This window comes from Callospermophilus lateralis, chromosome 3 (genome assembly GCF_048772815.1).
Source record: "Callospermophilus lateralis isolate mCalLat2 chromosome 3, mCalLat2.hap1, whole genome shotgun sequence".
Lineage (NCBI taxonomy): Eukaryota > Metazoa > Chordata > Mammalia > Rodentia > Sciuridae > Callospermophilus > Callospermophilus lateralis.
The window spans coordinates 55,058,658-55,345,064 of NC_135307.1; the positions used below are offsets into that span (position 1 = coordinate 55,058,658).

Here is a 286,407-nt window from a genome sequence, read left to right on the forward strand (position 1 = left end):
GTCACAATGGCTAATTTTAATGTTTCAACTTGACTATGCTAAGAGATGCCCAGATTACTGTAAAGCAGTATTTCTGGGAGTGTCTGTGAGGGTGTTTTCAGAAAAGACTAGCATTTGAATCAGTCGACTAAGTAAAGAATACCCACCCTTATAACATGTGTGGGCATCATCCAACCCACTGAGGGAGTAATAGGGGGAAAAAAAGGCAAAAGGAAGGGCAAATCCTCTCTCCCTCTCTTGAGCTGGGATATACATTTTCTCCTGCCCCTCAACATCAGATCCTCCAATCCTCAAGACTTTAAACTCCAGTGCAGTCTCCCTTCACTCTTCTCTATTCCCAGGTTTTTGGATGAGAACTAGGAATTTGCAGATGGCATATCATAGGACTTCTTGATCTCCATAATCTCGTAAGTATGAACCAATTTCCATAAAAAAGAAATATACATATATATTCATATAAATATGAATATACATATACACATCCTATTGATTATTTCTTCAGAGAATATTGACTAATGCAATAGTATAAGAGAGAGCTAATTCAGATTCTATTAACATAAAAATATAGAATAGGGGCTGGGGATGTGGCTCAAGCGCTAGCGCGCTCACCTGGCATGCATGCGGCCCGGGTTCGATCCTCAGCACCACATACAAACAAAGATGTTGTGTCCGCCAAATACTAAAAAAAAATAAATATTAAAAAAATTCTCTCTCTCTCTCCCTCTCTCTTTAAAAAAAATAAATTAGGGGCTGGGGATGTGGCTCAAGCGGTAGCGCGCTCTCCTGGCATGCGTGCGGTCCAGGTTCGATCCTCAGCACCACATACAAACAAAGATGTTGTGTCCACCGAAAACTAAAATAAATAAATAAATAAATAAATAAATAAATATTTTTTTTAAAAAAATAAATAAATAAATTTAAAAAATAAAAATATAGAATAGAGACAATTATAATTTGAATGACAATGAATGTCTTAGCCACATTTCAGGGCTTACTGCCAGATATCTTACTGATCAATTTATAAGATCTCATTTAGTACTTGTATAACATCCCTAACAACCAGGTCAACTATAATTCCTATTTAAATATGAGGTCTTTATAATCTTCTTTCCCATCTTCATGCCCTACACAGTGCTGTTTCTTACCTCCCTGCCTGTACCCACACTCTCTCCCTCCTCCCCTTACCCTCACCACTCACTCAATGCATTTCCTTGACTTTCCACTGGCCCATCTCTCCTCACACCCTCCTGGGCTGAAGTAGGAATACTTCCTCTATTTCTCTACAATAGTTTGTGCTGAGAGCCACAGCGAGTCGGAATAGCCCCTGGCATTTTGCCAAGAGTTATGGTTGAGAGGCTAGCCATTAAGATGATGATATTAAATTAAGCTTTCTATAATTGCTGTGACTGGATGATGCTGGATTGAAACAGGCTGTGTATTCAATTGTATATTAGACCTTTACTGTCCACTTCCGGCGCCTGCTACTTTGGAGTTCCCGTTGAGTTCTCACAGGATTCCCAGTGTGCGCGCAGCCCGGTGGTGTTCGGGGAGAGTTCTGGTTGGTGAGTGGTGTGTCCTGGAGAAGGCTGAGTGGGTAGCGTTTGGGGGAGTTCGGAAATAAAGTTTGTTCCTGCTTGAGTGGCTCATGATTTGTGCCCAGCCAGACTGCAGCAGTCTGTTCATATTGCTATCATCACACATACAAAATAGTATCATATTATCTTTTAGGTATGTATGCCTTGCCCAATTACAATGTAAGCTCTTAAGAGCCAAGCAGGGCCTCCTCTTTTTAATGCCTATATTCTATCTTCTTATATAGTAACTGGAAATACAGAAGATTAGACAAAGGAAATTATCACAGAAACCTACAAAAACAAGTGTGGTATGGCGGTGCACATCTGTAGTCCCAGCTACTCAAGAAGCTGAGGCAGGAGTATTGCTTGAATCCAGGAATTCAGACCAGCCTGGACAATGTAGTGATACACTCACTGTCTCTAAAAACAAAAACAAACAAAAAACAAAGCAGAGAAGCTTAGGAAAATAGAAATTTACTACAAGAGCCTATACAAATCACATGTTGTAATTAATCTAAATAGGGATTGGTGAAATATATTCTAGTTCCTTCATTATTCCTAAGATATTTATAGCAATGGAAGAATGTTACCTTAAATAAGCAGGACACAAAATTGCACATATATTATTGGAATTGTTTTAAAAATAATCATAAACAGAAAGTATACAAGGAAACATTAAAATATCACTATTAGTTATATAGATGGGTAAATTGTGGGTAATTTTCATTGTTTCTAAAACTTCTATTTTTCAAATTTTCTATTACAAATTATTTTATATCAGATTTCATATATGACACATTTTAAAAAACATAAACAAAAATAAAAATTTAAATCACATATGTAATTTTATGAAAGATGGATGACTGATTGATTGAATGACTAAACCTGGTAAGGAAACAATCAGGAAGTGGGTCTATTTTTCCATACCTCCTTCAAACTTGTTCTTTCAGTTCTCTCCTTTTGTCACTTTCCTGGCGAAGTAAACACTCAGACTTTTGCCCACGCTGGGACGCCACTTGCTGGGTTGCACATAGCTAAAACACTCAGGGGTCACTCCAGGGAAATTGGGTTAATTGGGCTGTGCAAAATAACAACACAAAAGACAGAAATACCTTTTTCTTTGGGGGTGCTGTGATGGCTCCTCTGACCTTAAGGGTCCTCAGAAAGAGAGAGAGAGAGCACATGCTGACCCCTTTTATTAAGGAGAAGCTATTCAAATGAGGCAAGGGGTCAGGTTCAAGGGGCTGAGTCTAAGCTTCATGATGTCTGCTGTCAGCAGGTTGACTGACATCTAAGAAGGCCACACCCAAGGACACAGTAAGAGAAGAGGACACACAAAAGGCATTTCCATGGAACATTCTATCCCAAACAGGGCAAGGAGTAATATCACAAAGGAACAGGTGAGCGTAGCTCCACCCCTGGGGTTGTAGGAAGGCACACCCATGCACAAGACACAGTCACTAGAACCCTAGAAGACCAGGGCTATCCAGCAGCATGACCACAGATGCCACATCGCTCACCAGGGGAGTCAGACCCAGTCACGTGCTACTCAGCCTCCCACACTCTCCCCTGTCTTTGTGTAAACTAAGTAAATCTTATTGCTTTGCCAGTCACTTTTCGGCTACATAAACATTTTTTCTTCTCCCTCATCTCAGAATTGAACTAAGGAGGAAAATCCTGTGGAGGTGGGAGGGTAGAGAGAGCAGCATGTGGCTTATTCTTTACATTCCTTGTGTCACCCACCTCCTTCCTCCTTCCTCCTTCCTCTGGCTCTGACAAAGAAGTTAAATCCAATAAGAAGGATGAAAGAAATGTCCTTTTTTAAAATTATTTTTTAGTTGTTGGTGGACCTTTATTTTATTCATTTATTTATATGTGGTGCTGAGAATCAAACCCAGTGCCTCACACATGCAAGGCAAATGCTCCATCACTGAGCCACAACCCCAGCCCAAGAAGAAATGTCCTTTTTAGCTACCTGATACCTTTGCATTAATTGCCCACTGTCATGGCAAGCAACTGAATTCCAGTTCTCTCTCGGGATAAAGACATTATTTTAAGACCTGTTTAGAGACACCTTCCCTGCTCCGTGGGTAGCTCCATGGGTACCCTAACACCAACAATGCTCTCTAGTGTACAACTCCACCCTGGTATATGCTACCTGGTAGTTCACCCACAGCCACTTTCTGCTGGAGTGCCTCCATCAGACAAGCAGCCCTCTTGGGTAAGACACTTTCAAGTCTAGTAACACCCTCCTCAGCATCTACTCGGCTCACAGAACTTACAAATCTTTTCCTCCATCTATTTCCCCATTGCCTTCTCTCAGACAGCCCCCTAAACTCAGGAATTTCCAAGCAAAAGGAAAAGGAGGTGACAGTTTTAGTCTATATCTGATCCCAAAGTCCTGGCAATAGCATCCAGTTCTCATATAAAATCTCTCACATCCACACCTGTGCATTGATGATGGTGGCAGACCCTGGACCAGTATCTTATCTGAAGTCTTTTGGGAATATGCCAGCACTTTTTTAAAAAAATAAGGGAGACTGCATGCGGTGGCACGTACATGTAATCCCAACAACTCGGGAGGCTAAAGCAGGAGGGTTGTAAATTTGAGGCCAGCCCCAGCAACTTAACAAGATTCTGTCTCAAAATAAAAAAACAAAAAGGGCTGGGGATGTAGCTCAATAGTAGAGTGCCCCTAGGTTAAATCCCAAGTACCAAAAGAAAAAAGAAGAAAGAAGGACAGAAAGGAAGAAAGAAAAAAGAAAATACTTATTATCTATTGTCCTCAGCTTTGGGGACAGAGAATTCCATGGCAATAAAAAGAGTCTGATTTGATATGTATGCATATATGCTTTTACATAAAAGGGATTATATGTATGCATTAAAAAACATTGTGTCTCAAAATATATTGCTGATCTGTTGTGTCCTTGATATTGTGAGAAATAAAAATATGAATATGATAAAAATCCCTATCCTTTAAAAAGCCTGCAATCCAGCGGGGAAGATAAGACATGTGAACAAATAACTGTAATAAAAAGCATTACAAATGCCATAAAAGTGACAAAAACAAAGCATCATAGGTGATAAAGAAAGGGAGATTGCTTTTGGCACAGAGTATAGATGAACATTTACTAAGATAGGTTAAATTTCAGCCAGATCCTGAAGAATTGGTAAGATCTCTATAGTATGAAATGAAGGTGAGACAGGAAACAGGGTAAGTAAAAGCACAGAGACTGAAAAGCCTTAACATTGCTTCAGAGAATACCGAGCAGTCAGTTCAGTTTTCTGCAGACTACAAGATTCCACAGAGAGCTTGCAACTTTTATAAAGATAATAAAGACAGTCTAGAATATTAAGAATCCCTGGCCAGACATTGACACATTATCAGGGCACTGTGGAAATGACTTAGAACTACATCCTGAGAGGTAGCTAGAGAATGTGGACTGTTCATTTGGCAAAGAAGAGACATTGAAGAATTGTGAGTTACAAAGAAATACAGAGCCATGCAAGGTCTACAGGTAAAAAGGAAAGTAGCTAGGAGGCATGTGCAATGATCCCTGACTGAACTAGGATGGTGGCAGGGAGAATACAGAGGAACACACCAATTCAGGTGACAATCCACAACTTTTCAAGCATTCAGTCCATCAATCACCCTGGTAACAGCAGTAAAGCCTTGCTGGAGCAAGGCTTTGGGTTGACTGTTCACTAGTGATGAAGGATTTGCTCTGAGAATACAAATTCCCACCTCTTATCCCCCTCAAGGCCAGGGTTATATGTTTTCAAAGAAGCTGTCTAGTGTTAAGGGTCCAGGCTGAAGTCATAGACAGAAGCAAAGTTAAGTAGCTCACAAGGGAATCCAACTCCCCAACAGAGGCAAAGGGTCACAGGCACATGTCAGAAGATTTAAATGGCTTGACAGTGGAAAGGAATGAAAATTGACTAGCATTTTCTTGAAACTGCCTCAATAATAAACCTGCCCATCACAGCAAAACATCAAAATACTAAGGGGAAGTAATGATCTACATTAATTAAGAAATAATAAATGCTACTTGTGCTAATTTTAAATATTATTCAGCACTCAATTTCTAATAATGTATCAATCCACGAACAGGAATTCTTAATATTCTAATCTGTCTTTATTGTTATTATCATAAAAACACCATGCTTATTGGCTGCTAAGATTTTGCAGTACCATAGACCTGATTCAGCACCCTGTAGCTACCTACAATTTCACTTTGATGTCAGATATAATTAGTGATCAAGTGTTTCAAGATTAGGTCAAAAGGAGAAATAATGAAAAGAAAAGACAGGATCACTGACAGATGAAGGTCATCTTTGCAAAAGCAGGAACACCAATGTGCATTGCCAGCAGAAAAACCCTTCTATTTCTTTGATGGTACTGGACTGCCACCTAGAGGCTTTTCAGCATGACTACAACATACAAGTTAAAATATAAATAAGCAAATACAATCCAGGTAAAAAGTGAAATGCTAGATTTATTTATTTAATTTTTTCTGGTAGTATTCAACCCAGAGGCACTTTACCACTGAGATACACCCCCCAGTCCTTTTTATTCTTTATTTTGATATAAGTTGCTAGCTAAGTTGATGAGGCTGGTCTTAAATTTGTGATTGTACTGCCTCTACCTCCTGATCTCAGCATGAGCCATCACACCTTGCAAGTATATTTTTAAATAATTCCTACATCAACAGGAAATATAATTGGTTTATGAATCAAAAATAAAGGTAAGGATGTTTTGAAATAAAAGATGTGCATTTCCCCAGAAATCTGAAATATAAGGGTAAGTGAATTAACTATGGAGCTTGTTAATAATCAAGCTATAAATGGGGGAAGGGCTGGGACTGTAGCTCAGTGGAAGAGTGCTTGCCTAGCATGTGTGAGTCACTGGGTTTGATCCTTAGCACCACTTTAAAGAAATTAAACTAATAAAATAAAGGCATGCTGTCCATAAAAAAATAAAGCTAAAATGTGAATTAAAAATATATATATATAAGTGGGTAAAAAATGGGGGAGGAAAATAAAAGGAAGAGTTTGCTGGAAAGGAAAGAGTCATTAATGACTTGAATAGCAAAAGATGGTCCAAATTTTAAAGTGTACTCAATTTTCAGTAACAAGTAGCTTAGATTGATCAAATTACAAATCATTGTGTTTTAAAACACTATTTGTAAAAATTATCCTAATAAAATTTAATTTTAACATAAAGCAATGATATAAATATAATCATGTCCCCTGATTAGCCCCACAAAAAGAATGTATATAAATGTTGGCTTTAGTTGGTAGAAGTTGTAAGGCCCTGACCCTACCAATGGCCAGAGTTCACAGCTTTTGGCTCCACTGACCTGTATTAGCTCCTGTGTCAGAATTGAGAGGAGATTTAGAAACATAAAAGGTAAGAAGTTGTCACCTGGATGTCATTTGAGGTCATTCCACGCTCTAAAATGTGTAAGAACTGTTTCAAACTCTTATCCCAGGTTCAAAGGGAAGGCTCACTAAGGTCTCACAGGATTATTGAGAATTCCTGGGGACTCAATCACATATATGCCTTGCACTTCATTTCCTTTCTAAATCATTATTTCTCAATAATAAGAAACTCTCCCTTATCTTAATTTTTTCAAAATACCTTCACCACAAGAATTAGGGAGAATCACTCTCAATCAGCCGTTTGAGGGATATGGAACCCCAGGACTAATAAATTAACATCAATAGTAGTTAACTCTGTTCTTTAAATGTCTATATAGGGAAAATATATGACATTACCTTGGGGCAGCTATATAGAGGAAGGGGATGACAAAGTGATTAGTTTCTTAAACCACCTCCATAATAAACCTATCCATACAGAAAAACATCAGCCAGTCAGATGTAGTTTTAAATAAAAATTTTTCTTATAATAAAGAGGTAACTCAATTTTCTTCATGGCCCAAGAGCATGTCTTCCAGTTTCTTACTAATACATTGGAAAAAATCATCTTCTAATTCTTTAATGTCATATTTTTAAAATGCTACTCTAGCCCAATGAAGTGATTTTCTAAAGTTATGTGAGACCAAATTTTTCAATTATATACAAGTAATATGAATTATTTGTCTTTCTATGCCTGATTTATTTCACCAAACATAATGTTCTCCAGATCGATAGGTCTTCTCACAAGTGACAGAATTTCATGATTTTTATGGCTGAATAGTATTCTATTGTGTATATATACCACATTTTTAAAATCCATTTATCTGTTCATAGACATTTAACAATTGATTTCACAGAAGTTGAGAGTAGAACAATGGTCACCAGAGACCGGGGACAGTGTGTTAAAGGTTGTTGATGGGTGCAATATTATAGTTAAGATGGGAGGAATGCGTTCTGGTACCCTAGGGTGAATATCATTAACAATGTACTGTATATTTCAAAATAGTTATAAGAAAGGTTATAAATGTACTCACCATAAAGAAATGATAAAAATTCAGGCTGGGGAGAACAGGCACAGCAATCCGCAGAGCGGCAGAGCCACCCCCCAGCCTGCAAGGTAGGCAGACCTGCGACCCACCGGCAGGTCAGGCCCAACAACCTGCGGAGAGGCACAGCTGCCCCACGTGCCTGCTAGGTAGGCAGAACCGTGACCACCAACAGAACAGGCCCAGGGGCCGGCCAGACACATCGCCCTGCCCCGGTTGGGGGAGGGGCAGAGCCGCAGGGCACCTGCAAGTTAGGCAGACCTGCGACTCACCAGCAGATCAGGCCCAGCGACCCGCGGAGCGGCAGAGACACCCCCGCGCCTGCAAGGTAGGCGCACCTGCCACCCACCGGCAGGTCAGGCCCAGCAACTCTCGGAGGGACACAGCTGCTCCATGCGCGTGCAAGGTAGGCGGAACCATGACCACTGACAAAATAGGCCCAGTGGCCCGCCAGACACATCACCCCGGTTGGGGGAGGGGCAGAGCCGCCAGGCGCCAGCAAGGTAGGCGGACCCGCGACCCACCAGCAGAACAGGCACAGCAATCTGCAGAGCGGCAGAGTCACCCCCTGAGCCTGCAAGGTAGGCAGACCTGCGACCCACCAGCAGGTCAGACCCAGCAACCTGCGGAGGGGCACAGCTGCCCCACACGCCTGAAAGGTAGGAGAAACTGTGACCACTGACAAAACAGGCCCAGAGGCCCGCCAGACACATCGCCCCGGTTGGGGGAGGGGCAGAGCCGCCATCAGCGCCTGTTAGGTAGACAGACCTGCAACCGACAGACAGAACAGGCCTAGCGGCCAGCAAAGGGGCAGAACCGCTGCTCACGCCTGCATAGGCAGACCTGTGACCACCGAAAGAACAGGCCCACCGAAAGTACAGGCCCAGCGGCCTGCCAGCGTGGTAGGCACATTGCCCCAATTGGAGGAGAGGCAGAACCACCGCCAAAGCCTGCGAGGGAGACTTTGCAACTATACAAGAGCAATATAAATATATAGGGGGAAAAATCAATAACACAACAGTTTCACCAAGCAGAAAGAAACGCAATCAATATGAAAAGACAAGGAAAGAAAGGACCACAAGCAATGCAGGTCAACTCAACTTTGGAAGAGGTAATATCTGCAGCAGATGGAATGTCAGATAAAGAATTCAGGATATACATGCTTCAGATGATCTGGAGTCTCAAGGAAGACATTAGACAGCAAAATCAGACAATGAAAGACCACTTCGACCACTTCGACAATGAATTACATAAACAAATCCAAGAAGCAAAAGATCAATTATACAGGGAGATAGAGGTTATAAAAAACAAACAAACAGAAATCCTGGAAATGCAGGAAACAATAAACCAACTTAAAAACTCAATTGAGAATACTACCAGCAGAGTAGAACACTTAGAAGATAGAACATCAGACAATGAAGACAAAGTATTTCAACTGGAGAAGAACATAGACAGCTCAGCAAAGCTGTTAAGAAACCATGAGCAGAACATTCAAGAAATATGGGATAACATAAAGAGACCAAACTTAAGAGTCATTGGGATACAGGAAGGTATAGAGGTCCAAACCAAAGGAATGAGCAATTTATTCAACAAAATAATATGAGAAAACTTCCCAGACTTGAAGAATGAGACAGAATCCCAAATCCTAGAAGCCTACAGGACGCCGAATGTGCAAAATCATAAGAGATCCACACCTAGACACATTATAATGAAGATGCCCAACATACAGAATAAGGAGAGAATATTAAAAGCTACAAGAGAAAGGAAGCAGATTACATTTAGGGGTAAACCAATCAGGATAACAGCTGATCTTTCAACATAGACTCTGAAAGCTAGAAGATCCTGGAATAACATATTTCAAACACTGAAAGAAAATGGGTTCCAACCAAGAATTGTGTATCCAGCGAAATTAAGCTTCAGGATGGAAGATGAAATTAAAACCTTCCATGATAAACAAAAGTTAAAAGAATTTGCAGCTAGAAAACCATCTCTTCAAAACATCCTCAGCAAAATATTACAGGAAGAGGAAATGGAAAATATCAATGAAAACCAACAGCGGTAGGTAATACAGTAAAGGGGGGGGAATAACAAAGAGGAAAACAAACCATGTTTAGTAACATAAATAAACAAATATGGCTGGAAGAACAACCCACATCTCAATAATAACCCTAAATGTTAATGGCTTAAACTCACCAATTAAGAGACACAGGCTAGTAGAATGGATCACAAAACAAGACCCAACAATATGCTGCCTTCAGGAGATGCATTTGATAGGAAAAGACATACATAGACTGAAGGTGAAAGGTTGGGAAAAATCATATCACTCATATGGACTTCAGAAACAAGCAGGAGTGTCCATACTCATATCAAATAAAATAGATTTCAAGCCAAAGTTAATCAAAAGGGATAAAGAGGGACACTACATACTGCTCAAGGGAACCATACACCAACAAGACATAGCAATCATAAATATATATGCCCCAAACAATGGTGCAGCTATGTTCATCAAACAAACTCTTCTCAAGTTCAAGAGTCTAATAGACCACCATACAATAATCTTTGGAGACTTCAACACACCTCTCTCACCACTGGACAGATCTTCCAAACAAAAGTTGAATAAGGAAACTATAGAACTCAATAACATAATTAATAACCTAGACTTAATTGACATATATAGAATATACCACCCAAGATCAAGCAGTTACACTTTTTTCTCAGCAGCACATGGATCATTCTCAAAAATAGATCATATATTATGTCACAGGGCAACTCTTAGACAATATAAAGGAGTAGAGATAATACCATGCATCTTATCTGATCATAATGGAATGAAATTGAAAATCAACGATAAAAGAAGTAAGGAAAAATCATGCATCACTTGGAGAATGAGCAATAGGTTACTGAATGATCAATGGGTTATAGAAGACATCAAGGAGGAAATTTAAAAATTCTTAGAGATAAATGAAAACACAGACACAACATATCGGAATCTATGGGACACATTGAAAACAGTTCTAAGAGGAAAATTTATTGCTTGGAGTTCATTCCTTAAAAAAAGAAAAAAACAACAAATAAATGATCTAATACTTCAACTCAAAATCCTAGAAAAAGAAGAGCAAAACAACAGCAAAAGAAGTAGAAGACAAGAAATAATTAAAATCAGAGCTGAAATTAATGAAATCGGAACAAAAGAAACAATTGAAAAAATTGACAAAACTAAAAGTTGGTTCTTTGAAGAAATAAATAAAATCAACAGACCCTTAACCACGCTAACAAAGAGAAGAAGAGAGAGAACTCAAATTACTAGCATACTGGATGAAAAAGGCAATATCACAACAGACACTTCAGAAATACAGAAGATTATCAGAAATTATTTTGAATCCTTATACTCCAATAAAATAGAAGATGGTGAAGGCATCGATAAATTTCTTAAGTCATATGATTTGCCCAGATTGAGTCAGGAGGATATTGACAACCAAAACAGACCAATATCAATTGAGGAAATAGAAGAAACCATCAAAAGACTACCAACTAAGAAAAGCCCAGGACCGGATGGGTATACAGCAGAGTTTTACAAAACCTTTAAAGAGGAACTAATACCAATACTTTTCAAGCTATTTCAGGAAATAGAAAAAGAGGGAGAACTTCCAAACTCATTCTATGAGACCAACATCACCCTGATTCCTAAACCAGACAAAGACACTTCAAAGAAAGAAAACTACAGACCAATATCTCTAATGAACCTAGATGCAAAAATCCTCAATAAACTTCTGGCGAACCGGATACAAAAACATATCAAAAAAATTGTGCACCATGATCAGGTAGGATTTATCCCTGGGATGCAAGGTTGGTTCAATATACGGAAATCAATAAATGTTATTCACCACATCAATAGGCTTAAAAATAAGAATCATATGATCATCTCAATAGATGCGGAAAAAGCATTCGACAAAGTACAGCATCCCTTTATGTTCAAAACTCTAGAAAAACTAGGGATAACAGGAACATACCTCAATATTGTAAAAGCAATCTATGCTAAGCCTCAGGCTAGCATCATTCTGAATGGAGAGAAACTGAAGGCATTCCCTCTAAAATCTGGAACAAGACAGGGATGCCCTCTCTCACCACTTCTGTTCAACATAGTTCTCGAATCACTGGCCAGAGCAATTAGACAGACGAAAGAAATTAAAGGCATAAAAATAGGAAAAGAAGAACTCAAATTATCACTATTTGCAGATGACATGATTCTATACCTAGCAGACCCAGAAGGGTCTACAAAGAAACTATTAGAGCTAATAAATGAATTCAGCAAAGTGGCAGGATATAAAATCAACACGTATAAATCAAAGGCATTCCTGTATATCAGCAACAAATCCTCTGAAATGGAAATGAAGTCAACCACCCCATTCACAATATCCTCAAAAAAAATAAAATACTTGGGAATCAACCTAACAAAAGAGGTGAAAGACTTATACAATGAAAACTACAGAACCCTAATGAGAGAAATAGAAGAAGATCTTAGAAGATGGAAAAATATACCCTGTTCATGGATAGGTAGAACTAACATCATCAAAATGGTGATATTACCAAAAGTTCTCTATAGGTTTAATGCAATGCCAATCAAAATCCCAACAGCATTTCTTGTAGAAATAGAGAAAGCAATCATGAAATTCATATGGAAAAATAAAAGACCCAGAATAGCAAAAACAATGCTAAGCAGGAAGTGTGAATCAGGCGGTATAGCTATACCAGACTTCAAACTATACTACAGAGCAATAGTAACAAAAACAGCATGGTACTGGTACCAAAACAGGCAGGTGGACCAATGGTACAGAATAGAGGACACAGAAACCAATCCACAAAACTACAACTATCTTATATTCGATAAAGGGGCTAAAAGCATGCAATGGAAGAAGGATAGCATCTTCAACAAATGGTGTTGGGAAAACTGGAAATCCATATGCAACAAAATGAAACTGAATCCCTTTCTCTCGCCATGCACAAAAGTTAACTCAAAGTGGATCAAGGAACTTGATATCAAATCAGAGACATGGCGTCTGATAGAAGAAAAAGTTGGCTATGACCTACATACTGTGGGGTCGGGCTCCAAATTCCTCAATAGGACACCCATAGCACAAGTGTTAATAACTAGAATCAACAAATGGGACTTACTCAAACTAAAAAGTTTTTTCTCAGCAAAAGAAACAATAAGAGAGGTAAATAGGGAGCCTACATCCTGGGAACAAATCTTTACTCCTCACACTTCAGACAGAGCCCTAATATCCAGAATACACAAAGAACTAAAAAAAATTAGACAATAAGATAACAAATAACCCAATCAACAAATGGGCCAAGGACCTGAACAGAAATTTCTCAGAGGAGGACATACAATCAATCAACAAGTATATGAAAAAATGCTCACCATCTCTAGCAGTCAGAGAAATGCAAATCAAAACCACCCTAAGATACCATCTCACTCCAGTAAGATTGGCAGCCATTATGAAGTCAAACAACAAGTGCTGGCGAGGATGTGGGGAAAAGGGTACTCTTGTACATTGCTGGTGGGACTGCAAATTGGTGCGGCCAATTTGGAAAGCAGTATGGAGATTTCTTGGAAAGCTCGGAATGGAACCACCATTTGATCCAGCTATTCCCCTACTCGGTCTATTCCCTAAAGACCTAAAAAGAGCACACTATAGGGACACTGCTACATCCATGTTCACAGCAGCACAATTCACAATAGCAAGACTGTGGAGCCAACCTAGATACCCTTCAATAGACGAATGGATAAAAAAAATGTGGCATTTATACACAATGGAGTATTACTCTGCATTAAGAAATGACAAAATCATAGAATTTGGAGGGAAATGGATGGCATTAGAGCAGATTATGCTAAGTGAAGCTAGCCAATCCCTTAAAAACAAATGCCAAATGTCTTCTTTGATATAAGGAGAGTAACTAAGAACAGAGTAGGGACGAAGAGCATGAGAAGAAGATTAACATTAAACAGGGATGAGAGGTGGGAGGGAAAGGAAGAGAGAAGGGAAATTGCATGTAAATGGAAGGAGACCCTCAGGGGTATACAAAATTACATACAAGAGGAAGTGAGGGGAAAGGGGGAAAAATATAAGGGGGAGAAATGAATTACAGTAGAGGGGGTAGAAAGAGAAGAGGGGAGGGGAGGGGGGAGGGGAGATAGTAGAGGATAGGAAAGGCAGCAGAATACAACAGACACCAGAATGGCAATATGTAAATCAATGGTTGTGCAACTGATGTGATTCTGCAATCTGTATATGGGGTAAAAATGGGAGTTCATATCCCACTTGAATCAAAGTGTGAAATATGATATATCAAGAACTATGTAATGTTTTGAACAACCTACAATAAAAATTAATTTAAAAAATAAAAAAAAAGTTTAATATACAAAAAAAAAATTCAGGCTGGGGATGAAGTTCAGTGATAAAGTACTTGCCTTGCATGCTCAGGGACCTGGGTTTAATCTCCAATACCACAAAAGAGAAATGACAGTTGTTTAAGCTCACAATATGCTAATTACCCTGAGTTGACCATTGCTGAATGTGTACATGAATCAAAGAAGCACGTTGTACCTCACAACTATGTATAAATATTACATGTCAATCCAAAAACTATTTTTTAAAAAACAGTATAGAATGTAGAGTGGTTGTTGTTCATGCAACACTAATGCATCAAAGAGTCTATTTCTTTCTAGGCATTTTATAACTTTTTACACTGTACTCAATATTGACATTGCAGTCTTCGTTTTTTAACTTATGCAGCCTCAGCCACTACTACCCTACAGGAATATGAGGAAAAAAAATTTTCCATGATAGGGCTAGGAATATAACTTAGTTGATAGAGTGCTTGCCTCACATGCACAAACCCTGGATTCAATTCTCAGTACCACAAAATTTAAAAAAAAAAAGTTTCCATGGTAAAAGATGCTATGTTGAGTATGATTTAGTTATTCTGAGACTGAGAAATCAAAGTTTTTTAATGTAATAGATATGTGGTGAATTTTTTAAATTCTGTAGGTTTCTTCAGATATTCAAATATTATCCATACGTTCACATTTTCTGTTCAGGGCTGTGTACCTGTGACAAATTTCAAGTGTGAAGAGCTTCTAAAGGGGTGGGTCTGCTGTTTCATATAACTTCAGCTTCAAACTGAGTCACTTTTTTCTTGTTCTTTCTCCTTTTCCTTCCTCCTTTTTTTAAGTAAATACAGCCTGCCTGGAAATTATATTTCTCAGCTTCAGCTTAAGAACTTATCTTGTGATGTCTGTTCTTACAAAACAAAAATAATCTCTAGATGGGAGACGGGACAAAGTGTTTTGAATCCCAGGAACATTTACACCTAGATTCTCTCACAGGACCTGCATCCAAGTTTCTCAAGAACTCAAATTAGCATCTTACCTCTCAACTCCCACAGCTACCTTGTGTAGCTTAAACTCACCCAGAAACAACTAGACTTGAATAGTATGAAAGAACATTTTATTAAAGGTCAGCTGAGGCTCCAGTCCAGGGATGATATTCTGCAATATAAAGGTACTCCCCCTTGTGTTTTTTTTCCCCTTTCCCCTCACAAACTCTTATATGTAATTTTGTGTAACAATGAGGGTCTCCTTCCATTTCCATACAGTTTCCCTTCTCTCTCCCTGTCATGAGCTTTGTAATGTTTTGAACAACCAATAAAAAAAAATAAATAAAAATAAAGGTACTCCCCCCAGGATACAGTACACACAATTCAACCATTGCTGATACCCAGAGCTAAGACCCAATAGCTGAATACAGGCAAACAGAACCAAGGCATTGATGTGGTATCTGTCCCTCTCTCCATCATTTCCATACAGAATGTGTGCTTTACTTCCTACTACCCAAGGCTTCCTGATTAGAGGTCTTGGTTCGCAGGGGTGTTCAGAAACACCATGCAGCACTACACCAAATCTGAAACTCCAATTAGCAACCTTTCCACTTTGAGCTTCTCTTGCCAGTGGACCAGCAGACAACCAAAACAGTTACTATGATATAGGGCTTTAGAGAATCAAGATATGGGGAAAACTGCTTGCATTAAAAAGCTTCATTAGGTAAAGTAATACAATTTTCTATACACTATTGATTGGTGTGCATGTGTGACATTAGAAGTCTTGACATCCAAATCAAATAATTTTCGGTGAGAATCTAGCCTTCATTTTTAGTCACACACATACACACACACACACACACACACACACACACACACACACAAAGGTAGCCAGGTGTGGTGGCGCATGTCTGTAATCCCAGCAGCTCAGGAGAATGGTGAGTCCAAATGGATCATGAGTTCAGCAAAATGAGACACTAAGCAACTCAGTAAGACCCTGTCTCTAAATAAAATACAAAATAGAGCTGGGGATACGGCTCAGTGGTTGAGTGCCCCTGAGTTCAATACCAGTACCCACCCCCCAAAAAAAATGGTCCTATGAACAGGACTATACAGACACTGAGCACCACCACTGGGGTCTTTCTTCTCTTGCTTTTAGCCTGATAACTGGGTGCAAACCACTACATATAGTGCAGAGGATGGTCGTACTGTTGGCTGACAAACTTGCACTTTGAGTTGGGCTACACAGCGAAGCATGTGTCAAGGCCTACGAGCTCTGTTATAGATTTCACTGACCTAGGTCATGTCAAGAGCCAGCCATGGGCTGTGTATGTGAGCCATGAGCATTTGAGCACATGAGGGGACTGAACCGATATTGCTGCCTGATTGGGCTGTGCGACATTCTGTGTCCTTTTTGCTCACTCTACCTTTAATCCCACACAGCACCTGAGATGGGTGTGGCTTTCCAAGATGTTCGTCAAATCTGCTGAATGCAAGACATCACCAAGCAACCCCCTGAAACCCAATCCCTTGCCTTATTTGGTTTGAACTTTCTCAAATGTCTTTCCTCCCAATAAATAGGATGGTTTCAGGTGTGCTCCCTCTCTTTTGCCTGCCTCTCTTGACTCCCTTGTGGGAGCTGGGGCAGGAGAGCCATAACTGAACCCCAAGAAAAAGGTATTTTCTCTGTCTCTGTGTGATTGTTTAGTGCCAGCCCAATTCACCTGGAGTGACCCTGACCGATTTAGTTGCGTGTCATGGCAAGGTCAGAAGTGTTGATATTTGGTACAGAGACAGGAGTACATTACCAGGGTTCTTCATAAAGTGGTCATGGTTCTTGTATCTCAGCCCAGATCTTGGAATGGCAGTGGTGGATGCTACACTAGGGGAAAAGACTTTTACCCAACTAGTTGTGTCTGAAGAAGGCACTATTCTCTGATAAAGAGATCAAGAGAAAGACTACACTCTGTGAAAGATATGTGTCCACCAGTGGTTGTTCATTAAAGAAGAATCATACAAATGTATGACATGTCAAGACTATTGTATTGCCATGTGCAACTAATAAAAAAATAAATAAATAAATAGAAGAAACATAGAAAGAAGAGGTGGGGGGGAAAGCCTGGTACAGTGGCACATGCCTGCAATCACAGCTACTCAAGAAGCTGAGGCAGGAGGATCATAAATCAGAGGCCAGCCTCAGCAACATAGCAAGAGCCTGTCTCAAAACAAAATAACCAATTAATTTAAAAGGGCTGGGAATGTAGCTCAGTGATAAAGCACCCCTTTGTTGAATCACTAATATGGGGGGAGAAGCCATTATGTGATGTGTTGAGGTCCACTAAGAGCAAACATCTCACCAGGACCCTTAAATAAATCTGTTATTATGCTGCACATACCTCTATCACAAGAAAGATCCTAATCCACAGGGTTATTTTTAAAAATGGCAACATTTCGCACAGCAAAGAGTTAATTGATAATTCAATAATTACTTTAAGGCTGTGGTCCTTAAACCCTATAAAACAATCATTGTCATGGGAGAGCCCATGATACTGATTGAGGTTATCTGGAGAAAGAAATGTATAAATATGAACAGGTTAGAGGACCCACCCTTCCTCCAGTCTTGACAAATATTCAATAATGACACACATACAAACACATCCAAAGAAAATGAAAGAAGCCTGGTCACAGGGAGAAGAAAAAATAACAAACAAAAAAAAAATAACTAAAACAAAGGTCCATAATTTGACCCAACTGGAAATGTGAACTGTACTAAAAGAATTCATTCAACAAAAGATAAAAGGATACTGATTGGCTTTTACACTTACATAACATAAGTTCTGAATTAATTCATTTTTTGAGATGGGGTTTCATTCAAATAATTGAATAATCCTCCTACCTCAGCCTGCTGAGTAGTTGGTATTACAGGCATGCACCAACATACCCTATGGAAATTAATTTTAATATCTGCTGAATTGCACCAATTGGAAAATCTTCATGGATTTAATTTAATACTAGTGATCCTACTACATTTAAACAAGGAGTGGCTCATATTCATAGGGGAGTCACAGAAATTAAGAAAAGAGCAAGTTCTCTCTTTATGGTTCACCTTAATCAGTGAAACTACTAACTTGCCTAAATTCTCCACAGCCATATCATTGCCCTAAAATATACCATATCTGGCATGGATACTCTGAACCAATTAGTTATAAATTTAAATTAAGTCACTTGCACTTAACAAAATGGAACTCCATGGGTCTTCTTTTCCAATTAAAACAGTTAAAATGCTTCAGTGTAAATTAAAATATTCAATGATTGAAATCCATTATACAAAGCCTATATAGAGGAGTAATTATCCTTATAGCTTCTCTAATAGCCTAATTGCTCTGTATTTGAACTTGTAAAGAATACATGGTATCTCTTGGTGGATTACCACAACCTTAAATGCCATGGTCCCATCCATTAAAGCTCCTATACCAATTAATATTGACATTACTAGCTCTATACAATCAATAACTGGTAAATATTTTTCTATTATAGATTTCAATAATATGTTCTGTTCAATGACTATTCTAACATCCTCAGCTAAAGTTGGCCCCTATCTCCAAAGGGGAGATATGAAACCTTTATTTAGCTATTTATGGGGTACCTCAACAGCCCTAATGTTGTTTTTTGTTGTTGTTGTTGTTGTTGTTTTATAATTTTTATTGTTGGTTGTTCAAAACATTACATGGTTCTTGATATATCATATTTCACATTTTGATTCAAGTGGGTTATGAACTCCCATTTTTACCCCATATACAGATTGCAGAATCACATCAGTTACACATCCACTGATTTACATATTGCCTACTAGTGTCTGTTGTATTCTGCTGCCTTTCCTATCCCCTACTATCCCCCTCTCCTCCCCTCCCCTACCCTCTTCTCTCTCTACCCCATCTACTGTAATTCATTTCTCCCCCTTGTTTTTTTTCCTTTCCCCTCACTTCCTCTTGTATGTAATTTTGTGTAACCCTGAGGGTCTCCTTCCATTTCCATGAAATTTCCCTTCTCTCTCCCTTTCCCTCCCACCTCTCATCCCTGTTTAATGTTAATCTTCTTCTCATGCTCTTCCTCCCTACTCTGTTCTTAGTTACTCTCCTTATATCAAAGAAGACACTTTGCATTTTTTTTTTTAGGGATTGGCTAGCTTCACTTAGCATAATCTGCTCTAATGTCATCCATTTCCCTCCAAATTCTATGATTTTGTCATTTCTTAATGCAGAGTAATACTCCATTGTGTATAAACGCCACATTTTTTTTATCCATTCGTCTATTGAAGGGCATCTAGGTTGGTTCCACAGTCTTGCTATTGTGAATTGTGCTGCTATGAACATCGATGTAGCAGTGTCCCTGTAGGTCTTTAGGGAATAGAGCGAGAAGGGGAATAGCTGGGTCAAATGGTGGTTCCATTCCCAGCTTTCCCAGGAATCTCCATAGTGCTTTCCAAATTGGCCGCACCAATTTGCAGTCCCACCAGCAATGTACAAGAGTACCCTTTTCCCCACATCCTCGCCAGCACTTATTGTTGTTTGACTTCCTAATGGCTGCCAATCTTACTGAAGTGAGATGGTATCTTAGGATAGTTTTGATTTGCATTTCTCTGACTGCTAGAGATGGTGAGCATTTTTTCATGTACTTGTTGATTGATTGTATGTCCTCCTCTGAGAAGTGTCTGTTCAGGTCCTTGGCCCATTTGCTGATTGGGTTATTTTTTATCTTATTGTTTAATTTTTTGAGTTCTTTGTATACTCTGGATATTAGGGTTCTATCTGAAGTGTGAGAAGTACAGATTTGTTGCCAGGATGTAGGCTCCCTATTTACCTCTCTTATTGTTTCTTTTGCTGAGAAAATACTTTTTAGTTTGAGTAAGTCCCATTTGTTGATTCTAGTTATTAACTCTTGTGCTACGGGTGTCCTATTGAGGAATTTGGAGCCCGACCCCACAGTATGTAGATCGTAGCCAACTTTTTCTTGTATCAGATGCCATGTCTCTGATTTGATATCAAGCTCTTTGATCCATTTTGAGTTAACTTTGTGCATGGCGAGAGAAAGGGATTCAGTTTCATTTTGTTGCATATGGATTTCCAGTTTTCCCAGCACCATTTGTTGAAGATGCTATCCTTCCTCCATTGCACACTTTTAGCCCCTTTATCAAATATAAGATAGTTGTACTATTGTGGATTGGTTTCTGTGTCCTCTATTCTGTACCATTGGTCCACCCGCCTGTTTTGGTACCAGTACCATGCTGTTTTTGTTACTATTGCTCTGTAGTACAGTTTGAAGTCTGGTATCGCTATACCACCTGATTCACACTTCCTGCTTAGAGTTTCTTTTGCTATTCTGGGTCTTTTATTTTTCCATATGAATTTCATGATTGCTTTATCTTTTTCTACAAGAAATGTCATTGGGATTTTGATTGGCATCCCATTAAACCTATAGAGAACTTTTGGTAATATCACCATTTTGATGATGTTAGTTCTGCCTATCCATGAACAGGGTATATTTTTCCATCTTCTAAGATCTTCTTCTATTTCTCTCTTTAAGATTCTGTAGTTTTCATTGTATAAGTCTTTCACCTCTTTTGTTAGGTTGATTCCCAAGTATTTTATTTTTTTTTTTTTGAGGATATTGTAAATGGAGTGGTTGTCCTCATTTCCATTTCAGAAGATTTGTCGCTGATATACAGAAATGCCTTTGATTTATGCGTGTTGATTTTATATCCTGCCACTTTGCTGAATTCATTTATTAGCTCTAATAGTTTCTTTGTAGACCCTTTTGGGTCTTCTAGGTATAAAATAATGTCATCTGCAAATAGTGATAATTTAAGTTCTTCTTTTCCTTTAATTTCTTTCGTCTGTCTAATTGCTCTGGCCAGTGTTTCGAGAACTATGTTGAACAGAAGTGGTGAGAGAGGGTATCCCTGTCTTGTTCCAGATTTTAGAGGGAATGCCTTCAATTAATTGCAATACAACAGACATTCTCATTAACTCCCCAGAAATTCCTTCACTGTAAAAGCTCTTTAGCCTTCTAAAGTCTCTGGATCACACAAGATGGCTTTAAGTTACCCATGGATTTCCTGTACACAAAACTGCTCTCCTCAGTCCTATACTATATACCATTAGAGCAGCAATTTCTGGCCACATAATGGGCTGTCCTGGAAACAGAGGTTCTTATAAGTCCTGCATCCATTGTCCTCTATACCCAGCTGCCCATTGTGCCCTGAGCCATGGTAGCTGGAGCCTGTAAGCTTAACAAAGCTATTGAGGCCTCTTTGCTATAGAATGGAACCAAACCTGTACTATAGGGCATATTTTACCTGCAAAAAAGACTGACCTCCTCTGTCCTCAGTTTTCCCCAAGTTCTATGATTCTGAAGGAGACCAAATTTCTCCTAGGCCCCTATTTTACCTGAAAAACTCTTTAGGACCAACTGAATAAACAGCAATGGGAGCTCATACATTTTCCAGTATTCCTTAGGCAAACAGAAAATGATCCCAGATAGAAAGACAAAGAGAAGGGGGAAAAAAGCCATGAAAATGATTAATATATGGGTGACTTTAAATGAATAATAACCATAAAAATCAATAAAAATAATTATGATAATAATAATATCTTATGAGGTTTTAAATGTTTAGAAAAATAGCAATAAAGATATAATAGCATGTAAGACAAGAAGGAGAGTTAAAGTACTCCAAGTTTCTGTCATCACTTAGGAGGAAAGTAAAAGCATAAATAACATTAGACTTCAGTAAGCCATATATGCATGCTGGAATTCCTAAGCTAACTGCTAAACAAATGGAGACTGTATACCTTCTAAACAATCATAGGAAAACTCTGAACGATAAACATAAAAAGTTCAAAACATGGAAGCAGAGAAAAAATAGACTAAGGAAGACAAACAGAGGTAGTAAAATGGAATATATCACTATTTGCAGGGCACAGTGGTGCACTCCTGTAATCCCAGCAGCTCAGGAGGCTAAAACAGGAAGATAGTGAGTTCAAAGCCAGCCTCAGCAACGGCGAGGTGCTAAACAACTCAGTGAGACTCTGTTTCTAAATAAAATACAAAATAGGGCTGGTGATGTGGCTCAGTGGTAAAGTGCCCCTGATTTCAATCCCCAATACCAAAAAAAAAAAAAAAAAGTCACTATTCACCTTCTATGAAAACAACTAAATGACCTTATTAAAAGGCAAAATTAGACTGCACTGAAGAAACAAAAACAAATTATATGTTGTTTACAAGAAATACATCTAAAATATAAAATACAGAAAGATCAAAAGCATAACACACAAAAAGATGTTCCATTGAACACTAATAGAAAACTGTAATATTAATTATAATATCATCAAAAAAACTTCAAAGCAAAATGCATTACTAAGAGAAATAGAAGGTCCCTTTACCCTTTATCATCTTAAAAGATTCAATTCCCCAGAAAGTTAAAGCAATCCTAAATTTCTATCCCCTTAGATTCCCCAACCCCTCATTGATAAGTTCTCATGAAAAAATTAAAGGCTCGATGAAATCAGAGCCACAATTCTTCCCCTTAAATTCCATATCCTGCTCCGTGTCAGCAGGAGGGTAGCTTAGGAGAAAAGTAAAAGCAGTGGCCTGGTTGAATGTTCCTGCTTCCACAGCAGTAGACCTATAACAGTCTTTACCTAAAATAAGTGTTGCTCCTTCAGCACCACAGCAGTTCAATTAATTATACCCCAATCCCTTAGGTGTCTCATTTCTCAACTTCAAAATATCAGGAAGACAAATGAGTATCAGTGTCACTCCCACAACCTCAGAGTTTAGAACCAAATGTAATAGCTGACCCAGTGGCACTTCCCAGGACAAGGCCAAGTCTTTACTTGCAAACTGCAAATCTGCAGTTCCAACTATGGGCTATAGTAAAGTAACGGTGTTACCTGCGAGAAGATGTGTAGAGAAAAAAATCAAGAAAAGAAACAAGAACTACTCTCTGTGGTTTCTGTCTTGCCAGTATGCCAGTCATTCCATGATAAACACTGGAGACTATAATTCATAAAATTAAATGTGACTGAACTCAATTAAATCCAAAGCAACTCATGGTGTTGGTAACCTGACAGTCTGCTGTTACCTTCTTTTATCCTCAGGGGCCCAAGGAGAAGAATCAAACTCTGCCAGTGTTTCTCACCAAAACCTTTTTTCCTCTGCTTTTAATTTCCAAGACCTTGGTTAATCTTTATTCATCTAAAGACAGCATCAAAAAATAAAAATACAGGGTTGAGGATGTAGCTCAGTGGTAGAGCATTTACATAGGATGCATGAGGTCCTGTGTTTGACTCTCAGCACCACAAAAAATAAAATAACAAACCTTTGTTGTTATTTGGTTTCCTACTACAAATGGTCCTTGTAATGGATTAGATATGAGATGTCCCCCAAAAGCTCATGTGTGAGACAGCAAGAAAGTTTAGAGGGGAAATGATTGGGTTATGAGAGCCTTAATCTAATCAGTGCATTAATCTTCTCATGGGGATTAACTGGGTGGTATCTGTAGACAGGTAGGTTGTGGCTGGAGGAGGTAGATCACTGGGGCATGTCTTTGGGGTATATATTTTGTGAGCTGAGTTTAGTCCCTCTGTGCTTCTTGGTGGCCATGTCCTAACCTCCTTTCCTCCACCACACTCTTCTACCATGATGTCTTACCTTATCTTGGGCCCATAGCAATGGAACTGGCCTGAATTCACACTGAGACCTCTGAAATTGTGGGCCCCAAGTAAATTTTTCCTTCTCTAAAACTGTTTTTTTTTTTAAGAATTTAACTTCAATTTATTTGTTGTTGTTTATTTGTTTTTAGTAGTGCTGAAGCTCAAACCCAGGACCTCACCTGTCCTAGGCAAGTGCTCTATCCCTGAGCCACAATCCTAAATTTTTTCTTGTCAGATCTTTTGGCCACAGCAATGAAAAAGCTAACTAGAACAATTCTGATCACCTCTAGAAAACAAAAAATCCATTGGTTCTTCATGAAAGACTCAAATGCCAGGCATCCATGCCTGAATCCCAATAACTAGGAAGACTGAGACAGGAGGATCACAAGTTCGAGACCAGCCTGAGTAACTTAGACCCTGTCTCAAAATAAAAAAAAAAAAAAATAGAAAGGGCTGGGAGTATAGTTCCGCAATAGAGCATTCAAGAGTTCAATCCCCAGTACCACAAGGAAAAAAAAAAAAAAAAAGATCACATATGCCAGATATAGAGGGAGTTAGTGCTACCAAACAGCAAAATGTAGCTAAAAATCCTGACCACAACAGCACTGACATTTTGAAGTTAGTTTTCTCTTGCCCCAGCAAGCGTTTGCCCTGTGTACTGTGCTCACACGTTTGAAGCTGCCTCTGTGGGTTTACAACCAACTAAAATTCTCCTTACCTTAAGAAAATGCTTCTCTCCCCGTCAAGACCAGATGCATCCTTGCTCAGGCTGCAATCTCAGTCAAGTTGGCTCTGACCTCAAAATGAACCTTTTTTATTGCTAAACCCAGTCAGAGCCCTATTCCAGCAATACCATCTGCTGCAGCTGGCTGCCACAATTTAAGCCAGCTGCTACACGCTACACAAAAACCAACATCTTCCCACACAGCACTATGAATCCAAAGTGCAGGTTCTCTGTTTATACTCAGCCCCATACTGAAGAGCAGTACTTAGGAATGTAAGGTGGGGTTTGGATGTATTAAGTTAGTATTAAGTTCAAAACCTGTCCTACCATTCACCTCTCCTGCCTATACATTTTCAACTAAAAAAGCCAAAATTAAACAACAGTAATCAGTGGGGAAATTACCATTTTATTAACAGGCAAACTAACATCAAACCTATGCTAAGATTTGACAGAAGCTGGATTGAAAAATGGGCACTTGGTCCTGGAGGCCTACGGAGGATGCCCATCTCCTCCCACTAAATCTAAAGCGACTACATCAGCAGAAGAAATGCTACCATTATGTAACAACCCAATAGCAGACATTCAGGGAAGAAAAAGAGAGAGATACACACAGATCTTGTCTAGACAGCATGCACACAATTCAAAATACAGAAGAAAAAAAAAGATGTCTACAAAGACAGGACGTGTTACAATGTGCTCAACACATAAAGGAAGGTAGGACAAAATTGGGCAACACACATAAGCAATGATATTTCAAGTCCTAATTTGGGTTGAGATAACATAGTACCATAGACTGGGAGACTTACAACAAAAATTTATTTATCACAGGTCTGGAAGCCAGAAGTTTAAGATCAACAGTTAATCATGGTGAAGGCCCTCTTCTGGGTTACAGACTGCTAACTCTTTTACTGAATTCTCACATGGTAAGAAAGGCAAATGAGCTCCATTGGACTTCTTTTATAAGTACACTGTTCCTATTCATGAAGGGTCTTTCTTCGTAATCTAATCCCCTCCCAAAAGGCCCCACCTCCTGAAATCATCACCATGGGTGCTATGATTTCAACATGTAAAATTGTAGGAACACAAACATTCAGTCCACAGTACTTTCCTGCTTTCAATTCAGGATCCAGTGAATGCGTTGGGTCCTAACCAACCAGAGTATCAACTTTTCCTCCCTTGGGAAGGGGACACTAAGAAAGGGCTGAGCAGAGGTAAATAGACTTAAAAAAAACACATGTGGACACACACCTCTTGGATATCTACCTATGCTTGGATATAAAAGGAAGCTTAATTTCTAGGGGGCATTAGAATACTATCACAGGTAACTAGATAATTTCATGAGAGTAGAAACCAAGACACAAAGCCAAATCATTGAATAAATTAGAGGATTAGGATGAGCTAAGTGAGGTGCTGTGAGGCATCTTTAAGTTTGTTCCCTAAGCTTCTTACCTACTTTACCCTAATTCTGACCCAGTACCAAATTAACATAAGGGACAAGAAAGCAATATGATTTAGATAAATACTGAATACAAATAAAGCACAGAAATTCAGGTCTAACTAATAAAAAGGACTCATAGGAAACCATAAAAACTCAGCAGTCATCACTGTTAACAAGACCCTAGGTCTAAGACAGCGTGGACATTCCACCCAGGAAATATATCACTAAAATATCAAAATTTGTACCTTAAGCCTTTCTTTCTTGTGGGGATGGTGGCAGGAGCATGGGTACCAGGGATTGGACCCAGGGGCATTTAACCACTGAGTTACATCCCCTTTTTTATTTACAGCCCATTTTTCATATTTTATTTAGTGTTGAGAGCCACAGTTTAGTGGGAATGACGCCTGGCATTTTGCTAGAGGGAATGGTTGAAAGGTGACCCTGCTCCAGGATTAGGGCAGCTCCAGGATTAGGGCGGATCCTGCTGCCTCGGGTGCCTGCTATTTTGGAGTTCCCATTGAGTTCTTGCGCTGGGTTCCGAGAGAATTGGAGCACGGAGCCTGGTGGAGGGAGTGGGTTCCCGGAAAGTGTGTGAAGAGTGCCTGTGAGAATTCTGGAATAAAGAGTTGCTGTTTGAACCTACAAACCTTTTTGGCAGCTCGGTTATTTGTGCCCAGCCAGACTGTGGCAATTTAGAAGTAGGGTCTCACTGAGTTGCTTAGGGCCTCACTGAGTTGCAGAGGCTGGCTTTGAACTTGTGATCCTCCTGCCTCAGCCTCCTGAGCCACGTGTTCCATGAAGCCTGGCTAAGCCTCTCATTTTATTAGTTATCTATTCCTACATAACAAATTACCCCAAAATTAGTGACTTAAAATAACAATTATCTCACTGTTTCATTAGTTCATATTTTCAGTCCTGTTGCTCAGAATCCCCTTACAGTCTGCAGTCAAGACATCAAGTGGGGTAGTAATAATCTCAAGGCTTTTCTGAGGAAAGATGTGCATCTGAGTTCACTTACATGGTTATGATCAAGGTACAGTTGCTCACTGACTGACTGTCCAAATTCCTTGTTATTTGGGGCTCTTTAACATGCAATTTACTTCATCAAAACAAGCAACTCAAGGGGATGGGGTTGTGGCTCAGAGGCAGAGCACTCGCCTAGCATGCGTGAGACACTGGGTTCAAATCTCAGCACCACATAAAAATAAAGATATTGTGTCCGCCTATAACTAAAAAATAAATATTTTTTAAAAATCAAGTCAAGAAGGCAACAGAAAAATTGCCAATAAAATAGATGTCATGGTCTTTTATAACCCAATCTTAGAAGTGACATCCCATCACTTTTGACACATTCTATTTATTAAAATCTGCAGCCCACACACAAGAAGAGTGGATTACACAGGATGTGAAAACCAAGAAGTAGGGATCATTGGAGCCATTTTAGAAGGCTGCCTACCAAAACCAGGAACATCAGAGGCAAGAGATAGAAGATATATTTTATAAATTTTAACAGGTATTCCTAGGTTTTCCTTGTATAATAATCTAATCACAAATTTCCCTGTTTGAAATTTGGTGACTCTAGTAGTTTTGTACCAACTGATTAAATGCTTAATAGTAAAGAAAGTCCCAAGATAAATCACTGTACCATCAAAGTTCTTATCATTAGATAAGAACTTAGTAGAGGGTATTTGTATTTTAATCTCCTCATGATACATTTTCCACTAGAAAACGGCCCCTTCTTCACCCTGTCTGATTCTCATGAAGTAAGAATCAACATGAATCACTGGACTTGTCTGGCCTCTGGTTAAAGATGTGCCTATCCTCCTTTCCACAGTCACTGACCAAAAGGGTCAACTAGGACCATAGTCCATCCATGCACTTCAAAATAAGGATATTGGGAGAATGAATGTCTCTTCCCTCTCTTTGTTTTGAAACATAAACAATAAAAACAAAAACTAACAGCTGTCAGGAGCCACTTTCTCTACCACAAGAAAGGATTTGCTGTCAGAGTTGAGGGAAAGAAGAAAGGAGAGAGGTCATGCATGTGAAAGCAAATAACATCATTTAAGCTGCTTTAGAGCATCATGAAGCATACTTGCTGGCTCTACTCTGAACTTCCCAGTTATATGATTCAGTAAATCCCATTTGACTCAAGTTGATTCAGTTTCTGACAATTTCTTATAACCAAAAAAAAGAAAAGAAAAAAGAAAAAAAAACCCAGCCTAACACAGATTTGTTCCAAATAAGCTCTTCTCACTAAAATAATACATATATTTCATCTCTGTGTGATTCTCACATTGAGAAATATGGCTAAGTTACAAAAAAGTTTTTGTTAAAATACAGATTTTTAGGTCCCACCCAACTATACTGTTTCAGAAATCTCTGGAGGTGGGATCCCATATTTGTATTGTTTCAAATTCCACAGAGGATTCTGAAGTCTGGCCAGCATGGACAACCACTAATCTCTTAATCTAGATCTATAACAAAGTATCATAGACTGGCAGGTTATAAACAACAGAAATTTATTTCTTACAGTCCTGGAAACTGGAAGTTCTAGAAAAGGATGCCAGAATGGTTGAATTCTCTTCCAGGTAATAGACTGACACCTTCTTGATTAGCCTCACATGATGTGAAAAAGGGCAAGAAAGCTTTCTAAGATCTCTTAAAAGGATAATAATTCCATACATGAGGGTTCTGCTTTCATAATCTTCCTCCAAAGGCCCTACCTTCTAACACTGTCACCTTGAGGGTTAGTATTTTAACGTAAGAATTAGGGGGGTGTGCAATCAGTCAGTGCATAATGCTATTCTATCTAAAGGAGACCAACTCCAAATTCTAAATGTACTTTCTCTTACTTGAATTATAAGCATGGAACTAAATTCCACCTACAATATCGCAAAGGGAACAGGTAGTTTTCCCTATGCTGACTATTACCCCAATAGAAATCAATAAACTATTTTTAAAATTCTTTATAACATTTATTTATTTATTTTAATTCAATGAGTAGAAATCATTTGTGGGAAGAGTATTACAAACATGGTACAAATGCTTGTTGAGAGCCACAGTTTAGTCAGAATGACACCTGGCATTTTTGCCAGAGGGATGGTTGAAAGGTGGACCCTGCTCTGGGATTAAGGTGGCTCCGGGATTAGGGCGGATCCTGCTGCGTTGGGCGCCCACTACTTTGGAGTTCCCGTTGAGTTCTTGCGGGGTTCTGAGAGAATTGGCATGCAGAGCCCGGTGGAGGCAGTGTGCTCCCGGGAAGTGTGTGTAGAGTGCCGGTGAGAATTCGGGAATAAAGGTTGCTGTTTGAACCTACAAGGCTGTGTGGCGGCTCGGTTATTTTGTGCCCAGCCAGACTGCGGCAATACTGTTTTAATGTGCTTCCATTCTCTATCATAAAGCTAACATAAGAACCAGAGGGAACAATAATATGGCCTTTGAGAGGAAATTTCTGTACTAAATGACACAAAACAAATCTAAGCCATGGTCCTATATTTTTTTCTTACATCTGTTTCTAAACAAATAATCAAACTAATCCTATATTCCAACATTTTAGTCAAAGAAACCAAAAAGCATCTTTTTAAAACAATGATATCAAGGCTGGGATTCAGTTTGGTAATACAGGAAGCCTCTGACTGAGAGACCCTTGGACAATCCTGTGAGGCTGTCAGAGCACTTATCAGCCAACTGCAGTATCACAATAGTTTCTTTAAATCTGGATACACTCACTGAGATATTGGCACTCTGACAGCCTGGTACAGCAAAGCTCAGGCCAAGCTGTTTCCAGGGATAATTTATATGTCATATCAAGGGAAGAGAACAAAAACAAAAGATCTACAGTCTTTCCATCCTGAATTCTTATGGGAATCATTACACGTTTGCTGTTTTGTGTTGCTACCTCCCGCTCCTGGACAAAAAAAAGAAAAGAAAACTGCTTTCAGAGTTCATAAGAAGAAGGAAAATTAGTGATCAAATGTTATCACTAACAATCATCTGGAGCATAAAATTAGAAGACAGATCACCACAGAGGGGCCATGCAGTGACAAGATAATTTCCAGAGCTTAACAAAGATCCTTCTCTCAGTCTACTTCTATGATGGAAGACCAGTGAGAAGGTATTTCCAATTCTTCTTATACCTGTTTTCATCGGCTTTTTCACTGCTGTGACTAAAACAAGAACAAGTAAAGAGGAAAAGTTTATTTGGGGCTCATGGTTTCAGAGGTCTCACTCTATAGACACCTGGCTCCATTCCTCAGGGCTTGAAGTGAGGCAGAACATCATGGCAGAAGAGTGTGGTGGAGGGAAGCAGCTCAAGACAGGACAATCAGGAAGCAAAGAGACAGAGAGACTCCACTCACCAAAGATAAAATACATTTCCCCAAAGATGCCCTGAGTAATCCATCTCCTCAAGCCAGACCCTACTTGCCTATAGTTACCACCCAGTTAATCCCAATAACTTCACCTCTAAGCCTTCTTTCATTGTTTCACACATGAGCTTTTGGGGGACACCTAATATCTAAACCATAACAACACCCTTAAAAAATTAAGTGCAAGAACCTCACAATTAGGGGAGGGAAGAGGAGATGAAAATCAGTGGTGCAGTGATTTTTTTAATATTCTCTTGAGTTAAAAGTAAAGAAGCTCCCTTTTAAAAAGATAACTATGGTTGAAAGCAATTAATTGAATAATTCAAAATAACTAGCATAGAGGATTTGAATTGTTCCCAACACAAAGAACTGGTATATGTCCCGAGCTAACTTGAAACAATTCTGTGTTAGTCTGGGCTTTTTCATTAAAAGAAAGACTCCCAAGAGAAGGAAGATATTCAGAGAAAAAAGTCTAGAAATCTGCATAGGGCCTGAGTCTTTTCCAAATACTGTGCAGTAAACAAACACAAAGAATCCACAAAGCTGCACAAAGAGCTACTATTGGAGAAAGAACGATTACCAGGCAGCTATGAGCTGAACAACTGCTGGAGATCACCCAAGTCTGAGATACACCCTAATTTTTGATCTGAAGAATGGAGAGAGCTTACTGAAAATCCTAGAAACCTCACAAAGACCACATGTCAGGAGTAGAACCTATCCAGTCTTAAAAGACAACTTCACACTGCTTTCATAATTCTTAAAAACAAGCTTCATACTAATCATGCACATGTGGAAATTAAAAAGCACTACCATTTATGATTGCTAAACATAAAATGAAATACTTAAGTATTAAATCTAACAAAATGTGCACAAAATTAATATACTGAAAATTATGAAATGCTGACATAGATTACTAAATAAGAGCCATACTGTGCTCATGGATTTGAAAATTCAATATAGTCAAGACATAAATTCTCCCAAAATGATATATAGGTTTAATGCAATGCCTGTCAAAATTTTTAAAAAAGAAAATTTCTTACATGTAGGCAAGCTTATTCTAGAATTTTTCTTAAAACACCAGAAAAAAATCTTTTTTTATATGTCTATGCAAAAAGTTACTAGACTTGACACAGAAAGCATCATCTATAACACAAAAAACTGATAAATTGCACCACTTAAAATGTAAAACTTTTTATTTGCAAAAGCCCTTATAAAGGGGCTGGGGTTATGGCTCAGTGACAGAGTGCTTGCCTGGCACATGTGAGGCACTGGGTTCGATCCTCAGTACCACATAAGAATAAATAAAGGTATTGTGTCTATCTACAACAACAAAAAAAATTTTTAAAGTCCTTATAAAGGAACAAAAAACAATATAATCTAAACATGAGGAGAAAAGAAAAAGTGATCTAGTACTGAATGAAAAAGTTTATCTGGAATTCTTTATGTAGGAAAAATAAAGATCATAAATGGAGGCAAAAATAAAGATATTTTCAAAAACACAAAGGCAGAAAGAATTCATTATCAATTAATGTTCCAGTTAGTTGAGTGTAGTAGTGCATGCCTGTAATCCCAGCAGCTTGGGAGATTGAGGCAGGAAGATCACAGGCTCAAAGTCAGCCTCAGAAACAGGGAGACACTAAGCAAGTCAGTGAGATCCTGTCTCTAAATAAAATATAAAATAGTGCTGAGGATGTGGCTCAGTGCTTGAGTACCCCTGAGTTCAATCCCAGTACCAAAAAAAAAGTTCCAGTTATATAATTCTTGGCAGCAAATTGCCCTAAAACTCCAGCATAACACAATAAACATATTTCACAATATTATGAGTCAGAGATTTGTTGGTCATTTATTTTTTGTGGCATTTGTACATTCACTTGAAGGTATTCATTCATATATCTGTCTTCACATACATGACTACTCTCATGTAGAGAGCACATTGGCATACTTGACAAAAGGAAAGTTTTAGTAAGGACTGTGGATCAAAGTGCATATGCAGATCACCAACATGGGGCCTCAGGGTAATTGAACTCCTTACCTAGTTTCCAAGGCTTTGAGATTGAAATATCTAAAAGATAAATCTACATGCCTTTTATGACCTTTACCCAAAGTCACCAGACATCACCTTTGTTATACCTTAATAGTTAAAGGAATCTATGAGGTCAAAATTTCAAAAAGAGAGAACACAGCTCCCCCAACCTCAGGACAGCAGGAATTCCCAAGAACATGAGAGAGTGATTTTATGTTGTTACAGTCTTCCTTCTGGCTAAAAATTATTTGTATATCTCTATCATGCAATATATATTCACCCAAGTCCCTACAAAAGTCTCATGCCATCATAGCATTTGTTCAGGTCAAAGTTCAGTCTCCCCCAACCTAGATGCCCTTCAGTAGATGAATGGGATAAAGAAAATGTGGTACATATACACAATGGAATATTACTTCGCAATAAAAGAGAATAAAATCATGGCATTTTCAGGTAAATGGATGGAGTTGGAGAGTATAATGCTAAGTAAAGTTAACCAATCCCCAAAAAAACAAATGCTGAATGTTTTCTCTGATATAAAAAGGCTGATTCACAGTGAGGTTGGGAGGGGGAACATTAAAAGATTAGACAAACTCTAGATAGGGCAAAGGGGATGGAGGTGAAGGGAGGGGGCAAGGAGGTAAAAAAGATAGTAGAATGAGATAGACATTATTAACCTAAGTACATGTATGAAGACATGAATTGTGTAAATATACTCTGTGTACAACCAGAAAAAGAAAAAAAAAAAAAGAAGTCCAGGTTCCCATCATCTAAATCAAGTCCAGAAGTATTACTCAGCACTAAAAAATGACAAAATCATGGCATTTGCAGGGAAATTGATAGCATTAGAGCAGATTATGCTAAGTGAAGCCAGCCAATCCCTAAAAAACAAATGCCAAATGTCTTCTTTGATATAAGGTGGGCAACTAAGAACAGAGCAGGGAGGAAGAGCATGAGAAGAAGATCACCATTAAACAGGAATGAGAGGTGGGAGGGAAAGGGAGAGAGAAGTGAAATTGCATGGAAATGGAAGGAGACCCTCACTGTTATACAAAATTACATATAAGAAGAAGTGAGGGGAAAGGGAAAAAAAACAAGAGAGAGAAATGAATTACAATAGATGGGGTAGAGAGAGAAGATGGGAGGGGAGGGGAGGGGGATAGTAGAGGATAGGAAAGGCAGCAGAATACAACATATACTAGTATGGCAGTATGTAAAAAAGTGGATGTGTAAATGATGTGATTCTGCAATCTGTATAGGGGGTAAAAATGGGAGTTCATAATCCGCTTGAATCAAATGTATGAAATATGATATGTCAAGAGCTTTGTAATGTTTTGAACAACTAATAAAAAAATAATAAATAAAAAAATAAATAAAGTCCAGATATGAATGAGGCCCCATGAGTTTCTTGGGTCAGATACACTTGATCTGAAAATATGTAAACTAGAGAGATAAGTTATCTTTCCTACATATACCCAACATACAGTAGTGGAAAAGGCATAGAATAACCACAATTAATATTTCCACTCAAGAAAGGAGGAAAATAATCATCAATTCACTGATATTCTAAAATCTAGTTGGGCATATTTACCAATTTGCAATTTGGCCTGCTTACTAAGCATTATTTCTGAGAACTATTTTTCATGACTTTTGACTCTTCCCTTTGTAATCATGGTTATTCCAAGTCATTCTTTTCTATAAAAACTACCCTAATTTTGCAAATGAGTAGCCTTATCAGCGTGCTTCCTATCCACAGAAGTTTGAGAGTCTAAAAGTTTGTTTTCACTTTGTACAATATATTCTTTTCAATACAAGCTTATTTTTTGTTTTAATTTATAACTTATTTCATTAGATAAAAGCTACTCCTCAAATATCTTAGGTAAGCCCCTTCTACCTTAGGCTTCCTATAATATAACCTTAAGAGTCTCAGAAGCCTTGTTGTTCAGTCCCTTGAGAAGCTTACAAGTCCTTTTATGTATCTCTGAACTCTTTTTTTCTTTTAATTAATTTTTATTGTAGGTTGTTCAAAACATTACATAGTTCTTGATATATCATATTTCACACTTTGATTCAAGTGGGATATGAGCTCCCATTTTTACCCCATATACAGATTGCAGAATCACATCAGTTGCACAACCATTGATTTACATATTGCCATTCTGGTGTCTGTTGTATTCTGCTGCCTTTCCTATCCTCTACTATCCCCCCTCCCCCCTCCCCTCCCCTCTTCTCTCTCTACCCCCTCTACTGTAATTCATTTCTCCCCCTTATATTTTTCCTCCTTTCCCCTCACTTCCTCTTGTATGTAATTTTGTATACCCCTGAGGGTCTCCTTCCATTTACATGCAATTTCCCTTCTCTCTCCCTTTCCCTCCCACCTCTCATCCCTGTTTAATGTTAATCTTCTTCTCATGCTCTTCGTCCCTACTCTGTTCTTACTCTCCTTATATCAAAGAAGACATTTGGCATTTGTTTTTAAGGGATTGGCTAGATTCACGTAGCATAATCTGCTCTAATGCCATCCATTTCCCTCCAAATTCTATGATTTTGTCATTTCCTAATGCAGAGTAATACTCCATTGTGTATAAATGCCACATTTTTTTTTATCCATTCGTCTATTGAAGGGCATCTAGGTTGGTTCCACAGTCTTGCTATTGTGAATTGTGCTGCTATGAACATGGATGTAGCAGTGTCCCTATAGTGTGCTCTTTTTAGGTCTTTAGGGAATAGACCGAGTAGGGGAATAGCTGGATCAAATGGTGGTTCCATTCAGAGCTTTCCAAGAAATCTCCATACTGCTTTCCAAATTGGCCGCACCAATTTGCAGTCCCACCAGCAATGTACAAGAGTACGCTTTTCCCCACATCCTCGCCAGCACTTGTTGTTGTTTGACTCCCTAATGGCTGCCAATCTTACTGGAGTGAGATGGTATCTTAGGGTGGTTTTGATTTGCATTTCTCTGACTGCTAGAGATGGTGAGCATTTTTTCATATACTTGTTGATTGATTGTATGTCCTCCTCTGAGAAATTTCTGTTCAGGTCCTTGGCCCATTTGTTGATTGGGTTATTTGTTATCTCATTGTCTAATTTTTTTGGTTCTTTGTATATTCTGGATATTAGGGCTCTGTCTGAAGTGTGAGGAGTAAAGATTTGTTCCCAGGACTTAGGCTCCCTATTTCTTCTCTTATTGTTTCTTTTGCTGAGAAAAAACTTTTTAGTTTGAGTAAGTCCCATTTGTTGATTCTAGTTATTAACTGTTGTGCTATGGGTGTCCTATTGAGGAATTTGGAGCCCGACCCCACAGTATGTAGATCATAGCCAACTTTTTCTTCTATCAGACGCCATGTCTCTGATTTGATATCAAGTTCCTTGATCCACTTTGAGTTAACTTTTGTGCATGGCGAGAGAAAGGGATTCAGTTTCATTTTGTTGCATATGAATTTCCAGTTTTCCCAACACCATTTGTTGAAGATGCTATCCTTCTTCCATTGCATGCTTTTAGCCCCTTTATCGAATATAAGATAGTTGTAGTTTTGTGGATTGGTTTCTGTGTCCTCTATTCTGTACCATTGGTCCACCCACCTGTTTTGGTACCAGTACCATGCTGTTTTTGCTACTATTGCTCTGTAGTATAGTTTGAAGTCTGGTATAGCTATACCGCCTGATTCACACTTCCTGCTTAGCATTGTTTTTGCTATTCTGGGTCTTTTATTTTTCCATATGAATTTCATGATTGCTTTCTCTATTTCTACAAGAAATGCCATTGGGATTTTGATTGGCATTGCATTAAACCTATAGAGAACTTTTGGTAATATCGCCATTTTGATGATGTTAGTTCTACCTATCCATGAACAGGGTATGTTTTTCCATCTTCTAAGATCTTCTATTTCTCTCTTTAGGGTTCTGTAGTTTTCATTGTATAAATCTTTCACCTCTTTTGTTAGGTTGATTCCCAAGGTTTTTTTTTTTTTTTTTTTTTTTTTGAGGATATTGTGAATGGGGTGGTTGTCCTCATTTCCATTTCAGAGGATTTGTCGCTGATATACAGGAATGCCTTTGATTTATGCATGTTGATTTTATAGCCCGCCACTTTGCTGAATTCATTTATTAGCTCTAATAGTTTCTTTGTAGACCCTTTTGGGTCTGCTAGGTATAGAATCATGTCATCTGCAAATAATGATAATTTGAGTTCTTCTTTTCCTATTTTTACGCCTTTAATTTCTTTCGTCTGTCTAATTGCTCTGGCCAGTGATTCGAGAACTATGTTGAACAGAAGTGGTGATAGAGGGCATCCCTGTCTTGTTCCAGATTTTAGAGGGAATGCCTTCAGTTTTTCTCCATTCAGAATGATGCTCGCCTGAGGCTTAGCATAGATTGCTTTTACAATATTGAGGTATGTTCCTGTTATCCCTAGTTTTTCTAGAGTTTTGAACATAAAGGGATGCTGTGCTTTGTTGAATGCTTTTTCCGCATCTATTGAGATGATCATATGGTTCTTATTTTTAAGCCTATTGATGTGGTGAATAACATTTATTGATTTCCGTATATTGAACCAACCTTGCATCCCAGGGATAAATCCTACCTGATCATGGTGCACAATTTTTTTGATATGTTTTTGTATCCGGTTCGCCAGAAGTTTATTGAGGATTTTTGCATCTAGGTTCATTAGAGATATTGGTCTGTAGTTTTCTTTCTTTGAAGTGTCTTTGTCTGATTTAGGAATCAGGGTGATGTTGGCCTCATAGAATGAGTTTGGAAGTTCTCCCTCTTTTTCTATTTCCTGAAATAGCTTGAAAAGTATTGGTATTAGTTCCTCTTTAAAGGTTTTGTAAAACTCTGCTGTATACCCATCCGGTCCTGGGCTTTTCTTAGTTGGTAGTCTTTTGATGGTTTCTTCTATTTCCTCAATTGATATTGGTCTGTTTAGGTTGTCAATATCCTCCTGACTCAATCTGGGCAAATCATATGACTTAAGAAATTTATCGATGCCTTCACCATCTTCTATTTTATTGGAGTATAAGGATTCAAAATAGTTTCTGATAATCTTCTGTATTTCTGAAGTGTCTGTTGTGATATTGCCTTTTTCATCCCGTATGCTAGTAATTTGAGTTCTCTCTCTTCTTCTCTTTGTTAGCGTGGTTAAGGGTCTGTTGATTTTATTTATTTCTTCAAAGAACCAACTTTTAGTTTTGTCAATTTTTTCAATTGTTTCTTTTGTTCCGATTTCATTAATTTCAGCTCTGATTTTAATTATTTCTTGTCTTCTACTTCTTTTGCTGTTGTTTTGCACTTCTTTTTCTAGGATTTTGAGTTGAAGTATTAGATCATTTATTTGTTGGTTTTTTCTTTTTTTAAGGAATGAACTCCAAGCAATAAATTTTCCTCTAAGAACTGCTTTCATTGTGTCCCATAGATTCCAATATGTTGTGTCTGTGCTTTCATTTATCTCTAAGAATTTTTTAATTTCCTCCTTGATGTCTTCTATAACCCATTGATCATTCAGTAACCTATTGTTCATTCTCCAAGTGATGCATGATTTTTCCTTACTTCTTTTATCGTTGATTTTCAATTTCATTCCATTATGATCAGATAAGATGCATGGTATGATCTCTACTCATTTATATTGTCTAAGAGTTGCCCTGTGACATAATATATGATCTATTTTTGAGAAGGATCCATGTGCTGCTGAGAAAAAAGTGTAACTGCTTGATCTTGGGTGGTATATTCTATATATGTCCATTAAGTCTAGGTTATTAATTATGTTATTGAGCTCTATAGTTTCCTTATTCAACTTTTGTTTGGAAGATCTGTCCAGTGGTGAGAGAGGTGTGTTGAAGTCTCCCATGATTATTGTATAGTGGTCTATTAGACTCTTGAACTTGAGAAGAGTTTGTTTGATGAACATAGCTGCACCATTGTTTGGGGCATATATATTTATGATTGTTATGTCTTGTTGGTGTATGGTTCCCTTGAGAAGTATGTAGTGTCCCTCTTCATCCCTTTTGATTAACTTTGGCTTGAAATCTATTTTATTTGATATGAGTATGGACACTCCTGCTGGTTTCCGAAGTCCATATGAGTGATATGATTTTTCTCAACCTTTCACCTTCAGTCTATGTATGTATTTTCCGATCAAATGCGTCTCCTGAAGGCAGCATATTGTTGGGTCTTGTTTTGTGATCCATTCTACTAGCCTGTGTCTCTTAATTGGTGAGTTTAAGCCATTAACATTTAGGGTTATTATTGAGATATGGGTTGTTCTTCCAGCCATATTTGTTTATTTATGTTACTAAACATGGTTTGTTTTCCTCTTTGATTATCCCCCCCCCTTTACTGTACTACCTCCCGCTGTTGGTTTTCATTGATATTTTCCATTTCCTCTTCCTGTAATATTTTGCCGAGGATGTTTTGAAGAGATGGTTTTCTAGCTGCAAATTCTTTTAACTTTTGTTTATCATGGAAGGTTTTAATTTCATCGTCCATCCTGAAGCTTAATTTCGCGGTATACACAATTCTTGGTTGGAACCCATTTTCTTTCAGTGTGTGAAATATGTTATTCCAGGATCTTCTAGCTTTCAGAGTCTGTGTTGAAAGATCAGCTGTTATCCTGATTGGTTTACCCCTAAATGTAATCTGCTTCCTTTCTCTTGTAGCTTTTAATATTCTCTCCTTATTCTGTATGTTGGGCATCTTCATTATAATGTGCTAGGTGTGGATCTCTTATGATTTTGCACATTCGGCGTCCTGTAGGCTTCTAGGATTTGGGATTCTGTCTCATTCTTCAAGTCTGGGAAGTTTTCTCGTATTATTTCATTGAATAGATTGCTCATTCCTTTGGTTTGGACCTCAATACCTTCCTGTATCCCAATGACTCTTAAGTTTGGTCTCTTTATGTTATCCCATATTTCTTGAATGTTCTGCTCATGGTTTCTTAACAGCTTTGCTGAGCTGTCTATGTTCTTCTCCAGTTGAAATACTTTGTCTTCATTGTCTGATGTTCTATCTTCTAAGTGTTCTACTCTGCTGGTAGTATTCTCAATTGAGTTTTTAAGTTGGTTTATTGTTTCCTGCATTTCCAGGATTTCTGTTTGTTTGTTTTTTATAACCTCTATCTCCCTGTATAATTGATCTTTTGCTTCTTGGATTTGTTTATGTAATTCATTGTCGAAGTGGTCAAAGTGGTCTTTCATTGTCTGATTTTGCTGTCTAATGTCTTCCTTGAGACTCCAGATCATCTGAAGCATGTATATCCTGAATTCTTTATCTGACATTCCATCTGCTGCAGCTATTACCTCTTCTAAAGTTGAGTTGACCTGCATTGCTTGTGGTCCTTTCTTTCCTTGTCTTTTCATACTGATCGCGTTTCTTTCTGCTTGGTGAAACTGTTGTGTTATTGATTTTTCCCCCTATAGATTTATATTGCTCTTGTATAGTTGCAAAGTCTCCCTCGCAGGCTTTGGCGGTGGTTCTGCCCCTCCTCCAATTGAGGCAATGTGCCTACAATGCCGGGAGGCCGCTGTGCCAGTACTTTCGGTGGGCCTGTTCTTTCGGTTGTCACAGGTCCGCCTACCTTGCAGGCGTGAGCAGCGGCTCTGCTCCTCCGCTGGCCGATGGCCTGTTCTGTCTGTCGGTTGCAGGTCTGTCTACCTAAAAGGCGCTGGTGGCGGCTCTGCCCCTCCCCCAACCGGGGCGATGTGTCTGGCGGGCCACTGGGCCTGTTTTGTCGGTGGTCACGGTTCCGCCTACCTTGCACGCGCGTGGAGCAGCTGTGTCCCTCCGAGAGTTGCTGGGCCTGACCTGCCGGTGGGTGGCAACTACGCCTACCTTGCAGGCATGGGGGTGGCTCTGCCGCTCCGCGGGCCGCTGGGCCTGATCTGCTGGTGAGTCGCAGGTCTGCCTAACTTGCAGGCGCCCGGCGGCTCTGCCCCTCCCCCAACCGGGGCGGGGTGATGTGTCTGGCCGGCCGCTGGACCTGTTCTGTTGGTGGTCACGGTTCTGCCTACCTAGCAGGCTCGTGGGACAGCTGTGCCCCTCCACAGTTTGTTGGGCCTGACCTGCCGGTGGGTCGCAGGTCTGCCTACCTTGCAGGCTCGGGGGGTGGCTCTGCCGCTCTGCGGATTGCTGTGCCTGTTCTGCTTGTGGATCGCGGGTCCGCCTACCTTGCAGGGGCCCGGCGGCTCTGCCCCTCCCCCAACCGGGGCGGGGCGATGTGTCTGGCCGGCCGCTGGGCCTGTTCTGTTGGTGGTCACGGTTCTGCCTACCTAGCAGGCTCGTGGGACAGCTGTGCCCCTCCACAGTTTGTTGGGCCTGACCTGCTGGTGGGTCGCAAGTCTGCCTACCTTGCAGGCTCGGGGGGTGGCTCTGCCGCTCTGTGGATTGCTGTGCCTGTTCTGCTGGTGGGTCACGGGTCCGCCTACCTTGCAGGTGCCCGGCAGCTCTGCCCCTCTCCCAACCGGGGCGATATGTCTGGTGGGCCTCTGGGCCTGTTCTGTTGGTGGTCAGGGTTCTGCCTACCTAGCAGGCTCATGGGGCAGCTGTGCCCCTCCGCAGTTTGTTGGGCCTGACCTGCCAGTGGGTCGCAGGTCTGCCTACCTTGCAGGCTCAGGGGGTGGCTCTGCCGCTCTGTGGATTGCTGTGCCTGTTCTGCTGGTGGGTCGCGGGTCCGCCTACCTTGCAGGCACCCGGCAGCTCTGACCCTCCCCCAACCGGGGCGATGTGTCTGGCGGGCCTCTGGGCCTGTTTTGTCAGTGGTCAGGGTTCTGCCTACCTAGCAGGCTCGTGGGGCAGCTGTGCCCCTCCACAGTTTGTTGGGCCTGACCTGCCGGTGGGTGGCAAGTGCACCTACCTTGCAGGCCCGGGAGTGGCTCTGCCACTCCGCGGTTGCTGGGCCTGATCTGCTGGTGAGTCACAGGTCTGCCTACCTTGCAGGAGCCCGGCGGCCCTGCCCCTCTCTGAACTCTTAATAAAAGGTTTAACAATCACATATTTTTTAAAATTTTTATTGGATCCAAAATGGCGGCGGGCGGAGAGGCAGCGCTTTCAATACCCCCTCAGTGATGGGGTCAGAAAGACGCATAGTTACACTTAGATTCTACCGGCGGAGAATCTCCTAGTAAAATTCCACTGAAGAGAGACTGGCCGGGAGTTACTAGGATTTTTGGAAGTGGCAGTTTGCCCCAGACGAATGAATCCACGACACAAGACGCAGAGGTCCAGATCCGCCAGCCACTGTCCGTGCACCGCGGCGCGGCCGCCAGCCCGCTCGCCCACAGCTACCGTGACTGGGTGGCTAGCCTCCGAGACGCAGCTTGGCAGGAAGAGGTCTTTAGCCAAGCCTTCATGAAATAGCGAGCCGGGAGCAGAGGCCAACCGGGGACGGACCAGCCCCACCCCTCCCTTTGGACACTCCGGCAAGGAGCCTGGGGCCCGCCATAGCAGAGAGGTGACATCATCGGAGTTCGACTGACAGAATTCATTCCCAGTGGAAGCCACTTTAGCAGGTGTGTGACTCCCACCCCATCCAGATACAAGCAGCCAGGAAACCTCAGGGATCTCTCCGGGGGCGAGTCTGTAGGGAAGCAGAGAGGACTCCCGACCCCCAATCCCCCATATGACCAGTGGCAACTCCCAAGGTCTTAACCGCCAGTTTACCACAGCACTGGGACATAAATGGGACGCCTTGTGGGGCTGCAAGTGTAACTACATCTCTGGGTAACCACTTCTGGTGAACAGGACCTGGCTGGCTGGCTGAAAGGAGGAAGGGGGGGAAGGGACGGAGAAGTGAAATGGCTCTGGACTGACAAGATTGAGAGACGCCCAGGAGCCGCCTTACAGGGATTGCTATCGGCACATAGAGTGCAGAAGCTCCGCTTGGAGGGCACAGCTCCGCCTACTGGAAGAGAAGAAAATGGATCTCTAAGACTTCAATTTTTTTTTCTTTTTCTCTCTCTGTTCCTTTCTCCCCTTTTCCTTCCTTCTTTCTTTCCTATTTCAAGTTTTATTGTTCTTTTCATTCTCCTCTAATCTATCTATCTCTCTCTCCTTCTTTCTTTTTAAAAGCACCTTCCTTCCCCTACCCCCCAACTTTCATCCCAAGCATTACGTCTTCCATTACGTGTAATTGTCTAAATGCAAATAGGTGAATGTTTAAAGGCTGTCTATAGGGCTCCTACATACCTAGCTACTACCAATACCCTGATCCAATCGCCTGTTAGTATCTGCCTTCAGTAGAGCAATCTTCTAAAGTAGCCAAGACATACTAACCCTCATACCATCATAGCACCTAACCTAAACATAAAGTCCTAACAACAGACCAAACAACAGATCACTATATGCATACAGAACCCAGAAGCCTTTTATGAATTGAATGAATCAGCTTTAAAGTACAATAAAGGCCAACATTTCTAGGCATAATCTCCCACCACAAAGGAGAGACAACAGAGATATACAAAACCAAAACAAATTTATAGAAGAATGCAGTTACACAGCAGTCAAACAGAGTTGGAAAGTAACGTGAACAACATGAGAAAACAAGGGGAAAAAAGGATTACAAACAATGCAGGACAACTTAAATCTACAGGAGGACTTAGAAGCATCAGAAACATGGACAGGGAAAGAACTCAAGGCATACCTAACTCAGATGGAACAGAATATTAGAGAAGACATGAGACAGCAAGTCCAAGCAATAAAAATATATTTTGAAAACGAATTAAAAAAAAATTCAAACTGCAAAGAAGCTTTACCAGGAAATAGAGATTTTTTAAAAAACCAAACAGTAATCCTAGAAATGCAGGAAACTATAAACCAAATTAAAAACTCTAATGAGAATATTACAAATAGACTAGATCAAACAGAAGTCAGAACATCAGATAATGAAGACAAAGTTTATCAACTTGAAAAGAATATAGTTAACACAGAAAGGATGCTTAAATCTCATGAGCAATCTATCTAAGAGTTATTGGATATCATTAAAAAAACAAAGTTGAGAGTCATTGGGATAGGAGAAGGTATAGAGGTTCAAACCAAAGGAATGGACAACCTATTAAATGAAATAATCCTAGAAAACTTCCCAGAGATGAGTGTTAGAATGGATTGCCAAATCCTGGAAGCCTACAGGACCCCAAACATTCAAGACCATAATAGAACAACTTCAAGACATATAATTATGAAGATAGCCAACATACAGAACAAGGAGAGAATATTAAAAGCTATGAGAGAAAAGAGGCAGATTACATTCAGAGGTAAACCAATTAGGTTAATGACTGATGTTTCATCACAGACTTTGAAAGCGAGAAGATCCTTTAACAACGTATTTCAAACACTGAAAAATAATGGATTTCAACCAAGAATACTGTATTCAGCAAAATTAAGCTTCAGATTTGACAATGAAATTAAAATATTTCATGATAAACAAAAGCTAAAAGAATTTGCAGCCAGAAAACCATCACTGCAAAGCATTTTGAGCAAAATACTACAAGAAGAGAAATTGAAAAACAGCGCCCAAAACTAACAGTGGGAGGTAACTCAGTAAAGGGGGAGAAAAATAACCAAAGAGGAAAAACTAGCCAAACTAAAATAAATAAGTAAATAAACATGACTGGAAGTACAACCAATATTTCAATTGTAACCTTAAATGTTAATGGCTTAAATTCACCAATCAAGAGACATAGGCTAGTAACCTGGATAAAAAAACAAATCCAACAATATGCTGCCTTCAGGAGACTCATATGATAGAAAAAGACATACACTGCCTGAAGGTGAAAGGTTGGGAAAAATCATACCACTCACATGGCCCTCGGAAGCAAGCAGGAGTGGCCATACTCATATTGAATAAAATCAACTTCAAACCTAAGTTAATCAAAAGAGATAAAGAAGGACACTATATACTGTTAAAAGGAACCATCTGCCAACAAGACATAACAATTATCAATTTGTATGCACCAAACAATGGTGCTGCAACGTTCATAAAACAAACACTCCTCAAGTTCAAGAGTCAAATAGACCACAACACAATAATTATGGGTGACTTCAACACACCGCTCTCTCCATTAGACAGATCCTCTAGACAAAATCTGAATAAAGAAACTATAGAACTCAATAACGCAATCAATAACCTAGACTTAACCGACATATATAGAATATATCAACCATCATCAAATGGATACATGTTCTTCTCAGCAGCACATGGATCCTACTCAAAGATAGACCATATATTATGCCATAGGGCAACTATCAGTAAATATACAGGTGTGGAGGTAATACCATGCACTATATCTGATCATAATGGAATGAAACTGGAAATCAATGATGAAAGAAGGAAGGAAAAATCCTGCATCACCTGGAAAATGAACAATATGTTACTGAACAATCAATGGGTTACAGAAGACATAAATGAGGAAATAAAAAAATTATTAGAGATAAAGGACAATACAGACACAACATACCGGAATCTATGGGACACAATGAAAGCAGTTTTAAGAGGGAAATTCATTGCCTGGAGTTCATTCCTCAAAAAAAAGAAAGAACCAACAAATAAATGAACTCACACTACATCTTAAAACCCTAGAAAAGGAAGAGCAAAACAACAGAAAATGTAGTAGAAGACAAGAAATAATTAAAATCAGAGCGGAAATCAATGAAATTGAAACCAAAAAAAAATTGAAAAAATTGATCAAACTAAAAGTTGGTTCTTCGAAAAAATAAATAAGATCGACAGACCTTTAGCCATGCTAATGAAGAGAAGAAGAGAGAGAACTCAAATTACTAACATACGGGATGAAAAAGGTAATCTCACAACAGACACTACAGAAATAAAGAGGATAATTAGAAAGTATTTTGAAACCCTATATTCCAATAAAATAGAAGATATTGAAGATATCGATAAATTTCTTAAGTCATATGATCTGCCCAGATTGAGTCAGGAAGACACACACAATTTAAACAGACCAATAACAAAGGAAGAAATAGAAGAAGCCATCAAAAGACTACCAACCAAGAAAAGCCCTGGACCGGATGGGTATAAGCGGAGTTTTACAAAACCTTCAAAGAAGAATTAATACCAATACTTTTCAAGCTATTTCAAGAAATAGAAAAAGAAGGAGCTCTTCCAAATTCATTCTATGAGGCCAACATCACCCTGATCCCGAAACCAGACAAAGACACTTCAAAGAAAGAAAACTATAGACCAATATCTCTAATGAACTTAGATGCAAAAATTCTCAATAAAATCCTGGCGAATTGAATACAAAAACATATCAAAAAAATTGTGCACCATGATCAAGTAGGATTCATCCCTGGGATGCAAGGCTGGTTCAGTATACGGAAAACAATAAATGTTATTCACCACATCAATAGACTTAAAGATAATAACCATATGATTATCTCGATAGATGCAGAAAAAGCATTCGACAAAGTACAGCACCCCTTTATGTTCAAAACTCTAGAAAAACTAGGGATAACAGGAACATACCTCAATATTGTAAAAGCTATCTATGCTAAGCCTCAGGCTAGCATCATTCTGAATGGAGAAAAATTGAAGGCATTCCCTCTAAAATCTAGAACAAGACAGGGATGCCCTCTCTCACCACTTCTGTTCAACATAGTTCTCGAAACACTGGCCAGAGAAATTAGATAGGTGAAATAAATTTAAGACATAAAAATAGGAAAATAAGAACTTAAATTATCACTATTTGCAGATGATATGATAATATAGACCCAAAAGGGTCTACAAAGAAACTGCTAGAGTTAATAATTGAATTCAGCAAAGTGGCAGGATATAAAATCAACATGCATAAATCAAAGGCATTCCTGTATATCAGCAACAAAACTTCTGAAATGAAAATGAGGACAACCACTCCATTCACAATATCTTTAAAAAAAATAAAATACGTGGGAATCAACCTAACAAAAGAGGTGAAAGACTTATACAATAAAAACTACAGAACCCTAAAGAAAGAGATAGAAGAAGATCTTAGAAGATGGAAAAATATACCCTGTTCTTGGATAGGCAGAACTAACATCATCAAAATGGTGATATTACCAAAAGTTCTCTATAGGTTTAATGGGATGCCAATCAAAATCCCAATGGCATTTCTTGTAGAAATAGATAAAGCAATCATGAAATTCATATGGAAAAACAAAAGACCCAGAATAGGAAAATCAATTCTAAGCAGGAAGTGTGAATCTGGAGGTATAGCGATACCAGATTTCAAACTGCACTACAAAGCAATAGTAACAAAAACAGCATGGTACTAGTACCAAAACAGGCAGGTGGACCAATGGTACAGAATAGAGGACACAGAGACCAATCCACAAAATTACAACTTTCTTATATTTGATAAAGGGGCTAAAAGCATGCAATGGAGGAAAGCATCTTCAACAAATGGTGCTGGGAAAACTGGAAATCCATATGCAACAAAATGAAGCTGAACACCTTTCTCTCACCATGCACAAAAGTTAACTCAAAATGGATCAAAGAGCTTGATATCAAATCAGAGACTCTGCTCCTGATAGAAGAAAAAGTTGGCTCCGATCTACATATTGTGGGGTCGGACTCCAAATTCCTCAATAGGACACCCATAGCCCAAGAGTTAATAACAAGAATAAACAAATGGGACTTACTTAAACTAAAAATTTTTTTCTCAGCAAGAAAAAACAATAAGAGAAGTAAATAGGGAGCCTACATCCTGGGAACAAATCTTTACTCCTCACACTTCAGATAGAGCCCTAATTTCCAGAATATACAAAGAACTCAAAAAATTAAACAATAAGATAACAAATAACCCAATCAACAAATGGGCCAAGGACCTGAACAGACACTTCTAAGAGGAGGACATACAATCAATCGATAAGTACATGAAAAAAATGCTCACCATCTCTAGCAGTCAGAGAAATGCAAATCAAAACCACCTTAAGATACCATCTCACTCCAGTAAGATTGGCAGCCATTCTGAAGTCAAACAACAATAAGTGCTGGTGAGGATGTGGGGAAAAGGGTACACTTGTACATTGCTGGTGGGACTGCAAATTGGTGCGGCCAATATGGAAAGCAGTATGGAGATTCCTGGGAAAGCTGGAAATGGAACCACCATTTGACCCAGCTATCGCCCTTCTCAGACTATTCCCTGAGGACCTTAAAAGAGCGTACCATAGGGATACTGCCACATCAATGATTATAGCAGCACAATTCACAATTGCTAGACTCTGGAACCAACCTAGATGCCCTTCAATAGATAAATGGATTAAAAAAAAAATGTGGCATTTATACACAATGGAGTATTATGCAGCACTAAAAAATGACAAAATCATGGAATTTGCAGGGAAATGGATGGCATTAGATCAGATTATGCTAAGTGAAGCTAGCCAATCCTTAAAAAACAAATGCCAAATGTCTTCTTTGATTTAAGGAGAGCAACTAAGAACTGAGCAGGGAGGAAGAGCAGGAGGAAAAGATTAACATTAAACAGAGATGAGTGGTGGGAGGGAAAGGGAGAGAGAAGGGAAATTGCATGGAAACGGAAGGAAACCCTCAATGTTATACGAAATCACATATAAGAGGTTTTGAGGGGAATGGGGGTGAAAACAAGGGAGAGAACTGAACAACAACAGATGAGGTAGAGAGGGAAGATGGGAGGGAAGGGGAGGGGGGATAGTAGGGGATAGGAAAGGTAGCAGAATACAACAGTCACAAATATGGCTTTATGTAAAAATGTGAATGTGTAACTGATGTGATTCTGCAATTTGTATTTGGGGTAAAAATGGGAGTTCATAACTCACTTGAATCAAATGTATGAAAGGTGATATGTCATGAGCTTTGTAATGTTTTGAACAAACAATAAAAAAATTATTAATTATTAATGGATATTTAATTGTTTGTTTTATATGTGGTGCTGAGGTTCAAATCCAGTGCCTCACACATGCTAGGCAAGCACTCTACAACTGAGCCACAACCCCAACCCTTACAATCACATCTTTAGTTTTATCTCTACCTTGAACCCAGGCTTTTTAAACAGGACCTTAGGATTTAATCTTTGTCTTATAACTCTACCTTAGAGTATCTTCTGCTGCAGAAACTAAATATGAGAAAAAAAATTATTTTCAGATTTTTTCCTACATATCCTATAAACTGTTTAGAGAATGTAATGTTTTGAACAACTAATAATAATAATAAGAAGAAGAAAAGTAAAAAAAAATTAAATAATCCCTTTTTCAGTACAGATTAGTCTATCCATATCTTATAACACAGTTTTGAAAAACTAACCAACAAAAAACAGTTTATACTTTCAACAGTCTGCCCAGAAATTTGCTGTCAGATCTAGCAATTCATTAAATATATTTTATATTCTCCATATTATCACATCCGCTAAACCATCCACCATGACATACAAGGGCCCCCTTTCCTCTAGCTTTCAGTAACATTCTCCCCACTTTCCTTTAAGCTCTCATTGACACCCCCTCCTTGATGCCTGCCAGGATTCCGCTAATTCTTGTCAGTGTCCTTTCAAATTCTGCTTCCATCTTATCATAAATCCAATGCGTATATTTTAGGGTTTTGCTACAAAGGCACCCCAAATTCTGTTTCATTTATCTAATAAATTGTGAATGCTTCAAAAATAGTTGTATAAAGCAATAATGATTTTATTATATCTTCTGATTCAGAAAATTAGGAATCAGGTTTCAATACACCTTTCTATTCCTTGGGGTATTCAAGGGAAATCATTCAGCAGTATTCATGTTGATGAATGGAAGGCCTGAAGGGTTCCAAACAGCTTCATTCACATACCTGGCACCTGATGGGGATGATTAGAAGGCTAGGCTTAGCCTGCTCAAGTAATGCCATCAAGTAATTAAGGTAAAAACTTCTATATAATCTAACCTCAGGAATCAATTTTATTTTTTCTGTGCTGTACAGATCAGTAAAAAGCCACTAGCCTGACCAGATTCAAGAGGAGGGGCAGAGAGACCTAATGTTTGAACACAAAAAGTGCCAAAGAACGTGAAACCATTTTTTAACACCAACAGAGTAGATCTTCACTATAGAAAAATGTTAGAAGGAAGTTCTTTCAACTGAAGTGAAATGACAGCGGATGGAAACTTTGTTTTACACAAAGGAATGAAGAGCACCAGAAATGATAAACATGTAGGTAAATAAAAATGACGCTTCTTCTTTGATTTCTTAAGGTCCCATGTAGCAGTAAAAATGTACAACAAGCATTGTACAAAAGACAGGGGTAAAATGGATCTGACCTTATGCAATTTCAGAATCATTCATTTTATCAACCAGCATGGGAAACTGTCAGTATTGCCATCCAATAAAGCAAGGGAAATGGAGAAACTGTCACTTTCCCACAGTATGATAGAAGTAATAACAATATAATATGACATCCTGGGGGAAGGAAAGTATATCGAGGTATTTATTCTCCCGGGTCTCTCCTCAAAGGGTCACCATGGGCTGGTGACAAATACAGCCTCTCCAAACAGGCTCTCCAAATGCAAGCTTAGAAATCAATGTCCTCTTGCCACTCTTTCAGGCACTCATATTCCAGAGAACTCACTGCATTATCCCTTGTGGTACACTTTGGAGCTTTTTTTTAACATCTAACCACAAAGTTTTTATATTCAAAGCAAAAATTCAACTCATTTATAATAAGATTAAAAATAATTTGCTAACAATGTAAGTACTCATTATAATTTGAATCCTAAGAGTATTTATTAACTCTGTGCTTTCTGATCATTATGTGAGGTGCTTCTCTCCACCACACTCTTGTTCTGCCTCACCTTGAGCTCCAAGGAATGGAGCCAGCATTCTATGGACTAAGACCTCTAAAACTGTGAGCCCCTAAATAAATCTTTCCTTCTTTTTTGTTCTGGTCCAGTCCTTTAGTCACAGCAGCAAAAAAGATGAATAAAACAGAAACTGGTACTGAGAAGTGGGATTGTTGCTGTGACTGACCTTATCGTGTGGTTCAGAATTTTTTGAAGCTTTTTTGGAATTGGTGGGAGGAATTTGAGATGTATAGCAATGCAAGCCTGAAATGCTTTATATTGTTGTAAGCAGAGATTAATGGCCAATTCTGGTGGGAGCACAGAAATCAGAATGCCAATAGTACCATGAACAGTGAAAACAGGACTCAAGAGGGTTTGGAAAAGGAGGGCTCAATTGGAATTTGGAGTAGGGGGCATTCATGTCATGTTCTAGCTGATAAGTTGTCTGCATTTTCCCGTGTCCTGAGACTTCCTGTGAGGCTGATTTTAAAAGCAATGTACTTCTTAATCTGACAGAAAATATCTAGGCAGCATAGCATTCAGGAAATGGCACAGGTATTGCTGGCGGCTTTTAGCTAAGCTTATTATAATGTTCAGGAGCAAAAAGCAGAGCAGAAAGGTTTGAAAAACTTAGACTTGAAAGGCAGAAGTAAAACTGGGGCTAAGGAAGTTGCAGTTGTTATAGATGTGATTGCCACTGAAGAAATTCTAAAGACTTTGCCGAGAGACAATAAGAAAGATGGCTTGAGGACACCTCAGGAGCTGGCTAGACCACACCCATCTTAGGCTCAAGGCAGCAAAAGTGAAAATTCTTGAGAAGAAACCTGTGGGGAATCCTTCTTGCACAAGGGGGCCTAGAAAGTTTTTTCAATGTCCTCGGCCACCTCAGTCACTCAGAAGCTGATGGAGCCAGGGTCCCTGAAGTCTTGGCTACTGCTCAAGATAGTAGTAGACCTTGGTGTCAACCACATGGTGCTGGTTCTGCAGGAATGCAGGATGCTGGAGTTAAGGGTTCATGGAGGCTTCCACCAAGATTTCAAAGAAAGGGCTTGGAAGCCAGGCAAAGTGCAATAAGGTCAGTATCCCTGGGGGTAGCCCCTGAGAAAGGTGTGGAGGTTTGAAGAGGAAGCTGAAGTTGCTGTGGAGAACCCCAAGATTAAGAAATACCAGTAATGTGGAACATTATCCTAGGAAAGCTACAGGAGTTGAAAGGCCACTTGGGCTGCAACCAGCAAGGCCACAGGGTGGAGCCACACAGCCCTTTGGAGAGGACATCATGCCATGCGCTCCAGATGCCAAACAGATAACTACAGGACTTGTTTGCCCAGCTGGATTTCGGTATTACTTTGGTCCCATCCCTTTTTTCTAGCCCCTATTTTTGTAAATGGAAATGTTTACTCTGTACCTTTACATATTGGATTGGATACTTGTAAATTGCTTTTAATTTTCAGAAGCTTACAATTCTAGATTGCCTTGAGTCTTAAGAGAAGACTTTGGACTTGAAATTTGAGCAATCTCAGAACTGTTGAGACTATGGGGACTCTTGGAAATGGACAAAATATATTTTGCATTGTGAGATGGTTGTGAGCTTTGGGGGTCCAGAGGAATGTAATGGTTTGGGTGTGAGGGGTCCCCCAAAAGCTCACATGTGAGACAATGCAAGAAAGCTCAGTGGGGAAATGATTGGGTTGTAAGAGTCTTAACTCAATCAGTGAATTAATCCTGATAAGGATTAACTGAATGGTAACTGAAGTCGTAGGGTATGGCTGAAGGAGGTGGGAATTGGGGCATGGCTTAGGGGTATATATTTATATCTGACAAATGGAGACCTCTCTCTCTTTCTCTCTCTCTCTTTCTCTTTCTCTCTCTCTCTCTCTCTCTCTCTCTCTCTCTCTCTCTCTCTTTCTTTATCACTATGTGAGGTGTTTCCCTCCACCTCACTCTTCTTCCATGATATTCTGTCTCACCTCAAGCCGGCCCACAATAGACTAAGACTTCTGAAACCATGAGCCCTTAAATAAACCTTTCCTCCTTTACAGTTGTTCTGGTCAGGGGTCAGGTCCTTCAGTACCAGCAGCAAAAAAAAAAAAAAAAAAAAAAACACCTGACTGAAACAATTACTTCCATCAATATGTTTCATTTCAAACTTACCTTTATCAAAACTTTAACATTGGGCTGGGATTGTGACTCAGTGGTAGAGCACTCGCCTCACACTGCCGCACTCTGGCTGGGCACAAAATCACAAGCCACTCAAGCAGGAACAAACTTTATTTCTGAACTCCACCAGCACACGCCACACACGCTCCCAGGAAATATGTCGAACACCACACCACGAGGATCCTCCCAGGACACACTACTCCAACAGGAAATACCTCCTCCGGAATTCCCTCCTACCACACTTCCCCAACTAATGGGAACTCTCCGGGAGTCCCGCGAGAGCTCCAAAGTAGCAGGCCTAGGCAGACAGCAGGGGTCTAATCTCCAATTGAATGCACATCTTAATAATCATTATCATCTCAATGGCTTGCTGGGGTCACCTTTCAACCAAAAATGCCATGCATCATTCCTACTTTGCTATGGCTCTCAGCATCTCCCCCCTTCTGTTTAATTAAACAACAAGCAATGTGGCTTAGGGACCCTGATGTTAGGTTGTCCAATACAACATATGGTCCTTACCCGTCATCGGATGAGCTGACCTCTAGGCATCAGCCTCCTGTCACAGGTTGGTACCAGTGCAATTGGATCATACCCGTCACTGACCACCGGTCCAGCATACAACCATACTTGTGAATAGGCCTATGCACCAGTGGGGGGGTGAGGTTCTTTGCCTCACCTCTGTTGGCCCCCAAATTTGGCCTTTGCACCAGTGGGGGGGTGGGGTTCTTTGCCTCACCTCTGTTGGCCCCCAAATTTGGCCTTTGCACCAGTGGGGGGGTGGGGTTCTTTGCCTCACCTCTGTTGGCCCCCAAATTTGGCCTTGGTGCCAGTGGGGGGGTAAGGTTCTTTGCCTCACCTCTGTTGGCCCCCAAATTTTAGACCATCACTAGCAGAAGGGAGGAGGATACAGAAATGCCACAACACCAAGCCAATTGACGGCTCCTTTGGAAAAATTGTACCACCGGTGACACCATCAGCAAAGATACTCCAGCATTACCACAATTCGCTGCACCAACAGATAGTTCACAATGTATACAAGTGATACATAGTCCAGGCAAGTTCTGCAAGCAGTTCAAAGTGGAGGAATCTATCAATATGTCCATTTCCTCCCAAAGTATATCGACTCCATGATTGAGCATTACTTGTTGAGTTATTATTCATGGATGCATCAATTTATAGTTTGTTGTGATAACTATCGAAGAAGCTATAGTTTGGTTTTATCTTTGTCTTCACCGGCACTGGGATGAAGATAGGAATTCTGGCAATGATGCTAAAAAAAAAAAAAAATGTAACATTCCAACAGGTACTAAGAAAACAATTTTTCTGAACAATTTACATTATTCTGAACAGAATTATTAAGTATAATGAAAAGGAAAGGTGAAAGTAAACAAACAGATCTGTTAACCTCCTTATTTGTACACATATTAAAACAATCCTCAACAGGTGTTTACCCAATTTAAATTAAACCATTAAAATCACATGAATAAAAAAAAATTCGGATCCATTTTTTCATGAGCGCTCCTCATATATATGGACATACTCACATACAGACATACAACACAAAACACAAGTGTGTACACATAACATGCAACACATAAGACAATAGTAAAGGCCTTGTAGCTTACACAGGTGAAATCTCCATTGCAATGTTTAAAAACTCCACAATCAAAAAATGAAACTGATCAGAAAAACATTAACCTAGGTTTGTATGAGCTCAAAAATAAAATAGAACTCTATGATGTGGGAAAAGGCAATAATAAAATAGATATTGAAAAAAGCATCCTGGTTAATCACTGTCGCAGATGTAAGAATATCGAAGCTGGAGCTCTGGATATCAGCTGTTATGGATTTGAGTCAAATCATCTTCTTTTTGGTCTGTAGAAATCGCTTGGGTTAGTCTTTCGGGAATCCAAATCAGCTGCTGTTCTCCCTGTGGAAACACACAAACAGAACCCCGACTACAGACAATCACTGGGTCAGGACCTTTCCATTTTCCTGTTAGAATATCCTTCCAAAGTACCTTAGGCTTCTGTACATTTTTTGGATACATATGCCTTTCTGCAGCACTAAGTCCTGATTAATCCAAATTTTAAAAGTTTAGAGTAAAAAGGGTTATTTTAGGTTTATCTTTGGGGGATATATACCCCTTTCCAATTTCCTCTTTTTGCTTTAATAAGTACATTTTAATAGTTTGATGAGCTCTTTTAACTATGCCTTGTCCCTGAGGATTGTATGGAATTCCTGTTATGTGAGTAATGCCAAACGATGAGCAAAATTGTTTAAAAGAGGTGGAAGTATAACCAGAACCATTATCCATTTTTAACTGTTTTGGAACACCCACAGTGGAAAATTTTGTAAGCAATGAGCTATAATATCTTTAGTTTTTTCTCCGGCATGAAGGGAGCCCATCAAAAATCCGGAAGAAGTATCAACTGTAACATGCAAATATTTCAATTTTCCAAATTCTGGCAAGTGTGTGATGTCCATCTGCCAAATATGGTTAGGTATCAGTCCTCTAGGATTGACTCCAAGATTAACTTGTGGTAAAAAGGTCACACAATTTTGACATTGTTTTCTTATATGTCTGGCTTTCTCTGAGTTATTTTAAAACGTTTTTGTAAAGTATTAGCATTGACATGGAACCTTTTATGAAAATTTATAGCTTCTTCTATTGTAGAGAAAATATGTATGTCATGTATAGATTTATCTGCTAAATCATTGCCCAAACTAAGGGCTCCAGGCAATCCTGTATGTGCCCTGATATGTCCTATAAAGAATGGATCTTTTCTGTCCCAGATTAGACTTTGTATAGTGGAAAGCAAAGAGAAAACAGTAGAGGAAGGGGAAATCCTACCAGCATCTTCAAGGGATACTATAGCATTAACTATATACTGACTATCAGAAAATAAATTAAATACAGAATCTTTAAACATCACAAAAGCTTGTAAAATTGCATTAAGCTCAACCTTTTGAGCTGATTGTTTGGGTACTAAAAATATAAAAGTTTGATCAGGGGTAACTATTGCTGCTGTACCATTATTTGACCCATCAGTGAATATATTTGGAGCATTCATGATAGGTGTTTTTCTTGTCATTTTTGGAAAAACTACAGGATGCGAGGACCAAAAAGACAACAAAGGATTAGATGGTAAGTGATTATCAAATGAAACATTAGATTTACACATGATTATTGCCCAAGTAGTTAACTCATTAGCTAACTCATCAATTTGATTCATAGTATATGGAGTAATAATTTTATTGGGAGAAATTCCAAACACTCCCTTTGCTGCTTTTATTCCTTTGAGTATTAATTGTCCTACAGCCTCAGGATACCTAGTAAGAATAGTGTTAGGAGAATAAGATAAATGTATCCACAATAATGGACCTTCTTGCCAAAATACTCCTGCAGGAATATTTTTTGTTGGTAGTAAAATAAATAATAAAGGCAAACTTATATCAATTCTATCCAAATGCATATTTTCCATATATGTTTCAATGATTTTTAATGCCTTTCTTGCTTCAGGCGATAACATGCAGGGTGAATTTGGGTCTGATGGACCTTTTAGGATATCAAATAAAGGTCCCAACTCTCCTGTTGGTATGCCTAGATAAGGCCTCATCCAATTTATGTCTCCCAATAACTTTTGAAAGTCGTTAAGCGATTTGAATTGATCTACTCGTATTTGAATTTTTGGTGGACGGACCATGGATGAGGATAATAGAACTCCTAAATAATTAATTGGAAAATTTAATTGTACTTTATATATTGCTATCTCTATAATTTTTTAATAAATTTGTAAGTGTGGCATAACATTCCAGCAATGTGTTTTTATCTTTATGTGCTAACAATACATCATTCATATAGTGAAATATTTGTAGTTCAGGATTTTGATTTCTAAGTGGCTGGATTGCTTTGTTAACTTAAATTTGACACATGGTTGGGCTGTTAGCCATCCCTTGAGGGAGTACTTTCCGTTCATATCTCTGATCAGGACCTTCATGATTCAGTGCAGGCATAGTAAATGCAAAATGTGGACTATCCTCAGGATGAATTGGAATTGAAAAAAAACAATCTTTAATATCTATAGCTAAAACATACCATGTTTTTGGCAAAGCAGACAATTGAGGAATCCCTGATTGAGCAGCTCCCATAATAATCATCTCATTATTAATGACTCTTAAATCTTGCAATAATCTCCATTTATCAGATTTCTTTTTGATGACAAAAATGGGAGTATTATGGGGAAATACTGAAGGTTGTATATGTCCCTTTGCTAATTGTTGTTTGACCAGGTCATGGGCTACTTGTATCTTTTCTTTAGTCAGGGACCACTGAGGAACCCATACTGATCTTTCTGATTTCCAAGTAATTTTGATTGTCTCAGTGGCCCCTTCTGAAAACCCAATCCATGTCTATTTATTCCTTGATCTATTTGAATTGGTGCTGCTATACCTTGTTCTTGTTCTCCTAATATTTTTTCTTTCCTAAAACCTTGTCTAGCCCTAGTAGTGGGCGCATTAGGATTGATGTTATTTGTTAATGTCAAACCTAATTGATCTAGGACATCTCGTCCCCATAAATTTATAGGAAGATGATCCAATACATATGGCTGTATAGTTCCTTCACATCCTTCAGGATCCTTCCAATCTAATACCATTGCACTTCTATGGGGATTAGTCGCCACTCCTAGGCCTCAAAGTGCTTGAGTGGCTTGTTGTAATGGCCAATGTTTTGGCCATTCTTGACGAGATATGATGCTAAGGTCAGCACCTGTATCCAGTAGCCCATTAAATTCATGTCCTTGAATATTTAGTTTTAGCATTGGGAGAGAATCTAAATTTAAAGACAGCATAGCCCAATCTACACCTGTGGAGCCTAATCCCCTGGAACCTCTTTCTACAGAATGACTGGAAAATTTATCATGCAGGCTGGGTATTATTAATAACTGTGCTATTCTATCTCCTGGTGAAATTACTGATATACCTCTTGGAGAACTAGCTATAATTTTTATTTCACCTACATAATCGGGATCAATTACCCCAGGACTTATCATAAGTCCTTTTAGAGTAGAAGAACTGCGTCCCAATAATAAGCTTACTGTTCCTTGGGGAAGAGGTCCTTTTACTCCTGTGAGAATGATTTGAACTCCCATCTCTGGAGTTAGTACTGCTCTGGTGGAGGCGCAAATGTCCAGCCCTGGGCTCCCTCTGGTTTGTCTGATGAGGCATTTAATAAATAATGTTTCCTGGGCACTACCCTGATGGTGTTGCTGGGTTCCTCCATTGCCCCATATATTTGTGCTTGTGGGCCCTGGAGCATTGGGCCCCCCAGTCCATTTTTTGGCAATGGAGGCTGATGCCTTTCTCCACGATATTGTGGGTAAATACCTGGTCCTTGTCCATTTTTTGATAATGGAGTACCCTCTATGGTGGTTTGAGAACGGCATTCATTAGCCCAATGTCTCCCTCTATGGCATCGTGGGCAAATACCCAGTATTCTATTCCTTTGATACCTAGTTTTGTTAAACCATTTTCCTATAGGGCAACTCCTTTTAAAATGCCCTGTTTGTTCACAATTGTAGCATGTTTTTGGCCTGGCATCTAAAGCCTATTGTACTGCAGCTGCCAAGACTTGCCCTCGTTCATTAATGTCTCTACATAATTTAATATATGTGTTTAAATCTTCATGTCTCCATGGTCTAATGACCTCTCTGCAGCAACAATTTGCTTGCTCATAAGCCAGTTGTTTTATTAATGGCATTGCTTGTTCTGTATCCCCAAAAACTCTGGCAGCTTTTTGAATAAGCCTATCTACAAATTCAGTGTAAGGTTCATTAGCTCGGGGCTGGGGATGTGGCTCAAGCAGTAGCGCGCTCGCCTGGAATGCGTGAGGCCCGCGTTCGATCCTCAGCACCACATACATAGTTGTTGTGCCTGCCGATAACTAAAAATAAATATTAAAAAATTCTCTCTCTCTCTCTCTCTCTCTCTCTCTCTCTCTCTCTACGTCTCTCTCTTTAAAAAAAAAAAAAGGTTCATTAGCTCTCTGTATTACCTTAGATAATTGACCTTATAAATCTCCATGTCCTTGTAAAGTCTTCCATGCCCTAACTGCATCTGCAGCAATTTGTGCATATATAGCAGGATCATATTCAATTTGTAGCCGTTGACCCGCATAAGGTCCTTTTCCTAACAACATATCTAGATTCCTTTGAGGGTAAACGGCTGCTGCATTTCGCCTAGCTGTCTCCGTGCAAAATTCCTCATTGGCACCCTTCCATAACAAATATTGTCCTCCATTTAGCACAGATTTACACATGCTAGCCCAATCTGCTGGCATCATGTCCAAGTTGGTAATGGATTCGACCATGCTTACAGTGAAGGGTGCTTGGGGACCATAGGTTCTCACAGCCTCCTTTAACTGCTTCACTGTTTTGAAATCTAAAGCACGGTGAATTCGCTGTCCTCCTACCTGTTCAAGTACAGGGCATGCTAATCTTTGAGGTCCTGTCTCAGGATTCCATCTATCAACTACGGGGGTTGAGGGCCATTCAGCTGTCTCTATAGATGGAGCAGTTGGTTGAATTACGCCCTCTGGTGATAGAACGGAGTTAGTAACAGCCTCCTGTTTTAGCTTTTTCCCTAATAGCCCCTTTTCCTTTAAATTTTCTTCCTGTCTGACTAGCTCGAGAGAACTTCTCTTTTGCTTGATCTAAAATGTCTTTCTCCATGGTCTCAACCTCTAACAATTTACTTAACACTCTTTCAGTTTGTTTTTTACTAATTTCTAATCTACTGTAAAGATAACACAACCCAATAAGATAACACAAAACAAAACCGAAACAGAATGAAACAAAAACGGAACAAAAAATCGTTGTATCAATTTTCTCTTCCTCAGGGCCGAACAACTTCAAACCTTGAGCCAACCATTTTTCCCAGTTTGCCTGAGAAAGTTCTAGGGATAGGCAGCTTGAAACAAAAACAAAATAAATCAAAACAAGAACACATTGTTTTTTGAAATGGTCACCCATTCTGTCGCCTTCCCTCAGGGGCGAGCAATTTCACTTACCTCTGAGCTTCAGGCGTTCCCCGCACGGGCCACCAAATGCTGCAGAATGCCGCAGTCTGGCTGGGCACAATATCACGAGCCACTCAAGCAGGAACAAACTTTATTTCTGAACTCCACCAGCACACTCCACACACGCTCCCGGGAAATATGCCGAACACCACGCCACGCAGCTCCTCCTGGTGCTGTTGGTTGAATTACACCCTCTGGGACACACTACTCCAACAGGAAATCCCTCCTCCGGAATTCCCTCCTACCACACCTCCCCAACTAATGGGAACTCTCCGGGAGTCCCTTGAGAGCTCCAAAGTAGCAGGCCTAGGCAGACAGCAGGGGTCTAAGCTCCAATTGAATGCACATCTTAACATAATCATTATCATCTCAATGGCTTGCTGGGGTCACCTTTCAACCAAAAATGCCATGCGTCTTTCCTACTTGGCTATGGCTCTCGGCATCACACACTTGAGACCCTGCGTTCAATCCTCTGTACCACATACAAAAATAAACAAGTGAAATAAAGGTGTTGTGTCCAACTACAACTAAAAAATAAATATTAAAAAAAAAACTTTCAACATTGAGTACCATGTTAATTTTGGCATTGTATCTTTTGTTTTTCCTGTTTCTTTGTTGTTTTATTTTGTTTTTCCTATGCAACACTCTTTTTTCCTTTTAAATAATTCATCCTTGAAAAAGAAAGAGTATTTATTAAGACTAGGAAACATTTTTATATGTCAAAAAAATATTGTTTTGAAGTACATGATGTGAAATTTTGAATGAACTGCAAACCCATTATCATTATTATAAGGTATTTCAACCTTACACCTATCAGTGAAAGAGCTATTAAATTTAGAGTACAATCTTAAATGATCAAATTATCTGAACTCTGATTAATAACAATAAAAGATGATTTGCTAACTGAAGAAAACAAATTCTATTCTACTATCTGTCATCATTTATTTATGTGTATAAAGATTGTGCTAGACTTGTACTGTTAGGCCATAAAAGGATATGCAGGGATCTGCCTTGCTCCCAAAATAATTGCTCTTAGACCACCATGCTGGGAAAACCCTATTCTGTCCACAGAGCCAGCAAAACCCTGCTTTCTTCTGCCCATGGTAACATTCAAGAACTTAAAGAGAACACTGTTTACAGGTATTGAATAGGAGTGTGTTAGTCACTTCAAGCATGAAATCTGGCAGTAAGAAATAATATTCATGATCACTCATTGCAAATGGCACAATTTGGAAAACTGTCTGGCAATGTCTACTAAAGTTTAACATAAGAGATCCTAAGGGGCTGGTAATAATAGCTCAGTGGTCAAACACTTGTCTAGCACATGTGAGGCACCAAATTCAATCCTCAGCACACAAAAAATAAATAAAATAAAGGTATTGTGTCCATCTACAACTAAAAATATTTTTTTAAAAAGGGGTGGAGGGGCTGGGGTTGTGGCTCAGCAGTAGAGTGCTTTCCTAGCATGTACTAGGTGCTGGGTTCGATCCTCAGCACCACATAAAAATAAATAATATAAAGGTATTGTGTCCAACTACAACTAAAAGAAATTGAGAGCAAGAGAGAAAGAGAGAGAAACCTAAGCCCAGTAATTTCTTTCCTACATGAATTATCTGTATACATACATATACATGTACATAAGTACCAAAAGACATGTACTAGAATTTCAAATCAGAACTCTTCATATTAGCTGCAAACTGAATGCTACGTAAATGCCTATCAACAATAAAGATAAATAAATTATGTGCCACTTACAAAACAGAATTATAAATATTAATAAGAACAATCCACATAAAATAATATGAATGAATCTCATAATGTTAAGATAAATAAGCCAGACAAAAAAAAAGAATATATATTTTATTATTTGATTTTTAGAAAATATAAAAACAGGCAACAACAATCTATGCTGTTAGAACTCAGGATGATGGTTACTCCTCTTGGCATGGAAGATAATGACAAAAGGTGAGGTCAGGGCACTGGTAATATTCTGCTTCACGACCAGGGAGTTTTTCATATGTGTGATGGTTTTAAAACATATCCATGGATTCATTGAAATGCTTCCTATCAAAAGATAAAGCTCTCCTTCCCCCCTTTGTACTTGGGCTGGCCTTAGTGACTGACCTCTAGCAAAAAGAATGCTTTAATGCTGGGAGTGTAACTCAGTAGTAGAATGCTGGCCTAGCATGTGAGGTCATATTTGATCCCCAGCACCATGCATGCATACAAACACAAGCAAGCGAGCGCGCGCACACACACACACACACACACACAAAATGCAATGGAAGTGACTTTGCATAACTTTCAATTCTAGGTTTAAAAAGATACTAGAGCTTCTACATGGGCCTTCTACCTGTTTCTTGGGATACTGAACCTTAGTATTCAATCACCATGTAGACAGAAAGTCACATGGAAAGGGCACGCATAGGTATTCTGCTCACAGACAACTAAAGTTCCAACAATAGGTAGCATTAATAGCCAGACGTGTAAGTGAAGGAGACTGTAGATGTTTCCAGTCTCCTGGCCTTCGAGCTACCTAATCTGAATCCTATTTAAACTGTAAATTCATGAAGAAAAGAAATGCTTCAATTTTAAGCATGTATATTTTGAAGTGATTTGTTATGCAAGTATGCAAAAATGGAACACATGTATACTCACTTTGTGAAAACTCACTGAGCTGTATTGTACTTTTCCTTAAGTATATTATAATTATTTTTGAGAAAAGGTCTGAAATATCATATAATAGAAAAAAAAGTGAAAGTTCTTCAATAAACTTAATACCTTATTGAGAAGTTTTACATAATTCAATATTCTATATTTATTCTTAAAATTACATAATATAATGAATAATAATGAAATTTTTATCACACCTCATACAGACACTTGCTAATATTCATCAGTTTATCCTCACAAACTGCTCAATTCTTATCATTTATCATGTGTTGGTATGGGGAAAAAATGTTAAGAAGCACTGCTGTAGCAGACACCTACCACAATTTTCTCTTCTTCTGTTGATAGGGCCTCATTATCCTTTGGGAAATTACCTACCCCCTTTTATTAGTGAAAGTAGCCAACTGATTTTCAGCTTTTCCTTTAATTCTATTATACTTTACATTCTTCCAATAAGTGTATTATTTTATTTGAGTTAGAAATATTTGTCTCTAGTCTTTGAAACCAAAAAACACCTGATGATACATATCTTCATTGCTAGCACATTGTCTGACATAGATTTGAAGTTGAATAAATATAAAATGGACAATTAATTTTTTACAAAACCCCTGAGGCAACACAGTAGAAAAATAATAGTGTTTCAACAACTATTTCTGAAATAATTATCTATTTGCAACAAATATAAACTTGAATCCATGCTTCAAATCATGTACAAAAGTTAATTCAAAGTAAATCATAAAGGCTGGGGATGTGGCTCAGTGATAGAGTACTCACCTAGCATGTGCGAGGCACTAGATTTGATCCTCAGCACCACATAAAAATAAATAAATAAAATAAAGGTATTGTATCCAACTACAACTTAAAAAAAATATTTTTTTTTAAAAAGTAAATCATAAACCTATGTACAGTCTAAAACACAGAAAGAAGTCTTTGTAATTTTAGTAAGCAAATATTTCTTAGAGATAAACTAAGAACATGGTCCATAAAATAGTAAATTGGACCTCATTAAAATTTAAAATTGGACTGGGGATTTAGATCAGTTGGTAGAGCGCTTGCCTTACATGCACAAGGCGCTGGGTTCAATCCCTAACACCATACACACATACACACACAAAAAAAAAATTTAAACTTCTCTTCAAAACACACTGTTAAGAGAACGAAAAGACAAACTACATACCGGGAGACAATATTTACAAAGCATTTATCTGACAAAGGCCTTGTATCCAGGATATGTTTTTTAAAACTTTCAAAATTTAAGAAAATAAGCAATCTATTTTTTTGTAAAAAATGAAATGAAGATCTGATTAGACTCTAAAAAAAATTCAGATGGCATATAAACCCATGAAAAGATGCTGTTATGGTTTGGGTATGAGGTGTTCCACAAAACTCCTATTAATGCAGGAATACTCTAAAGTGAAATGATTGGGTTGTGAAAGCTATAACCAAATCATTTCACACTCATTCACCCAGAAAGGTCTGGGTGGTAACTACAGGCATGTAGTGCAGTGGCTGGAGGAGATGGATCATTGCGGGTATTCCCCGGAAGGGTTTTTCTTCCTGTGGTCCTTCTTCTCCCTTTGCTTCCAGACCACACCATAAGTTGAGCAGCTTTTCTCTGCTGGACCTTTCTCCCATGATGTGCTGCTTCACCTTGGTTCCAGATCAAAGGAGTCAGCCATCCATGGACCTCTGAAGCCATGAGCCCCCTCTAAGTTACTCCACTAAGTTGCTCTTTTGGTCACAGAAATGCAAAAGCTAACTAAAACAGAAACTGGTTCCAAGAAGTGGGGTTGTTGCCATGACTAACCTGACCATGTGATTCAGAAGCCTTCGGAACTGTTTGGAGGGAGAAATTTTGAAAAGTTTGTACATGCAGGCTGGAAAAAGCTTTATAATGTAAGCTGAGCTTAAAGGGTGATTCCAGTGGGGGGAGTTCAGGAGACCAGAATGGTGACAGAAATGCAGATTTTACTTATGAGGTTTCAGAGGAAATGAGGACACTATTGGAAATTAGAGTAGAGGCCACTTATATTCTGGCAAAGAACTTGGCTACATTTTGCCCATATCCTGAGACTTTGTGTGAGGCTGAATTTAAAGGTGATGTATTAATTAACCTGGCAGAAGAAATTTCAGGACAACAAATTTCAATCAGTAGCATGGATACTGCTGGCAGATTTTAGCCAGGTTTACTGTGAGAATAAGGAACAGGAAAGAGATCTAAAGAAGTTCTAACTTTTACAGTTTGACCAGAAAAGTGCTTGTAAAACTGGGGTCAAAAAAGTTTTTCTTTTTGAAGAGATTGCAGCCCCTAAAGAGATGCTATGTACTTTGCATGGAAATAATAGAAATGATGGTTAGGGGCATCTCAGGAATTTGCAAAATCATACCAACTATAGGCTTCAGGGCACAGAAGGGAAAATTCACTTGAGAAGAGATTCTGGGGGGTGCCATGCTCACTCAGAGGGGCCTAGAAAGTTGTTTCACCATGCTTAACTGTGCAGGCACTCAGAGGCCACTGCAGCCAATATTCCAAGGGGCCCAGGTATTACGTGAGCAGGCAGGAGACCTTGGCATCATCTACATGGTGATTATTCTGTGGGAATGTAGGATGCTGGAGTTTGGGGATCATGGAGGCTTCCACTGAGATTTGAAGGGAAGGCCATGCAAAGTATGGCAGAGTTGGAGTCCCTGCAGGCTTCCTGATGGAAATATAAAGAGATACAACCACTCTGGAAAATATAAAAATTTCTTAGAAAATTAAAAACACACCTTCTACAGGAACCAGCCATTCCACTTTTAGTTATCAAAAAAAGAAAAGAAATATGTACATATATATTTCCTTGCACACAAATGTTCACAGTAGCTCCATAAGTTAATAGCTTGAAACTAAACACAGGCTAAATGTCCACTGGCAGATTAAGTGGATAAATTATAGTACATCCACACAATGGAATACACTTTGTAATAATAAAAGAATGAACTACTGGGCTAGGGTTGTGGCCTGGTGGTAGAACGCTCGCCTAGCACATGCATGGGCCCTGGGTTTGATCCTCAGAACCACATGAAAAAAAATAAAATAAAGGTATTGTGTCCAATTACAACAAAAAAATAAATATTTTTTTTAAAAAAGAATGAACTATTGTACACAGAAAATGAGTGGGAAAAAAAAGACCAAAAAAGGATACATTTGTGATTTCATTTATATAAAACTTTAGAAAATGCAGATGAATCCATACTAACAGAAAGTAGACCTGTTGTTGCTTAGGTGTGTAAGGTAGGGAGGAAGTTACAAAGGGGCAGGAGAGAAACTTAAAAGTGATGGACATATTCACTTAATCAAAGCAATGGTTTCAGTGTGGAGGATGTATGTCAAAACTTTGCAAATTGTATACTTTAAATGTGCTCCACGTTTATTGTATGTCAATTATCTCTCATTAATATTATTTTAAAAATCTGCAATTAGCTGTCAGATTTTAAGAAGATTGAGCCCAGCACGGTGGCACACACCTGTAATCCCAGGGGCTCGGGAGGCTGAAGCAGGAAGATTTCAAGTCCAAGGCCAGCCTCAGCAACAATGAGGCACTAAACAACTCAGTGAGACCCTGTCTCTAAATAAAATACAAAATAGGGCTGGGGAGGTGGCTAAGTAGTCGAGTGCCCCTAAGTTCAATCCCTAATTTACCCATTCCCCCCACCAAAAAAAAAAAAAAAAAGATTTTAAGGAGACTGGAAGGGGGAAAGAATGGAAATCTCAGTTAAAGGCCTCAGTGAGGTTTGTGTATCACACAAGCATGCAAAGAATCCACACTTCTTCCACTCTGCTGAACCTTAAGGGTTTAAAGAGTCATCTCACTGACATTGTCCGGAACAGGTGTCAACCACCATTATGTCTGTTATCAGGAAGAAAATGACATAATCAGTATAAAATGAATTCCATGTGAATGTAACATATAATCCACATATTTAACAGTTTTAAAAGGCTTTTCTACTTGCAAGGAAGTTTAATGCTATGTGAATTATTTTCTGTATTTTGTATTTAATCTCTCAGATCCTTAGTAAAAAAATCATTAAATGGTTTTTTTTCCATTAAATGCCATAAGAAATTAGAAAACCAAAAGCAGGCTTTTCCAGTTATTAGTTATATTTTGGGGGACAGAGTCATATTCCCTCACCCCTGCTCTAAGACATCAATTTATTTTTATCACTAGTTATCTTAAATTTTACTCCCAGATTCCATCCCTGTATCACTAGACTCCTTCAAAAAGATTCATGAGTAAGGTCAGTGCCACAGCCTTGCTGACCATTACACTGTTCAAAAAGACATCTAGGGCTGTAGCTCAGTGACAGAGTGCTTGCCTAGCATGTGTGAATCACTAGATTCCATCCTTAGCATCGCATAAAAAAAATAAATAAACAAAATAATGGCATGCTGTCCATCCAAAACTACAAAAAAAAAAAAAAAAAAAAAAAAAAAGGCATCCAATCTTCCCTAGTTCTACCTGTGAGAAATACAATGCTCCTCTTGGCTAGTCTTCAGCTTTCAATCATTGTCCAATGGCTGGATGGGAAAAAAATCTCAACGTCTACATTTCTAATTACAGGTAGAGGGTGGCCCATTCTCTCCTAGCAGAGCCTGTGGGGCTTTTACTTTTTAATGGAAGATTATGAAAAAAAACAAAAATACAAAAAACAAGGGCTTAATAAAAACAGTGGCAGAGCCCCACAACTCTAGTATTAAGCAACCCTAACTTCAATTTCCAGCTCTGTCACCTACTGTGTGGAAATCTGCCATGTACAAAACTAATTTTTTAAACCCTGACTTTTTCAACCTTAAAATGGGGTTAAGGCTATCTAATTTTTTAAATGGCATTAACTTTCATTGTAAATTACAGCATATTAGCTAATCTTGAACACTAGCATATGACACACCAATTCAATATTTTCCTAAATATATCATTAAACTGAAATCTTATAGATCCACAATTCAGTGAGAAAACACAACTTCTCCCATGTGAATAAAGAATTTAAGAGGAAACCAAGTAAAGTTCTAAAATGGTACAAACCTCAAAAAGCCAATCGCTTTTGCCAATAAGCTCCGCCTCCGTGCAAACCCAACCCTTTTCCGGCTGCCCCACCCACCCTCTCACACTGGAGCCCCACCCCTCTCCGCGAGGTCCCGCCCCCCACACCTGATCCTGGTTCCCATTGGGCAATTCTGGACGTTGTATACACACTCGATACACGCACGTTTGGCCAGGGCGTCTTCGCGCCTGCGCAGCAGAGCGGTTAGGCAGCTGGACACTGGGGTCTGGGGGGAGGGGGGCGGAGGTCAGGCCGAATCTTCCTCCGTAATAAGAAGCGACGCGTCCTGCCTCCCGCGGTCCTGGCTCCGTGGGTCCGGTCGGATCAGGCCTGGGCGCTGGAGCTGCTGTGGCTCCCGCCGCGGCGGGTGCGATGGAGGCCGTGCCGGAGCCCAGCACTCACGCCGGGGGAGGCCGAGACAGCCCGCGGTGCTAGTAGATGAGGCGGCGGCGGCGGCGGTGGCAGCCCGGGCTCTCCATGAGCAAGCGGCGGCGACGACGGGTGCGGCGGCACCGGCAGTTTTCGGTCCCCGGGGAGGTACGAGGATTCAGTTTCCTAGTGGACAGAGACTGGCCGATGTGTGAATGCCTTCCGCGACCCGGCCTTCCCGCCCATTTGCTCTCAGTCCTAGGCTCTCGGCGGGGGCACTGCCCGGATGGAGGCAGGAGCGCCCAGCAGTCTCACTCGCTCCAGGTTCCGGGACTCGCCCTCGGTGCGGAGCCAGCTCTCGGTGCCAGGCCTTCAGGGAGCGCAGCCGGGTGGGCGTGGCCAGAGGAGAGAGCTGGAAAGGGGTGTCCCTAGCGCGCGCCGCAGGTCCCTGTCCCGCAGCGCTTCCAAGAGCAGCGCGTGCTCGTTCTTTCAGAGGAGTATTTCGGGGGCTCTTATTTGAGGGGGGACTCTAGGACTTCTGAATTATTTGGAGGTATGGCATTCAGTGCCTAGAGCAGGTAGTCTGATCCTTTCTGCCAACTTGGGGTACAAATTGCCACTCTTGGGAATGACTGGAAAGAAAAGGTGGTGTTTTGCCCAGGAAATGGAGGTTAGGAGGGTTTTCCAGATTTATTCAACTGGAGGCCCTGTTGAGGCAGGAAAGTACGTCCTCCAGTGTTTCTAATACATTGCCTAATGGAACAACCTTTTCAACGATGTGGCAAAACTTAAGACAATTTAAAGTAAAATTGTCTGCAGCCATCTCTCCATCTTTTTTTTTTCTTTTTCCTATTTTTATTGCAGTCTACTTTTGAGCATATCACCAAATTAATGCTTAAACTAGGTTCAGTGTCCACTAGTTCTTCCAGTCTTCCCTTGCTAAAGTTAGGTTAATGCCATTTGTAGCACTGTGGTTTAATTTTCTCAGATTATAACTATTGCTTTGAAGAGCTACAGTTACCTTCATTTGGTCATGTTTAAGAGATAATTTGAAAACATACTAGATTAAATCATCCTTTCCAATGCAGTATTAGGAATCCGAACTCAAGCTTATTAAGCAATCTTAAACCTGCTACAGGGTTCTTTAAAATTCAAGAGATATAGCTCAAATCATGAAAAAGTGTATTTTAATTTTTAAAATATTTGAATGCTTGTGGTTTTTTAAAATCTCTGAAAACGAAAGTTAGCTTCTATTAAGAAATGAGTGTGTTTTCCTAAAGTTTAGATTTGCCACACCCTCTTATTTCTAAGTGGTTGACCTCAGCCGCCATGTTAGCAGACTATATATAAACATTTACACTTCAAACTAAATATAGTGTTGAATATTTTAGAGTCCACAATATCTTGCTTCAGATGGAAAACACTGCATGTGTTTTATCTAATATATTGTAGAACCGAATTTTTAGTTGGCTAGTATTGTGAAATAGATTTGAACTTAATTTTTTCACACAAAACCCACAGGTCTGCAGTATTATTGGGGATTGGGCTCATGTTGTGCTTGGGAAAATGAAGCAGTTGAAAAGATGGTCAGTAAAAGACACCGACTTCAGTCACTTCATTCCCTGTTCTTATTCTTCAGATGCTTCCTTTTTTTCCTAAAAAATAGACTTTTCTGTAAAAGTTAGAAAACAATATGTTTTTAGTTTATACCTCTATTTGTCCCAAGTAAAATGAAGTAACTTTTTCCAATACAATTTTAATAGGAACTTCGAAAAAAAATTTTTGGCTTTATATAACATACTTAAGATACAAACATGTTTATCAAAATAGTGTCAGTGGCTTTGAAAAGAAAGTATTTGGCTATCCTTAAGGTAAGGGGAAGTTAAATGCCAGAATTAGTCTTTGTCTATATCAACAGGTGCTATACACAGGTTTTTTTAATACTGCAGATAAAATGTGTAGTATGATTAATATAAAGAACACTAAGTGGCTCTTATCCTATACCCCCAAACTAAGGATTCCACTGTATCAGTTTCTTAAGGGGAACCACAAATATAAGGAAATGGAAGCATAGCTTCAATTTTAAAGGAAAGAGGAGGTTTACTTTAGGAATATGTCTAAACAAATTTAGTTTGTTTATTTTCATTTAGGATTTTTATTTATTATAGGGTTTTCCTATACAGATAAAATCTGCAATATAATTAATATATATGCCTATCAGATGGCTATTCTGTACCTCAAAAAAAAGTTCTGCCTTCTTAAATGGTCTTTATGGAGATCATAAATATTGCCCCTAAAACTGTACATGCATTTACATGTTCTGTTTTAAACTTTTCAAATGCAGGATGAAGACACTGTTTGAAGAGATCAAAGCATCAATTAAAAATAACTATAACCAAGATCGATCATTTTGGAGGCCTGTTCTTCCTTGGGGAGGTGTTTTTACTATCAAAGCTGGCCGCAAAGCAGTATCCTGTACACCACTCTATGTTGAAATAAGACTGAAAAATACCTGCACCATAGATGGATTCTTGATGTTATTATATGTCATTCTTAATGAAAATGAAAATTTTCCTAGGGAACTCTCTCTTCATTTTGGTAGAGAGTTTGTAGACTGTTTTCTTTATTTAATGGACACCTACAGTTTTACAACTGTGAAGCTACTTTGGATTTGGGACAAAATGGAAAAACAGCAATACAAATCTGAAGTTCATAAAGCTTCATTAATAATTGATTTGTTTGGGAATGAGCATGATAACTTTACAAAAAATCTCGAAAATCTCATGTCTACCATTCAAGAGAGTTACTGTTCCAACTGGCGATGCCCGACTCGAGTACAGGAAGATCAGCAGCGCACAATTAATATAAAGTAAGTTGCTGTAATGTCTGTTTCATGGCTTTTGTTTTTAAATCAATATTCTTATATATATATGTGTGTGTGTGTGTGTGTGTGTGTGTGTGTGTGTGTAACCTTTCAATAGCAAACTAATGGATTAAAGGACACTTTCCTGTTTTGGAATGTTTCACTTTTCAAATGGGTCTCTGTCAGAAAGGCTAGTTCCAGATGAACAAGAGAATTTTTTTTAAAATCTTATATCAAGGCCAGGACATAATTATAGACAGAAAACCCAAATTTGGCATCTAATACCTGGGAAGGATGTGGATGTGAGGAGCTTTTATACAGACTGGGAAACGTGCTAGGAGCAGCACAGTGTTTTTGGCTTTCAGAGAGCAGGCAGACATCCAAGCTGGTAAATGACAGAGAGGGAGGCCAAACTGGCAAGCCCTAGTGGAATGCTGGGAAACATTAAATCCCCCAGGGAAAATGATCTGAAAAAGGAGTAATTGCCCATGGAAGAGAAACAGACCCAAACATGTTGTTGTCAGAAAGGATATTTGGCCCTGTGGTTCAGAAAAGCAGCCTAATTCCCTTTGGGAATGTACATCACACACCCTAATTAATTTATTAAGCTCACATTTTCTGAAATATACTTTGTCTTTTCCCTTATATTGCTGATACAGTGATGCTGGTTTTTAAATGTATCAGAAGAAAAAAATGTTCTTACTTTACATCATAATGGGCTAAAAAGTGTTTCATAAATTTATCTTGTTTTAAAACTAGTGGGTCTGGGGATGTAGCTCAGTTGGTAGAGTACTTGCCTAACGTGCAGGGCTAGGTTAGATCCCTAGCACTGAAAAAGAAAAAGAAAAAAAATGGTTTTTAAAAACCAGTATTTTTTATCTATAAATCTTGTAAAAATATAATGAAATGTAATTGTACAGTGATACTAATATTTTATACTTCTGTCACTTAATAATATATGTTCATTGTTATAAGCTGTTTAAGCTTCTATTTTTTAAAATCTAGCATTTAAAACAACTTTGAAGAATATAGGAAAAATTTTATTAACAGATCAGGTAACTGAGGTCAAGAATGTTTGTGATTTGCATCTAGTCAGGTTAAATTATCAGCTGCTCTCCTGACTCTGGGCCCTAGTTTTTACTCACTAGAGCATATTGCCTCTGATTTTAGGAGCAGGAGGACATTGTTTATTTGGTTTTGTTAATTAGAGTAGCAACAACTGAGTATTTCAAGACTGGTGTACAGAAAACTTTGTTTCTTAGAGAACTTTATGCATTATCTGGGAGCGGGGTGGCACACACCTATAATGCCAGCAGCTCAGGAGGCTGAAGCAGGAGGATTGAGAGTTCAAAGCCAGCCTCAGCAAAAGCAAGGAGCTAAGCAATTCAGTGAGACCTCGAGTCTAAATAAAATACAAAATAGGGGTAGGGATGTGGCTCACTGGCTAAGCACAGTTCAATTCCTAGTAGGAAAGGAAAAAAAAAAAAACCTTTATGCATGAATATTTATTGAGTTGAGTTCAACTGGTTTCTGCAAGAAATACAAAAATGGATAATAGATTGTGCTTGGTATACTTGGTTCTGCTAATAATGGATCAACCTGTAGAACTTGTTATCCTAATAATGTATTGGCCTAAAAAAATGTTGAAGCAGTTCTTACATGAATTTTACAATTATTATAGTCCTCCTCAAGAAATTCCACATGGAAACTTGATACGACTGGCTGTGGATGAGTTATTCTGTTCTAAGATTGAACTGTGTGAAGAGCGTGGGTGAGTATATGATAGACATTTAAGATGAAAGTTTTTTATAGTTAAGATAACATTTTTCTGAAATATACTTTATCTGTTTCCCTATATTACTGATATAGTGATATCTATTTTGAAATATATCAGAGGAAAAAGTTAATTTTGAAGTTAATATATGATGAAATAGCATCTCATAAGTATTTAGGAAGCCTAAACCTTTTTGAATCTTCTTAACAGACCTAGTTTACTATGCCATCTTATGTTGTGTTTTCATTATCAAATATCACTATATAAAATATAGTACTTCAGCTAATTGATGAATACAAAGCAAATGCCTTTTCTTTTTTTCCCCATTGTTGAGTAGGGTACAATAAAACCTTGGTTAACCGGAACCCAGCTAATCGGGACCCTCAATTAACTGGATTTTTTTCTGCATTCCTCCTTTAGGATAAAGAGGTAAATGGCAATGAAAAAATTGAACTTAGTTAAAAAAAAAAAAAGTCCAGGGACGGAACCTACTCAACCCAGTCTCTTAGCAATTTCTATATCTACATTATTGAACAATGAAAATTAGTATTTGGAAGAATGATTTTATTACTAATCACCAAAGAAGGGAAGATACAAATACATTCAGTAACTTGTTCCTATTAAGTCCAAAATGTGAACTAACATGTTTCAACACATAATTCTAAAACAAATGATTTTCTGGCTAACTTGGTGTAGTCACTAATGTTTGTTAACCAGATTCTCCCCGCCCCCAACATTCCGGTTAATCGAGATTTTACTGTATAATTATCTTTATTGTATTCTGACCCTTTTGCTTAAATACCTAATAATACTAAGAAAAGAGAACTTGTTTAATGCTAATAGAAGATCTTAAATGGAAAAAGAAAGCAATTAGAGTCATTATTTGAAACCATATAAATAGAAAAATACATCTACAAATAAAGACTTTTATAACAGTTCAGGAGACATAGTGCTTTTATAACCTTGGAAAGAAATGGCTCACTTTTCCAGGAGTTTCTTTTTTTTTTTTTTAACATATTTTTTAGTCATAGGGGTAAACACAATACCTTTATTTTATTTTATATCGTGCTGAGGATTGAACCCAAGGCCTCACGCATGTTAGGGAAGCACTGTACCACTGAGCCACAACCCCAGCCCTCCAGGAGTTTTAATAGTATTATTCCTAGTGTAGAAAATGTAGCCAGTAAACTTCTAGGAATATATGAGGTAAAATATAACCATATCATTGCCCATACCTATAATAGATGATTATACTTACTAGAAAATTAAAGTCATAAAGACAACTCAGATAATAATGTTGATTCTTATTTTCCACTTTAGGTGTGGTGGCTTAAGAGAATTTTCTCAGCGAGTTTTCTGCCATGGCGCACCCCCTTTTGTTGTCCTAAATATGCAACATTGGAAATCTGAAGATCTGGCATATGTACCCTATTATTTGGATTTATCTGATCACAAGTAGGTGATTTGGGTTTGCTTGCTTGACAAAAACAGTAAAAAATAAGTCTTTTTGTTTATTCTGGTTTTTTATGATTTTGACTAGCCATTAAAAAGATATTATTGGAGCCAGGTACAGTGGCCATGCCTATAATCCCAAGGTCTCAGGAGGCTGAGGCAATAAGATCACAAGTTCAAGACCAGCCTCAGCAACTTAAGTATACTCTGACTCAAAAAAAAAAAAAAAAAAAAAAAATAGCTGGAGATGTAGCTCAGTAGTAAAGCTGCCCTGGGTTCAATGTCCAATACTAAAAAAATAAAAGAATCTACTATAGGGAGCTAGCCGATTACCTGTAATCCCAGTGAATCGGGAGGCTGAGACAGGATTGCAATTTCAAAACCAGCCTTGGCAACTTAGTGAGATCCTGTCCCAAAATTTAAAAAAGAAATTAAAAGGACTGGGGATGTAGCTCAGTGATAAAGGCCTCCTAGCTTCAATTCCCAGTTAAATAAAATAAATTTACAGGAAATTAGTCACTAGCAGTGGCCACAATGATTAGAAACTTGGGATTATGGAACAGGTGGGGATTGAACCCAAGGGTGCTCTAACACTAAATATCCTTAGCCCCTTTTTTAAATTTTATTTTGATACCGGGTCTCAATAAGTTGCCAAGGTGGCCTAGAACTTTGGATCCTCCTCCTTCAGTTTCCTAAGTCCTGGAATTACAGGCATGTACCACCATGCCAGGCCTACCCCATTTTTTTTACAAGCTATATAAGCTTTGGCCAATTATTTAACCAGTGTACATGTAAGTTTTCTTATCTATAAAATAGAGATGACAGTGTTTTCCTGGTGCCATTATTGGAAGAATTTGATAAGGCAGCATATGCTGTGTTTAGGGTAGTGTCTGACACTTAGTAAGCATATAGTAAACCCTGACTTTCTTTCTTTCAAATTAGTGTTGAGTTGTATTCAGGAGGTCATCATTTAAACATAAATTGTTACTTGTTCTTATAAATAAAATCATCTGTATACAAGTCAGGAAATAGAGGGTACTTATTAACTTTTGCCTTCAAAAGTTTTCTTGTGTGTTCTCTACTGTTTTAATAGAACAGCACAGTTGTGAGTTAGTCTGTTAATTCTTAAATTATATCAAGGTTTTTAAATATTTTACTTGAAATCACCAATTATACTACATAATTTATATGGATAGCTGCATGGGCTCTCTCTCATCCAGCGAGGAGGTCCACGGAACAGGGTAGAAGAGAGCATGGCTGTGGAGTAATCAAGACCTTCCAGAGACCAAGCAGGAAGCAGGTCTGATTTTATTGCGCAGTTACCATGTATATCTACTCAGGCAGTAGCTAAGCAGATTACAGGCAATTTCTGCTAACCATCCTTGCATTGACCAATTGAGGAGTGGGCCATGGAGCAAGTGCAGGGACTGCAACACATGGCCTCAGGCCTACAGGGTAAGCAGCCTGCCTGCACTTACACGCCTAGCACAAGGGAAGTGGCCTGCCACTCAGAGGCCCTTAACATATGCCTTTTTAAAAACAATCTTGTTTTTATTTCTTAATTAAGAATTTAAGGAATATTTTTCTTAAAAACAAAGTATTATGATTTTCCACTATACTTTATTATTTAATTTACAGGTATTTGTTGGAAGGTGCCACATTATTTAATAAAGAAGAACACCATTATTCTGCAGCTTTCCAGATTGATGGACATTGGATGCACTATGATGGCCTCAGAAATGTGAATTTAATTTTGTTAAATAAACCCCCAGAGTTTCTCCTCTTGTCATCATTGGTTTATATTCGAGCAACAGAGAAATAAATATAGACTGATGCTAAATTAAATTGTTTTCCCGCCTGCCCATGCTCCCCTAGATGAAGGGCTTTTATTTTGTGTATACTTGGTATCCAAGGAAATAGTTCAACTATACTAGTTTCAGAGGTGTATTTTCCAGTGTTTAACCCAGGTAAATGTTTTATATTCAAGATCTATGCAAAAATGTTTGTATTTCTTTTTTTATATTTCCTGGGTTATTTTTATACAATCATATTTTATGTTTAAATAAAATATATATCTTGTGGCCTTTGTATTTTTCATTTGTATGTATTTCAAAGGTTTTCATACTACTTAAATTCAAGAAAATGCTTTGTCATTTGAATTCTAAATTTTTCTTTTTAGTTATCCAAGTAAAAGCTGAGTAAAAGTCAGTATTTTAGTTTATGCAATTCAAAAGTTCAAGATATATCTGACCATATTTCTTTGCCCTACCTCACTATAATTCAAAGTGCACTATTGGGTTTAGTTCAAATGTACAACTTACAGATAGCTTAGTTTATTTTATCCATTGCTTTGCATAATTTCCCTACGGCAATTTAAAAAAATTTTTACATAAAATTTTTTTTTCTGGGCCTAAATTTTTTTATAATGGCAAATTACAGTTAACTACTTGCTAAAATATTCTAAATCTACCAATGGATCCAACCCTAATTAAAGTCATTATAAATAAATTATGTCATGATTAAATATAATAGAAATTCTCCAATAAAAATTATTTTGCAAATAAGACAATTATAAAAACTATTATGTAACTGGATGTTTACTAGTGTTGGACTAACAATAGAAATGTACTTTAAATATATATTTAAAAGGAAAATGGGTACCTGGGAAATTTTTTTTTTTTTTTTTTTTTTTTTTTTTTTGGCAGTGTTGGGGACTGAACCCAGGCCTCTCATGCTAAGCAAGTGCTACATCCCAGCCTGTACTTGTTTTCCTAGTTAAGTTTTATATTGGCACAGAAAAAAAAAAAAAAAAAAAAAAAACTTTATTTATTTTTTTTTAAAGAGAGAGAGAGAGAATGAGAGAATTTTCATATTTGTTTTTTAGTTTTCGGCGGATACAACATCTTTGTTTTGTATGTGGTGCTGAGGATCAAACCCAGGCCGCACGCATGCCAGGCAAGCGCGCTACTGCTTGAGCCACATCCCCAGCCCCAAAACTTTAATTTTTAAAGCAATATCTGTTGGCTCCCTTGTAAATAATAATTGATAGCATGAGGTTTTGATTTGCAGTATAAGTCACTAAAATTCTATAGTTAACTGAATATCATGTTTCATTGAAAAGGATACTGATTGTTCTTCCTGTTGTAATTTAAGGCAAAAAAGCAAAGTCAAAAAAAATATTTTTTGAAAATCATCACCATAATTATAATGTTTACACTTCAGTAAATAGTCTGCTTTAGGTTTTGGGTTGAGATTAGTTGCATTTTATTCAAAGACTTTTATATGATAGCAGTTCACTGCCATATACCAAATTGCTAAAGTTTCATTCAATAAACATTGCCTTGGTGCCATGTTGAGATAACTTATGAATGGATAAATATGGGTGGAAAGTTGCTGAGAATGCCTCACTTTGAATACTATAAGAATTGCTTTTTTAACATAAGATTAAAAAATGATTCATTTTACCAAAAAAAATTACCCCAGGTTTAAACAGTCCCCCAAGTGTTATAAGATTTGATTTACAGTAAATTTACCTGGTAACACATTGCATGAATCAAAATATACATAAGCAAATATTAGACTATACATAAATGGTATAATCACAAATTAATAATGACAGTTATTTCTAATGTAGATTTATTCTTTTAGAAATTGCACTTTATTTAGAATATTTCTTTATTATAAAACAATGACTTGCCTACCTCACAGGGTTGTTGTGAGGATTAAGATGTTTGTTAAAATCTTGACTACCTTGAACATGCTAATAAAAACATGTCTTTTTCTACCTCTTTCATGTAGAGGAAGTCTCCCAGGTTCTCTCTTATTAACTTTTTAATTTAAGAGTTTTAATAAGTATTTAGGCAGTAGCTCATATCACTGGTGCTTTTAATGTGGAATGGGAATTAAATATATCTTCTTGACCCTAGATGGTTGGGATTTAAGGAGAATCAGGTAGTTTATTGTTAATGGTAGGATCTGGTTGGTAGAAAAGAAATTATCCCTCCTGACCAAACAGTAAATGGAAAAGGGGTCAAAAAGAATGAACAGTATGGGCAGCTTAAACTAGTCTGTTTACGAAATGTGAAGGTGAAGGTATAAAACATTTTTATAACTCTAAAACACCTTAGAAAAATCAGAATAATCCCTTGGGAAAAGAGAGCAAAAGATATGAATAATCAACATATGCTTTTAATCAAAATACCACAAACTGCTACTATATTTATGGGAAAGTAAAAATAATTTTAAAATCTTGGCCACTACCACGTATCATGACACACACACCTGTAATCTAGCTATAGGTAAGGCTGAGGCAAGAGGATCACAAAGGTCAAACAAAGCAATTTTATAAGACCTTGTCTCAAAATCTAAAGAAAGAATTGGAAATGTAGCTCATTGGTAAAGTGTCTCTGTGTGCAATCCCCAGTACAGAGAAAAAAGCAAACAAGAAGAACCTTGGCCAAACTTGGGATAAAGAATAATTAAAGCAAATTTAAGAAGGAATCACCCAACTTGTTTCTCTTCAGCAAAGAAACTATTTTCTCTCCAACTCCTGCAAATAATCTTACTTATATTTATCCTTGAAAGTAGCATTTTGCTATAAGTTACTTCATTTGTTTTGTATCTGAAATACTATGATTATATTTGATGCAATGAATAACAAAGAGAAACTAGTGATAACACTGGTGAAGGCATGAGTAAGAGGGTATCCCATACTCTATTTCTTATATTATGAGCAAGTTATATAAGCAGATAATTTGTGGCACAAAAGCTGTACATGTTAAGCATACGAACCATTTATAACTAAGTTGCTTAATGACATAACTATTTCAAAGAAAAACTGTAAGGCACTATAAGTAGGCAGAAAGAGTAAGCAGTTCATGTAAAATGACCACTAAGCTCAGCCATAGTGAAGAATCCAGTTTTGCTGGCTGTGAGTTGATACTAGCAGACATTCCTTTGCTATGATCAGCTGCTAACTCTAGAACAGACTTTCTCAGCTGCAGAGTCCAGCAACTTATGCAGATCCTACCCACTGGCAAAAGTGGAAAAAGTGTTTTCATCTCAAACTCCAGTTTTAATAGTATCCAAGATGCCAGAGTTTGAATTTAGATGGATAGTAAAACAGGCAGTTAAGGACACACCACCTACCCCTAAGACACTTGTTTAATTATAAAGGCCAGTTCTTAGGACTGCGGTTGGGGCTCAGTGGTAGAGCACTTGCCTAGCACATGCAAGGCATTGGGTTCAATCCTCAGTACCACTTAAAAATAAATACATAAAGGCCAATCCATGAGATTAACCTTAGAGAAGCATTCCAAACATTTCAACTTCTTTGTCCAGAAGTGGTGGAAAAAGGGAAGTGAACCAAACCTGAATGAAGGCTTCAACTTTTAAAAGAAGTTTATTATAGCTAAAGTAATCCACATAGTTAATAATCTCATTTTTTTCCTGTTTCTGACAGAAGAAGTGAGAATCACTTGGGATAGACAACCTTTAACCTTTAAGAGGTGTCTGCTGGACTCATGGAGAAACAGTTGATTACCAATTCTTGCAGTATTTTTATGAACACTAGGTGGTAGACATTCCTTGCTGTAGCAAGTGAGGGACCCAGAAAGAGAACCACATCTGAATAGTTTGGCCATTCCATTCTGAGTGAAACAAATCCAATTTTTTGTTCTGTTCAATGCCACTACACACACCCATAACTGGGGGGAAACACACAGTCGTGATGCCTTTGATAAAGTTGATGGTGCTCTCTCTGCCAACAATTCCCCAGCTGAAATATTTGTACTGTGACTCCTGGGGTTTCTTCACCTATTTCCTCCCAACTCTCATGGTTTCAAAAACCCTGCCCTCTTTCTTCTCCTCTTCTTTTGAGAAACCTTAGAAATTCCTGTCTTTGGCGAGCTTTAGGAAATCACCTGATTCAGGTTTAACCTTTTCCACCTAGGAAAAAGATTTGGAATTGCAAGCTTTCTCAGTGAATCCTGATATGTGATCGTGTAGCCACTGGCTTACCTCAGTTTTTGTCAATTCTTGATTACTGCTTTCATGCTGTTAAGGAAAAGCAAGGATATGGCAGTGAAATGACTGGACACTTAAGACAGATTTCGAGGTTCAAGTCCAGGCTCAGTCACTGGGTGTGTGATCTTGGGCCTATTATGTAACCTCTCTGTTCTTCGGTGTAAAATAGAGATAAGAATAGAATATATGAAAAAAAAAAAAAGAATAGAATATATGTCATAAGGTTGTGATGAAAATTTAATGATTATGTATAGCAATTAGTACCTGATCCATAGTAAGCAACAAGAAAATATTGGCCATCATTATTGATTTCTCCAATAGTTTATCAAGAAATTAAATTAGTAGCTAAGTAGTACTGCTGCAGAAAATGAACTAAATTCTATGAAAGTATTTCAAATTCAATGGCTGAAAATTACTGCTGATATTTCTGTAGCAATTAAGCTCACAGAACAAATTACTTAAAAATAGAAAATAGTAAATACATGAATGAGTTTAAAGCAGCAAAACAAAGCAAAAAAAATGTAAAAGTGAATGGCTTAGTTTCTTTAAATAGCAAGTGATCATGAAATAGCCCATCTTACTCCTGCTGGAAATCATTTGTCCACCAGATACTGTTCTATGCTCCTGCTATAGTCTGAGTGGTTAAGTCTTCCTGCCTCCAAATTCATAGCTGGAATTTTTGCACCCAAGGTGATGGTATTAGGAGGTGGACTTTTTCAAGGTGATTAGTCCATGGGAACACTCCCCCCATGAGATTAATGTCCTTATCAAAGAGATCCAAGCCAGGTGAGATGATGTATGCCTGTAATCCCAGCAAACTGGGAGTCTGAGGCGGTAGGATTATAAATTTGTGGCTGGCCTCAGCAGTTGAGGGAGACTCTCAACAATTTAGCAAGACTCTGTCTGAAAATAAATAAAAGGGCTGGGGATGTAGCTCAGGGTAGATTGCCTCTGAGTCTGGGTTCAATCCCCAGTAACACAAACACACACACACACACACACACACACACACACACACGTACACACACACGTGGAGGGGTACAGGAACAGAGAGCATGCAACTCAAAGAGATCCCACATCACTTCCACCATGTTAAAGACACAGCAAAAAGGTTCCGTCCATGGGCCAGAAAAAAAGAGTCCTTACATCAAATCTGTCCTACCTTGGACTTAACAGCCTCCAGAACTGTGAAGAATAAATGTATGCTGCTTACAAGCCACCCAGGTTATATGGTATTTTGTTAGAGCACTCTGAAGAAACTAAGACACCACCATGAATATAGATCTAGATGATATAGATGTAGATAATTTCAAAATCTGGCTCTAAAACTTTTTGAGACACATTTCTCTGATCAGTGGAAAATGCCTATTCTATTAAGTTATAGGACCCCTGCCTATTTAAATTTTTCCTTCCACGTATCCATACTGGTGATTGAACCCAGGACGTTCTACCATGAAGGTAAATCCTCAGCCCCCAGCCCCACCTCATCTCTCCCTCCTTCGCTTTTAAATTTTAAGACAAGTTAAACTGTCTAAATTGCCCAGGCTGGCCATAAACTTGCTATCCTTCTGCCTCAGTTTCCCAGATTGCTGAGGACAGGCTGGACTCCAAGCCCCATTTTTGTATAATTCTTAACTCTCCTCAGGGCACACAAAGGAATATATTTTCCAACAGTTAATTCCTGATCAATAACACAAAAGGGATTGACTGGTTACTCCTTGTTTTATTCTGCCTCATTCAATAGGAGATATAAACCTGTTTTTAATATAGACTAAAACATAAGGATTTTTCATATCTTTAATTGTATTTAAAGTTAGACATAATATAAGCCAAAAAGAATCTAAGGCCAAGGGTAACATTTTAATGGACCAGATCTGGCAAAATTATCATGTACCCTGACCTAGCAACTACACTCTTATAAAAATCTAACCTAAAAACACAAAATGGTAAATGTACAAGGCTATTAATTGCAGCATTACTTGTAAAATAAAAATGTGACAACAATCAAAATGTGTGTTAGCCAACTAGTTACAAGCCCCTGGCATATCTACACAGTAAAGTACTATGCAATTGAGAAAAAAAGAATGATTTAAGTATAATGGCATGGAATAATCTCAGAAAAAAAGAAAAGTCAAAAAACAGTGTTCTTATAGAATGATCTTTTTTGTAAGGGAAATGAGAAAAGAAGTATGCTTGTATTTTTTAAGAAAAAATGGAGCCATCATCTAATAAAATAATTACTTACAGAGGAATAAATTAAAGAATGAAAGACAAGGAAATGCATGCAAAATTTATTTGAATGCACTTATTATATAATTTCTGTTCCAGAGTCAAATGAATATTTATTAAAATTTAAAAATTAAATTAAAAAAGTATGTCCCTAAAGACTAAAATGTGAATTTAAATAACTTGGGCCAGGGATGTAGCTCAGTGATAGTGCTTGCCTCACATGCATAAGACCCTGGGCTAGATCTCCAGCACCACAGATAATCATCATCATCATCATCATCATCATCATCTAACTATATCAATTATGTTACTAATGGAATAAAAAAATTCCACTTGACTCTAAAACCTATGTCCTTATTGTATATCCTTATGAAATATAATGACAAAAGGATCATAAAACAATGTATTCATTTGTCTTATTATTTATATATTTATCAGTCTTGTTATTTTGAAACTATTATGTCATAAGATAACACAGATTTTCAGACTAAGAAAATATATATTTTTATCAAAAATTTTAAGTAAAAGCCCCTTTCCTCTCTCTCTTAAAAAGAAGGCATAGTTCCTGCCTTTCCCTTCTGAATTACCAGCAACCTTATGGGGATCTCTAAATACTGTTTCCTAGCAAAAGGTGCCAGAGTCCCTCAGAGGAATGGGTGGTAGCGTTCGTGGGGAAGAAAATGTAATAGAAAAAACAAAGCATAGGATGCTTGAATCTGATATCTGAACTGTGATTACATGACAAAAATATGCTTGTTTGTAGGATATAAACATGGAAGTATTCATGAATAAAAAGACATAATGTATGCAACCTACTTTCATATGACTTTGAAAAAATGAGAAAGGATGATAAAAACAAAAGGAACAAAACATTAAAAATTGGCCAATTTTGAAAAAGGAATACAAGAACCTTGTTATTCTTATACTTCTGTAATTTTGATAATATTTTAAATTTTTTCAAATAATTTAATAATTTTTCACATTTTTTTTTAAAAAGCAAAAAACTTTTTCATAGCCTACATTTTAAAAGCATAAGGATCTCAAATAAATAACCTAACATTGCACCTCAAAGAAATAAAAGAATAAGATCAAACTAAACTCAAAACTAGTAGAGGAAAAGAACTAATAAGGATCAGAGAAGACATAAATAAAATGAAGACTTAAAAATACAAAAGATCAACAAAAATAGTTGCTCTTTTTTATTTTCAATTTTTTTTTAACTGGAGATTGGACCCAGAGTCACTTAACCACTTAGCCACATCCCCACCCTTTTTTATATTTTATTTTGAGACAGGGTCTTGCTAAGTTGCTTAGCACCTGGCTGAGTTGCTGAGGCTGGACTCAAACTTACGATCCTCCTGCCTCAGCTTTCCAATTGTGCCTGGTAAAGGTTGCTCTTTTTGTTATTTATTTATTATTTTGTGTGGTGCTGGGGATGTAACCCAGGGCCTTGTGTGTGCACGGGAAGCACTCTACCAACTGAGCTGTATCCCCAGCAAGAGTTGCTCTTTTTAAAAGATAAAATTGTCAAATCCTTAGCTAGACTACAAAAAAGTAGAAATGATTCAAATATAAATCAAGGATAAAAAAAACATACAAATGACATCACAGAAATAGGATCATTAGAAATTGTTATGAACAACTATATACCAGCAAATTTGATAACCTAGAAGAAACAGATGGTATCCTGGACATATCCACCTTAGCCAGGAAGAATTATGAAGAAGTAGACTGGAAAAAAACAAGGGCAAAATTGAATCAGTAATAAGAAGTCTCCTATCAAAGAAAAGCCCAGGACAAGAGCCTCCACTGCTGAATTCTCTCAAACATCTAAAGAAGAATCAATTCCCATTCTTCTCAAATTATTTTGAAAAGCTGAACAGGAGTAAATCTTGCAAACTTATTCTACATGCAGCTTTACCCTGATGTCAAAACCAAACAAGATTCACCATGATATACTGGGTTTCATCCCTGGAATGAAAAAATGGTCTGATGTGTACAAATCAATAACTTTGTAGCACTCCACATAAGTAGATACAGAACAATCATTTAATAAACATTACTTCATTATTGAAAAATAGGCAATAGACCTTATTTCTAATTTTTTTAAAAAAATTAGGTACAGAAGGAATGTGCCTCTGCATAATACAGGCCATATATAACAAACCAAGAGCTAACATCATACTTAATGGGGGGAAACTGAAAGCTTTCTAATATTTGAAAAACAATAAGGATGCCCTCCACCTCAGTACTAGGGACTGAACCCAGGGACACTCTACCACTGAGCTATATCCTCAATGCTTTTTTAATTTTGGTTTTCAGACAGGGTCTCACTAAGTTGCTGAGACTTTCTTTAACTTGTGATTCTCCTGCCTCAGCTTCCCAAGTTGCTAGGATTTCAGGCATGTGTCACTGCTCTCAGCAGGATGCCCATCTTTACCACACTTATTCAACATAATATTGGAAGTTCTAGCCAGAGTGATGAGGCAAGAAAAAGAAATAAAGGGCATCCAAAGTGGAAAGAAAGAAGTGAAATTGTCACTGTTTGCATATAACACAATCTTATATATGGAAATCCCCAAAGAATCCAACAAAAAACTATTAAATAAATTCAGCAAAGTTGCAGAATACAAAAGTAACATAAAAATAGTAGTATTTATATATGCCGATAGCAAATTATCTAAAAAAGAAATTAAAAGGCAATCTCATTTACAATAGTTACAAAAAATCTTAGGAATAAATTTAATTAATAAATTTAACAAAAGAGCTGAGAGATCTCTGTAATGAAAACTATAAAGTATTGATGTAAGAAATTGAAGAGAATACCAAAAAATAAAAAAATAAAAAAGGGGGTGGGGGGGCGTGGAGACATCCTGTGTTCTTGGATTGGAAGAATCAATATTGTTAAAATGTTCATAGTACCCAACAGACAAAGTAGTCTACAGATTCAATGCAATCCCTTATCAAAATACTAATTACATTCTTCACATAAGCACAAAATAATTCTGTGTATGCAACCACACCCGCACATACACACACAAATAACCAAAGCAGGAAGTTTTCTTCAGCAGAGGGCTGACTTCAAAATACACTACAAAGAGGTAGCTACTAAAACATAGCCCACCGATTATCAATAAAGGTGCTAAGAATATACATTAGAGAAAGGAAAGTCTGTTCAACAAATGGTGCTGGGAAAATTGGAAAGCTACATGTAGAGGAAAGAAATGATACCCCTCTCTGACCAGTTATAAAAATCAAGTCAAACTAAACTAGACTTACATACATGTAAGGCCTGAAACTATGAAACTAGTAGAAGGATAGGTGAAATGCTTTAGGACATTAGAGTGAGCAGGTATTTCTTGGATAAAACCTCACAGCATAGAAAAAAAAAGAGACAACCTATAAAATGCAAGAAAATATTTGCAAACTATACATCTGACAAGGGACTAATATCCAGAATATAAAAGAAACTCAAAAAATTCACTACCAAAACAAACAAACAAAACCCCCAAATAGTCCAATTGAAAAATAGGCAATATAACTGAACATTTTTTCAAAAGAAGTCATACAAATGGCCAACAGGTTTATACAAAAAATGTTCAACATCACTAATCATCAAGGAAATAAATGCAAATCAAAGTGCTGGTGATTATGTAGAGAAAAAGGAGGACATACACAATATTAGTTTAAACATAAATCAGTATAGCCATTATGTAAAATAGTGTAGTTTCCTCAAAACAAATTAAAAATGGAACTATCATATGATCCAGAAATCCTCTGAGTACTATATACAAAGGAAATGAAATTTGTGTGTTGTACAGGCATCCACCACACTCCCATGTTTATTATACCACTATTCATAATAGCCAAGAACCAGAAACAAACTATACCTTAAGACAACCAAGTTAGAGATGAGGAAATGCTTTCCTTTGTAGAATTCCAGCTAGTAAACACAGAAGAAATGACAGAGAAAAATGACCACTTTTAAAAAATATTTATTTATTTAGTTAGCTTTAGGTGGACACAATATCTTTATTTTATTTTTATGTGGTGTTGAGGATCGAACCCAGCACCAGCGCATGCCAGGCGAGCATGCTACCTCTTGAGCCACATCCCCAAAATCACCACTTTACAACCACTAATGTAACAAGTTCAGCAGTCACCATCAATACCTGCTAACACCATCAGGTAAGAATTTGAAGAGGAATTTGATAATGAAGATATGAGGTTGCCATCTGAACTCAAAACATAATAATAATCAGGCTTACTTTACTTTTTTTTCTTGTTTTAGAGACGGGGTCTAAGTTGCCCAGGGTGATCTCTAATTTGCAGTCTTCCTGCCTGCACCTCCCAATTGGATAGAAATATGGATCTGTGCCACTGCACATTCCTAAATTTCTAAAGTGTTCTTATCAGCTAGAGATGCAGCTTCATTTACTGGCCATATCACATGCTATCTTTAATTTTCTTCTAAATACTGAGCAAAAATCATGCATGGTGACACATGCCTATAATCCCAGCAGTTCAGAAGGCTGTGTCAGGAGAGTTGCAGGTTTGAGGCCAGTTTGAGTAACTAAGCAAGACACCGTCACAAAATAAAATTAAAAGGACTGAGGATGTAGCTCAGTAGTAAAGTGGCTCTGGGTTCAATCGCAACAGTTCAAAACCAACCAACCAACCAACCCAGTGTGAGTAAGTAGAAGTAAGATTAGCAAACTTGCTTACTAGTTGAAGTTGTGTGATGGGTACATGGAGGTTATGTTTCTATGAAAAAAAGAAAAAGCTTGGGAGACATATCAAAACTCACTTGAGCTGTTCTAGCACTTTCTTCATCACAGCACAATTTTATTCTTAGCCTTGAGTTCTGGTACTAGAATGTAGCAGTAATTCACTTGCAGGTCAGCATGGGAAAAGAAAGAAGAAGAAGCATAGCAAGCGAAGCAGCAGCAGAAAAAAAGTCCTTTATTGTGTACAAGCAATCTTTTTATAGTATTGTGAACAAAGAAGGCAGCCTTCCAACATCAATAAATCAGGTCTTTCAGCTAATTAAACATAGCATACAGAAGTTTTACTTTCTAATCAGAAGTGACCCGCTTCTCATGGCTAATCTACTTTCGGCCCGGAGTATGTTGAGCTCTGCTCTTTGTTAAGAACAGATAATAAAAATTTTCTCAGCGCCCTCCTAGCCCACTTGGCAGAACATCCCGTTTGCAGGCAAGTCCTCCCAAGGACAGCAAACACCTCGTTTTCAAGCATGTCCGCTGTTACCTTATCTAAACCTTGAAGGAGCCTCTCGTTTGCGAGCAGGCATGTCTGCTGTTACCTATCTATACCTTGACAGAATATCCCGTTTGCAGGCAGACTCCATCAAGGACAGTAATAGTAACACAGTCACATCTGATTCTCTACACTAGAAGGACTTTTTTTTTTTTTTTTTTTTTTTTTGCATTCCATTGAGTTTTCTGAGGATTCCTACAATCCATTCACACTTTCACACCCATGACTGCTTCAAACACAAGAACCATTAAGTTATTTTATGAAAGAACCCAAGAAGCATAGATGATATTCTCTGCCAAATTAGCAGTCTTTTAATTCTCATTCCCTGGGTAAGGTAGGTTTAGGAGGGTGGATCTGAGGTATTGTTTATCCATTTCCAGTAGAAATGTAGGATATGGCTTATTTACCTTCCCTCATGTCTTTTTTCTTTTTTCTTTTTTTTTTGGGGGGGGGTCAGGGATTAAACCTAGGAGTGCTTAACCACTGAGTAATAATCCAGACCTTTCTATTTTTTTTGAAACAGGATTTTTGCTAAATTGCTGAGGCTGGCTTTGAACTTGCAATCCTCCTGCCTCAGCCTTCTGAGCTGCTGGAATTACAGGCATGCCACTGCACCCAGCCTTCCTTCATGTCTTGCATAAACAAAGCTCTCAGTAACTGTGTACTGACAGATTTTCAATGACTTCTGGGTAATGTGAAAGCTGACTGTGAATGCCTTACAATAAAAAAAGGCAGAATCGAAAAAGCAACCACTTTGCAAAGAAATTTTAATTTCAATATTTTAATATGCATAAACCTCAAAATGGATATTCATATGCTTTATGACACCTGTAATATACTTATGGATGTATTTGTTAAGTTCTAACCTCAATTTTAGGAGTTGTCCTCATCGACAATGCAGTTAAGACATAGTTTGCTGGCATTCTAACTGCTAAGCTCATACTCAAGGCAAATACTAGAACTTTTTATTCATAATTTAATTGACACCCAATTTTTGCTAATTAGCATATTAAAGGTCAGGCCCATGTATTGGGGAAATGGCTTATAGACTAACATAGTATTAGAAATTTGTTCTTTCTAGTGATATTGAAGATAGAACCCATCTAGGTCTAGAACTGCCCACTTTCTTAAAGATGGCACAGCACCTGGGTCTCAATCACTGTTTACAGCCCTTTCACTAAAGTTGGTTACTTGATAGTGATCATAAAAGGGAATCAAATGGGATATTGCCTTGTCTGCCTTGAGTAAACCTTTCTCAGGAGGCTGGTTCAAGAATCTAAAAGGACAGAAAATTAAAACTGCATTGAGTATATTTTTGTGCTTGTTTTGTTTAGTAAATGTCTGAATGTGAGGCAGATTGTGGTCTAAGACATGTTTTATGGTAATCTGGTAATGAGGATGTAAGGGAATTGCTACCCCAAATCCATTTCAATTTTCGAAGTTGCTATCTATGTAACCAAAAAGAACCCAAGTTGAGGCTGAAAAAATAGATTGGTTCAGTTCACAACACTCATATGATACACATTTAAATTTTTAAATTTTATTTAAACACTTCACATTAAGTGAAATTTAATCATAACCATTACAGAGCATTACCACAATATTCACAAAGAATTTTTAAAATAAAAGACAAAAGAATACAATCTTCAACAAGTTAAATGCCACTTTACTATGTAAACCAAAATAAAATAAAACCCTGATGCTAAAAAGGTACATATTCAGAGGTAAAACAGATACAAAAACATTTAAACATTAACATTATCCACATTCTTTGCAAGAGAGTACAAATATTAGTACCCTACATCTACAAAATTTCAGAATCCTGTTAAAATCAAAACCATCTCTGGTTTATGATACAGCACAATTCATAAGGCAAAAATATAGGCATTATCATCCAGTTCTTTAATTTCACTTGTATTTTAAGGCAAACTTGGAACTTTTTGCTTAGTATTTTAAAATGAATGAAACTTTACACATGATAACTTGACAAAATTAACAATAAATTATCTCTAGTTAAATATGTATAATATAAAAGACATATGGATAACAATTTTTCTCTCTGCAGAGATGTAAACTGGATTTTTATTTGACTCCATATTCACACTAGTAAGAAAATTTGTAAACCTATAATATTTAAAATGTACTAATTGTATTCCTGTCTCATCAATTGTGTATCAACATTGAAACAATATACTGTAAGTGAAAAGTCAATATATATCCAGCCACAGAATCGTTATCTAATTAAATCATGTCTAATTACAAGTGCTGTTTACAAAAGGAAGAAAGGTTAAAGAGTAGAACTGGATGTTAACTTGACATGAGACATTTATAATTTCTTAACTTTCCACTACAGAGGTTATAGAGGTTACCACAAGTTTATTGAACTTTAAGCAGTAAATTTACCGTAGAATCTGATTTTCCTGAAAATGAGCACTTAGGTGACAATACTAGGAATCCAACACCAAAACTGAAAATTAACACAGCATGATATGTACATACATCTTCCTCAGTGTTAGCCAGAGCTTTGATATTTACTTTATATTTTGGTTTTTTTTTTTTTCCCCTACAGTTTTGTTTTTCTTCTAGGAAATAATTATCCAATTTCAGGAAATGTAGAGTTCTATAAGTCAAGTTTTTCATAATTCTTTTTCATGCCATTAAAACCTAATCAGACTCTAAATAATTGTTTATAAGTAATCTAGGTATTTAGGAAATTATGAAGTTGGAGACAAGGAATTAGATTTATATTTTACCATACAGTTATTGGGGTACAGGACTCCTACACTGCATTTTACTCTTTTAAGTGAAAAGAGTGTATCTTATTTATATCTCTAGCCACCACAGAATCTAACACAATATCTCCTTCATAAAAGTAGACCCTCCATATCTGTCAAACCATCAAAATAAACTTTCAAAACGTAATGCCATTTTCCTATCACTTACTTTTTCCTATCACTTGCTGTTACTTCCTATAATATTCATCCATATTTAAAACAATATTAGCAATAACAAATGGAGCTTGTAAGTAAAACTTTGGATTACATTAAAAATTAGTTAAATTAGCCAGGCACAGTGGCACATGCCTGTAATCCCAGCGGCTTGGGAGGCTAAGGCAGGAGTATCCCAAGTTCAAAGCCAGCCTCAGAAAATGTGAGGCACTAAGCAACTCAGTGAGACCCTGTTTCTAAATAAAAAAATAAAAAATACAAAAATAGCTAGGGATGTGGCTCAGTGGTCAAGTGCCCCTGAGTTCAACCCCTGGTACCAAAAAAAAAAAAAAAAAAAAGTCAATTATTTTCCTACATCCAACAAATATTAAATTGCCAAACATTCCTAACAGATTAAATCTTTATGTAATGTAATTATAAAAGGCAATTATTTTGCACTTGATTATATTAATTTCTATTCCCCTCTGCATTCTTTTCCAAAATATTTCTGGGCAATTCTAAATTGCTTTAGCTTGTCTGAAGATATACAATCATTTCTAATACCATTAAACCTGGGGATTTATAACCAAACATTTTGATCCTTTTTCACAAGAAACATGTGGCTTTAAATTCACAATTTTTCAGCAAAGTATTCATAATGAAACTTCTCACAAATCTCTAAGAGAAAGCTCTATTGTAAACTTACCAGTTGTCAAGTCATATTAGTAGTTCTGGATGTTATGAACAGTACAAAATCAACCTTAAAATAAATATATTTCTAAATTTTGAATGTTTTTTTCTTCACAGGTTTTCATAATTTGTTCACTGGTACATGGCTTCTACTATTGCCCAAGATGTTTCACATTTAGTCTTCACTAGATGATATTTAGATTTTTCAAAAATAATTATCAGTATATGCTTTTGACCTAATTTACCAAATAATTATATGTTTTATACTAACTTGATAGTGGAAACAATACATGAGTTAAACATTGTTAAAAATAAAGCAGTATGGATGTATTTACAATTAAAATAATTTTCTATTGTCTTTCAAATTCCCTTATCTTCTGGGAGAAGGAAATCAAAAACAGTATAATAAGATGTATTTAATAATATGATCGATACAAACAAAGACAACTGACTTAGGGAGTTAACAGTAAGGATGTAGAGGGCTGGGAATATAGTTCACTTGGTATAGTGCTTGCCTCACATGCACAAGGCCATGGGTTCAATCCCTGGCAAACCCCCCCAAAAAAAAGAAAAGAAAAGAAAAAAGAAAAAACAACAGAAAACCAGTAAGTATGTAATGGAATCTATTTTAAATTGCTTTTCTTTATATAAAGTTTAGGCCAACCACAGTAGTGCACCTTATTACTATTCAACAGATTTATTCAAAGCAATGAAAAAGTTATTGCTATATATCATTGTTATTCAAACAAGCAACATACAAAATCTCATTTGATTTTATTAGTAGCTCCTGTTGAGTTCTAAGTTAGAAGAGACTAAAAATCACTTGCAAGGTTTTATAATCTGTGCAAATATTCCTAAAGCATGAATACTACTTTTTTGATTAAAGATGATTTTACATAGTTTTGTAGTACATAGTCAACTCTACAACAGGTAGTTTATGGAAGAACAAGGAAAACTGCGAATTACCTGGTTATAGTTTTTAAGAAATAACATATATGCTAACAACTGAACCTATGTTTTATAATTACAAATGGCTTCTTAACAATAGTTTTAGAATATCATGGCACTTAAGAATGCTGTATGAATTATTAGGAAAAATGTACAGTGGTCTTGCAGAGACTTTATAAAGAGATAGTGGGCAAGAAAAAAATTAAGAAAATAAAAACAAAATGACTACAGTACCCAAACACAAGTATCAACATCATAAAAAACTGCAAGTTAATGTGTTTAACACTTACAGACATTTACTAAAACATGCTAAAATAAAATAAGTTAACCATATCTTTTAAATAAGTGTTTACTGGCTAATGAAAACAATTTTGTTTTAAAAGATCATTTCCTTAATCAAAGCAGAACTAAATTAGAACCATTAGTCAAGTAAACATCGAGTTCCAGTTTTCCTCAATAACTTTAAAATATTCAGTTACCTAAGAAATGTACAAAGTAATGCATAACTGCCTAGGGCTTATATTTAATGCATATATTTCTGTTTTTCAGAAGGATGTAATCCAGCACAAGAACAAAGAAGACCAAAAGTGTATCTTTCTTTAAATCACTATTCAGTAACCATGAAAAACCTAACAGACCATTTAGATGATTTTTGGATGTTAACATTAGTGTACTCACTAACATTTTTAATAAGCACAAACAAATTAAGCCTGTAAAATGAAAAACACTATCAAATTATGCCATGCATGTCACCCCAAACATCCAAAAGAACATCTATTATAGCCTTGTTATATAGATCATACAGTTAGCACCATTTTTATATCTGAACACTTGGAAAATGCAAACAAAGATCTTAAAAAAAACTAAAATTATTATAAGTTTACATGAAAAAAATCAATAAGCACTAAGGTTGGTCCTAAACACTTTCAAATATTTACATCAACACTGGGAAGCCTGTTGTACTACTGAAGAAAAACTAAAACAACTGGTATGATCAGCTCATTCTATCCATGCTTATCATAGCACAGACAAGTAACTAAATTCATCCAGCATTAACCTGCACATATACAAAAGGCATAAACAGTAAGTATCTGGCTTCTTAAAACAGGGCCCCAAATAGGACAATAAAACCAGTTGTCTTGCAAATATATTACACCACTAGCCCTAAAACCAATTTAGCAGGAAGAATATTCAGATGATTCACTATGACATGTTATTTACAACCTTTAAAAGTACCAAAAGTAAAAGCAGCCCTTTGTTTTAAAAATGTGAAGCATATGAATTTACATACAACAAGCAGTATAAACAATCTGTTCAATCATTCAATACACTTCAGAATCTAAAGCCTCTCTCATCCTAGTAAATCATGATACATATCAAGGAAAGAGAGCTAAAAATAAAAAAATTAAAAAGCAGCAAGGTTTTCTCCATTTAGGAACATAAAACAAGTCTATGTCAGTCTTGGGAAAGAAGTGCACAATTCAATTGGCAAGGTCTTTCCTTTTTCTTCTTCTTCTTCTTTGATTATTGATTTACTGTGTAACCAAGAGCAATCAAAACTACTTGTCAATTCAAAGTACCCAGCAAAACTTTGAGTCTTCATGCCACTTCAAGTTAAAATAAAAGCACTGTAGCTTTTAGTTTTCAGAAAACTGGACATCCTTTTGTGTGGCACAAGTTTCACTACCACATGATTTCCAGGAGTTCACTCTTATCAAAGTGCGGTTAATCCAAAATTGCATCGACAGTATATCATGCCTGCTGAATCCAGCCACGTATCTGAGATAGGGTCATATTTCTGCACTGTGTTCAGATAGGAAGACCCTGAGTGACCCCCAACTACATAAAGGTAGTTATCAACTACTGCAGCACCAACTCCTAGAAAAGGTAGATAAAAAGAAGACATGTTAGCTATGAAGTCTATTTTTTCTAAAAACCAATGTGTACTTTAATGTTTTCTTAAAATATATTTCAACACTCTAACAAGCAACATAGAAATAGAAAAACATATCCTTAACATAAGAGTCAAATTATTCTTTTACCTCTGCTCTCCAACCCTAATCTCCACACCCCTGCCCCCAACAGCAAAGTACTATTTAAATTTTGATTTTTAATTAATTGTACACATTCACAGGGTTCAATGTGACACTTTAATATACGTACATAATGTTTAATGATCAGATCAGGGTAAACTATGGCAGAAAAGTAATATTAAGGCATTTCTATATGCTTTAAAATCCATTTATATTTATATATTTTCTAGAAATCATGCATTTTATCAGGTTTTCAAATATACTGAACTATATAATTTATGCGTTTAAAAATTATCCTTTATATATTATTATATATAGTTTGAAAAAAAGAACATGTCTACACAAAATTTTAAGTTATTGTTTTTAAGGCTTTCCCTATCAAGAATGCTGAAAAAACTAATTACAAACAAACTCTGAAATGGTTAACTCCATTTTGTTCTGTTAATTTCCTTTTGATATTTATGTTTTAAGAGTTTCTTTAACTTAAAGCCTGCCCCTTAAAATAATGTCATTTGAGTTTGGGTTAAAAAATAACAATTTTCCTTATTTTCAAATGATGTATTTGTTTTTCTTTAGGAACCCTGAAATCCAACCCCTTTTCTTATTAACTGTGTCCCTTGGGAAGGACAGAACATTCAAAAGTAAATGTATGAATCATTGATGTACAAAATAAAATAGAACAATATAAGGAGTGTGTGTGTGTGGGGGGGGAGGTAGGTTGGGATTATAAAACATACAAATTGATGAGATCTATTATATGGACAAAAAAAAAAAAGCTTCTAGAAAGATATATTCTATTATCAGCATTTCCCAAAATGTGTTCTTTCAAGTTTGAGAAAATGATAATATACCCACAGGTATATTAAAAGCACAGTTAAGAAATCTATGTTGTTCTGCCTATCTAGTTGTTTTTCAAGTTTATAACAAAAAAAGTTTTTCTGGAAAAGTAATAGCCTTGTTCTTCTATGGAACTACTATTCCAAGAGCATCACTGTAGAAAGCACAGTCTTATATTTTTATAAATTCATAAATTATTATTACCTGTTCTAGGTTCTTTCATTGGTCTACACACAGTCCACTGATTTTGATGGGGGTCATATCTTTCAATGCTTGACAAATGTGAGACACCATTATGTCCACCCACCACAAAAATAAAGCCTAGCATGACACCCACGCCAAAGTGAATCCTTTTATCAGCCATGGATGCAACCATCTCCCAGGAGTCTTTACTTGGATCATAACGTTCCACACTGCAAAAATTCACATGACAAAAGAATTAATTTACAGATCCTCTGTCACATTTTCAACCTGCCATGGTTTTCAAAGTTCAATAAAGAAACAGATACAAACCAAGAGTAGTCTATCCCAAATATTTAGATTTTTGCCAATAAGTTTACAGAATTAAAAGTTTACCTTGTGAATAGGGTTCAACAATAACTGTTTGCTATTCCATTATACAATCATTCTTTGGTATTCATAAGGAATTGGTCCCAGAACCCAAGTGGATACTCAATCCTTTATGTAAATGGTGTAGCATTTACACCTAACCTCCCATATACTTTATCTCTAGAATACTTACATCTAATTTAATGTAATGCTATGTAAACGGTTGTTGTATTATTTAGGGAATAAGAAAAAAAATCTGTACATGTTCAGTATAGATGCAATATTTTTTCAAATATTTCTCATCCATAGTTGGTTAAACCCACAGATGCTGAATCTGCAGATACAGAGGGCCAACTGTACTGTTTCAGAAACAGGTATATTAAAGGCACAGGACTTAGAAGACCTGGGTTTAAGTACACACGCTGCATTTCTAGAGCTGGACTAGCCCTACCACTGTGGCTCTGTGTAAACCTGAATACACCATTTCATTTCACCTGAAAAAACAGCACAACTCAAAGGGTTCATATAATAAAATCAAACAAGAATGCATTTGAAAATTACAAATATTTTTAAGAAAACTAAGGATACACAGATAAGGAAAAGAGAAGAGAAGGAAGGAAGAGCAGTGTTTTTTCTCACAGGATAATTCATGTGATTTCAGTACAGAGCACACTACAGATTCCATAGCACAAACTGGTTAATCATAATAATTTCTGATTGATTTAGGAGAATTTAGGATTAAAGTTAGGTATGCATCCAGAGAACCTGTGGTAGTTCCAAGTTTGTTATGGAGACCCATATCAAATCAGAATTTACAAAAAAGCTTCTTCAGACCATTTCAGAATATTTTTAAGACTGTTGTTTGCCCTGAAGGGGCACAAAGGCCCAAAGGTAAACTTACTGAGCTTGTTTTGGTTCTGATCTCACTTTCTGAAAAAGGCTTAGGCATTTGAGATGCTGTTAAGCTCATTCTGGAAATCATAATAGAGACTAGATAACAGTGTTTGTGAAAAGATTTCATGATAAACCCATTAGACCAAAATCATGGGACAAGAAAAGTTGATGAACTCTAGCAACACATTAAAAATCCAAGAACATTATCTCAAAATTAAAATACGTAAATCTTTTATTTTAGAAGTTTTTGCCAGAAGTTTTTCAAAGAATAGAAATGCTTGTTGGGGACCCAAGTACTTTTCATTCAACTAAAGGATCAAAAAAGGAGGAATAGTTTAGATTAAACTGAAATAATGCTTTTTAAACTAAGAAATACTATTGTGCCAATCACTTTCTCAAGTGAGTTAAATACAATACTCCCTTCTTTAAAACACTAAAAAAAATCAATAAAACACAGACCACTCCAATTATTAAAGATAAAAATCTTTAGAACATCAATTTTCAACAAATGTGCAGGATTATGATTAATATTCCATATAAGCACTAACTTTTTTCTCATACATATTTCTCCTTTATTCAAAGAATATATCACAGAATACAGAGATCTCTAATTCAGATTTTAGCACAACCAAAACACATGTATGATGTAACATGAAAATATGTCTTAATCATAGAATAAGAATCCACCAAGGAATATTTAAGTGAGACTTCAACTTCATAATATAATATTGTATTGTCCTATAGGAATTATATTTCCATATCTTTATTCTATTAAGCAACATAATAAAGACCATATACACATATACACATGCACATACATACACCACACGAAATCTAAAAATTGCCTAAATCTTACTCTTACATTTTCTGAGTTTTAAAATGTAGACCATTTAAACAGAATGACTGAGTGTTAATTTAATACAAGGGATGTAATCTTAAGTTTCTTTGAATTGCCATATAAACAGTTACATTTAAGAAGCAGGTTAAATTCTCAAATGCCTATCAATATCACTTAAAAAATTAAAAATGAAGCTCATTGAAACATACAAATTATTTAAAACTCAGAAATTATTATTAATAATCCCTTTTAAAAATCTCCCAACATGTACACAATTTAATTATTAATTTAAATACCTGTTCATGTGAGCAGGACCATACCCACCAATGGCATATATCATTCCATCCAATACAGCTGCAGCAAAACAACTTCTTGTCGTAGTCATTGGTGCCACAGGTTGCCATTTTCTTATTTTGGGAATATATTTCTCTACAGATTGTAAATAAGATTGTCCATCATATCCACCCAAAGCATAAAGTTCTCCTGCAAGAACTACTACTCCAAGGGTACTTCGGCTCTCATTCATTCTCTCTAGTGAAGTCCAGGTATTTGTATCAGGATTCCAGCATTCTACTGAATTTTCATGTTTTCTGATAGTGACACCAGGACGCACATTAGTTTCAATACCACCTATAACATACACTTTTTGGTCTAAAACACATATTCCAAATTCATAGCGAGGAATGTTTAAGGGTGCCAAACCAATCCAAGAGTCACTTTGAGGAAAGTACATCTCCACACTAAAGAATAAGCAGAAAAAAATAAATTTTAAAAACCCAAATGGCCCATAAATAAAAATATGTTTAATCTTATCAGTAACCAGGTACATGCAAATTAAAGCCACAACAAACCATGATACATCTTCCAGACTGGCAAAACTGTAAAGATGATAACATCTCTTGGCAAGAATGTGGAGGAAGGAATGCAGATTGTTAGTAAGAGTGTTAACAAGTACAAACAAATCTGGAAAACAATTTCACACTATCCAATAAAGTTCAAGATATGCATGTGCCTTTACTCATCAATTTCATTTCTATGTGTCTACTCTGCTGAACATTTACTGTAGTCAGTTTTGCAGTAGGAAACATATACAGAAAAGTTCTTTGGAGCACAATGCAATAATCCATCAAAAAGAGAATAGTTAAATAAGGTGTAGTATATCTGTCCCATGACTGAACAATTTTACTCTTAAATAGGTACACAAGAAAAATGCATATATTTGTATATGTACAAGAATGTTCACTGCAGTATTATTTGTAATCACCAAATATTGGAAGCAGTCCAAATGTTCATCAACCATATTTACAGCAATGAAAATGAACTGAATACAGCCACATGTACTTGGGGTGAATCTTACATGTATTTTTTTAAATATTTTTTAGTTGGACACAATATCTTTATTTTATTTATTTATTTTTATGTGGTGCTGAGGATCAAACCCAGGGCCTTGCACATGCTAGGTGAGCACTCTATTGATGAGCCACAACCCCAACCCCTTATATGTCTTTTGAGGGAAAGATGATAAACTCAAAATAATATATTTTGCATAATTTCATTTATATCAAGTTCAAAAACATGGAAAACTAATCTCTGGATTAAAAATGTAGATAGTGATTATCATTGGGGTAGGACAGAGAAGAAGCTCCTGAGTGCTATTCTATTTTTTGAACTGGTTTGTACTGCTCACTTTTATGATAATTCATTGAGTGGTACAAGTGGAATTTACACTCTTTTCTATTTATGTGTAAGACTTTAGTATTTAAAATAAAAAAATTTCATTGTAAAAGAAAAAATTATGCTATGCTAATACACCATGTCAGTGAAAGTGAATGAACTATTTCCTCATGCAATTGCACAAGAGAATTTCATTTACTGCTCAGTGAAAAAACATCTCCAAGTATATATAGCACTTCCATTTATATAAAAATGTATAAAACCTGATAGTAATTGAGGTTCATTTGACAAGAGGAAAAATTATAATGAAAAGCAGAAGGTTAATACAGAATAATGTTTACTTCTTGGGGAGAGAGGGAGATGGCAAGGAGATATGTAGGGTCTTCAAACGTATTTTTAATATCTATTAAGCTTGTTGGTATCTGTCTTAGACTGTTTTCTTGCTAATAACACAATATCACAGACTAGATAAGTTATGAAGAAAAGACAATACTTTTGACCAAAAGCCATCTTTTGATGGCTTTCTCATTGGCAGTCTGACCTGTGTGTGTGTGTGTGTGTGTGTGTGTGTGTGTGTGTGTCTCTCTCTCTCTCTCTCTCCACACACTGGTCATTTCCCACTTCACCAATATTCAATCATGGTGACTCCACCCCAATAACTTTATCTAATTCTAATCACACATCCCCCACCCTCCACCCCCCTCCAAAGGTTCTCTCTCTAAAAATCATAGTCAAATTAAGTTCCACATCATCATTTCACAATATCAACTCATGAGCCTTTGGGAGACACACTCAAACCATATTATAAACCATATTATTCTACCCTTGGCCCCCAAGGTTAATGTCCTTCTCACAAATGCAAAATGCAATCATTCCATCCCTTCCAGTCTCCAAGTTTTAGCTCATTCCAGCATTAATTCAAAAGTCCAAAGTCTCATCTCCTTCCAGCTGTGAGCCTCTGTTTAAAAAAAAAAAAAAAAAAAAAAAGAGAGAGAACAGGCTACACTTCTAAGTTATAATGGCAGGCTGGCACAGTGGCTCAGGAGGCTAAGACAGGAAGATCAAGAGTTCAAAACCACCTTCAGCAATTTAGTGAGGCCCTAAGAAACTCAGTGGACCCAGTCTCTAAATAAAATACAAAATAGGGCTGGGGCTAGGGCTGAGTGGTGGAGTGCCCCTGAGTTCAACCTCCAGTAACTCCCCCAAATAAAGTTATAATGGCAGGACTGGAATAGGATAAACATTCCTCTTTCTAAAAGGGATAAACAGACAAGTAGAAAGGTGTAATTGGGCCAATTATGCCAGCAGGGAAGACATTAAACCCCTAAAACTCCAAGTCCAGTCATCTTGTGCATACTGTAGCAGGGGCCCCATGGGTTAGGGCAGCCCTGCCCCCACTGCTTTGCTGATTATAGGTCAGCCACAAGTCCCAAAACTCAATAATGCAATAGTATAAGAGTATATATTCTTTTTCCAGTATGATCAAAGTATTTTGATTAACTTCATAATTATCAAATGCCTACTTATAATCAGTTTTATTATTTAGCTAGATTTTAAACTGTGAATTTGTACCAGTGATATAACAGGGAACAATTTGAGTTTAACAAGATGAGTTTCATTGAGGAAATAGGGATAAACCTTGAATGGAGAAATTTCAGAGAGCAGGAGATGAGGAAATAAACAGCGAGTATAGGTAATTTTTCTAATTATTATTTTTTAAATAGAAAAGTAAAATGGACATGAGGAGTTACAAAGTGAAACACAGAAAGACTATGAATGCCAGAAAAATTAATCTGGGAGTTTAGATTATAAAATGTTTGTATGTTCACGGCAAAGATATGGTACACTGTGAGGTGATGATATAAGAGAAAGACAAGATAAGTAGAAGAGCAAAATATTTGCATAAATAGAAGGAATGGCCCAGACCTAGTGGTACACACCTGTAATCCCAGTGGCTCAGGAGGCTGAGGCAGAAGGATAGCAAATCCAATCCTCAGCAACTTAGTGAGTCCCTAAGCAATTTATTGAGACCTGCTCAAAATTAAAAAAATAAGAAAAGGAGTAGGGATATGGCTTATTAGTTAAGCACCCCTGGGTTTAATCCCTGATACCAAAAAGAAAAATAAAGAAAAAGAAAAGGAATGGAATCTAGTGAATATAAGAAGTAGAAACATACCTTATATATATAATCAGAGATATGATAAATTATGGTATAATGGTGTATTAAGAATTGTAATGCAAAAATAAATAAATAAATAATTAAAAAAAAAAGAAGTAGAAGGGTTAGCCTTTATTAGAAATAACAGTAGATTTAGTGATGGGAAGATGAGATAGTTTTCTGGTGGCTTCTTATCTTCTTAATAGAAAAAGGAATAAGGTAATTAGCTAAGAGTTGGAAATACCTGGGATGTTTTTAAAGAGAAAACAGGTGATGTGAGATAGTCCTAGGAAGTAAAAGAATAAATTGAGGAAATTAAAAGTTAATTGCTGGGGAATGCCAAGGTCCCTAAGTGAGATAAGTTAAAATGGGCATGTATATTTCTTTTTTTTTAATATTTATTTTTTTTTAGTTTTAGGTGGACACAATATCTTTATTTTATTTTTATGTGGTGCTGAGAATCCAACCCAGTACCTACTGCATGCTAGGCGAGTGCACTACCACTTGAGCCACATTCCCAGCCCAATATATTTCTTTTAGTTATAGATGGGTTCGATTCTTAGCACCGCATATAAATAAAGGTCCACTGACAACTAAAAAAATATTTTTTTAAATCCTTAAGGGGAGGGGCTGGGGATGTGGCTCAAGTGGTAGCGCGCTCGCCTGGCATGCGTGCGGCCCGGGTTCGATCCTCAGCACCACATACAAACAAAGATGTTGTGTCCGCCGACAACTAAAATAAATAAATAAATAAATATTAAAAAAAAAAATCCTTAAGGGGAAAAAATAATAACTGAAGTTATGTTTTAAGTCCAGTTCCTGTTGTAACAACAGAATACCACCAGGCTAAGTAAATTACAAATAACAGAAGTTTATTTTAGTTATTAATTTTTATGTGGTGGTGAGGATCAAACCCAGTGCCCCACAGGTGTTAGGCAAATGTTCCACCACTAAGCCACAACTCCAGCCCCAGGCATGTGTATTTCTTTGCCACATTCCAATGCTCAGGTACAACCATGGCACAAGTGGATGTTGTGATTTTAACTAGATGAGTGTGATGAAGGAACACAAGGGTTAGGGAGCCATGGTATATTCAAAAGTTATGACAATGTTGTTTCTGGACTCTAAGGTAGGAAAGCAGAAAAGATGAGAACATGTGGTGTGTGACAAGCAATCAATTCTATCAACTCATTATAGGGCCAATGGATCAAAAATCCTTAAGGAGAGGGCTGGGGTTGTAGCTCAATAGTAGAGTGCGCTTGCCTAGAGTGTGTGAGGCACTGGGTTCGATTCTTAGCATCACATATAAATAAAGGTCCATTGACAACTAAAAAAAAGATTTAAAAAAAATCCTTAAGGGGAAAAAATAATAACTGGAATATGTCTTAGTCCAGTTCCTGTTGTAACAACAGAATGCCACCAGGCTAAGTAAATTACAAATAACAAGTTTATTTGGCTCACAGTTCTAGGGGCTGGAAGTCCAAGACTGAGGGGCTGCACCTGCTGAAGGCCTTCTTGCTGCACCTGGAAGGCATCACATGGTGAGAGAACACACAAGGAGAGAGAAGGAGGAAGACAGGGAGAGGGAGGAAAAGAGAGAGGAAAAGGAGCCAAATCTCCCCCTCTTACATCTAACTCACTCCTGAGATAATGGCCTTAGTCCATTCATGAGGGTGATGTCCTTAAGACCTAGTCACCACTTAAAGGTCTCACCTCTCAACACTATTGCACTAAGTTTTTAACATATAAATTTTGGGGAGATACATTAAAACCATAACATTTCACTCTTGACCCCCAAAATTCATGTCTTTCTCATGACGCAAAATACTTTCATTCCATCCCAATAGTTCCAAGAGTCTTAACTCATTCCAGGATCAAATAAAAAGCCCCAAATACAGAGTTTCCTTTAAATCAGATATGGATAGGTCTCAAAGCATGAATCCTTCCACCTGTCAGCCTATCAAATCAAAACAAATTGTATAGTTCCAAAATACAATGGTGGGTCAGGTGTTCTCATTCCAAAAAGGACCAATACATAAGAAAGAAGTAACTGGTACCAAGCAGCCCCAAACCCCAACAAGGAAAACAACAGTAAGTCTTAATCTACCTTGACTCCATGTTCTGTAGCCTGGGCACACAGTGGCAGAAACTGGGACCTCAAGGCCTTAGAAAGCCCCAACCCAATGGCTTTGCTGCATTCACTTCATCTAGCTCTTCTCATGGTTGGAGGCTAGAGTTTTGTGCCTGTACCTTGCTCAGGCTGGTATTGCATGTTGGTACTTCTACAGTCCTGGAGTCTTGGTAGTGGCCCCACTCTCATGCTTTCACTAGGGATTACCCTAGTACTGACACTCTGTGGTGGTCTAGTTAACATAGCTTCACTAGGTATAACCTTGCTGAGGGTTCTGCAATAGCTTCACCTCCAACACTATATTTCCACTCAGAGTTGCCCTAATAAAAACTCTCTACAGTGGATTCACCCCTGCCACAAATCTCTGTGACCCCAAACAGTCCACAACATTCTTGGAAATGAAGGTGAGAAGGCCATGTCCCCATAACTTTTGCATTCTGAATTTGTACAGAATTCACACCCCTGAACACTGCCAAGGTTTACCACTTGCACTAGCCACAGGGTTGAGATACAGCTGGCTCTGCTTGAGTCAAAACTGGGACAGCCAGTGAGTGCAGTGCTGGAATGATATGAGCAGATATTTGAGCTGGCTATAGGCAATGGGCTGTCCTCACATGTCCCCCAAAACACTCTGTCTCCTAGAGCTCTGGGCCTGTGATAGAAGTGGCAGCCTCAGTTCTCTAAAATGACTTCCAGGTCTTTCTCCCCTCGTCTTGATGAAAAATATCTGGCTCCCTTCTATACATGCTAATCTCTTTAGCTAGCAAGGCTATCACTAAGCCATAGCTTTCATTTGTTCTTTTTTTTAAAAAAAATATTTTTTTTAGTTGTAGGTGGATACAATGCCTTTATTTTATTCTTATGTGGTGCTGAGGATTGAACCCAGTGCCTTCCACATGTGAGGCGAGCACTCTACCACTGAGATACAGCCCCAGCCCTCATTTGTTCTTTTAAACACACATTTTCAATTCTTGGTATATAATCAAACTAATCACTTGTTCAAGAAATCTCATTCTCCTTTTATTCCTGCCTTTCCTGAACATCCTTTCCCTTTATCCATCCAAACTCTGTCCTGTCAATTTCCTCTCTTAAAACACTTTTTAAATTATTGCTCTCTTGGGCTGGGGATATAGATCAGTTGGTAAAGTGCTTGCCTCACATGCACAAGGCCATGTGTTCAATCCCCAGCACCACCAAAAGAAAAAAAAATGTTGCTCTTATCTGTCTTTACTAGTTCTACCCTAATCCAGGACCTCATAATCTGTTGACTGTGTTTCTATAATACTCTCTGGTCTAATTACTGTGGTGTTAATCCTGGTTGCTCAATCTTTCTCTGCAATGTAGCCAAAATGACTTAACAGACTAATCTTGATTGTTTCAGTACCCTATTTAAAATAGTTGTGCAATACACATAAAAATCTTCTTTTTATCATGACATATAATAACTTCTTTGATTCAGTTCACATTCACCACTGTTTGAATTATTAATCAGAACTGTATACTTCCCAATACCAAACAGCTTTTACTTTCCTGCATAACTCATATTATACCATGCCACTGTCCTTGGTCATGAACTTCTATACAAAATTTTTCCTAAATTCATTCATTCATCCATCCATCTATTTATTTATTTATTATTGGTCCTAGGGTTTGAACTCAGGGGCACTTAATCACTAACCACATCCCCAAGCCCTTTTTATTTTGAGACAGGATCTCTCAGGATCTCTTAATTTGCTTAGGGCCTCATTAAATTGCTGAGGCTGGCTTTTAACTTGTAATCCTCCTGCCTTAGCCTCCCAAACAGCTGGAATAACAGGCATGTGCCACTGCGTTCGGGCTCTAAATTCTTCCAATGGGAGAAACACCTATCCCTAATACTTCCACAGAATTATCTTTATCACTGAATTAACACTATGTATTATAATTACCTATGCAAATATTTTCTCTTTTACTAAATGAGATTGTTGAAGGCCCATATCTAACAGTGTGATTAGAATTTTTTGAAGAATTAAATTGAATGATCATTCAGGTTGGTTCCAATTTTTCCAGTTATAAATAATGCTGCAATGAATAGCTTTGTGCAAATGATATTTTTAATTTTTAAATTTTATTATGATAGATTGGAAGACAAAAGAATTACTGGGTCTAAAGACAAGAACAGTTTTTATGACTCTTCAATAACTTATGTTCATTATTTTAAATATTTGAGAAACCAAGAGGCAACCAGACTTTTAAAACATAAATTCACATTTGGAATTTTTTTGCCATTCTATTAGTCATTTACTTCACGCCAATAATCCATGTCTTTTAAGAACAAGAACTAAACAATTAATATGTGAAGCTACCACAACTAATGCTTTACCTATAGACTAATCTCAACAATACTAGTTTTAAGACTACAGTTAAAATGTATAGTAAGAATTTTTTTAAAAGATTCAGAATATGAGTTGCAACATCATTAGTTTCCTACGACTGGAGAAAGAAAAGCAATCTACCAAAGTTTTGGAAATTGCCAGAAAGAAATGCACAGCATTATCGAAAAATATCAAACAAAAGTTTGTCTTAAGCAAATTCTATCCAAGGAAAAAGCAAAGATAACATCACACTACATTTTCTAAAAATCTAAAAGTTATTTGCATCATCAAGGACTGGCAAATTCTAAAGGTAGATTTGGACAGATGTGACAAACACCATACTGCCCGTGAAGTCTACATATCTACCTTTGCTAGATCTTTGATAGTCTGGCAACTCCTGCTCTAAGTTAATAGAAAAGAAAGCATTGTGGCTGAGGTTGTGTCTCAGTGGTAGAGTGCTTGCTTAGCATGTGTGAGGCACTGGGTTTGATTCTCAGGACTGCACACAAATAAGTAAAACAAAGGTCCATTGACAAATAAAACATATTTTTAAAAAAAGCATTTATTACTATTGTTTTGAAGAACATAAATTGCACATAAAGTCCTCTCCCCGCCTTTTTTTTTTTTTTTTTGGAAGTGGGGAACTGATTGAGACCATGGATGTTCTGACACTGAGCTACACCCCAAGTCTTTTTCATTTTTATTTTATTTTTTGTCTTGAGACAGGATCTTGCTAAATTGCTGAGACTGGCCTAGAACTTGTGATTCTTCTGCCTCAGTCTCCTAAGTAGCTAGGATTACAGGTGTGTGCCATCACGCCCAGCTTTTTTTCACTTCTTTGTTTGTTCTTCTAAGGATCTGTTTCATTCATTCAAACCCACATTCCTGCCCCCCAGATTGCCCTCCTCACAAGTTCTTAGCTCTCTACTTTAATATATTCGGATGTAACTGACAATAATAAATCTCCCCTCCATGCTGGTCTGACCCAAATAAAGATGTAAACGGTTCCAGAAAAAAATAAAATAAAATAAAGACATAAAATGGAAGAAAAGTTAGGAGTAACCAGGATGAATAAAGGTGTACACTTGGGAGGGAAGGTTAATAATTGAGAGTATTGTAGAGAATGGATGACAATGTGATTAAAATGACCACATAAATATTCTAGGAGGAAAAAAAAAGCAGCAAATAAAAGTAAAACCAAATTATTTTTAAAATACAGAAAATCAGCACATTTAAAAAGCACAAAAATCTATAAATATCACTCCTTTAACAAAGCCTTCTATTTACCTATCCAAACAGGCAAAGAGTCCAGATTTTCCTCCTACGGCACAAAGTACTTTGGGAGCACAGCGAGGTCGCGTCATCAAGACTGTCTGATGAGAGAGTCTATGTTCAGGCATAAAGTGGTACTTTAAAGCTTCATTCAAAAGATGTTTACAAGTGCGATCATCACGAATAAGATGATTTGCTTCATATAGCCTAGTGAGAAACTTAACACTCAGCAATGGTAATCGTACACTGTTTAGTAGCTGTGCTAAGTATTTCTGGCGTTCTTGTACATCATACTTGATCCAAGACTCTAATGCATAAAAAACAGTCTCTTCAGTAGCTACATTCAAACAGTCATTGGAAACAATTTCATCCAAATCTGCATGTGTAAGCTCAAAAAACTCTTCTGTCTGGCATACAGCTTCAAAATTCTGGCATATGTATTTAGTGGCTGCCAAATAAAGGTCACGGCAACCATATGTCTCTGCAAAACGAGATATTCCAATACAGTTCCCAGGATCAAGCTGGCTTTCAAGAAATGCACAACATTCTTTCAGGACAAGTTTTATCTGAAGTAGGTTTGCTGCTGGAAGGAGAGATTCAACTGTATCCTGAGAAATAAAAACAGTCCCTGTATAGGCATATTCCACAATGGCCTGGAGAGCAGTTTCATCAATGGATTGAAATTCAACCTCACTGTTTTCTTTTTCAGAAAGGTTTCCAGTGAACATAGCTTTGAAATACGGGCTGATGCTAGCAAGTACCACTTTGTGAGCATAAATTTTAACATCACCTACACGAAGAATGATGTCACAGAGTTCGCGGTGCTGACGAAGAAGATTCAAGCCCTGAAGAAGTTGTTCAGAATGTAAGTGGGCTAAGTTAGCAAGCATGTAGGTCGGGGATGTGTGGTCCATCTACAGAAAAACAAAAAGCATGGACAGTTACTTCAAAATAATCATGCCAGTATGATTCTTTGTTTTAAATAGTACAATGAAAATCAGATTTATAGTTCATTTTCCTGTATTCTTTTGGTTTTAAAATACTTAATATTAGAACATAAGCTTTCAGAGTTAGAAGGGATTTAATAGTCATGCAATTCAACTCCTTTCTTGCAAGATGGAGACTCAAAATGTTAAACACTATATTCCAAGCCATGAAAATCTCTGGACCATGGACTTTTCGATCAAAACTCTTGCCAAAAACACTGTTCCTTCAACAAATTCAAGTCTGAGCCAGGGAAACAAAATGCTAACGTGTCGGGGGAACCTTGTTTACAGCAAAATTAAGTTTTGAAACAACACTATCTATTTGGCTATTTTCTTAATATTAGTAACTGTAATTGGAAAAAATTCATGTTAATTCAAAAACTTTACAACAAAATTCAAAACTTATAAGAATGTAGATGACACAATGAAGACAGTAAGAAATCATAAGCAGAACATTCAAAAAATATGGGATTGTATAAAAAGACCAAATTTAAGAGTTACTGGGATAGAGGAAGGCATAGAGTTCCAAACCAAAGGAATTGAACAATCTATTCAATGAAATAATATCAGAAAATTCTCCAAACATGAAAAATGAATTGGAAAACCAAATACAAGAGGCTTACAGGATGCCAAAAGTACAAAATCACAACAGATCCACACCAAGGCACATTATAATAAAAATGTCTAGCATACAGAATAAGGAGAGAATTTTAAAAGCCATGAGAGAAAGGAATCAGAATACATATAGGGGGAAACCTGTAGAGAATCAGATATAACTGTCTTACTATTACTGTCTTCTTGATGGAGTCTGCCTGCAAACGGGATATTCTGTCAAGGTATAGATAGGTAACTGGACATGCTTGAAAATGGGGTGTCTGCTGTCCTTGGGAGGGCCTACTTGCAAAAGAGAGGCCCCATCAAGGTTTAGATAAGGTAACAGCGGACATGCTTGAAAACGAGGTGTTTGCTGTCCTTGGGAGGACTTGCCTGCAAACGGGATGTTCTGCCAAGTGGGCTAGGAGGGCGCTGAGAAAAAATTTTATTATCTGTTCTTAACAAAGAGCAGAGCTCAACATACTCCGGGCCGAGAATAGATTAGCCATGAGAAGCGGGTCACTTCTGATTAGAAAGTAAAACTTCTGTATGCTCTGTTTAATCAGCTGAAAGACCTGATTTATTGATGTTGGAAGGCTGCCTTCTTTGTTCACAATACTATAAAAAGATTGCTTGTACACAATAAAGGACTTTTTTTCTGCTGCTGCTTCTCTTGCTCTGCTTCTTCTTTCTTTTCCCATGCTGACCTGTACGTAAATTACTGCAACAGAAACCAATTAAGTTATGAGCAGATTTTTCAACCCAGACCTTGAAAGCTAGAAGATCCTGGAACAACATATACCAAACTGTGAAAGAAAATGGACGTCATACAAGAATCTTGTATCCAAAAAAATTAAACTTTAGATTTGATGATGAAATAAAAACCTTCCATGATAAACAAAAGTTAAAATAATTTACAACTAGAAAGCCCACACTACAGAACATCCTTGGCAAAATATTCCATGAAGAAAAAATGAAAAACAACGAAGAAAATCAGCAGAGGGAGATATTACACTAAAGAAATAACTAATCAAAGGAGAAACCAAGTAAAGTTAAATACCAAAATAAACCAAAAATGGCTGGGAATACAAGTCATGTCTCAATAATAACGCAAGAATGTTAATGGCATAAACTCACCAACCAAAAGATATAGACTAGCATATTGGATCAAAAACAAACAAACAAAAAGACCCAACAATATGCTGCCCTCTGAGAGACTCATCTCATAGGAAAAGAGCCACAGACTAAAGGTGAAAGGTAGGGAAAAATCATACCACTCACATGGACTGTGGAAGCAAGCAGGGGTTTCCATCATCATATTAAATGAAGGAGATTTCAAGCTAAAATCAATCAAGGGGATAAAGAAGGTCATTTCATATTGCTCAAGGGAACCATACACCAACAAGATTTAACAATTATAAATATATATGCCCCAAACAATGGAGCATCTATATTCATCAAACAAACTCTTCTCAAGTTCAAGAGTCAAACAGACCACAACACAATAATTCTGGGTAATGTTAACATACCTTTTTCACCACTGCATAGATCTTCTAAACAAAAGCTGAACAAAGAAACTCAATATAGAACTCAATAATACAATCAATAACTTAGACTTAACTGACATATATAGAATATTTTATCCTTCAACGAGTGAATATGCTTTCTTCTCAGCACCACATGGATCCTTCTCTAAAACAGACCATACAGTATGCCACAAAGCAACTCTTAGCAAATACAAAAAAGTAGAGATACTACCCTGCATTGTATCAGATTACTCAAAATGAAATTAGAAATCAATGATAAAATAAAAAATAAAAGCTACTCCAACACCTGGAGACTAAATAATATGCTACCGAATGAACAATGCATTGCAAAAGACATCAAGGAGGAGATTTGAAAATTCTTAGAGGTAAATGAGAACGCTGATACAACTTATTGAAATCTCTGGGACACTACAAAGACAGCTCTAAGAGGAAAGTTCATTGCATGGACTGCATTCTTCAAAGAAGAAAAATAAATGAATGACTCAACAAATAAATGACTTAACATTACATCTTAAAGCCCTAGAAAAAGAAGAACAAACCAACACCAAAAGCAGTAGAAGACAGGAAATAATTAAAATCAGAGCTCAAATCAATGAAATTGAAACAAAAGAAATAACTGAAAAAACTGACAGAACAAAAAGTTGGTTCTTGGGCTGGGGATGCGCGCTCGCCTGGCATGCGTGCGGCCTGCGTTTGATCCTCAGCACCACATACAAACAAAGATGTTGTGTCCACCAAAAACCAAAAACATAAATATTAAAATTCTCTCTCTTAAAAAAAAAAAAGTTGGTTCTTTGAAAAAAATAAATAAAATTGACAAACCCTTAGCCATGCTAACAAGGAAAAGGAAAGAGTAAATTCAAATTACTTACACGATGAAAAAGGAAATATCATGACAGACACTACAGAAATAAAGAAGATAATTAAAAATTATTTTGAAAACTTGTACTCCAATAAAAATAGAAAATATCAAAGGCATTGACAAATTCCAGGAGTCCTATAATTTGCCCAAATTGAGTCAGGATATACACAATCTAAACAGATCAATTTCAAGCAATGATGTAGAAGACACTATCAGAAGCCTACCAACCAAGAGAATCCCAGGACCGGATGGATACACAGCTGAGTTCTACAACACCTTTAAAGAAGAACTAATACCAATACTCTTCAATTTATTTCAGGAAATAGAAAAAGAGGGCCATACCAGTGGCCTCATAGAATGAGCACTTCCAAATTCATTCTATGAGGCCAATATCACCCTGATTCCAAAACCAGTCAAAGACACATCAGAGCAAGCAAACTTCAGACCAATATCTCTAATAAATATAGATGCAAAATTATCAATAAAATTCTCGCAAATCAAATACAAAAACATATCAAAACGATAGTGCACCACGATCAAGTGGGATTCATCCCAGGCATGCAAGGTTGGTTCAACATACAGAAATCAATAAATGTAATTCATTACATCAATGGGCTTAAATAATCATATGATTACCTCAATAGATGCAGAAAAAGCATTCGACAAAACATAGCACCCCTTTCATGTTCAAAACATTAGAAAAACTAGGGATAACAGGAACATATCTCAACATTGTAAAAGCTATCTATGCTAATCCCCAGGCCAACATCATTCTATTTTTTTTCTTTTTTAAATTAATTAATTTATTTATTTATATGGGGGTACTGAGGATGAAACCCAGAGTTTTGTTTTTTTTCCCAAGAGTAAGTACTTTGTATTTATTTTTATGGATTATTTTTATTTTTTTTATTGTTGATTGTTCAAAACATTACATAGTTCTTGATATATCATATTTCACACTTTGATTCAAGTAGGTTATGAACTCCCATTTTTACCCCGAATACAGATTGCAGAATAACATCGATTACACATCTACTGATTTACATGTTGCCATACTAGTGTCTGTTGTATTCTGCTGCCTTTCCTATCCTCTGCTATCCCCCCTCCCCTCCCCTCCCCTCCCTTCTTCTCTCTCTACCCCCTCTACTGTAATTCATTTCTCCCCCTTGTTTTTTTTTCCCTTACCCCTCACTTCCTCTTCTATGTAATTTTGTATAACCCTGAGAGTCTCCTTCCATTTCCATGCAATTTCCCATCTCTCTCCCTTTTTTTCCCACCTCTCATCCCTGTTTAATGTTAATCTTCTTCTCATGCTCTTCCTCCCTACTCTGTCCTTAGTTACTCTCCTTATATCAAAGAAGACATTTGGCATTTGTTTTTTAGAGATTGGCTAGCTTCACTTAGCATAATCTGCTCTAATGCCATCCATTTCCCTCCAAATTCTGTGATTTTGTCATTTAGTAATGCAGAGTAATACTCCATTGTGTATAAATGCCACATTTTTTTTATCCATTCGTCTATTGAAGGACATCTAGGTTGGTTCCACAGTCTTGCTATTGTGAATTGTGCTGCTGTGAACATCGATGTAGCAGTGTCCCTGTAGTATGCTCTTTTTAGGTCTTTAGGGAATAGACTGAGAAGGGGAATAGCTGGGTCAAATGCTGGTTCCATTCCCAGCTTTCCCAGGAATCTCCATACTGCTTTCCAAATTGGCCACACCAATTTGCAGTCCCACCAGCAATGTACAAGTGTACCCTTTTCCCCACATCCTCGCCAGCACTTGTTGTTGTTTGACTTCAGAATGGCTGCCAATCTTACTGGAGTGAGATGGTATCTTAGGGTGGTTTTGATTTGCATTTCTCTGACTGCTAGAGATAGTGAGCATTTTTTCATGTACTGGATGATTGACTGTATGTCCTCCTGTGAGAAGTGTCTGTTCAGGTCCTTGGCCCATTTGTTGATTGGGTTATTTGTTATCTTTTTTTTTTTACTTTTTTTTTTTTTATTATTGGTTGTTCAAAACATTACAGAGCTCTTAACATATCATGTTTCATACATTAGATTCAAGTGGGTTATGAACTCCCATTTTTACCCCAAATACACATTGCAGAATCACATTGGTTACACATCCACATTTTTACATAATGCCATATTAGTAACTGTTGTATTCTGTTGCCTTTCCTATCCTCTACTATTCCCCCTCCCCTCCCCTCACATCTTCTCTCTCTACCCCATCTACTGTAATTCATTTCTCTCCTTGTTTATTTTCCCATTCCCCTCACAACCTCTTATATGTAATTTTGAATAACAATGAGGGTCTCCTTCCATTACCATGCAATTTCCCTTTTCTCTCCCTTTTCCTCCCACCTCATGTCTCTGTTTAATGTTAATCTTATCCTACTGCTCTTCCTCACTGCTCTGTTTTTAGTTACTCTCATTATATCAAAGAAGACATTTGGCATTTGTTTTTTAGGGATTGGCTAGCTTCACTTAGCATAATCTGCTCTAGTGCCATCCATTTCCCTGCAAATTCCATGATTTTGTCATTTTTTAGTGCTGAGTAATACTCCATGTTGTATAAATGCCACATATTTTTTTATCCATTCATCAATTGAAGGGCATCTGGGTTGGTTCCACAGTCTAGCAATTGTGAATTGTGCTGCTATGAACATCGATGTGGCAGTATCTCTGTAGTACGCTCTTTTAAGGTCTTCAGGGAATAGTCCGAGAAGGGCAACAGCTGGGTCAAATGGTGGTTCCATTCCCAGCTTTCCCAGGAATCTCCATACTGCTTTCCAAATTGGCCGCACCAATTTGCAGTCCCACCAGCAATGTACAAGTGTACCCTTTTCCCCACATCCTCGCCAGCACTTGTTGTTGTTTGACTTCATAATGGCTGCCAATCTTACTGGAGTGAGATGGTATCTTAGGGTGGTTTTGATTTGCATTTCTCTGACTGCTAGAGATGGTGAGCATTTTTTCATGCACTTGTTGATTGATTGTATGTCCTCCTCTGAGAAGTGTCTGTTCAGGTCCTTGGCCCATTTGTTGATTAGGTTATTTGTTAACTTATTGTCTAATTTTTTGAGTTCTTTGTATACTCTGGATATTAGGGCTCTATCTGAAGTGTGAGGAGTAAAAATTTGTTCCCATGATGTAGACTCCCTATTTACCTCTCTTATTGTTTCTCTTGCTGAGAAAAAACTTTTTAGTTTATGTAAGTTCCATTTGTTTATTCTTGTTATTAACTCTTGTGCTATGGGTGTCCTATTAAGGAATTTGGAGCCCGACCCCACAATATGTAGATCGGAGCCAACTTTTTCTTCTATCAGACGCAGAGTCTGTGATTCGATATCAAGTTCCTTGATCCACTTTGAGTTAACTTTTGTGCATGGCGAGAGGAGGGAATTCAGTTTCATTTTGTTGCATATGGATCTCCAGTTTTCCCAGCACCATTTGTTGAAGATGCTATCCTTCCTCTATTGCATGCTTTTAGCCCCTTTATCAAATATAAGATAGTTGTAACTTTGTGGATTAGTCTCTGTCCTCTATTCTGTACCATTGGTCCACCCGCCTGTTTTGGCACCAGTACCATGCTGTTTTTGTTACAATTGTTCTGTAATATAGTTTGAAATCCGGTATCGCTATACCACCTGATTCACACTTCCTGCTTAGAATTGCTTTTGCTATTCTGGGTCTTTTATTTTTCCATATGAATTTCATGATTGCTTTATCTATTTCTACAAGAAATGCCTTTGGGATTTTGATTGGCATTGCATTAAACCTATGGAGAACTTTTGGTAATATCACCATTTTCATGATGTTAATTCTACCTATCCATGAACAGGGAATATTTTTCCATCTTCTAAGATCTTCTTCTACTTCTCTCTTTAGGGTTTTGTAGTTTTCATTGTATAAATCTTTCACCTCTTTTGTTAGGTTGATTCCCAAGTATTTTATCTTTTTTGAGGATATTGTGAATGGAGTGTTTTTCCTCGTTTCCGTTTCAGAAGTTTTGTCGCTGATATACAGAAATGCCTTTGATTTATGCGTGTTGATTTTATATCCTGCCACTTTTCTGAATTCATTTATTAGTTCTAGTAGTTTTTTTGTAGACCCTTTTGGGTCTTTTAGGTATAGAATCATGTCATCCGCAAATAGTGATAATTTAAGTTCTTCATTTCCTATTTTTACACCTTTAATTTCTTTCGTCTGTCTAATTGCTCTGGCCAGTGTTTCGAGAACTATATTGAATAGAAGTGGTGATAGAGGGCATCCCTGTCTTGTTCCAGATTTTAGAGGGAGTGCTTTCAATTTTTTCTCCATTCAGAATGATGCTAGGCTGAGGCTTAGCATAGATAGCTTTTACAATGTTGAGGTAAGTTCCTGTTATCCCTAGTTTTTCTAATGTTTTGAACATAAAGGGATACTGTACTTTGTCGAATGCTTTTTCTGCGTCTATCGAGATGATCATATGGTTCTTACCTTCAAGTATATTTATGTGGTGAATAACATTTATTGATTTCTGTATATTGAACCAGCCTTGCATCCCAGGGATGAATCCTACTTGATCATGGTGCACAATTTTTTTGATGTGTGTTTGTTTCCAATTTGCCAGAATTTTATTGAAGATTTTTGCATCTAGGTTCATTAGAGATAGTGGTCTACAGTTTTCTTTCTTTGAGGTGTCTTTGTCTCGTTTCGAAATCAGGGTGATGTTGGCCTCATAGAATGAATTTGGAAGAGCTCCCTCTTTTTCTATTTCCTGAAATAACTTGAAAAGTATTGGTATTAATTCTTCTTTAAAGGTTTTGTAAAACTCTGCTGTATACCCATCCGGTCCTGGGCTTTTCTTGATTGGTAGTCTTTTGATTGCTTCTTCTATTTCATCCATTGATATTGGTCTGTTCAAATTGTGTGTATCCTCCTGACTCAGTCTGAGCAAATCATATGACTTAAGAAATTTATCGATGTCTTCACTATCTTCTATTTTATTGGAATATAGGTTTTCAAAATAATTTCTAATTGTCTTCTGTATTTCTGTAGCATCTGTTGTGATATTGCCTTTTTCATCCCGTATGTTAGTAATTTGAGTTCTCTCTCTTCGTCTCTTTGTTAGCATGGCTAAGGGTCTGTCGATCTTATTTAGTTTTTCGAAGAACCAACTTTTAGTTTTGTTAATTTTTTCAATAGTTTCTTTTGTTTCAATTTCGTTGATTTCCGCTCTGATTTTAATTATTTCTTGCCTTCTGCTACATTTGCTGTTGTTTTGCTCTTCCTTTTCTAGGGCTTTGAGATGAAGTGTGAGCTCATTTATTTGTTGGTTTTTTCTTTTTTTGAGGAATGACCTCCAGGTGATGAATTTCCCTCTTAAAACTGCTTTCATTGTGCCCCATAGATTCCGATATGTTGTGTCTGTATTGTCCTTTATCTCTAAGAATTTTTTGATTTCCTCCTTTCTGTCTTCTGTAACCCATTGATCATTCAGTAACATATTGTTCATTTTCCCATGCGATGTAGGATTTTTCCTTCCTTCTTTTATCATTGATTTCCAGTTTCATTCCATTATGGTCAGATATGGTACATGGTATTATCTCCACCCCTTTATATGTACGGAGGGTTGCCCTATGGCATAATATATGGTCTATTTTTGAGAAGGATCCATGTGCTGCTGAGAAATAAGTATATCCACTTGATGATGGTTGTTATATTCTATAAATGTCAGTTAAGTCTAAGTTATTGATTGTGATATTGAGTTCTATAATTTCTTTATTCAACTTTTGTTTGGAGGATCTGTCCAATGGTGAGAGAGGTGTGTTGAAGTCACCCATAATTATTGTGTTGTGGTCTATTTGATTCTTGAACTTGAGGAGAATTTGTTTTATGAACATCGCAGCCCCATTATTTGGTGCATAAATATTGATAATTGTTATGTCTTGTTGGTGAATGGTTCCTTTTAACAGTATATAATGTCCTTCCTTATCCCTTTTGATTAACTTAGTCTTGAAGTCGTTTTTATTCGATATGAGGATGGCCACCCCTGCTTGCTTACAAGAACCGTGTGCGTGGTATATTTTTTCCCAACCTTTCACCTTCAGCCTGTGTATGTCTTTTCCAATCAGATGTGTTCCTGGAGGCAGCATATTGTTGGATTTGTTTTTTTAATCCATGTTACCGCCTATGTCGCTTTATTGGAGAGTTTAAGCCATAAATGTTTAGAGTTACTATTGAAATATGGTTTGTACTTCCAGCCATGTTTGATTATTTATCTTTTTTTTTTTTTTAAATTTAGTTTGTTTCTCCATGATTAGCTTTCCCCCTGCCCTCTGTCTTTACTGAGGCACTTCCCACTGATGGTTTTGGTTATTGTTTTTCATTTCTTCCTCATGTAGTGTTTTGCTCAATGCTGGTTTTCTGGCTGCAAATTCTTTTAACTTTTGTTTATCATGAAAGATTTTTATTTCATTGTCGTACCTGAAGCTTAATTTTGCTGGATACAGAATTCTTGGTTGACATCCATTGTCTTTCAGTGTTTGAAATACATTGTTCCAGGATCTTCTCGCTTTCAGCGTCTGTGATGAAAAATCCGTTGTTAACCTTATTGGTTTACCCCTGAATGTAATCTGCCTCCTTTCTCTTGTAGATTTTAATATTTTCTCTTTGTTCTGTATATTAGATATCTTCATAACAATGTGTCTTGGCATTGGTCTACTGTGATTTTGTATGCTCAGTGTCCTGTATGCATCTACAATTTGTATATCCGTTTCCTTTTTTATTTCTGGAAAGTTTTCTCTAGTTAATTCATTCAGCAGGTTACTCATTTCCTTGGTTTGAATCTCTATACCTTCCTCTATCCCGATGACCCTTATGTTTTTTTTTTTTTATGTTATTCCATATCTCTTGGATGTTTTTCTCGTGATTTTTTACCAGCCTTTCTGAGTTGGCTAGACTCTTTTCAAGATGATATATTTTGTCTTCATTATCTGACGTTCTGGCTTCTACTTGCTCCACTGTGTTAGTGATACTCTCATTTGAGTTTTTAATTCAAGTTCAATGTGTTCTTTCACTATTTGAATTTGCTGTCTCATATCCTCTTTAAGGTTCCATTCCATCTGTCTAAGATATTCCTTGAGTTCTTTATATGACCATTTTTCTGATGACTCCAGGTCCTCCTGAATATTTAGGCTGTCCTGCATTGTTTGTACTCCTTTTCTTCCTTGCTTTTTCATGCTGCTCATGTTACTTCTTGTTCTGTTTGACTGCTGAGTTACCGTTTACTCCTATAAATTTATTTGATGCTTGGGAGGAAAAGTATTAGAAGGGAAGGGAAGAAGTCACTAAAGAGAATGAGAGTAAGCAGGTAGAATTCAAGGAAGGGGGAATAAGAAAATTGAAAACAAATGAAAATACAAAAGAAAAAAAATAGAAAATAAAAAAAGAAAAAAAATTAAAAAAAAATAATAAAAAAATAAAAATTAAAATTTGAAAATTAAAAAAAAATTTAAAAACAACAACAACAAAAATGAAAGTGAAAAAAAAAACCCAAATAAAAAAAAAAATTAATAAATGCAGTCTTAGAGTTTGATTAACTTCTCTTCCAGGAGGTGGAGTTGTGCCCACTGGGCCAAGCTTTTCCTCTCGATATGCGGGAACCAATCACTGTGCAGCAGCTCCTCCTCCCAGTCTGGGCGGGTCTCCAATCCTGAGTGCCTAGGGTCTTCTCTTGTGTCTAGTCACCCACTTTTCCTCAAGCCAGGCCCTGCTCACCGGTGACGCTCACCACAATACTGGCTACACGCCAGGTCTGCTGCTCCCGGGAGCCCTGTTTTCATGAACGACTGGGCACACTCTCCCTGTTTGCCATTCCCTTAGACCCTAAGTTTGTAGAGCTTGGGGCTGAGAACGCTGAGCGAAATTTGCTTACCCTCCGGTAGCTGGTGCAAGAGACCTCAGTTGTCAGCACTGGTAGGAGTGGTAGCCGGGAGTTCCGTGCTGCGGGTCCCACGCCACTCCTGATTCCCTCGGTCTGGTTATGGCTCTCACGGGAGAGCTGGGAGGGGCCCTTAAAGTTTCCATGCTGTGTGGAGAGGGAAGGCTAGGGGGTTTACACACTTGTCGCCGCTGGTTTCAATGAAGTTATCTCCTCCGCCCCATCATCATTCTAAATGGAGAAAAATTGAAAGCATTCCTTCTAAAAACTAGAACAAGACAGGGATGCCCTCTTTCACCACTTTTATTTAACATAGTTCTTGAAACACTGACCAGAGCAATTAGACGAAAGAAATTAAAGGAATACAAATAGGAAAAGAAGAACTCAAATTAGCACTATTTGCTGACGATATAATTCTATATCTAGAAGACCCAAAAATTTCACCAGAAAACTTCTAGAACTAGTAAATGAATTCAGCAAAATAGCAGGATATAAAATCAACACCAATAAATCAAACACGTGTATGTACATCAGTGGCAAATCCTCTGAAAGGGAAACAAGAAAAACTACCCCATTTGTAATAGCCTTAAAAAATAAAATAAAATACTCGAAAATCAACTTAACAAAAGAGGTTATAATGAAATGTCATGAAAACTACCTAAGGAAAACATAACCTCTATAATGAAAACTACAGAACACTAAAGAAACAAAGCAAAGAAAACCTTAGAAGATACAAAGATCTTCCTTGATCTTGGATAGGCAGAATTAATATTGTCAAAATGACCATACTACCAAAAGCACTATACAGATTTAATGCAATTCCAATCAAAATCCCAGTGGTACTCCTCATAGAAATAGAAAAAGCAGTCATTAAATTCATCTGGAAAAATAAAAGACCCAAAATACCTAAAGCAATCCTCAGCAAGAAGAGTGAAGCAGGTAGCATATACCAGACCTTAAACTATACTACAGAACAATAATAACAAAAAACAGCATGATGTTGGCACCAAAAGAGACCTGTAGACTAATGGTACAGAATAGAGGACAAAGAAACAAACCCACAGATTACAGTTATCTTATATTAGACAAAAGCACAAAAACATACATTGGAGAAAAGATAGCATTTTCAACAAATGGTGCTAGGAAAATTGAAAATCCATATGCAACAAAATGAAATTAAGCCCCTATCTCTCACCATGCACAAAACTCAAAGTGAATCAAAGACCTAGGAATTAAACCAGAGACACTGTACCTAAGAGAGAAAAAGTAGGCCCAAATCTCTGTCATATTAGATTCGGCCCCGATTTCCTTAGTAAGACTCCTATAGCACAAGAACTAAAATCAAGAATCAATAAATGGGATACATTCAAACTAAAAAGCTTCTCCTCAGCAAAAGAAACCGTGAGGTGAATAGAGAGCCTACATTTGGGGAGCAAATTTTTACCACATGCATATCAGATACAGCACTAATCTCTAGGATATATAAATAACTCAAAAATCTTAACACCAAAAAAACAAATAACTCAATCAATAAATGGGCCAAGGAACTGAACAGATACTTCTCAGAAGGTAGTATACAATCAATCAATAAATATATGAAAAAATGTTCAACATCTCTAGCAATTAGAGAAATGCAAATCAAAACTAAGATTTCATCTCACTCCAGTCAGAATGGCAGCTATTAAGAATACAAACAACAATAAGTGTTTGCAAGAATGTGGGGAAAAAGGCACACTCACACACTGTTGATAGGACTGCAAATTGGTGCAGCCAATATGAAAAGCAGTATGGATACTCCTTGGAAAACTGGGAATGGAACCACCATTTGACCCATCTATCCCATTCCTCAGTCTATACCCAAAGGACTTAAAAACAGCATGCTACGGGACACAGACACATCAATAGCAGCACTATTCACAAGAGCTAAACTGTGGAAACAACCTAGATGGCCTTCAGCAGATGAATGGATAAAGAAAATGTGGTATACACATGCAATGGAATATTATTCAGCATTAAAAGAGAATAAAATCATAGCATTTGCAGGTAAATGAATGGAGCTGGAGAATATAATGCTAAGTGAAGTTAGCCAATCCCAAAAAAAAAAAAAAAAAACAAATGCCAAATGTTTTCTCTGCTGTAAGGTTGTTGATTCATGATGGGGTTGGTAGGGGGAGCATTTGAGGATTAGGTGAACACTAGATAGGGCAAAGAGGTGGGAGGGGACAGGAGGGGATACAGGGGTAGGAAAAACAGTGGAATGAGATGGATATCATTACCCTATGTACATGTATGAAGACACAAATGGTGTTAACTCTACATTGTGTACAACCAGAGATATGAAGAATTGTGCTCTGTATGTATAATATGAATTGTAATGCATTCTGTTGTCATATATAACAAATTAAATAAAAATTTAAAAATTCAATACTTTAAGAAAGGTATCATTACTGTCAATTTATTCAACAACAAAATTATTATGAACAGAACCCAAAGTTCTATATTGAGGGCAATTTAGGTGAGTCTTCTAATCAACACTATAGCCACTCAACTCTTAATTATAAATTCAGATTATATACAGTCTGTTTACAACTTTGGAACACAAAGAAGAATAAAAGTAGAAGATCAGAAAAATGAATGAAAAAGAAGAAAAAGTACAAAGACAATAAGTACCGTGTTAGCCTAAAAAAGCTCTCTATATCCTAATCCCTGAAAACTATGAATGGTACTTAACATGGTGAAAAAGGACTATGTACATGCTATTAAGAATTCTGAGATGGGAAGATTATTCTGAATAATACCAGAGAACCCTAAAAGTAATCAACATGTACTTTTATAAGAAGATAGAGTGGGAGATTTGACACAGACAAGGAAAAGGTTTTATGACTATGGAGGCAGAGAATGGAATGCTGCAGCTATATATATACTAAGGAATGCTGACAGCCACCAGAAGCTTAAAGTCCACTAACACTAATTTCATACTTCTGGGATCCAGAACTGTGAAATAATAAATTTTTGTTGTCTTAAGCAACTGAGTTTGTGGTAATTTGTTACAGCAGCCATAAGAAATTAATACATAGATATTTCACAATGGATCAAAACAGCTGCTTAGAACAGACAAAAGGAACATTAAGAGATCTATATAACATGAGTTGTTCCCTGTTTCTTTCACTTACACCTAAAACACAAATAAGGGTGAGAAAAGTAAAGTAGAAGATTTGGTTCCAATTTTATTTATTTATTTATTTGTTTGTTTGTTTGTTTTCTGTGATACTAGGAATCAAATCCAGGGGTATAATACCACTGAGCTACCCCTTTTCATTTTTTGAGACAACACTAAGTTGAGTCTCCCTAAGTTACTCTGGCTGGCCTTGAACTTGTGATCCTTTTACTTTAGCCTCCCAAGTAGCTGGGATTACAGGCATGCATCACCATGCTTGGCTTTGTTCCTATTTTAAAAGCATCACAAAATTAATCACACTATTAAATAATATTGCACTATTAAATCACACTAATCAATAATATAAATACTGGTAGGACTCACAGATATGAGTATAGCACTTTACAGCTATTATGTTTTTAAGCAGAAAAATCCAAATATTGAAATGTTTATCTTGATCAATAATTTCATTATTTCAAATCTCCCGCTGAATTTTAAATCAATTAATAAGGTATGTGGGGCTGGGGTGTGGCTCAGCGGTAGAGCATTTGCTTAGAATGTATGAGGCCCTGGGTTCGATTCTCAGCACTATATATAACTTAAAATAAAAGTCCATTGACAACTAAGGAAAACATTTTTTTAAAAATTAATAAGATATGTTAATATGGCCATCTTACAGCTGACATCATCCTCCCAGTCTGATCTCTCCTAGTAATACTAAAACACATCTACCAAAATAATTCTCAAAGCATTATTTCAAACATGGTATGAACAAGTATGAAGATACTTCTTGGTAGTGACTCTTTCAGAAAAAAATACAGGTACTGTAAGGTGTTAAGTTTAGATCTGGATATATTACTGACTACAGTGTTGACTTTTGAAAGATTCCTTTAGCCTCAAAAGTTAATATTTAGACTGAAAAGTGAAGAATGAACAATAGGAAAGGCAAGAAATTAGGTCGTTGTATAAAGAAAGCAATCCTACCTATTTATATGCAGTTAATTTTACCTTCTCTCACCTTCAATTTCTTCATCTACAAAATGAGATCACAATAATAAGTCAAGGTTTTTGAGGATTAAATCAAATAATGAAAACAATAAAATGTAAGAGTTAAAAGTGTACTATGAGTTAAAGAGCACAACAGTAAGGCAATTGGAGATAAAAGATAACTAATTTCCATCCTAACTGGGTCATGTATTATTAGGTGGAATTGGCACATTTCTTAGTCTATTAAATTTTTCATTCATAAAATAATAATATGCCTAATCCATCTCAGAAAGTTACATGTAAGTGATCTGGTAAAACAAAGTTCCATACAATTTGAGGTGCTAATACAGCACTTAAGTCTTACTTTCTTTCCATATCTCTACTTTTACTAATTTCTGTCTTTCCCATAATGAACTTTCACTCTATAATGCTTACATAATTACTACAGCTCTATATAAAACTTGCTATCTCCCAAATATCTTACCACATGCTAAAAAGGTCTGTAACCTTTTTCCCCTTTCATACTCCTTACTTCAAACTCCCAATTCTCAAAAGTACAGTGCCCCTGAGTTTAATCACATGTACAGGGATAGACTTTTACCTTTGTCTAAAAGTCTATCCCTGTACATGCGATTAATTTAATTATGTGTTATTGTTTTATAAAACATACCCCCTTTATCTCTCATTTGTCTGATTTAACAAGAATAACTGTAAAGTGAAGAATGGACAGAAAAGGTGAACTGGGAAAATAATATGGTTCAAAAAGAAGATCGCTACTTTATAAGTTCATCTCTCTCAGATTAAACAATTATGCTCCAAAATATTTAAAAGAACCTATAAAAAGGCATGTGGCATACAAATGTAATCCCAGCAACTAAGGATCACAAGTTCAATGCCAGCGTGGGAGCCTTAACCAGACCCTGTCAATCAATTAATCAATCAATCAATCGGACTGGAGATGTAACTCAGTGGTAAAGTACCCTTCAGGTCAATCCCTAGCACCAGACACTGGACACAATTTCAAAAACAAGATAGTATATTCCATAATCTGGTAAGATTGAAGTTAACTTCAGATAACATTCTAAAATTATTATTTTTTTTAAATTCTAAAATTATTAAGGACTTGATCTGTAAATAGATCTCTAAGACTAGTACAGATAGGTTAATAATAATAAGACATGTCATAGGCTAACCTTGTTTCTTTTTTCAACGTGCTTGAACTTGTAGATCAGGAAAGTACCCTAGATGTTTTAACTAAATGTCAGTGAAAAAAAATTTCTTTTTTTTTTTAAGTACTGGGGATTTAACCCAGGAACAATTTACCACTTAGCTACATCTCCAGCCCTATTTGTTTTTTATTTTATTTTGAGGTTAGGGTCTCACTAAGTTGCTTATAGGCCTCACTAAGTTGCTGAGGCTGGCCATGAACTTGCAATCCTCTTGTCTTAGTCTCCCAAGCCACTGGGATTACAGGTGTGCACCATCATGCTGGGCTAGTACAGAATTTTATAAAGACTCACCATTTTTTTGAGAATAAAACTAAAAAAATAGAAATATAGTTAATTTAGCTAAATTAGCAACTGGTTGAACAACTAAGAGTACACTACACTTAATGGAATGAGGACTAGAGGAATGTTCTAGTAATATGCTATGAGATCAAGATGAAAATACTCAGGATATGCTCTTGTGCTTTAAAGATACCATGAAGTTGCAAAGGACAGCAAAAATTGGACAACAAAATGAGGATCCAAAAAACCTGATATCTAATAAGAAATTTAAGAGGCATAAATGTAAACATTCTATAGTAGATTCCAAAGCAACTATACAAGTATAGAATAAGAGAGAAATAATTCATCTGTAGTACACCTGCGGTACAAAAGTTTAGGGATTTTAATTTTAGTACTACTTTAATACAATAAGCTTATGTGGGTTTAAGCTGTATTAATACACTATAATACAGAAAACTTAAAGAGAGGAGATATTTTCACTTTGTTTTGTAAATGTCATGCCACATCCAGAGAACAGATTTAGTGATCATCTTTTAAAAGGGATCCAAATTCAATACCTAGGAAAGAAAAGAAATTCAAATTATGTCTTATGAGTAATGGAACTGGGGCTACTCTGGAGAAAGGGAGATCTGAGGGTTATCATGAGAAAAATGAAGGAAAGAAAATTACATTATCATCATCATCATCATCATATAGGGTTAATTGAGTTTACACTTACAAAATACTTAGAATACTGCCTATCGCTTAGTAAAACCTAGATGAACATTAGCTATCTTAGCACTACTGATTTTTTCAAGTTGTTTACTTGAGTGGTATTCAGCTTTCTATATTACCTTATCTCTCATTTCTAGATTTCTGGGCTGGGGATAAAGTTCAGTGGTACAGCATTTGCTTAGCATGCGTAAGGCCATAGATTCAATCTCCAGCAATGCAAAAGAGAAAGAAAAAGAAATCCACTGTACTACCGATGTAACACAAACTATTACAGAATTGTTGATTCTCAAAGCAAGTCAATGAGTTATGGTTAGATTCATTTTTAATATAAAAAGGAACCATAGTGCCAGGTGCAGTGGTACACACCTGTAATCACAGTGGCAGGAGGATTGTGAGTTCAAAGACAGCCTCAGCAAGAGGAACGTGCTAAGCAACTCAGTGAGATCCTGTCTAAATAAAATACAAAATAGGGCTGGGGATGTGGCTCAGTGGTTGAGTGCCCCTGAGTTTAATCCTTGACCAAAAATTTAAAAAGACTACAGTAATAGATCTTTAATAAACTAGTTTTTGTTTGTTCAATTCAAAACTGGTAAAATTGGGTTAGGGATATAGCTCAGTCGGTAGAGTGCTTGCCTTACATGCACAAGGCCCGGGGTTCCATCCCCAGTACCACCAAAAAAAACCCCAAACTGGTAAATTAATACTTACATATGATATAGAAGCATGACACAATATAGATTTTTAAATATACATAGACATATCTAATATACAATACATAAATTCACACTGATATCTATCTATCTATCTATCAATCAATCAATCACACAGACCTATGCAGGATAATAAAATTTTAACAGACTGAGCTCTAGAATGGGGATGTCCAGGTTTCAGTATTGCCTGTACTATTTAACAGTCATGTGATCTTGGGAAAGTATTTTTTTTTTTTTTTTTTGCAGTACTGGGAATTGAACCCAGAAGTGCTCTTTCACTAGGTCATATCCCCAACCCTTTATACTTATGTATTTTTAATTTTGAGACAAGGTCATGCTAAGTTGTCAAAGCTGCTCAAACTTGTGATCCTCCTGCCTCAGCCTCCCAAGTCTTTGGGGTCCTGGCTGGGAAAGTCATCTTAAAATCTCAGTTTTCTCATCTGCAAAACACAGACATAATAGTATTTTTTTTTTCAAAAAGTAAACTTTTGAAAAATTTTCTATGCTTATCTATGTGCTAAACATAACTACTCTGTAATTATTAAAGATTATTTATTATTATCATTATCAATATTATCTTTAAAGAGAATTAGTTTTTGTCAACTAAACCCATGTGACTCCTTTCCATGTATACCAAAAAAGGAAGGAAGCTGGCTTACTACAAACTGAACAAATACAACCAAGGCAAGGCCAAAGCCTAATTCTACCAATAAAGATACAACGAACCACTTTTAGATTCAGATATTTTATTAAATTTAGATAGTTCAGTGGAAAAGTGTATGCTTAACATGCATGAAGACCTGGTTTTGATCCCTAGTACCAAAAAAATAAACTAAAAATAAAATAAAATCCTCAAGTAAATGTAAAAAAAAAAAAAAAATTTAGACAGTTTATCACTTATTGAAAAGAAGAGTAGCCAAACAGTGAACTGCTTGGATCCTTGTTTCACATATCACCCATAAATTGTTAAGGATCCAATCTAGACTGTGGCTAAGCAGTTTTATATTCTGCATCTCTATTCTAAGGGGTTGGGGAGTAAAAGCCCATACTTTATCACCATCAAGGATGTTAACAGAAATTATCTTCTGACAGACTTACAGGAGAGACAGAGAGGTAGATGGCTTCATAGCAGTGGCTTAGGAGTCCTCCCAACCCCTTGTGTTTTAAGAGAATAACAAGGCAGCCAAGACTCAGATAAGCTGCAGTCCTGCAGGTCACGCCTTTGCTATATGGTGCTACCAGGGTATATGCTACCAGGGTGCTGTGACAAAGTTGTTTCCCAACATTTATACCCTTATAGTATTTCTTTGTCTCACTTTCCTATATCTTTACCATTAAAACCTTTTAAATATTTTCTGACCACTTCAACAGTGAGTGAAATATTCTATTCATTTGAAACAATAAAAATTTAAAAACAGGTCAAAGAAATGGTATTGGTAAAGATAACTTTACAAAAGAGTACCTATGGGGGCTGGGGTTGTGGCTCAGTGGTAGAGCACTTGCCTGGCATGTGCAAGGCCCTGGGTTCGACCATCAGCACCACATAAAATAAATAAATAAAATAAAGGTATTGTGTCCAACTACAAATGAAAAATAAATATTAAAAAAAGAGCACCTATGCATTCTCTTCCTTATATTACATGGGAATGACATAATGTTCATTTCTTTTATGAACAATTAAGAATAGAGTTAAAGAAATTATACTTTTAATGCTCAACCAGAACAATTCCAACTAAAAACTTTAAAAAGGCAGGATCAAAATAGGGAACTTAAAATGAATTATCCCAGGTTTGCCATAATGCATTCTTAAAATTTTTAAGTTGACCACTTTCCTATCTCAAGAAATGAGACTTAGAAATTCATAGAACATTAACGTTTTCAAATGCAGAGTTTTAAAAAACCTGTCCTCAAACTGTGGTCCTATCAAGAGTATCAGCATCATTTGGGGACCTGCTAGAAATGCAAATTCTTGAGTCCCATCACAGATTTAAAAAATCAGAAAGTATATGGAGTTCGGAGGGAGGCTGGACAATCTGTTCTAAGTTCTCCATGTGATTCTTATACATGTTTAATGTTTGAGAACCAGTTAAACTATTTTCAGCACAAATGTAATTGCTTAAATATTATTGTAAATTATAATCGATACATCCAAAATTTTGAATTTCAACTGTGACTGTATTTGGTTCTTGGCTACACATTAATAAATGACTAAAAATAACTCAAAGTAGCAATAATTTCTCATTGTCAAAACAAACCCCATCTTTATCAAATAGCTTAACACTCACAGTTTCATTTATCTCAATAACAACCATGTACAGAAGGAAGGGCAAGCACCACAGGAAGCAGGAAAGAACAATGAGTAAAAGTATAAATTTTGGAGCCTTAGAGAACTGGGTTCAAAACTACATTTGGGTAATTAATAGCTACATGACTTAGGTAGATTACTTATTCTATACTTGAACTTTCTTAATTACAAAATTTCTTGTGGATGAAACAGAATTAAATGAGAACATATGTAAGAGAAAATAGATTAATAGAAAAGAGAAGAAAACACAGAAATAGATCATTTACATATGTAGAATTAGTGTACGATAAAGGCATCACCTTAAAATCAGTGGCAAAAGACAACTTTTAAATTAATATGTTAGGATAACTAAAGAATTAATCATATGGAAATAGATAAATTAGATCCCTTTCACAAACTTCACCAGGATAAGTTCCAAATGGATCAGAGGTATAAAATGGAAAAAGTGAAATCATCCAAGTAGTAGAAAAAAATAAGAATTAATTCTTTCATAACCTGGTATTAGGGAACAGTTTCTTACCATGCCACAAAACCCAGAAACAATAAATGAAAAGATAAAATTGATTACATTAAACATTCTGAATATAAGTGAGAATAAGAAAGAATATAATTTTCCTAGATTCTGACCGACTTATCTTTTAAGTTCCTTTATCATTTTATATTCTCACAGCAATGAGTGAGAGTAGCTGTTTATTACAACCTCACTAACAGTAATATTATAAAGACAGACTGTTAACTCCATATAGTTTTAATTTATTTTATTTGAGTATAAGTGAAACTGAGCAAATTTTCATGCAGTTAAAAGCCATTTGCATTATTAATCATCTGTTCATTTCTTTAGTCTTTTTTTTCCTAAAAGTTAGGGAATTTTAGAAATTTTCTGTATTATTGATACATATTTTACATATACTGCAAATATTGTTCTATCCCATCTATATTCAAAAATCTTTAATGTTATCAATATTATCTTTTAATTTATTGTTTTGGGGGTTTTGTTTTTATATAATGATGACTGCAATTGACTAAACCACATCAGATATATTAAATCCATAAAGTCAAAATAATTTCTTAAAACCCTTATCAGTCACCAATGGAGGATGCCAATTAATCAACTCATTAATTGAAACCCAGAAATAAAGGGAAAGAATCAAGCATTCATCATGTCCTCCCTATGCTAACTGTATCATTAAGTTTGTCTTTATAAAACTATTTCAGTTACTAAATTAAGAAGAAATGATAGGATGTTACCATTTTGCTCACTTAATAGGTCAGCACTGATTATGAGGACTGCTAAAAATCACAAAAAGAGAGAAAACCCAACATTAAGGCCTACTGATAGAACAACATACCACCACCTGAGTATTCTAGTATTCCCTCCAACACACAAAAATCAAACCAATTCAACCACAGTCAAATCCTCTATATCTGTTAATTTACAAAAAATACAGAGAATGGAAAAAACGTGTTAAAGTAAACCAGAAAGATACAATTAGCAAAAATATTTTGTGGAAAAAAATTTACGAAATAATCTGGATGCTTCAACAAATAAACTCCAAAAAATACAGAGTATAAGCATGCAGATTAGAATAAACTTAAGACACACTGAAAAGTAAACCTGTAATCCATACATGTACATGTGCACATATATTTAGAATACAACTAGAAATTTACAAATTGACCAAATTACTGATTATAATCACTATTCATTTTGTTGTTGAAAACCGTAGTTCTGCTTTTAAGACTTTTTAAAATCTTTTACAAATAATCTTGGAATATCTGTACATGAAATAATATGTCAGAGAGTTGCCAAAATAATATTATTATTTGTCAAAATAATATGGGATGGTTGGGCATGGTGATGCACCCCTGTAATCCCAGCAGCTCAGGAAGCTGATGCAGGAGGATCTCAAGTTCAAAGCTAGCCTCAGCAAAAGTGAGGTGCTAAGCAACTCAGTGAGACCCTGTCTCTAAATAAAATACAAAATAGGGTTGGAGATGTGGCTCAGTGGTAGCATGCCCCTGAGTTCAATCCCCAGTAATCCCCCCACCAAATAATAATAACAACAACAATACTAATAATAATATGGGATGAGGATATGGATGATGTCATGAGTTGACAACTACTGAAGCTAGATAACAGGTACATGGAGGTTCATCCTATTATTCTACTTTTACGTCTTTGAAAATTTTGCATAGTAAAAAAAAGTTTTTTAACAAAAAAGGAGAATATAAGACACTAAACTGTGAATAAGACTTAGACATGAAGACTTTGGATGTATCGATTATAATTTACAATAATATTTAAGCAATTACATTTGTGCTGAAAATAGTTTAACTTGTTCTCAAACATCAAAAAGCTTAGATGATTTAATGTGATCACAACTGGGGTTAGTGAGGCATGGCTGTAGTCCCAACACTGGAGAAGTTGCAGTGGGAGGATCCCTGGAGCACAGGCATTGGAGACCAGCCTAGGCAAAATAGTGAGATCCTGTCTCAAAAACCAAAAGGGTTCTTGGGTTCTATTTTTGGTATTGCAAAAACAAACCAAAATCACAAGATTATTAAAACACATTACTGCAACTAGAATGTTATCTTAATCTTAGAACAATGTTTTCTGCACATTACATCCAAGAAATTACACTGTTAAAGAGTGTTAGGCTGCTTAAAGTGTTTACAGAGACAAATTATAACTGATGCCACTTCTAGCAAGACTAAATTATTCTATAAAAGAGTACTGGAATACAACCTTGTTTAACTGTTATAATGTACCAGGTACTATTATAAGCTTTTTACTTTTTAATTCCTTTTGTCCTCAGAAAAGCAGTATGAGATAGGAAGTTTTTATTATTCCTATTTTAAACATAATAAAGAATAAAGATATAAAATGCACAGATCAGATACAAAAATACATCAGGGCTTTAAAATAAAATAAAGAGGGATCCATGGAATAATTATTTCCTCCAGCGATTTGCATAATAACAAATTTGATATAGCAGGCTCCCACACATATCTGTCATCTTTTTTGGTCTTAATTTTGGTACCATAACATTTATATCTAAGGGCTGGTTGTAGCTCAGTGGTAGAGGGCTTACCTAGCATGTGTGAGGCCCTGGGTTCGATCCTCAGCACTGTATAATGTAAATAAACAAAATAAAGGTGTTGTGTCCATCTAAAACTAACATATATATAGTTTATATATATTATATATAAACTATATATATATATATAATAAAAAGGCACTTATGTCTAAGATTTACATAAAGTTCTCCAAATATAAGTAACTGGATTAGTCAATATTGAAAAAAAACTATCTGAAAAAATTTAAGAAAGTATTATATTTTATATAACATATATTATATGTAGTATATTATGTATATATAGTATTATATTTTACTTAGTTATATATAAATATACACAATTTTGGTAAAATTAAAATAAAATCAAACTTTCCATAGTCTATAATGACTTCACAATTTTAGGTTCTAAAACCAAGATTATAAGGCTAAGCTGTGAGTTTAGTATCCACCTACTTAATTGATATCTAAGCCACGAAAGCGGTGGTGCTAAAATTAGTTGGGAGGCAATTATCTTCTACCATATAAATATAGATCTAGAGCAAATAGTGAAAAGAAATGAGGATTTCTTAAACAAAATGCATACATGTTTTATATAAAGAACATGATTTATAAAATTAGGAGAATATTTTATCATAACTGCTCTTTTCTTAAATATCTTTCCTATAGTTCAACTTCCCTCAGAGAAATGAACCAATAGAACAATTTGGCATATCTTTCCTTTTTCATGATATTGGTGTTTTGTTTTGGTTCAGGAATTGAACACAAGGAGGTGCATCCCAAGCCACATTCCCAGCCCTTTTAATTTTATTTTTTAGGGTCTCACTAATTTGCTTGGGGCCCTCTAGAACTTTGAATCCTCCTGCCTCAGGATCCCTAGTCACTGGGATTACAGGCATTCACCAACACACCCAGCTCCATGAGAATGATTTTCATTATATCTGGAGAACCAACTGTAAAATTAGAAGTCTGTCATAACAGAAATCATTATATCATGGATTCAGAAATAACACAGAAGAAAGTAAGTCCCCAAAGGTGTTACTACATTCAGCAAAAGCTCCTAGTTACATAATTAAACCCTGTCCATTGAAAATGGTTGCAACAGATGTTAAATGATGTTAATTTATATAGATTAGTGCTTAAAATGCAATAAAAAATTGAATTTTCACTTTAAGTTGTAGTTCTGACTCAAGACAGAAATGCATAAACGCTTTGGAACATAATATAAACTAGATAAAAATAAGTAATTCATTCTATAGGTATAAAAATAGAGCCATAATTTCTTAATGTTATTAAAACTTTGATTCAAGAAAGTAAACAAGATTGAAAATAGAAATCCAAAAAGGATAGATTAAAATATATAATAAAATAATACAAAATTCTAAGCAAATAATTAAATATACTAATTTGAGTTTACTTTCTTACTCTGAACAATCACTTTCCAGTAGATATAGTCTTCAGATGTTCCACAGTACAAATGTAGAATATACAACCTCCAAAAATAGTTAAATCAATTAATATTTGTTAAGTATCTACCACAGTGCATGGCATGTAGCAAATACAATAAATGGTATCATTATAATTATTTGTTAATATATATCTTTCATTTGCACAATGCTTCTTAAACAATACAAACTTTTAATAGTTTACAGAATTCACACTGATTTCCAATATTCCTAAGTGTCTGTAAAATTTAAGAATACAGAAAAAACTATAATGATTCATCCAACAAATTTATTATCTGACTCAAAATAATGCTTTAGAGCAATTGTGTTTACCTTGCTTAAAATCAGCTAAAGAAAAAAGGTATGTAACACATATTCCTGTAATCCATTAATCATTTCTGAAACTGAAAATTTTAGCATCTTTAATTCAAATTTGCTATTTTCAATGGATCCTTAAACTACCTCCTTTCAACTTTTCCAGATATATTATAAATAAAACAACTAAAATGTTTCACTACAAACTCTGAAATTTGATTAAAATATGTTACCAATCTATACTGACATTTCAAAATAAAGGTTTTTATACTCAATACACAAAAGACTCATATAATTCAAGAATAAGATTTTTTTAAAAATCAACATCATTAGCAATCAGGGAAATGCAAATCAAAGCAACACTGAGATTTCCTCTCACTCCAATTAGAAAGAAATCATCGAAAATACAAATAATAAATGCTATAGAGAATGTGGGATTGTAAATTAGAACAATCACTGTGGAAATCAATATGGAGATTTCCTAACGGACTAGGAATGGAACAACCATATCACCCAGAAACACCACTCTTCAGTATTTTTCCAAAGGAATTATAGCATACTATAGCAATACGTGCATGCCCATGTTCATAAAAGCTCAATTCACAATAGCCAAGTTATAGAATCAGCCTATGCATCCATCACCAAATGAATGAAAAATGGAATATATATATATATATATATATATATATATGTAATTCACTCATAAAGAAGACTGAAATTATGTCATTTGCAGGAAAATAGATGAAACTGGAGCATCATAATGAGCCAATAAGCCAGACTCAGAAAGGGTCATATGTACATGACCAATATAACTCCACCTCATGTTTAACAATAAGAATGGGATCTTTTATTATTATTACTATTATTATTATTTTAGGTATAAATGGACACAACACAGTGCCTCTATTTTTATGTGGAACCCGGGTCCCGCCCATGCTAGGCGAGCACTCTACCACTAAGCCACAATCCCAGCCCCAGAATGGGATCTTAATTAGAATAAGTTATAGTCAATATATGTATAACATGTCAAAATACATTCTACTATCATGTTTATCTAAAAAGAACAAATTCTAAAAACGAAAAAAAAGAAAGGGTTATATGTTCTCTCACATGCAGAAGCTCAAAAGAAAAAAAAAAAATTTAAGTGACCTCATAAAACTAGAGGGGAGACCAGTAGGGTTGAGGAAGCGGGAGAGAGAAAGGGAAGGTACTGGGTTATGAAACTGATCAAGTAATGTTATGTGCATGTATACATATCACAATGAATCCCACTATTATGTATAATCATATACCAACAAAAATGGATTTAAAAAAATATCCTTTGTATCTGTAATAGATATAAATAGAACATAACTCAAATGGATAAAATTCATATTCCACAAGATAATCATAAGAGATAATCAGTAAGAGACATGATGATGAAATCTCACTTCCTAAATATACACTATAGAGACTAATGCATCTTCCAAGTCTTCATCAAGGAGACAAAATGTAACAGATATAAAATAAACTGTAATTTGTAACAATGATCTACAAAGGCCTGAGAAGAAGAATAATCAAAAGACTATTTGGTTTGTTCCCAAGAACAGGACATGACAACTGCTTGATTTAAATTTAAGTGTCCAAAACCTCTAAAAAGTATTCTTTATTGAGGGAAGGGGTACTTTTTTAGGGGAGTGGGTACTGGGGATTGAACCCAAGAGTACTTTATAACTAAGCTCTTAATTTTTTATGTTGAGACAGGATCTCACTAAGTTACTAAAGCTGGCTTTGAACCTATGATCCACCTCCCTCAGCTTCCCAATATGCTGGGATTACAGGTTTGGGCCACCACACCTAGCAGGAAGAAATAATTCTTTTTATTTTATTTATTTATTTTTTTTAGTTGTCAATGAACCTTCATTTTATTTATTTATATGCAGTGGTAACACTCGAACTAGGTGTCTCACACAGGCTAGGCAAGTGCTCTGCCACTGAGCCACAACCCTGGTCCCAAAAAAGAAAAATTCTTAAGCTTCTACCATCACTGATTATGAAATATCATTCAAGAGCTTCCAATTTCTTTTTCTATGATTCGGTGGTTACCATAAAATCTCTAGTTATTAACCTGGCTTCCCAAAATCTTGGATATAGCAGAATGCACTGGATTATCAAACCGAAAATTCTTATCAGTGGAAAGGATTATCTTCTATTCCAACTGGCATTCTACTGTGTACATTCTAACTTGTACATCATTCTCCTTTCCCTTCATTTGGAGTAGCTTCCTGAAGGCTGAGCATACAAGAATAAAAAGATACATCTGAGTTTCTTAGATTAGAAACATGAAAACCAGACATTTTCATTGACAACTGCTACAATCATATCTTGGGTTTCACTACTGTGCCCTAACTCTGTGCCTAAAAAAGAAAAAGGGCAGAAGGATTCTTTTGGTTAACTGAAATATGCTAGCCAAACCAAATCTAGGCAGATTCGTTTATACAACAAAATGACAAAGGAAGTAACCACTTTGAATTTAAACCAAAACATAGGATACATATTTATGTAGCCTCCTTTTCCCAAAGGGGAAAAAAAAACTATGATATGCAAATTGTGCTATAAGGCAAAATTCAATGATTTCTGAACTTGCATCAGCCAGAAACATTACAACATGGTTTAGCATATATGCTAAATTATTCTAGGATTTTAAAAATTATTTGGGATATCCCATCCGATACAGAACAAGGCAGCAATACTTTCAAGTGTATAAATTTCGGACTTCAAATTAAAACTGAGTTTTTTCATTAGGTTATTCAAAAGTAATTGTATTATTTCTTTTAAAATTTCTCTCTCCGGGCTGGGGCTGTAGCTCAGTGGCAGGGCACTTGCCTAGTATGTGTGAGGCACTGGGTTCGATCCTCAGCATCACATAAAAAAATAAATAAAATAAAACATCGCTCTTCCACACTCTGAAATATTCAGCCTCATACCAAGACATTCTAGCTCTTCAATCTACTTAAGTTTCATTTCCAAGAAAAAATGTATATCAAATTCTCAGTTCGCCTAAAACAAAGAAATATCTACCAACCCTAAATCCACAGGGAAGAATTCTCTTAGGACCGTGATGACAAGAACTTCCATCGCAACTGAAATTGTCTTTGCAATCTCTGTCTCTAGGAGACTGAAAGGCTGCAGAGACGCTTGAAGATCCTGCTGGGAGTTCGGCTGGAGGAGGGAGGAGGCGGGGAAAAGGGTGAGTCCCACAGAAGAACTGCATCAGAAGAAAAGACTTTGAGAACGTCTAGAGGGAGGAGGTTAATTATAGGGGAAACATCTCCAGATTATGCGCGTTTTAAAGAGAACTTAAAAGTGATGGGGGGGGTAAGAAAAAGTGACAGAAAACAATTGACCTTCCCCAGCCAGAGGGTTATGGGAAGTACCAAAAGGGGACATGGGAAAAAAGCGTGGTGAATAAGGTCCCCAAAGATCGGGAACTGGAAAATAAAATTACCCCGTCTATGAACTTGGCTTTGGTCGGGATCTCCTGTACGAATAAACGGATACGAGGAGGAAAGGATCACACTTAACCAGGGTTGTAGGGAGTAACGCGTTTACAACGGTAACGAGCCCTGCATAAGAAGATGTCGCCTTTCCCTGCCTGCTCCCGTCCACTCCTTTACCTCTATCTCCAGTGCCACTTGGGCAAAACTTTGCCAAATACTGCGCCGCTGGAGGACAGCAAAGGGAAAATACCTGAGTCCCAGGAATCACACCTGCAGCCACAGGAGGTGGAGCCGTGGACAATTGAAGCCGGGACAAGATCCTCACTCGCTCTGGTCAAGCCTCAACTCTCACGGGTGGGGCGGGGAACTTCCGCCCGGAGCAAGGACAACGTCACTTCCGCCTTACACCCTTTCCCACCCCCCCACAGCACCCGCCCTCCTCTTCGCCCTAGTTACGTTCCAACGTTCTGACTTCCTCTTCCAGGACACTTCTGCCTTAACATCTGACGTGGACTTCATGACCCAGCATTCATCTCGGCGGGTCGATTTCCGGGTCAAGAGGTCCGCTCTGGGTACATCACCATGGAAGCGATCGGTTTGGTCACGTGGTGCTCCTGGTTACGCCCGGTGGCAGCTGTGGGGTCTGAGACTCTAGCGGGGGCCATTTTGCCAAAAGGCTGCCTCCCGGAGTAGGAGGCGGCCTGGCAGCTGGCTCAAGGTGTTCCTTTTCCTCCTCTGCAGTTTGGGGCTTGGGAAGGAAGTGGAAGGCTGGGCTTCATCGAGCCCTTCGGAGACGGCAATGTTTTCCTCCAGCCTTCGCTACCTGACCACCCTCCATGGCGGCTGCGCCATCCTCGCTGCTTCTGGTGCCGCCCCTTTCAGCCGCTTATGCTTGTCGCCTCCAGAGCTGCGGTCGCCCTTCCGCCCCAGAGACTGATGATAATCGAGTTGGGGGCACCATGAGAGGAGAGAAAAATTACTACTGCCGCGGAGCTGCGGGGGACCACGGCTCCTGTCCCCCTACACCTTCACCTCTGGCCTCAACCCTCTTGTTGCCGGCAGAGGCAGTCTCAAGTAGTTGGTCTGGGCCTGGAGGTGGTTTCTCAGGGAGAGATGAAGAGGAGACTCGGCTCTTTCAGCTCTTGCGCACGGTCCCCGATCCTTCCGAGGCTTTCCAAGCTTTGCAGGCTGCTTTGCCACGACGGGGCGGTCGACTTGGCTTCCCCCGACGTAAGGAAGCATTGTATCGGGCCCTGGGCCGAGTGCTTGTGGAAGGAGGTAGTGATGAGAAACGACTCTGCTTGCAACTTCTCTCCGATGTTCTCCGAGGTCAGGGGGAGGCAGGCCAGCTGGAAGAAGCTTTTAGTTTAGCACTTCTGCCTCAACTAGTTGTCTCCTTACGAGAAGAGAATCCAGCTCTGCGGAAAGATGCGCTGCAGATTCTGCACATATGTCTGAAACGTAGTTCTGGACAGGTGCTAAGAACGCTAATACATCAAGGTTTGGAAAGTACCGATAGCCGACTTAGAGCTTCTACTGCACTACTGCTCCCCATCTTACTTACTCCTGAGGATTTGTTGCTCGGCTTGGATCTCACTGAGGTAATAATATCTCTAGCCATAAAGCTTGGTGATCAGGAGATAGAAGAAGAATCAGAGGTAGCTTTTTCTGCACTTCAACAAATTGGTGAGAGACTTGGCCAAGAGAGGTTTCAATCCTATATCTCTCGTCTGCCATCTGCACTGAGGAGACACTACAATCGCCGCCTGGAGTCCCAGTTTGGAAGTCAAGTTCCTTATTATTTGGAACTTGAAGCCTCTGGATTTCCTGAGGATTCCGTCCCTTGTGCAGTGGCTCTTTGCAATAGCAATCTTAAATTTGGGATTATTCCTCAGGAGCTGCATTCAAGATTATTGGATCAGGAAGACTATAAGAACAGGACTCAGGCCGTTGAAGAACTAAAACAGGTGCTGGGAAAATTTAACCCTAGCTCTACCCCTCATTCTAGTCTTGTTGGTTTCATTAGCTTGTTGTATAATTTGTTAGACGATTCTAACTTCAAAGTGGTCCATAACACACTTCAGGTCCTGCATTTACTAGTTATTCGTCTTGGAGAGCAAGTCCAACAGTTCTTAGGACCAGTTATAGCAGCTTCTGTCAAAGTACTAGCAGACAACAAATTGGTGATCAAACAGGAATACATGAAAATCTTCCTCAAGCTAATGAAAGAAGTAGGTCCTCAACAGGTGCTTTGTTTACTCCTGGAACATCTTAAACATAAGCATTCCAGAGTAAGAGAGGAGGTGGTGAACATCTGCATCTGCTCCCTCCTGACTTATCCCAGTGAGGATTTTGACTTACCCAAACTGTCTTTTGATCTTGCCCCAGCTCTTGTAGATAGCAAACGCAGGGTTCGCCAAGCAGCTCTAGAAGCCTTTGCTGTGTTGGCATCATCAATGGGCTCAGGTAAAACCAGCATCCTTTTTAAAGCTGTAGATACTATTGAACTGCAAGATAATGGAGATGGAGTGATGAATGCTGTGCAGGCCAGATTGGCTAGAAAAACCCTACCAAGGCTAACAGAACACGGATTTGTGGAATATGCAATACTCATGCCATCTTCTGCTCAGGGTAGGTCAAACCATTTGGCACATGGAGCGGATACAGACTGGCTTTTGGCTGGTAACAGAACTCAGAGTGCACACAGTCTCTGTGGTGATCACACAAGGGATAGCATGCAAATGTATGGATCTTACAGTCCAACTGTCTGTACCCGGAGGGTATTAAGTGCAGGAAAAGGAAAAAATAAATTACCGTGGGAAAATGAGCAGCCTGGAGTTCTTGGAGAAAATCAGACCTCCAATTCCAAGGATATAGAGCAGGTATGCTTGTTTGATTTCCTTGATTTGAACTGAAAGAAATTAAAATGAAAATATGCTTGTGATGACTTAAGAATGAGACTACTTGAACCTTGTTACACTGTTTTAGTTTAAATGCTAATGTGAGTATTCATTATAATGGTACCAGTCAAGTATAAGACCACTTAATAGACTTCCCACTTGATTGATTGATTGATTGATTAAATTTGAGGCCCAGTGTGATGTGGACAACACCTGATTGCAATTTTGAATTATTACTTTGGTATGCCAGTTACTGGATTCATACAATAAACACAGAATACCTAGTAGGTACCAGATAAAGAACTAAGTTCTGGAAATGAAGATGAAACCAGTTCCACACAGTTTTGGGAAAAGGTCAGTTAACAAAATTTCTTAAGTACTAGATTTAGTATATAAAGAGTCCTGTGGGGATTTCTGAATTACTGAAGATAGAAAAAACTAATAATAATTCTACTAGAATTAAAAGTTAAAAAAGTAAATTAAACATAAAAAGCTGTAGAGAAGATAGTGACATTTGAACTGAGATTCCCCCCAAAACTTTTATTTAAAAAATTCCAAATCTATAGCTAAGAGTATGAGTATCCAGTATTTACCAGTTGTTAACATCTTGCCATATTTGCTAAACCGTTTGAAAGTTGCGTACATTTTGACATTTCAGTCCTAAATGTCTCCAAAAATATCTACTAAAAATAACATTGTCCTAATAACCATAATATTAATATTTTGCCTTAGAATATTAATTGCAATTCAGTAACATCTAATAGTCTGCATTTACATTTCTCCATTTGTCCCCAAAGTGTGTTTTGTATTTTTTGTTTTACTTTTGTCATCCAGGATCCAGTCATGGTTCATGTGGCCAATATGTCTTCTTTATCTAGCATTCTGTCTTACATATTTGTGTTTGTTTTTTTTTTTCATGACATTGACTTTTTAATAAGAGTCTCGGATAGTTGCTTTGTAGAATGTGTTACCTTTCAAATCTACCTGTTTCCTTATAATTAGGTTAAAGATAAACAGTTTTAGTAAAAATATTACATAGGAGATATGTAATATGAACTTCATAGTACATCAAATTTTTATCCTGTTCCCTTATTAGTAAAGCTTAACTTAATTATTTGTTAAAAGTGGTAATAACCAAATCCATTATAAAAATGTATTTTTTAAAATTTACAATTAGTGTATAATCTGTAGGACGATATTTTTGAGACCCTGTGAATATCTCAACAACTTTTCACACACTGGTTTTCACATCCACTAAAGGGTTTTACACCTGTATTATTTATTGCACTGGGAGGATACAAAAAGGGTAACTAAAGAAAAAATTCTAACATTTCTTCTATATTTGTTAGCTGAAATTCTCTTATGTGTAATAAATTCTTACATACATCTTAATTTCTTTTTTTAAAATTTTTTTTAGTTTTAAGTAGACACAATATCTTTATTTTGCATTTATGTGGTACTGAGGATCCAACTCGGTGCCTCAGGCATGCTAGGCGAGCGCTCTATCCCTGAGCCACAACCCTAGCCCCTAGTTTCTTAATTACTAAAAAAAATTAGCTTTTTAAATTTTTTTATTTTTTGTAGTTGTAGATGGACAGCATGCCTTTATTTTAATGTGGTGCTGAGGATCAAACCCAGTGCCTCACATTTGCTAAGCAAGCAGTCCACCACTGAGTTACAGCCCCAGCCCAAAATGTAGCTTTTTTGATGCTAAAATTATCTCTTATTTGACCAGCGACTGGCTCCTAAGTCCTTTGGGCTTGACTCTAGTCCTTGAGCACTTTCTTGACATTTTTTAACATGATGCCCAGGATTACTTTGTACTTTTCCTACTTCAGACCTGGAATCTGCTATTTTTTCAAGAGTCCTGATACTGCCTTAGTAGAGTGCAGTATTTAAAAACCAAAGCATGGTATAGATTTGCTCATTGCTATTTCTTTTTATTATGAATTGGCTCTCTCAGTGACAGAATCTTTTTTATTTTTATTTTTTTAATTTATATTGATACCTCCAATTCAAATCCAACTGTACAGGGTTCTTCCACATCTTTTTTTATTCCCCATTTTAATCTGTCTTCTCCCACAATAAAATCCTAGATCCCAGCAAGTTATATTTATTCAGACACTGTTTCCTACAATATGCAAAAAATTACTGGACTGATACCATAAATAACTACATTCTGAAGTTCAAGATTTCTTTACAATTCTTTTTTTTAATATTTATTCTTAGTTATAGGTGGACACAATATCTTTGTTTTATTTTTATGTGGTGCTTAGGATCAAACCCAGTGCCTCATGCATACTAGGCAAGTGCTCTACCTCTGAGCCACAACCACAGCCCCTCTTTACAGTTCTTTTTTTTGTTATAATTATCCCAGAGTTATGTGTTCAAATTTTTCATAAATTCATTCTTTTGTCTGGGTAATTTTGATTGGAACAGTGGGATGAAAAATGAGTAAGAGTTTTCTAAATGTCAGGGGGTCCAGGTGAATTTCAGACTTGAAAAGCAGCGTGTTCAGACACTGATTTGTGAAAAAACTTAGCAAATTAATAAGAATAGGTATTGATAAGAATAGCTATCAATTGAGAATTGATAGCTCAGAAAAAGATCAAGATTGAAAGTATGGTTTCTGGGGCTGGGGTTGTAGCTCAGTGGTAGAACACTTGCCTCGCACGTCTAAGGCACTGGCTTCAATCCTCAGCACCACATAAAAAAAATAAAATTATTGTGTCCATCTACAACTAAAAATATTTTTTAAAAAAGAAGAAGAAAGAAAATATACTTTCTACTGAAGACATTGATTTTGCATCATCATAAAGTTGAAAAATTGGGAGTCAGAGGCTATCTGTATGTAATTTAGATTTTTTTTTTTTTTTAACAGCAGACCTGAAACAAAAATGGTACTTTACAGTTCCAAAATTTGTAGATTTTTTTGAAATGTTTTTCAGATTTATGTAGTCTGGTTGATTATTCTCATATACTGTAAACAGTATCGACCTGCTATTGATTTGCTGTAAGCATTGATCTTAAGACTATTATATGTCAAGTTCAAGATGTCAGTGTGTATATTAAGATTCTGGTGCTGGCCTAATTTACAAGAATCAGAAAGTAAGTGCATTTCTGACATGCTTTTGTAGATGTATTTTGTATTTGAAGGATGCTGTGTAAAATTAAAATTTGTCCCAGAAATCAAATTATCATTCCTTTCTTAAAGGGCTGAGGTTGTGGCTCAGTGGAGAGCACTTGCCTAGCACTGTGTTCAATCCTCAGCACCACGTATAAATAAATAAATTAAATAAAGGTATTGTGTCCATCTTCAACCTAAAAATTTTTTTTTAAATGGTCCATAAAACTACACTGAGAATTATCTCAGTTGGAAGGACAGAGACTAAATATACAAATATTTTTATATGTGTAGTTTTTCTAAAGTACATATGCATATATGTTAAAATTAATAAACTTTATTTTTTAGAACAATTTTAGTTTTACAGCAACATTTTAAATGGAAAGTAGATAGTTCCCATGTGCCCCTGTCCACACACATAAACAACCTACTTCACTACATCCTGTACACAACGGTATTTTTGTTATAATCAATGAACCCAAATTAACATATCATTATCACTGGAAGTTTATAGTTTATATCAGAGTTCATTCTTGTGTTGTATGTTCTATGGGATTTGACAAATGTGCCTATGAGTAGCAAAAAGAATGGTTTCATTGCCCTAAAAATCCTTTATGCTGTGAATGTTCATCCTTCCTCCTTCCCCTGACAACCCCTATTCTTTTTACTATTTCCATAATTTTTGCCTTTTTCTGAATTTCATATAGTTGAGATCATATAATACATATGTTGGCCTCATAAAATGAGGTAGGAAGTATTCCTTCTGCTATCTTCTGAATGAAATTGTACAAAATTTGTCTAGTTTCTTCCTTAAGTGTTTAGAATTCACTAGTAAACTCAGCTGATCTTGGTGCTTTCTAGTTTGGAAGGTGATTATTCACTTAATGTCTTTAAAATCATAGTCCTGGTTTTTTATTCTTCCTGTATGAGTTCTGTCATTTCAAGGAAGATTGTTCTATTTCATCTAGGTTATCAGATTTGTGAGCACAGATTTGTTCATAGTATTGCTGTAATGTCTGTGTGAGATGTACTGATGTTCTCACCTTCATTTTTGATATTAATAATTTATGTCTACTTTTTTTCTTAGTTAGATTTACTGAAGGTTTATTAATTTTATTAATATTTTCAAAACAACTTTTAGCCTTTTGATTTTCTTTTTTTTAATTATAAATTGTATTTATTTTGTTTCCATTTTACTTTATTTTTAATCACATATATATATATTTTAAATTGGCACATAGTAATTGTACAGACTCATGGGGCACAGTGTGGCATCTTTTTTTTTTTTTTTTAATTTCCCCCCCTCACCTTGTCTTAAGATGAGGAAGGCTTGAATTTTAGGCATTTATTGAAAACTTGTGCATGCCATGTAAATGGATTAGATCCGTTAGCCGGTACACCAACTTCCCACACAAAGCTGTCCACTAAATGAAGAGGCCCAGCAGTCTTTGGAGAAGCTGCAGCCTGACCCGTCTTCTCCACCATTGCCCAGGAAGGATAAGAAACGGCAAGTGGCGAGCTGACTCACAAACCCATGCTTGGGGTGGTGCTCTCCTCTTCTTCATCTTTTATTCCCATGAGTCCTAGGCCAGAGAGAGATCCATGAGGACTAGTGGTTCCTGGCAGGAGGATGATGCAAAGGGTACCTGGGCTCAGTCTTTGGTAGAGCCTTCCAGTCTTCCGGCTCCAACGCCAGGCTGCAATCTTTGCATTGTCCGCCTTTAAATTCTGCAAGATCTCCTGCTCTGAGGGAGATCTAACCTTGAGACCTGCGGGCCTTCTTGATTCAGGTGGTAAGTTCCTAAGCCACGCGTGGAGGTGCCTAGGGGTTAGGGCCTGCCTGCCTTTCAGCTTCCAGTCCTTGCCTGTGAGGATATGGAGGGCGCTGTGGGCATTGCCAAAAGTTTTGAATTTCAGGAAATAGTATTTTTCCTGTCTTCCGCTTTTAGCATCTGTAGGCACGATCACAGCTTCCAGGCCACCAAAGAGGTTCGGTAGTTCCTGAATATGTCCTAAGAAATCTTTACTAATTCCAGACAAATAAATAGTATCTCGATTCTCGTTCCAGCTCATTAACAAGTGTGTCACAATCGAGAGTGAGTTCTGTCAGAGGTCTCTGTACCTTTATGTATACACCTTCAACCAGAATGCCATTCAAGGACTCGATGGCCAGCTGGGCAGCTTCCAGGACTTCGTACTGTATATAGAGATGAGGCTGATGCGTTTCAAGAATAAGAGTCCTTGTACGAACTGAGCCAAAGCTCTTAAATAGCCTCTTCAGAGCCCTTAGGTTACAATCTTTGCTCAATGGCCCAGCATAGATAGTTGACATCTCTGTCTACTTTTGTTCATTTCCTCAGTGAGGAGAGGTGAAAAAGGCTCAAAAGAGAACTGAATAATGCTGAAGGGCTACAGGCAGACTTGCCTTCTGGCCTGCTCAAAGACCTCTCTATTTGAAAGGCACTTAATAGTTTCACAATTTTCAGAAGAAGGGAGTTCAATATTATCTGTCTCTTGGGATACAAAAAGGAGCTTCTGATGCACCGAATCTAAACATCTTGAAACACCTTTGTAGGTGTACTGAAAATTTCTCTTATATTTCTTGGGTCTTGGGCTCTCTATAGCGCCTCCAGATTGAGTTCTGCAATCTTCTTTGGCCATACTTGAGGAAATATTGAGCCAATTCAAGGGACGCTATAGCGTCCTCTGTGGCATCATGACCATCCCTTTCTGAACATTGAATGTTGTTCCGCAAAATAGCTTTGGCTAAGAACTTTAGCTTGAATCTTCTGCCCCGCTCTCTGGCATAAAGCAATGAGGTATCAATAACATATGGATGTATCATGTTCAATGCTTGGAGATGAACGTCTAAGGAATGACCTACTAACACCACATCAGGAGGAAGCAGTGCTTTTAACTGCCTCTGAATGTCTTTCAATTTTGTCACCAGCTTAAGCATCTCCTCCGTGATTCCTGAATAGCAGGTGGCGTAGTCTACAATCTCGTCATCAGGTTTGACCAACTCATCAATAAGACATGAGCCTCCTTCAGCAACCAGTAAGATGTGTGTTAATTCTCTCCCCTTGGACATGATGCACATTTCACCGTCCAGCCCAAAGAGAGGGCTGTTCTGTTACAGATCCATTACATTTGGTAGTTACAAAGTTTTCACAGTCAGGAGAACCTTGTAATGGAAAGTCAAATGTTTTCATTTCTACCTCTGTCAGAAGGCATCACAGCAAGCCCAATTTCTAAGAGCCATACTTTTGAATGATAGGGTCATTCTGCAGGTTGACATTGGGTTTTGTACTAGCATACTGTAAAGATCCTTCCATGGTCTTAGGCAGATACTCAACTTTTGATTTGGTAGCCCAATAATATCAGCTAGAAAATTAGATGATGGAGGAGGCAAGCGGAATTTGTGTTTGAAGGCTTTTTGGAGAAATCCAAACTCCAAATAGAACCTGTAGAAGTGTAGTTGACTCATCCCTTGAAGGATGATGACCACTATTCTCCTCAGTTGGTTTTGGTAAAGAAGCTGGCACCACCTGGGTCTCTCAATAACGGGTTGACCCAGAACTGCATACTTGAGCAACTCACATAGCTGTTCATGGGTTACTTCACAGATTTCAGCCCAGACAACTGGGCTCTCTTGGGCTCAGGCTGCCTGTCCATGAGATCCGAATGGGATATCCTTACCTCGGGTGTCCTCATCAGCCAGTCGGAGACCCATCTCCTCTGGCTGCTCTCCCTGGGGAGCCTCCCGGTCTTCTCCTCTGGCTTCATGATTCTGTACTTGAGTCCTTGTTGTGGAACGCTGTCCTTGGTGTAGAAAGCTGTCCCTGGTGTAGAAAGCTGTCCTTGTCTTGATGCCAATCCAGCAAGAGAAAATGGTCTTGAGAAGGAAAAAGGATGTTTTATTGTTGAGAGCCACAGCCGAAGGGGCCCTAGCAAACTTCCAGCTGCCAGCTGATGATTGGCTCACAGCAGCCCCCGGCAAACTTCTAGCTGCCAGCTGATTGGCTCCTCTGTGGTGATGCTCATTGGGCTGTTTCCCCGCCCTTTCAGACCATGGGGCTGCTCATTGGGGGACTTTTTTTTTGGCTCCTCCCATGCGATCCAGCCAATCGGCCTCAAGAGCAGGAGGAGTGGGAGAGGTTGAGAGGCTTGTGGGAAGCCGGTGGTGACCGTTGGGCTCTGAGGGAATGCCTGAAGAGCGGCGTGGTGCGGTGTGTGTGTTCTAAAAATAAAGTTCGTTTCTTTTGACAAGTGGCTCCTGAATTGTGCCCAGCCAGACTGCGGCAGTTTATTGCTTTGCTAACAAAGGAGAAACAATGATTCTGTTATGTTCATTTTTGACTACCTATTTTTCATTGATTGCTATGCTAATTTTTTTTTTTTTTTTTGTAGTTGGACACAATATCTTTATTTTATTTATTTTATGTGGTGCTGAGGATTGAACCCAGGGCCTCACACATGCTAGGCAAGCGCTATACTGCTGAGCCACAACCCCAGTCCACTATTCTAATTTTTAAATTTATTTTTTCTGCTTATTTTGGATTTAACTTGGCCCTCTTCTAGTTTCCTAAGGTAGAAGCTCAGACAACTGATTTTAGATCTTTTTTTTTTAAATATATGCATTCAGTGCTTTGTCTCTCCTGTCTAAGCACTGCTTTCATTGTACTCCACAAATTTTGAGAAGTTTTATTTTCAATTTTCATTTGATTTAAAATATTTTAACATTTTTCAGTTGAGATTTCTTCTTTGACCCATTTGTAATTTACAAGTGTTTGTTGGCCTGGGGGATTTTCAAACTCTCCTTCTCTCTTACTGATATCTAGGTTAATTTCTTTGTGGTCTGAGAATGGATATTCCTGAACTAGATTTCTTTTTAAAGTCATGTTTGTTGAGATATAATTTATATATGTTACAATTTGCCCTATTTAGTTTTATGGTTATATGAATTTTGATAACACTAATATAAAAAACGACAACATATAAATATGGATATATAGTACTATAGTGAAGATACAGAATATATTACCTTATTCTCTTTTACTTTTCTTTTTTTCTAAACAAGTAGAGAAGTTAATTTTAATATATTTCCATTTAACCCAATGGATTACCAACATAATTTGCAAAGAAAATAATTGTTAGATATTTCATGTTCATTTTCCTTATCCTAGTAATTCTTTGGAATCTAATGTCTATTTAATACATAGCATATCTCAATTCAGACTGAACACATTTCAAATACTCAGTAGCCTCGCGTAACAAATGGCTGCCATATTGGCTCATTTCTCCATCTTTCACCATATGCTGTAGGCTGCATGATAAGTCCCCTTGTTATGTGGTTTCTTGTTGAGTTCCATCAGAAGGGACACTAAAGAGATGAACTTAGAATATATAAGAATAGAGCAAGGTGTTTTATTCCTCCCTATAAGACTCTGTTAAACTGTGAGTTGGTTTCTACATGCTTTTGGTGGGAATAACTTCAGTTAGGTCACCTTCTCCTACAAGTTTTTCATAATGGCTCTCTCTTCTTTTACCTCCTACCTCTCCAAGTTTACAGAAGAAAAGGTGCTTCACAAAATTTGTTAGTTTCCCTCAACCTTGCCCTTACCTTTATAATTACCTTATTAAACAATTTTTACTCTAATTGATCTTTTTCATCCTTGAATCTCTAATAATGGATTTTTAATCATAAGAGTAAAATATACCTCATCTCATATCACCGGCAATATCACAGGTATATACACATACCAGCTTAATTATATATTAAAATGTAATGTATAAAATGCTAAAACTTTTAAAGAAAATATTTGTGTAACTTTGTGAAGAGTAATGAAAAACAAAAAAAATACAAAGTAAACAAAACCTGAAAAATTAGGAGATATTGTAGTTAAAATTTTTATGTGTAAAAATTTATCCAAAAGGGTTGAAAAAGACATGAATTGTATTACTAGTCATTTTTGTTTATTTTTGGTATTTGACTTGACTTGGTTTCTTCTTTGGTTGGCTTTTCCTTTACTGTAGTTCTTCCCTTTGCAGATTTTCATTGTTGTTTTTCATTTCCTCCTCCTTGTATATTTTGCCAAGAATGTTCTGTAATGCAGGCTTTCTTGCTGTAGATTCTTATAACTTTTGTTTGTCGTGGAGGATTTTTATTTCATCGTCAAATTTGAAGGTTTAATTTTGCTGGGTATAAGATTCTTGGTTGTCTCCATTAATTTTTAGAGCTTGGTATACGTTGTTCCAGGATCTCCTGTCTTTGAGAGTCTGGGTTGAAAAATCTGCTGAGATCCCAATTGGTCTTCCCTTATAGGTAATCTGATTTTTTTCTCTTGTGGCCTTTAAAATTCTATCTTTATTCTGTATGCTAGGCATTTTCATTATAATGTGTCTTGATGTAGATCTGTTGTAATTTTGTACATTTCATGTCCTATAGGCCTCTTGTATTTGATTTTCCAGCTCATTCTTCATGCTTTGGAAATTTTCTGCTATCATTTTATTGAAGAGATTGTGCATTCCTTTGGTTTGAATCTCTGAACCTTCCTCTATCCCAATAAATCTTAAATTTGGTCTTTTGATGGTATCCCATAATTCTTGGATATTCTGTTCATGGTTTCTTACTATCTTCACTGTGAGGTCCACTTTATTTTCAAGATTGTATATTTTGTCTTCATTGTCTGAGGTCCTGACTTCCAAGTGATCTAGTCTGTTGGTGATACTATCTATTGAGGTTTTTAATTAACTTATTGTTTCTTTCATTTTAAGGGTTTCTGTTTTGTTTTTGTTTTTTCAGTATCTCTATCTCTTTCTTGACGTAATCTCTTGTAACCTGTATTTGCTCTCATATCTCTTGTTGGTGTGTTCAATTTTTGCCAGTTTCTGCTCACTTAGGTCATTCTTTAATCCCCAAATAATTTTAGTTATGTATATTCTGAACTTCTTCTCTGACATTTCACCTACTGCACTATCTATGGATTTTATTGTTGTAGTATCTTGGGTGGGGCACGTTCCTCCCTTGTTTTTTCATCATGTCTGTGGGTCTTCCTCTCTTGCAGTGTAGATCCAAGGTATTACAGCTTCTGCCCTGTTGTCTTATAGGTCACCAATAGGTTACCAATACCTCACTTTTAAGGGAGAGATCAGTATTACAACACTAAGTGTACCCATCGTGCAGCCATATATCAGTTAGCTTCTATTTTTACATTTACAGTTTTTTCACTATAATCAGAAATGATGAGTTTGGTTATCTTCTATCTTATAGTCAATAGGTTTGCATAGTGGTTTACAGTTTCTGATGGTGGAAGGGGAGCCTGGGGGTTGGGTGAGATGTTTATGAGGTAGGATGTGAAAATATGGAGATATTAAAGTATATGACTAGTTAGAGGGTAATCACAAGAAGTTGGCTGTTAGTAGGAGAAACAAGAGATAGGCAACTCCATGCAAGACTCCCTGTTACCTCAGCAACAGGATAACTGTTAGCACCCCTAGAAGAGAAACCTCTGATACAGCAGGCCCACAGGGATCTTGGTGATATCTTACCAGGTCCTTATTGTTGTCCCTTGATAGAAGCGATGATATCCCAGTTTCATAGCAGTGGCAGCCTCAAGCCTATATGTACCTTGATGTTGGGCCATGGAGCCACACTTTGGTGAATAAGGAACCTCGTGCTGGGTGGCTCACCACATAACTCCGGGCCCAGTGTGGGCCTCTCCTCCAGATCTCCTCCTGTTTTGTTTTGTTTTTCCCAACATTTTTTTTTTTTTTTTTTTTTTTGCTTTTTATGTTTTTATTTGTTTGTTTGTGGTACTGGAGAGTCATTCCAGGGGCTCTCTACCACTCAGCTACATCCCCAGCTCTTTTTAGTTTTTGAGACAGAGTCTCTCTAAATTGCTGAGGCTGGCCTGGAACTTATGATCCTCCTGCCTCAGCCTTCCAAATCATTGGGACTACAGGTGTCTTTTATGGTTTTAATAGAGATTTGTTTTTTCTTTTTTTGGCCTTGGTGAGGATAAAACCCAGGACATTGGACATGCTAGGGAAGTGCTCTGCCACTGAGCTACGTCCCCAGCCCTTTTAATTGAGAATTTTTTATGATTCTATTTTTTTTGTCTTTCTTAGCATATCAATTATACTTTCATTTTTTTACCTTTTTTTTTTTTTTGCGGTTGTCCTTGAGTTAGCAGTGCACATTTACATATGCTTACATACATAAGCATATGTAATCAAATATATTGTTGCTATTATTTTGAACTGTTGTTAGATGGTAAAGAATAAGAATTTAGGAGGGGGCTAGGGATATAGTGCAGTTGGTAGAGTGCACAAGGCCCTGGATTCAATCCCCAGCACCACCAAAAAAAGAAGAAGAATAGGGTTGAACAAAAAATGATAAATAAGACATGAGAATTTACTTTCCACTCTACATTTTTTTCTGTATTTTTTCATTGCTACATTATAATTAAATATAATAGTGGGTTTCATTATGTCAGTTTGTACATGTACATAACATAAATTTGATCAGACTCCTTCTTAAGCCTGTTAGCTGGACCCTTATGATGATTCTTAGTGTATTTTTAAAAAAAAAAAAAAACTTAAAAAGTCGCTTGTTCTGTTTGAAAGAAGAATCTGTCAGTCACGAAAACCTCGACTAGGTCAACTTTTTCTTTCCATGAGAAGTTGTCTTTAAGCTCTATTTGTTCACTGTAAACCAGTCAAGTATTTGCAGAGCCTCTCATTTTTAGTATCTTGCTCTCTCAGTCTACCATCTGGATGCACTGAAAATTATGTTCCTCCAGAGCAAATCTGGTGTTCCAATTTCTTGGCTGGAAAATCAGGATAGACTTCCCATTGCCCTCAGAATAAAATCTAAATTTCTTCTTATCCCCAGAGATCATGCCACTTAATTCCCCATCTGGTCTTATTCCTCCTCACTGTAAATTTGCCTATTCTCGTCATTTCTTATAAATGAAATCCTATACCATGTGGCCTTTTGCTTCTGGTTTTTTTCACTTAGCACAATGTTTTCAAAGTTTATCTGTGTTGTAGCATGTGCCCATACTTCATTCCTTTTTTGACTGAATATGTTCCATTATATGCATATGAGACCTTTTGGTTTTCCATTCTTCAACTGACGGACATTTAGGTTATTTCCACCTTTTAGATACTATGATTAGAGTTGCTGTGAATATTTGTGTGCAAGTTTTTGTTTGAACTCCTGTTTTACATTTCTGGGGCATATAGGAATGGAAATGCTAGATCATATGATAATTCCGTTTTACCTTTAGAGGAACCACCAAATCCAATGTCTGTTTTTATAAATGAAGTTTTTTCATACAAAAATAATTAAGAAAAATAAAAGTCTTCAGTTTTGCCTTCCCTTTTCCTTCTACAGTACATTTTATTTTTTTAAATAGACCCATATTTCTCACCTGTATAATTTTCTTGTGTCTGAAGAACTCTTTTAACATTTCTTGCAAGGCAGATCTTACTGGCAAATGCTCTCAATTTCTGTTTGTGAATGTTTTTATTTGCCCTTCATTTTTTTATTTTAAAGTAGATGGACACAATACCTTTATTTTATTTATTTATTTTTTTATGTGGTGCTGAGGATCAAACCCAGTGCCTTACATGTGCTAAGAAAGCACTCTCTACCACTGAGCTACAACCCCATCCCTGACCTTCACTTTTGAAGATAATTTCCCAGAGTATAGAATTCTAAAGTTGGTGGTTTGGTTTGGTTTTTCCTTTTTTTCTCAGTACTTTAATTTACTCCATTCTTGTTTGTCTGGATTCTGAGACTTTTGATTCTCTGTAGATAAGACGAGTTTGCCTTCATTGGCTATTTTTTTCCTCTTCCTAGAATTTATCTTTATCCATGACTTTCTGTAGTTTGAAAATACTATGCCTATGTATAGTTGTTCTTGCATTGCAAGTGTTGCTCCTTTAGCTTTTTGGACCTGTGGTTTGGTTTCTGACATTAATTTAGGAAAATTCTCCATCACTGTTCCTCAAATATTTTTTCTTTTTTTTCCCCTGCTTCTTATTCTTCCAGGCTTCCCATTATATGTATATTGTGCCTTTTATAGTTTTCCCATGGTTCTTTCATATTCTCTTCTTTTTTTCTAACTATATTATTATTTCTTAGTCTTTTTCCTCTCTGCTTTTCAAATTTGGAAGTTTCTATTGTCATATCCTTAAGCTCAGATATTCTTTCCTTAGTCTTATCCAGACTTTATCACTGATATGAGACCATCAAAAACTTTCTTCATTTCTATTGGGTACTTTCATAGAATATTCAAGTCTCAGGTCTGTTCTTGCATGTTGTCTGCATGTTCCATTATTATAGCCTTTATCATATTAATTATAGTTTTTTTTAATTCCTTGTCTCATAATTCCAACCTCCCTACCATGTTTGAAATTGGTTCTAATATTTGTTTATTTTCTTCAAATTCTGTTTTGTTTTGCCTTTTAGTATGCCTTATAATTTTTTTTTGTTGAAAGGCAAATATTATGTGTTAGATAAAAATTGTGGCAATTAGGACTTAGGGTGATGTGGTGTTAAGATGTGGGGAGGAAGGTAAGTATTCTGTAGACCTATATTAGGTCCCAGACTTTTGATGTGTCAAGGCTCTGTGAACTTTACCAGTTTTTTCTATTATTTCCCCTATTTATTCTTCTTCCAGACTTTATCAGTGCTTTTGAGCTCCTCCTCTGCCTTGGGTAGCAAAGATGCTAGAACAAGCTGGAGTTGGATATTTCCCATCCTCCAAGTCAGTACAGCTTTGATAAAACCCCAGTAGGTCAGGAACTGGTAAAAAGAATTTCTCCTGAGGACAGGCCTTTGTTAAGAACAGAATGCTGGGCTGGGGTGTGATTTCTCAGCACTGCATATAAATACAAAATAAATAAACAAACAAACAAACAAATAAATGTCCATCAACAACTAAAAATATATTTTAAAAAAGAACAAATGCATTTTTATATTTCAAGATAATTACTTTTTCTCTCCCTCTGCCAGAAGCATGAAGGAATTTTTCTCCTTTATTCAGTGTGAGTTCATTGTAGAGCCTCTGGAGGGAGGTAAACTCATAGTGGGGACTCCCCTATGACTTGCCTGAGCCAGGGTTTTTACTTTTCACACTTGTTAGTATTGAGCCTCCTGCAGTTTATCATTTACAGTTTAAGTTTTCCTACTCCAGCACTGGTTTCCTACAGGTTTCTGTGTCCAGCTTTCTTCCCTAAATTGTGATCCTGTGCAGCTACCTGTTTGTCTGATTTTGTGTGGGGGGGGAGCAACAGTTTGGCCTTTGACCTCACTTCTCTGATGGACCTAAGAAGAGTTATTGATTTTTCATTTTGTTGTCTGCCTGTTTTGGTGTTTTGGGTGGTGTGATAACTACTAAGCTCCTTACATGGTGGAATAGAAATCAGAAGACTCCTTAAGCATATTTTTTTTCACTTTTTTTTTTTATTGGTTGTTCAAAACATTACAAAGCTCTTGACATATCATATTTCATACATTTGATTCAAGTGGGTTATGAACTCCCATTTTTACCCCGTATACAGATTGCAGAATCACATCGGTTACACGTCCACGTTTTTCCATAATGCCATACTAGTGACTGTTGTATTCTGCTACCTTTCCTATCCTCTACTGTCCCCCCTCCCCTACCCTCCCATCTTCTCTCTACCCCATCTACTGTAATTCAATTCTCTCCCTTGTTTTTTTTTTCCCTTTCCCCTCACATCCTCTTATATGTAATTTTGTATAACAATGAGGGTCTCCTTCCATTTCCATGCAATTTCCCTTCTCTCTCCCTTTCCCTCCCACCTCTTGTCCCTGTTTAATGTTAATCTTTTCCTCATGCTCTTCCTCCCTGCTCTGTTCTTAGTTGCTCTCCTTATATCAAAGAAGACATTTGGCATTTGTTTTTTAGGGATTGGCTAGCTTCACTTAGCATAACATGCTCTAATGTCATCCATTTCCCTGCAAATGCCATGATTTTGTCATTTTTTAGTGCTGAGTAATACTCCATTGTGTATAAATGCCACATTTTTTTTTTTTATCCATTCATCTATTGAAGGGCATCTAGGTTGGTTCCACAGTCTAGCTATTGTGAATTGTGCTGCTGTGAACATGGATATAGCAGTATCCCTATAGTACGCTCTTTTAAGGTCTTCAAGGAATAGACCGAGAAGAGCAATAGCTGGGTCAAATGGTGGTTCCATTCCCAGCTTTCCCAGGAATCTCCATACTGCTTTCCAAATTGACCACATAGTTTTCCCAATATTTTTTCTTCCATGTTTTTGTTTTCTGTGCTAAGAATTGAACCCAGGGCTTTGTTCATGCTGGGCAAGTGCCCTACCCCTGAGTTACACTTGCAGCCCTCCTTCCATGTTTTGAGACCATTCTTTTTAAGGCCAGGGATTGAATTTGGGGGCACTTGACCACTGAGCTACATCCCTAACCCTATTTTGTATTTTATTTACAGACAGGGTCCAACTGAGTTCCTTAGCACCTTGCTTTTACTGAAGCTGGCTTTGAATGGTGATTCTCCTGCCTCAGCCTCCCAATCTGCTGAGTACAGTCATGTGCCACCCCGCCTGGCTAGTCCATTCTTTACACTAAAATCATTTCCAATGTCTTCTCAAGATTTTCAGGAGAGAAAGGAATTTATCTATAGGAATGAACTTATAAGTTCAAAGTCACATCAAATTCCCTTATTATTTTAACACAAAACAGATGCAGTATTGCTCCAAATCATAAATGGAATTAATTTAAGTTGTAAATCTTAGGACACCTATAATTCATATGACAATAAAAGCTGGAATAAATTTCTAGAAGCCATTGATGATTACGTATTATGTGCCCTTGCACTTAATAGCTGTCCTTCAGATGTGATTATTCATTTTGACAAGTCTTTTTTTTTTTTTTTGACAAGTCTTTATTTAGCTCTTTGTAATAGGGTAGGCAGTATCCTAGGTTCTAAATAGACTTTTCAGCTGAGTGTTTTTATAATAATAATAGTAACTTCTTTTAAAAAGCCATTTTATAAGCCCTGTTTTAAGCTTTCTGCATATTTTATCTCAGATTTCTCACATATATCTTATAAGAGAGTAACTTGTTATCCCACTTATAGCTGGGAAAACTGAAGTACAAAAAAAGTTTACATATTAACTTCTTGTCAATTACCCTGGTAGGAAATAATGGGGCAAAGACTCAAACTTAGTAAATCTGACCTCTAGCCCAAATTCTTCTATAATTTATCATTTATTTATCTTAAAGCTTCCATGTATCTGAGTTAATCTCTTTCCTAACAACATTTTTTTTCCCATTAGCAACTCAACTACATTTGTATCTTTTAAAATGTTATGGTTTGTAATTCCAATACTCTCAGTATTTTAACAAAGTAATTGTTGATTTCTTCATCCTTTTTGTCTAAATAAGTATGTAACTCTGGGACAAAAATGTTTTCATTCAAAACCTCTTCCACACCAATCAACTGAAAACATTCAATTACTAACTTATATTGGAGTTCAGAAACTCAGTGAATGTTGTATTAGGTTCCATCATGTTTTGTCATACCAGCCAAAACATAATACAGAAATAAGTAAATAAACTTGTAACAGCAAGTTTCATTTGCTGTCACAGCAAATAGTTCTACTAATTCTACCAGTCCTAGGGCTGGGACCGTAGATCAGTGGTAGAGTGCTTGCCTTGCACGTGTGAGGCACCACATAAAAATAAACAAATAAAATAAAGGCATGCGGTCCATCTATAACTACAAAATTTAAAAAAAAAATAGCTCTACCCCAATATAAGTTAATAGGAATAAATTCTAGTGTGTTTATAGGAAAGTGTACATTTTGCTAACGAACATAGGTTCTATATTCTCTATTTCCTAATTCCCTCACTCATTCCCCCCCCCCTTTTTTTAGAGAGAGAGAGAGAGAATGAATTTTAATATTTATTTTTTAGTTTTCGGCGGACACAACATCTTTGTTTGTATGTGGTGCTGAGGTTCAAACCCAGGCCGCACGCATGCCAGGCGAGCGCGCTACTGCTTGAGCCACATCCCCAGACCTCATTCCCCCCCTTTTTTAAATGTGGAGAGATTGAACCATTTGTCTTTCAAAAGTGATCCAGATAAGGCATGTTAATAAAACTCCCTTGTTAACAGTATAGGAACACTGAATATAATGTTTTGGTAGTATTGAAAATGTCATGACTTATAAAATCTTAGTGAAGTTAACTGGGGACTATATTTAGTAGTTTTATAGTGCAGTTTATAGTGCAGTTCATTGTTATGTATGGCAAAGGTGAAATAATCTCAGATCAACATATTTCCTTTATAATTGATCTTTCTAAGAGAATATTGGATCTTGTAATTCTACTCTTCAAATTTCTCTTCACATCTCAGCCCATTTACACTCATTTTTATTTTTTGAGGGTTACTGGGGATTGAACTCAGGGGCACTCTACCACTGAACCACATCCCCAGCCCTATTTTATATTGTACTAAGAGACAGGGTCTCACTGAGTTGCTTAGCTTTTGCTGAAGCTAACTTTGAACTCCTGATCCTTCTGTCTCAGCCTCCCGAGCTGCTGGGATTACAGGTAGACACTACTGCACCCAGCCCATTTATACCTATTTTTCTTAAAATCCTTCATTGGCTCCAGCAGCCATTAAGATAAAATTATTTGACCCTTTCTTTGGGGCACTCCTAGTCCCCTCACTACTTCCACAAAAACCTAGTCCTTATTCCTTACCCACCTGCTTTTAACTTGTTAAGTCTTCTGGCCTTTATATATGTTGGTCACTGCCTGATCACCCTTATACCTCCATCCCTACTCTTTCTTTCTTTCTTGTTTTTTTTTGCTCACCTTAGGTCTATTTTTTAATACCTGTCCCATCTCATCTTAAACTCCCCCCATCACAGTGCTTATTATTACATTGAATTGAAATTGATTATTCACAAGTCTTTTCTGTTTCATCACTGTACTGTCAGTTCATTGAGAACAGAGATGATATATTTTTAATCTTGGTATTCAGGGCTTAGCACAATGCTTGGCACATAGAAAGCTCTTAAAGATGTTTGTTAAGTGAATAAAAGTCATCTCAAGTATAAATCGTTTTTAAATCAAGTGTTAACTTTCTATAAGAACAACTTTTAAAATAATACCTAAATATAATGTTAGTAAGTATTATAAGCTTTTAGTTACTAGTCATCATGTGAATAATTAATAGGACAAACACAGGATCCTGGGGTCTTATGTCTTATGTGAGATTTTTTACTGTAAGAATATGAAGGTGCTTGGTCCTATATTATAATCTTAACAATTTCTTTAGAAACAGTTTTAGTATCAGTTATTGTTTTACTCAGCTTTTTCACTGCTGTCACTAAAAGATCTGATCAGAACAGTTTTAGGAGGAAAAGTTTATTTGAGGACTCACAAAGGCCGTGTCCATTCCTCAGGTTTCGAGGTGAGACAGAACATCATGGCAGGAGAGTGTGGCAGAGGGAAGCAGCTCACATGATCAGAAAGCCAAAAGAGACTCCACTTGCCAGACAAAAATTATGTACCCCAAAACCCTACCCCCAGCGAACAACTTTCTCCAGCTACCTCCAGTTACCACTCAGTTAGTCCCATCAGGATTAATTCACTGAATATGGTTTTAACCCAATCATTCATTTCTCCTTCAAATCTTCTTGCATTATCTCACACATGAGCTTTTGGGGGACTCCTCATATCCAAACCATAATAGTTACTTCCAAAAGTATCTCTCCTTGTTAACTAGATTGGTATACTAGTCCTCTATTTCTAAACCTAGATATCAAAAGAGATTTTTTTAATACCAGAAAGCAATAATTTTCATAAAATTGCTAAATAATTAAAAGCAAAATATTAAATATACAGTTATACTTTACTAATTTTAATTTCAGTAATAGAGTGAAGTTATGTAGATTTCTTTTTTCTTTCAGTACTGAGGGTTGAACTCAAGGCTCTTTACCAATGAGCTACATCCATTACCCAGCTCATTTTTTATTTTGAGGGAGGGTCTCACTAAGTTGCTGAGATTGGCCTCAGACTTGTGTCTCAACATCCCAAGTTGCTGGAAGTATAGTCATGTGCCACTGCGTGGATTTATTTCTAACCATATTTTTCTAGAAGGACTAAAATAAGGCAAAAGTGATCCAATTGACCATTAAATGCATCTAACTCAAATGCCACCACCATTATGTGCAAAACTCCACAATCCCTACCCCCAGGCCAGGTTGCAACACAGCTTTGTAGTTTTAGTGGCCACATATGTGGCACAGGTACCTGGGAGTGGTCCATTCATGATGATTCTGCTCAGAGGCAGGCAGAATCCTGCAGTGTCTGTAGAATAGGCATCTGAGCCTATTCTTTCCCCATGGAGAGGCTTGTGATAGAATATCCATTTTAAGTCCTTACCAGGTTTAAACTGAACAGCATAGCAACCGCAGATTTGGGGAAAACCTGGACTTGGATTGCCTGATAGTGTTGAAACAGTGACAACACACCAACAGCATTCTTTCACAAACCTGGACTTGGGGTGCCATCTAGTGCTAAAATAGCATAATTTATTTCAGGCTAAGAGAAAATAAATATTCTGCCTAGAATTTCTAGAAAGAAGCATGAACAAAGCCAGATAAGAACAACTGGAAAAAAATTTCTAATCCTTCAATGCCCAGATGACACTGCATACAACGCATCAAGAACTTTCAGGAAGGGCTGGGGATGTGGCTCAAGTGGTAGCGCGCTGGCCTGGCATGCATGCGGCCCGGGTTCGATCCTCAGCACCACATACAAACAAAGATGTTGTGTCCGCCAATAACTAAAAAATAACTATTAAAAAATATCTCTTTCGGGGCTGGGGGATGTGGCTCAAGCGGTAGCGCGCTTGCCTGGCATGCGTGCGGCCCAGTTTCGATCCTCAGCACCACATCCAAAAAAAGATGTTGTGTCCGCTGAAAACTAAAAAATAAAAATATTTTTTTAAAAAAAATCTCTCTCTCTATCTCAAAAAAAAAAAAAGAACTTTCAGGAAACCTTGACCTCAATGGTCAAAATAAAGTGCCAGAGGAACTGGGGCTGTGACCCAGTGGTAAAGTGCTTGCCTGGCACGTGTGAAGCACTGGGTTTGAACCTCATCACCACAAAAAAGTAAATAAATAAAAGTATTTTTTTAAAGTGCCAGAAACTGAGGAGATAGTGATCAATATGGGCAAACTCCCCAATGGAGAATTTAAGACAGCTGTTTTAAGGAAACTCAGTGGGCTTCTAGGTAACATAGAGAATTCAATACTCTATCTGAGCAACTTAACAGAAATAACAAAAATGGAAGCAACTTTAAAGAAAAATTCTTCATCTGAAAAATACACTAAATGAAGTTAAAAATGCAATTGAAGGCATCAGTAGCAGGATAGATCAATCAGGAAATAAAGGATTGGTTATCTTGAAAACAGGCTATTTGAAAATGCATTTGGAGGAGATAAAGGGGGGGGGGAAATGGAGGGGAATAAAGAAGGCTTATGGGAACTGTGGACAGCATTAAAAGAGCAAATATTTAGTCCCATTTAATTTAACCAGTCTACCCCAATACATCTTTTAATTAAGCTTTCAAAGGTCAATAATAAAGAGAAAATTCTTAAAAGTGAAAGAGAAAAACAACACATAAGAATGTCCCAATACCTGATAGCAGACTTCTCAGCAGAAACCTTATAATGTAAAAGAAAAAAGGCATGAGATTTTTCAGAGTACTAAAGGAAAAATACTTAGAAAATACTCTACCCAGCAAAGTTCCATTCCCCACAAAAAATAAAAGCCGAGAGAATATATCTCCACCTGACTTTGTATGAGAAATGCTATAGGAAGTTCTCCAAACTGAAAGAAAGAGACATTACTAAAGGAAAACATGAGAAGGCCTAAAACTCACTGGTAACTATTACAAATTCAGGATATTCTTGTATTATAAATTTGGTGTGTAAACCATTCACATAAGGGTATTCCTTATAAAGACCAAAACAAAACAAAATAATAACTATATTTGTATGTTAAGAGAGGTAATAAAGATAGGTATAAAACAGGACACCAAAAAGTCAAATTGTGGGAAGAATGGAGTGCAAGTGTGAAGGTTTTTTTTTTTTTTTAATTTGCATATTTCCAGTTTCTTTTTGTTTGTTTTGTGTCTTTATAATCATATTCAACTACTATCATTCCACAATAACTTTATGATCAAGAAGTTTGTTTTAGGCTTCATGATAACCACAAAGCAAAAATCTGTAAAAGACAAACTAAAAATAATAAGGAATCAAAACACATTACTATAGTAAATCACTTAGATGCTAAGGGAGGGAGAAAGAAAAAAAGGAACTACAATAAAATTACAAAACAAGTTCAAAATGTCTTACCCATTAATAATTACCTTGAATTTAACATTTATAATTACCCTGTCCTACCTTGTGAATGGACAAAAAAAAAATTAAAAAGAACCAACTCTGTTTTGCAAAAAATACCTCACTTCTGAAAGTAAAGGGATAGAATAATATATCCCATGCAAATGGTATCCAAAAGAAGACAGGAGTTGCCATACTTATTTCAGTAAGAAGTGGGGTACTGTAGATTGAACCCAGGAGCATTTAACATTGAGCCACATCTCCACCCCTTTTTATTTTTTATTTTGAGATAGGGTCTTACTAAGTTGATTAGGGCCTCACTAAATTGCTGAAGCTGGCCTTGAACTTGTGATCTTCCTGCCTCAGCCTCCTGAGTTGCTGGAATTACAGGCATGCGCTACTGTGCCTGGATTCCATACTTATTTCAGATGAAATAGACTTTAAGTTAAAAGGGTTTGAAAAATGAAAAAAATGTACCTAATCAATCATTCATACATATATATGAATGATTGATTAGAAAGACAAAAATATTTTGTACATTCTTAAGCTATAGGTTTATTGGGAAAAATTAGATTGATATCAAGGATAGGAAAATTAAAAGTTCTTCCTGTTATCTTTAATCATCCTGAGACCCCACATAGTACCACATGAGCTGGTTTGAAAGAATATAAATGATTTCTGTTTTTATAATTCTTAACATAAGATTTGAGGATAATTCAGATGCTTTAGAACTGTAATGGCTGTATTAGTGATTTTATCTACAAAATGGTTCAATTTTTCAGTGTATATGCAGAATAAAAGTTATAACTTTTTAAAGACAAATGTGTATGAGCATGTGCTTTCTATAAGAAAATTATGTACTGTTAAAAAAATAATTTGAGAATCATAAAGTTGAATTACCTTATATTAAAGGCATCTTAGTCCATTCCTGATGTATAACAAAATACCTTAGAATGAGTAATTTATTAAAACACAACAAAACAACAACAAAAAAATCTTATTGCTCATAGTTCTGGAGGCTAGGAAATCACAGGATCAAGACACTGGCAGATTTATTGTCTGGTGAGCGTACTTTGCTTCATAGATAGCGCCTTCTTGCTGTGTCCTAACATGGTTAAAGGGACAAACAAGCTCTTTCAGGCCCATTTTGCAGGGACACTAAATCCCATTCATGAAGATGAACACGCATAACTTAATTACATCTCAGGGGCACCACCTATAATATCATCACCATGGGAACAGATTTCAACATACAAATTTTGGGAAGACATATGCATAATGCAAACCATAGCAGAAGCTACCTCTCAATAACATTTACTATGAACCAGGCATTATTCTAGACACAAAGGTAAACTAATTGGCTTAAGATCTCTTAGCTAGTGAGTAGCAGACTGATTTGAACCTAGTTAGAATGGATCCAGAGTTGGTGCTCTTAATCAGTACACTGTCAAATAATGACCTCTTCATTACAACACTTTGAGAAATTGGCAAAGGGTTGCTTAACAAGGTGAATTTGTCATATTCCTTGACAAAAGCTAAAACTTTAAGTGTACTGGAGGGCAAAATTTCTGGCAAGGAAAATAACTTGAACAACAAAAATAAGATAATGGACCACTGAGCCTTAGAGCAAAATATAACATGTTAGTACTGTAATACTAAATAAACAAACATAAGAATAGCCTTATTTAATGGCTGAAGTTGGCTGCCTCTATAGTCTAAGGTAATACATAGGGGGTCACAGTGTTTCCTTTTATGTAGTTCATGTATTCAGCTGTCTTTCATCCTCAGTCACAGACCTGTCCCATTGTCTGATTTGGGCTGGCCTTTGCCCACACTCTAATTTAACATTTGCAGTCCTCTGTTTATCTGATATTTCTGTGTTGTCCACATGTAGAGTTTGTTAGTGACATTAAATAGCAAAAGTTCCTCCCCCCATCATGAATATTTCAATCCATGCTCCTATATCTCATTTTGAAGATAAATAGATCAGTTTGGTTGAAAGAATGGTTTTTGTAGTATAGTTTTTGGGAATAAAAGATTACAAGAGTGAAGTAGAGGCTAGATTGGAAATCCTTGAATACCAGGCTAAAGAGTTTCGTGCAGTGTTTTGATAGTGATGTGAGATTGCAGGAGGGATGTTTTTGTTTTTGTTTTCTCCTGAGGAGGTGGGATGCTGTTTAAAATCAGTGCTTCAGGAAAATCAATCTCAACCACTGTGAATATTTTGTAAAAGAATCTAGAGATTGAAGATTAGAAGACCAATTAGACACTTAGTACACTGATTAAGATGTGAGGTGTTGAGTTTTAAGAGGATTAGTAGAGTGTCTCAATCGATTAGACTAAAAAGGGATGGATGCAAAAGACATTTCAAAGGCTACTAGTGATTGTAAGGAAAAAAGGGAAAGAAAAGGGGGCTAGCTATATATTTGATAACTAAATGCATCATAGATTCATGAATATTCATGGAAAGGTCTCAAATCAAGAAGTTAATTTAGGGGGAAGATAAATTCATGGTGAAGAAAAAAATATTCCAGTTGAGTTAAACACTAGTACTCTTCAAGAGACATGAGAACTAGAGATGCAGCTTCTGGAAGAAATGCGCTGAGAAGTAGTTGCTGAAACTGAAAATGGATATGCTCTCTAATTAATGATATGTGGAGTAAGACAAAATGATTAAGACCAAATCTTGGTATACAGCCTAATTTAGGGAATACCTACAGGAAATCACCAAAATTGGCAAAGAGAAGGTGGTCCTGAGAACTGAAAGAGAATTAAGAAAGAACAAGTTTCTCAAAGTGACAAGAAAGTTTCAAGGAGTGATCAGTACTATTAAATGCATCTCAGAGTATGAAGAAAATAAAAACAGAAAAAGAAGACTTGTTCTTATATATTACATCCTATTGTTTGTAAAATAGATACTTTTAATAATATTGTTTTTTAGTGTCTTCTAAAGTCTTCTGAGTATAGAAGGTTTTATATGCTTACATAGAGAACTTGGAAAATTCAAAAGGCTCTAAGAAAAAATTAAAATTTTTCCATAATCCCACTACTAAGAGAGATCTGCTGTCAATATTTTATTACTTGTGTTTCCAGTATTGTTTCAATTTATATATACAGGTATAGATTATTTTTTCCATACGTGAAAGTCTCCCTTTTTCCACTTACTTTGTAGTACACGTTTTATACTACAGAGCCATAGTACAGAAACCACATGATATTGTCACCAAACCAGACATGTAGACTAACGATATAGAATAGAAGACACAGAAACAAACCCACATAAATAGTTAAATCACACTAGACAAAGGCACCAAAAACATACATTGGAGAAAAGATAGCCTCTTCAACAGATGGTGCTGGGAAAACTGGAAATTCATATATAGAAAATAAAATTAAACCCCTATTTGTCACCCTGCGTGAAACTCAACTCAAAGTGGATCAAAGATTTAGGCAACAGAACAGAGACCCTGCACCTAATAGAAGAAAAAGTAGGCCCAAATCTACCATGTTGGCTAGGAACTGACTTCATTAATATGACTCCTAAAGCGCAAGAAGTAAAATCAAGAATCAATAAATAGATGGATTCAAACTAAAAAAGCTTCTTCTCAGCAAAGAAAACAATAACGTGAAGAGAGAGCCTACAGAATGTGAGAAAATCTTTACCACATGCACCTCAGAGCATTAATCTCCAGGATATATAAGGAACTCAAAAAAATCTTAAAACTGGGGTTGGGGATTTGGCTCAAGTGGTATCACCTGGCATGCATGAGACACTGGGTTTGATCCTCAGCACCACATTAAAAAAAGTAAAATAAAGGTATAAAAAAAAAGACAAATAACCCAACCAATAAATGGGCAAAGGAGCTGAACAGGCACTTCACAGAAGAAGAAATAGTCGATCAACAAATATATGAAAAAATGTTCATCTCTAGCAATCAGAGAAATACAAATCAAAACTTAGCTGGGCTTGGTGGCGCATGCCTGTAATCCCCAGGAGCTTGGAAAGCTGAGCAAGGAGGATCAAGAGTTCAAAACCAGCCTTGGCAACAGCAAGGTACTAGGTAACTCAGTGAAACCCTGTCTCTAAATAAAATATAAAATAGGACTGGGGATGTGGCTTAGTGGTCAAGCACCCATGAGTTCAATCCCCAATACCCCCCCCCAATAAAAAAAAATATAAGCAACAATAAATGACGATGAGGATATCAGGGAAGGTACACTCATACACTACTGGTGGGACTGCAAATTGGTGTGACCATTATGGAAAGCAGTATGGAGATTCCTCAGGAAACTTTAACCCAGCTATCCCACTCCTTGGTTTATACCCAAAGGACTTAAAAATCAGCATACTACAGTTACGCAGCCACATCAATGTTTATAGCAGCTCAACTCACAATAGCTAAACTATGGAATCAACCGAGGTGCCCTTCAATAGATGCATGGATAAAGAAAATGTGGTATATATATTCAATGTGGTATAGAATATTACTCAACTTTAAAGAAGAATGAAATTATGGCATTTGCCAGTAAATGGATGGAGCGATAGAGGTAGAGAATATCATGCTAAGCAAAATAAGCCAGTCTCAAAAAAAAAAAAAAAAAAAAACCGGAATCTGATATGCAGATGCTAATTCACACTAATTAGTTAGGGAAGAATAGAGGTACTCTGGATTAGATAGGGGAGTGAAGAGAGGGGAGGGATGGGGAGGTATGAAGAATAGAATCTGACATTATTACTCTGTGTGCATATATGATTACACAACTGGTGTGATTCTACATCATGTACAACCAGAAGAATGAGAAGTTATACTCCATTTATGTATGATGTGTCAAAATGCATTCTGCTATCAGTGTCCATGTTGTTTCCAATAAGTAGTAATTCAATTTTCTTTTTAAAGTTTTTGAACTGCCTGAAGAATTTGAAAAACTTTTTTTTTTTAGTGCTTATAAAACTTAAGAACATTATGTTAAATGAAATAAGCCCAACACAGAGAAACAAGTACCACATGTTCTCACATGTGTAGAAGTTAAAAAAAAAAAAAAAAAGTCATTCTGAATGTCTAGTAGCTGGGAAGACTGGGAAGATAAAGAGAGGCTAGATTTGATTAGTGCACACTGTATGCATGGGTTGAAATATCTCAGCAAACACCATTGATGTGCATAATTATTACACATTAATCAAAAAATAAAATATTTTTAAAAATGAACTACTCAAAAGCATATCCACTCTCAGTGTTAAGGCTGCTTATTTCAGAGCTAAGAACAAACAGAATGTTTAATAACAGAAAATTTTGAAGGTATGGTAAAAACACCTTTCATTCTTATTTCATATTTGATCTATTTCATCAGTAATATTTTGATAGATTTTAAAAGTTGGACATCAGAATGAAGCAAGTTTAGAGTTTGACATTTGACGTTAATGCTTTTAGACATTTAAGAGAGTCATCTTTATTAACAGGAAAAAAATTACAGGGAGACAAAATGTATACCAAGTAATGGACATGCCTTATTAATTTATTAAGGGCACTGTTAACAGCTTTTTTAAAATTATAAGAGTCATATATACTCAATTCTATGTTGATAGACATTTTGTCACAGTTTTTCACTATTATAAACAATCTTTTAATGAATATTGGTATACAGATATTCCTTTATTTTTCCCTAAAACAAAAATCTTAAAAATTTAAACAGTAGTAGTATTCAAGTGACTAAAAAACTTTCAACGTTTTTTTTCAAATGGATGTATTTTTAATTTTACCATATTTCATTGCTATCTGCTACTTGCAAAGTTCACAAAGAAGCACATTTATAAGGATTTTAGTTCACTGTATGTCTAGATTTGATTGTTTCTGTAATTTCCAGGTACATATATAGATAGTATAATTTTTCAGTTTACTCACTTTTCTGAATGTTTTGTAGCCATGTTGAATGTGAAATGATCCAGAATAATGGGGATTGTCAGTGTGAAGAATTCTGAACACTTGAAACACACACTCTTTAATTGTGATTAGATGTAACTTCAAAATTGTATCCTGGGACTTTTGTACCTTAAACATCATATGGGGTTTATAAGAAAGGACTTGGAAACCAAAAGGTTTCCACAAAGACATATATAAAGAATTATACTGGTTTTTTTTTATTTGCTTCTGTGGTGCTGGAGATTGAACCCAGGGCCTCGTGTATGCTAAGGACATACTCTATCACTGAACTACACCTTTAGCCCCTATGTACTTGTTTTTCACCCAAGAGACTTAGAAGAAAATTTCCTAAAGGAACCATGACATAGGTTACCATGTCATTTTTATTACATTTGGTCTACAGAATGTGGATAATGAATTTGCTTCAGTGAGAACAGTATAATGGATGCTTGCTTGTTCAGTGACCTTCAGTTTGGCATTTATTGTTTAATGCTCTCAGATGGCATAGTTTGAAAGATTATGCTGCAGAATGAGGTAACTCCATTCTTCATTCAAGTTGTCATTTCACCTTTTTCATCATTTGTGTTCTCTCCTTTCTAGTTGCCAGATACATACTATATGAAAGTAAAGTACAGAAAAGCATTGAAGTGAAGTAGAAAGAAAGAGAAAAAAATTAGCTTTTCTATCCTAGAAAGAAAAGTATTATTATATTACACTGTATGTAGATGTTTATTTCTATCACTGTATATTTGATAATATTTTTCTTATCTGAATTTCATTGTTGGGTTTAAGTTGTTTTGTCATATTTTTAAATACATATTTGCTAATTTGTTATTCTGTTCTCATAGTTTTCAGCATATGATCTCATCCCATCTCCAAAATTAAAACCCTCCCAAGGAATGCCAGTCAATGATGATTTATGTTTTAGCAGAAAAAGAGTATCAAGAAACTTGTTTCAGAATAGTCGGGATTTTAACTCAGATTCCCTTCCTGTGTGTGCTGCTGGTAAGTAAAAGTTGCAGGTGGTGAACATATCCAAGTTAAAGACTTCTTTAAAATTCATAGTCCATTTGAGAAGTCAAAGAACTTATAATCTAATAGGAAATTGAGATTCAATAAGTATTTATTAAAAATCTGATAAAAATGTTCATTTTGAAATTATTGTTTTGGGCTGGGGAAATAGCTCATATGGCATAGTGCTTGCCTCATATGCACAAGGCCATGGAAGAAAGAAAGAAAGAAATTATTGCTCATGAGACCATGAAAGGTTTGTTACTGAATTCTGTTAAGTAACAAAGTAAGATAATATTCACTTAATGGAAACATTCACATTTATTGAGTTTTTCTATGTGAGGGACTTTCTAAATACCAGGGATAGAGCAGTCAACAGGAGAGGAGAAACTTTCTACCTAATAAAGTTGTCATTCTAAATGGAAGACTTGGTAGATTAGATGATGATATATGCTGGATAAAAATAAAACAGAGGGCTGGAATTGAAATTCAGTGGTAGAGCGCTTGCCTAGTGTGTGTGAGGAACTGGGTTTAATCCTCAACACCACATAAAAATAAATAAATAAAGATATTGTGTCTGTCTACAACCAAAAAAAAAAAAAATTAAAAAATTAAATAAATAAAACAGAGAAGTGGAATATGGACTACTGTTTTAAGTAATACAGTGAAAGATAGCCATATTCAGATGAGAATATTTGGGGCAAGCTAATAGATACCAAGAGAGAAGAGTAAATAATTTCAGGAAGAGAGAACAGTCAGTGCAGAGTAACTGCATAAGAACATACATGGGACATGCATGAGAAAGATAAAAGAGGCTAGTATGCCTGGAATGAAATGAGTAAGAGGAAGAAAAGTAAAAAATTAAAGAAATAATAGAGGTCCTTAAATATAAGAACCACTGAGCTATTGAATGAACTTTAACTTTTACTCTGAATGAGAGGTATTTTAAAGAAAGAAGTGACATCAGTTGCTTTTTTGTTTTCCAAGCTCATTTTGGATCTCATATTTAAAATAAATGTAATGAGGACACAGGCAAAAATGGAGAACTGATTAAGATTCCCTTGTCATGATCCTGGTTAGAGTTGATGGAAACTTTTACCAGAACTAAAATAGCAATGAACATAGTGAAAGGTGATTAGATTCTGATTATATGTCAGAGGTAAAGTTGACATGATTTGCTGGTAGATTGGATATTGAGTGTGAGGAGGAAGAGTCAAAATGCTTTAAGAATGTTCTACTAGAGCAACTGGAAAGATGTTTAATTGCCTAAGTGTTACAGAAAGTAAATATTGCTATGGTAGTTCAGAGGACATGGTCATTGCCATGGGCTATAAAAGAAGGAAAAGTCATTTATGATTCATGTGGTACAAGCAGTTAGAAGGGAACTATGAGGGACATGAATATTTATGTTAGGAATGGACTTGATATTCTGAGAGTTGTATCAAGGCAAGATTCATTTTAGATGATGAAAGATAAATTGGGACACAAGGAACCCTTGAATGCTCAAAAATTTGAACTTATATTTGTAACATTTATATTTATATTGAACTTTTATTTGTAAGCCTTAAGGAGCAATAGAGATTTTCTTTTATTATTAAGAAAAAGAAGCTAGAGTAACAAGGTTGTAAGGAATAAAATCAGGAAAATATGATATTTTGATATAAAAGATAAGGAGAATAGAGAAGAATTTCAAAATTTAGTTTTCAGATAAAAATGAGACATTAGGGTAATCACACTGCTATGATTTTTCCTGTGTATGTTAATAAGCTTGTATTCTTTTTTCTTTATTTTTTTCTTTTTAATGTTTTGTAGTTATAGATGGACAGAATGCTTTATTTTGTTATGTGGTACTAAGGAGTGAACCCAGTGCCTCACATGTGCTAGGCAAGCACTCTGCCACTGAGCCACAACCCCAGCCCTTGTATTCTTTTTTCTATGAAACAAACAAATAAACAAAAAAAATGGAAATGTGATGACAAAAATGATACCAGTGGGAAGGTAAAACCTTTTAGAAGGTAAAAGTATTTATTCAATATTCAAGTTCTATCAGTTTTGGAAATTTTGTACAAAGTTTGGACATGGTATTATTTCTTCTAGGACAATTTATAGACCTTAATGCAATACAGTTCCATAGTATTTTCAAGCAGAAATAAAGTGTCTGGATGAGCTTAGGATGTGTTATGTTAGGAAAGAAAGTAGAAGAGTTCTGTGGTATGAACTTTTTGGGGTAGTAAGCATCCTTAAGATACCAGGAAGAAGGGGAGCCAGGTCTGGAGAAACATTCCATGGTGAGAAAAGGGAGAGAGTAGAAAGAAATTGCCTTTGTGTATTTTCTTCAAAATACCTTTCCTTTCCTTGTTCTTTCCCAGTTTGTATTCAGTCCTTTTAAACCCCTGCCATTTCTCAGATTTACCCATACCCAAAGCTATCTGACTTTTTTGTTTGCCTGACTTACTGTACTTATATTACTATTTTTTTTCACCAGTATACACCAACATTTGATGTATTCATGGAATAAAGTTTACTTTTACTTTTGTGTTTTTTCCCCACTTTCCTTTAAAAGGTACTACTGGGACTCATCAGATGAATCTTCCTGGGAAATGTGGACAACTTGGATTTTCACAGATATGTGGTAAAACTGGCAGTGTGGATTCTGATTTACAGTTCCTGGGGACAACTAACAGTCATCCAGATAAAGGTATAAGTTCTAGATTTATTTGGAAACAAATGATTTATAAATATTTGGAATGATTTCCAACCCCAGCTTATGTTACTTTGTGTAATTTTAATCATCACAATAAAAATGTATGTTATTTTTTAATAATACTTATCTAAAATGTTAGTGTTTGTAATCTTGTTATAAATGTGACTGATTAAAATTAAAAGCTTAGGCTGGGCACGGTGGTACATGCCTGTAATCCCAGCAGCTCGGAAGGCTGATACAGGAGGATCGTGAGTTCAAAGCCAGCCTCAGCAACAGCAAGGCGCTAAGCAACTCAGTGAGACCCTGTCTCTAAATAATAAAATACAAAATAGGGCTGGGAATGTGGCTCAATGGTCAAATGCCTCTGAGTTCAACCCCCAGTACCCAAAAATAAAAAATAAAAATAAATAAAAAGCTTAGAAACTTATAATGGAAATGAGCAAGTATCTGAAAATAACACTATTTATTAAATAATACTGTATGAAGACAGTTTTTCCACAACAGCTTTAAAATTTAAAGTTATTAGAAATGATTATGTGTACTGTTTGGTACTCTAACTTCCTAACAAGCTATTATTTCAACAAAGAAGCAAGATATAGAAGAAAAGGAAGGGTTTGAGACTGGTTGTATCAGCCACATGAATTTTGAGATTTAATATATTTTAAAGTTTCTTGCTAATTAATACCTTTAACAATTATTCTGTAGAGGTAGGATCAAATTAAATATTTCTAGAAATTTTTTTTTCTTTTTTGGAGTGATTGGGAATCTATTGTGACCTACACATATGTTGAATAAGGCCTCTACCATTTACCTGTTACCCTCAATCCTCAATCCCCATACCCCAGTACTAGGAATTTTACCCAAGGGTACTCTATCAATGAGCCCTTTTTACTTTATAGCTTTGAGATAGGGTCTTGCTAAGTTGCCCAAGTTGGCCTTGAACTTGCTGTCTTCCTGCATCAGCCTCCCAAGTAGCTAGAATTAAAGGCATGCACCACTGTGCCCAGCTGAAAATATCTTAATTTTTAGGGGGGTGAGCGATATCAAGGATTGAATTTGGGACAACAAACCACTGAGCCACATCCCCAGCTCTATTGTTTGTATTTTTATTTAGAGACAGGGTCTTACTGAGTTGCTTAGCACCTCACCATTGCTGAGGCTGGCTTTGAACTCATAATCCTCTTGTCTCAGCCTCCCCAGCCACTGGGAATTACAGTTGTGCACCACCACGCTAACTGAAATATTTTAATTTTTATTGAAACATAGCAATATGTTTCTATATTTGTTATGGAAAAGAAATGATCATTTGAAATCAATAAAGAAGATTTAGTTAATAAAGGACTTACATTTTAGCTATGTTTCTCACCACCTACCCAAAAGAGCTATATGACTTCTTAAATTTTTTCTTTGTGGTGTTAATTCACAAAACAGTAGTTTAGTTCATCTTTCTTAATGATATGAGTATTTCCTAAATCTGACTATGAAATATTTCTGAGTCTCCTGATTAGTAGAAGCCAAGAAGATTCACTGTGTTGCTTATCTGTTCTTGTTTAGGCCATCCCTGAATGATACATTACCTCCACTCTTAGTGTATTTTCAGATCTTTGTAATGGCTCTGGTTCTCTGTAACCTCTCAGAATATATATTAGAGCAGGAAGTATAAAGGGATATCCTGTCCTTCTAAGTGTAATAGAATTTAACTTAATAGTTGGCTATATATTAAAAATTCTCTCAGGACTGCATCATCTCAACTTATATTCCTCAGAGGATCTCTGGAGGACTTGGGGAATGGATGTCAAATCATATACATGTTCTCATCCCAGTTTTAAATGTTGTAGTGCTCCCAATATTGGTGTATGTTGCATGGTATTGAATCTATTTATATACATAAAAAATATCTGAGCCAGGGCCGTAGCACATGCCCGTTATCCCAGTGGCTCAGGAGGCTGAGACAGGAGGATCATGAGTTCAAAGCCAGTTTCAGCAACAGTGAGCAATTCAGTGAGACCCTGCCTCTAAATAAAATACAAAATAGGGCTAGGGATGTGACTCAGTGGCCTATCCCCAGTACCTCCCACCCGCCCCCCGCCAAAAAAAAAAAAAGATGTGATGTTTGATTTCTTTGTGAGAAATATTTTTAAATGTCCTAAAATGTATAATAAAACACTGCTTCAAAAGCATCAGAACCTATTAATAAAGCGCTGTAATTGAAATCAGGAAACTGAAATTTTTTATTTTATATGTTAACCTGTAACTACCTAAGTCTGCATTTCCACCCAAATAAGATTTGGTGATGGAAGGAGAGGTCTTAACCATGTCACATGTGAATTAAAAGTTGAATGATATATCTTGATATAGGTCTTCAAAATTATTTGTTTCATTTACAGTATACAGTATAAAGCTAGGTCTCTGTCATGTAAAATCATTTTTAAAACATTAAAGGAAAATTTAAGGAAACCCATAAAAGATTACAAATAGAAGTTTGGTTTAGTTGAAGAACAAAAAGAAAATACTAATAAAAGGGAAGAAAAAGTAATAAAGAACATAATAAAGAACACAAAAGAGGGGCTGGGGATATAGCTTAGTCGGTACAGTGCTTGCCTTGCATGTACAAGGCCCTGGGTTCAATCCCTAGCATCACACACACACACACACACAAAAAAAAAAAAAAAAAAACCACAAAAGATGGTAGAGGTCTGGGGCTATAGCTCAGTGGTAAAGCACTTGCCTAACATGTGTGAGGCACTGAGTTCGATTCTTAGCACCAAGTTTAAATAAATAAATGATAAAATAAAAGATGGTAGAATTAAAACCAAACATATTAATAATTCTGTAAATATAAATAGATAGGATTAATCATTTTAATTATGGAGATTCGATTATTTGTTTATTTATTTGTTTGTTGTGGTGCTATAGATTGAACCCAGGGGTATTTTACCACTGAGATACATCCCTAATCCTTTTTATTTTTTATTTTGGGACAGGGTCTTGCTAAGTTGCCCAGGCTAACCTCAAACTTGTGATTCTTCTGCTTCACCCTCCCAAATTGCTAGGATTATAGGTGTGCACCACCACACACGGCCAGATTTTTATCTTTTATTGAAATGCCATTTTTAAGAGCCACATCTAAAATACATCAGAATAGACTGGGGAAATGTAAAGCATGGAAAAGATATTCAAAGAAAAGCAGGTGTAAATTTGTTGTTGATAGGGAGACTATGCACACTAAACCTAAAACCATTTTTAGCACTAGAATATCCTTTTAATGAGAAAAAGAACAATTCCCTAAAAAGATGAAGCTTTTCTGTGTGTATGTGATATATACATATGTATATGTGTATATGTATATATATGTATATATAATTTGACAAGAAGAAAATTAATATGCAAAGGTTAGAAAATTTTTTTAAAAATTTTTAGTTATAGGTGGACACAATGTCTTTATTTTACTTTATGTGGTGCTGAGGATCGAACCCAGTGCCTCACACGTGCTAGGCAAGTGCTCTACCCCTGAGCCACAACCCCAGCCGCAAAGGTTAGACAATTTTAATAAGCATAAGGAAATTTGATATTAGAAGATACAAAATAGTTGAACACAAATTAAGATAGATTTTTACCTCACACCATATAAAAATACAAATACCAGATGGGTTGAAAATCTAAATGAAAAAAGAAAAAAAAAACTTTAAACTCTGAGATGTGTATGTATAAATAACATATTTTCTTTTTCTTTGTTACAGTATATGCTAGCCTAAATTTTGGCAGTAAGACCCTGCAAACATTTGGTAGTCAAACAGAGCGCACTTCATCATACTCTGGTCCAAATCCAAGTCCAGGAGCCTTCATCCTTCCATCCTATCCTCTCTCATCACCTCGAACTAGTCCAAAGCATACATCTCCTCTTACTGTATCTCCAAAGAAGTCTCAAGATAATCCTGTTAATTTCTCAAATTCCTGGCCTCTGAAAAGCTTTGAAGGATTATCAAAACCAAGTCCACAGAAAATATTCATCAGCCAAAAATCATCTGACCCTACAAGTAGAAATGATGGTAAAAATATGTACTTTGTTTAAATTTATTTATGTGTTTAAATTAGTACTTGATATAAGGTTGTTAGATCTTTAAAAGCCGATAAATTGTTTTCTCTAAATTAGTCAATATGTAGAAAAATATTTACTAGTGTACTTAAGAAAGATCAAATATAAAATTCAGTTAGAATGATCATATCTTTTCTTATTCTCACATAAAAATTTTTTTTCAAAACCAGGCTATTAATAACAAATAATGTATATTGCCTCAAAGCCTACTAATAAATTTTAGCATTACAAATATAAAATATCATGCATATTATTCACTGTAATTAATGTCATTCATTTTTCAACATTTATTGAATGCTTATAAAATATACTAAAATTATTTTGAATAGTGGTTTTTTTTAAATTGTTAGAAACCAAAACTTTTTTTAGTAATATCCTATTCCAAAATCTTGAAATTAGCATATCCATTCATTCAAGACAAATCTAATCTCAAAAAGTTCTACATGCGGGACTTGGGTTGTGGCTCAGTGAGAGCACTTGCCTGGCATATGTGAGGTCCTGGATTCGATCCTCAGCTCCACATATAAATAAATAAAGTGAAAAAATCCACTGGCAACTAAAAAATATTTGAAAAAAAAAATTTCTACATGCTGTTCTGTCTCAAGCCATTGAGGTAAGATGTTCTACCTTTAACCCCATAACACTAATGTTCCAGTTTATAACCATAGTCCGTTTATTGCATATTCAGTCAATTGTATCACTTTTTCTTAACACTCAACCTTCATAGCCTTCTAATAATTTCTTTGTCTTCTCTATAAGATCAAATATTATATTAAAAGTATGTTTAATAAGCCAGGCGTGGGGCTGGGGTTGTGGCTCAGCGGTAGAGCGCTCACCTCACATGTGCGAGACCCTAGGTTTGATCCTCAGCACCACATAAAAATAAATAAGTGAAATAAAGGTATTGTGTCCAACTACAACTAAAAAATAAATATTTTTTTAAAAATAAATAAATAAGCCAGGCGTGGTGGTGCATGCCTGTAATCCCAACAGCTTGGGAGGCTGAGACAGGAGGATTGCAAGTTCAAAGCCAACCTCAGTAACTTATCAAGGCAATTTAGCAACACCCGTCTCAAAATAAAATATTAAAAAGGGCTGGAGATGTGTCTCAGAGGTGAAGCGCCCCTGGGTTCAATTGCCAGTACCAAAAAAAAAAAAGCATGTTTAATAGATCAAATGTATGTATATAAAATTCAGTTGAAATAATCATTTGTTTTATCTTTTTAAATAAATTTTTTAGTTGTAGATGGACACAATACCTTTGTTTGATTACTTATTTTATTTTATTTTTTATGTGGTGCTGGGGATCAAACCCAGTGCCTCACACATGCTAGGCAAGTGCTATACCACTGAGCCACAACCCCAACCCTCATTTCTTTTCTGCCATTTCAAAATTCTTTTTCAGAACCAGGCAAATAATAGTGGTTTATAATGAACATGAACAGTATATGTTGCCTAACTTTGGGCTTATGGTGTAGCTCACTGTACAGCATTTGCATAGCATGTGGGAGGCCTTGAATTTGATCCCGAACAACACTGCTGAATCTTTATATAGCTTATTCTCCCCAATGCCCAGTATTACTGCTTTATAGACACTAATCATTCAGATATTGCTTATATAATTATATCATACCAAAAAAGCAGGCCTTCTAGCTTATTTTGGACTTGATCATAACAAATACTAGTCATGATAATTTCTGTGATGATAAATAACAATTTAACTTGGTTATGTAAAATTTTTATGTAATAAAAAATTTCAGGTGGCTCATTTTTGTTATATTAATAAGGGACACTGATACTTTTATTTCATCTCATTTTATTTATTTTGGATCCATCCATTTACTGACAAATTCCATAATTTCATTCTTTAGAGCTGAGTAATATTCCATTATATATATTTACACCATACTGTCTTTATCCATTCATCTATTGAAGGGCACCTAGTTTGGTTCTATAGCTTGGCTATTGTGAATTGAACTGCTATAAACATTAATGTGGCTATGTTACTGTGGTCTGCTGATTTTTTTAAAAAGTATTTTTTGTTGATGGACCTTTTTTTTTTAATTTTTTTTTTTTTTTTATATGCAGTGCTGAGAATCAAATCCACATGCTAGGCAAGTGTTCTACCACTGGGCCACAACCCTAGCCCTGTAGTTTGGTGATTTTAAGTCCTTTGGGTATAAACCAAGGAGTGGGATAGCTGGGACAAATGGTGATGTGCCTTTTTATTTTTAACCGCTATATTCCAGATATTTGTGACTATAATGCCTTTTTGTTTCTGGAAAAAAATAAAATACATACTTTTCATGCAGGAGAAAATTCTCAAGAAAAACCTAATCCAGTTCAACTTATACCTGCCTTGGTGAGATCACCATCTTCCCGACGACGCCTAAATGGGACAAAGCCTGTCCCTCCCATACCAAGAGGAATAAACCTTTTGCCGGATAAAGCTGATTTAAGCACAGTGGGACATAAAAAGAAGGAACCTGATGACATCTGGAAGAATGAGAAAGACAGTCTTACAATTGATCTTTCGGAATTAAATATCAGGGATAAAGATTTGGATCAAGAAGAGGTTAGAGCCATATATCATTTTTAATAATTTAAAAAATTTATAATTTCTGTAGTGTTATAGTTGCAGGAAAAATATCAGGTACTTTTTTATCCCATATTTATTTTCTTATTTGTAAAAATATTTCATTACTGAAAATGTGAGAATACAGTGAATTATTAGGAAGAAAATTCATTACACCAGACTACCTCCCAGAATAATTTACTGTTCATACTACTGTATTTCCTACCAAGTACTTTTTCTATGCATACATTTCTTCTTTTGCATTAAAATTATGAATAATTACATAGAAATATGTTATTGCACTGGTTATTCTCAATGAACAATTTGTCATATTTCTTTCCTGTTTTTTGAATGAGTAAAATATAACATATTTCCCTTCCCAATCTAATTTCTCCCTCTTCTTCATCAGAGGGAATTACTATTATCATTAATTCATGTTTTATGCATTGCTTTAGGTTTTTTTGTTTGTTTGTTTGTTTAATGCTTTTTTAGTCGTAGATGGACACAATACCTTTATTTTTTATTTGTTTTATTTTTATGTGGTGCCAGAGATCGAACCCAATGCCTCACACATGATAGGCAAGTGCTCTACCACAACCCGGGCCCCATCACTGTAGTTTTTATTTATTTATGATATATTTATACAATTAATTTTGTCCTATTACTAGTCTTTGGCTATTGCAAACAATACTGCAGTGGACATTCTTGAGCCTCAACTTTGTGCATATGCACAAATTTTTTTATCATTAAATTGAGATTATATTGTATAATCACTTTTTTAAAAACATTTTTTAGTTGTTGATAGACCTTTATTTTTTTATTTATTTATATGCGGTGCTGAGAATCCAACCTATATAAACTCCAGATTCATTACATTATGGTTTGTTTGTTTGTTTTTCCCACTGTTCTGCACTGCCATAAGTCCATTAAGTGCATGAGTGCCTCACACATGCCAGGCAAGTACACTACCACTGAGCCACAACCCAGCCCCTGTATATTCGCTTTTGAATCCTAGATCAGTCCATTTATGTTTTTAAAATGTTGTCAATATGATACATGGTAATTTTGTCAGAAGGAATATGATTGCTGTATTTGTTTCAATTCAGAGTAATTTTTGATAGATGTTTCCTTTTTATCATTTTACTTTGTCTGATTTCATGTCAGAATATGAAATGGTTTTGTATTATATATGTAAACAGAAACTGTTAAGTCATGGCATTTTATAGTATTAATTTAGCCTGCTTTTAAGATGTTTGATGTAAGTTGACTTTAAAAAGAGACATCATAAAACTTTTGGAGTAGAATAATATTCTTGTGTCACAAAAGAAAGTATATCAAGCAACTTTTACTTCTTATATGCATTTGTATATTGAAATTCACACATTTTAGAGTATTTAATACATATTGATATGTCTTATAGTATTTAAAATACCAAACATTTTCACTTTTATTACTTTGCTTAATCTTAATAGTATCTCTTTGAGTTAAACAAAGCACCATATATTTTTGTTTTATTTGTGTGTGTATGAGTATATATTTGTGTGTGTGTTTGGTTTTTGGAAGAGGCTCACAGATGTTTTGTGTCTACACTTTGTGGTAGGTCAAAGTGTAAGTCATAGGGCTAGAAGTCCAGGTCACTTGACTCTAGATTCATTACATTATGGTTTGTTTGTTTGTTTTTCCCACTGTTCTGCACTGCCATAAGTCCATTAAGGTATTTGTTGAACCTGATTTCAAGTGTGAAAACTTAATAAATTTATGGACATTTTCATTACTTGAAGGCAAATATTTTCATTAAATGTTTAACCTTATGAATTAAAATATAAAAGCAGTTACATACTTCTGTATTCCTTAATTGGTTCAGAGTTCTGTTCCCATCCTTAATGTGTTAGTTTCTCATTGTTTCAACCCTACATTTCTAAAAATGTTAGCTTTAGAAGTTATATACCATGATTTGTTCTCTAAACTCTTAACACTTATTAGCTAGATATAAACATCATACTTTAGAAAACTGCTTACTTAGGCTGGGGATGTGGCTCAAGCGGTAGCCTGGCAAGCGTGCGGCCCGGGTTAGATTCTCAGCACCACATACAAAACAAAGATGTTGTGTCCACCGAAAACTAAAAAATAAAGATTAAAAAATTCTCTCTCTCTCTTAAAAAAAAAAAAAAGAGAGAAAGAAAGAAAGAAAGAAAGAAAGAAAAGAAAATTGGTTACTTTTTGTTAACCTTCTGGAACTTGTAAGTAGCTACATCAGCATACCAGTTAGCTAAGATTAACTATACCTCTCTGACTTTAACTCAGATATCTACCATCTGATTCAGTGATTTATTAAGTAATTGAATTAATGCAGTATATTTAGACTTGTGCTAGCTACCAAAAATATCATGGTGAATAATAACTGAGATTCTTCCTCAAAAGGAGCTTACAACCTAGTAGGATGTTTTATTAATATTCAAATGATGAACTCTGTTTTCATACTGTGTGCATATGTATTAGCATCCATCTCATTAATATGAGATTGAGGGGCATCTACCTAGGTATAATTAATGGAATTTAAAATTTAAGGATAACTATTACTAATATAAGGGTTCCTATTAATCTCTTGACGTTAATTGGTTTTGTTTTTTCTTAGATGCAGAGCTCTCTTAGGTCTCTTCGTAATAGTGCAGCTAAGAAAAGAGCAAAACTGACTGGCGGTACTTCTGACATTGAAAGCCCTGATTCTGCAATGAAGCTTGATTTGAACATGGACTCCCCATCTCGATCTTCCTCTACAAACATCAGCTCTTACAGTGAAAGTGGAGTTTACAGCCAAGAATCATTGACTTCTTCTCTGTCTACGACTCCCCAGGGAAAGAGAATAATGTACATGTTAAACAGTATTCATCTGTGATTTGTGAACTAAACCCCTAACATTATGTTTGGAAAACATTTTTTAAATCTTTTTCCTTTCTTGTTTTTAAACTACTTCTAAAATCCAGTGGGAAAGTTTACCTTCAGGACTTTCATTTGGAGTGGGGATGAAAAGGAAACACAATTCCAGCTATAATCTAGAGTACATAAATTAGTATAGGCTCTATTCCCCAAAGCCCCAGTTGTTCTTCCTAACATGTCTTTTTTTTATTTTGTACACAATAACTTTTTATTTATTTATTTTTTATGTGGTGCTGAGGATTGAACCCAGGGCCTTGCACATGCGAGGCGAGTGCTCTACCACTGAGCCACAACCCCAGCCCCATCTTCCTAACATTTATCTTACTATTCTTTTTACTTTAGCTCCCTTCTGGATAATTTTTTTTCTTTTGCCAGTTAACTTAAATTACTGTTTTCATTTTAAACTTGGCACCAGTTTCCTCTAATTTGTGGATAAGATCTACCCAGCTGTATCTCACGGTTTTCTTATTTTGCTATTTCCCTTTTCTTATTTCCTCAGGAATTCATACTATAGTTCCCATAGCCCTCTCAGAAGTCCCCCTGCCTGTAGCATTAGTGCTAGAATTAGAGTCCTGGATATCCACAAAAACAGTCATTTTTTTTTTTTCAGCATAACAATTGAACCAATTTTTCCATATCATTTCTACAACCTCTGAGTCTTAAACAGTAATCCTGCCCTGATTTTTGGGCATCTTGGTGATCCTATTGTAAAATTTGAGAGAATGTTTTCTCTTTTTATTTTATACAAAAACCCAGAGTAGAATTGCTACAACATAAGTAGATATATTTTTATATAATACATAATAATTATATAAATTATATAAGAAAATGCTAAACAGTTTTCCAAAATTCTCATTTCACATTCTTATAACATTTTATTTTCCTTTCATTTTAACCTGAATATTGTTTATATACAGATATTAGAAGTAAATATTTGAAATTAAATTGAATTAAAATTATTTTTACTTCAGTGAACTGGAGCTCTGACAAATATAGGTAGAGATTACATAATCAAAGAAGAGGTGTGTTTTAAAAACTTTAATACAAACAGATACAATTTTTCAGCAATTCATAAATTAAACTGTATTTTTTTAAGATGTATTTTTTAGTTGTTGATGGACCTTTATTTTATTCATTTATTTATTTATATGTGGTGCTGAGAATTGAACCCAGTGCCTCACACATGCCAGGCAAGTGCTCAACCACTGAGCCACAACCCCAGCCCCTTAAACTGTATTTTTATGACCTATTCTTAGAAACTTGCTTTAACTCATGAATTTCTCCTTCACATTTTAAATTTAAATATCAACATACTTTGTGCTTAGAATTTTTTTTCTAAGTGGAAATATTTAGCTTTTAAACCTAAAGTGATTCCTTGGTCTTCCATGAAGATAAAATTAAATATTGTGTACTCCTACAGTTGCAACATCATGTAAATAATTTGAAACCTATTTGGGAAGAAAAGTTGACTTTATAAAATGGCAGCATTTAGAATTCAGTATTTCCTACATCATCTCAAAGAATTATTCTCTTTAGATATTGAGTTATGTAAGAAGGGAGTTGACGACATCCTCCTTTATGGACTGAATCCCCACCCCCCACCCCCACCCCACTCCCTGGGATTGAACCCAGAGGTGCTTAACCATTCTGTCCATCTACAACTACAAAAAAAAAAAAAAAAAAATTTCTTTTTTTTTTTAATGATAGTGGGATGAGGATGTTGCTCAGTTGGTAGAGTGCTTGCCTCTCATGTACAAGACCCTGGGTTCAGTCCCCAGCACCACACACAAAAAAGGAACAATAACTGGTAGTAGCCATTGTTTTTTATATTTGTTTGCTGCCTAATTATCCAAAAGTTGAATGAGTTAATAAAAGAGTAGAGAATGTATTATATGAGTTTAGAACAACTATAAATCAAATGTTTATGAAATTTCTTTGTTTCATTGTAGGTCAGACATATTTCCAACATTTGGATCAAAACCTTGTTCAACAAGACTTTCTTCTGCAAAGAATAAAAACTCTCATACTGCTGAACAAAACCCCAGTGAAGGTATCTATTAATGTTCTATAAACATGATTTATAAGATGTATGATTTTTAAATGATGTCAAAAATGATAGTAGGTATTTTCAGATTTATAATTTTTGTTGTTATCAATTAAGAGTAAATCATTTAAAACTCCTTAAAAGGCTCTTTAGGCAAGGGTAAATGTTATATTATTTTTGAAACAAAATATTTATCTAACTGAATCATTAATTTCTCCCTCTAAGTCCATAGGTACTCCTATGCCCGGCTTCCCTACCCAGACAGTTTAATTTAGTTGTTATGAATTAATACCTCACTGTCAGAATTTTGAAAGCTTTTAGATGATTGTAATGTACAACATAGAGAACCACCAAGCATCACAAAAGACAATTTCCCTTAAAAACAATATTTAGCTAGTTAGCTACTAGTTATTACAAGTTAATTTTTTTTTTTTTTTTTGCTTTGTTTTGTATTTTGTTGTTGTTGTTGTTGTTGTTTGTACTTTGGAGTGAGCCCAGAGTGCTATACCACTGAGCTACATCCCCAGTCCTTTTTATTTTTTTATTTTGAGACAGGGTCTTGCTAAGTTTCCAGGTTGGCATCAAACTTGGATCCTCCTGCCTTAGACTCTCAAGTCACAGGGATTCTAGGCATGTGCCACTGCACCTGGCTAAATTTATTTTTAAATGAACTTGTGGTTCATGTAGATACATGTGAACTAGGTATGTTCATATGTGTATTTTGTTAAGAATTTTGTGAACTAACTTGGAAATCTCTAATTTTTTTTAACATGGTGTCATTTTTTTAAAAAATATCTTTTTTAAAATTTATTTTTATGTGGTGTTGGGGATTAAACCCAGTGCCTCATGTGTGCTAGGCAAGCGCACTACCACTGACCCCAAGCCCTGGAAATTTCTAATTTTTATTTGTTTTTTAGAACTTTATTTTGTTTATTTTTTAATGTGGTTCTGAGAATCAAATCCAGTGCCTCACATGTGCAAGGCAAGCACTCTGCCACTGAGCCACAACCCCATCCCTCTAATTTTTTATAACATCACTTCTCAGGAAAAAAATTTAGAAGTAAGTTATCTATTTGGACTCTGGTCTATCTGGAGTGGGAACTGCATGTGATTTTTTATGATTAATAAAACTGTATTAAATTGTGATTGAATTGTAATAAATTGTGATGTTATTCTTTATAATTACCTTTCTAAAAGCTGTACATGAATATGATCCTTTATTAAAATTTTCAATTTCTTGCCCTTAAATATGTCCTGATTCTATTTCCTCTGATTCCTACTACCATGGCTTTAGTTCACATTTGTTCTCATTCCTTACCTACTTAGCCTCCTTAGTTTTCTCCCTAGATTCAGTTTAATTCACTTACAGTCCATTCCTCCACATTGTAGAACTGACTGTCTTGACTAACAAACTTCATTCAGGGCATCTTTCAATGATCTGGTTCCTGCATACCTATCCAGCTCCATTTTTCACTTTTCTCTTTGTATCTTGTGCTCCAGTTAAATCAGACTACCTTCAGTAGTGTTTCCCATCTTTTGTACTTGCACATATTATTGCTTCTGCATTGACAACTGGAATCTACATCACACCCTTTTCAGCTATGAAAGAAGCTCATTTGTTTTTTTCTGAGAAGCCTTCCCTAATTTATAAACAAGATTAACTATTACCTCTTTTGTGATAACATTTTGCACTAACATCTTTTATAATGGTTTTTCAGTTTTTTATTTTTCTTCTACTCTCAGATTCTTGATCCCAAAGATTAGTTCCCTCTGATTACCTACCACAACCTGTCGTAATCATGAATGCCTGACTTAACCAAGTGTGCTTAATTTACTGGTTTGCACAAAGCTAATAGTCAACAAAGAGATAACTACTCTACACATAAAGTCAGCATGTTATAAGTCAGTGTATAGGTCTGGAAGACCCCAGCTGAATCCCAAATTGATATTTAATAATAATATTCACATTTTGTGTAAGTAACTTAACTGCTTTGAAACTTTGTTTCCTCATTTTAAATACATTAAAGATCAAAGAGACATCTGATTGCTTTATTGTATCTAATTTGCAAAAATGGAACTATCTTGTAGATAGATAAGATTTGGAAAAGAGTAGATTTAAAACCTGGATTTGATGCTAATTGTAGGACTATGGGATTTGTTTAATAGAGTGATTAGTTCTTTTTTTTACTGGTTGTTCAAAACATTACAAAGCTCTTGACATATCATATTTCATACATTAGATTCAAGTGGGTTATGAACTCCCATTTTTACCCCAAATACAGATTGCAGAATCACATCGGTTACACATCCACATTTTTACATAATGCCATATTAGTAACTGTTGTATTCTGCTACCTTTCCTATCCTCTACTATCCCCCCTCCCCTCCCCTCACATCTTCTCTCTCTACCCCATCTACTGTAATTTATTTCTCTCCTTGTTTATTTTCCCATTCCCCTCACAACCTCTTATATGTAATTTTGTATAACAATGAGGGTCTCCTTCCATTTCCATGCAGTTTCCCTTTTCTCTCCCTTTCCCTCCCACCTCATGTCTCTGTTTAATGTTAATCATTTCCTCCTGCTCTTCCTCCCTGCTCTGTTCTTAGTTGGTCTCATTATATCAAAGAAGACATTTGGCATTTGTTTTTTAGGGATTGGCTAGCTTCACTTAGCATAATCTGCTCTAGTGCCATCCATTTCCCTGCAAATTCCATGATTTTGTCATTTTTTAGTGCTGCGTAATACTCCATGGTGTATAAATGCCACATTTTTTTTATCCATTCATCTATTGAAGGGCATCTGGGTTGGTTCCACAGTCTAGCAATTGTGAATTATGCTGCTATGAACATCGATGTGGCAGTATCCCTGTAGTACGCTCTTTTAAGGTCTTCAGGGAATAGTCCGAGAAGGGCAATAGCTGGGGAGTGATTAGTTCTATAGTACACACTTCTAATGTAGTATTCAGAGTTCCCCAAACTTGCCTAATATTTAGTGTTTTCCAAATTTGTTTAATCTTAGGAATCACCTGGGTTCATATGTAACACATGTATAGATTCTGAGGCCTCATCTCATACCTAATGAATTTATCATCTTGGTTAGAAATCTGCACTTTTAACAAGTAACAGGAATTTCTAGGATCACATTTTGCAAACACTGTTGTCACTGAATTCACTATAAGATATTCTTAAATTTAACATTCTCTCCAACTGTTAAATTGCTAATGGTTTAAGATTTTTATCAATTTGGGTTTGTTGTTTACTATAAACAAATGATTCCTATAAGTTTATTATATTTCCAGTAGTAAAACATGAAAATAATAATGCTCAGAATAGAGAGTATTTGAATATAAAAATGAAAATATCTATTATGTAGAAATCCTAAATCCTGGGGCTGGGGTTGTGGCTCAGCAATAGAGTGCTTGCTTAGTACATACCAGGTGCTGGGGTTTGATCCTCAGCACCACATGAAAATAAATAAATAAAATAAAGGTATTATGTCCAACTACAACTAAAAAAAATATCCTAAATCCAGTCTGTCTTTACAATAGTGTTTCCATTGAAGGCTTCCACACATATTCTACAACAATTACTCTAAATTGTGTTAAGATTTTCTGAATGGTGTTATAGTAAATTTTTCCCATACCAATAGTGTTGTCTATTAATAGGAAGCATGTCCACCCAAAACCAGAATCTTTATAAATCTTACTTTATGGACTGTCAAAACTAAGAATTTAAAGATATCTATGTTACTTCTAGAAGTTATCTATTATTATCAGATTTTTATTATTTAATATCAGATATTTTTGAAGTTTATCTTTGTGAACTGTCAAGGCCTTCTATTCCACAGTTCTTTCTAGCCCAGCTGCCATCAGTTACTTCTTCTCCCCACATCCTGTTTTTAAAAATACAACTTTTTTTATACCTTTATTTTATTTATTTTTTGGGGTGCTAAGGATCGAATGTAGTGCCTCACACATGCTAAGCAAGTACTCTACCACTGAGTCACAACTTATATCCAAAAATACAACATTTTTGGGCTGGATATGTGGCTCAAGTGGTAGCACACTCGCCTAGCATGCATGAGGCACTGGGTTCGATTGTCAGCACCACAAAAAAACAAAATAAAGATATTGTGTCCACCTAAAACTAAAAAATAAATTTAAAAAAATACAACATTTTAAAAACAATTTCTTATTATTATTGCTTGATGATTTATGTAGGAGCTACATATAAAAATGGACAGTGACTAAATATTGCCTAGACATTCTGTGGTTGTAATAGCTGCATAGCATTAGTATAGAGTGGTAAGTTTAAACATTCAAATATATATTTAAAGTTTTTTAATTTTTTTAGAAGGAGGCATAGAAGAGAGTTCTGTTTTTATTAAGGATATAATAATATTTAGGTATTTATAATATTCTAGGTAGGTACTATGCTGTTTTCTTACTTTAATCCACATGACAGCTCTAGAAAAGATTCTACTGTTATCATTATTTCACATAGAAGGGTAAGTGTCTTGTCCAGGTTAAGTGGCATGGCTATGATTTAAAGCCAGGAAGCCATGATTCCAGATACTGGATTCTCAATCACTAGTATTTTCCTGCCTCATCAACCAGACCAATACATGGGAATTGGAGAAAAAGAGAAGAATGAAGGATATAGGCATTTTTCTTGTCACTGTTTTAAAATTCTGAATTAAAAAAAATTGTGTGTAAAGTTAAGTGAATTTATTATTATCATTATCATTATCATTATTATTGGTAGTCCTGGGGATTAAAAACAGTGGCACTGTACCACTGAGCTATATCCCCAGCCCTTTTTTAAGTTTAAATTTTGAATGAGTCTACTAAGTTGCTGAGACTGGTCTTGAACTTGTGAGCCTTTTGCCTTAGATTCCTGAGTCACTGGGATTACAGTCATGCATTATCATGCCCAACAAAAGTGTTTTTTAAATATTAAATGCTTGTCATATTTTTAGACATATACGTTGGATCATATTTTTCAAGTATTACATTTTATATTTCATTGCTATTTTAAAACCTATTTTAAGAAATGCTGTATTATAACTTATAATAGTTTTATCTCTTAGATAAAAAGTATTACATGATTTAAAATGTGATATAACTTTTAAATTACTGTCATCTTATAATTTCTAGTATGTTGCCAGCCTTTTGAAAAGGTTAGAAGGCAAGATAGATTTTGAGAGATTTGTTCCTATTATATAATATTACCTAAATTATTTAAATAAATATTTATTTTATTTCATAGGGATTACAACATCCAATGTAAGCATAATTGGCCAACGTATGAACTATGGGTTTGGATGTGTTGATTGTGAAGATGATAGGTCACATGACATTTTACCTAGTGCTTTAAAAATACAAAATAAGGAAAACCCAAGACATAAGCATACAAAAGGTTAGTAAATTTCATAACAAATTAATTTTTTAAAATACAGTAGAATCTACATCAGAGTTCTCCCTAAACATGCCAATAAAGAAAAAATTAACTGAAAATTCTCAGTTTTGAGGTTTTTCATCTTATCCTTCTGCTGATGTGTTACTTAAATAATTTTGAAGAATAGAAGAATTCACAGGTTTGTGCTGGTATATGGACTTGCCTAAGGAACCAGGGAAGGGAAAGGACTGCCCATGAGTTAAAATTAGGGAATCCCTCCTGACTTCTACCCCAAGAGTATACATACATCCTAACATACACACACACACAAACACACCAAATTTTTTACAAGACATTTTTCTACTCCAATAAGGTAGAGGCAATCATGTGAGTAAATTACTCCCAAATGTCTGGTTAGGTTGTAACCATGGAGTAAAGCTGTGGCAACAAGAATGTGAATTTCCTTGTGGTAGAACCTGGGAAAGAGCTTCTTTGTTATCACTGACCATTTGTTAGCAACTTACATGTTTTTAATTATTGGCTAGTCCATCCAGTGACTGCTTTATTCATTTCTTAAGAGATTCTGACACAAGCTGCATATTAAAAATTACCTCTAGAGGACAAAAGAAGTGATTTTTGAAGGTTATAAATATTTAAATAGAGTAATTAGAAGTCCTCTGTTTTTAAGCCTGGTAATCTAAAATAAGTAAGTACAGAGCTATCATTTTTTCAGTAGCAACTGTGGTCATGATAATATTAACTTCAATACTTTATTTCTGATAATCTTAAATCATGTACATGCAGGTAATCAGATATGTTAGCTCTTTTTATTGTGGAAGTGACCCATATTGTGTGAAAAATTGATTATAAGCTTTTCCTTGTTTTTATTTTTTTATTTTTTGTAAATTTCTTAAAATTTATTCTAAAAAAATTCAGTATTTGTTCTTTGTGGCAGCAATAAGTTGTTTATTGTTTTTATAAAATAAAATGATGGGATTTTTATATTTACTTACATATTTTATTTCTCATGTAAAGAAAATCAAAGACAAAATACTTAAAAGTAACTCATACTAAAAAAAATCATATTAAATTTTTTAATAGCAAACATGTTCAAAACCAAACTTCAAGACAGGTTTCTCTTCCATAGTGTTACTGTTTTCCTAATTGTGGAGACATAAAACTTTAAAGTCATCGTTGTCTACTTCTCCTTAGCTCCATGTTTTGGAAGTAGTCCATCTTATCATTTCTTCTCAGTCTAATTTTTAAGATTTATAATCTTAGAACGGTGGCACACAACTGTAATCTGAGCGGCTCAGGAGGCTGAGGCAGGAGCATCACAAGTTCAAAGCCAGCCTCAGCAACTTAGGCCCTCAGCAACCCAGTGAGATCCTATCTCTAAATAAATATTAAAATGGGATGGGGATGTGGTTCAGTGGGTAAGCGCCTCTGGGTTCAATCCCTGGTACCAGGAGAAAAAAAAGAACCGTAATCATGTTGCCTCTGTTTAACTTTTTTGCTTTACCTTACCATTCCTCTTTTAATACCCTAATACTCTGGCACTTGTAATATTAGATTTTCTTACTTTGTAATTGCAAAGCCTGTATGCTTTATCCAAATCTTAATGTGTTCAGTTCATGTCTGCTTTTGAATACTGGTTTAAAAGTTACTTCTTTGGAAAACTTTGCTTATTTGTTTGATCTGGAATAGTCTTCTTTACTCTCTTCAGTCACCCTACCTGCTAGTTAATTTATGCACATTTAATGTCTTCCATGTTAAATTATAAGTTTCTTAAGAGTAATAATGTTGTCATCTTTATATCTTCAATATGCTTTGCATAGAAATCTGTTCATTTGCCATATATGAAATGAATGGAATGGTGATTAGCCAATTAAAACCAATATTTTAAAAGTGAGCAAAATCACTCAAAAAGTGCATTCTCAAATAGTCAGGTAAAAGTAAATAGTAAGTATAGTGTTAAACAGAATACAAAGTTTCCCAAAAGAAATATTGCCATTGTGTAGCCAAAGGATTTTTTTTTTTTTTTTTGAATGGTATTGAAGATTAAACCCAGGGCACTTTCCATTAAGCTACACCCCCTGCCTTTTATATTTTTTTATTTTGAGACAGGGTCTTGGTAAGTTGCTGAGGCTGTTCCAGTACTTATGATCCTACTGACTCATTCTCTGGAGTTGCTGGGATTACAGGCAAGTGCTACTGCACCTGACTCCAAATGGATTCATTTTGTAAGAAACCTGTCTTTTTTAGGGTTAGCTCTTATAATCACCTTTTCATCTTCTCATTCTTTTCCTTTATTGGCATTCCCTTTGAACCTGGCCATTTTCCACACAACATTGTGGAGTCCAGTTAATGACTTGAGAAGGTGATTAATGATGGATGTTTACAGTGTTAGCAACTATGAGTTAACATGTTCTCTTTCTGTATTTGAATGAATTAGACAGAAATGACAAAAGATTATATAAGGATATTTGTGTATAAAGAAGCCTTTAAACACATTTTTCTTTATCTTTAGGATTGAGACAATGAGCAATATTTCTTTTTAACATTTCAGTTTAGAAGAAAATACAATGTAAAAAAAATAAAAGCACATCAAAAGTAATTGTCAGTTGATCTTAGAAATGAAGTTCAAACTTAATGTGTCCTTATTTTCTCATTATGAGACTTGTCTACTTATTCAATTATTTCTTGATATATATATTTGACACACACATATATACTGTATTTATGGACTGTTGAGCAAATTATTTCATTTACTTAGATTTTTGCATTCCTTTGTCACAGAACATTTTGTGTGTATGTGTGTGTGCGTGTGTGTGTGCGCACGCACGCACTAGTCATTGTTTCTGTTAGTTGGTGTGTGCTGTACATTGGTTTTTCCAAATTACTTAAGAAGAAATTATGTGGAGCTGAGGATGTAGCTCACTTGACTAGCATATATAAAGCCGTCAGTTAGATCCCCAGCATCATGGAAAAAAAGAATATGTGAAAAATTATCACCTACATCAGTTTCTTTCTTTATCTCTGCTGTGTTCACACAAAGCCAGAGCAAGTCTATTAGCTTTAACAGATTAGCAAAACAGTTTATGTACCTCATTTTTAAAAAATCAGTTATTTGATCACATTTACCAATTAAATTTACCAAAAACAGTTAATTACTTTTCTTTCCTAGACCCTAAATTAATTTTATATTGCTTTTCATTTTTTTTAATTTTGATACATACATCTAATTTATATTTATTGAATACTCACTCTGTTGCAAGCACTGTACCAGGCTTCAGGAAACAATAATAATCAAAACTAGACATAAGTCCTGTCTCATGGAGCTTATAGTTTGGTAGGAGAAAGAATAATTTGGTAAATACTTAGAAACTGAGATAAAAATTAACCTAGAAAAGTACAGATTGCTGTGAGATTGACTTGATCTGTTTTAGGGTATCAAATTATTTCCTTTGTGATTATTCTGATTATCATACTGTGATTATTTGCATGTTTTTCTCCCACTATTAAACCTGGTATGTTTAAACTCCTTAAGGGTAGGAAGATTTCTTTTCTCTCTAGTGGCTAGTGCATACTAGGTAAATATAAATATTAGATTGTAAATATTTATTGAATTAACATCTATGATTAAAAAATTATAAATTTTTGTATGTAATAAGTTTTTACTTTTAATCATGTTATAATATCCTAAAACTAAGTAAGCATTTTAAATCGTTTTTCATTGTTTTTTCTTTCTTTTTTAGGATTTATAAGGTCATCAAATTTACAGCAAATTTCCACTTTTGACTTCACTTCCACAAATACCTTATCAGAAGATTCAGTAGTAGTTGTTGGAAAAGGTACTTCAGAGTTACTTAGCTTTTTTAAAAATTTTCTTTGGTTGTTGATGGACCTTTATTTTATTTATTTTATTTTAATGTGGTGGTGAGAATCGAACCCAGTGTCTCACACATGCTAGGCAAGCATTCTACCACTGAGCCACAACCCCAGCCCCCCACATAGCTTTTTAATAGTTTGTGTTCTTCAGACTTAAGCAAAGCATGTCAATAAAGAATAGGGAGTAATTCAAACATTAAATAGAACTTCTTTTTTAAGTTATTAAATTGAGGACTGGGTTTGTGACTCAGTGGTTAAATATTTGTCTAATATGTATAGGCCCTGGGTTCAACCCCCAGCACTGCAAAACAAAAACAAAACAAGAGTTATTAGGGCTGGGGATGTGGCTCAAGCGGTAGCGCGCTTGCCTGGCATGCGTGTGGCCTGGGTTCGATCCTCAGCACCATATACAAAGATGTTGTGTCCACCGAAAACTAAAAAATAAATATTAAAAATTCTCTCTCTCTCTCTCTTTCTCTCTCTCTCTCTAAAAAAAAAAACAAAAACAAGAGTTGTTAAGTGGAAAGAATTAGAAGTCAGCACTTCACATTTCCATTCTCTGACAAAATTATAGTAAATTCATGTCAGTAACTTTTAGAGAGATATGTTATGTGACAACTGTAGACAAGGTACTTATAAGACAGTTTTAGGACAGGTATGAGAATTTTGGCATAATTTAAATTCAAATGGTAGACTTTATCAGCTTACTAATTAATAAAACAATATTATTTATTAATCTCCCATACAGAGTCTAGACAAATCAAAATTAAATCCTGTTATATATTTTATGGGGCTGGGAAATCTTTGACTAACACCATTGCAAGTATCTTTTTAAATTAATTTATTTTAAACTGAAAAATGTGTCATATGCATTGGGGGCATTATGTCTTTTTGTTCAAAACGAAATAGAATAAAATTCATGGAAACTGCCAGGTGTGGTGGTGCATGCCTGAAATCCCAGCAGCTTGGGAAGCTAAGACAGGAGAATCGTGAGTTCAAAGCCAGCCTCAGCAAAAGTGAGGCACTAAGCAATTCAGTGAGACCCTGTCTCTAAATAAAATACAAAATAGGGCCGGGGATATGGCTCAGTTGTTGAGTACTCCTGAATTCAATTCCCTGTACCACCCCCCACCCCACCCCCAAAAAAAACCTCTTGGAAATCTTTTCTCATTTCTTTGCTTGATAATCTCATTAGAATAAGATTCTCCTCAGATGAGCTGCAGCCTGTTCTTACAGACTTACTTCCTGTTATTTCTCTGTTTGCCTTGTACCCATACACATGCTTTATATTTGTTCAGCTCTGTGTATAAATCTTCCTATCTCATAGCATTTCTTTTATATGTGTGTGTGTGTATACATATATATATTTAGTTGTAGTTGGACACAATACCTTTATTTTATTTATTTATTTTTTATGTAATGCTCAGGATCAAACCCAGGGCCTCACACGTGCTAGTTGAGCACTCTACTGCTGAGCCACAACCCCTGCCCCATAGCATTTCCTCTCTTCTTTGTCTACCCAAATCCATTGTGTCTTCTAATCCCAGTTTAACTCCATTCTTCTTGAAATTGTTTTAAATGCCCAGCTCACACCAACTTTCCTGTGAACTTTTATATGAATTCCATGCTTGCAGTATGTAGTTCTCATTTAATATTATCATGAATTACTTTCTCTCACCTCTTATATTAGTGTCCTTTTAGGGTATTTGTTTGTATATTTTACAATTACTTAATGTGTCTTTCTTACAATGTTGTTTGCTCTTGAGTGCAAGAGTCTTGTCTTAAACTTTGTTATCCAGAATGCCATTACATAAATACTTAATGACTCTTCAATGATTGGTTGATTGCAGGTGTATTTGGAAGTCCAAATTCAGCACCAACAACCTCCAGCCAGCCAGTGATATCTTCTATGGACAATGAGGATACATTTTCAAGTAAACAAAGTATTGAACCACCATCAGGGATATATGGAAGAGCAGTCCAACAAAGTATTCCATCATATCTTGATGTTGACAATGACAAAGATGTAAGGTTATTTACTAATCATGAGGATAAATTTAAGCCTACAATATGTCATTGTTTTGGGTATATCAGATGTAGGGCAGTAAAAATATTTAGATTAAAAATTTTTAGGGCTGGGGATGTGGCTCAAGCGGTAGTGCGCTTGCCTGGCATGCACGCCCGGGGCGCTGGGTTCGATCTTCAACATCACATAAAAATAAAGTAAACATTTAAAAAAAATTAAATATTGGTAAGATTTCTGATCCTGAATCATTTAAAAGCTAGATTATTCTCCTTTCCTACTAAGTAAATATGTTCTCTTTCTAGTAATAAAGTATACTATAACATACTTTATATACATATATGTTTCTGTATGCATGTACTTAATATTTTTCTATAATATATTCAAGCAGCAGCAGACTGATATCCTTAGGCACAAATATAATTGGATAGCAGCTCTATGTCATTCTATTAGATATTGGGATTCCTAAAATAAAGACTGAAATATATATATAGTTAATTTTGTAGAGATATTTAATGTAGGGCTAGGGTTATAGCTTAGTGGTAGAGCGCTTGCCTAGCATGTGTGAGACACTGCGTTCAATCCTCAGCACCACATAAAAATAAAACAAATAAAATAAAAATATAAAAAAGCAAAATATTTAATGTACAAAATATACAGTTATCTGAGATGAAGATATTTTAAATCTCAAACTCCCTGAATACTTCCAGATATTTCAACTTTTTCATGCAGACTAAAGTTTCTATTTCAAAATCTACTTATGACAAAATGAGACAAAAGAGAAAAGAAGAAAAAGAACTTTTTGACATAAAAGATTGTGAAAAGAAGGACCAGAATCACTGGGAACGAATGAAACATACAGGAACTGAGAAAATAGCATCTGAAAGTAAGTAGTATTTGCTTTTTGAAGTGTTTTTGTCAAGTAATATTCTAAAGCTGCTATAATACTAAGGATGCTATATGACTAAGAATGGCCTATATTGACCCATATTACTGAAATTTGCAAGACCTAATAACTAACTTCTATCGTAATAAATGCTAGTTCTTTCTCATAAAAAGAAAAATTATTTTGTTCTCCCTTCTAGACTTAAATGTTTTTAGAGATGAAGTGAGAATATCAAAATGAGAATTCCCCTTTAGAAAATATTGCCTTCATCCCTCCATAGATAGGAGGACCCAGTTTAAAACTGTCACATGTTTAGTGTTTTCAGATTAGGGTAGGTTACTATTTAAATATAAAGAGTAATGTTATAAATGCTTGTTACGATGAAGAGACCACATGTGACACAGGGCATCTGTGAGAGAAAGAACACTGAACCAAAAGTCGATAGATAGATCTGGATTCCTATCAGTTCTAGCTTTGATTAACTTTGAGACCTGGAAACAAATCTTAATTTTCTACCCCTATAATTATATGAATTCAAAGGTCCAAATTATCTCAAGGAAATATTTCTTTGTACTGAAGACTGGTATCCAATTTTATAAAAGTAACTGAGGTACTGAAGCTGTTTATATTAGAGCATCATCAAAAAAGGCATTGTATTTATCATTTATTCAGGTTGTCATTGAGTACCACTGTGTTTTATGCTTAAGTACAAGTAGTATCCACATTTCATATATATATATATATATATATATATATATATATATATATATATATATATATATATATTTTAGTTGTAGATGGATACAATACCTTTATTTTATTTGTTTTATTTTTATATGGTGCCGGTGATCAAACCCAGTGCCTCACGCATGCTAGGCAAGTGCTCTACCACTGAGCCACAACCCCGGCCCCTCCTATATAGTTTTTAAAACCATTGAATAGATCTTAGATATACTAACAACTAGGAAAAAATATTATAGATTAAAATGTAAATTTTATGAACTGTAGTAAACATTAAGTATTATTACTTAGTTATTTTATTAAATATTATTAAAGCTAAACTATGAACTATAATAAACATTCTTAAATTTATGTTGGTTCTGAAGCCTAGATATCAATAAAAATACAGAGAAAAGTAAGTATATAAATGAAATAGGTGACACACTTTTAAGATAAAAATAGAGATTTATGCTAGCAGAGTGTCTAAGGTTCTGCTTTATATTTGTTTTATAATGTAAAAAGTATAAAAAACTTTTTGAAATTCTGCATTCACAAAGCTAATCATTGTTGAAACTGTGCTTAATGAGAGGTTTTGGCCTATAAAGTTGGTGATTAAATATAGTCATACAATGTTAAATATAGGCAATCATGAAATTAAGCCTGTTAGCATTCTTAGATAATTTTATTTTTTTTGTTAATCTCATAAAATCCAGGGAGAAAAAATTTTAAAAATTTTCTGGGGCTGGGGTTCGCATGTGTGAGGCACTGGGTTTGATTCACACACACACAATGTGAATGGCACCACATATACATAAATGAATAGAAATAAAAGGCTTGTCAATAGCTAAAAATAAATTAAAAAAAAAAAAAACTTCTTACCCATCTAAGCCTATGTTAAGAGTATGGGTGGAAGTACTAGTAGTAGCAGTACTACAAATAGTAATACATCATCAATTTTGGAGTATTCATTTTGCCTATAATATAGGCTTTACATATTCGATTTCTGAGAAGTATCAAAAGAATGCTTTTTTGGAGTCACTCTTATGTTATTTCAACATAAGATTATACTTACAAAATTTTGGAGGTTGGGGCTATAGCTCAGTTGGTAGAGTGCCTGCCTTGCATGCACAAGGCCCTGATTCAATCCCCAGCACCACAAAAAAACAAAACAAAACAAAAATTTTGTGTATATAACCCAAATTTAAATGTTTAATTTGATTTATAGTTATAAACATGTTGCCAAAAATAAATTCTAATAGCAAAATTGTAGTTGTATATGTCTCCATTTAAGAAGCTTCTTTATCTGTTAGTTTATTGCTACTCAAAATGTGGTTCTTAAACTAAAGAATTGTTTATTATTCATCCGTGACAGGATACATTAAAAAACCTATTCAGTTTTTAGAACTATTTTAACTATTGGACATTGTCACAGTGCTTTTATTGTATAAAAGTATCAATCTGCAACAGAGTGGAAGTTTTAAAAAAAGTTAGTTTGAGTAGCACTGCTTTACACTGATATTCTTTGTACCTTCCTTTTCCAGAATAATATTTGTTTTGTTTCACTTTTTTCAGGTGAAAATAAAGTAAATATAGGTAATAGTACTTGATGTTGGTATAACCAAAAGGTTGAAAATTGGGTATTTGTCTGCACCTCTGTCTAATAAGTTATTCTCTCATGAGAGTGGGCCTGGAGCTGGGAATATAGTGCAGTTGGTAGAGTGCTTGCCTCACATGCACAAGGCTCTGGGTTCAATCTCCAACACCAAAAAAAAAAAAAAAAAAGAAAGAAAGAAAGAAAGAAAGAAAGAAATTGACAATCAGAGTGGAGTAGAATGGAATTCTTAAAACTTTAGCATCAGTTTCTTCTCCTGTCATGTAGGATTAATAATAAATATTACAGAGTTCTTTAATGAATTAAATGAAATAATGTAAATGAAGCACATAGCACACTACCAAATAAGATTTCAATAAACGATGGTTAGTAGTCCATTTGTATTTTATTTATACATATCAATTTTACATATGAGGTCTAATGAGGTTATATCTAAATCATTGACAAAACGAAATGGATCTATTTGTTATATTTTTTAATGGACACATCATCTTGCTCATTGTGTGATTTACTCTAGCAAAGACTATTAATGATTTTAATCACCATAGTAATCCAAAAATCATATTTATCCTTTTTATCAAATACATTATCAATTTTTATACCTTTATTTTATTTATTTATTTTTTTAAAAAATAGTTTGTTTTAGTTGTAGTTGGACACAGTACCTTTATTTTATTTTTATATGATGCTGAGGATCGAACCCAGCACTCACATGTGCTAGGCAAGTGCTCTGCTGCTGAGCCATAACCCCAGCCCATTATTTATTTATTTTTATGTGGTGCTAAGGATCAAACCCAGCACTTCACATATGCCAGGCAAACACTCCACCAATGAGCCATGACCCTAGCCCTGTTATCAATATTTTGAAAGTAGAGATTCTGTCATAGACCTCTTTATACAAATCATAAGGAATAATGGACTTAAATCTAAGTCATGCCATTGCAATTGTCATCATCAAGGCCTCAAACAAATTCTTTAGCCTATATAAAACTCAGTTTTTGTCTTAGCTGCAAAATAAAGATAATGAGTATGTCCTTCCGCTTTATTGAAATAATTAAATGCAGTAAAGTTTGTAAAACATTTATCACAAGGTCTGCAATAAAATACTTAGTAAATCTTAGCTAATATCATTAATGCCTTATTGCCTTTGGATTTTAAATGATTCATAGAAACTTTGAATATGTAATTAGTATACAACATTAAGAGAAGTTTCTTATGTTTGTGATTTCCTATAACATTTTCTCACAAATAATATAGTTAAATAATTTTTCATGATAGTCATTTTCTAGTGTTTACTATTTCTTCTTTAAAAAAAAAATCTCAACATGGAAAAAGAACCAGTAAATCTTTTCCCACTTACAAAAGGCCATTCTATTTGATTTTTTTTTTTTTTCCCTAACACATCCACTGCACATGTCTTACACTGAGCAGTGCTCTAAGGGCATTACCTTGAGCACTGAAGGACAATAATTTGTTTTCCTAACATCTAGAACATTGCATTATATTTGGAAAAAGTTTGGTAAATGTTTGAAGTGAAACAAACATTGTTCTTATTACTACACATAGACTCAGGATTCGTTATAGACTATTAATACTATACCAATAGAGAAAAACAATTAGAATTCTAAATATAGTTGCCAAGTAACTTTATTTTTTAATTGTCAGTTGTGGAGCAATGCAGGTATATATTCATGTTTTTACAAAATGATATCATATTGATTCTTTTAGCTTCTAAAAGCTTGACTGTTATGACCCATGACTGAAAACTACTTATTTATTTATATTAAATGGAATTTATAAGTAATCTTCAATATAAGAAAGTTTTAAATAACTGTGCTTTCTGGGTATTACAATTTCTTTTTTTTTTTTTTAAGTTGTACATGGACACAATACTTTTATTTGTTTATTCATTTTTTTTTTTTAATGTGGTGCTGAGGATCGAACCCAGGACCTCACATGTACTAGGCAAGTGCTCCACCACTAAGCCACAACCCCAGACCCCTGGGTATTACAATTTCTTAAAGAATAAACTAATACTGGTTTTTTCTTCCGCTCCCCCCACCCCCCACCCCAGTACCAGGAATTGTGTTCTACCACTGAGTATGCCCAGCCCTTTTTTATATTTTATTTTGAAACAGGGTCTTACTAAATTGTAGAGACTGGACTCAAACTTGTAATCCTTCTTTCTCAGCTCCTGGGTAGCTGGGGTTATAGGCGGCATGCATCACCACATCTGGCTAGTAGAAAGAAATATTTATAACATCTAGTGTGCATCTATAATCCCAGCTGCTTAGGAGGCTGAAATAAGAGGATTGCAAGTCTGAGGTTAGCTTGAGCAAATTAGGGAGACCCTGCCTCAAAATTAAAACATAAAAACTGGACTGTGATGTAGTTCACTGGTAGAGTATCCTGGGTTTAATTCCCAGTACCAAAAAAAAAAGAAAGAAAAAAAAGAAAGATCCGTAACATCCATAAGAATACCATTACCTTTTGATTTGTGTCCTTTGTATCAAGGTTCTCTTATACTTTATTTAATGTTTTGTTTTAGCTGAAGCATCTCCTGGAGCCATTCCACAATATAAAGAAAGGATGCCTTCTGTTACTCATAGTCCAGAAATAATGGATTCATCAGAACTACGGCCATTTTCCAAGCCAGAAATAGCCCTGACAGAAGCCCTAAGGCTTTTAGCTGATGAGGATTGGTAGGTTAACCATCCTTAACTTCAAACTAAGTTCCAAAAGGTTTTTGTAAATTTATATTTAAAACCTTAAAACATAAGTTTTTTTAAAACCTTGAAACATAATCCTATTTACATAGATTTAAAAAATATATTTTAACTCCTAGGCCTCTGAGTCTTTTGAACTTATTAATGTAGCTGAACTCTGGCCCTAATGTAACTGTATTACCAGTTACATTATAACTTATATCAGGGACATAGGTTAGTTTTATTATGAATTATGCAGACCCTTTGATATTGGAATATAAATCTCACTATTTCTCAAATTGTTTCTTTGTGAAATGTAAACTTAAACAATCCTGAAATGTGCTCTTACCACAGTTGCCACCCAGCCAGTTCAGCCAGTAACTCAAGGGAGACAAAAAGATAATGGCAACATACATCCCAGTTGTTCAGCTTGAGCATCCACTAGCTGAAGACTACCTTTGTTTTGTCTTCTCTCCTATTCCTTTATCTGTTGCAGTCCCATCCTATGCCTCATCACTAGTTGTGCCTTTGTTAGATCATATTCATCAACATACAAATGTGATATAAGTAGGACAGGACTGTAGTTCAGTAGTAGAACATGGGCAAGGTCCTAGGTTTGATATACCCAGTACCCACACCCCCAGCAAAAAAAAAATAGTATGCTATAATTTATATCTCCTATTTAAAAACAAACTACCTCCCTAAACTGCACCTCTTCATCCCATTTGTCACCTCAACCCACACTTTTTAACTAAAAGTCCTCAAAAGTACTGGGGAAAAAAAAAAAGTCCTCATTGTCTCTGCTTTTTAACATCATGTTCTCTTCTCAGCCTTCTTTAATTGACTACTTTTAATTGACTTTTCACCATACCCACCTCAACCACCACATCTCTAAGATGGCAAAAGGGACCATTTTGCTAAATCTACCCTGTTCTTTAATCAGTTTTCCTCTTCTCCTTTCAGCAGCAATTGACACAGTTAACATTCTTTTCTTCTTGATTTACTTCGTTTTTTTGCCCCTTAAAAATCAGTCTCCTGATTTTTTTCCTGTAGGGTGTGTATTTTGACATATTATACATGCATGGGGTGTGACCCATTACAATTTTGATCTCATTCTTGTGGTTGAACATGATGTGGAGTTACACTGGTTGGGTATTCATATATGAGCATAGGAAAGTTATATCTGATTCATTCTACTATCTTTCCTATTTCCATCCCCTCTTCCCTTTATTCCTCTTTGTCTAATCCAATGAACTTCTATACTTCTTTTTTTTCTTTTTGACTTTGAAATTTACGCATGCTATAGAAATCGATCCACTGGTGTTCTCAAGTCTACATTTATTGTGTGTATCAGGGGCAGTATTTTGTTGGCAATCATTTTTATATAGACAGCACTTAATAAATATATTAGATATCAGATGTTTCTGCTGTGAGTACTCAACTCTGTTGTAGTACAAAAGCAGCCTTAGACAATATGAAAAGAAATGAACATTCAGTGTTCCAATAAAACTTACAAAAATTTTACTTATAAAAACTTATTTGAAAAAGCATACTAAGACCAAATTTGGTCCATGAAATGATTTCATTGAGTGTGATAGCTTTAAATTTCATCCATTCTCTTATTTCTTATAAATGTGTATCTGGATCTCTGGTATCTTCCTGAACTATACACTCAAGAAATAACCCAGGCTAGGCTTGGTGACTCACACCTCTAATACCAGAAACTCAGGAGATTTAGGCAGACGGATTGCAAGTTTAAGATCAGTCTCAGCAAGTCAGGAAGACTGTCTGAAGAATTAAAGGGGGAGGGGGTGGGACTGGGTAATATAACTTGGTAGTAAAACATCCCTGGGTTCAATTCCCAATACAGCTGGAAAAAAGAAAAAAGGAAGAAGTAACTCAGCTGCCTATTTGACACTTTTACTTGGATGCCAGTATGCATCTTCAATTTAATTTATCCATAAAAGAACTCCTAAAGTGTACTTCCTGCCAAAATGGATTAACAGGCAGTAGATTCACCCTTAGAATTAAAAAAAAGTTTAAAAAGAAAAACATACAAAATATATGCAACAGTGGTTTTCAAGGTATTGTTCACAAGGCAATGAAAGACAGTTATCCCTGAAAGATGGGAAACAAGCCCCATTTTTGCTTCAGCTTACTTCCTGGAGAAAGTTTCACGTCACTGCTCAAAGTGGAGAAAAACAGACATATCCCAATAGAGATGGAGATGGAACTCCTCCTCCTGTCATTTGGGAAATTTAGGTGACTAGACTTTGCAGGATAGAATATCAGAGAGGAGAGAGCATGATAAAGAACTTCAGAGATCTTCAGAGGATTCTACTCAAAATGTTCAACTGGTCAGAAATGTATGTGAATAAATTACTTGAGGCCAGAACAAAAACCACTCAAAAAAATTATAAGGAATAATCCCTAGAGCATATATAAGATCAAGAATATATTCATTCCCACAAGCAAAATTGAAAATTTCATAATTTACAAGGCATTGAATAGAATATTCAGGAAGGTTTGCTTTATTAGTGCAGTAAAATAAATACTGTGCTAAAGTTTGATTTGGTCCCACCTAACAAAGCTTAAAAACAAGACCTGAAATCAAATTGTGTCCAGCCTCAGGAAAAAAACTCAAGAATATTTTAGGAATGTAAAAATGTCTAAAGTAAAATTTACACTGTCTGATACCCAATAAAAAATTACCAAGCATGCAAAGAATCAGGAAAATCCAACCTATAGGAAGAAGACAAAAAGCTAACAAAACAAATTTAAAATTGGCCCAGATAATAGATTTAAGACAAATACATTATAACTATCTGTCTTCCAAATGTTAAGCTAAAAGAAAGACTGAGGAAATAAAGATATAGAAAATTTTTAAGAAACTCAAAATCTAATATCTTCAGTTAAAAATTACAATGTCTGAAGCTGGGCGCAGTGTCACACACCTGTGATCACAATGGTTCAGTAGGCTGAGGCAGAAGGATTTCGAGTTCAAAGGAGGATTTAGGCCTCAGCAAAAGCAAGGAACTAAGCATCTCAATGAGACCCTGTCTCTAAAGAAAATACAAAATAGGGCTGGGGATATGGCTCAGTGATCGAGTGCCCCAAGTTCAATCCCCAGTACCAAAAAGAAAAAAGACAATGTCTGAAATAAAAAGTGTACCTCCATGCATTAATGGTAGATTAGATATTGTAGAAAAAAGATTGGTGAATATGAAAGCATAGTCATAGAAAGTATCTAAAGTAAAATAAAATAAAAAAGATGGAAAAGAAGGAACAACAACAACAAAAAAAATCTGTAAACTGTGGAACAATTAAAAGCAGCCTAATGTGAGTATACCCAGAATTGCCAGATAGTAGAATAGAAAATACTATTTGAGCCAGGCATAGTGGTATGCACCTATAATCCCAGTTTCTTGAGCTGGGGATGCAGCTCATAATAAGATTACTAAAAATTAATGATGGAGGCTGGGGTTGTGGCTCAGTGGTAAAGCGCTTGCCTGGCACATGGGAGGCCTTGGGTTCAATCTCTAGCACCACATAAAAATAAATAAAATAAACAAAATAAAGGTATTGTATACAACTAAAAAATAAATTAAAAAAAAATCAATGATGGAGGGGCTGGGGTTTGTGGCTCTATGGTAGAGCTCTTGCCTAGCATGTGTGAGGTACTGAACTTGATTCTCAGCGATGTATATAAATAAATGAATAAAACAAAGATTCATCAACAACTAAAAATAAATAAATAAATTATGGAGAATATCTTAAAAGTAGAAAGAAAAGATACATAGAAAAATACACATATCAGACTACTCATAATATCATTACACATACACACAAAAAACAAGGAAACAAGATCTTCACAGAAAGGAAAAAATGATAACCTACGTTATCATTACTAGTAAAAAAAATCTTCCAAAAATAAAAGAACTGAAATATAGGCATTTTTAGACCTATAGAAAGTATTTCATTACCAAGATCTGCATCCCACAAGAAGGGTTGAAGGAAAATAATACCAGATGGAAAAGGGGACTTGAATGGTTAAATACAAAGGATTTTTATTATAATTTAAATTTCTTTAAAAGATACTTGACTTTAAATAAATAACATAATTGTGGGGTTTATAACATATAGAAATAAAATGAATAACAGTAATACGAAGGCCTAGAAGGGAGAATTGGAAGTATTGTTAGTTTCATATGTGTGAAATAACATATCACTACTTTCAAAGTAGATGATGGTAAGTTAGAATGTGTACTATATACTCATAAGCAACCCCTACAGTATCACAGCAGGTGTAGTTAGTATGGCAAAAGAGGTAAAACATAATTATAAAAATACTCAGACAGACTGGGCTGGGGATGTGGCTCAAGCAGTAGCGCGCTCGCCTGACATGCGTGCAGCCTGGGTTTGATCCTCAGCATCACATACAAACAAAGATGTTGTGTCCGCCGAAAACTAAAAAAAAATAAATAAATATTAAAATATTCTCTCTCTCTCTATCTCTCTCTCTCTCTCTCAAAAAAAAGTATCAAACAAAAAGGGCAAAAGGATCAAAGATGAGAGAAATAAAAAAAGCAGGCTGGGATTGGGGCTCAGTGGAAGAGCTTTTGCCTAGCATGTGTGAGGCATTAGGTTCGATCCTCAGCACTACATAAATACATAAAATAAAGGTATTGTGTCCATCTACAATTAGAACAATATATATTTTTTAAAACAATAGCAAAGTAGTAGGGTTAAAGGAACTATATAAGTATGATCACATTAAATGAACTAAATGCCATATGAGATTGGATTTTAAAATAAAAGCAGGACTCAATTATGTACTACCTATAAAAACCTTACTTTAGATTAATAGGCACAAACAGGTTAATAAGAGAGACACAAAAAGCTCTATAATATGCTAACAGAAAAATACAATTTACATTTCTATGTTACTATCAATGTATATTTTAAAGCAAAGAACATTAACAGATATATTTATTTTATAGTGTTTGTAACAAATTGCCACAAACTTGGAAGCTTCAAACAACATAAATTTATTATCTCACCGCTTCCAGGGTCAAGAGTTTAGACATGAATTAATTGAATCCTCTGCTCAGGTTTTCACTAGGCTGAAATAAAGGTTTTTACCTGGGGATGCAATCTCATCTCCTAGTCCTTTTTTGAACTAAGATCATTGGTTGGAGAATTCAGCTCCTGTGGCTGTGAGACTCACTTTCTAGCAGCTGTTTGTCAAGAACTCTCTAAGTCTCTAGAGGTCAACCTTTCATACTTAGTATATGAAACATATGCTCTCAACGTGGCAGATTACTTGTATGTATATATGTATGTATTTATCTATTCATTAGTACCAAAGATTGAACCCAGGAGTTATTAATTACTGAGCCATATCCCCAACCCTTTTTATTTTTTATTTTGAACCATGGTCTCTCTAAGTTGCTTAGGGCCCTGCTAAGCTGCTGAAGCTGACCTTGAACTTGTGATGCTCCTGCCTTCTAAACCAGGGAGATTACAGGCATGCCCCACCACACCCAGTAGCAGTGTACTGTTGAAAGCCAGGAGAATCTTTGCATCTGCTTCTGATCTCTTTGAAGACATCACTTGATGAAGTAAAGCCTGTCTTGAATAATTTCTCTTTTGATTATACAACATCAACTGATTAAGGATCTTAATTATTAATTACATCTGCAAATCTCTTTTTCCATCTTAGTATGACTATGGGAAGTGATAGCCCATGGTATTTACCCTCACAGAGGATATTATACAGCATTTGTATAAGGGGGCAGAAATTATGGGTGCCATCTAAGAATTCTAATTATCTAACCACATCCAGACTAAAGAAGGTTATTTTATAATCATGAAAGGCTTAATACAACAAGGACATAGCAATCCTGAACATTTGTTTACTGAATAAAAGAGCTCTAAAATACATTAAGCAAAAATCGACGGAACTACAAGGAGAAATAAACAAATCCACAGTTATAGTTAGAGCTTTTAACAACTAATTCTCATTAATTGATAGAATAGGTAAAAAGAAAATTGTTAAGCATATAGAAAACTTGGCTACTTTTGACCAACTTGACATAATCAAAGTTTGTAGAACACTCTACCTAAAACAACAAAATTCAACAACTACATTGTCCATGCTGGTGCCAATCATGGATTTAAGTGATCCATTCTCCTGCCTCAGCTTCCCAAATACCAGGACTATAGGCACATGGTATTCTGCTGAGCTCAACGCATGTAATTTAAAAAGAATCTGATTATATAAATTTTGTTCTCTGGGATTAAATTAGAAATTAGTACCAGTACCAACTATTTGGGAAGAAACATAGATGAGTAACTTGAGGGTCAGAGAGAAACCCAAAAAAAGAAAATAGAAAGTATTCTAAATTTAATGAAATAAAAGAATGACACAAATCAAAATTCATAGGAATATAACTAAATTAGAATAGTTCTGTATCTGTAGCCTTAGTTTTCACACTAAGACACTAGAAACAGAAGAGCAAATGACACCCAAAGTATGCAAAGAAGGGAAATACTGAAGATCAGTGTAATAATCAATAAGAAAATAGTTTAAAATTAGAGGAAAGTGAAGTCAAAAGCAGATTCTTGGAGAAGATAAATAAAATTGGTAAGTTTCTATTCAGTCTAGTCAAGAAAAAAAAGGGGAAGAAACAAATTTGGAACATCAGAAAAGAAAGAACTGATATCAGACTGCGCATGTTGATGTAAGACTCGGGAGGCTAAGGTAGGAAGATGGCAAGTTCAAAGCGAGCCTCAGCAACTTAGCAAGGCCTTGAACAACTTAGTGAAACCCTATCTCAAAAAAAAAAAAAAAATCACTACTAATTATGTAGCTGTTAAAAAAGAAAAAAGGAATATTGTTAAATGGTTGTATGCCTATAAATTTATCAACTTAGGTGAATGGATAATTTCCTTCAAAAACACTACCAAAACTCTAGCAAAAATAGCTTATATAACCCATATCTATAAGGAAATTGAATTTTTGTTTAAAATATTTCAACAAGGAAAACTGGAGGCTCAGATGATTTTACTAGTAAATTACACCAAACACTTTTTAAATTTTTTCAGTCACCATTAACTTATTTGCTTTCTGATTCCTTCTTTTTTTTCCCTCTTTTTAAAAAAATTTTATTATTAGTTGTTTAAAACATTACATAGCTCTTGTCATATCATATTTCATACATTTGATTCAAGTGGTTATGAACTCCCATTTTTACCCCATATACAGATTTCAGAATCACATCGGTTACACTGATTCCTTCTTGATTCCACTTTCTATTTTCTGATTCTGTGTATAGAATTGGGTTTATTTCTGCATCTAAACTTTACAGTAAACTGTTTTATGCTTACCTAAAATATGAAAAATTTGAGCTAGGTAGCTACTAAATAGGTTTATTCTTAACACATTTGATTTTTGGTCTTTTCTCTCCATTTTCCATAAATTGTTCAGAGAATTTAAATGCTTTTTGAAATGACCACATGCAATCAACTAAGGAAACTCTTCTTAGCTCATATTCTTCAAGCATACAAGATGGAAAATATCACATTAGAACTATTATACCTAAGCCAGGCACTATGGCGCAGGCCTGTGATCCTACAGGCTCCGAAGGCTGAGACAGGAGGGTTGTGACTTCAAAGACAGCCTCAGCAATGGTGAGTTGCTAAGCAACTCAGTGAGACCCTGTCTCTAAATAAAATACAAAATAGGGTCGGGGATATGGCTCTGTGGTCAAATGCCCCTGAGTTCAATCCCTAGTACCTACCCACCCACCACCCACCCCCCGCAAAAAAATATTATACCCAAATCATATCATAATTGATTTCCACCCTCTTGTTGGTGTCCACCTACTATTTATCTGGTTCATTAAATAGGTTAGATAATGAAAAACAAATACAAGTTGTAGAAATAATTAATAGTGGTTTTCTGCTCCTGGGTTATACATTAATCAGTGAGCTAACAGGTGATAAATGTGTGTGTGTGTGTGTGTGTGTGTGTGTGTGTGTGAGAGAGAGAGAGAGAGAGAGAGAGAGAGAGAGAGAGAGAGACTAAGGACTGAACCCAAGGGTGCTCAACCACCGAGCCACACCCAACACTTTTTCTTATTTTCAATTTTGAGACATGGTCTCACAAAATTGCACAGCTGGCCTCGAACTTGTGATCCTCCTGCATCAGCTCCTTGAGTCACTGGGATTATAGGCATGCACCGTCATGCCCAGATCTTCTTCTATTCCTGATTTACAACTTCTTTCAACTTTTGTCTATCATTCCTTTCTCTCTTTCTACTTTTCATAAAGCATATGATGTTCATGCTACGGGAAGAATGTTCCTTTATGAGCTATCAGTAGTGATTTTCAGTCTTGAAAGATATTTATGTTTTTTATTGAAATTTGTAAATAGTAAGGGAAAATAGGTAAAGTTTTTTATTGGCAATATTCCATACATAAAAAAGTAAGATATTTGAGATCTTTTACCATTGAACCCCTTTAATAAATGATTCTATCATTTCTTTTTCCCATAGGGAGAAGAAAATTGAGGGACTGAACTTTATTAGATGCTTAGCTGCTTTTCATTCTGAAATATTGAACACAAAGTTGCATGAAACAAATTTTGCTGTAGTTCAAGAGGTAAACATTTTTCAGATAACTTAGGGATAGTTTAAACAACAAAGAATAAATATATATGTGACCTTTAAAATTTTTAACAACTCTGTACTATATGAGTAGGCTTATCTGTAAAACAATCCATGTCTTAATTTGCAACATTTAAAAGAAATTGATTAGACACTGACTTTTAGGATGTAAGATAATATATAATAAAATGTTACTACTTTCATACTAAAATTCATTTCAAAGTCATTATTACTGATTTTCTTACAGAATTTTTTTTCAAAATATTTTTTAAAAATTTTAGGTGAAAAATTTACGCTCTGGAGTTTCTCGTGCTGCTGTGGTCTGTTTAAGTGATCTTTTCACTTATCTGAAAAAGAGTATGGATCAAGAACTAGATACTACAGTAAAAGTTTTGTTGCACAAGGCTGGAGAATCAAATACATTTATAAGAGAAGATGTTGATAAAGCATTGAGAGCTATGGTTAATAATGTAACTCCTGCACGTGCAGTTGTTTCTCTTATCAATGGAGGACAAAGGTAATGCTCAAAATAATCTTGACATGTCCTTATACTACAAATGAAAGAATCTGTAATTCAGGGTAGAGGTAGGAAAAACAAATTTTTGTATTATTTCAGTCAAAAAACTGAATAATTCCTGTGAGCTTAAGATCATATTACATGATAAGCATAAAAGGAATCATAGTGTAATTATTCTTATAATGTTATTTATATTTGTAGATCTGAACTAAATAAATATAAGTGATAATGACTTTGTTTTAACTTATTGAGGAGGGTTAACTAATGCTAATAATTTATCATTTTAGACTCCCAAAGTGATTATTATGAGCTATTAAATCATTTGACTTTAAGATATATCTTTGGAAAATAGTTTATATATTCACTTAATTTTGATACGTCATGTTTTCTTGTAGCCATTTACACATTGCAGTAAGAAGATGTACAGCCCAGCATTTATCAGATGTAGTAGAATTTATGGAACCAGAACGTATTTTATCTGGAACAAAAGATATGGCTGAACGTTTATTACCAGCTGCTGCTAAGTTTGCTCAAGACAGCTCACAAGAAACCAGGTGAATAGCTACTAATACTATCCACTGTACCTATTAATGTAAGGGCTAAGATGTAGGAAACAAAGGTTAAAAGAGAATGAACATTTGTCTAAATAGAGAAATTGGGACCCAGGGATTGGTGCTGGGGAATGGTTTTATCTAACCAGTTTGTAAATGATCTTGAGGGAGTGCACAGTGAATTCTCCAAATTTACAGATGACACTACATCAGGGTAATGAGATGGCAAGTCACAGGTATGAACTTCATAAAAACGAGACAAGACTATGAGTGGACATAAAAATGGCAGAAGAGCTTCATTGTGGGCAAATGTAAGTTAATTTTCCAAGTAATCAGGTGAAAATCAAGTGAAAAATCACATGAAAAATACAGGATTGATGCATAATAATGTATTATCCTCTTAAAAATAAAGTATTTGTACTTTAAAAACTTTATGAGTTTCTGATGGTTGTACTAAGAACAGTTTTATGAAAGTTAAGAATAATCAGCAAAAGATGACCAAAAAGGCTGAGTTATGGCTCAGTGGTGAAGTGCTTGCCTAGCATGTGTGGGGCACTGGGTTTGATTCTCAGCACTGCATATAAAGGTCCATCAACAACTAAAAAAAATGACAAAAAAATTAGGATGTGGAATAATATAATACCTGTGGTGGTTAAAGAAATTTTGGATTTAGTGAGAGGCCTAGGTTAAATCTGTAGTCTACATCACTGTTTACCCTTTAGCAAGTCACTCAACCTTTGTTAATCTGTTACCTTTTCTGGAATATTAGGAGGCCTGGACCAAGTGACCAATAGTGTCCCATAAAAAAGTCTAAAAATTTATGGCAATAATATATGAAGGTAATTAAAAAAGAAGAGGATTCTGAGTTTTCATAAAGATTAAAGAAGACTGTAAAATGTTTTAACATTTTTAGGACAAAATAGTCCATTACTTTAAGTAACTGAAGTTAATCTTATGAGACTCTTATACCAAAAACTAATTTTAAAAAGTAAATATTTTTATTCTCTATTCCTACCTAATCGGTTACCACAAATTTAGTAGCTTACACTAATGTAAATTATTTAATTTATAGTTCTTTAGGTCAGAAGTCTGGCATGACTGGGCAGGGTTTCCTGCCTAAGGTCCCACAAGACCAAAGTCAAGGTGATGGCAGTGCTGGGCTCTCATCTAGAGGCTCTGTGGAAGTATTCACTTCCAAATTTCTTTACATTGTTGGCCAAATTCAATTTCATGTGATTACAGTACTAAGGTCCCCTTTTCCTTTTGGCTGTCACAGAGGGTCTTCTCTCAGCTCCTTTAGACCACCAACATTTCTTTTCACGCTGCCCTCCTCCATCTTCAACCAGCAACAATATGTTGAGCTCTCATGTGTAGAATCTTTCTGTCTTCCTCTTCTGCATCCATCATCAGGTATCTCTCTGCTTTAAGGGCTCATTTGTTTAGATGAGATCCATCCAGATCATATTTCTATTTTAAGGTCAACTATATCATATTAGCATAGCAAAAGTCCAGCAATGACATCTTATCATATTCATAAACTCTAGGGATTCAAGTAAAGCATTTTGGGGAAACTGTTTTAAGAACTTCTGCATGCCACATTAATGTTCAAAAAAATTTTAGAGGGTTAGATAATTGGCTAGTTAGGAACAACAATAACAACAACAAAAGATTGTTAGTGGTTGACTTCTGTGCATCTTTATTAAATCTTTCTCTTTGTTTAGTACTAGGACTTGAACCTAGGGCCTAGTACATACCACTGAACTAACCCCCAGCATAGTAAGTCTTCTAATGGCATAGTAAGCCTTCTTAAAGATCTTATTTAAAGTTTTAAAATTATAAGGTGGCTGGTTACAATTAATTTTTGAGTTAACCACATCACGTACAACCACAAGAATGAGAAGTTATGCTACATGTATGTATAATATGTCTAAATACATTGTACTGTCATGTATAACAAAAAAGAACAAATAAAAACTTTTAAAAAGTTTTTTTGAGTTATATTTCTCACATTTTTGCCCATATTATTTGCTGACTTGTTTGTTGTAGCCTTTCCTGTATTGTTGGGTCCTACATTGTCTGTGGTCCTTAATACTCCACACTAAAAGTCAAAATTGTTCTATAATTACAAGCCAGGCATGGTAGCATATGCCTGTAATCCCAGCGACCCGGGAGGCTGAGGCAGGAGGCTCAAGAGTTCAAAGCCAACCTCAGCAACTCAGCAAGGCACTTAGCAACTCAGTGAAACCCTGTCTCTAAATAAAAGAAAGGGATGAGGATATGACTCAGTGGTTAAGTGCCCCTGGGGTTCAATCCCTGGTATCAAAAAAAAAAAAAAAAAAAAGAAACTATAATTATAGATGTAATATATAATTATATAACTATGTGATTAGAAGCTACTTATCTGACTCGTGGAAGATCTTATTCTGGTTGAAGGGAAAGTTAATATTTATTTTCTGACATAACTCCCTTTCTGTAATTTCATTGCATTTGAAGAGATCTGGTTGATACTGATAATCCTAAAAGCATCTTATACTCTGCTCACACAAAAACCTATCTTCTCTTGGAGCTGGGGTTGTGGCTCAGTGGTAGAGCACTCACCTTGCGAGTGCTGGGTTCAATCCTCAGCACCATGTATAAATTAATAAATAAAATAAAATAAAGATATTGTGTCCAACTACAACTAAAAAGTAAATATTAAAAAAAACTGTCTTCTCATTGTTTTAGTCCCATATATTCCAAATGAGAAGCAAAAGTACAACTATAATTAATTTTAGGGCCAGACCTCCTTGAAAAATAATACTATGGTATTATTTGAAAAATTGTTAGAATGATATTTTGCCTCAAGGTGTTATCCTAAGAGGATTCTTTTTAAAGTCATATAGTATTTAAAAACCTAGTTTGGGAATTATTATATCATTTAATAAGATATCAAGCATAAATTATCATGTAACCTTGAGTATATTTTAAGTGGCAGAGAATAGGGTTTTGAAGAATGGAACTTAGGTAAGTTAACTAGGGAAGAAGAAAGAGAGATTCAGAAAGCAGTACATAGAAAAGGTTGACTCAGACCAGAACATCTGGCCAGCAAGAGAGCAACAGAAGGTCAATGGGTAAGTAGCCTAAGGCACAAACATAACTTCTCCAAACTCACAATTCTGCCCATAGCCTCAAATATGGACTCTGGGATGCCTAAACAATATTAAGGCTTTTTGCTCTCCATCTGACATACAGCTGGAAGATATTAATTATAATGATATATATATTAAATATATATATATGTACATATATATTTATTAATGATTTATAGTAATGGAGCAGGAGAATCTTATACAATATAATACAGTTATTATATCCACATTTCAGTGGCTAACTTAAAATAGGAATGGTAATCTTGAAGTTTATGGTGTTTTTTTCTATTGAAAAAAAAATTGTAAGGATAGAACTTGAGATTATTTGTGTAAAATTATTCACATAAATTTATTATTTACATAAATCTCAAATATCCATAGGTATTACGGTCGAAAGATGCTTTTCCTCTTGATGTATCATCCTAACTTTGAGAAAATGCTTGAAAAATATGTTCCATCTAAAGATTTGCCTTATATTAAGGAATCTGTTAAAACCTTACGACAAAAGGTATGTGGAAAAAGTTTGTTTTATAAACAATTTTAAAAGCAAAGTTTATTTTCCCATGAAGATAAAAGATAGAAATAATTACTTCTTGGATTATTTCTTTGCTAATCATTTGAAATGTATCTTCAGTAGTACAACTGCAATAATAAATAGACATATGTAGTGTCAAGCTAGAAAGTAAATATTCATTGCTGTGCCAGGAGTCAAAACCCAGGACCTTGCATATGTTAGGAAAGCATTTTGCCACTGATTTACATTTCCAGCACCTAAAACAACTTTTAAACAATTTGTTTTAACAAGTATAGAATTTCCTAATTGTGAACCAGACATGGCGCACACGCGTATAATCCCAGGGGCTCAGGAGGTTTAGGCAAATTAACCTCAACAAATTAGCAAGGTCCTAAGCAATTCAGCGAGACCCTATCTCTAAATAAAATACAAAAATGAGCTGGGGATGTGGTTCAGTGGTTAAGGGCCCCTAGGTTCAATCACCGGTACAAAAAAAAAATTGAATTTCCTATAAGTCACGTATTTTAAAGTATATCAATATGAAAATGCTTAAAATGTTTTACCAAGGATACTTTGAAAATTACTTTGTGAAAATTACTTTGTGTAAATTAAAATTTTAAGACTTCTCACACTGCCTTTCTTTATGTTTACTTGCAGGGTTTGGGAGAGATACCACTAGATACTCCTTCAGCAAAAGGAAGGCGATCTCATACTGGTAGTGTTGGAAATGCAAGATCATCATCTGTTTCTAGAGATTCTTTCAGTTCAGCTGAAAGGTAAGATCATTTGATAGTCCACATCATTAAAGAAATTACTCTCTAGTTATAGGAGTCACATTTGGGTGCTTTCATGAACTATCTGAACTATATCAGGATATTTGTCAAAATTTAAAGGGGTTTTAAAAGTTTGTAAATGACCTAGAAAGTGTGAGGTAATTATATTTAATAAGGCAATTTATTCCCAGCAACTTGCCTTTACATGCATAGGAGTGAAGTTTTTGGTGTTATTAAACTTATCAATGTTAGGCCTGTGTTCGACAACTCTGATTAATTTTGTTTTAATTTTTTACTCCCCCCCCCATTTATAAAAGTAATGAACAAATATTGTTAAAGGGAAAAATTTACAAAATACAAACATTAAAAGAAAATTTTAGTCATTCATAATGTCATCAATCAAAAACAAACTATTCTTAAAATTTTTATAAATATTATTATATATGTAATTTTGTAACATATTTAAACCATTTAAGAACTTTGCTATACTGATTATACAATTTAAAAAAGTCTTTGTAATATTATGATCTTTTTAGTTTATTTTTAATTTTGAATATTATTATTTTTTTTGGTACCAGGGATTGAACCCAGGGGCATTTAGCCACTGAGCCACATCCCCAGCTCTATTTTATATTTTATTTAGAGACAGGGTTTCACTGAGTTGCTTAGGGCCTTGCTTTTGCTGAGGCTGGCTTTGAGCTTATGATCCTCCTGCCTCCGCCTCCTGAGCGCTGGGATTACAGGTAAGAGCCATGCCCAGCTTGAACATTATTTTAAAACTGTCTGGGCTGGGCATGGTGGCACACAACTGTAAATCCTATCTATTCAGGAGGAAAAGTAGGGGACTGAAAGTTACTAACCATCCTGGGCAACTCAGTGAGACCCTATCTCAAATAAAATAAATAAAAGGTCTGGAGATATAGCCTGGTGGTAGATTGCCCCTGGGTTCAATCTCCAGTATCACAAAACAAACAGTAACAACAACAACAACAAAAAAAATCCTATATAGCAACTTTCATATTTTCTTTAGTTTCCTTGTTTTAGAATGTCTATACTAAACCTTAGCTATGAGTTAAACTATATGCTAACTCTTATGAATTCTCCCAGAAAATCACCAACCAGGGGAAGATCTTAAAGACTCCCAAAATAGATATTATGGCCATTAGTTACATCATTTTATGAACTTTTGAAAAAATTAACATATTAATGAGATTTTTTAATTCAGTTTGTTGTTTTTATGGGAAAGTAAAAAGGAAATTAAACTTACCTTACTTTGACTTTAGAGAGATAACTGAAGTTCGTGAAGTCACCAGAAAATCAGTTCCTCGTAATTCCTTAGAAAGTGCTGAGTACGTTAAAGTCATAACAAATTTATTAAATGCAAAAGACTTTCGTGATCGTATTAGTGGGATTAAGCAACTTTTATCAGATGCTGAAAATAATCAAGAACTTGTTGTTGGAAATATCGTGAAGGTAAGGACCTATTAAAACTAATTTTCATTTGAAATCTGTAGCTAATAAAAAAGTTCATTCATATTAAAAAATTGCCCTAAACCTCAGAACTTTATATTTATTATCTTATAACTAAAAGTAACCAAAAAAAAAATAAATAAGAAAGGAGTCATGTATTTTTTTGAATCCTCCCACAAGATGGATTGCTCCTTGAAATCTCTGTATGCTCAGAGCTCTCAGAACTTGGCATTCAGTAAACATATATCCAGTGAATCAATAAAAATTAAAAAACAAAAATAGAGATTTAAGAGACTTGCTATTGCTTTAGAACAGATATTAAAACTTTTCGTGTATCAGTTAGAAATCTCTATTCACCTATATATATCTATTTCTAAGAAGACAATAAGCAAAAGAAATGGAAATATTGATAAATGTTCATGGTACCAGAATATAGAGTATTTATGCTCCATCAGAATTTAGTTCAGGTAATTCTATTACTAATTTATTAACTAAATTCCATTTTAAATTGTTATAGTGTGCATTAAACTTGGCAGACATACTTAAAGTTACTTTTTAATTCCAGTGAACCAGAAAGTTACATTTTTAAATATCTGTTGAATAAATCTCTTACTTAGTTGGACTATCCTTAACATGAAAAATAGTAAATAAATAAGCATCAGGAGTTATTAGTTAATGATCTCAGCCTCTTAGAGTAGCTGTTCACTTACCTCACATACTTAAAGAATTACTTAGCATTTGCCTTACTATATCCTGAGTTTATGAAAGTTAAGATTTCTGAAGAGTATAAAGTAATGGTTAAACAGTTTAAGAAGTAATAATAAAAGTGTAATACTCAGTCTGGAGATATAGCTTAGTGGTAGAGTGCTTGCCTAACATGCACAAAGGCCTGGATTCAATCCTCAGCACCACCAAACAAAAAAAAATTTATCTATGAAAATGTCTCATAACAAACCTAAACTGAAACTTGGTCAAACTTCTATAATAAAATTAGCATGTCTACTTCTGTTAGAAATATAGATAAAATAGAAACTTTTCTTAAGTTCGCAGAGTTAGTCAAGCTAACCTGAACCTTCCAGGAAACAACATGTTTGTCATATTTACAGGAAGGCAGTCATCTGCCTACTGAATCACACTTGCAACCTTCATTTTTTTTTAATATTTATTTTTTAATTGTAGATGCACACAATACCTTTATTTTATTTATTTATTTTTATGTGGTGCTGAGAATTGAACCCAAGGCCTCTCAAATGCTAAGCAAGCACTCTACCGCTGAACCACCACCTCAGCCCCAACCTTCATTTTTTAGGATGCCTTTTGGGGTGATTTTTGAAATGTGGTCTTTTTGTTATAAGATTTTTCAACACTTAAGTTTAGTACCAAATTTTTATAAATTTTCTATTATTTTTGGTTATATAGGATGTTGTATTCATATGTTTAAACAAAATAAATTAAGAGAAATACCATGAAATGCTGAGAGAATTTAAATATAACAGAAACATTATTTTACTTTAAATAACTAGCCAATTTATTTTCAGATCTTTGATGCTTTTAAATCTCGACTTCATGATTCCAATAGTAAAGTAAATCTGGTGGCTCTAGAAACAATGCATAAAATGATTCCTTTACTTAGAGACAACTTATCTCCTATAATCAACATGCTAATTCCAGCAATAGTGGATAATAATCTGAATTCCAAGAATCCAGGCATCTATGCTGCTGCTACAAATGTTGTTCAGGCACTAAGTCAGCATGTAGGTAAGAAATCTTACTTTGCCACTCAAATTATTTTGATTTTACTTTCATACTTTCTGATCCCATGTATTTTTTATAATGCTGAAATCTTACTCAACTTTTTAAATTTAATAATGTCATAACATTTTTATTTTCTCTATAGTATTTTGAATTGTTTTTACTGATTAAATACTATCCCATTAAATTGAATTTCTCTTCCCATATCTTTGAGTTTTTAATTTTTTTAAATACCTAAGCCTCATAACTGATACAAGATTAACTCAAAATGGATCATAAATTTCAATGTAAAATATAACTGCAAAACTTTTAGAATATAACATCAGAAAATCCTCAGAACTTTAAGGCTTGGTGAAGTTTCAGACATGATACTAAAAGCATGATCCATGAAAGTAAATAAATTGGCCTTCATCGAAATTTTTAAAAATTTACTCTGCAGAAGACCCTATTGAGTAAACAAAAGAAAAAGCTACACACAGAAAATATTTGCAAGCCATATATCTGACAAAAACTCACATCTTTAATATGTTAAACTCTCAAAACACAACACTGGAAAAACAATATAATTAGAAAACAGGCAAAGGACACAAACATTTCACCAACAAGGCTATATGTATCACAAATAAGCACATAAAAAGATGTTCGACATCACCTTGCATTAGGGAAATGCAAATTAAGATCATAATTAGTACATAAATATTGGAATAGCTAAAAAATTGTGACAGTATCAAATACTGACAAGGCTGCAGAAAAACTGGATCTCTCATATATGGCTGGTGAGAATATAAAAAAGATAACAGCCACTCTAGGAAATTAAACATACAGTTAACATGCAGTTACTATATTACCCATCAATTGCACTCCTAGGCATTTACCCCAAAGAAATAAAAATTTAAGACAATACAAAAACCTGTATACAATTATTCATAATATCTGAAAGTTGAAAATAGCCCAGACGTCATTAAAGGGGTAAATGGTGAAACAAACTTTGACACTTCCTGAATTAGTCCATTTTCTCTATATATAATGAAATACCTAAGGCTGGGTAATTTAGAAAGAAAATAAGATAGGCTGTGGGTGTTGTTTAGTGATAGAGCACTTGCCTAGCATGCTCAGGGCCTTAGGTTTGAACCCCACCAGTGGAAAAAGAGAGAGAAGAGAGGAGAGATTGAGATTGAGATTGAGATTGAGGTCACAGGTTTTAGAGGCAGATAGTTCAAATAGCTTGTTACCAGCACTAGCAAGCATCCCCCTAGGTGTGTTACATGTAGATGGTATCATGGCAGGAGCACATGAGAAAGGGAAAAAATCACATGGTGAGACAGGAAGCCAGGGCCAGTAATGACCTCCTCTAGATGCCACCCTTAAAGGTCCCACCACCTTTTAAAATCACCACTCTGGGGACCAGGCTTTAAACACTTAAACCTTTGGAGAACATGCTTAAATCTTATCTAATCATAGTGTATCCATACCATAGAATACTACTCAGCAATAAAATGGAACAAACTTTTGATTGTGCAATAATTTGGATGGATCTTAGAGGTATTATACTGGTGAAAAAAGCCCATCTGAACAGGTCATATCTTATTGGATTTCATTTCATACTCAAAATGACAAAATCACTGAGATGGTAAACACATTAGTAGTTGCCAAGCTCTAAGGGTGTTGGTGAGGTGAGGATGGGCGTTTTTATAATTTGGATCTTAAATGCCCCCTGAAGACCCATGTTGAAGGCTTAGTTCCCAGGTCATATCACTGTTGGGAGGTGGTGAGACCTTTCGGAGGGAGAATCTAGAGGAAGGAAGTTATGGCATCCGGTATGGCCCTTCTCTCTCTGCTTCCTGGCTGCCATGAGCTAAGCAGTTCCTCTACCACACACTCCCACCATGAGGTACTGTGTTGCCACAGATCCCAAACAATAGGGACAAGCGATCATGGACAGAAATTTCTGAAAGGATGAGCCTCCTTTTAAGTTTATTTTGTCACAGTATGGCAACACTAACACCCATGTGACTATAAAGAAATAGCATAGGACAATCTTAATGGTAAAGGAATAGTTCCATATGTTAATTGCAGTGATAATTGCACAAATCTACATACATGATGAAATGAAATAGAACTGTATACACATATTCCTTGTTTTTATACTATAATAATGTAAGATGTAACCTTTGGGTGAAATATACACAGGATCTCTTTGTACTATCTTTACAACTTCCTATGAATCTGATTATTTCAAACTTCAATGCCTAAAAAATCAGCCAGGTTAAAACTATCCCCCAATAAGAAATTCTTTTTCTATTTTTTAGTAAATCTATACTATCATTCAAATTAGATGCCTAGGAGATAAGTAGTTTTTTTCTTTGTATATACCACATGGTAGCTCCTTAATGTTTTGTGAAGTATTTTTATTTCTTATTTTCTAGAATATTGTTCTTAAGGTTATAGAGAATTATAAATGGTTATTAACTGTATCTTTTTAAAAAGTTAACACATTGCTATTCTTAAAATGATCTCTTTTTTTCTTTTCAATGCTATGTAATGAAAAATAACTAAGATCTCATTACTCTTAAACATGTTTCTGTGTTGTTGTTTTTTCTTCAGATAATTACTTACTTCTACAGCCATTTTGCACAAAAGCTCAATTTTTAAATGGAAAGGCAAAGCAAGATATGACGGAAAAGCTTGCCGGTAAATATTTTTCTTTTCTTTTTTTTAGTTGATGGATCTTTATTCATTTATATGTGGCACTGAGACTCGAACCTAGTGCCTCACACATGCAAGGCAAGCGCTCTACCACTGAGTCACAACCCCAGCCCACTGGTAAATATTTTTAAATTGTGATTTCAAAGAAATATTTTATTAGCTAAGGATAAACTAATGGGTATTTTAATTTAATTTTAGGGTAGCTACCAATGTAATACTTCACCTGTAAGATAAAAATAAATAATAAATAATAGTAGCCCAGAAGAGGGTCTTTTAAGACTTCTACCTAAATTTTTCTTCAAAAAAAATTCCAGAAAGACAGGGATGTAGCTCAGTAGTAGAATGCTTGCCTAGCAGGTTCAAGGCCCTGGGCTCAATCCCTATTACTGCATTAAAAAAAAAAAAAAAAAGAATTCTGGGGCTGGGTAAATAGTTTAGTGGTAGAGCACTTGCCTAGCATGCATAGTGTCTTAGGCTTTATCCCAAACCTCAAAAAAGAAAGAAATTCTGTTCTTTTCCAGTAAGTGTTTTTTGTCTTCCTTTTAGGAGAAGTAATACAGGAAAAATAAAAGGACATTAAAATCAAATATTGATGCTTATAGGAAAGTGCCATTTCAAATTTGGTTGATAAAATGTCTATAAATAAAAAATAGATGGGGCTGGGATTGTAACTCATTGGTAGAGCGCTTGCCTAGCACATGTGGGGCTCTGGGCTCTATTCTCAGCACCATATATAAATAAATATAATAAAGGTCCATCAACAACTAAATTTTTTTTTTTAAAGTTAGAGAAATTTTTACTTAACTACATTTGGAAAATAGTGAGATTTATTTAAGGTTTGATTTCTCTATCACTTTTGCCTCAACTAATTATCAGATATAGAATTCTAATCCTTTGTGGATGTGTAACCGATGTGATTCTGAAATCTTTGTATTGTTTTGAATAACCAATAAAAATAAAATAAAATAAAAAAAAGAATTCTAATCCTTAAAGAGCTCAATCTTTGGTAGGAGAGTTTCTGTTCTTCTTCTTCTTCTTCTTCTTCTTCTTCTTCTTCTTCTTTTTAAAGAGAGAGAGAGAGAGAAAATGAATTTTGTAATATTTATTTTTTAGTTCTCGGCGGACATCTTTGTTTGTATGTGGTGCTGAGGATCGAGCCTGGGCCGCACGCATGCCAGGCAAGCGCGCTACCGCTTGAGCCACATCCCCAGCCCCTTCTTCTTCTTTTTTAATAGACACACTATCTTTATTTTATTTATTTTCTTATGTGGTACTGAGAATTGAACTCAGTGCCTCACACATGATAGGCAAGCACTCTACCACTGAACCACAACCCCAGCCCTCTGTTCTTCTTTTTACAACAGTTACTATTATGGTATTATGTAAAAATGTGGATGTGTAACCGATGTGATTCTGCAATCTTTGTAATGTTTTGAATAACCAATAAAAAAAAAAAAAAGAATCCTAAATTTTTAAGACAAATGGCATACAGAGGAAGCTTGGTATATTTCAGATACTTTTTAAAAAATATCTTTGTTTTAATTAGCTATACATGACAGTTGAATGCATTTATGCACTTTGTTATATCATACATAGATGGGATATAATTTCTCATTTTTCTGAATGTAAATGTTACAGAATCATATTGGTCATGTAGTCACATATATACATACAGTAATAATGTTTGTTTCATTCTACTATCTTTCCTATTTCCACATCCCTTCCCCTTGCCTTCCATCACTTCCCTCTACCTAATCTAAAGTAATGCTATTCTTCCCTAGTGCCCCCCGCCTTATTGTGAATTAGCATCTGCATATTAGAGAAAATATTCAACCTTATGTTTTGTGGGATTGGCTTATTTCACTTAGCATTTCACATTTGCCATTTACTGGCAAATGCCATAATTTTACTCTTCTTTAAAGCTGAGTAATATTCCATTGAGTATATATACCACATTTTCTTTATCCAGTCATCTATTGAGCGACACCTAGGTTAGTTCCATAGTCTAGCTATTGTGAATTGAGCAGACCTATGTTTTTTAAAAAACCTCGCTATTTACTATACTTTTGTGTTTCAGATATTGTTATGGAACTTTATCAAAGGAAACCTCACGCCACAGAACAGAAAGTGTTGGTTGTTTTATGGCACCTTTTAGGAAACATGACACACAGTGGCTCTCTGCCTGGAGCTGGAGGAAATATCCGAACAGCCACAGCTAAATTATCAAAAGCACTTTTTGCACAGATGGGTCAGAATCTCTTAAATCAGGCTGCATCCCAACCACCACATATCAAAAAGAGTTTAGAGGAATTGCTTGATATGACAGTTTTAAATGAATTATGAATTTTTGATGAAATATGATATGATGAACAAAACCGTTTACATTATAACAAATGAAACTTTTTCAAAGTTGCATTTTGAGTGCCTGCACTTAGATCCAGTAAATTAAGTCAATGACTATTTTTATTTGCAGTCTGTGAGTACACATCTGCCCTATATCAACCCTACCACTTGTGCCCATCACAGGTTATTTTAATTTTAGAAAACTAAAATACTTAATATAACCCAATATTCATGAAATCAGTGGCATGTGGAATGAATGCCATTTAATATTTTTTGAGAAAAGTTCTGCTCATTTGCACTATTCTATAGAAAACGCAATGTGTTGTCCTATATGTACAATTAGATTTATAATTAAAAATATACTTTTTCTTATGTAATCATGTTCTGCTATGTCTCATTACTCAGCCTTATTTTATTACGTGGAAGAAGAGTCATTGAACTATGTTGTCACAAACTAACTTTTATGTACTATTTGTGAAAAACATGTATTTCTGAATCAGTCTGCTAATATGATTATGCAGTATTAGCTTGCTATTGCTGCTGTGTTAATGTGATATATTTGCTTACCTTTTGGGTTTAATTATCTGCATAATTGTGAAATTTAACAAGTTATAATAAAGCATGATGACCAAAGTTTTAGAAAATAGTAAACATTTAAATACACGTTTAAGAAAACGTGTTGAATGTAACCTCCCTATTTTTGTGTGCAAACACTAAATTTTATTTCTGTATGTCCTGACATTTATAAAGGTGTTATTTTGCTGCCCAGTTATGTAATTCTCAAAATAGTGCCAGGTCTCCTATAGTTTTTCTCAGAATTCTTGAGCTTACAAGTACTGTATGCATCTTAAAAAAAGAAAAGGAATGTTATAAAATAAAAGGATTTATTTCTGTAGATATGTGACAGGTGTCCTATTTTTCCAATTTCCATATATGTTAAAATGGAAAAACTATATTATAATGTTGACTTATCACTTTCATTTGATCTATCTTATATACTATTGATCTATCACTATTAACTTATTAGTAGAAGTGGGTCTACTTTTGTCTTTATGGGAAATTAGCTGTGTTACCTCGGGCAAGTCATTTCCCAGTTCTGGACCTTAGTTTTCTCATCTCTAAATATGAGGGCTAGTCTGGATGATTTTGTTTCTTTTGGGGGTCTTCTTTTTTAAGGTCTTCTCCTGTTCTAAAATTCTTTGATCCTATGTTCATCATTTTTATACATGCTGTGTTACTAATTTTCTAATTTATTTGGTTCCTTCCTTTCTTTTATGTCTGGGGAGGCAGGCAGAGGTGCTGGGGAAAGAGTTCAGGGTCTCACAGATGCTAAACACATGCTCTACCATTGAATTACATCAGGGGCACTCAACCACTGAGCAACATTCTCAGCCCTATTTTGTATTATGCTTAGAGACAGAGTTTCACTGAGTTGCTTAGCTCATTGCCATTGCTGAGACTAGCTTTGGACTCGCTATCCTCCTGCCTCAGCTTCAAAGCCACTGGAATTACAGGCGTGTCCTATCAATTTTTTTTTTTTAATTTATCCACAACTTCTAAGAAAAAAAAAAAAGGAAAGGAGACTAAAGAGTTGGCTATTTTTCTCCTTTTTAATGCTATTTTATAATTGTATACGTGCTTTTAAAATACTATGAGTGCCACAGCACAGTGGTAAATGCCTGTAATCCCAGTGGCTCAGGAGTTCAAAGCCAGCCTCAGCAAAAGCAAGTCACTTAGTAATTCAGTGAGACTCTGTCCCTAAATAAAATACAAATAGGGCTGGGTATGAGGCTCAGTGGTTGAATGCCCCTGAGTTCAATTCCCAGTACCCCCAAAAAACAAAATGCCATAAGTGTTTTCTTCTAAGTGTATTTTATCCTATAGTTGATATAGGATAAACTGTAGCCCTGTAGTTTGAATCTGGAGGTGTTAGACTTTCTATGTAGGGCTAGAAATATCTTTGGCCTGGTAAGCCACAGATTATGATATATTCAGGGTATTTTACCCTTTAAAAGTAATCATTCTTAGCTCAGGCCATACAAAAAGAGGCATGTAGTATAGTTTGCCAACACTTGTTTTAGACTCTTTGGCTCTCAATTATAATTCTAAAAGCATCATTACATTTTTTTCAACTTTTTTTTTCTTGTACTAGACATTGAATCCAGAGATGTTTTATCACTGAGCCTCGTCCTCAGCATTTTCAGTTCTTTTTAATATGCATTGTTGAAACAATAGGTACAGATTACAACTTTTTCTACCTAGAGCAGTGGTCCACTCCTGTAATCCTAGCGACTGGGGAGGCTGAGACAAGAGGATAGTGAGTTCAAAGCCAGCCTCAGCAAAGGTAAGGTGCTTAGCAACTCAGTGAGACCCTGTCCCTAAATAAAATATAGAATAGGGTTTGGGATGTGGCTGAGTGGTCAAGCACTCCTGAGTTCAATTCCTGGTACCCACCCCCCAAAAAACAGATTACAACTTTTTCTAATTATTACCCCTATGTCATTGCTAAATTTGCATTAATTGATTGTTGGATATTGAAAGTAAATTTTAAATGTTAAAGGCAGAAGAAAGCCATTACTTATGTATAGATTTAATTTAGCCCTTGTTTTAGATGGGATAGTTTGAATTTTGCATTGAAAAATGTATAATAAATACAATCTCTATTAACAATTTGGAAACTTTTCTTCACATAATACTGTCATTAATTATGAAGAAAATATAATCTCAGCTACTTGGTAGGATCACAAATTTTAGGCCAGACTCAGTAATTTAGAAAAACCCTATCTCAAAATAAAAATAAAAAGAGCTGGGGATGTAGCTCAGTGGTAAAGCACCCATAGGTTCAATCCTCAGTAGCATAAAAAAAAAAAGAAAAAAGAAAAAAAAATAGCCATTAATGTAACAGAGTTCCAAGCTTAAAAATGTTTTATGTTTTAATAACTTCTTGATAATGCACACTCAGAATCTGCCTCTCTGTTATTTGTTCTATGGGCAAAACAATGAGATAAGCAGAGATAAACAATGAAATTTATCCTGGAAATAGGAAGCAATGTTTTCAAGGGTGGAAGTAACATATTTTAAAAATTAGCCAGTAGTATAGGAATAGTTGAATGGAGCACAAAAAGAGTGAAAGTAATGAAATGCATTTGGAAACACTGGTGCAGGGCCTGTCTGTGGCAAATGAATTTCATCAAATGTGCCAGCCGATGATGTCTGCCTGTGCAATGTGTTAAAAAAATTGAAGTTAGGGCTGGGATGTGGCTCAAGCGGTAGGGTGCTTGCCTGGCATGCGTGCAGCGCTGGGTTCGATCCTCAGCACCACATAAAAATAAAATAAAGATGTTGTGTCCACTGAAAACTAAAATAAATAAATAAATGCTAAAAAATTCTCTCTTTAAAAAAAAAAAAAAGATTGAAGTTATGCCAAGTTTCAATAAGTAATGACCTGCATATGCAGAGCGCAGAGCTCAAAACTAGACTCTAGATCACCATACTATGCAATAGATAAAGCTCTGAAATATATAGAAGGTATGAGAATTGGAAGTATAGGTCTGAGAGGTATTCTGGTGGCAAGCTTGACTGAGTTGATGATACACTTAGATGTGGAAAACAGTCACAGGTATTAGAAATTCTAACACTAGCCACTGGTGGATGATAACTTTAACAAAAATGGAGAATACTAGAGAAGTAATTTGTGGGGGAAAGAGGAATATAATGTGTTTAAGATGCTATAAAGTGACTCTGACTCTAAAGACAAAGAGTTCCTACATTCAACTTGCAGTTTCACGTGTATTAACTCCAAGAGATAATATTTTTTTTTTAAAGAAAGAGAGAAATTTTTAATGTTTATTTTTTAGTTTTCGGTGGACACAACATCCCTGTTTGTATGTGGTGCTGAGGACCGAACCCGGGCAGCACGCATGCCAGGCGAGCGTGCCACCGCTTGAGCCACATCCCCAGCCCAGAGATAATATTTTTTTAAGAAAATGCATCTGGGGGCTGGGGTTGTGGCTCAGAGGTAGAGCATTCGCCTAGCATGCATGAGGTACTGGGTTCGATCCTCAGCACCACATAAAATAAAATAAAGATATTGTGCCCACCTATGACTAAAAAATAAATATTAAAAAAAAAAAAAAGGAAAACACATCTGGGGGCTGGGGTTGTGGCTCAGCGGTAGAGCACTTGCCTCATACGTGCGAGACCCTGGGTTCCATCCTCAGCACCACATAAAAATAAATAAGTGAAATAAAGGTATTATGTCCAACTACAACTAGAAAATAAATAAATAAATAGATAAAAGAAAATGTATCTGTCATGAGCAAAAAAATCATTGTACGTACTTATGGGGTACAACTTGATGCTTTCATATCTGTATACGTTGTGGGATGATTAAATCAAGATGATTTACATGATGATTAATATATGATATGTCTAAGATGATTAGTGTATCTATTAATATATCCGTGTTAAACATTTTTTGTAGTAAGAGCATTTAAAATCTCTCAGAAATTTGCAAATGTACATTATTATTAACCATATCACCATGTTATACAATAGATTTTCAGAATGTGTTCCTTCTAAGTGAAATTTCATCTCTTGATACAATTCCCCCCACCAACTCCTGCTAACCACCCCTTCTTGAGATTGACTTTTTTAGATTCCACATATAAGTGAGATCATGGAAAGTTTGTTTCTGGGCCTGGTTTATATCACTTGGCATAATGTCCTCCAGATTCATTCAGGTTGCTGCAAATTACAGGATTTCCTTTTTGTGACTGAATAATATTCCATTGTGTACAGATGCCACATTTTCTTATCTGTTTATCCATTGATAGACACTTAAGTGGATTTCATATTTTGGCTACTGTGAATAATGCTGCAATGAATATGGTAGTGCAGTTATCTCTTCATATTGATTTAATTTTCTTTGGATATATACCCAGAAGTAGAATTGCTGGATTGTATGACAGTTTCATCTCTATTTTGGGGAGAACTCTGCCATCACTCTGCCACTGATCTACATTTCTAGTTCCCCTGCATATTTTTGTTTTGGTACCAGGGATTGAACCCACAGGTATTTACCGCCCCCCCTTTTAAACCTTTATTTATTTATTTATGTGGTGCTGAGGATTGAACCCAGTGAGTGCCTCATATGTGCTAGGCAAACGTTCTACTACCACTGAGCTACAACCCCAACCTTTTTATTTTTTATTTTGAGACAGGATCTTGCTAAATTGCTTAGGACCTCACTCAGTTGCTGAGTCTGACTTTGAATTTGCAATCCTTCTTCTTCAGCTTTCTCAGTTGCTGGGATTTCAGTCATGTGCCATTATGCCTGATTCCTTTTCTTTCTTTCTTTGTTGTTGTCATTGTTGTTTTGTTTTGAAACAGGGTCTCGTCTCCCTAAATTGCCTAGATCCACTTCAAACTTGGTATCTTCCTGCCTCAGCCTCCCAAGTTGCTAGGATTACAGAAATGCACCACCACAGTATTTTTAATTTTTGAGAAATTTACATACCGTTTATCACAATGAATATACTTAAATTTCCACCAACATTAAACAAGGGTACACCCTTTACCACATCCTAGCCAACATTTTTTGACTTTTGAAAAGACCAGGTTTGAGGTAATAGCTCATGTTTTAGTTTAAATTTTACTGATGATTAGTGGTGTTGAACATTTTTTCATATACCTGTTAACCAGATATGTTTTTCTTTTGATAAGTACTTATTTCGGGTCCTTTGCCCTTTGCTCATTTTTTAGTTTGGTTTGTTTTCTTGCTATTTAGTTGTTTCAAGTACCTTGTATGTTTTAGATATTAATCCCTTACCAGAATTATGGTTTAAAAATATTTCTTCTCATTCCATAGGTTGTCTCTTCACTCTGTTGATAGCTTCCTTTTCTGTGAAGAGGCTTTTTAGTTTGATGCCCATTTGTTTTGGGGGGGGTTTTGCTGCCTGTGCTTTTAGAGTCAAAAAAATCTTTGCAAGATTTTTCCCTTGAAAACATAAGGAAATGGATGAAACTAGAGGACATTATGCTAATTGAAATAAGTCAGACTCAGAAAAATAGAATAAAACAGTGGTTACCAGGAGCAGGGGTTGGAGGACTGCAGTGAGCAAATGGGGAGAGAATACAGAAAATGCAAAGTAACAAATATGAAAGATGAACAAGTGTAGTTAGTGATCTAATATGCAATATAGGAACAGTAGTTAATAAAATTGTATTATATTGTGGATTATTGCTAAATCAATAGACTTTAGCCACTCTTAACCAGCCCCCTTCACATACAAAGGGTACCTGTGGGAGAGGATCAATATTAATTTGCTTCACTATAGTAGCCATTTTATTGTTTTAATGTATCCCAATATGTTGTATACCTTAAATATACACAGTAAAATCTACCAAAAATGGAAACCACAGCTGAGTGTAGTAGCACAAGACTTTGTAATCTACCAGAAGGCTGAGGCAGGAGGATTATAAATTTAAGGTCAGCCTGGACAATTTTGCAAGACCCAGTTCAAAATAAAAAAATAATGTTTTTTTGAGGGTATACCAGGGCCAGCCTAATAATTTTTTTTAAAAGGCTGGGCAGATTGAAGGTATAGATTGATGGTAGAGTTGTAGTGCCACCCCTTTCTCCAGGGAAAATCTTAACTAAGCTTCTCCCGAAATCTTCACCATAATTGATTTTAGGACTATCAGCAAAAGAATTCGCTACAAGAGTTCAATGTAGTTAAACTTCCTATCTTCCTGTTTGCTCTATTTTACTTGGCCTCTGGCCTGGAGGAGATCAGCACTCCAGGTGCTGAACGCCCCCTTACTAGTTTGTCACACACATTTATCCAGTATAGTAGTTTGTAGAAGTGTGTTTGCAAATGCAAAGTGTGATTAAAAAAAAAAAAAAAAAAGATCCTTTAACAAGGCATCTCGCCTTGAGTTGGAGCTTCACAGAAATGCCTACATAAGAGAAGTTACCAATTGGGGTCCTCTGTAACAGCTGGAAGGGAGAAGAAAGAAAGATAAAAAGCTCTCCCCTTCTCAGGCACTCTACTTGAGGGGTTAACTTGTCCAGAACAGTGAAAGAAAAAGCTTTTGTGTGAACTTCTGCAGACTGTGAACTTCTGAGCCACTCCAATCTGGAGTTCAGAAACTACCTGAATTCGGGGTTCAGGGATTGATAAATCACAGCGAAAGCTTTGCCCTCTGAACCTGCTATAGCCAAATTAAAAAAAAAAACAAAAAAACTGCTTCCTGTTTCTATTTGGTGTCTGGCCTCCTCTGTTCCCTGCAACAGAATGACAGAATGACACAAGGTGGTTAAATTTCCAATACCTGCTCCCCACAAAAAAAAAAAAAAAAAAAAAAAAAAAGAGGGGGAGGAGGAGGAAAAGAAAAAAATGAAACGAAAAAAAATTTAAATCAGGCAAAAGAAGAAACTTCTTGATGCTTGTAGCGGAAAAGTCAAAATTTTGGACTTTAAATCTGACTTGATCAGGATTCAAATAATGTCATCTAAAATGAATTTCCTCTTCGCCTACAAAAACAGTTAATTTCTCTTTATGTCTCACATCCAGAACTGATTCATGTGTTTTACCCTAAATCAGTCATTGGCAAATAGAAATGAGATTACCATAATTTTTTTGAACAGATTATGATTCAACTTCTGGAATTGGGCACTTTGCTGTATGATAACTGAAAATGTTAAAAAGAAAATATATGGGCTGGGGATGTGGCTCAAGCGTTAGCGCGCTCGCCTGGCATGCGTGCGGCCCGGGTTCGATCCTCAGCACCACATACAAATAAAGATGTTATGTCCGCCAAAAACTAAAAATAAATATTAAAAAAAAAATCTGTCTCTTTCAAAAAAAATCCATCTCTCTCTCTTTAAAAAAAAAAAAATATATATATATATATATATATATATATATATATATATACTTAACAAAATGAATATTTTAAAAAGAACAGTACATATGCAATGTAGAAATACATGCAAATATATATGCAGCAATTTCTTCAAAAGCTATTCAGAGTGTAGTATTCCAGTTGATTTAGCAGTTGAAATTAATTAAAGGTTGAAAAACCCTTGACCCTTAAGGAATAATTCTCATACACGTTTTCCTTGCATTCACATTATTCTTTTTTTGCAGCATTATCTGTGAAGAATATAGACTTTTCTGGGCCTTATTTGTTTTAGAAATTAATCCCTATGATAATATATCATTATAATAATATATAATATATAATCTTTCCCTATATCTTCTTTTTTTTGCCAGGGGGTCGGGGGCAACCAGGGATTGAACTCAGGGGCACTCAACCACTGACCCACACCCCAGTCCAATTTTGTATTTTATTAGAGATAGAGGCTCACTGAGTTGCTTAGTACCTACTGTTGCTGAGGGTGGCTTTGAACTCACGATTCTCCTGTCTAAGTCTCCCAAACTTCTGGGATTACAGGTGTGCTCCACTGCACCCGGCTCCGTATATCTTAATTAACAAATAACCTTAATTCAATCTTGAACATATATGCCTGACTTTCCAAGTCTACAACTAACACAACCATAATAAATATATGTGTCATGGTTTTAAAATAAAATAATATCATTCTTTACCTAGGCTTATGGGGTAAAATAAGGTATATTTAATAAGTGACACTTTATTTTTTATTTTATTTTTTATTTTTTTTAAGAATATTTATTTTTTAGTTTTAAGTGGATACGATATTTTTATTTTATATTTACATGGTGCTGAGGATCGAGCCCAGTGCCTCATGCATGCTAGGCGAGCACTCTACCACTGAGCCACAACCCCAGCCCAAGTGACACTTTAAATAATCTCTGAAGACTGAGTTAAACAATGAGAAAAGAATGGAGAAGCACATTCTAAGTGCCTGCAAAAGTCAGAGATAAAGAATATGAAGAAGTCAAGCTTCCACGTTTCAAAGTAAGCCGTAGATTGGTTCCAGATGAAAATAAAGATGTGTAGCCAGGAGGTGGCACAGGCCTGTAATCCTAGAGGCAGGAGGAGTGCTAGTGCAAAACTAGTCTCAGCAAAAGAGAGGCACCAAGCAACTCAGAGAGACCCTGTTAATAAATAAAATGCAAAATAGGGCTGGGGATGCGGCTTAGTGGTCAGAGTTCCCTGAGTTGAATACTCAGTACCCTTCCCCCACCAAAATAGCGATGTTAACAGCAAGAAGGAGAACCTAAGGGTCTGGATTTTGCTGGTAGAAGGCTGCAATACCAGCTGCTTAGGAGACTGAGACAGGAGGATTGCGAGTGGAACACCTAGCCTCAGCAAAGGCAAAGGGTTAAGCAGCTCGGTGAGATCCTGTCTCTAAATAAAATACAAAATAGGGCTGGGGATGTGAGTGGTTGAGTGCCTCTGAGTTCAATCCCTGGTAACCTCCCACCCCTACCTCACCCCCCCAAAAAAAGAAAAGGATCTGGATTTGCTAAAGGAAGTCAAGACTAAGATTTAAACAGTGAAGTAAAATTAATCTGGCTATGCCCAGGAATTTGAATGGAGCGATATTCAACATAGCAAAAAATTATTTGAGACTATTTTAAGAATCTAGGAGAAAAATGCCTGTGGCCTTACCTAAGGTTAAGTGTGGAGATGGAGCAGATTCAGCAAGTTCAAAAAGCATTTCAAGAATTGACAGGAGTTGGTAAGAGATTGGTGTTTGGACTGAGGAAATAAGGAAAAGACTAGAATGACTACCAGTCTTCTGATTTGAGCAAGTAAGTGGGTGGTGATACCATTAACTGAGAAAACAAATACTGATAGTGGTGAAAGAGAATTGAAGGCAAGAATGGACCATATTCTTGGAAGGTAAAGAAAACCAGGTTCAGGGATGGGGCTGGGAGGCCTTCTGAGATTATGGAGGAATTGAGACTATGACAACATTCAGAAATTATGGTTGTTGTCATAAGCAGTTACCATGCTAAAATGGGAGATGGATGGAGCTCCTCCAATTAAGGGATATAGTTCTCTACTTTTTAAATATCTTCTTATGCCTCGATTTGGCCAATTTTATTCGGCAGAGTCAACTCTTTGTCAGTTCTGTGTCCTCGTGAATCAGAGAAGTTTGCTCCATAAAATAAAGACCATTGTTATGGTTTGGATGTGAAATGTTCCTTAAAAAGCAAATGTGGCAATGCAGGAGTGTTCAGAGGTAAAATGATTATTAGATTGAGAGCTGTAACCTAGTCAGTAGATTAGTCCATTTGAAGGATTAATAATTTGAATGGATTACTGTGTGGTAACTGTGAGGAGGTGGGGCATAGCTGGAGGAAGTAGGTCACTGGGGGCATGTCCTTGGGGATTATCTTTTGTCCCTGGCTACTGGCACTCTCTGATTGCCAGCTGCCATGAGATGAGCAGCTTTCCTCCACCATGCTTTCTGCCATGATATTCTGCCTTACTCAGACCCAGAGCAATAGAATCAGCCAACCATATGAACTTCTAAAACCATGATCCCAAAATAAACTTTTCTTCCTCTAAATTGTGTTTGTCAGAGATAAAAAGTTGACTAACACACCATCCAGTTCAATAATTGTAAGTCAGCTCCCCTTTTCTAACCATAACTTCTGTGATTTGATGAGATCTCTGCCATTCAAAAATGTTTGTATTACTGCTGAAATCATGGCCTCTAGGAGGAATCTACCATAGCATCTGCAGCCAAGGAGAACAACATTGTAAATGCTGTCTTGCCCTTCATCTGTGTATTTTTTTTTTCCTGAAGGGAATGTTGCTAGCACTCAGGAGACATAGTTATAGGTGAATGGAAAGTTGTCCATGCAGAATTTGCAGGGAAATGGATGGCATTAGAGCAGATTATGCTAAGTGAAGCTAGCCAATCCCTAAAAAACAAATGCCAAATGTCTTCTTTGATATAAGGAGAGCAACTAAAAACAGAGCAGTGAGGAAGAGCATGAGAAGATTAACATTAAACAGGAACAAGAGGTGGGAGGGAAAGGGAGAGAGAAGGGAAATTGCATGGAAATGGAAGGAGACCCTCATTGTTATACAAAATTACATATAAGAGGAAGTGAGGGGAAAGGGGAAAAAAACAAGGGAGAGAAATGAATTACAGTAGATGGGGTAGAAAGAGAAGATGGGAGGGGAGGTGAGGGGGGATAGTAGAGGATAGGAAAGGTAGCAGAATACAATAGTCACTAGTAAGGCAATATGTAAAAACGTGGATGTGTAACCGATGTGATTCTGCAATCTGTATACGGGGTAAAAATGGGAGTTCATAACCCACTTGAATCAAATGTATGAAATATGATATGTCAAGAGCTTTGTAATGTTTTGAACAACCAACTAAAAAAAAAAAGAAAGTTATCCATGCAGAGTTTATGCCCACATTTTGACTAAAGAAAATATTAAAACAATTGCTAGCTGTTTGCACTAGCACATTTGAATCAACTTATACATATATACACATATATATTTACATAAGTGTATATATACATATATACACACACACACACACACACACACACACACACATATACTTTCTCATGTATTCTCACGTTTTTTGTCAGCATAAGTTTGTAACGTCTTGATTTTCTTGCTGTAGACGTTTGTCATTATTGGTCCTCATGATGCACTAGTATCTGATTCTGGTGTAAGTTTAGGGGAAAAAAAAAAGAATGTTGGGAATGGGGAATGAGGAAATTGGCAGCCTATTGTATCACAACTCTCTTAGGTAAAGGCTAAACAGATTTCTAAATGTGACAGGGACTGTATCTTTAACTGGAGAGATGAGCCTATTTCTGATGAGTAAATGAGGCTAAGAGAGAGGTTTAATTTTGGGTATTTCAAATTATTTGTATTCTGCTCTGTGCTCATTCCATTTATTTGGTGTCTTCCTCTTCTTTAATATTGACAGAAGAGACCTGAAAAGAGTAAGAATTCAATTGATATTGTACTTTGGTAATCTTTGGGCCCAAACTTTTGGGTATGTTTGGCTCTTTTGATCCCATGACTTGTGAAGAATCTAAAGCTATTTCCATACCAATAAAGAAAGTTCTTGGTTTTTGATTCCTGCTTTCAGTTGAGAATTTAGAGATAGAGTTCTTTGTTCATTCACTTTAAGCCCTCTGGAGTTAATATAAATAATTATTCCATCTCAGACTTCCATTCAGAGCTTTACCTTCAGTGGGATGCATCCTAATTGGCTATAGTCAATCATTTCATACTGTGCGTATACTGGTACACACTTTGTGTGCCGTGAGTATCAGAAGCATGTGTTAATACTAGTTGCAATTTTTCTGCCTTGGCCCTTGTTATGCCCAATATAATTGCCTTCTATTTCTGCAACTGTTATCTGCAACTATTCTTATACTGATCTCTGTTTCATTCAAGATACTTTTATATGCATATTATGTGTGCATGCAAACACACCCATACACACACACCTATTTTAGGTGAAAGAGAGGTTTGTAAAAAGGGTGTAGCATTACAGACAGTTTTGTGAGGATGGGAGACTAGATAGCCAGAAAGAATGTCTAAATTGCACTGCAGGGCTGTACTAGGGAAGACACTGCTGCCATCCTTACAGAGCACAGCCACCAAAACTTTCACAACTGATGTCACACACTCCTCTCAAGTTGGATGCTGTTTGCCTCTGAAGAATACATGTAGCTGCTCCAGCTGCATAAACCATCACCATAAGAGTCTAAATGTTACCAAATGAGTTTTTGATTCCAGTATGGGATAGGCTGTCTTGGCAGAAGCAGCCCAAGTAATGTTCCTATTTTTGTATTTTTAAGCAAGTGTGTGTGGTGGCTGGGGGTGGAGGGGGGAGCTAGGAAAATATTTGCCTATTTTGGCTTCTGCATTTGGATTTAGGCTCTAGTTCAGAATGAGAAAATGCCCTACACAGAAGTGCTGAGTGACGAAGCCAAATGAAAAAATGTCCACTGCAGAAGTCACTGATACACGGAAAGTAATGTAATCACCTGGAAGAAAACTGCTGCATTAAATGTCACATTTATGTTCATTAGGTTTTGAGTTTGTCTGGGTCCTTCAAAAAGCAGATGCCACATGAAATTAGATGTGCACACAATTAATGGAGGAAAATGCCTATGAAGGAATTTAGGGTTGGAGAAAGCTGAGAGAGTATTCAGACATACACTTTAAAAAAAATTATTTTATAGTTGGACACAATACCTTTATTTCACCCATTCATTTTTTTAAAAACATATTTTTTAGTTGTAGGTGGACACAATTCCTTTATTTTATTTATTTATTTTTTAAAGAGAGAGAGAGAGAGAATTTTTTAATATTTATTTTCTAGTTTTCAGTGGACACAACATCTTTGTTTGATCTTTGTTTGTACGTGGTGCTGAGGATAGAACCCTGGCCGCATGCATGCCAGGCGAGCGAGCTACTGCTTGAGCCACATCCCCAGCCCCCCTTTATTTTATTTTTATGTGGTGCCGGGATTGAACCCAGTGCCTCATATGTGCTAGGCGAGCACTCTACCACTGAGCCACAACCCCAGCCCCACCCATTCATTTTTTACGTGGTGCTGAGGATACTTTTGACACTGCTGTGGGAAGGAAAGAAGTTTCTTGACAAGTCTGTCCAGGAATCCTTAAGCCAAAATTGCTTCAGAGGAGACCCACTTGTCCTAAGAATGAGCCAGGCTAACTCTCCCTGCTGAGGGACATGTCATTGGCTAGAAGTAGTTCACAAGAGGAATTTCCCTGACACAAATTGGTGATGGATTTCAGAGCACAACATCTGGAGCCATAAATAATTATGCTTCCTATATTAGTGGATCTGAGTCATGCATTTATTGGCCACTACAGGATTCACCATATATATTTATTGCAACTTTAATTAAAGATAAGCAATTTCTGTTATAATGGATTCAAAAAGAATATCCTAAAAACAAAATACTAAACAGTGGTGGGATTTCTTGGCAAAAACATGGAGTTACGGTGTTAGTCCTTTCATTTTTTATTATTGTGGATCATGCAGTCTTTGGGTCACTTTTCAGATTTTGCCCGTTTTCTTCCTAAAATATCTGAATATGTGAGAAGGATCATGTGTCACTAATGCAAAGGCAGAAAAGAAATCCTTAGTTCTGTTGGGGTAGCTGGTGCAAATATCTACAACAGACACATCTCTGAGTTTAAGCAAAGGTTTATTGACAGAGAATATCTGCCAGGCTGCCCTTCTGCAAGGCGCAGCAGCCTGCTGGAAAAAAAAACAAAAAAAAAAACTTATTAACAATATAGTCACGGACAATGGAGTAGTTAAAAAATAACCCATCTGGTCCTGTGATTGTTACTTAGCATGTTTGCTGTGGTTTTGGTAGTTTGTAGACGGGCCTAACAAGAAGGTCATGCCTGGGTAGTCAGGTGCTGATTTTCAAAATGGAATTACTTTGACTTAAAGACCTAAGAAGTTCCACAGATCCTTGGTCTCAGCATCAGGGTACAGGGACTGGACTGCTCTACCCTGTGGATTAGGTCATGGCTTTTTAGGCTAGAATTGCTCGTGCCCACCTCCAGAATCCACACTCTTGCTATTTGCCTTTGGTCACAAAATTTCTGCTTCACACTGACTCCCCTTTTCCTCTCAGAATCTGTTTATTCCTGAAAATCTTTCCCATGACAGGATCAGTTAGAAGGAAGTGTGCCTGGAACTCAGCCATCTAGCCCTAAATAAATCTTTCTTTTCCCAGCACAATCCTTGACAATTGCTCAGTTTAAGATCAATTACAGACTGCTTTATAAACCTATCACAAGAGAACACAAAAAACCTGGAATAGGGAAATGGAAAAACTAAACCTGCCAGTTCTATAAAGATGTTATACAAATTAATAATTTAATTAACTAGTCAGAAATAGGAGTAACACGGGACCCAAATAAATGTCTCTCAGAAACACTTAGCTCAGAAGAAATCATTTGAATCTTTTTTTTTTTTTTTTAGAGAGAGAGAGAGAATTTTAATATTTATTTTTTAGTTTTCAGCAGACACAAAGTCTTTGTTTGTATGTGTTACTGAGGATCGAACCTGGGCCTCAGCTACCGCTTGAGCCACATCCCCAGCCCTGAACTAAGTCTTAAAGATTGAATAGAGGGAAGGAAATAAGTTTAGCATTGCATTTGAATTTAAATGTCCTGGAGTCACCATTTTAATTTTACTTGCTTTATCTGTAAGGAGAAATATTAAATATGGGAGTCTGAACGTTCCTAATAGAAGAAGCATCACAATTCATTTGGTGATGGATTTATTTATAAGGTTAATTAACAAATTCCATTCCCTAAGCAAATGTATTCTGTAAATTAGATGAACCATTTGGTTGTTTTTCATTGCATGATATATTTTGAAGAGAATAAAAAGGAACCTGGTACTAAATAGCCCAGAAAGAGAATCTGATTAATCCTGGATATACCAAGAAATAGTTTGCTATTTTATCAATCAGGATTCTAGAAAGAAAGTAGTTGGAATATCTAAATCAGGATTTTGTTAGCAAAGGAGAAACAGGGGACTCTCATCCCAGAGGTTGTGATTCCGCCCACCTGCAGGAACAGGGGGCTTTTAAAGAGGTGATTCCAAGCCTACATTCCATGTGTTCTCTGTTGGAGTTGCAATTCACTTGTTAATTAGGTAGGTACTCATTTCTGAGATCTTTTGGTGTCAACTCCGGGTCTGAATTACTTTGTTTCTATGGTGGGTGTGTACTCAAAGACAGATAACTCTGCCTAGGATGGGGAAGAAAGGTAATCCAGTTTCCTCTGAGATTATGGAGTGGGAGAAATCCGAGGGGAGCAAGGAGAGAGGAAGAGAAAGAAATATGCCCATTTTAAAAATAAACTGTAGTGGCAGTGCAGCAAGAGCTATATTCAAAGCATGAAGTGGACTACTGTTACAGTGTGATCATGAAAGACTGCATGTTCCATGCTAAGGAGTTTAGGTTTTCCTTATAAACAGTGAAGGAAACCAGTGTAAATTTTTAAGGAGAGAAAGAAATCAACAGCACTGGCTTAAAAGGAAAGACGTTGAAAACAAGATGAAGGAAATAAGTCTCCAGTCACTAAAAGTTCAAGAAGCAGGAGGATTTTTATAAAATGGTTATTGGAGGAGGTGGAATCTCAGAAATAATCCTATTTATTTGTTATTTATTTTTATTTACTTAGTAAGAATTTGAGGCCACTTTAGGAAGATTGGAGAAATCAAAAAAAGCAGAGAAGGCTGTGCCATGGCCACTAGCAGTGCTTTTCACAGACTGGGGCCTGTCTTCTAGATATCTCACTCCCTTGACTGCTTCTTCCCCAAGTAAACTGTTGAAAAGCATAGCTATCTTGTCAGAGAAACCAAAAAAGTTAACTTGAAGAGTAGAAGAGGAAAATGGAAAGGGAAAGCTGTAACTAGGTGCAGTTTCCTGAAAGTGAGAGGCAACAGGTAAGACTAATGTTGATATTTGGAAGAAAATGTGCTGATGAGAGAATTTATGATTAATGGAGTTCTGGACAGGTGAACAATGTCTTGCAGCGAAACATTTCTGGAGGTAGACAGATTCTAGGGAACAAAGCTAGAGCCCACTTGTGATATTACTGAACCTTCAACAAAAGACTGCCTGGTAAGGGACGACTGAACGTTTGCACAACTGAGGCATGATCTTAAATGGAGAGAGATCAGATTTAAAAGAAAAATAACTTGTTTAATAGATGGGGATGGAGGTACAAGTGAAGAGGTCTGCTAAGATCGTCAACATAAAACTGCCTGCCCCGCTTTGTTCAGAGGATAGCTTTACAGAGATCCTTTAATAAGTTTTTCAAACCCCTAAATTCCGGTAAACTTGGACGGGATGGTCCATACCATCTTGAAGTTTGGAGATTTTATGCTTAATTTCTGCTCTTTTCAGCTAAATTTTTTAAGGAAAAAGCCTGGGTAATTAGAAAAACCTTAGAAAAACTGCAGAAATAGAATAACGATATTTTACTTTCGCGGGGGTGGGGTGCGAAGGGAGTCTCAGGGCCGTGTCTGCAAGATCTGGGAGGTGGTAGGCCCTAAACCTACCCCTTGGCTTTGGAAAATTCCCAATAACCACACTGCCTTCGCCCGGGGGTGGGGGTGGGGGAGCGGAGGCGGGGCCCGGATCCCGCGGAGGGCGAGACCTGCGTGCAGCGACCACGTGACTCGCTCGCCTCCGAATACCTGCGCGTGCGCACTGCGTCCTCGACGAGGCGGAGGTAGCTCTGGTGGCGACTGCTGCGGTGGCTGTGAGGACTGAGTCGGGGGGAGTGCCATCTTCAGCTAGGCTGGCCCAGGTTTCGGCTCATGGCATCGAGTGGCATCCATCCTGAGGTCAGCCAAGACCTGCATGTTGAAATTGGCGGGAGGAGGTGGGACTCTGATCAGGAAGCGGCCTGAGGTGCTTCAGGCCGCTCCGGGCCCGCGGCCTCTCTCTCCCGCCCTGTTTAAGGCCTGGCTTGGGCTTGGAGCCCAGTTGTTCATTCCTTTTTCCGTCCCACCTGTTGGGTGGAGCAGTGCGAGGTTTCTTTTCTTAGACTGCACGTTTTTCTTGAGAAGTGCGGTTAGTCTGGCGGGGAAGCGTGGGCCGCCTCCACTGGATTGAGGAAGAGATTTGGGGATAAGTCTGAACCCTCGCTTCCCCCCGCGTGGCTGGGAAGACGGGAGGGGGCTCTTTAATGCCGCGGAGGATTGGGAGGGTGTGATACAACTTCTGTTAATAAAGCATTTGGGTGCCTTGGAGGGTGTGTTCCGCCTTCTAACTGGAGAAGCAACAATTTTGGGGCCCTGGGTCACAGCACCCCAAAGATCAGCCAGAGATTTTGGGCTGTGTAGGATAGAAACAAAAACTAGGCACTGAAAATCCCAGTAGGATTTTGTAAAGGAATCTTGAGTGTTTATACCTTTCGTAATCAGACCAGGCACTAGTGTTTTTCTCGCTCCAAAATCACATCTTGAAATTAATAAATAATGTTTGAAGTTAATGGTACTGTTAATGTATTTATTGTTGATGATGTATTTTTTTCTTTTTTAAAAAATGTATTGTTGATGATTTTGTAATTCCATATAATTTTATGTTACTTTTTAGTTTGGCATTCATGGGGTCTTCCGTATTTGAGGGCTCAGTATTTGGCAACTGATTTTAATCTGTTCAAAAAATACTTTAAAATTTACAGCTGAAAAGGGTGAAGTTTAGGAAAATGTCTCATCTGGGGGAAGTATGGAGCTTACGTTGGAACTTAAGTGTTTTGGGCTCTGTGGCAGTTTTAAATGGATTGGAAAAACAAACAACCCAAGCAACTACTGACAGGTTTCCTTCTCCCTTCAGGTTTATAACCTCATTTTAAAGTTGAAAAAGTTGGAACTCCACTCTTCTCGTTGTAGGGATAAAGTGACAAAGAAGTTATACTAAAGACCACTGGTTTTTAGATTGTGAATTCTGAAATACTTAGGGGCTGACTAGAGAAGGATAATTAGTAGGTGTATGAGATAATTGCAATGAGCATAAAAAAGCAGAATTTTTTTAGTCCCAGAATATTTGGTAATATATAATTGAATATTTAAGATAAAGAAGTTTGTAAGTCAAATGATAAAAATTGTGTGTTCATTTTCAAGAGAAAGAACAGAATCTTCTGTGCTATGTTAATAGTTGTGGGTAAAATAGAACTTTTTTTCTTTTTTAATAGCCAAAGAAGGACGAAAGTAGTAGTTGTAGCCCAGTGATAATTTTTTCCCAAAGATTTGAGATGATGCAGATTTATATACAAGATCCAGTTTCTAGGATATATTAAGTGTTTAATATGTGGAAATCAGAAAGGTCAATCTGTGAACATTATACTTAGCCTCTAAAAATAGGTACTCAAACCAATGGTTATAGTAGCCCCTTTTTTTTTTTACAGCTGAAATCTAATTGGCTTATCTAAGGCTAAGGAAGAACTAATTTGTGGATTGCAAAGCTAGTTAGTTGATCTGCAGCACCCACACTCTTTTTTTTTTTTTTTTTTGGTAGTGGGGATTGAACTCAGGGGCACTCAACCACTGAGCCACATCCCCAGCCTTATTTTGTATTTTATTTAGAGACAGGGTCTAGCTGAGTTGCTTAGTGCCTTGCTTCTGCTGAGGCTGGCTTTGGATTTATGATCCTCCTGTCTTAGCCTCCTGAGCTGCTAGGATTACAGATGTGTGCCATCCATCGCGCCCCGCAGTACCCACACTCTTGACTTGCACTTTTAGTAATGACTTTGGATTTTTATATATTCTGTTCATGAAAAAGAATAATCAGTGGCATAAGTTTTGATTGCCACTACAGGTGTAGAGGCATACAGAGCGTAAAAAAATGAATTATATTAAATTAGATGTCTCATATTTCATCAAATGAGTGTTGGTTATTTGTCTTCCCAAAGACCTTTTAAATTTTAAGATGGCATGCTAATTGTTAGGTGTTTAATGTATATCATAACTATACTAAAAGTTAAATGTGTGATTTTAGAACTGTATCTGTTCTGAGTATTTTATAATTTGTCATGTTTTCTTCTGTAGCTTATTATTTTATGCTTATGTGATTTTTGTAAGAAAGTATAATATAGTTTAAAAAAAGATATCAATTGATTTTTTGAGTTGAGAAAAGGAATTTTGTTAGTCTGGAGAAATACATGTGCCAAGGCATGAAGAATGTTTAGGCATGAAGAATATAATGTGCTCTGGAAACAGCAGTAAGGAAGAATATTGTAGGTTTAATATGTTTGGAAAGTTAAGTTAGGAATGGATGTGTCACTTACTTGTTCAGAGAAATTGTGCTGTTACACACCAGGCACTATTATAGGTTCTAGAAACACAACAGTGAATAAATCAAGATTCCTTTCTCATTAACTTTAAATATTCTAGTAATATTTGTTTATCTGTAGCAGTAGTGTTTATAGTGTAGTAGTGTTTTTCTTTTTTTTTTTTTTGACTGCAACCCATAAAAAGGATGTACATGTAACATTACAACTCTGTAATCAATAGTTGAATTGTGCATTCAATATGCCCTTAATGTGTGTGTGTATTCTGATTTTGTCTACTGTTTGTTTTTGCATTTACAATTAGAAACTAGTTTGATACAGTCTGCAGCTTGAAAACAGCAGTCTGGAGGTGATATAAAAACTACTTAAATCGACATATTAGTAGTATGAATGAAAAGAAGGGGTTAGTTAATTTTTATATCAAGGTATGTGTGATTATGTTGTGAATGAGGTTTAAAAGGATTAAATAACTTGTTCAGAATTCCTTAATAAGTAGGGAGGTTGGATTTAGTTCAGTTGTGTTGTCATCTAGTGACCAAGCATTTTCCACTTTCTATTTGGTTATGAATGTAATAGGCCAGGTTTTAGTATGGGTAAGGACTCTGTTAATTGTCAGTTAATTGATAGTGTTCTGAGTCTCAAGGTGTACTATATCTGTATGTACTGGTAGACTTTGCCTTGACCCTGAAGAAATTTGTAATTTAGGAGAGAAGGTAAACATTGAACAAGTATCAAAATTGTGGTATGTGCTGTGGAGAAAAAGAATGCTGTGGGATTGTCACTAGGGACAACCTAACTTATTTGGGGAATGTGGAAACACATTTCAGGAAGTGATTTTTAAACTTTGCTCAGAAGAATGAATAGGCTTTAGTTAGTTGGAAGGCATTAAATGGTAGTGTAAGAGTGGAATAGAGGGTTAGGAGAGCATGTCCCAAAACAGTGAAATGGGAGTGGGAGGGATGTTCCTACAGAATTTAGTAGAAAAGAGCCAAGAGTTGTTGATGTTAGGATGGGGTTGAACCTTGGCTCTGTTCCTTCCAACTTATTTAAACTTGGACAAGTTGTTTTAACTTTAATAAATGTTAGTTTCTCCATCCTTAAAAGTGGGAAAATGGGATTTAACAAAATATATGATCAGTAAGTAGTATCTTTTAGTGTTATTATTGATAGCTGGTAATTGAAATTGTAGCAATACTTGCCTGATGACATGCCTTCATTCATTCATTCTTTCAAAAATAGTGTGTCTTCTGTGTGCAAATCAATATACAGTAGTTGAATTTTGTGCATGTGTATATAATTGTGTTAAACTGTCATGAAACATTATGGTTTTTCCATGTCTTTATGCAAAAGCATTGAGATAAATTTTCATTCTCTTTTACATTTGAAAAAAAAACTAATCTAAAGCAATCTGCAGTTTGAAAGTTACTGATATAGTTGGGAGATAATGAATATGTGAATTATATCAATAATACTGTGAATAAAAAGGAGTCAGTTAATTCTTAAACCAGTTAATTCATAGTAGGGTCTACTAAATAAATTATTCACTATTTAGAATGTAGAAAATGCTATGAATGGGCTAGAGATGTGGCTCAAGTGGTAGCGCGCTCGCCTGGCATGCGTGTGGTCCGGGTTCGATTCTCAGCACCACGTACAAAAAAGATGTTGTGTCCGCCGATAACTAAAAAATAAATATTAAAAAAAAATTCTCTCTCTCTCTCTCTCTTCTCTCTCACTCTCTCTTAAAAAAAAAAAAAAGAAAATGCTATGAATAAAAGTATAGCCAAGTGCTGCGAATGGGAATGTGTTACAACTTTAAATAATGTGATCCAAATAGAGTTTATTGAGAAGGTGACATTTCAGCAAAGTTTTAAAGGAGACGAGGAAGGCAGCTATGTTTGTATGGGGAATTTTCTTTTTGTAGAGGGAACAGCCATGCAAAGCTCTAAGTCTGTAGAGTATGGACTTTGAGAGACAGCAAGGTGTCAGTATGGCAGGAACTGAGAGAGTAAGAGTAGATGAGTCAAAGAGATATTATAGGGCAGTGGACCACTGAAGGATATTGACTATTTGTGAGATGGAGCAGTGGAGTGAGTCTGATTTACTTTTTTAAACATAACTAATTCTGCTATATTGTTAATAGACTAAACACAGGGAGTTGGGGATGGAGGTGGAGCAAGAGAAAAAGGAGGCAGTCCATAGAACCTTATAGAAGACTATAATGGTATTCCAGCTGCTCTCAGCTGGAATAAAAAATGATTATAAGAAATGGAATTCTGAGGACATTTGAAAGATTCCCTAACAGATTGATTGGTGTGAGAAAAAGGCAAGGATGATTCCAAGATTTTTTGGCCTACACAGGGGAAGGAAGACTTTTCAGTCATTGAAGTGGGTAGAGCAAATTTGGGGGGACAAATCAGGAAGAGACTTGGCATTTTAGTATTTGAAATGACTTTATATATGTAGGCAGTTAAATATATGACTGGAGTTTGGAAAAGAGGCCTAGGCTGGAGATAAACATTTGAGGGTCAGCATATATTTAGTATCTTAAGCCTTGTGAGATTGGGAGTTGAGTTAAAAATGACCAAAGACTGAATCCTGGGGTACTCCAACATTAACAGGTTGAATAGAAGAGCACTCACTTATCTCAGGAGATTGTCAATCAGTAGAAGAAGTGGTCGGGAGATACAAGTAACATCAGGATATGGTATGATCTGGAAGCTAAGTGAAGAAAGTATAGCAAAGAGGAGAAGGTGATCAGCTGAGGACAAAATCTTGAAGTTACTAATTCTTTTTTTTTTTTTTTTTTGTAGCAGGAATTGAACCCCAGGGCGCTTAACCACCAAGCCACATCCCCAGCCCTTTTTATATTTTATTTTGAGACAGCATCTTGTTAAGTTGCTTAGGGCCTCCCTAAGTTGTTGAGGCTGGCTTTGAACTTGTGATCCTTCTGCCTCTGCCTCCCAGTTCTCTGGGATTACAGGTATGTGCCACTGTGCCTGGCAAAGTGGTACTAATTCTTATGGGACTGTGAAAAGCAGAGATTCTTCAGAAAAAGAGCACCCAAGATAGGAGGAAAACCAGTTGAGTGTCATGAGTCAGAAAAGGCAAGAAAAGAAAGCCTGGCATGGTGGTGAGTACCTGTTATTTCAGCTACCCTGCTACTCAGCTATTTAGGAGGCTAAGGCAGGAGGATCGCAGGTTCGAGGTCAGCCTGGGCAATTTAGCAAGATTCTGTCTCAAAAAGGCCTGGGGATGTAGCTCAGTAGTGGATCACTTGCCTAACATGTGGAAGGCCTTGGGTTTAATCCCCAGTACTGCAGCAACAACTGTCTACTATTGAATAGAAAGTCATATTTCTGTTGTATACTGTGAAGATTAGAAAGATGAATGGCAAGTATCCAGCTGAATCTATGAACTAGGAAATTGTGAACTTGAATGTACACACACACATTCATTATTATATAAGACAGATGAGGGGTATTTATTTTTGAATGCTAATGGAAGTAATCTAATGCAGTAAGAGAAAAGAATGGGAGAGTAAATTAAAGAAATTCTTGGGAAGGTGGGTGGGATAAATGTTTCAAGTCTTGAATTCTGGTATTGGCCTTTGGTAGGACCAGAGATCTTCATCCATTGTGACCAAGTGGTTACAGATGCATTGAGAGTAGAAATTTGGTGGTAGGAAAAATGAAGAAATCACACTTAATTGCTTATGGTCTGAAGAATTTATGAGACTATATAGAAACAATGATTATGTATTTCAACTATTGTTGCTAATAGCACAATAAAGATACTAAACAAATACTTTGAGAACAGAAAGGAAGAAAGATGATAAATAAGTTGAGAAGTAGTAAATCTAGTATAATAGATTTACTACCTAAGTTATAAGAAATTTTAAGGGGATAGAGGATATAGAGATCTAGTTGCTCTTGTCAACTAGGTCATTAAACTAGACTGTATAGTATACCAACTGATGGTTATTTTCTTAGAAAAAGTGCTTCAGTGAACACCCTTGTTCATTGTTGATTTTTTCCAAATGCCTTTAAAAAGAATTATTCTAACCATGGTCTCCGAAGATAAGAATGCTCAGTATGACTAAAAGTAGAATTAGTTGAAAATCTGAAGTAGTTTAGATGTAGAATTTTCCTTCTTTATCCAATATAACCAGTGAAAAATTAGATGTTTGTTGTTCAAACTGGATGGAATCAAGAGTTTTGACATATAGTGGAATGCAGGGCCCTGGTAAAAGGTCTTAATGAGAATGGGAAATGGAATAGAATGTGAGATCGTCAGCCCCATTTGTCGTTTTTGCTCCCAGAATGCTGGTTGCCCTTCTTCTGTTTTTCTAAGTTGAAAGATTCTTTGGGGAAACTTAACCCAGGTGAAAAAATGTATAGCACTGATATTTAGTGGATTCCCTTAACAGAATGTCTTCTGTACCAAGATCCAGCAGTTGTGAATCCTGTCTAACTTGCAGAGTAACTTTGTAATGTCTAACATTTCTTCCTGAATGTAAGTTTGAAGATCACTATACTTGAGACACCAACACAGTCAAAAGACATTTAGAAGAAGCACATAGTGCTTTGAACTGAGGAAATTTAAAGTGAATTATGGAGAAATGACAGAAGATATTGCATTAGTGAAAAAGGAACGGGAGTCTTAACAAAAAAATCATTCAGAGAATAAGAAATGGAAATTTTAAGCTTTATGCCTATATTAAAAATCCAATATAAGGAGTAAGGGATTATCTCTTGTAGAATTAGTCAAATCAGTAAAAACAAAGTTAAAAAGAAAAAAAGAAGATTAATTCAGGAGGTCCAACATCTAAATAATAAGAGTTCATCAAATAGGTAATAGAGAAATAGAGAAAGGGAGAGATTTTATCAAAAAACAAAACATTTCTAAGAATAGAATGGCATAAAAATCTAGGTTAAGGGGTGGGGATGTGGCTCAAGTGGTAGCGCGCTCGCCTGGCATGCGTGAGGCCGGATTCGATTCTCAGCACCACGTACAAACAAAGATGTTGTGTCCGCCGATAACTAAAAAATAAATATTAAAAAATTCTAAAAAAAAAAAAATCTAGGTTAAAATAGGTTGTCTAGGGAAGGGGATGTAATTCAGTGGTAAAGCACTTGCCTAGCATGTGCAAACCCCTGGGTTCAGTCTCCACTGCTGCAAAATAAACAAATAAAGTAAAATAGGCCTTCTAGATTGTAGTAAGGGAGTAAAAAGTTTTGATACGCTATTGCACAGTAGGATGACTATGGGTAATGATACTATATATGCAAAATATATAGAAGAAAGGGTTTTAAATGTCTTACCATAAAGAAATGTTTGAGGAAATAGGTATGTTTAGCCTGCTTTAAATGTTACAAGTAGGTCAGGGAGTGTTGATCAGTGGTAGAGTGCGTGTTTAGCATATAAAAGTCCCTGGATTCAATCCCCAGTACCCCCTACCCCCGCCCAAAAAAAAAAAAAAAAGCGTGTACATCTACCAAAACATCACATGATATCCATAAGTAAAGCTTTTATATTTTTATGTATCAGTTTAAGAAGTTAAAAAAGTAGTTTTTGAATGAATGCTCTGCAGAATGAGTGGAAAAAGACTCCCATTAAGGGAGTGTTTCAGTACAAGCAGAAAAAAAAAAGAAACAGTCTACTGAGAAACAGGTCATGTGGAGGATAAGGGATGAATTGCATCACAAGCTGGGCAGGGTGGTGCACATCTGTAATCCCAACTACTTGGGAGAAGAGGCAGGAGGATCAAAAGTTTCAGGCCAGCTTGGATAACTTAATGAGACCCAGTCTTGAAATAGAAAATAAATAAAAAAGGATTATGTGTGTAGCTCAGTGGTACAGTGCCCCTGAATTTAATCCCCAGTACTTAAGAGGGCAGGGGTTGGGGGGGAGACCATCATATTTCTTCAATAGTAGTACCAGATGCTAGGGGACAGTGAATAGATTCTTCTAAAACTCTAAGGAAAAAATTCAGTCTGGAATTTTATACTTATAAAATTTCTTTTGTTGGTGTTACTGGGGTTTGAGGGAGTACTTTTCCACTGATCTGCATCCCCAGCCTCTTTTATTTTTTTTATTTCAAGATAGGGTCTCACTAAGTTGCTTAGGGCCTTATAAATTGCTGAGGGTGGCCTGGAACTTGTGATGCTCCTATCTGAGTCTACTGAGTTGCTGTAAGTGTGCCACTGTGCCTGCTTATACTTAGAAAATTTATCATTTTTTTTTTGTAGGCTATAGTAATGATCCTCTAGAAGATGGAATTAATCATTAATTAAAAAAAGAATGAAATTTGATGAAAATGAAATTTCCTCACTTTGAGGAAAGTGGATGGAGCAGCAGACCATGATCTTGAGTAAAATAAGTCAGATGCAGGAGAAAAGTATCATTAGTTTTCTGTTATGGGGAAGCCAGAGTGAAAAAATAAGGACTCAGCAGAAAATGGAGTCCATTAGGGAAAAGGAAGGGATCAGAGGGAGGAGGAGGGCATAGTGGGGGTATTTGGTAGTGAAATTGATCGGATTATGTTTTATGTATGTATGGATCTGCCACAACGAAACCCATCATTCTGTATATTAATATACAACATAAAAAATAAAAGAGAATAAATGAAGAAAGAAAAAGATTTTGGCGGTTATAGATAGGATTCATCCCCCAGGGAATAAGTAAAAGGACTATGTTAGATCAAAAGGAATATGTTAGATCAAAAGGAATAGACAAACCTAGACAAGAAGAATCAGTAGAATTTGCTGTGGAACCTTAGATGTTCTCCAAAGGAAAAGTGGAATTGATAAATATGCATGACATTGTTTTTTGAAGGACTTTTTATGAGAGTTCTAGTAGGATATGGTTTCAAATTTGAAACACAAGAAGGTAAATGAAAATAAGAAGATTTAAAGGGTTAGAAGCAAGAAAGTATAATTATAGTATACAGGGTAGATTAGCTTAAAAATATTTACAGAAACACACTAATGTAAAACTGAAGATGGATTTAACCCCAATTGATATGATTATATTAGGATCATGAGAGGGAAATGTATGTTCCCCCCCAAATTAGGAAATAAGATATGCCTCCAGATAAATTCTATACACTCAACCAGTTTCAAAATTGGTAGCATTTTTTCCTATAAGATTTCTAATGCAAAAAAATTAAGTGCACTATGAAGGTAATTTTTATTTCTTTATTTATTTTAAAATATAAATTCTTGTTGGTATATCATTTCCCAAGGAATTCAGTGTTTTGCTATTATGCTTTCATTTATGTGAATTTATAGTTTTTAAGAATTTCATGTTTTTATTTTATCTGATGTTCTTAATCTACCTCTGAGGCAGATAATGTAAGTCTTGTTAGTTTCCTTTAGAAGTGAGAAGCAAAAACTGACCTAGGATCACACAGTATTAAGGGAGAGAGGTAGAATTCACTTTACTTCCCTCTTCTCTTATGTGTACATATGTGTGTACACACATACACAATTTCATTTTTGAGGTACTAGAATTTTTGGTACCAGGAATGCTTTATTACTGACCTACATCTCCAGTCATTTTTACTTTCTTTCTTGAGACAGTGTCTCCCTAATTTGCTGAGGGTCTTGCTAAGTTTCTGAGGCTGGCTTCAAACTTGTGATCCACTTCTCTCAGCCTCTTGAGTAGCTGGGAATGCAGGAGATCATGCCCTGGTCTCTAACTGATATTTATCATTCTGTACTTTTTATTTGGAACCGCGCTGTACTACTTATGATGTATTAAAAGAAAAACTTTTGACAAATTTTTGAGGAAAGAACAATTCATGATTAGAAGTTCACAGCATCTAGCCTGCATCAGTGGGCAGTAAGTATTTAGAGACAGAACATAAAAGTAATCACAGAAATAGCTTGATTTATTATAGGTAGGTGGTTGCCTTATTTGGATATAGTCTGATTAGTTGGCTGCCTGTGATTGGCAGAAGCTCTGCTGCTTATGATTGGCTGTGATCCAGCTCTCTGTTAAAAATAATTAGGCTTCTAAGATTTCCATTTGTTTATATGCTGAAGTTAGGTTGCGGTTTATTATATAGGAACTCAAAATACTGAGAAAGGCTGGGTGCAGTGGCCCACTCCTGTAATCCCAGTGGCTCAGGGGCTGAGGCAGAAGGAATGTAAGTTCAAAGCCAGCCTCAACAAAAAGTGAGGCACTAAGCAACTCAGTGAGACCCTGTCTCTAAGTAAAATACAAAATAGGGCTGGGGATGTAGTTCAGTGGTCAAGTGCCCCAGAGTTCAATCTTAGGTACCCCCTCCCCCCAAAAAAAGTACTGAGACAGCTTCAGGTCATTGACCTCTTGCTTATTTAAATATTTAACAAATGGTAGAAAAATTTAGCTTCTTTTTGCACATTATATTTCCTAATTTGGTTATACTGTATAATGTTTTACTTTCTGTAATTTTGGTAAAATTACATAACAAAATTTTACATTTTTTTCCCCCCTCAAATCAGGAAAAAGGACAATTTGTTACATGCCAAAGGCATGGGAGAGTTAAATTCAAATTGATAATGTTTACCATTTTTTTTTTTAACTTTTTAATATTTATTTTTTAGTTTTCGGCGGACACAACATCTTTGTTTGTATGTGGTGCTGAGGATCGAACCCGGGCCACATGCATGCCAGGCAAGCGCGCTACCGCTTGAGCCACATCCCCAGCCCCGATAATGTTTACCATTTTTAAGTGTACAGTTAGTATTGCCAAGTATATTTGCATGATTGGGAAACATCTCAGGAAGTTTCTAATCTTGTTAAATCTGAAACTTTATACCCATTAAACAATAACTCTTCTTTTCCCCATTCTTTGTTAAGAATAAACTAGTACTAATGATTGACTTGGAATAACTTTAAAAATCAGTATATTTTCTTTTGGCCCTGTGATTTATGAAGTAATCATCAAAATGAATTCCCTAAGGGTAAGGCTGATGTTCTTAATTCTTTTACAACAAGTAATTGTAGTGTATGGAGTAATTGACAGTGTATGGAGTCTCTCATAATGCAAGGGTGTGGTAAATTTGCCGATTCAAAGAAAATAACAAACCCCATATGTCCCACATAAATATGCAATTAGAATAGGGTAGGTAGTAAATGACTCAGAATTTGTCAACTGGCAGGTGCGGGTGGCACGTCCCTGTAATCTCAGCTATTTGGGGGCTGAGGCAGGAGGATTGTAATTTCCCAGGTCACTTTAGGAAATTTAATGAGACCCTGTCTCAAAATAGAAAGGGCTAGGATGGAGCTCAGTGTTATGGGGCCCCTGGGTGTAATCCTCAGTACTACATTCCTCCTTCAAATAATGCATCAAACAGCAGTCTTTTTTTTTTTTTTTCTTTCTTAAACTGAACTATAAAATTAAAAAAACCCCACAAGTTAGTAATTTGCATATGAAAAATTAATCTTCAAATGTGCTTTTTTTTTTTAAAGGAGAGAGAAAAGAGCAAAATAAATTTAGAAATTTGTCCTTTCATAGGACCTAAAGTGGTCTTAACTTTGGAAAAGTTGATGACATTCATCAGACTCATCCAAGAAGAGAATTTATTTTTCTTCTAGTCTAATATCTGTGTTGATGATATCATAATAAACACACTGTATATATGTGCATACCAATCTGTCAGAATTTACACCAAATAACTGAGCCTGGTGGTGCATGCCTGTAATCCCAGGAGCTCTGGAGGGTGAGGCAGGAGGATTGTGAGTTCAAAGCTGGCCTCAACGTGGTGAGATGCTAAGCAACTCAGTGAGACCCTGTCTCTAAATAAAATACGAAATAGAGCTGAGAATGTGACTCAGTGGTCATGTTCTTGAGTTCAATCTCCGGCACCCCCCCAAAAAAAGAATTTACACCAAATAAATAAAATACAGTTGGTGTTAACAGTTGTTCTCCCTACAAAAGTTGAATGATTTTTTTTGTGTGTGTGTTCTTTTGGCTTATCTGCAATTTTTGGGGGGGTGGGGTTACTGAGTATTAAACTCATAGGCACTCAGCCACTAAGCCCCATCCACAGCCCTATTTTGTATTTTATTTAGAGATGGGGTCTCACTGAGCTGCTAATAAGCACCTTGCTTATCTGAAGCTGGCTTTGAACTCAATGGTCCTCCTGCCTCAGCCTCCCAAGCAGCTGGGATTACAAGCATGTGCCACCACGTCCTGCTGATTTTGTTATTTTATTTTTTATTTAAAAAGATTTTTTTTTTAGTTGTAGTTGGACACTATATCTTTATTTTGTTTATTTATTTTTATGTGATGCTGAGGATCGAACCCAGCATCTTGCACATGCTAGGCTAGCACTTTACCGCTGAGCCATAACCTCAGACCTTGATTTTGTTATTTTAAAGAAAATCCAGCTATGGGATGGTTGGCTTCAGGGATTTGTGTGTGTGTGTGTGTGTGTGTGTGTGTGTGTACCCATGTATGTATACTTTGTTTTCTTTTTTCAATTTCATGACTACTTTAAAAATCTGGGTTTCACTACAGTCTACAGAAAATTTCAAGTCTGATTTCCCATGAAGATAACTAGGAAGGTATTTAAAACAAATATAGATTCCTTGGCTTCAATCCTATGGCACAGCCCAGAAAGTTGTACTTCTACCAAGTTCTCTAAATGATGAATCCTTAATGATGGGTAAACTGTATAATGGAACTTTTAGGTCACATTATAAGCGTAGATTGGATTTTAGAGGATAATGACAAAAACAGTTCATGTCATCTCGTGGATACTTTGTTACCTATCCATTATCTTGTCTTACCACTGTCTATCTTACTAATTAAACATTAATTTTCTTCAAGGTACCAATATACCTAATCCTGTATAAAGGATAGTGAAACTGAAAATAAAAAATCTCTGGGAAAACTTTTGATTTTCTGATTAAAAAGAACAGTATTATAACTAATGTAGTTCATCTATTACTTATGTCCTACTTTGAATTTGATCATCATCCAGCTGCTAAGCTTTCTGTTTTGTGAGAAAATAAATATTTGTTTAAACTGCCATCAGTAGATAGGTTTTCTATTATTTGCAGACAAAATAATCAAATTAATTTGATCAAGTTCAAACTATTCCATTTCCCTAATAGTAAATAGGGCTTTAAAAGGTGATGTTGATGCCAAGTAATTTTATTAGCATTTGGAAGATGTTTCTCTTTTTTGTGTGTGTTTCTGCAGATTATTAACTGAAGACAAAATACGTAGCTATGCAAAATTCTCACATGGATGATTACAGAAATTCTAATAATGGCAGCACAGACAACAGTTCAGAGGTAGTGGTAGAACATCCTGCTGATTTCAATACTGAGATTATGAATGTTACGGAAATGGAACAGTCACCTGGCAGCTCTCCCAATGTGAATGCGTCTACAGAAGAAAGTGAAATGGCAAATGCTGTTGACCTTCCAGTGACAGTGACAGAAACGGAAACAAATTTTCCTCCAGAATATGAAAAATTTTGGAAAACCGTAGAAAATAATCCTCAGGATTTTACAGGCTGGGTATATTTGCTTCAATATGTAGAACAGGAGGTTAGTAAGTATTAAAATGGTATCTGAGGGTCAGATTAATCTGGCACATGCCTTAATCCAAGTGACTAAAAAGGCGGAGGCAAGATGATCACAAGTTTGAGGCCAGCCTCAGCAATTTAGTCAGGCCCTGCCTTAAAGTTAAAAAAAATATATAAATAAATGAAAAATAACTGGGGGTGTAGCTCAGAGGCAGAATGTTCCTGGGTTCAGTGCCTATTACCACACACAAAAAATTTCAGATTAAGTTGAATAATCTTAAATACATATATTTTTGTTTTGAAAATAACTTAAAGCATATTTGTATATTAGGAGAGTTAGTATATTAAAGTCTAATGTTGTACAGTGATTGGGGTTTTTATATATGTGTGTAAAATTATTGAAATAAAAAGTTACCTTAAGAGACTGGGGGTACATATAGCTCAGTGTTAGAATTTTTGCCTAGAATGCTTGAGGCCTTGGGTTCAATCCTATAGCACCATCAAAATATAAAACTAAGGGCTGGGGATATAGCTCAATTGGTACAGTGCTTGTCTCGCATGCACAAGGCCCTGGGTTCAATCCCCAGTGTCATAAATAAATAAACAAAAAGTAAAAAGTTACCTTAGCATTTGACAAAGTTTCTTTTCTTTTTGATAAAAACTTCTAAGAAATTTAAATGCCTTGTTTTATTTTCATCAGAATCACTTGATGGCTGCCAGAAAAGCATTTGACAAATTTTTCATACACTATCCGTATTGCTATGGTTACTGGAAAAAGTATGCAGATCTTGAAAAGCGACATGACAACATTAAGCAATCAGATGAGGTGCGTACATCACTGAATAAAGTTGATTCCATTAGGTACTGTAAGCCAGTTAATAACAAAAACAAAGAATTTTTTTTTTTTTTTTTTTTTGGCTGGCAGTACCTACCATTTATGGTCAAACAATTTTTATAGGGTATTTTATTTGCATTTGTCACTCTTGTGGCATTTGTAGCTAATATTTTCTCTCTTTGTTGGCAGGTGCGTTAAACCTCTACAGTTTGTCAAGCTTTGCAGTGCAAGCCTCTGTATTACACTGCAGCTTAACAAGTAGGGCAGGGCTTTTCTCTCACTTACATTTATTTCTCATTTTCCAAACAATATAGTTGGTTTACTAGTCACATTTGCTACGTCTTATTGCATTTTTGGTCAGACGCTGTCATTGATGCTCTAATGGGTCTGTGCCCTATGGTCTGTAACCCAAAGCCTGCCCACACAACCCGGTCAGAATGCAGGGACTGCTGCGCTTTGAAGATCAAGACTCTGCACGTGGGGATCAGAACATTGCCATGTTCTATCCAACCTCCACCCAAATGGTAATGGTAGATTATTTAAACAAAATTCCAGTAATTAGTATTTCTAAGGTTCACCGGATAACACAGTGTTGCCTCTCTGTTAAGAAATAATTAAATACTTGAAGTACAGTTTATTGTTTTCTTCTTAGGTGTATCGCCGGGGACTTCAGGCAATACCCCTTAGTGTTGACCTTTGGATTCATTATATAAACTTCTTAAAAGAAACATTGGACCCTGGTGATCCTGAGACAAACAGTACAATAAGAGGGTATGTGAAACATTGATATTCAATTGTATTTGAAGATATCTGAAGATATACTGCTCATGAATGCTAACTTAAAAGTTTAACTTTTGTGCTTTTTTCCCACTACTTAATAGATACATGTAATGAATTTATGATTATTTTTTTAAAATGCAGATTATAAAGCCTTCCTCCATTTTTATATCCCCTTATGTCTCCAATTCCACTTTCCTCATGGTTAATGGCTTGATGTACATGCTTTCAGGTATATGTAGCATATGTATTTGTATGTGCATTTTACATATTTTCTTTTGACTTGTTTATTATTTAACATAATGTTTTAGAATTCTTTATACCATATAATTTTAAACATTATAGAGATATTTTATGGTGTCCAAATACTGTATTTGTAGGAAATAATCAGTGCTGTAGTGAACACTTCTATAGAAATCACTATTTTTATAGAGTGTGCTAGAAATGGAACTCAGTCAAAGGGAATATACAGCTAAGTTTTATCAAATGTTCCTCAGAAATGGTATTGGTTTTGAACTTTCACTGTGAATAAAATTAGTCTTTTCCCCGTAGCCATAGCCATGTCACCTTTTTTGTTTGTTTTTTCTCTTGCTGTAATTTGTGAATAGATTGCTTATCTCAGTTTATCATCATCTTATATTTTTTAAGTCTTTGTTATTGATGCTCTGGTTGAACTCAGGGCCTTGCATTGGCAAGGCAAATACCCTACCACTTAGCTACAAGTACCCTACACTTCTACAGCTCTGTTGCTTATGATTTGCTTATTTTCTTTGGAATTGTGTTTTTGTTACTGATATAGGGATTGGTTGATGTATGTTTTTGGTTTTGTTTTCAAAAAAGCTGTGTTAATATAGTTAAACTATTTAACCACTGTTAAACTGCTTATAACAAAAAGTAGTTGCTTGTGTTCCTTCAAATATTATTAGTTGATTCTTCTGAAATTTTCATTATATGTATTTAAAAGTGGCTCTATATTGTTTCTCTCTATTAGTTGCAGACATTATGTATTTGTTATGGTAGATGAGAATTTAGCTCATATTTTTTAAAGTTTTTATCTTTCCAACATAACTATTGAGTAGATTGCAATAAATCTATATGTGTTTTATTTATTCTGGATCTATAAGTATTTTTCCATCATGCTGTTCTTTGTATTTTATAGCCTTTTATTTTTCCCAGAGTTAATTACTTCTCTGTCTCCTATTTTTCCCATTTGTATAATAAAAGGTTTTATGTCTAGCTTTCCAGAAAGACCTGTGAGATAACCTATAATTCCAATTTTCTGACCTCACTCTTCTGCAACTTGAACTGGTTGTTCTTAGTTTTGCTATGCAGAAGTTTATCTTAGGATTTCCTTGACATGATTCTAGAAGATATCTTTACCTCACTTCTGAGTTTCATGCCTTGTTTATTGGAGTTTATTAGATCCACACTTCCTTGACTTATGCCCACCTTAATAAAGAGAAGTGTACCCTATAACTTCTTAATAAAAGGATTCCTGGAATAAAAAATAATTTCAAGATCCATTAGGGTATAGAATTTGGTATTGAAAATCATTTTTCTTGAAACTCTCCATTTAAAAAAATATATATACACACATATATTTGTATATTTATATATATTTAATTGATGGACCTTTATTTTATTTGTTTATTTATATGTCGTGCTGAGAATTAAATGGAGTGCCTCACACATGACTAGGCAAGCACTCTACCACTGAGCCACAACCTCAGCCCACTCTCCAGTCTTTTTTTTTTTTTTTAATATTTTTTTAGTTGTAGGTGGATACAATATCCTTATTTCATTTTCATGTGGTGCTGAGGATCCAACCTAGTGCCTCATGCGTGCTAGACGAGCACTCTACCACTGAGCCCCAGCCCCTCCATTCTTTTTTTTTAAATTTTTTACTTTTTAGTTGTAGGTGGACACAGTACCTTTTTCATTTTTATGTGGTGCTGAGGATCGAACACAGGGCCTCACTCCTGCTAGGCCAGTGCTCTATATCTGAGCTACAACCCCATTCTTATATATAACTTATATTGTTGCTGTTGAGAAGTGTGATACTGCTTTTTGGGATTCTTTTATTGTTACTTTCTTTCCATGGAATATTTTAGGATGTTTTCTTTATTTTTGATGTAAATCTAATTTTATAATGGTGTGGATTTTCTTTTTCTCGTTCATTGTGCTTTAGTCGATGGTTTTGTTTGTTTTTAAAATTGGGGATGTGCTTGTGTTTCTGTTCTTAGAAATGTTACTATTGTGGATATTCTTTTGTATTTCCTTCCCTTGGTTTTCTGTTAGATATTAGACCTATTTTAGTCATTGAATTTTCTTATTTTCTCACTTCCTTTTTTTGTTTCCCTTTCTTAGTCCTTGATCCTTGTATAGAATTTTTAATATCCAGATACCTTTTTTGTTCTTTGAGTGTTCCTTTTCTTGTAGCTTCCTATTTTTGTTTCACACCTGAATTTTTTTTTATTATTTATTTGGTAATATTAGGGAAAAACTTTTTCTATGTCTCAGCACTGTATTCTCTAAAATTCTTGTGTTTATTGTCATCTAAAATGGCTGATCTGGATTTCTGGGTTTTTTTTTTTTTTTTTTTTTCATTTGTTTTTAGATATACATGACAGTAGAGTATGTTTTGACATATATACATAGAGTATAGCTTGTTCTAATTAGTATCCCATTCTTGAACATCATGTGGAGTTTCAGTGGTTGTGTATTCATATATGAACATAGAAGTTATTTCTCATTCATTTTACTGTTTTTCCTATTCCCATTCCCCTCCCTTCCCTCATTCTCCTTTGTCTAATCCAATGAACTTATGTTCTTCCTTCCTTCCTGACCCTCCGTTCCCCCTTATTGTATTAGCATTGCATGTCAGAAAGAATGTTTGACCTTTGGTTTTTTGGGATTGGCGTATTTCACTTAGTATGTGAGCCTCCAGTTCTATCCATTTGCCATCAAATGCCATAATTCCATTCTTCTTTATGGCTGAGTAATATTCTATTGAGTATATGTATCATATTTTATCTATCCATTCATCTGTTCAAGGGCACCTAGGTTGGTTCCATAGCTTAGCTATTGTGAATTGAGTTGCTATAAATATTGATGTGGCTGTGTCACTGTAGTATGCTAATTTTAAGTCCTTTGGGTATATACTAAAGTGTGGGATAAGCGGATCAAATTATGGTTTCATTCCTGATCTGGATTTCTGATGTGATTATAATAAACTGTACGGAAGGTCTGTGTGTTTTGTGTGGGACATTGACAGCTGGCCTAGAAAGCTTCAGAGTAGGGTGACCAAGTGGCCACTCAAGATTTTTGTTGGGGGTAGTCCCAGTATTGGTCTTATTCCAGATCCAAGCAGTTTTTTAGGAGATGATCATCTGAACTGCCTTTAGAATGCAAATCTGACTTCTGAATCCCCCAGGAAGGCAGAAAAGGGAGGTGAAAATTTCTAACCAATTCTTTAAACAGACCTGCATCTAAACCCTCTGTCTTTATTTCATTACCTACTGTCCTCCCGTCTCCTTCTCCATGCTTTTGTCAGTATTTGATACATTAATTTTCTGAATCACTTTGAGTTTCTGCAAGGACACTAATATCTATTTTATTCTTCTAAAAACCTTACACACCCATCTTTATCCACATACACATACTTTTAATATTTCTATATATTAAACATTTTTCCAGTGTTAGTATGTGTCACTTTTGCTTAGAGTGCCTTTTATCATACAGATTTTTGTTTAATGTATTCAGTTTTCAGCCTTATATTGGTTTCTGAGTTTTTTTCCTAATTTGCCAAGAATGAATATTGTATATTCTAATTTTTTAACAACATTTTGTCATTCATTCATCTGGGTGTTGTGAGAAAGGTACTAGCCTTTTATTTTTTTCCTCTTTATTGAATAATTCAGCCTTTATACATTGGTTTAAAGTACCTCTTTTTTTTTATGTACTAAATACTCATTTGTACAGTGGTCTGTTTTGTTTTCTTGGGCACTCTTCTGTTGCTCTATTTTTTAATTACCATAATTATAACAAAAGATAGCTTGTTCTCTTTCAGGAAATGCCTGCTGTATTGTCTTTTATGAAAACATTTTGCATTTTTTTAAGACTAGACAAATATCAGAGTTTTCTCTTCCATCCAAAATTCATCAGTGCTTTGATTGGGTGGGATTGTGCAGTTTTATACTTTTTGAAAAATTCCCTCTTGATTTTAAGGTACTTATTTTGAAAATATGTCTCCAAAAGTTTTATTTCATTAGGATATCAAATTCTGTGATTAAAATTGCTTACAGAAATCTTTTGAAAAGAACTAGATATTTTAAAAAACTTATTTTTGCATTAGACTTTAATTTTAAAATTTTAGAATTGGGAGGGGCTTTTGAGAGTTTCAATATTTGTGTAATTCTCATTACCTCACAAGGCAGCTGGGTCTTTTGTTGGACAGTTGTTTTGTTAAAAAGTATTCTTTAAGTTGGTTCCACAGTTTAGCTATTGTGAATTGTGCTGCTATAAACATTGATGTGGCTGTGTCTCTGTAGTATGCTGTTTTTAACTCTTTTTGGGTATAACCAAGGAGTGGGATAGCTGGTAAAATGGTGGTTCCATTCCAAATTTTCTACGGAATCTCCATACTGCTTTCCAGATTGATTGTACTATTTTGCGGTCCCACCAGCAGTGAATGAGTATGCCTTTTCCCCACATCCTCGCCAACATTTATTGTTTCTATTCTTGATAACTGCCATTCTGACTGGTATGAGTAGTTTAGATTTGCATTTCTTTAATTACGAGAGATATTGAACATTTTTTCATATTTATTAATTGAATGTATATCTTCAGAGAAGTGTCTCTTCAACTCCTTAGCCCATTTATTGATTGGGTTGTTTGTTTTGGTGTTCAGTTTTTTGAGTTCTTTATATATCCTGGAGATTAGTACTCTCATATGTGTGCAACCTAGATGCCCTTCAATAGATGAATGGATAAAGAAACTGTGGTATATAGTGAAGTAAGCCAATCCTAAAAAACCAAAGGCTGAATATTCTTTGTGATAAGTGGATGCTAATTCATAATGGGCAGGGGGGGCATGGAAAAATGGAGGAACTTTGAGTGGGGCAAAGGGGAGGGAGTTATGGGAGGGGGTGTTGGGGTAGGAAAGATGGTGGAATGAAATGGACATCATTACCCTAGGTGCATTTATGACTGCATGTATGATGCAATGCTACATCCTGTTCAACTATGGAAATGTAAAGTTGTGCCACAGTTGTGGACAATGAATCAAAATGCATTCTGCTATCATATATACCTAATTAAAATAATTTTTAAAAAGTATTCTTTAGGGCTGGGGCCATAGCTCAGTTGGTAGAGTGCTTGCCTCCATGCACAGGACCCTGGATTTAATCTCAGTATTCTTTAGATTGAAGTAAAATTTACTTCTCTTTTAAATTCTTGTTTTATTTTGTCTTTTGCCTTAAGTGAACCTATACAATTGACATTTCAAGTTTAACAGATACTTTGAAGTATCTTCTGTGTCACTGTTGTTTGCAAGGTGAACATTTTCCATTGTATTTTTATATAAGATAAATCACATACAAAGTACATCTATCTGCTTTATTTTTTCTCACTCTTTTTTAGAATTCTTATATACTTTGAATTATCCTTTTGCTTTTTAATCTCTACTTGCATGTGAAGCAATTGAATATAACTTTTTGAATTTAACATTTTTTTCTAAATTTAGAAATATTTTTTAAATGATTTTTATTTTGGAAAGATAACTTAAGAGTAATTTAATTTTTCAGAACTTTTGAGCATGCTGTTCTAGCTGCAGGAACAGATTTCCGATCTGACAGACTATGGGAAATGTATATAAACTGGGAAAATGAACAGGGAAACCTGAGAGAAGTTACAGCTATATATGATCGTATTCTTGGTATTCCAACACAACTGTACAGTCATCATTTTCAGAGGTAGGTCGAAAAATCTTTGATATCATTGATTACTCAGGTGATTAATTTCTAATAATTGGATATTCTCTAGAAATGTTTCATATGATTTTGTTAGATATAAACAGGAATTTTTTTCCTTTTTTTTTTTTTTTGCTATGTAATCATAGTTTAGAGAAGAGAAAAATCTAAAGTTGGATAACTGACAGAACTGGAGTTTGAATTTGTTTCTATTTCTTTTCCATTTCAGTGCTAAGGCAGGAAGGAAATGGAGATGTCCATAGACTATTTTATCAAGTTGGTAGGTGTTTACTATAGAAAGGAAGAAGAGGGTTTATATTTTGGTTTCTTTCTCTTAAGTTTGACTTCATTTAGAAGAACAATACGTAGTGGGCATCTAACATGGAATTTAAATTTTGTTGCAAAAATATAGCATGAACTTTTTATCTCTTCCTTTAGATTTAAAGACCATGTACAGAATAACTTGCCTAGAGATCTTTTAACTGGTGAGCAGTTTATTCAGCTGCGAAGGGAATTAGCTTCTGTAAATGGACATAGTGGTGATGATGGTCCTCCTGGTGATGATCTACCATCAGGAATTGAAGACATAACTGATCCAGCAAAGGTAATGACACTTAATCAAAATTTATTAAGCTCATGAGAAATTAGACCCTTGTTATATAGTTGTCCATTTAGCTCATATGATTTAAGTATAGATTTAAGGTAGAGAATTTCTTACTGTGAGATACCTGGAAATAACTTAGTTGAAAAGGAATTTTTTACATAGGTTGTGATCTACTAGTCTTATTGAAAAGAAAAGAGCTGAGTGCTGTGATTTATGTCTGTAATTCTAGGGATTTGGGAGGCTGAAACAGGAGGATTGCAAGTTTGAGGCCAGCCTCAGCAATTTAGTGAGGTCCTTAGCAACTTGGTGAGACTATGTGTCAAAATTTAAAAACAGGCCAGGCTCAGTGAGACCCGCCTGTAATCTCACTGGCTCAGGAGGCTGAGGCAGGAAGATTGTGAGTTCAAAGCCAAATACAGCAAAAGCAAGGCACTAAGCAACTTGACGAGACCCTCCCTCTAAGTAAAATACTAAATTGGACTGGGGATGTTGCTCAGTGGTTGAATGCCCCTGAGTTCAATCCCTGCTACCCCCCCCCCCCAATAAATAAAAAACAAATAAAAAGGGTTGGGTAACTTATTGGTAAAACACTAAAGTGGGTCACTAATCCTAGGGATTTGGAACTCTGAGGCAGGGAGGATGGCAAATTCAAAAGCCGCCTTGGCAACTTTGTGAGACCCTGACTGAAAAAGTGAAAAGGGATGAGGATGTGGCTCAGCAATTGAGTTCCCCTAGGTTCAATCCTCAGTCCTGAGAAAAAAAAAAGAAAGAAAAAACAGAAAATGTGTAAGAAATGTAAGAAAGTGTTTTATTAAGAAGTTTTGGTACGTAAATTTGAGTTAAAAATAGTAATTGCTAATAGTTATAAACTAAATATCTGGATAATACTTAAATGTATAATATGGAAAATTTTTTAAAATACATAACTAAATTTTAACTTGATTTTTTTTTTTCTTTTTTCCAAGCTAATTACTGAAATAGAAAACATGAGACATAGAATCATTGAAATTCATCAAGAAATGTTTAATTATAATGAGCATGAAGTTAGTAAAAGGTGGACATTTGAAGAAGGTGTAAGTGTTTTGTTTCATAATCTTTATAATCTTCAAAATACAGATGGGAATAATAATATTTTTCACTTGATGGCAATGACTCTATTATTTTTTCTATTTATTTTTGTGTATTACAGTAATAAGATGTGCATTTCATTTATTACCATTATCAGTTTTTTTTTTTTTATTTTTAGTTGTAGATGGACACAATATCTTTATTTATTTTTATGTGGTGCTAAGGGTTGAACCCAGTGTCGCATACATGCAAGGCAGGTGCTCTACCGCTGAGCTACATCCCCATCCCCATTATCAGTTTTAATCATTTGCCATTATCAATTTTAGAGTCTTGTTGCATTCAGATTTGAACTGCAATATGTCTAATTAATCTGCACAGTTTTACTATAATTTTTCAAATCAACTTCATTGGTATGATTTGTACAATAAAATGCCCCCATTTAGAGATGTATAGTAATTTTTATTTTCCATAAACTTTATTCCTTTTTTGTTCTTTTTTTTAAAGATTTACATGCCATATAAATTACCCACTTTAAAGTGTATAATTTAACAGTTTTTTGTATAACAGATATGACAATCACCACAGTCAATTTTATAATATTCTTAATGCCTCAAAAAGAAATCACAGGCTAGGGATACAGCTCAGTTGCTAGAGTGCTTGCCTTGAATGAACAAGGCCCTGAGTTCAATCACCAGCACCACAAAACAACAACAAAAAAATCCACTTGGAGCCAGGTACAGTGGCGCACACCTATAATCCCAGCTGCTCGGAAGGCTGGGGCAGAAGGATTGCAAGTTCAAAGTCAGCCTCAGCAATGGTGAGGCGCTTACAACTCATTGAGATCCTATCTCTAAATAAAATAGTGCTGGGGGTGTACCTCAGTGGTTGATTGCCCCTGAGTTCAATCCCTGGTACCAAATAAAGAAAAAAAAAAGAAAGAAACCACTTAAATTTTAGTTTACCTTCAGCCTACCTATAATATCCCCAACCTCAGCCCTGAGATATCTAGTCTACAGTTTATTTCTATTGATTTCCCTATAATGACCATTATTTGAATGGAATTGCATAGCATAGGATCTTTTGTGGCTGGCTGTAAAATGAGTTTTGACAAATATTTCTAAATTGTAATCACCACAGAAGTCAAGCTATAGAACTATTCTATCAACTCTTGGTCACTTTGCAGTGTCTTCTAGGCCTAGATAGCCAATCATCTGTTTTTTGTCACTACTAGTAGCACATATTTGTAATCTCAGGTACTCAGAAGTCTCAGCCAGGAGGATCATATATTTGAGGCCACCCTAGGAAAGTTTAGTGAGACCCTACTTCAAAACCTAATTTAAAAAGGACTGAGGCTGTATGTAGTGCAGTGGTAGAGCACTTGCTTAGCATGCATTAGACCTTAGGTTCAATTCTCAGCACTGCAAAGAGAAAAAGAAAAGTTAAAAACATTCAACAAAGAATAAAATTTCTTATACGTGAAAAGTGTTTGTAGTTCCATAAAAAGGACTGAGTAAATGAAAAATGCATTCTAGTCCTCCAGTTTTGAGGAATTGAAGGAATTTTTAAAAATTATGAGATTAAAATTTTTTATTGTCATTTTAAATGATTTATATTTCTAATGTGTTTATAAATATTTTGGTGTTGGTATTGGTTTACTTTTATTGCCATGTCATAATGTCATTATAGATTAAACGACCGTATTTTCATGTGAAACCATTGGAAAAGGCTCAACTAAAAAACTGGAAAGAATACTTAGAATTTGAAATAGAAAATGGAACTCATGAACGAGTTGTGGTTCTCTTTGAAAGATGTGTCATATCATGTGCCCTCTATGAGGAGTTTTGGATTAAGGTAAGAAAATTGTATGCTCTTAAACTTGAATATATTATAAACATTGATCTAGTGACTAACCTTTTTTGTACTTCTGTTGAATGTTGTTCATATAACTATATCTGTTGCATTAGGAGATGGTCTGCTTGCAACCAGATTTGACTGCTGCATATGCCAACCTCGTTGCCTCTCTTCGTCCTTCCTTACAGAAACTAGTCTAGTGGTTCAATAAAGGTGCTGAATGGGTTTAAAAATAGAATTTTATCGTTCTGTCACATATTTAATGGCTTGTTCAACTGTAAATTATTCAGTATTTCCTTTTTTCTGTATGTAGTATGCCAAGTACATGGAAAACCATAGCATTGAAGGAGTGAGGCATGTCTTCAGCAGAGCTTGTACTATTCATCTTCCAAAGAAACCCATGGTGCATATGCTTTGGGCAGCTTTTGAGGAACAGCAGGGTAAGAATAAGGAAATTAAGTTGATATTCTTGAGACTGAGTTATTCCAGGATAAAATTATAAGAATTGAGTGAGGGATATATAAAGAAGAATTTCACTAACTTTTTCTATAAAGGGCCAGATAAATATTTTAGGCTTTGCAGGCCATGCTGTCTCTTGTCTAGCACCTCAGCTTTGCGATTGTAACCCAAAAGCAGCCATACACAATGTATAACAAATGAGCGTGGTTGGTCACTAATTGTTTTTAAACAAAACAAGCAGAGGGCACAATTTAGCCTGAGCGCTAATGTTTTTCAATACCTGGCATAAAGAATATTTCAGAAGTTTAAACAAAAACATTTAATTGTTATTTCTAGGTAATATTAATGAAGCCAGGAATATCTTGAGAACATTTGAAGAGTGTGTTCTGGGATTGGCAATGGTTCGATTGCGAAGAGTAAGTTTAGAACGACGGCATGGAAACTTGGAAGAAGCTGAACATTTGCTACAGGATGCTATTAAGAATGCCAAATCGAATAATGAATCATCATTTTATGCTATCAAACTAGCCCGGCATCTCTTCAAAATACAAAAAAATCTTCCAAAATCAAGAAAGGTGCTTTCTGAAGCAATTGAAAGAGATAAAGTATGTATTTGTTATTCTTTAGAGTATCTTCATAAATGACCAGTGGTTGGTTTTTCACTTTGGCAACTATGATGAAACATTTGGTCTGCATGTAATATATTTTGTTACAAGATGAGGACAACAGTCCCTCTAAACTGATGTTGCCATTAAACCTCTTTTCAAATTGCTTTGAATTAAAAGTGAGAAAATTAAGATTACTGAGTTGAAAAGGGTTGCCAACATCCTGCTACTTCTATTTTCTCTTTAGAAATTTTACAAAAAATTTCATGATTATTAAGTAAAACAGAGGGGTTGGGAGAACATTTTATAAACACAAGCCTAACATTAGCAAATGTAGCAGGGAAATAATTGTCCTTTTCCAAAGAAGTTCCTTTTATATAATAGTTGGTAGCATATTGGAACTTTCCATTTTCTAGGTTTATAGCTATTGCCGAGTGAGTTTGACTTAGGTTTAAGCTAGACATGGTGGCACACACCTATAATCCCAGCTCCTCAGAAGGCTGAGGCAGGAGAATAACAAGTTTGAGATCTGCCTGGGCAATTTAAGGCAGACCCTGTCTCAAAACCAAAAAATATTAGAACTGGGGGTGTAGCTCAGTGATAAGAATGCTTGCCTTGAGTGTGAGTCCCTGGATTCATTCCCCCAGTACTGCTTGAAAAAAGTTTGTAACAAATCTTTTCTGTCTGTAGTTTGGGGGGGCAGGGAATCAGTGGTTATAGCATAACTATTTAAATTATTGGAGCTATGGAAATAATTCTTTGTGTTTTGTTTTCTAATTGTCATTGTAGGTCAAGCCATATTAAATTCAAAAAAGGATTTATTCACATTTAACAGTTTTTATACTTGAGTAGGGTATCACTACTTATCAATATGCTAGAGATTTTTTTTTATCTCTTTAGTTGTAAGCTGAAGACAGCTAACCAGGTTTAATATTGATTTTTTAAAATTGAAACATAAAAATTAAGGAATTTTAAATCTCTAATTTAGAATTGTTAATTGATACTGCTTTTTACACAGGAGAACACGAAGTTATACCTCAATTTACTTGAAATGGAATATAGTGGTGACCTCAAACAAAATGAAGACAATATCTTAAATTGTTTTGACAAAGCTATACATGGCTCATTACCTATTAAAATGAGAATTACATTTTCTCAGAGAAAAGTGGAATTTCTTGAAGATTTTGGCTCAGATGTTAATAAGTAAGATCTTAATTATATTATCTGTTTGAAGGGTAAATGAGCATTTTGGGGATGGGAAGTTGATGATTATTACAGAATAATATATTGTTAGATGTTAAAATGTTTGCTTTGATTACTTCAGATTCATGTAGGAGTAAATTCAGTTTCATAAATATATGTGTGCTTAGCAGGAAGACATGGTTTGTTTTCCCTTCAGAACTATTTTACTAGTTTTATTAATTTATTTAAAAAAATTTTTTTTGTTATACATGAACACAATATCTTTGTTTATTTATTATTATGTGGTGCTGAAGATCGAACCCAGTGTCTCACATATATGCAAGGCAAGCGCTCTGCCACTGAACCACAACCCCTGCCCCTATTTTCCTAGTTTTAGAATGACAATTTAAACTATGAGTGAATGGGAAATGGTAGGAAGAAGTAGTCTCATATGAAGGGAAATAAAACAAGAATTGAACCATGAAACATAACATTTAATAGGTAGGTCACTAAACATAAATGGGATTAATTTGGAATAGGAATGACTTTTATTTTGAGATTGAAGAAGAGGGTAGATGTGGTTGGTCCCACAGATCATGGTTAATGAATGACCTCTTCTTCTACACATTATAAAAGACTGAAAGTTGAGGGTGGGTAGAAGGGTTTGCTCCAGATTTGGGGAAAAGACGTGTTTAATAAGTTTGCTACATAGAAGAGTAGAAATATTGGCAAGAACACTGGTGAAGTTCCAGTCTTATCTGATTCTAGTAAGGAAATATCTCAGTACCTGTTTTCCATATCCTTTCTCTAATTAATTTGATTTCCATTGAAACCAGTAGAGATAAAAACAGAATTATTTGTATATCTTTGTATTTTTGGTGGTTTTGTTAAATTTCAGTTCGAATAATACAGCTACTAATAAATTTAAGTGCTTGGATTCATTCTAATATTTTATAATTAATGTAAAATTCATAGCAGTATAATGAGTATAGGTACTATTTTTTTTAGTTGTAAATGGACACAATATCTCTATTTATTTATTTTTAGGTGGTGCTGAGGATTGAACCCAGTACCTCACACGTGGAAGGCAAGTGGTCTACCACTGAGCCACAACCCCAGCCTGGTACTTTTCTTTTAAATAGGCGAAGAAAGGGAGCTTAAGGATACACTAAGCAATTTTTTTCCAAGATCCCTTAGCTATATTACTTTGTGGGGCTAGGATTAGAATCTGTTTCCATGTCTCTGCTCTTAATTGTGTTCCATTACTGTGTATATAATGTCTTCTGTTTTACACTGTTGAAGGCATACAAAGGAAAGAGATAATGTAATTTTACCTTTTAGTTGAATGGTACAATTCTCAGAGGAAACATAAGTGAACATAAATGAAGCTTTATAAGGGAGGTGGTGGAGCCTCATTTAGCTACTACTGGATTCTAATGATAATTGAGAAGAGGACAACAATGATGGAAGCAGATTAAAGTTCATATAAAAGTAATATCTATTTAGAAGGTTTGGAGAAGTACTGAAAGTGTTACTTTTTTTTTTTTTTTTGGTAGTGCTGGGGATTAACCCCAGGGTTTCACACATGCTGGGCAAGGCATTCGGCCACTGAGCTATACCCCAGCCTGGAAGTATGATCTTGATTGTGCTGTGCCTTGAGAGTTCAGAGAACTTGCAGTAGTTAGTTCACAATAGCAAGCTATTTTGAATTTGGACCAATGATATCTAATGACATTATTTTGAAAAGGCAGTAATAGGCAGACAAAAAAATGAATATGAAAAATTAGCCACTTACAAATTTATATAGGCAGTTTGCCTAAATGAAAACTTATCTTTTTAAAAAGTAATGTTTGTAGGGCTGAGCTTGTGGCTCAGTGGTAGAGTGCTCGCCTAGCATCTGTGTGAGGCCCTGGGTTCTATCCTCAGCACCACATAAAAATAAATAAATAAAATAAAGGTATTGTGTCCAACTACAATTAAAAAATATTTTAAAAAGTAATGTTTATTGAATATTCCAGAGGATTTTTATTTTTCCCCTTCTTCCTTAGGCTTCTTAATGCTTATGATGAACATCAAACACTCCTAAAAGAACAGGATACTTTAAAAAGGAAAGCAGAAAATGGGTATGTAACTTCATAAATCACAAAGGGGTGCTTAAAAGACATTGTGAAAATTTTTAAGTGTTAGCTTAGTGTTGTGGTAATTTAGATACTATTATATTTTTTATGACTGGGGATTGACAAAGAGTAAAGGCCTGTAGCCTGATTTCTTGGCAGCCTCCTCCTTAAAGTCCCCACTATGGGTCACAAATGCAAGGCAGGCTGGTAGCAGTGACATGAGTGCAACTGCTTTGGCTTAGGAAATTTAAAAGTAGTGTGTAGGTGGGTGATATACATTCCATTTTAGGTATAACTGCTCAGCTCTAACTAGTGTTATTCAGGAATATGGACACTGTGTAGACATCGTCTTCAAGTGAGAAGTACAGATTTTTATAAACAAAATACCTACCTGTGGGCCACCTCCAATCTCCAGGCCACTATTTTCCCACTGCTGCTATAAAGACACACAAGTATGATATCTTAGTGAGAGGTCAACCAATGTAGCTGGAGGATTTTAGGTTTGTAGAGAGTGGAAAGTGAGGCTGCAAGTCTCTTGGGGGCCAGAGTGGAAAGGGATTTGATTACCTTGCCAGAGAATCTATTATTTAGGCTGGCGACTACTGAGGGTATTTTGAGGAGGGCAGTGAACAGCAAGATCTGTGCTTGAAGCAGATAATCTGGGTGTCAGTTGATGAACATATTAGAGAGGTCACACATCTTATAGAGATATTAGGTGAAGTTCTTTGGATAGATGATTGAACTTGAGGGATTTCTGTGGAAAAGTTTATACTATCAAGTTTAGTTTTCAGCTTATTAAGCCATAATTCATCCAGCTATACATTTATGCCATTAGGTATATCTCCCTGTCACTTTTGTTTCAGCCAGAATGGACCCTCTCTCCTCTCCTACCCCATCAAAAAAGTGTTGAAAACTCCATAAAACAAATATATGTAGATGACATTCATCTAATAAAGTTCTTCTGTGGAAGTTTTATAAGTTTACATTTGACTTTCCATAGATCAGAAGAACCAGAAGAGAAGAAAGCACACACAGAAGACACAACTTCATCTTCTACTCAGATGATTGATGGTGATTTACAGGCAAATCAAGCTGCATATAACTATAGTGCCTGGTATCAAGTGAGTCCACGTTAATTGTTTGTTCATATTATTAAAAGTGTATAGTTGTATAGCCGATTTATTTATGTTTTTTAAAAGAGAGAACAACTCATTGTCTGTGGCCATGTCTTAGAACACATTTATTAAATGTAGTTGCTTTAATTTTTATTTCTGGAACTCAGCCATAGTTCAAGTATGCTAACATTTATTTTTATTTTTTTTTTTAGTACAATTATCAGAATCCTTGGAATTATGGACAGTATTATCCTCCCCCTCCAACCTGATGGGAAAATGTAAATTTCAGATGGAATATGTTAAAAGTATGAAATTATTTTTTTTAAATGAGGGATGTAAACAGAGCATAAGCTTGTTGTATTTGATAACTTGTCTTCCGTTTCTGTGTAACATGATTTGTTTAGTAATAGGGGAAAATGTCAGTAGCTTACCAGATACTATTTCCTACCATTTATAAAATTTACTTTTTATTGGAGAACTATTTTTTTTATTTTTTCATTAAGTGGTCTAGAATTCTTTTGCAATGCATTTGCAACAGTTTTGTAGCCTTAAGTATAGGGAAAAACTGACTGCAGATCATGTCAGTATAGTACAAGATTCTGAAAACACGCAAGGGCTGGTTATTAGGGATTTACCTCCTTTGTAAAAACAGACAAAAAATGATTTTTACTGTTGCTGACAAGGTTGTCTTGAGTGTTTCAGTTATACTTGTGAACTTTGATGTTAAGTGCAGAAAAGATACAATATTAAAATATGCCTTGGAATAGATTATGAGAAAAATGTCATGTTTGCATCCCTTTAAAAATGAAAATCATATCAGAAGTATGTTGTTCCAGGAGACTTTGTATTTAGATTATTCATGTAAAACTGTGAGCAAGCTTTCATTTTGATCAAACTGATCATCTTCATTTTTGTAATAAAACTGAAGACTCATCCAGCAATTGTTTATGAATTTATTTTGTGTGTGGGTGGGGGGGAAGCATCTAGTTGGCATTAATGGTTCACTGGTCTTGAAATAAACTTTCCCTATTATTTAGCTATTATTGCCAAGATTTCTTAGCCTATTTAACTTTCTGCTTTGTGTCTTTGACTTCTCATCATTCCCGGATACTTAAAGATTTTTACAATCATTTAATGTCCTTGGCAAGGCTGTCTAGGTAATTTTTATTTAGTTATTGCCTTTTAAGTCCCTAGTTCTATTTACCTAATCAGAACATTAACACAGTAATACCAATAAAGCAGTCAAATCAAGATACTGGAGACATTTTTTATTGAACCTTTTAGTTTACATGAGGTAAAAGGCCAAGCAGTTCTTCTCCTTAACCAATGTTTTATGCAGCTATAATAAAATATTTTAGACTTCAGGGACTTATAAAGGATTACATTTCTTAAAAGTTGGGGTCAAGTAAATAAATTTTAACTCTTTGAATTTTCCAGTTGACTCTTCCCTTATAACAGAAATAAGCTCTAATTCAGTTTCAAGGGCAAGTTTTATCGTTGTTGTTGTTGTTGTCATCTTTAGATCCCATGTACTTGGTTATTTCAATCAATATCCACTAATTCTATTTCAAAAATGAGCTTTGCATTTGGTGGAATTCTGTTGAAAAAGTCAAGGTAAATTTGATAAAAATGTACCTCTCTTCTATCCCCAGTAACCTCAAAGTAAGACATCAATAATTAATCTTTTTTTGCAGTGCTAGGGATTGAACCCTGGGCCTTGCACATGCTAGGCAAGCACTCTACCAACTAAGCCACATTCCCCAGCCCAATAATTAATTCTAGAAGGAAAAGCATGGTAGTTTATTCAGAAGCTAATATATAACTAACCTAGAGATCCCTAAAGTTTATTTAATGATAAATAAGTCATAACCTATCAATGTAGGCTAATTAGGTTAAGCTGAACTTTTACTAGGTTCCCCCTTAACCTAGATATAGATACCTCACTAATACTGCCAAATTAGTGCCACCCAGTAATTTAAAACGAAAAAAAAAAGTCATTGTATTCTACTGAGTATATATGCTGTGTATCAGTTTTATGAGGTTGTTCATGGTATTTACTGTGAATTTAAAGATGCCGAATTCAGAAAAGGGTGTGATTTATGTGTACCAGATTAGTCTTAAAGATATTTCTTCACATTGAGAGGAAGCTGCAGGTGGCCATCTGGTTTTGAAAGGCGGAGAACTATTCTCAAATAAGTTTAACTAATAAAAGACTATATAGAGAACTTCTAAAAAAATTTTTTTTCATCAAAATTTAAAAGTTGAACTGGGCCAATAGGAAGGGAACCAGCAATAACAATAACTACATTCCCATTTACCTGCTGAATTGGTCTGGTCTGAATGAATGGTCTGGAGTCATTTTGCCGTTTTGTGTTTTTAAATGTTCACAAACTTGGCCTATCAGAGAAGTGCTGTCTTAAGTATTGATAATAAATGGTTATTAACACTACTCAGTCCTGTGGTTGTCTTCATTTCCACTTATAATCCCAATATGTGTTCTAATTACTAGTTAATGATAATGTAGAATAAAATTACCATGAGCTATATTTGTACCCCAGTTTTTTAATTGTTTGTACTGGACATTGTAACTTATTGAAGTAAATCCTTCAAACAATAAAATGTTAAGAATTGTCTTTCAAAGATGAAAGCTTAAAATTTGCAGTGAAGATCTTGGAAATAAGAACTCGAATAAGAGACAAAAAGGATGAGTCTAGCTGAAGCCTGAATAATTTGTACCAATAGTAAGTGCTGAAGTTATTATCCATGGGCATGGTAGCATGGACCTGTTGTCCCAACTTATTCAGGAGGCTGAGGTGGGGGGATTACTTAATCCCAGGAATTGGAGGCTAGCCTGGGCAGCAAAGCAAGACAAAAAAGATTCTCCATATTGTATGTGTTGGACAGTCTTGAAGACTAGTCTGGAGATGATTCCTCATTTCTTATCTGGATCCTAGACTACACAGCATCTTTCCCAACACTTTCAGGTGATCTTTCCCAAGTTTTTGTTTTTTCCTTTCATTACGAAGGGGGAAAAAGGATACTTGGCATCAGGCTGTCCTTTCTTTCCATAAGCCCATTCAGGTTCAATCTCTAGTCGAGCCTTTTCTCCTTTACTCATAGTCAAGAGTGCTTCATCCCACTAAAGGCCAAGAGCAAAAATAAAAAATGTTTTTCAAAAAATACATGCAATATAAGAACAGCAAATGTAGATAAATTTTTTAAAGGGGATTTTTGGATTTTATTATGTCCTCAGGGTAAGATCCTTGGTTGAATCCCTAAAACTTTGTCTTCAATTTCCCCAATAGAAAAAAAATAAGGATATATTATTAGTAAATGTGATACTCAAGGGCTGGGGATGTGGCTCAAACGGTAGCGCTCTCGCCTGGCATGCATGCGGTCCGGGTTTGATCCCCAGCACCACATACAAACAAAGATGTTGTGTTCGCCGAAAACTGAAAAATAAATATTAAAAAAAAATTCTCTCTCTCTCTCTCTTATAAAAAAAAAAAATGTGATTTCAAACTCCTCAAGTGTAAATCACTTTTGTACTGCAACATGCAGCATCAGTTTGTTATTAGTACCACTATTAAAAAAATTGTTCCACTTTTACCCATCATAGGACAAACTCAGGAGTTTATTTTTGTAGGGAAAAACTAGGAACCATTTTAAAACTTTTTAAGATTACCAAACTGTCTTGTTACAAATGTAAAACTAACTTTATATAAAGGATTCTGGGTTGCTTCTCCCATAGTTTTCAAATTTGGGATTTTAAAGCCAGTTATCTAAACAGTTAAAGTATTAGGATACAAACATATAGATTTTATTCTAAACATCATATACTCTGTTGAAATGCAACAATCAAATGAAACTTAAGGGATAAAGGTCTTTTATATATGAAAATTAATAATATGATGAACTAGAAGAAATTTACCAGCATGCAAATAAGTTATAGAATTAGAAAAATTGCTGAACTTCATATATAGTATAAGCAGGTATCAGTTAAAAGTTATGTGTTATTAAACCTTTAGTTTCAAGATGTTTTATATTCTGATTTGGGTTCTGGATACAATTGTCTGAACTACATTTGCCCACAGTACAAAGGTATTATGTTAAGAATTCTTACAACTATTTAAATAGACATTTCAGTTGTTAATGTTTGATGTTCTCAGTGATTGTAATTTAAAGTCAAATATTCTCACAAAGAATTTCCTTATGAAGAAAAATATTTAAAAAGTTAGACATGGAAGAAATTAATTTGAGTTCTTATTATATTTTGTGCTTGGTTATGCTCATTTAATCTTTCAACAAATTTGAGGTAGGCAATACTCCTGTTTTTTATATAGATAGGGCAACTTATTCTTTACTTACTCCTCTGATAACTTTGCCTACTCCAACCTTAAAACTTAAAGGCTTGGCATTTTTCTTCTTCTTTGAACCTGTAAAACAGATTTTTCTTTTAATTAATGATACACTCTAGTTGTGTTAACAAATTAAGATCCAGTGGAAACAGTGATTTAATTGACCTCAGAATTGTAATGCAATATATTTGAAAAGGAATAACAACTCAGAAAGCCAGGTAAATTCATCAAGAAAATTCTAGGGGGAGAGAGGGGAATAATAGCATGGATGGTGAAAGGAGACCCTCATCATTATACAAAATACATATTATGAAGATGTGAATTTGGTGTTAACATACCTTATATATAATCAGAGATATGATAAACTATTGTATAATGGTATATTAAGAATTATAATGCAAAAATAAATAAAAAAATTCTAAATGTAAAAATAATGATCTAAATGAAGAGTAGAAGATTAGGACCTATATTTATCCTACTAAAATAGCACACTTTTCCCTTTTATATTAAAATACTAAAGAATCACTTTGGAATGTTGCCATGGTGTATTTAGGCTTGGTCTTCAATGCAGCAGTGTTGGGCCTATTAAGAGGGGCTAGGAATATAGCTCAGCTGGTAGAGTGCATGCCTCACATGCAAAAGGCTCTGTGTTTGATCCCCACCACCACAAAGGGGAAAAAAAAAAGGTGATTAGGCCACTAAGAAGGATTTATGATTTTCTCAGAGGAGTATTCTTGTGGGCCTGGATTGGTTACCTAAGAGGGAATTATTAATAAAGCAAGCCTAGGACCATCCCCTTCATATTCATGCTTTTCTACTTTTCCACCATGCTTGGAGCAGCAATAACTGTGAGCCATAAATTACCAAGTCTTGGGCGTTCAACGTGTTAGAGCAACAGAAAATGGACTAAAATAGACATTAACCATATTTAGACTATTGTTCCTCATCTTTTGCTTTCCAATAACCATAAGTTCTTCAGCCAGACAATAATCCATGAACTGAAGTCCTTCTCCAAGTAAATCATAGGTGCAAAAAGACATCTGGAAGAAAGAAGGCTAACAACCAAGGAAAAGGCACTGCCAACTGCTTATCCTGTCTACTATATAAATGGACAATGTCTAAAGGCAAAAAGGTATGATTACATTAAGACTTACTTGTTTGAATATTGGTATCAAAAACAGTTCCATCCTGAAGTGTTCCTGTATACCAGCAGTGAACAACATCTCCTTTTTTGGGAAAGTTGGTTTTATCTCCCTTTTTTAGAACAGATTTTGTATATTTTGGTGGACCCTAAAAATAAACAAATCAACATACAGTTATTAATTTATGCCCTTCTTAGATGACAAAGTACTTATTTTACCTCTAGTCAACTTCTATGAATTAAAGAAACTATCTCATTTTACATCTGGGATGAAATTATTAGTAACTTCTATACCTACAATTTAATTTTTTAAAATTTTTTAGTTGTTGTTGGACACATGCCTTTATTTTTATTTATTTTTATGTGGTGCTGAGGATTGAACCCAGCGCCTTGCACATGCTAGGCAAGCGCTCTACTGCTGAGCCACAACCCCAGCCCCACCTACAATTTAATTTCAAATAACTTCCAGCATCTTGAAAACCTCTGGCAAGAGTCTTAATTATTCAACAAACCATAAAATGAAGTAAGTTATTTCTTAGGGTTGGAAAAATAATAATTACTAATTTCCTATTATATCATAGGCAATGAATAAAATATTGTGACTTTTTCCAAAGGTTTGTTTTAGCAATAATTATTGCTAGATATTATGTTCAGTTAAAATGGAAATACAATGATGTTGCCTTTGTATCTGAACTTGAAAATAAGTTCACACAAAGAACAAAGTTACCTACCAAAATTGCCCAACCAGGTCTAACAATTATCAGGATCTTGGGAGTGGGGGTGCGCCAGTGGCTACAGGATGACCTAATCATAAGTGAAGAGAGCATAGAGGAGATGATCTGTCAAGAATCTTGGGGTGTGAAGGGGAGTTACAGCAAATGTGAAAGTAATCTCTTTACCTAAATCTGTTTGGTTTTTGCATTCAGAAAGGGAGGGATCTGCATTATCCAAATCTGTTTTTGGTTCCTAAATTTCATAATACAAGAAGAGAAGACACTGCTGGATATAAAGAACTTCGAATCTATCTGGTTCCCAAGTTTGGAAAGCAAAAAAAATAGTGTTTTCTTTGGGTGAAGTCATAAATTTTTACTCACTTTCACTTCTCTTAGTTCAGAGTTTTATTTCTTTTCAAAACTTAAAAGCAGAAGTCTTATCTTCCTGCAAATAGTCTTCCTCTTTGATAAAGATTTCTCTTTGACCAAACTCTAACCAGGATCCATAAGCCTTTTCTGGACCTTAGACTCTAAACCTAGACTTGTGAAGTCTTAAACAAGCACTAACAGTTTCAAACAGCTCAAGGTCTAATTTCTAGGATAATTCCTCTCCCTCCTTAAAGTGCCTGCCTGCCTGAGAAAACTTAAAGCTTTTTAAAAATCATTCTAGCCACCACTTGATAGGGCCCCAGTCTCCTAATATGGGTAGGAGGTTATCAGTAGCCTGAAACTTTTCAAGGGCTGGATAGCAAACCAAGATGGGTTTCACTTATTTCCTCAAAAGGCCCAATCACCTTTACACAATTCAGAATGTAACTTTTCTTTCCCCAATTGCCAGTAGACTGAAAAAAGTCCGTTTTCACCATTTTAAAGTCTGTGTTTACTTTTAACAATGTCAGTCCTCCACTCAATTGCTGAAGTGAAATTAATTATTACTGCTACACTTGTATGCTGAAAGGCCTATGCCATGCAGGTCCCTTATCTGTAGAATTCTATCTACTGTTAATAGAGCTAGCAGCTATAATTTTGTGTCTCTACAATGCCTTCTGTAAACCTCTGTTGCAACACCTGATACACATGTTGCAATTTCTTAAAAAAAAAAAAAAAAAAAAATATATATATATATATATATATATATATATATATATATGTATTTGTAGATATACAGAATACCTTTATTTTGTTTATTTTTATGTGGTGTTGAGAATGGAACCCAGTGCCTCACAGGTGGCAGGCAAGTGTTCTACCACTGAGTCACAATCCTAGGCCCTACGTAGCAATTTCTTAACTCTAAGGTCTAGATCAGGGGATCTCAAACAAGCAATTTTGCTTCCCCAGGGACATCTCAGTATGATCTGGAGACATTTTTAATTGTTACTACTGGGAAGGGCTAGGGAAGAGAGGATGCTCCTGCCACCTAGTGGGTAGGCACGAGGTATGTTACTAAACATCCTTCAGCCTGGAATAGCCCCAACAACAAAGAATTAATTGTTCATACAAAATGTCATTACTCCAAGGCTGGAAAATGTTAAGTCTACAATATACTTGATTTTTAAGAAATGTTGAATGGTGAAGAAAATGAATAACTTCTTACATAGGAGAAAATACATCTTCAGCTCATATATCTACTAAAAATAAATTGGCATTTTGATTACTACTCTTGTGATTTGGGCTGGAAATTAACATGTGGTTTACAAACAAAATAAGCACTTGGTAATCTCAATAATTTAATACTATCTTATGTGATCTTTTCAGAAAAATCCAGCTTCCCTTTAGGATATACTATAAATTATACCACTTAGATTAATACACATTCAAATTTTCATTAAAACAAAGATTGAAGAAATATACCACTAAAAAGAAAATTGAAAACTTCCTTATTAAAAGTCTCTATTAAGAACATTTAAAAGTGATTTAATATAGTTATGTATTTATCAAGTATCGTTTGTTTTAAGTGGGGTGAATGCAAGCAAGGAATTCTCAGCATTAAATTCTTTGATATGAAATTATTTGTTTTCTTTATGGAAAAGTCTATTTTCTGGGACTGTAGTTCTAAAAATATCCTGCTGTCAATTTTACTTTAGCTTTACTGAAGAATAATTTAAAAATACCTCCAGTTCACTGTATTTTACAGACTTAGAAAAACTGCCAGGCTTAACAGTGCACACTTTTAATCCCAGCTACTTGGGAGGCTGAGGCAGATCATCTCAAATTAGAAGCCAGCCTTGGCAAGTTTGACTAGCTTCAGAAACTTAGGGAGACCTTTTGATTCTGGGGACTGAAACTACGAGTGCTCCACCACTGAGCCACACCCTTTTTAATTTTGAGACAAGGTCTTACAAATTTACTCAGGTTGCTTTGAATTTGTAATCCCCCTGTTTTAGCCTTCAGAGTTGCTGAGATTATATTTGTGTACCTCTAGCACCTGGCTTAAAAATAAAATTAAAAAAAAAAAAAAAAACTTAAAAAGGCTGGGATATAGTTCAGTGATAAAGCCACCAGAGTTCAACCTCCACTACTGCACAAAAACAAATAAACAAAAAAAACCCCTAAAACTGTTGTGGGGTACACACCTATAATGTCAGCAATTTGGGAGACTGAGGCAGGAGGATTGAAACTTCAAGACCAATGTGGACAATTTAGGGAAACCTGTTTCAAAATAAAAACTAAGAGTTGGGAATGTAAAGTGCTGAGTGCCCTGGGTTCAATCCCTAGTACTGCATAACTCCAAAAGATACTGCCCAGGCTGAACAGTGCCTCAACTAAAAACTATTAACATATCAAGAAATTTGATGAGCTGGGCCCAGTGGTGCATACCTATAATCACAGCAACTTGGGAAGTTGTGGTAGGATTGCAAGTTTAAAGACAGCCTCCTCAACTTAGTGAGGCCCCAAGCAACTTAGTGAGACCCTGTCTCAAAAAAAAAAAAAGTTGGGAATGTGGCTTAGTGGTAGAGCACCCCTGAGTTCAATCCTCAGTAAACCCCCGCCTTAAAAAAATCTGATAAATGGGTTAATATCTGCTTGTTATATTTTATCCAATATGCGCCAAAACCTTAGAATATATATACTTCTACACGAAGCAATGGAAAGAGAAATTAGACATTAAATACCTATTATTTGCCAGTCATTTAACACATACTTTTCTTCCCATTTAACCTAACAACAGTTCTCTGAAGAGCATATCACCTACTTACTATTTTGCAGATGGTTCAGGGAATTTATTCACATAGGTAGTTAGAAGTAGAGAAGTAGGGGTTTGTCTGAATCCAAAGCCCCTGTTCTTTCCATTATACCACAACACCTCAAGAAATAGTGATAATGATAATTAACGTTTATGTTAACAGTTAAAACAGTTAATTTCTGCTCATCCTCTACGTATCTAGTACTATTTCAAATGCTTCACACGCATTAACTCTTAAAACAGTCACTATCTTATAAGGTAGGTAATACATAAAGGAAACATGAAGACAGAATAGTTAAGTAACCTGCTTAAGGTCTAACAACTTTTTTTTTTTTAAGGATGGGCAAAGACTCAGAGGATCAACTTTCTTTTTTTTTTTTTTTTTGAGAGAGAGAGAATTTTTAACATTTATTTGTTAGTTTTTGTCGGACACAACATCCTTGCCTGTATGTGGTGCTGAGGATCCAACCCGGGCGGCACGAATACCAGGCGAGCTTGCTACCGCTTGAGCCACATCCCAGCCCTTAAGGTCTAACAACTTTTGAATGGTTGAGGATTGGAAACAGGCAGACTGGATATCTAGTCTATGATCTTAACCACTTCTCTACCTCTCGAGTACATATGGGATGTCAGGTATTAATACAAGTGACTTAATTCATTCATTTAACTATCAGAAGAACAGTGGTATTTTCTCTATTTTCTGGAGAGAAAGTAAGGTGTGGATAGTGCAAATATATCCCAGACCCTGCCAGTTTCTCTTTGCTTCCCGACTGTCATGAGGTGAGGGCTTCATCCACAAAGTGCTCACACCAGGATAAAAAGCCAGTGACCAACTAACCATAGGCTATCCAGTTCAGTTTGAGGATTACCATTCAATGAAAGGTAGGCTGTTCCCCTAAGTCAAAAGCCACAGCTTGAGTAAATGTGTACTAAGAAAGTAACTTAAAGTAAATGTAAATCGGAACTAGCCAAAGTGCTCTGTAGCAACATAAAGCTAGTACTATAGTTTAGATTTTGTTTTTTTTAAATCAGGGATTGAACCCAGGGGTGCATAACCCCTGAGCCACATCCCCAGTCCTTTTTTTTTTTCTTAAAATACTTTTAGTTATAGATTAACACAATACCTTTATTTATTTATTTTTATGTGGTGCTGAGAATTGAACCTAGTGCCCCAGACCTGCTAGGCAAGCACTCTTCCATTGAGCTACAACCCCAGTCCTATCCCTTTAAAAAAATATTTTATTTAGAGATAGGGTCTTGTTGAGTTGCTTAGGGCCTTGCTGAGTTGCTGAGTTTGGCTTTGAACTTGTGATCCTTCTGCCTCAACCTCCCGAGCAGCTGGGATTACAGGTATGGGCTACGCTCCTGGCTTATAGTTTGGATGATGAATGTTCCCCAAAGGCCCATGTGATGAAGGTTTGGCCCCCAGTTTATGGTGCTACTAGGAAGTGATAGAACTTTTACAAGGTGGGGCCCTGTGAAAGAAAGTTAGCTTCCTGGGGACATGCCCTTGAAGGAGACTGGGGGACCCTAGACACTTCCAGTTTTTCTTTGCTTCCTGTCATGAGTTCAAGGCTTCCTCCACAAAGTGCTCACACCAGGATGAAAAGCCACTGACCAACTGACCATAGGCTGAAACCACTAACATTGTGAGTCAAAATAAACCTTTCTTCCTTATAAGCTGTTTAACTCAGGTATTTTGTCAGTGATGAAAAGCTGACTAACAAAAGTAGTGACTACTGTATTGAACAGTATAGTTCTACAAAGCACAGAATTACTGTACTAAAGCTTTTCTTTTTTAATAGGGTATGGTTAGCAAAGTATTACTTTACTATTTACTAAATATAATTCTTTAGATAGCTTACTGGAATGACCATTTTTATACTAAATGGATGAAGAAAATTAAAGGAAATTAAAGGCAAGAAAATAGCTTTTCTAACAACTTCTGAGGCCTTGGCTGCTTTAAAATGGAAATGGGATAGATTTTAAAAGAAAGAATATATTTGAGAGCATTAGTCCTGAAGGAGGTATGAGAAGGGAGAACAGTTAAACTGTAAAGAAAGGAATGGTTATAATTATAGTCATGTGAAGGAAAAGGAAAGTCAAACATTCACAGAACTTTAAAGTAGGGAAGAAGGGAACGATTATAACTACAACTCTTACAGAAAATCATACAGCTGATAGCTAGAGATAAGAGGCAGAGTACTGTCTAGCATGTGCAAGTTCAATCCCCAGTATCATGAAAAAAGAAAAAGAAAATGAGTTTAGGACTCCCATATGACCTTTCTATATTGTCTTTAGGCCTTAAAAACTTGCCTTTCATTTGGAATTCTTTTTTTTGACCCTTTAAGGATGTAACATCTGTCTCCTGATACCACCCTCATCCCAATTTTCTGGAAGGTAATGCTGCCAATTGTTTTTGCAACCCTTTAGTAATTATGGTTCTATGTACCTTAGTAACTGCTGAAATTCTGCTCAGGAGATATTACATTTACCAAACATTAGTTGTGATAAACCTCCAAAATATTTTATGTGTGTATATACCCACAAATATTAATTTGTGCTTTTCAACAAATATGAAGAGATCATGCAAAATTAACTATTTTAATCATAAAAACATCTATATGTCTACCTGAAATTACACTGTGCACAAATACCCAAATGCTATGTCTTCATCAAAAGGCCATGCCTGTTTATAAGAACTAAAAATAAATTACTATTACCAAGACTGCTCTCAATGATATGTTATAAAAAAATGCAAAGATTATAGTCAGTTATACTCTATTCATGTAGCTCTTAAGGATTTCGATGCAGAAATGCTGTTATCTGGTTCTTCAAATCTTTGCATCAAAATATAAAATCTGGGCTGGGAAAGATGAGACAAATGAATCCATACTGTACAGCCAGGATTAGATTATTTCCACTGCCAGGGATACCACATACATTAGAAAAAACTAAAAATAGTTATTAAAAAAAAGTTTCTTTTACTCAGTCCAATTTGGCTAGAGAATCAGGTCCTTTAAATAGCTTTCAAAGCTCAGAAGATCTGGCCAGACATGGAGGCAATATTAAATACAAAGAAGTATTTCACAAGATAGGCTACTATTTGTAAAGAAATGATTCTTTGGATTTCTATCCTAATACCCAAGAGAGATGGCATACCAGAATTCCAAGTTTGGCTCAGTAATAGTGTCTATATTCAACCATCCCTCTGAGAAGTCAGTGCTAGAAGGAAACAATATTTCTAAAATTGACTTGAGTAATAAAAGATGAAAATATTATAGACAAACCTCATCCAGAGTCTCTTCAGATTTGGTTTCTTTGGGTTTATCTTCATTAAGCTTCACATTTTTAACTTGCTCAGACACTTTACTTACACTTTCAGTACCCTTGAATCGCTGTAAAAAAATATTCTAACATTAACATTCAGGACAGGCTAAACATTAGGAGGGGCATTCAGATTTTTAGCCTCTCAATAAGCATCTGCATGATGAATACGGGTTATATAATACAAACTTAATTCACCTAAGGAAACCACCTAAGAACAAAGGAAGAAATATGTTAAGCATTTTAATAAAGCATGATGCTAAGATTAGCTAACAATATAAATTCTGAAATACGAAACATGACCTTTAGAAAAGCCAACTCAGACTTGTGAGATATGAATACTATTCAAACAGCTGCTTCTTTTTTTCTTTTTTTGTGGTGCTAGGCATTGAACCCAGGGTAAGGCAAACACTCTACCAACTGAGCTATATCCCCAGTCTTCAAACAGCTTCTTAATAAAGATTATTTTCTGTGGAAGACGATCATTTCATAGTGAACAAATATTAGAGAATACATTAAAATGTTTTTCTAAAGGCTCATCTTAAATCAGAACCAGTCATTAAATTCTGTAGTGAAATGGACCTTACTTTCCTCCATCTAACATTTTATATACAGTGTAAATGCTTCAAATAATAATACCAAACGACTAATGGATTTATCATTTAAGAATCTGTTGTCAGGAAATTATTTTAAAAAATCTGGTCCCTTTCAAAATACCAAAAGATGCTGAGCAGAGTGGTGCCTACCTATAATCTCAGCAACTCAGTAGGCCAAGATAGGAGGATCACAAGTTCAAGACCAGACTTGGCAATTTAGTTCAATCCCCAGTCCACAGAAACAGAACAAAACAAAACAAAAAGCAAAACCCTCAAAATACCAAAACATTGTGCCATACTGCAGGTTAGTTTTGCTAGATTTGATAGCTAGTCCAATTATGATTATAATTAAGAAAGACTGCAGGTAGAAAAACTCCCAATTCTGCAAATAAATGCATTTAAAACCTCTCTTTGGAAATAAAATTTCTAAAATGATTTCTGCTCATAGAATGTAAAAAATACTCACCTTACTTTCAAACAGGTGGTTATAGGCTGTAACCAAATGGTCCTTATTAGCTGTCTTGGCTACATTTTTAATGTTGCCTAATAACTTATGCTCTGCAAGAAACTACAAAGAAAAAAGCTGGTTACTCAAAATAATTCCCCTCAAGAAGGCTCTAAGATAAGGTTTAGAGCTAAGTGTGATTATGTGGCCTATGGTCCTAGCTACTTGAGGGGCTGATGTAGGACTGCTTGAGCCTAAGAGTTTGAGACCAACTTGAGCAATACAGTAAGACCCTGTCTCAAAAAGAACAACAAAAAAAAAAATAGCAAATGACCTTTCAATGTTAGCTATGTTTTCAAAAGTATTAATAAAGAAGAAATGAAATAAATGCTTTTGGGAGCCTGTAGCTATGCTGGGCATGGCTCTCTTAACCTACCCATAACCCATAGCTGGTTAAGAATGAGTTACAAGATAGCCAGAATCATCTATCTATATATGGGCTGTAAAGTCATATTATCTTGGCTAAAACCCACCTCTCTGATCTTGTACAGAGGACCAAGCCTTCCATATCTGTAGTGGAAGATTAATAACAGAATCTGTTAAAGAACTGTGATAAGGATAAAATGCAATAATCCATTTAATGCATTTAGCTAAAAGTGTGTTGCATGGTAAGAACTATTAGCTATAATGTATTAACTAGCTCACAGTAATCAGAATTCTTTTTTTTTTTTTTTGAAATATAAGACTGTAAGTTGACAAATGGACACCAAAATACCACTACTGAAACATCAAGTTGTGATAGGTTCACCTCAGGTAATGTTAATGTCAAATAATTTTCATGATGTCATTTTATTTTATTTTGCTTCCTTTCTGTGGTCCTTATTAGAGTTCTCCATTTTATTACTTTTTCAAAGTTGTCCCTTGGTGTCTCCTGTTTTTCTTTTTCTTTTTGTGGTAATGGGAACTGAACAGGCCTCAGGTATACCAGGCAAGCACTCTACCACGGAACTACATCCCTAGTCCTTCAGTTTTTCTAACATTATCACTACTCCATTTTTCCCCCTTTGCTTTTGCTTTCCTTCTTTTGAAGAAATGTTCTAAGTGATAAAGGCTGACTGGAGAAAGGAGATAAAGTTGATTATCTAGAAATAATCAGTTGCATAGCACTCATGACTTTAGAAAAAGTTCAAGAAAAATACCTAAAATATAAACATCTCTTCGATGGAATCAATAAAATGATAACTGTAAAATATAGCAAATACAGGTTTATGTAAGTGAATGTTCCACACAGAACATGCATTTAAATGATTAATGTTATATAAATATAATACAAATTTCTGGAATTGTCCCACTTTGGCTTACATGACATTAGATTCACATTGAGATGATATGTTTTATAAGAATTTAATGAAATACAATACTGAGATATTGTTACAATATTTGAACTCATTTCTATTGTTTCAGTTGAAATATTACTCGATTAAGAGAAAATAATTTCATTAAAATGGTATATGATCCCTGACATAGGGTCTTTTCCACCTATTCCCAAAAGCAGGAAAATAATAACTTTAAAACATAGGTTTAAATACGTGAATGATCACTAGAGAAAATTCATTTAAATGACTTGTAGTTCAGCAATTATGAAGGTTATAAAGGACCTTCATTTCTGAAGGACAAAAAAAGTCAGGTCTGACAAAAATAACCAGAGACTACAATTGGGTGGTTATGATAGAAACTATGCTAAAAATGGAGGGCACACATCATAAAGAATACCAAAAAGATTTCTTAATCTGATTGTTTATAACTCTGGGAGACCACTGTGTACACGTAACTTCGTTAATACAAAGATGAAAAAGGTTCAATATTTTTCTAAGAAGTTCATCCACAATCTACAGGCTTTTGATAAATCACACGGATTAATGTTTGTTATTTAGTGAATTGGTGAGGAAAGCAAGGAGCACATACAGTTCCCACGTAAATTTCAAATTCCTCTCCGTTTCCCTAGTAGCCAGCATTCCGCTCCAGGGTCTCACCTAATCCTATTCCCCGCCTCAGCCACCAACATCTCCGGGTTCCTTTTTTCTGGCCTCCACCCTCATTTAAGGATCCCAATGAGGTTTTAATTTAGCGATTGCAGCCTGAATGTCTCAGAAAATAAGGCCATTCCCCCGCGGAAGTAGGGCCGGCCCGTGGGGCGGGAGCGCACTGGAGGCTCCGAGCCTTCCCGCCCCACGGGCCGCGGGAGGACGAGGGCGGGGGCACAGAGGAATACGGAATGCATGGGCATTTTCAGGGGGGGTGAGGCGTCCCTCAGCTGAGCCAGCCCGGCCTCCCAGCCGCCTCTGGTACCGAGTCTGAACCGTGATCCTGTAGAAACTTGATAATGTCCTTCTTGGGAAGCTGCTCACTGCGCAGCTGCTCCACGGTCCACGCCCGCTGTGGAACGGCCGCCGCCATCTTCCCCCGCCGCCTCTGCTTTACTGAGCCAGCCCGCCTCACTTCGGCGCCTCCCCGCCCCCGGGGCGTGGCGTGGGCTCGCACGGAGCTTGACGGGGCGTGGTCACTGCGCTACCGGGTGGGATTGGTGCCTGTATTTGAGTGACGTCAAGGCTGTGCTATTGAGGGCTTCTTTGTTGAGTGGGTGTTAAAACCCTGCAAAAGTGGCCACACCGATGGGCTTGGCAGAAAACATCCCGCAGTATTATATTCTCTTCGTTTGGACCTCTAGTGGGGCGACCTCTGACGGTAGTGATGCTTACCAGCCACTATCCACACTATTTATTACTATGACCTGCTATGCCTTAAAGGTCCGGTCTATAACCTGCATAAAGAAAACAACATTCAGACTCCTAGTCTCATTTTTAGCTAGTTACATCCTAATGATTCATCTCTGAATTGGCTCTGTCCTTGTCTATTAGAACAATCCATACCTCGCTAATTCCTTATTAAAGCTCACATAAACGACATCTAAATACAAACCCCTTTCTTCCTAACGAAAAGCGAAAATTTTGTTC

General features: G+C 36.0%; 5 protein-coding genes, 1 non-coding gene and 1 pseudogene across 13 annotated transcripts; 4 read left to right on the plus strand and 3 right to left on the minus strand.

Annotated features, from left to right (window-relative positions):
* Nucleotides 1-67,635: 67,635 nt before the first annotated feature.
* On the plus strand, nucleotides 67,636-75,870 carry Dorip1 (dopamine receptor interacting protein 1). The gene is made up of 5 exons (XM_076848251.1): nucleotides 67,636-67,968; nucleotides 70,145-70,669; nucleotides 72,345-72,434; nucleotides 73,758-73,892; nucleotides 75,528-75,870. The coding sequence occupies exons 2-5, from the start codon at nucleotides 70,146-70,148 to the stop codon at nucleotides 75,709-75,711; spliced, it is 933 nt and encodes a 310-aa protein (XP_076704366.1). The 5' UTR covers nucleotides 67,636-67,968; nucleotide 70,145; the 3' UTR covers nucleotides 75,712-75,870.
* Nucleotides 75,871-91,642: 15,772 nt separating this feature from the next.
* On the minus strand, nucleotides 91,643-136,683 carry Klhl28 (kelch like family member 28). 3 transcript variants are annotated; one of them, XM_076850236.2, is made up of 5 exons: nucleotides 136,588-136,683; nucleotides 106,740-107,638; nucleotides 97,432-97,875; nucleotides 95,059-95,267; nucleotides 91,643-93,862 (listed from the first exon to the last, which is right to left on the minus strand). In XM_076850236.2, the coding sequence occupies exons 2-5, from the start codon at nucleotides 107,636-107,638 to the stop codon at nucleotides 93,699-93,701; spliced, it is 1,716 nt and encodes a 571-aa protein (XP_076706351.1). In that variant the 5' UTR covers nucleotides 136,588-136,683; the 3' UTR covers nucleotides 91,643-93,698. The 3 variants fall into 3 exon arrangements, with proteins under 3 accessions (XP_076706351.1, XP_076706352.1, XP_076706353.1); XM_076850237.2 differs by having other exon boundaries at nucleotides 136,608-136,676; XM_076850238.2 differs by lacking the exon at nucleotides 136,588-136,683 and adding an exon at nucleotides 136,515-136,553.
* Nucleotides 136,684-136,985: 302 nt separating this feature from the next.
* On the plus strand, nucleotides 136,986-222,587 carry Togaram1 (TOG array regulator of axonemal microtubules 1). Of its 3 annotated transcripts, none has more exons than XM_076848252.2 (21): nucleotides 136,986-139,219; nucleotides 167,560-167,716; nucleotides 170,286-170,420; nucleotides 174,167-174,475; nucleotides 176,835-177,097; nucleotides 179,733-179,965; nucleotides 181,984-182,084; nucleotides 187,347-187,496; nucleotides 191,234-191,329; nucleotides 193,217-193,392; nucleotides 194,122-194,275; nucleotides 199,156-199,309; nucleotides 207,871-207,976; nucleotides 208,263-208,498; nucleotides 208,894-209,052; nucleotides 212,559-212,685; nucleotides 213,349-213,467; nucleotides 214,748-214,937; nucleotides 216,473-216,692; nucleotides 219,291-219,377; nucleotides 221,470-222,587. In XM_076848252.2, the coding sequence occupies exons 1-21, from the start codon at nucleotides 137,174-137,176 to the stop codon at nucleotides 221,733-221,735; spliced, it is 5,484 nt and encodes a 1,827-aa protein (XP_076704367.2). In that variant the 5' UTR covers nucleotides 136,986-137,173; the 3' UTR covers nucleotides 221,736-222,587. The 3 variants fall into 3 exon arrangements, with proteins under 3 accessions (XP_076704367.2, XP_076704368.2, XP_076704369.2); XM_076848253.2 differs by having other exon boundaries at nucleotides 176,838-177,097; XM_076848254.2 differs by lacking the exon at nucleotides 187,347-187,496.
* Nucleotides 143,886-147,262, minus strand: LOC143641492 (RNA exonuclease 5 pseudogene; annotated as a pseudogene).
* Nucleotides 222,588-238,933: 16,346 nt separating the features above from the next.
* Nucleotides 238,934-270,566, plus strand: Prpf39 (pre-mRNA processing factor 39). Of its 3 annotated transcripts, none has more exons than XM_076850239.1 (14): nucleotides 238,934-239,075; nucleotides 252,717-253,069; nucleotides 253,748-253,873; nucleotides 254,535-254,653; nucleotides 260,464-260,631; nucleotides 261,067-261,232; nucleotides 262,198-262,305; nucleotides 263,987-264,151; nucleotides 264,465-264,591; nucleotides 264,947-265,215; nucleotides 266,234-266,418; nucleotides 268,446-268,520; nucleotides 269,515-269,635; nucleotides 269,842-270,566. In XM_076850239.1, exons 2-14 carry the CDS (start codon nucleotides 252,746-252,748, stop codon nucleotides 269,896-269,898), a joined length of 2,010 nt encoding a protein of 669 aa, XP_076706354.1. In that variant the 5' UTR covers nucleotides 238,934-239,075; nucleotides 252,717-252,745; the 3' UTR covers nucleotides 269,899-270,566. The 3 variants fall into 3 exon arrangements, with proteins under 3 accessions (XP_076706354.1, XP_076706355.1, XP_076706356.1); XM_076850241.1 differs by lacking the exons at nucleotides 238,934-239,075; nucleotides 252,717-253,069 and adding exons at nucleotides 254,072-254,140; nucleotides 254,244-254,406 and having other exon boundaries at nucleotides 253,788-253,873; XM_076850240.1 differs by lacking the exons at nucleotides 238,934-239,075; nucleotides 252,717-253,069 and adding an exon at nucleotides 254,244-254,406 and having other exon boundaries at nucleotides 253,782-254,140.
* On the plus strand, nucleotides 265,276-265,361 carry LOC143396181 (small nucleolar RNA SNORD127). Its single transcript, XR_013091053.1, has one exon. It is a non-coding gene; the product is annotated as a small nucleolar RNA SNORD127 (small nucleolar RNA).
* Nucleotides 270,567-270,876: 310 nt separating the features above from the next.
* Fkbp3 (FKBP prolyl isomerase 3) lies at nucleotides 270,877-285,887 on the minus strand. 2 transcript variants are annotated; one of them, XM_076850243.2, is made up of 8 exons: nucleotides 285,427-285,598; nucleotides 283,927-283,963; nucleotides 283,415-283,516; nucleotides 282,316-282,423; nucleotides 275,142-275,277; nucleotides 273,998-274,065; nucleotides 272,671-272,768; nucleotides 270,877-271,226 (listed from the first exon to the last, which is right to left on the minus strand). In XM_076850243.2, the coding sequence occupies exons 1-8, from the start codon at nucleotides 285,456-285,458 to the stop codon at nucleotides 271,172-271,174; spliced, it is 636 nt and encodes a 211-aa protein (XP_076706358.1). In that variant the 5' UTR covers nucleotides 285,459-285,598; the 3' UTR covers nucleotides 270,877-271,171. The 2 variants fall into 2 exon arrangements, with proteins under 2 accessions (XP_076706358.1, XP_076706357.1); XM_076850242.2 differs by lacking the exons at nucleotides 283,927-283,963; nucleotides 285,427-285,598 and adding an exon at nucleotides 285,743-285,887.
* Between the last annotated feature and the right edge of the window lie 520 nt (nucleotides 285,888-286,407).

Coding starts and splice junctions, on each gene's coding strand:
- Prpf39 (XM_076850239.1), top strand. CDS start 252,746: ATGCAAAATTCTCACATGGATGATTACAGAAATTCTAATAATGGCAGC. Junction 253,070..253,747: donor TTCAATATGTAGAACAGGAG/GTTAGTAAGTAT, acceptor TATTTTCATCAG/AATCACTTGATGGCTGCCAG. Junction 264,592..264,946: donor AGCTTTTGAGGAACAGCAGG/GTAAGAATAAGG, acceptor TGTTATTTCTAG/GTAATATTAATGAAGCCAGG.
- Fkbp3 (XM_076850242.2), bottom strand. CDS start 285,850: ATGGCGGCGGCCGTTCCACAGCGGGCGTGGACCGTGGAGCAGCTGCGC. Junction 282,424..283,414: donor ACCACCTGTTTGAAAGTAAG/GTGAGTATTTTT, acceptor ATTTTTTTACAG/CGATTCAAGGGTACTGAAAG. Junction 274,066..275,141: donor TGATACCAATATTCAAACAA/GTAAGTCTTAAT, acceptor TCTGTTTTACAG/GTTCAAAGAAGAAGAAAAAT.
- Togaram1 (XM_076848252.2), top strand. CDS start 137,174: ATGGCGGCTGCGCCATCCTCGCTGCTTCTGGTGCCGCCCCTTTCAGCC. Junction 191,330..193,216: donor AGTAGTAGTTGTTGGAAAAG/GTACTTCAGAGT, acceptor GGTTGATTGCAG/GTGTATTTGGAAGTCCAAAT. Junction 209,053..212,558: donor GACAGCTCACAAGAAACCAG/GTGAATAGCTAC, acceptor AAATATCCATAG/GTATTACGGTCGAAAGATGC.
- Dorip1 (XM_076848251.1), top strand. CDS start 70,146: ATGAAGACACTGTTTGAAGAGATCAAAGCATCAATTAAAAATAACTAT. Junction 72,435..73,757: donor GAACTGTGTGAAGAGCGTGG/GTGAGTATATGA, acceptor TTTCCACTTTAG/GTGTGGTGGCTTAAGAGAAT. Junction 73,893..75,527: donor TTGGATTTATCTGATCACAA/GTAGGTGATTTG, acceptor TTTAATTTACAG/GTATTTGTTGGAAGGTGCCA.
- Klhl28 (XM_076850236.2), bottom strand. CDS start 107,638: ATGGACCACACATCCCCGACCTACATGCTTGCTAACTTAGCCCACTTA. Junction 95,268..97,431: donor GGTCCTGCTCACATGAACAG/GTATTTAAATTA, acceptor GAATTTTTGCAG/TGTGGAACGTTATGATCCAA. Junction 93,863..95,058: donor AATGAAAGAACCTAGAACAG/GTAATAATAATT, acceptor TACCTTTTCTAG/GAGTTGGTGCTGCAGTAGTT.